General features: G+C 54.8%; 8 protein-coding genes and 1 long non-coding RNA gene across 20 annotated transcripts; 3 read left to right on the top strand and 6 right to left on the bottom strand.

The window, feature by feature from the left end:
- The first annotated feature begins 23,383 nt into the window (after positions 1–23,383).
- Positions 23,384–26,689, top strand: Fem1a (fem-1 homolog A). The gene has a single exon (XM_038315135.1). It carries the CDS (start codon positions 23,509–23,511, stop codon positions 25,471–25,473), a length of 1,965 nt encoding a protein of 654 aa, XP_038171063.1. The 5' UTR covers positions 23,384–23,508; the 3' UTR covers positions 25,474–26,689.
- An 8,188-nt stretch (positions 26,690–34,877) lies between these two features.
- On the bottom strand, positions 34,878–41,542 carry Ticam1 (toll like receptor adaptor molecule 1). The gene is made up of 2 exons (XM_038315605.2): positions 41,464–41,542; positions 34,878–37,812 (listed from the first exon to the last, which is right to left on the bottom strand). The coding sequence occupies exon 2, from the start codon at positions 37,687–37,689 to the stop codon at positions 35,467–35,469; it is 2,223 nt and encodes a 740-aa protein (XP_038171533.1). The 5' UTR covers positions 37,690–37,812; positions 41,464–41,542; the 3' UTR covers positions 34,878–35,466.
- A 2,172-nt stretch (positions 41,543–43,714) lies between these two features.
- On the bottom strand, positions 43,715–56,881 carry Plin3 (perilipin 3). Its single transcript, XM_038310751.2, has 8 exons — positions 56,802–56,881; positions 53,504–53,585; positions 52,076–52,274; positions 51,833–51,915; positions 48,825–49,122; positions 45,973–46,172; positions 45,241–45,366; positions 43,715–44,616 (listed from the first exon to the last, which is right to left on the bottom strand). The coding sequence occupies exons 2-8, from the start codon at positions 53,567–53,569 to the stop codon at positions 44,272–44,274; spliced, it is 1,317 nt and encodes a 438-aa protein (XP_038166679.1). The 5' UTR covers positions 53,570–53,585; positions 56,802–56,881; the 3' UTR covers positions 43,715–44,271.
- Positions 56,882–60,392: 3,511 nt separating this feature from the next.
- On the bottom strand, positions 60,393–67,339 carry Arrdc5 (arrestin domain containing 5). The gene is made up of 3 exons (XM_038321187.1): positions 67,087–67,339; positions 63,977–64,182; positions 60,393–60,911 (listed from the first exon to the last, which is right to left on the bottom strand). Exons 1-3 carry the CDS (start codon positions 67,337–67,339, stop codon positions 60,393–60,395), a joined length of 978 nt encoding a protein of 325 aa, XP_038177115.1.
- A 2,006-nt stretch (positions 67,340–69,345) lies between these two features.
- On the top strand, positions 69,346–87,412 carry Uhrf1 (ubiquitin like with PHD and ring finger domains 1). Of its 2 annotated transcripts, none has more exons than XM_038340307.1 (17): positions 69,346–69,482; positions 70,952–71,116; positions 76,009–76,251; positions 77,093–77,253; positions 78,537–78,752; positions 79,388–79,491; positions 79,567–79,777; positions 80,907–81,030; positions 81,108–81,215; positions 81,503–81,607; positions 82,584–82,690; positions 83,827–83,986; positions 84,073–84,210; positions 85,971–86,088; positions 86,201–86,343; positions 86,698–86,802; positions 87,040–87,412. In XM_038340307.1, the coding sequence occupies exons 2-17, from the start codon at positions 70,964–70,966 to the stop codon at positions 87,184–87,186; spliced, it is 2,343 nt and encodes a 780-aa protein (XP_038196235.1). In that variant the 5' UTR covers positions 69,346–69,482; positions 70,952–70,963; the 3' UTR covers positions 87,187–87,412. The 2 variants fall into 2 exon arrangements, with proteins under 2 accessions (XP_038196235.1, XP_038196242.1); XM_038340314.1 differs by having other exon boundaries at positions 79,591–79,777.
- Positions 87,413–91,843: 4,431 nt separating this feature from the next.
- Positions 91,844–172,710, top strand: Kdm4b (lysine demethylase 4B). 2 transcript variants are annotated; one of them, XM_038330943.2, is made up of 24 exons: positions 91,844–92,017; positions 107,767–107,872; positions 112,036–112,200; positions 116,773–116,948; positions 117,277–117,391; positions 122,542–122,735; positions 137,617–137,666; positions 140,621–140,724; positions 144,238–144,375; positions 153,585–153,781; positions 158,420–158,521; positions 158,678–158,844; positions 162,336–162,724; positions 162,906–163,026; positions 164,230–164,408; positions 164,569–164,785; positions 165,316–165,392; positions 165,560–165,615; positions 165,833–165,941; positions 167,929–168,114; positions 168,220–168,384; positions 168,458–168,577; positions 169,684–169,776; positions 170,682–172,710. In XM_038330943.2, the coding sequence occupies exons 3-24, from the start codon at positions 112,060–112,062 to the stop codon at positions 170,862–170,864; spliced, it is 3,279 nt and encodes a 1,092-aa protein (XP_038186871.1). In that variant the 5' UTR covers positions 91,844–92,017; positions 107,767–107,872; positions 112,036–112,059; the 3' UTR covers positions 170,865–172,710. The 2 variants fall into 2 exon arrangements, with proteins under 2 accessions (XP_038186871.1, XP_038186879.1); XM_038330951.2 differs by lacking the exon at positions 158,420–158,521.
- An 11,014-nt stretch (positions 172,711–183,724) lies between these two features.
- On the bottom strand, positions 183,725–243,517 carry Ptprs (protein tyrosine phosphatase receptor type S). Of its 6 annotated transcripts, none has more exons than XM_038321838.1 (34): positions 228,730–228,841; positions 225,152–225,337; positions 222,154–222,299; positions 221,374–221,515; positions 218,963–219,151; positions 214,672–214,782; positions 205,443–205,712; positions 203,727–204,308; positions 203,191–203,324; positions 202,884–203,028; positions 197,666–197,724; positions 197,419–197,533; positions 196,516–196,709; positions 195,058–195,175; positions 194,000–194,599; positions 193,564–193,661; positions 192,728–192,981; positions 192,220–192,313; positions 191,906–192,121; positions 191,346–191,503; positions 191,099–191,110; positions 190,724–190,836; positions 189,573–189,670; positions 189,364–189,487; positions 188,916–189,091; positions 188,710–188,829; positions 187,776–187,930; positions 187,405–187,690; positions 187,089–187,267; positions 186,132–186,258; positions 185,935–186,060; positions 185,508–185,662; positions 185,295–185,430; positions 183,725–184,589 (listed from the first exon to the last, which is right to left on the bottom strand). In XM_038321838.1, exons 2-34 carry the CDS (start codon positions 225,240–225,242, stop codon positions 184,521–184,523), a joined length of 5,592 nt encoding a protein of 1,863 aa, XP_038177766.1. In that variant the 5' UTR covers positions 225,243–225,337; positions 228,730–228,841; the 3' UTR covers positions 183,725–184,520. The 6 variants fall into 6 exon arrangements, with proteins under 6 accessions (XP_038177766.1, XP_038177748.1, XP_038177756.1 ...); XM_038321820.1 differs by adding an exon at positions 228,172–228,298 and having other exon boundaries at positions 197,419–197,724; positions 228,730–228,827; XM_038321828.1 differs by lacking the exon at positions 228,730–228,841 and adding an exon at positions 243,443–243,517 and having other exon boundaries at positions 197,419–197,724.
- Positions 243,518–259,418: 15,901 nt separating this feature from the next.
- Positions 259,419–273,743, bottom strand: LOC119821516. 5 transcript variants are annotated; one of them, XR_005286632.1, is made up of 5 exons: positions 273,716–273,743; positions 268,208–268,373; positions 267,782–267,955; positions 264,159–264,285; positions 259,419–262,054 (listed from the first exon to the last, which is right to left on the bottom strand). It is a non-coding gene; the product is annotated as an uncharacterized LOC119821516 (long non-coding RNA). The 5 variants fall into 5 exon arrangements; XR_005286634.1 differs by lacking the exon at positions 268,208–268,373 and having other exon boundaries at positions 267,782–267,952; XR_005286633.1 differs by lacking the exon at positions 268,208–268,373.
- Positions 273,744–274,161: 418 nt separating this feature from the next.
- Znrf4 (zinc and ring finger 4) lies at positions 274,162–275,439 on the bottom strand. The gene has a single exon (XM_038335823.1). It carries the CDS (start codon positions 275,201–275,203, stop codon positions 274,253–274,255), a length of 951 nt encoding a protein of 316 aa, XP_038191751.1. The 5' UTR covers positions 275,204–275,439; the 3' UTR covers positions 274,162–274,252.
- Between the last annotated feature and the right edge of the window lie 4,314 nt (positions 275,440–279,753).

Below are 279,753 nucleotides of genomic sequence, written 5' to 3' on the forward strand. Positions count from 1 at the left end.
CCAGCACTCTAACCTCTGAGAGGTCTCTCTAGTCCCTCTTACTTTTGCTTTTGTTTTGTATTATATTTTTCAATTATCCCAGACAGGGTTTCTCTGTGTGGCCCTGGCTGTTCTAGAACTCTCTGTAGATCAGGCTGGTCTAGTTCAAGAGATCTGGCTGCTGGAATAGAGGCGTCTGCCACCACCACCTGGCTCTGCAGTGTGTTTAAAGAAAGGTGCTGTGCCCACGGGTCAGCAACCCTCCCACACACACCTCTGCTACAAGGTTGCTTTAGGCTGATCTAAAACAATGTTCTACAATGTAACACACTTAGCAACAGTGTCAATAAACAGAAACGAAAAAAATTCAAGGTGCACAAACCGGTTTTCCTTCTGTTACAAAAACTATTCTACCAGTGCGCAGATTATTTATTTGTTTGTTTGTTTGTTTGTTTGTTTACATTTAAGGATTGAGAGCTTAGAAGCCCTGGAGGAAGTTGGTGAATATTAAATGTGTTTAGCTTCTAAAGTATTTATTAGTAGGAAGGTCACCCACTGGGTGACCGGGCTTTTCATTTTCGCTAATTTCTTCTTCATTTAAACTGCCTTCAGGGGATTTGTCCTGTGTAATAAGAAAAATACAACCAATGAAATTCTTTTTAAAAGAGTCAATGAGCCTGGACTGGCAGCACACACCTTTAATCCCAGCATTCAGGAGGCAGAAGCAGGTAGATCTCTGTGAGTTCGAGGCCAGCCTGGTCTATAGAGTGAGTTTCAGGGCAGCCTGGGCTACATAGTGAAACCCTGTCTCAAGTAACAACAAATAAGTAAGCAAACAATAGTTACTCAGCATCCTCCAGATGCACGGTCCCCTGGAGTGGAGGCAGGGTTTGACACCGGCCCAGAGGCCACTGCAGTGGCCATTCAGCAGTCAGTGGCATCCGCCAGCTACCATGCTCAACTGTCAAACCATGCGGAGGGGTTACTTTTTCAGATCCTATTTATTTATTGGTGGGGGTCACACATGTGCCATAACACACATGTGGGGGTCACAAAACAACTTCTGGGTCCTGAGGTCAAACTCAGGTGAGCAGGCTTGGTGGTAAGCACCTTTTTCTACCCAGCCCTCTTGCAGCCCAAAGGTCTGGTTTGATTTCTTTTTGTGATGCTGTGCATAGGAAATAGGGTCTCCTGCCCCTACCAGTTTTTATGTTACTATTATGAGGAATGCCTGCGATAGAACTCTATCTCCTGCTGTGCGTCTCAGGCTAGCTTGGAACCTGCCATCCTCCTGCATCATCCCAGCTGGGACCACATCTACTTCACCATGTGTGTCTGGGAAGTCAGACTCTGCGGATCAGGCTTGGAAGCAGTAGCCTTTGCCATCTCCTTGTCTCCACAACTATTACTTTTCAAGAGGTGTTCCCAGAAGCCCCTAAGCCAGATTTATCCAAGCTGGAATGCCTGTGCTATGCAGTTGCATCCAAACCCTGTCCAAATCTCTCCACCAGCAAAGGCACACACGGTAGACTCCCAACGATTGCTTCAATGGCAGAATGGATGTTGTGCTGGAGGAGAGGGCTTCTGCTTTCAGATTTTCCTGCTTTGAGGGCAGGGTCTGCCCAGCTACCCCCCCCCCCAGGCCTAGAAGGGTGTGTATAGTTTTCCCACCGTAATTATGGTAATTAGCACCAAGACTTGAGGGAGGGGGATGGGAAGTGGGGGGGAAGGAGGACTTTGGCCTGGGCTGACCTGCTTCTCTGCAGCCATCCTGATTGGTCCATGTCGATCATGTGATGTGCACCGTGGACTTGTTGCTGGGCATCCCAGTGTTGCCATGACAACGGCTGTCACTGTGCTGCTGAGTGCCCGGGTAGAGCTGTGGATGCGATGAGGGGGTCTCAGGACTCGGTGGGTGGTGATGAGGAGGGACAGCGGCTGCAGGCGAGCGCTGCCACCTTCCCCTGTTCCCCGCAGGCCTGTCCTCCAACCCAAGCGTCCCAAGTCCCCACCCCCACCCGACACAAGATCCAAGTCCCCACCTCCACCCGGACACAAGGCCCTGCCAGCCAGCACGTGGGTGGCAACTACAAGGTCAGGCTTGAGCAGGGACCAGGACGGGCAGGGGAGACAGAACATGCACGTGTGAACAGGCCAGTCTAAAAGCGGGTGGGTACACAGTTGCTGGCAGTCGCTCTAGACTCACAACCGACGTTCAGAAGAGGATGGGAGACTGCAAGATGGCACAGTGGGTGAAGTAGGTTGCCACCAAATCCACAGAAGAGTTTGAGCCTAGGATCTGCACTCTGATATTGTGCTCTGGCCTCTGCACTCTTCTGCATCCCCACTCACACAGTAAATAACCGAATACATACATAAAGCAGCAAAGACAATCCCGGAACCCCATGGGGTCCTCCCTTTAATGCGGCACTGGTTGAACACATTTATAAAATGACATTTATCTTATTCATATTAGGGGTGTGCAAGAGACACAACATGCCTGTGGAGGTCACAGAACAGTTCTTCACATGTGTGGTTCTCCCCTCCCGTGCTGTGGGTTCCTGGGATCGAACTCAGGCAGTTAGGACCCTGAGCCATCTTCCTGACCCAGAGGAGACACATTTTTATATCTGCACAAGCTACGGCTGCTTTCTGTGGAGTCAACAAAGAACAAACTCATGAAATTTAATGTTGGTCTCCTTTGACCCAGGACACAGTCCATAATCAAATGTCACCCTCTGTCCCCAACAGTCCTTTGTTCTCTAATCTGGGGTCCAATCCCAGTTTTGCATTGCAATCCTGCTCCTGCCTGAACTGTCTTCAGCAATGAAGACGTGTTCTGCAGATGTTCACTATGCAGAGCTAAGACGTGGTAGCCCTGTGTGCACCGGGCTGACCTTGAATCCCCTCCATCCTCCTGAGGACAATGAGAACTGTGTACCACCACACCTGGCTTCTGTCCTTTCTGTCGTTTACATCTGATGTTTTGAGAAGAGAGCCCCAAACCACCCAGATATTAGGAAGGCCAACCCCTCACAGGGGTTTTCTAGGAGGGCTCCACCATGACCACGCCCCCAACCCCTCACTGGGGGATTCTAGGTGGGGCTCCACCCTGGCCACACCCCCAGTCCCTCACTGGGGGGATTCTAGGAGGAAACACCACTCTTGAGCTGGACAAGATGGTTTTATACATTCCTTTGGACAGAGCAGTGACCCTCACCTTACCGCTGCTACTGTGTATAGTGGTTGTTAAAGTGTCCCTGTTTCTCGGCATCTGCGTTGGCCTCCTAAGTAAGCTGGAAAACTGGAAGGGACTAGTGGGACACTGGGATTAAGAGCCATCTCAGCCCTCACCTGCCCAGGCCTGACAGCAGCTGCAGGGACAGGAAACGGGAGCCTGGCAAGCAGTACCAGGGTGCCGGGTGGCCCACAGAGGGTCTTGAACTTACACATTTGTGGGGCTAGCGAACCTGATCTCATAGAGGCCTAGATTGAAGCCTGTGACCACTTAATGCCTTTTGCATGTTTAGCTCCTCAGGGATGGCTATATCATCATTCTTCCACAGTACTTCCCAGAGACCAAGGGCCCTCTCTCAAGCAAGGCTCAAACCCCAAGGGACTCTGTGTCATGACTGGGGACTCATGTGGCTGGCACAATGAGCAGAATTCCTAGCATTCAGTGGATGAACAGCCGGTTCCATGCTCAACACCTTGCAGGATGCCCTCACATCAAAGGCCTTTTTGTCCTTAACGCTAGAGCAGAGGCTGAGCCATGTTGAGCTGATACAGAAGATTCAGACAACAGCGCATGTGCATCATATGAGGACACCGAGCACGCACCGTGCATCCTGTGTGGTAGCCTCGGAATTCTCACTGCTCCCTTAGTTCAAGTCTATCTAGGATCTGAGTACAGCACGGTCAGGGCTGGAGTCCCGCCTAGAATCCCCAGTGAGAGGCTGGGGCGTGGTCAGGGTGGAGCCCCGCCTAGAATCCCCTGTGAGGGGCTGGAGGCGTGGTCAGGGTGGAGCCCCGCCTAGAATCCCCCAGTGAGGGTGGGGGTGTGGTCAGGACGGAGCCCCGCCTAGGACCCCCTCTGAGGGGCATGGGGGCGTAGCTTACTGATGAACACTTTTTTTGGGGGTTTTTTTTTTTTTTTTTTTTTTTGGTTTTTCGAGACAGGGTTTCTCTGTGGCTTTGGGGCCTGTCCTGGAACTAGCTCTATAGACCAGCCTGGTCTCGAACTCACAGAGATCCGCCTGCTTCTGCCTCCCGAGTGCTGGGATTAAAGGCGTGCGCCACCATCGCCCGGCCTGATGAACACTTTCTGAGCATGTGCATGGGCTTAGTTTTCATTCTTAGGGCTCTAAAAAAGAATTAAAAATCTCTTAGCATACCCTTACTCCCATCACTCAAGAGGTAGAGACAGATCTCTGTGAGTTCTAGGCCAACCAGACCTATACTGTGAGACACTGACTCAAAAAAATCAAACTTCCTATCCCACGTTAAAGAGCAGAAAAAGGAGCACCAGTCCCCATCAAGGGCCTAGCCAAGGAAACAGTGTCTGTCAGAGTCAGTGCCTGAATCTCCCTTCACCCCTAAGGAAAATGCTCCAAGTCTCCTTTGCCTGGGCAACTGAAGTTACAGTCTGGGGGTTTAGGGGATGTAAGATCTGAGACCATCAGCAGGGCAACCCTGGTGGCCTCCGGTGGGAGGACAGCCTAAGTGTCATCTTGGGTGGTGTGCGGCTTCTCCTGAGTCAGTCCGCCCATTAATTCCTCCCTGCCAGGTAGGGTCAGGTGTCAGGGGGCCCCAGGCAGATGTTGAGCTGAGCAGTTCTGTTCCCCTTAATCCTCGGGGGCAGTAGGAACTGTTCCTTCAAGAGGGAACAACAGGCCGGTTAAGGCCACCATCTGTGCAGACCTGAGTTTAAACGTGCTGGGCTGTGGGGGCGGGCAGATATCGCCATGGCAACACTGAGTAAGGGGCTGCAGGTGCGTGGGTGTTCACATGCTAGGCAGGGCAGGCAGAGGAGCACAGCCAAACATGCTGCTGCTGCTGCTGCTGCTGCTGCTTCTTCTTCTTCTTCTTCTTCTTCTTCTTCTTCTTCTTCTTCTTCTTCTTCTTCTTCTCCTCCTCCTCCTCCTCCTCCTCCTCCTCCTCCTTCTTCTTCCTCTTCCTCTTCTTCCCCTTCCCCTTTCCCTTCCTCCTCCTCTGCCTCTTCTTCCTCTTCCTTCTCCTCTTATTCAATACATCTTGTTGCCTTTTGTCATTTAAAAGAAAATTAGTTTTTTGTTTTTAAGTTCTCTTTTTAGTAGCTCAAGCTGACCTCAAATTCAATGTGCAGAAAAGGTTAACCTTGAGTTCAGAGCCCCCTGCTTACTACCAGAGTGGGCTAACCCACTGAGTCTCAGCTACATTCTCTGCTTGCTTCCAGCCCCATGCCCCTCCTTTTTCTTGAGATGGTCTCTAAAGTTCTTTACTGTTGGATAGTTTCAGACTTCCAAAAATCCTCCTGCCTCAGCTTCCTGAGTGTGAGCATGACAGGCCTCAGATAGTACACCAGTTTTAGCAAGCGCTCATAACTGCAGTTTCATGTGGGTGGGGGATTATTAAAAACCTTCATTCCCTTGTGTCTGCCCACACCCACACTTTTCACGACCTGGTGTCTCCAAGAGGAAGAAAGTGGACCCGTGGGCCTTTACTTTTCTGAGTTTCTTAGGACATAAGAGCAGAGCCTACATAAGCCAGGGAGAGAACTGGGAGGAAACTGAGGCTGGCTGGAGCTGGGAGTGGCAGCCCACACCTGTCATCCCAGCATTTGGAAAGCTGAGGAAGGAGGATTTCAAATGTGAGTCTAACCTGGCTACAGAGCCAAGGCCCTACATTAAAGAGTTAAATCCAGTGCTGGGGAGGAACTTCACAAGTGAGTTTCTTCCCCAGCACCCCTCAGAAGCCAGGCAGGGCTGTACATGCTGCAATCCCTGGGCAGAGGCTGAGATAGACCTTGCTGGCCACACAGCCTAGTGGCAACCAGCAGCCCCAGCTACAGTGAGAGACCCTGTCTCAAAACATAATGTTGAGAGCTGTTGAGAAGAGCCCAGATGTCAGCCTCCAGACTCCATGCCTGTATGTGTGTGTAGAATCCTGCATACACACACATGCACATGCACACACACAAATAAGTGGATAAAAAGAATTTAAAAATTATTACACACTTGGGAGGCAGAGGCAGGTGGATCTCCAAGTTTGAGGCCAACCTGGTCTATAGAGTGAGTTCCAGGATGGTCAGGATTACACAGAGAAACCTGTGTCAAAAGAAAAGAAACAAATAGTTACAAAGAAAAGGAGTGGAAATGCATCCATTCAGAAGCATATGTGTGAATATTTATGGATGTTTCCTTCGTGATGTCCAAACAAGGGAGTAGTCCAAACTCAAAGTCCTTGAGCTAGGAAACATCTGACAGACAAGGCCCACCCCTGAAATGATTGTGACTTGATACACGAAGGAGCGAGGTCAGGCAAAAGGACTGGGGGCCAAAGATGCTTGCTGCTTGATGAACTGCGCTCCATCCCTGGGACCCACATGGTAGGAGAGACCCAACCCTGCAACTTGTCCTCCGAGCTCCAGGCGTGTGCATGGCATGTTTGTGCACATGTATGAGCAACGGCGCCTTTTCTCTGTTTATTTGTGTGTGTGTGCTGGGATGGAATACACAGCCTCAAAAATGCGAGAGAAGGAATCTACCAAGCAGCCCTCCCTCAATCCAGAAAGAACCCTCCAAAGGTTTAAGACAACTGGAGACATGGCTCAGTGGTTAAGAGCACTGGCTGTTCTTCCAGAGGACCAAGGCTCAATTCCCAGCACCCACATGGCAGCTCACACCTGTCTAATTTCTGTTCCAGGTGATTCAGTGCCCTCATATAGACATGCAGGGAGAATACCAATGTACATGAAATAAAAATAAATAATTTTTAAAAGCCACAGGGAAAAAATAGTACTAATATGCATAAGCTGGCTGCTGACTTCCATGCATGTACTGTGCATGTAACAAATAAACAAATAAAACTTATAATGGGTTCAAATGTAGAAAATGAGTATGGGAGGCAATAAAGATGAAGAGGGCCAAGTAAATTTCCCAAGAGACTGCTAGAAGGGAAGGGACAGGGACAACTGACCAGAGCTTGGACCTTGTAAGTGAATTTCCGGGGTCTCATCCCTGCCCTCCAGCTGCTCACTAGGTTGGTCTGTGATATGGGCTGGGCCTGTTAGCTCCGCAGCCTTGGGGAGCTGGCAGGAGGTGTAATGTGTATTATCCCGACTGCCAATGTGGATGCACAAAGGAGGCCACGTAAGCCACGGTGGGTGAGGTGCCACACACCTGTCATTCCGGTGTTGAGGAGGCTGAGACAGGAGGATCAGTAGTGCAAAGTCAGCTACGTGCTGTGTCACAGCGGGAGGCTGAGGCTGGGCTGGGGCTCGGGGGTAGAGCGCTCGCCCAGTAATCAGAAAGCTACAAGTTCCAGCACTAGCTCCACAAATGCCCGATGGGAACCTGAGGCATGAAGATAATAATTTTGAGGCCAGCCAGGACCCCGACTCAAAACAAAACAAAAATCAAGTCCAGGATTGAGCCCCGTCTTTTTTGATGAGTATCTGTGAGCCTCGTTTTCCCGAAAAAAATCTCCCTTTCCCTGGGTAGAACTGGACCTTATGTGACACACATTGGAAGATCCCTAACCTCGCTGGAAGCTCAGTGGTGGGAGTGGGTGCGATCCTCAAATGGAAACTTCGCCGGCCACAGTGACTATATCCCGTCTCCATCTGGAAACCCCACATAAATAAATAAATGTGTGTGTATGTGCATACATATACACTTTTGCGGGGGAGGGGGTGGGGGAACAGAATCCAGACTTTTATTCTGAAGCTGAGGCTCCAGCCTATGAGGTAATCCTTAGAGCTTCATTCGAGGATGATTCCTATTGGTCCACTGGCCAAGCCCCACCCAGGGTTCCCTGTGCTCCGCCTTCCTCTCAAGCGCATAAAAGTGCAACATCCGTACCTAGGCAGCCACCAGGACACCTGCAGCTGCTGTTGAACAGGAGCAGGTGAGGCATGAGGGGACGAGGAACAGGTGCTGGAGGAGGGGAGAGGGACCCTGGAAACAACGCAGGTTGGCATATCTTTCAGAAGGCTAACTGGACTATCTGGGAAGGCAAGAGGAGCCAATACTGTCTTCCTGGGAGGTGGGAGCAGGTGAGATCCTTGCGCCTTCGGTTCTCCCTCCTGAAACTCCCTGGGACGATGGGAAGGTATTAAAGCTGAAAATAGGTCCCTGAGAGGCAGGACAGACGCAAGCAGCAGGCATCCGGGCAGAAGGCGGATGCTGTGCGCCTATCCTTGCGCCCACCCACCCAGAGGAACGGCTAATTATGTTTCAGCACTGGAGCCGCGGACAGCGTCACCCGGGTGGGGGACAGAGAGGGCGCTCGGCTTCAGTACCCAGAGCCAGGACAGCTCCCAGCGGGCCACCAAGGAGACTTGGTGTGTCGCCGCCCCCACCCTCCCCCCTCCTGCACAGCACCAAGCTCACAGTACCCAGCGTCAGGGATAACCTTGGGGTCCTTTACAGAGAGGATTTTTTTTTTTTTTTTGAGACAGGGTACATAGTCTTGGCTGTCCTGGAACTCACTTTGTAGATCAGACTGGTCTCCAACTCACAGAGTATGAGAGAAGGATTCTGTCAACGGAATGATTAAATGCCACTGGATGAACCAATGTCCCAAATGAAGTAGTGAGTGGCAAGCCATCCCCGATCTAACTTTATATCTCACATTCTTTATATTTTGTTTTTTTAAAGGGGCTCTGTGCTCTCGCCCGCACGTGTGTGTGTGTGTGTGTGTGTGTGTGTGTGTATGTGTGTGTGTGTATTCGAGGCTCTCTCCTGTACTCTTGTAGCCCAGGCTAGCTGGCAACTCCATGTGAAGCCAAGGATGATCTTGAAGTCCTCATCCTCCTGCCTCCACTTTTTGAGTACTCGAGTGCTCACACCTGTATCAATAAATCCTACACTGCCGATGTGGTAGGGTGTATGTCAGGCAGCTAGAGAACAGATCACCCTTGTGTCGGGGGATGGGAAGGAAAGTCAGTGTGTCCTGTTCTGCTCAGTGCAGGACCAGCGCAGGACGAGGGGCGGAGCCTATGAGCCAGTGCTATGTGGAAGACTTGTGATTTTGTTGTTCTGATGTGGGATGACAACAAGTCACAGCCGGCCTCATAGCGTGGACTCCCTTCACCTTCCTTCTGAAACACACAGCCTCAGGGCCCAGAATCAAACAGGGAACGCCGGGCTGGTGAAGTCACTCAGGGGGTAAAGGGGACTGCAGAGAGGACAGAGAACCTGAGTGTGATCCCCAGGACTAACATGGTGGAAGGATAGAAACAGCTCCTGCAAGTTGTCCTCTGGCTGTTCCACGTGTACTGTGACACACACTCCCACACACAAATAATGAACATACATGTGGAAAACTCTTTTTTTATTTTTATTTTTTGAGAAAGGGTTTCTCTGTAGCTTTGGAGCCTGTCCTAGAACTAGCTCTTGTAAACCAGGCTGGCCTCAAACTCACAGAGATCCACCTGCCTCTGTCTCCTGAGTGCTAGGATTAAAGGTGTGCGCCACCACTGCCTGGCAACACGTGTAAAACTCTTAAAAGAGGGATTAGCATAGGAAGTGTGTCTAGTGCACCCTGAAGTTATTTTTCTTTCTTGTCTTCCTTCTTTTCTTCTACTTGGTCTGTTTTGAGACAGTGTCTCCTGTAGTGTCTCCAGGCTTTCCTCTAACTCTGAATAGGATAGCCTCGACCACTGGCCCTCTTGCCTCCACCCCCTGAGTGGCATCCACACTATGTCCAGTGTTCACGGTGCACACTGCCTGGGCACTGTCCCCACAGGGCCCCAGACCCAGTGAGTCCTTTTCAGTAAAGCTTCTGTGTCCCCCCACACCAACCATTGACACCTGTGACCTCCAAAATGCAGTCACTAGCCCCCAGTCCTGTGGGGTTCTCCCCAGACTCCTGGTGCTATGACATAGGCAGGAAAGCTTATGGTGATGGTCGTACCCCATCACGGAGGGAAGTCAGGGCCAGAGCCTGGAGACAGCAGCTGATGCAGAGACCATGGAGGGGTGCTGATTCCTGGCTTGCTCCCTACAGCCTTCTCAATCTGCCGTCTTGTAGACCACAGGACTACAGGTCAGGAATGGCATCACCCACAGTGACCTCCCACATCAATCACTGATCAAAAGAATGCCTGATGGAGACCTTCTCTCAGTTGAGGTTCCTGCTTCCCAGACAGCCCAGTTGTGTGGGATGATGACGAATCCAGTCACACTGCAGCCCTGTGGTCTTTGTCCATGCAGTTTCCTCCCCTGGGACCACCTGGCCTGCTCACAAACCCTCAAATAAGTAAGCCACTCTGCCTTCTCCACGCTTCAGCTCTTTGGGAGAAAATTCCTGATACCTCACCAACCACCTAGGACAAGACTTCATTAACGTCCTCAGACTCCTGGGAAGGCCACATCATGGCAAGAACGACTGAGTCTCTCAAGTAGAATGTTTACAGATCTATTCCTGGTTGCATTGTGGGTTCAGCATGGCACCGCACAGGAAGCCCAGTGCCTTGCAAACACTATGTCGGAGCCATGACCCAGAACCTTCACTGGGGATTCTAGTCAGGGTCGCCTGGCCTGACCACAGCCCCAGCCCCTCACTGGGGGATTCTAGGCGGGGCTCCACTCTGACCACGCCCCCAGCCCCTCACTGGTGGAATCTAGGTGGGGCTTCACTCTAACCACGCCCCCAGTCCCTCACTGGGTGATTTTAGGCGGGGCTCCACTCTGACCACGCCCCCAGCCCCTCACTGAGGGATTCTAAGCAGGGACTTGATCCAGTCAAGCAAATAAAAGACCAGGAAGGATTTCAGATGAGAAGTGTAGATTCTAGGCAGGGGTTCAAGTGATGAGCCATACTTTCAACTTTTATTTATTTTGTAATTTTTTTGAGACAGGATTTCACTATATAGACTAAGCTGTCCTGGAACTCAAGAGGCCCGCCTGCTTCTGTCTTGCCCTCAGAGTGCTGGGGTTAATGGTGTGCCCCTCCGTGCCTGGCTTATCTTCGTATTTCTTGAGGACGGCTTGCTCTGCTGCCCCAATGACCTTGAACTCAGAATTTTCCCATTTTTACTTCTCCATAGTCTAGGGATGGCCTGTGATGCCCAGCCTGCTACTCTGCTTCCCCCATGCCCCAGCCTAACACATGGTATTCAATGGGTGCTCAATAAATGTGTGTTGATTCCACAGAGTCATCAAGAAATACAGCAGCAATCAGTAAACAAAATCCATATGTTCACCACACACACATTACGATTACTATCTGGGCTCTAAGAGGGAGCAGCTGTTGAGGGACAGCAATGGCAGGTGTCTCCTGGGGAAATATAATTAAATTTCTGGATACTCAAGGGCTGGCCAATGAAAGAACAGCCCCAGGAGAGAGCCAGTCTCCGTTCATTAGCAATTAAGAGACATCAATTTCTCATTAGTTAAGGAAGGCCCTATCTCCCTCCTTCACTCCAGAGGAATTGAATCTTCTCTCTTCTGGGAGTCCTGCCTCAGTGGGCCCATTAAGAAGCCCAGAGAATAAGATTAAATGATTAAATGATGCCTAAATGCCAGAGGTGCTTATGGATAGGGGCATCAGGTGCCCGGGTTAATCACACAGGGGAAGATTTCTCATATGCTGAGCACCAGGAAGAGGGACAGGGACACGTGTCCACAGCCGTGCTTCAGGAACTTGGCCCTGCATCTCTCTCTCTCTCTCTCTCTCTCTCTCTCTCTCTCTCTCTCTCTCTCTCTCTCTCTCTCTCTCTCTCTCTCTAGCCCAGGCTGACCCTGAACTCACAGAGATCCACCTGGTCTGCCCCCCAAGTGCCAGAACTAAGGGTGTGCACCACCCTGAACTCACAGAGATCTGCCTGGTCTGCCCTCCCCAAGTGCCAGGACTAAGGGTATGCACCACCACCTCCCAACTTATCCACATCTCCTGTACTTACCCCAAATTCATCCTGTCGATTGGAACCCTCAGGGCTCCAGGAGTGAACACTGCCTTGGCTAGGTTTTATCAACTTGAAACAAGCCAGAGTCATCTGGGAGAGGGAACCTCAGCTGAGAAAAGGGCTCCAACAGGTTGGCCCATCCTTCCTTTACTCGATATTGACCATTGTGGGTGGGGCCACCTGGGAGGTTGGATAAAACAGACTGAGCAAGTCCTGGGGATGGGGCCATAGCAGGTTCCTCCATGGTCTCTCCATCAGCTCCTGCCTCAAGTTCCCCTCCACAATGGGCTCTAACCTGTGTGCAAAGGGAGCTCTCTCTTACTCAAGTTGCTTTTGCTCTTTCTCACAAAAACAGAAATCACTCAAGGATAGCACAACAGTAGAAAAGGGGCGTTGGGCGGTGGTGGTGCATGCCTTTAATCTCAGCACTATGGAGGCAGAGGCAGGTGGATCTCTATGAGTTCATGGCCAGCCTGGTCTACAGAGCGAGTCCAGGACAGACTCCAAAGTCACAGAGAGCCCTGTCTCAAAGAAAAAGAAAGAAAGAAAGAAAGAAAGGAAGGAAGGAAGGAAGGAAGGAAGGAAGGAAACAGGGCAGCAGTGTCTTAGTTAGGGTTTCTATTTCTGTGAAGAGACACTATGACCATGCCAACTCTTTTGTTTTGGGGGGGGAGCGGTTTCAAGGCAGGGTTTCTCTGTGCAACAGTGCTGGCTGTCCTGGAACTCGCTCCATTGACCAGGCTGGCCTTGAACTCACAGAGATCCACCTACCTCTTCCTCCCGAGTGCTGGGATTAAAGGTGTGTGCCACCACCGCCCAGAAACCACAGCAACCACGGCAACTCTTATAAGGAAAAGATTTAATTGAAGTGGTGGCTTACAGTTCAGAGGTTCAGTCCATTACCATCACTGTGGGGAGCATGGAAGTGTGCAGGCAGATGTGGTGCTGGTGAAGGAGCTGCTACGTATTGGTATGCAGGCAACAGGAAGTTGTCTCACTGGGCGTGGCTTGAGCATCTATGAGCCTTCAAAGCCCTCCTCCAAATTGACACACTTCCTCCAACGAGACCACACCCACTCTCCAACAAGGCACACCCACTCTCCAGCAAGGCCACACCCCCTAACAGTGCCACACCCTTTGGGCGTGCCATTTCCTTCAAATTACTACGGACTGCCAGCTGGTTCCTTGGGTAGACAGACCTGCGGTCCCAAGCCCGAGGACCTGAGTGTGATTCCTAAAGTCCACATGGTGGAAGGCAAGAGCAGATTCCAGAGGGTGCTGCTCCCACCTGTGCAATTAACGCTGGCAGGAGCCTCAGGGCTGCAGAGATGGCTCAGTGGGGAAGGGCACTGACCGTTTTGAAACCCAGCACCCACACGCCAGTTCCAGGGTTCCGATGCCCCCTCCTGGCTGCCATCGACACCTGGCACACATGCGGAGCGCAAACACGCGTGCTGACGATGCGCTGGTGTACAGGAAGTAATAAAATGAAAAGGTGGTATTGATGAATTGTGAGCACATTTGCACACAGTATGTCTGAGGCTAGCCCAGAATCCACCCTGTGCTTCTTCCCTTGGTTCTTTCTGAAACCTGACCAGCTTATGAGGGACACGGCTCCCATCAGACCCTCTCTTGGTAGCTTCCATGCGTAGTTTGCAGGTGACTCCCGGTATGTATATAGATTTGCATGTGTGTGCACATGTCATGTGTCTAGGTGCGTGTGCAGGTCAGAGGCCAACCCTGGCAGTCAGACCTCGGTACCGTTCACTTTCTGATTTATATTTTATTATTTATTTACCTACTGAGTGTGCATGTGTACACGCGGCTGCTCCCATGTGCAAGTCCCTGCACTCGGGACTCAGGTCTGATTGTCCACCATGTGAGTCCTGTGCACTGAACTCAGATCCCCAAGCTTGATGGCGAGCTCCCCCTACTGGCTGAGCCATCTCACTGGCCTTTCTCCCCTCTCTCACCTAAGACAGCATCTCATACTATACCCCAGGGTGGCCTGGAACTCAAAGCAATCCTCCTGCCCCCATCTGCCAAGTATTGATATTACAGACATGAGCCATCATGCCTGGCTTTCCTATCTTCTTACAAAGCAGGAAGGTTACCCAAAGATCTGGAAATCTCACAAGGTGAAGGCCAGCCTGGGCTACAAAAGCAGGAAGGTTACCCAAAGATCTGGAAATCTCACAAGGTGAAGGCCAGCCTGGGCTACACGTTGATACCCTCAAGTCATCGGGTTTCCGTAAGAACCTCACCATAGATCCAGGAACAACATAGCTCCTTTTTGCTTGTTAAGGCACCGAGCGGTTGGCAGACTGCTCCGTCAAGGGGGTGCAGACCTCATGCCCGAGGCCTTGAGCAAGAACTCCCTGTAGTTTCTCTAGCTCCCTAGGTAGAGCTCAATCTGTGACCCCCCTCCAGTCCCACGGGGGATGGGATCTGCCACATGCCCATGATGGTATTATTTACTGTTTTCTATTAAATGTCAGTCATTTGATCTTAACAATAAAGACTCGGGAACCAGATGCTGGGGTGAGAGCCTGCCAGCTCAGAGAGGCAGAGAAAGCACCCAGCTGACCTTCCGCCTCCACCACCGTCCCAGAAAAGACTCCCTTTTTTGATGTCTCAAACAACAACAAAAAAAAAAACTTCAAACTGAATGTCCCTCCCTACTACTTCCTGTGCATCCCTCTCTCCATCCTCCTGACTCCCTCTTACTCTCTGTGGTTTTTTTTCTTGTTCACTTTCTGTATACTGGCTCCCACGAGTCCACTTCTGCCTCTGGATTCCCCCGCCCCCCCCCCCCCCCCCCCCGGTCTGGGCTGTGTGAAATCCTGTGGGTGGGTCTCTCACTGAGGAGGGTCGGTCTTCAGTAGTCTTGTTCCTGTTTATGACTGAGTACACTGTCTTTTGAAAGAGTATTTTCATTTTGTATTGGTGCTGGGGAGGATTTGTGCGCATGGCTACAGTGCTCACCGAGGCCAGCAGAGGTCCCGGGACCTCCTGGAGCTGCAGTCATAGTTGTGAGCTGCCCTGTGGGTGCGGGGACCGAACCTGCGGCCTCTGACAGAGCAGCCAGAGCTCTAACGCTGAACCGTCTCTCACCTGAGGTCCTGGGGCAAACACTATATTGTAGCCTTTTACTTAAGAGGCTGAGGCCCAGAGAGGTTAAGCGTGTGGTGCAGGGAAGCTCAGCGAGGAGGCAACTGGGACCCGCGCAGCTTGGGACCCAGTTGTGAGGCTCTTTGATACTTTACATATTTTAGACACTCTGGTGTTCTTTGGCATCATTGTCTGTGCTATTTGTTGAGATATAGTCTCTCAGTGTTGCCCAGGCTTGGTCCTCCCGGCCTCAGCTTCTGGGGTGAGAGGATTATGAAGCCTTGAGGGCCGCTTAACACTGATGAGGTCTCTCTCTGGCTTTCCCAAGCAAGCCTGTATCTCACAGACTTGCGAGTAGCAGGGGATCGAGGTGGTGACTCCAGGAATCCCTTCTCTGCCACCGGGATCCTGAAGGTCTTTGCTTGGAATACCCGTATATGGAATTTTATTTTATTGGAAGGTTGGATTCAGAAGTCCAATGACATCCCCCCACCTCCACACCCCAACCCCCAGCCCAGCAACCACAGAGATCACCTCCCCGGGGAAGGTGGGAGCTGCCAGAGATCCTTGATTACTTCCTGCTTCTTAATGGGTCCTTCAGAACAGAGTGGGTTTTGGTTTCCATGGCAACGAGCATGCGCAAAAGGGAAGTGGCTTCCAGAGCTTCCTCTGCCGCCCATCAAAGCTTCTGCCAGCAAATCTTTCCATAGCTAACCTTGGGGCCAGGGAGATACCCACCAGAGATCTTAGGGACACCTGTAAGTGGGTGCAGATCCCTGGCCGCGCGCACAGTGGGAACGACTCTGGTCCGTCCAACTGAAGCAAACGCCGAGAAACTGCATGGGTTTGGATGTGGCTCAGGAGTGGAGCCCCACTTAGAATCCTCCAGTGAGAGGCTGGGGCCGTGGCTCTGTGGAAAATAAACTTCAGTTACCACTAAATAGAATTTATGGAATTTTACACCCAAGGCTTTGCAAGGTCTGGGGTCGTTGAGGCTGTTGCCCCCTGCTGTCCACAATGGGAACTGCAGCCACCTTTGGACTTTGGGGTCACGCCGGGAGGAGCCCAGTTGGCTAAGGTGTCCCAACTCAGTGTCCACCAAGACCTATGGCTTCCAGCACTGTACCAGGTCCAGCCTACCTATAATTCCAGTTCCTGGCAGTTCCATCCAGTGCTGGAGATCATAGTCGCGCCACATCCTAGTTTTCCAAAACATGCTGGCATCAAACAGTGACTTTTTCTCCTGGCTACTCTGATCAACACGTGTTTTCTGACTTTTCTGTCTCCTCCTGGCTGCTGGTGCCTACAGCAGGTGTCTTCCCCAGAGCCTGCTCACCTCCCTATAGATTCCAACCTCGGTGTGACGCAGAACTGGCCTCAATGTGAATACTGTGTTCACGACTGTCACAAGGTGTCCTCCGGGAACTGTAAGCAGAGAACACACCTACTGGTATAGCCCGCAGCCATTATTCCACAGCTCAGCAGACAGAGGCAGAGCCAGCCAGGGCTACATAGAAAGACCTTGTCTAAAGGAAACAGTAAAAAATGAGACAAGCCAGGGAGATAAATCTATACAGATTTTATATAGTTTTTTTTATAAAAATATATTTTCACGCTATTTCTTGTGTGTGCACAAGCACACATGTATGTGTCATAGTAGCCATGTGGAGATCAGCGGCCATGTTGCCATGTTCCACCACATGGGTTCAGGGCCAAAATCAGGTTGTCATGTCCTATTGTGGCTGTACCCACCCCCCCAGAGCTGTCCTATTGAGGCTCTACCCCCCCCAGCTGTCCTATTGAGGCTCTACCCCCCAGCTGTCCTATTGTGGCTGTACCCACCCCCCCCAGCTGTCCTATTGAGGCTCTAACCCCCAGCTGTCCTATTGAGGCTTGCAGCTGTCCTATTGAGGCTCTACCCCCCAGCTGTCCTATTGAGGCTTGCAGCTGTCCTATTGAGGCTCTACCCCCCAGCTGTCCTATTGAGGCTTGCAGCTGTCCTATTGAGGCTCTACCCCCCCAGCTGTCCTATTGAGGCTCTACCCCCCCAGCTGTCCTATTGAGGCTCTACCCCCCAGCTGTCCTATTGAGGCTTGCAGCTGTCCTATTGAGGCTCTACCCCCCAGCTGTCCTATTGAGGCTCTACCCCCCAGCTGTCCTATTGAGGCTCTACCCCCCAGCTGTCCTATTGAGGCTTGCAGCTGTCCTATTGAGGCTCTACCCCCCCCCAGCTGTCCTATTGAGGCTCTACCCCTCCAGAGCTGTCCTATTGAGGCTCTACCCCCCAGCTGTCCTATTGAGGCTTTACCCCCCCCCAGCTGTCCTATTGAGGCTCTACCCCTCCAGAGCTGTCCTATTGAGGCTCTACCCCCCAGCTGTCCTATTGAGGCTCTACCCCCCCAGCTCTCCTATTAAGGCTCTACCCCCCCCCTTAGCTGTCCTATTGAGGCTCTACCCCTGCAGAGCTGTCCTATTGAGGCTCTACCCCCCAGCTGTCCTATTGAGGCTCTACCCCTGCAGAGCTGTCCTATTGAGGCTCTACCCCCCAGCTGTCCTATTGAGGCTCTACCCCCCAGCTGTCCTATTGAGGCTTTACCCCTCCAGAACTGTCCTATTGTGGCTCTAAGTCTATCCTGGCTTCCCGATAAGTCAGGATATCTCTGCAACACTACAACTGTAACCCATTCCCCTACACTGGTATCTTAAAGGTTATTGACTGAAGGAGTTTTAAATAAGAGAGTTCTAAGCCTAATACAAAACTATATAGTAAGAAAAAATATCAAGTATTGTTCAGGGAAAAAAAGAGGCAAAAACATGCATAAAAAGTAGTATTTTACAACCAGCATAAACATCAAACAAGAAATATATGCTAAATATTTCAATAGTTGTCCTATCCTAAGGAATCTAAGTCTTATATTAAAAACAGCTTGGCTAAGTCATGAGAGGAAAGTAACTATCATCCCTTTCTGTTTATTTAACATATTCTTTTTTAAAAAGATATTTATTTATTATGTATACTATGTTCTGTCTGCATGTGTGTCTACAGACCAGAAGAGGGCACCAGATCTCATTACAGATGGTTGTGAGCCACTATGTGGTTGTTGGGAATTGAACTTAAGACCTCTGGAAGAATAGTCAGTGCTCTTAACCTCTGAGCCATCTCTCCAGCTCCCTATTTAACATATTCTTTATAGTTCAATTTGATCTTTCTATAACTGCATGACCTGTAGGATTGTGTGCTGTGCCTGTAATATGTTTTATATTATAATAAATAGAAAACTGTTTCATTTTCTTTCTTTCTTTCTTTCTTTCTTTCTTTCTTTCTTTCTTTCTTTCTTTCTTTCTTTCTCCGCCGGGCTCTGTTTCATTTTCTTAAACACATATGCTGAACCACTGTCTGTGTTTCTTTGTGCAGGTATACCCATGATGGCCATAACATACAGTAAATGTGTGATTACTGGATCAGCCTTTTCCAGACTCAGAGCAGTTTCCCATTGAAAACCTGACTAGGGGCCGGGCGGTGGTGGCGCACGCCTTTAATCCCAGCACTCGGGAGGCAGAGGCAGGCGGATCTCTGTGAGTTCGAGGCCAGCCTGGTCTACAAGAGCTAGTTCCAGGCCAGGCTCTAAAAAAGTTGCAGAGAAACCCTGTCTCGAAAAACCAAAAAAAGAAAAAAGAAAAAAAGAAAAAAGAAAACCTGACTAGGTGTCAAGGGTGTGATGTGCAAAGTGGATCACATCCACCTGCCAGATTTAATTCCTTTGATGGTGGCGCATACCTTTAATCCCAGCACTCAGGAGCCAGAGGCAGGAGGATCTCTGTGAGTTCAAGGCCAACCTGGTCTACAAGAGCTAATTGCAGGTCAGGCTCCAAAACTACAGAGAAACCCTGTCTCAAACAAACAAACAAACAAACCAAAACAACAACAACAACAAAACCCAACAAGTAGGATATCTCCTTATAATCTCCTTAGCTTGTTGCCATGTAATAGAAAACTCATTTTTATTTTTTATTTTTTATTTTATTTTATTTTTTTTTTTTTTTGGTTTTTCGAGACAGGGTTTCTCTGTGGCTTTGGAGCCTGTCCTGGAACTAGCTCTTGTAGACCAGGCTGATCTCGAAGAAAACTCATTTTTAAAACCTTTCTTATTGACATGTTTTTGTTATGAAATTCTGAGGCCTTCAGCACATTTCTAATCAATAATCAATCAATTTCTGGATTACCTTGTGCTAGAGGACCTGGCAGACCTGTACGGGATCAGATATGTGTTATGTATATGGGACAAAGCCTATTCCTGATTATATCTTGAATCATAACAAATAATGAAGTCAATTCCATATCATCTGGTATAAATTCAGCCGTTTCAATATGCAAAACAACTCTTTATGCAAATTGTGAATCAACAACTATATTGAGAGGTTCTTTAAAATCCCTTAGTGTCATGAGAATAGCATATTAGTCTGCATTTTGGACAGAATCATAAGAGTTTTATTCCACTTTACTTAAATCTTCTAATTTGTACCCTGCCTTTCCTCATTTATTTGCATCAGTATAGAATGTAGGGGCTCCAGTTATTGGTGAGTCCTGTACAATGCGAGGAAGGACACAAGTAGCTCTCTTTATAAGTTTTGTTCTAATGCCCATCAAAATCCCAGCAAAATTCTTCACACACCTCGAAAGAGCGGCACTCAACTTCATATGGAAAAACAAAAAACCCAGGATAGCCAAAACAGTCCTGTACAATAAAAGAACTTCTGGAGGCATCACAATCCCTGACTTCAAACTCTACTACAGAGCTACAGTACTGAAAACAGCCTGGTATTGGCATAAGAGCAGACAAGAGGACCAATGGAACCGAATAGAAGACCCGGATATCAATGCACACATCTTCAAACACCTGATCTTTGATTAAAAAAAAAAAGCAAAAAATATCAAATGGAAAAAGAAAGCATATTTAATAAGTGGTGCTGGCATAACTGGATATCAACATGTAGAAGAATGAAAATAGACCCATATCTATCACCATGTACAAACCCCAAGTCCAAATGCATCAAAGACCTCAACATAAAGCCAGCCACACTAAACCTTATAGAAGAGAAAGTGGGAAGTACACTGAACACATTGGCACAGGACACCACTTCCTAAATAGAACCCCAACAACACAGACACTGAGAGAAACAATTAATAAATGGGACCTCCTGAAACTGAAAAGCTTCTGTAAAGCAAAGGACACGGTCAACAAGACAAAACAACAGCCTACAGAATGGGAAAAGATCTTCACTAACCCCACATCAGACAGAGGTTTGATTTCCAAAATATAAAAAGAACTCAAGAAATTGGACACCAAAAGAACACATAATTCAATAAAAAATTGGAGTACAGACCTAAACAGAAAACTCTCAAAGAGGAATCTAAAATGGCTGAAAAACACTTAAGGAAATGTTCAACATTCTTAGTCTTCAGAGAGATGCAAATCAAAACAACTCTGAGATTCCATCTTATACCTGTAAGAATGTCCAAGATCAAAAACACTGATAACTCATGCTGGAGAAGATGTTGGGAAAAGGGAACACTTCTGCATTGTTGGTGGGAATGCAAGCTGGTACAACCCCTTTGGATGTCAGTGTGGCGATTTCTCAGAAAATTAGGAAACAGCCTTTCTCAAGACCCAGTAATATCACTTTTGGGTATATATCCAAAGGATGCTCAATCATGCCACAAGGACATGTGCTCAACTATGTTCATAGCAGCTTTGTTTGTCACAGCCAGAACCTGGAAACAACCTAAATGCCCCTCGATCGAAGAATGGATGAGAAAAATGTGGTACATTTACACAATGGAGTACTACACAGCAGAAAAAAATAACGACAGCTTGAAATTTGCAGGAAAATGGATGGAGCTAGAAAACATTATTTTGAGTGAGGTAACCCAAACAGACCCAGAAAGACAATTATCACATGTACTCACTCATAGGTGGTTTTTAAACATAAAGCAAAGAAAGCCAGCCTACAAACCATAATCCCAGAGAACTTAGACAACAATGTGGACACTAAGAGAGACTTACATAGATCTAATCTATATGGGAAGTAGAAATTATAAAAAAGATAAGATCTGAGTAAATTGGGAATATGGGGACCTTGGTAGAGGATTGAAGGGGGGAGGGGAGAGACAGGGAGGGGAGCAGAGAAAAAAATGTGCATTCAACCCATCTCATGCTTTGTTTTACTAGAGATAGGGTTCCAATTCCTAGGATCTGAGCACCTGCCTCTTGAAGAGGCCAATATGGATGACATGAGTCTGGAGGAATAACACTTACATCCACACCTGTGTCCAGTAATCCTTCAATTTCAATGTTATTTATTCATACTCTCAGCTTTGGTCTTTGATCATTTATGGAAGTCTGACAACATATATGTTTCCTATTTTCTGTTGGAATTTTTGATTTATTCTCCATGTGTATTCTTCATCCAGAGCAGTATGGTTTTTCACACCAGGCACTGGATTTTCTAATTTTTCTGGGGAGGCATGTCCTTTACTGTGACTGAGAAAGATTGGACCACATTTGATCTGGAGGCCTGTGAGAGCCCCCCAAGGAGTTTCTTGATGGTAAGGGGTTGCCTTGTTTGTCTCTTGTTGATCTACATTCATTGGTCTGGTGTTGGCCTTTGCCACACCTCCTACATAATCCAGAAGATTGAGACCTTCTGGGGGCTTGAGAGAGAGATGGCTCAGTGGTTAAGAGCATTGCCTGCTCTTCCAAAGGTCCTGAGTTAAATTCCCAGCAACCACATGGTGGCTCACAACCATCTGTAATGAGGTCCGGTGCCCTCTTCCGGCCTGTAGGCATAAACGCAGACAGAATATTGTATACATAATAAATAAATAAATGTTAAAAAAAAAGATTGAGACCTTCTATTTTTGTCATCCCCAGAGGAAACATTATTTCTAGGAATGCCTTGGGACCCGATGCGCTCTGTCGGTCTTGGAGGACAGGGCGCCCATGCGGCTGACACACACACACACACACACACACACACACACACACACACACACGTGCCTCTTTAAGGAATGAAAATATCACTTAACATGAAAAAGGGGTCTGCTTAACGTGTTGCCAAGTAAGCTCCAGACGAGTGGGGGGTCCCTTCTCTGCTAGCAGGGCCACGCTTGGCCAGGTCTGGCTTATGCCCCCTGCTGGCCAGAGGCTGCTTCACCTAAGACTCCTGGAGCCCGGAGGGAGCTCGGCCCCTGCTGAGCGTCGCTCCGGATTGGCTCCGAGGCACGTTCGGTGCCGGCTGGGAAATGTAGGCAGCAGCGCGGACCGAGGCTGCCTCGTCTCCTGCCTGCGCACACGTGGGTCCCAGCACTGCCAAGGTCGCAGGCCGTTTACCGCCTACTCGTTGACATTTCCTCGGGAAAATGTAGTTTCTTTTCGGCGGACGTGCATGTTTTCCCGCACGCTCTGCGGTAATGACAGGCACCAGAAGCACGTCATCATTTGGCTGACTCGCTAGCGCCCCTAAAATCATGGTGTACAACTTCACATGGTGGTACCCGTAGTCTTTCAGTGGCTACCCCCGGCTCCGATGCTCCTCGTGCCATTCTGGGCTGGAGCCCGGCCTTCTGGGACTCCTGTTAGGGCAGGAGCGCGTTTACCCGTGTTTCCCAGGGTCTCACACACTAATGTCAATTTAGCCGTGCAAGACAGGATTTCCACCCGCACGCTCCGGAGCCACGCCACGGTGCGCAGTGGCCGCAGAAACAGCCCTTCTTGGTCCGGAGGACGCCTGCATTTCTGTTGGCACCACCGCGCTTCCTGCCGATGATCCCGGGAGATGTCACTTCCAGGGAGCAGGGTGCGATTCCCCTGTATAATCCCTGCCTGTGACGGTGTCCTTTGTAGAACGGAGCGAGAACGTGCATCCAGCAGTCCGCCGTACACTCACTAAGGGGTCGTGCGTGACCGATTTCCCAGGGTCGCACTGATCTTTGCCTGGCCTGGCCTGGCCAAATTGCTGTCCTCACTTCGGTACTGCCCACCACTTTGCCCCAGGTTCCCAGCGGTTCTCCCTATGCCTTTCGGGAAATGTAGTTTTTTCTCCTCTCTCCGCTCGCATCTCGGGACCTCCCGGCAGGCGATCGCTCACAGGACTCCATTTCCCAGCATGCCTGCGCCGAGTCCGTCCGCGCCCCGTCGCGGAGGCCATTTCGTTCCGCCCGGAGACCGCTAATATGGCGGCGGGGGAGAAAGTGAAGGTTGTCTCCTGCGACAGGCGGCCCGGCTAGAGCCGGCAACGTGGCGCCCAGCATGGATCTGCACACGGCGGTGTACAATGCGGCTCACGACGGCAAGCTGCAACTGCTGCAGAAGCTGCTGGCCGGCCGCGGGCGGGAGGAGCTGGACGAGCTGCTGGGCGAGGTGGCGGGCGGCGGCACGCCGCTGCTGATCGCCGCGCGCCGCGGACACCTGGACGTGGTGGAGTACCTGGTGGACCACTGCGGCGCCAGCGTGGAGGCGGGCGGCTCGGTGCACTTCGACGGCGAGACGATCGAGGGCGCGCCGCCGCTGTGGGCCGCGTCGGCGGCGGGCCACCTGGCCGTGGTGCGGAGCCTGCTGCGCCGCGGCGCCTCGGTCAACCGCACCACCCGCACCAACTCCACGCCGCTGCGCGCCGCCTGCTTCGACGGCCACCTGGATGTGGTGCGCTACCTGGTGGGCGAGCACAAGGCCGACCTGGAGGTAGCCAACCGCCACGGCCACACGTGCCTCATGATCTCTTGCTACAAGGGCCACCGCGAGATCGCGCGCTACCTGCTGGAGCGCGGCGCGCAGGTGAACCGGCGCAGCGCCAAGGGCAACACGGCCCTGCACGACTGCGCTGAGTCCGGCAGCCTGGAGATCCTGCAGCTGCTGCTGGGCTGTCACGCGCGCATGGAGCGCGACGGCTATGGCATGACCCCGCTGCTGGCCGCCAGCGTCACCGGGCACACCAACATCGTGGAGTACCTCATCCAGGAGCAGCCCGGCCAGGGGCATCTCTCGGGGGCGGAGCTGCCCGGGGAAGGGTCCCCCCAGGGGGCAAGTAGCGGCCGGTCCACCCCTGAGGAAGCAGAGCCTTATGAGAGCTGCTGCCCCACCAGCCGTGAAGCGGCCGTGGAGGCTTTGGAGCTGCTGGGAGCCACCTACGTGGATAAGAAAAGGGATCTGCTCGGAGCCCTGAAGCACTGGAGAAGGGCGATGGAGCTCCGCCACCAGGGTGGGGACTACCTCCCCAAGCCCGAGCCCCAACAGCTGGTTCTGGCCTACGACTATTCCAGGGAGGTGACCACGCCCCAAGAGCTGGAGGCCCTCATCACAGATCCTGATGAGATGCGGATGCAGGCCCTGCTGATACGGGAGAGGATCCTGGGCCCCTCGCACCCTGACACTTCATACTACATAAGGTACCGGGGTGCTGTCTACGCAGACTCTGGAAATTTCGAGCGCTGTATCCGTCTTTGGAAGTATGCCTTGGATATGCAGCAGAGCAACCTGGAGCCCCTGAGCCCCATGACGGCCAGCAGCTTCCTGTCATTTGCGGAGCTCTTCTCCTATGTGCTGCAGGACCGCTCCGCCAAGGGCAACCTGGGCATGCAGCTTGGTTTCCCCGACCTCATGGGCGTGCTCAGCAAAGGGGTGCGGGAAGTGGAGCGGGCCCTGCAGCTGCCCAAGGAGCCGGGGGACTCGGCGCAGTTCACCAAAGCCATCGCCATCATCCTCCATCTGCTGTACCTGCTGGAGAAGGTGGAGTGCACCCCTAGCCAGGAACACCTCAAGCACCAGACAGTCTACCGCCTGCTCAAGTGTGCCCCGCGCGGCAAGAACGGCTTCACCCCACTGCACATGGCAGTGGACAAGGAGACCACCAACGTGGGCCGCTACCGCGTGGGCGTCTTCCCCTCCCTGCATGTGGTCAGGGTGCTGCTGGACTGCGGCGCTGACCCCGACAGCCGGGACTTCGACAACAACACTCCGCTGCACATTGCTGCCCAAAACAACTGCCCAGCCATCATGGATGCGCTCATCGAGGCCGGGGCCCACATGGACGCCACCAACGCCTTCAAGAAGACTGCCTATGAGCTGCTGGACGCCAAGCTGCTGGCCAAGAGCACCGTGCAGCCCTTCAACTATGTAACACTGCAGTGCCTGGCCGCCCGTGCCCTGGACAGGAACAAGGTCCCTTATAAGGGCTTCATCCCAGAGGAGCTGGAGGCCTTCATCCAGCTGCACTGAGCCTGGCCCACCACCCGCCTGCACTTTGGCCTTCTCCGAGCAGAAGCATCCTGTCCCCTTGGCCTACTGGCAGTGGGGGCAGTGGAGTAAGCCCCACTGTTGGTTCTAGGAACCTTCAGGGTCACGTGGTAGGAAGATGGTCTTTCTCCTTGGCAATGCAGAAGGGTACGGGGCCTCCACAGTGGCATCTGTCTGGGTCTGGAGACCTCTGCCCTCTCACCGGGTCTTCAGCTAGCTTGTCCTGGAGTCCTGTGTACCCGACACTGTCAAGATGGAGTCAGAAGTCATTGGCGCCTTCCTGCAGTGGGGCACCTGCCACCTAGATGTTTGCGGTTGGTTTGTTGTTTACTAAGCAAGTGGGTGACAGCTTGGAGCCCACGTTCTGAGGTTTTTGCTCAGTCTTTTTTCCCTTGGTTTCTGTTTGTTGGACTCAGTAATGACTTAGTTTGAAGTTGCTGCCAGGACTTTGGTGTGGCCACAGCTGAAACCAGCATGAGCTGTGAGTGCAGACCTGTGACAGACTGCGAAGCCTCCTGCTCCCACACTGGCTAGAGAGAGGACTGTCCCCAAGAAGAGCCAGAGCAAGTGACAGGAACAGCCAGGCCGACGGCGGCCTCCAGCCCCATCCTGTGGGGTGGACTGACATGCTTCCCAACGTCAGGCTGCAGCTGGGATGGCTGGCAGGTGCTCTGTTCACCAGGTCACATCCGTGCCACACTTGTCCTGTGTCACCTGACCCCAGGTCTTCGTGAGGAGTCCATAGTATCCCCACTAACTGCCAGGAGTGGGAAGGTGGGGAGCTGCCCAGGGCTGCGATAGGCCACCCGGGCCCTGAATGCAGCCCTAGCAGTGCATACTGCCTGAACAGCACCAGCCTGGGACTCCACCAGCTCTTGTCCCTGTCCTTTACCGTGAGTGGGATTAAACCTGCATCACACTGGGGCAGGAGGTGCACATACATCCCTGGCTTGTGGGAACCAGCTGCAAGGGGAGAAAGTCTAGTGTAGAGTAGGCCCTTCCACGGCCGTGGAAGCCGTCCCGCGAGGACATCTGTGTGTGATTGCAGTGTTAGGTAGCCTGTTCTCTGTATAAAACAAGCCTTAGGCCTTACTGGGCAGAGCCTCACTGCCCCGCCATCCGAAGCTCAGGGCAAACATGAACCCCTGTGAGTCTTGGCACTTATATTTATGGATTAAAATACAGGTATGTGAAGGAATCTGCCTAGCTGTTAATTGATGTGGGCAGGTTGTGGGCGGGGAGCCAGGTGAGTGCCTGTCAAGAATGCCTGTACACAGACCCGCCACCTGAGCACTGCTTCGGCTGAGGCAGGAGGATCACAAGGTGGAGGCCGTCCTAGAGGACAAAGTGAGTCCAAGCACAGACTGAGGTGACATAGTAAGACATTAAGTCAAGACCCCCCACCCTCTTAAAACCATCTCCTATGAGGTACGGGCCCTACTGAAGTGCTCAAATGTGCCCCTGCGTCACGGTAGCCACCTTCTGAAGGAGCTGTTTCCACTCAGGTACCTGTGAGCTAGTCCAGAGAGGTTAAGATCACCAGCCGAGGGCCTAGGGACACGTAGAACGTGACCAAAGGGCAGATTTAAACTCTCTCTCAGCAGTTGACGTGTCCAGATCCATTCCTCTGCCTCAGCACCCTGAGCCTGGCTCTGCTGGACATTCCCTGGGAGGGCTGATCCAGCAGCTCCCAAGGGGTTCTCCTTGGTGGGAACAACAGAATCAGAGATTTCCTGCCAAATCCCTACAGGGTCCGCCTGTCCTTCACTACATGGTGTCTGTGATTGGACAAACCTGTGTCACTTGTGTACCCCAGCCAATCACAATAGCCTGTGAGTTAGCTGTGGTGATTGGTTACGAGGTAGCCTAGAGACCTGTGGTTATAAGATTGGAGTTCTGGGGAGGAATTAAAGACTAAAGCAGGGTTTGGTACCTTTGGGAGGCAGAGGCAGCTGTATCTCTGTGTGCAGGGCCATCCTCGTCTACAGAGAGTCCCAGGACAGCCAGGGCTACTAGAGAGACTGCCCTCAAAAACAAAGATTCATGCAGTGGAGATGACTCGGTGGGTAAGAGCTTGCCACCTGTGAGACTCCAGTTCAACCCCTCAGAACACAGCACTGTTGTGGGTGGACAGAACCAATGTGGGGGTGCCAGTCACAGGTGGGTGACATATTCCCGTTTGATGCCACACCCCATCCCGCTCTGGCTGGCATCACAACAGATGGGCGCTTGGTGCTGTGTTCTCTGTTCATATGGAACAGGGCAGTGGCACAGACTGTCCCTTGAGGCTGCACCAGTGTCTGCTATTTCTAGGTAGGGAGCATTCCTGCCCCAGGTTAAACATAGCCCAGTATAGAGCCATGTCACTGGGCACTCGGCCAGTGGTACAGAGGGCCCAAGAGGATGGCAGGAGGATTGACGGGCATAACAGGTGTGTGTGAGGAGGAGATGGGCTTGGCGCTATGCATTTGAGACTCCCCACCCGCAGCCTGTCAAGGAGTGAGATTGAACCAGGCATGCCATCACACCCCTTCAGTCCCAGCAGGGGAGGCCTGGGTCCCTGTGCTCTCTCTCTGCAGTACAGGACAGCCAGGGCTACAGTGAGACCCTTTCTTGAGGACAAAAACAAACTCCAAGTGAGCTTGATGGAGCCTGACCTGCAGAAGCTCTCTAGATCACCCAAGGGTCTCGCACTGTGGCCTTCCAGGCTCTTTCCTTCTTAGCTGACTGCTTGCTCGCTTTTTAAATTATGTGTTTTAGTGGGGCATGCGTGTGAGCGCAGGGTCTGCAGAGGCAGGAAGTGTCAGTTCACCCGGATCTGGAGCTGCCCTTCTTAGGCAGCAGGCTCGGGTAGCCCAGGCTGCCTCATCTAGAGTGCCGGGGTAACAGGTCTGTGCTATTGCCCTCGGTTTGCAAAGCTGTCTTCACATATACACAGTTTATAGCATATCGATACTTCAGGGGTGCACAACCATTACCATTTCCAGAGGTCCCCCAGAAGCTGATTTTCAGGCCTGGGGCAGGGGGCGGTCAGCAGTAAACATTGTGGATGGAGCCCTGGGACCCAGCCCCCAACACTGAGAGAAACACTTTTTAAAAACTAAAGTTTACTTAACGAACGAGAGCTCTGGCTGGAGAGATGGCTCAAAGATTAAGAACATTGATTATACGGAGGACTTCAGTTCAAGTCCTAGCAACCACACGATGGCTCACAGCCGTATATAATGAGATCTGGTGTGCAGGCATACGTGCAGATGGAACACTGTATACAAAATAAATAAATCTTTATACAAAAAGGAGGACTGGCAGGGACAGATGGGCGGGATGAGTGAGGCTGGATCGCCAGCAGCAACCAGAAGGACAGAACCCTCAAAATTAGAGTTGGATGTGGGTGTATCAAAGCTGCAGAGTCATGCTCAGAGCATTGACCAGCTCACATCTGGTGAGGGGTCTGAGAGCCTAAGTCTTCAGGGAGAAGAAACCCCCTTCTCGCTTCCCTGAGATTCTGACCACATCCTAAGGCTACTTAAGGGCCTGGGCCACAGGACAGGCTAAAAATAAAAGCCTCGCCCTGGCATCCGGCAGGAAACTGACCCAGGCAGGAGACAGCACTCTTTGGGTGCCCATCTCAAGAAAAGTCCCACTCAATCTCACCTTGCAGTCCTGGAGATGGATGCCACCTCTCTGGGCCACGTTTCCCTGCCTGCAGATTTGGAAGGAACATTGTGCCCCTCCGGGAAGGGTATCTGGATGGCCCCTATTGCTGATTTTGTCCCAGGGCAGAAACACTCAGCAGTCTGGACTGTGCTCGTGACGATTGAAAGTCTGTTCATAGTGGTGCTGCCTTGGCATGTCCCATCATCCCCCACACTCTTTAACATGTTATAACATGTTATAACCATCCCACAGCCCAGCTGAACTCCAACTCGCTCTGTAGCTGGTTGACCTTGAACTGTTGATTCACTGGGGATGGACACTGGCAGCCCTGGGCCCCTCAGAAGCTTCACACTCTTCCCCAGCTGTGCCCTGCATCCCCAGGTGGACTCATGCCTGCCAGTTCCTACTGTGCCCTCAGCATCCTCACCGCTGGCGAGTGGAACTCGGAGCTCACAGAGGTGGAGGCAGGAACCACAGCAGGCATCACATTAACTCCTGCGTCGGCGTACCCTGAGTGACCTGCCAGCAGGAAGGGGACAGGGACCAAGGTAGAGCTGAACATCAGCTGAGTCAGTGGTTTCCTGGTCACCTGCTGAGTACCAGGGGGTGGGCGGTGAATAGCCGAGTAGCTGTGTGTGGTAGTGGGGACGTGGAAGACTAGGTAGGTGGGATGTAAGGGGGTTTTGATTTGGGGTTTTTGTTTGTTTGCTTTGGAAATAGGGTCTCACTATGTAGCCCAGACTGGCATAAGTTTTAGGGTTTTTTTTTTTTTAAAGATTTATTTATTTATCATGTATACAACATTCTGCTTCCATGTATATCCACACACCAGAAGAGGGCATCAGATCTCATTACAGATGGTTGTGAACCATCATGTGGTTGCTGGGAATTGAACTCACGACCTCTGGAAGAGCAGTCAGTGCTCTCAACCACTGAGCCATCTCTCCAGCCACCAAAGTTTTAGTTTTTAATTTGAAAGGTTTTTGTTGAGGTAAGGCCTCTCAAGTGCTGAGGTGGCCACATGAGCTTCTGGCCTGGGTTAAAAAGGGCTGACCTGAAGTGAGTCTAGGCTGGGGGTGTGTGTCAGTCAGCAGTGCAGCGTTTGTCTGGGCTGGGGGTGTGTGTCAGTAGTGCAGCATTTGTCTGGCTCGGTAAGGGCTCTGAGTTTGATCCCCAGTGCCAGAAATAATCGTGTTTGTGCCCATGCGCGCGTATGCACATGTGGATGCAGGTATGCGCACACACACACACACACACACACACACACACACACACGTACATGTCCGGAGGCCTGGGGGCGTCACCGTTGAAGGAGCTGCTCACCTTGGCTGTCTGGTGGTTTGTTGGGTTTGCATTTATGTTTCTCTGTTCTGTGTGTCTTTATGTTGTGTCTGTTTCTATATGTGTATATGTCTATGTGTGTGTGTATGTTGAGTGTGTGAGTGTCCACACACATGACCCATCTGTGAAGGTCAGAGGACAACTCTGAGTACTTACCTGGGTTTGCACACAGGTCGGCGGGCTTGGCGACAAGTGTCTTTGCTGTCTGAGCCCTCTACTGACTGATTGAGTCAATCTCAGTGACCTACAGCACAGGTTTGCCGAGCTGGGCTCTGGGAATCCCCCTGCCTCTGCCTCCCAGCACTGGGATCCCAAGTGCGCACCAGCTGTTTCACTCGTGTGCAGGATCAAGCGCAAGTCCTCTCGTTCAGGAGCATGTTACCCACTCAGCCCTCTCCCCGGCCCCAGAGGAACAGCTTTTAAATGCAGTGGGCGCAAAAGCCCCCAGGAAGAGCCTTGGGTTTGGGTATTTTGCTTGCATGTATACCTTTGCACCACATGCATGTCTGGTGCACACAGGGGCCAGAAGAGAGCGTTGGATCCTCAGGGGCTAGAGTTATATATGATTGTGAGCTGCCATGTGAGTGCCTGAACTAAACCCAGGTCCTCCGCGAGAGCAGCCATGCTCCAACCACAGAGCTGTCCCTCCAGCCCCAAGAGCTTGGATTTGAGCAAAATTCTGAGGAAGTTAAGAGGGAGCCACAGAGGAATCAAGGGGCAGAGCTTTCCAGCCAGAGTCATAAAGGTCCTCGCCTAGAGGAGAGGACAGCGGCTGGAGAGGGCCTGTCCCCTTCTAGGGCCACAGCAGCCTTCACCTGCAGTGTGCACCGCAGTGAGCGGAGGAGGAGGAGAGTGCCACCCAGAGTTGCATCCAAGTCCTTTCCGGAACAACCTGTAGGAACCCACTGTGCCCCAGGGCTGTCATCACCTTCCAGAAAGTTCTACCCGGTGTGGGCAGAAGCCAGGAGGGCCTTGGCAGGTGGCACAGCTTCCTCTTTTCAGTTCCCTGAGGAGGGCCCACAAAGCTGGTTGGAGCCAGGTCATGGTAACCCTGGACTCAGCCCAGCAGTACACTCCGGGCCCAGGAAGGGGCGTTGCCAGATGCTTCTAGAACAAGCTGCAAATGAGCAGAAGCCTGTTCCTGTCCCTGGCTCACCCCAGCCATCTACAGACACGGGAGCCACTCCGCTGCCTGTGAGGCCGCCAAGCCTCACCACCCCTGAGTTGGAGCCCTGGGACCCAACAGAAGGAGATGACTGTTAGCTTGTGCTCTGACCTCCACACACCTGCTTACATAAAAAGTGTGAAAACACATTCTGCCCAGGTCAAACCCCAGCCACACAGACATGACTCTCTGGCTTGGAGAGAACATTTGGAAAACAACCCCTTAAAAACGTCCAGCATGGGAGGGTCGGGGGCTGGAGAGATGGCTCAGAGGTTAAGAGCACCGGCTGCTCTTCCACCAAAGGTTCTGAGTTCAATTCCTAGCAACCACATGGTGGCTCACAACCATCTATAATGAGATCTGGTGCCTTCTGGCCTGCAGGCAGAATGCTGTATACATAATAAATTTTAAAAAACCAAAAAAAATGTCCAGCATGAATCCCAGGAGGTAGGGGCAGTTGGGTCTCTGTGAGTTCGAAACCAGCCTGGTGTACAGGACAAACAGAACTACAAAATGAGCCCCATCCCAACCCCACCCGCCACCCAACAGAAATCAGAAAGGGCTGTGAGCAAAGTCAGCCTTCTGAATTCCTAGCTAGCTAGGGCCACACCCTGCTAAGGCTGCCACCAGGGGACATTAGATGGGGGACCCTGGAGGTCAGAGAATGTCCAGCCAAAGTTCCAGCCCTTCCGATTTCCTCTTCCCGGAAACTTCCTTTAATCACGCCACCAGTTCTGCCCCGTCACAGCCCTGAGACTCTGTCCGAAGGCTGAGTAGATGCACACACATGGCCTTGCTGTGTCCCAGTGCCCAGCGCAGGTTTGCACACAGCAGGTACTAAGTGATGACTCATTAAGAGTTCATGTAAGTTAGAGCTATGGCTCAAAGGCAGACTACCTTGTCCACCTCCACCAACAAATTTAAGAGGGAACCATGTAGAAAATGAACGCTTTTTGACTTGAGACTAGGTCTCCCACAGCCCAGGCCGGCCTCAAACTTGTTAAGTAGCCAAGGTTGGCCTTCAATTCTTGGTCTTTTTTTCAGTCTCCCAAGTGCCAGAATAATTAAATTACATTTCTTGCTTTATTGTGGGTGTGCGCATGTGCCACTGTGTGGAGGGACCTTCCCGTGTGGGTCCTGGCAAGGGAACTCAGGTCAGGAGGCTCCATGACAAGCACCTCTACCAGCTGAGCCATCTTTCCGTTCCCTGTCCTGTCCCTGCCAAATCCAGGGGAAATGAATTGACTGAATGCTCTCTGCCCTTCCCTACCTGTCCTCCCTACACCCCCTTCCCGCCTCCTCCCACTGCACCCCTAACATGCTCTGTCCTGCCCCAGGACCTTTGCTTGGGCTGTCCTGTCCACATACACTGCAGGACAGGCTGTCACCTCCATGCCCATTCCAAGTCCCTTCGAGCTTTCCTAAGTCCCCTGGCTTTCTTTACTTTCTTTACTCCTTTTCCTCTTCTGCGCCCCGGAACCCCGTAGCAAGAGCTCAGCCACTGACCCCAGCAAACGGACAATCCCACACACCAACGGTCAGATGACTTCATTGCATACCCGCCCTCCCAGAATCTCAGAACGGCGCTGGTTTCACTTCAGCTCCGCCATGCACAGAACAGCCCTGACTAGGTCTGACTCAGAGACTGAAATAGCAAGGGGAGTGATTCATACCCTCCTGCAGCATCAGCCAGGGCCTGGAACAGCCCGCAGGCTTGGCTGTTTGTGGGATGAGCCCCGCAGTTGCCCGTCCTGGGAAGTTTAGCGTTGTGCTCCCCTAAATTCTGACTAGAATGATGCTGAGAGCTGAGAGCCAGAAATGAGTGCTGGGCCTCAGTTCTCCTCGTCTGCAAAAATGGGTCCGCATTTCACAGAGGGCTGAGATGTCTGGGCACATTAAAATCTCCTGGTTTTCAGCCGGGCGGTGGTGGCGCACGCCTTTAATCCCAGCACTCGGGAGGCAGAGGCAGGCGGATGTCTGAGTTCGAGGCCAGCCTGGTCTACAAGAGCTAGTTCCAGGACAGGCTCTAGAAACTACAGGGAAACCCTGTCTCGAAAAACCAAAAAAAAAAAAAAAAAAAAAAAAAAAAAAAAAAAAAAAAATCTGGTTTTCTGAGACAGGGTTCATCTGTGTAGCCCAGGCTATCCTGGAACTCACTATGTAGACCAGGCTGGCCTCAAACTCACAGAGATCCACCTGCCTCTGCCTCCCAAGTGCTGAGATCAAAGGTGTGTGCCACCAGCGCCTGGCTCACTCAGGGCTAGGTAGAGACACCTCGTCGCAAACTAAACCCAAATAAATAAAGAGTGGGGGAAACAGGATAAATAAATGGTAAGAAAATGAATGCACAGGGATGGCTGAGTGGCTAGGAGCAGTGGTTCAGAGACCCTGAGTCCAGTTCCAAGCAACCACAATTGTCTATAACCAGTGGCTCCCAGACTTCCTAACGCGGAGATCCTTTCATACAGTTCCTCATGTTGTGGTGACCTCAACCATAGAAATATTTTCCTCACTACTTCATAGCTGTAATTTTGTTACTCTTATGAATTGTAATGTAAATTTCTCAGTTTTCCAATGGTCTTAGGTGCCCCCTGTGAAATGGGTTGTTGGGCTCCAAATGGGTCTCCACCCACAGGTTGAGAACCGCCGGTAACTAGTTCCATGAGACCCAATGCCTTCTTCTGGTGTGCATACATGCATAAAGACAACTATATACATAAGACACAAAAGTAAGTAAATAAAATCCTTTAAAAAATAAAGGAGCACTTACTATTCTTGCAGAGGTTACTGGCTGGGTTTCGAGCACCCACAGCAAGGGGCTCACATCTGCCTGTAACTCTCTGCACTGCAAGGTGCACATAAACTCACATAACCTTGCACGCATACCCATAAATAAAAATAATACACCTGTTTAAAAATTTAAAACCAATAAATAAGTTGAGATGAGACAGCAGAGGGTCGGAGATGCGAAGTCACACGGCCTTGGCTGAACCTCACCACACGCTCACACACCAAAGAAAACCCGCTGAAGCAAAATCTGTCAAATGTCTTTAAAAAAAAAAAACAGAAAGTTTCTTTTACTGTGTGTGTGAGGGTGAGTTTGAAGTGTTTATCCCAGGGACCCACATGGAGGAGGAGGACCGGCTCAAACAGGTTGTCCTCCGACCTCCACACATGCCTGGCACACATGTACTGCATAAATAAATGCACAAAACAATCAAAGCCATCAGAAACTCCCCAGTATCTTTTTTTTTCTTCTCCTTTCTTGACATTACAAGACTTTCTGCGATATGGCCGCCCACCATCACTAAAAAAGCCTACATTTCCTAGAGGCCCTTGCAGCAAAAGGCCACGTGTCCCACGCTGACCAATGGGATAAGAATTCACCCACGACTTCCGATTCCTGCCTCTCAGGGAGCCCGCTGCCGCTCGTGCTTTCAGATTCCAGCCCTGCCGAGGCTCAATCTCCTGCTGGTTTCTTGAGGGTGGTTGTGGGTGGGGGCGCTGGCTCTTGACTCAGCTGCCAATAACTTTATTATAAAGACAGGACTCTCTCGCTCCATTGCCCCAACACTGCATCCTCCCCAGAGACAGCATGTGCCACAGTGAATGAAGGTCACGTAGCTGCTGGGAGCACCTCGGAGGAGCCCGCGGCCCCATCCATTTCTTTCCACTTAGAGGATGCAGGTTGGGGTTCCACAGAGTCCTGTGCAATGTCCAATAGAGTTCTGGGTTCCCAGGCCCTGAGTTTACAGTTGAGGTCCAATTCATGGCCACTGTGTGCACCCAAGCGAGTGTCCCCTCTCCCAGTGTCACTCAGGATCAAGCAAGGATTCCCCCTGGTCATTCGGAGGGCCCAAGCAGGGTTCCTCCAGACACAATGTCTTGTCGTCAGTCGACTGGGCCCCCGTCTGGCCCCACATGTGGTTGTTGACCCCCAGCTGAACCATCTGGGCATGGTGAATAACGAGAGGAGTCTGGGGGGCTGCTGAAGAGGCAGGTGGGAAGGGTGGGGACTGTGGGGAAGAGACTGGAGGCTGTGGGAAAGATGGAGGATGTGGGAAAGACGGAGGCTGCGGGAAAGATGGAGGCTGTGGGAAAAATGGAGGCTGCGGGAAAGACGGAGGCTGTGGGAAAGATGGAGGCTGTGGGAAATAGGGGGAAGCTGGGGTACCACCCTGGCGTGGATGTGAAGATATTGGCTGTGGACATCCTAGCCAACCGGGGAAGAATGCCGGAGCCCCCAGTGACAAGTCCTTGCTGAAGACCACCCCCAGGCTGTCCATCTGTGCCTGCCAGGCACTGCAGCTTTGGACATAGGCGGAGTAGGCAGCAGACATGGCAGCCAACCTCTGCCGCTCCACCTCTAGCTGTGTGCTCTGCTCCTTGAGGGCTCTGGCTTCTTGCTCCTTCTTCCAGCGCATCCGGTGTGCCTGGAGCTTCTGTGATTTGAAGGTGTTCGCCACCTTCCTGGCGAAGATCGGGGAGTGTTCGTCCAGCCACACAAGACTGTGGAGCAAGCTGGCCGTGCTGGGGCTGAGCTGGGCCTGGGAGCACTCCAGCGGGAGGAGGGGGATCACACAATCCTGCCTTCCCGACTGAGTGAGGCTGTTCATAAGGGCATGGTTGACTTGGTGCAGGCTCAGGCGACAGTCGAAGTTGGTGGTCAGGAGCAGGATAGTGTACCCCGAGTGGTCGATGGCATCTTGGAGACAGTGCAGCTCACCACGCCCAGGCACCTGAAATTCCTCACAGAAGGTGGCCCCATCAGGCACCCCAAGGGTCTCCAACTTCTCCCGGATACGTAGGGCCACGTGTTCATCAGCCCTGGCATGGATGACCACGAAGTTATAGAATTTCTGCTCAGATGTTTCCGAGTGACCCAGAACGGGACACGTGGGGCCTGGGGGAGCAGGACTGCTGCCAGAGGAGCAGGTGGAGGGCAGAGGGGAAGGAGGCAGTGTACTGGAGGTCTGGGGGGACGGTGGCTGCGCAGGGGGGCTGGACGTGGTGTTCTGCCGACTGTCCTCTCCGACAGAGCCCAGAGAAGACATCTGACTCGCCACAGACAGCTGCCTTCTAACACCTTCCGTGGGTGGCAGGAGAGACTGGGAACCTTTAGAACCCTCTGTGCATTCAACCGGGTGGCAGACACTTGTGTCTGGAGCAGCCAGAGAGTCAGGGAGAACTGCCAAAGTCACCTCAGGGGACCCCTCTGGGACCCCAGTTCTGTTTGGTGACCCCAAGGGAACATTGGTCTCCACTGACGGGGGCCAGCTCACTTCCTCAGGCTCTTGGCAGCCTGCAGGGACAAGCTGAGACTCAGGGGAGGCCTGGGGTGTGTCACAGAGTTTGCTGGGTCCATGGGTTCCACGTTGCGGACAGAGGAAGGGCAGAGTGGGTGACTGGCTGATCTCCAGGTGGCTGGCCAGTGAGGCCATGCTGCCAGTGGAGTGTAGAGAGTGCCCCCGGCTCCAGTCTGATGATTCAATGGGTCGAGGCTGGCTTCTGGTCATTGAAGGAGATGCTGAAGTTGGTGGCAGGCAACCCTGATCAAAATCGAGTGGCTGGAAGCCATGGGGGTCCCCCATGGTATCTGAACTACACCGATCCCAGGCCTCCTTCTGGAGTTGGCCCAGCAGGTGGTCACCCTGGGAGGCAAGGTCATGGAGGGCCACCTGGTAAGCCATGTCCCTTGTGGAAGCTGGACACAGGTTCTCCTCAGCCAGCAGGTGGTACAGGCGAGCCACGGTCCAGGACAAATCTGGGGGCTCCTCGGGGCCTTCTGTGTTGACCTCGCCTGCCCACTGGCGGGCTACTAGCTGGGCCACTGTGTCTGCTTCCAAGGACCGCAAAGAGGTCCTGGCATCTGTGTCCTGGCCCAGAACCAAGAGCACCATGGCGTGAAGAAGCTTGGACTCCTGGCTGCCTGGGTGCAGACTCTCCAGCTTGTGTTCCAGGTGGACCAGCCTGTCCCTTCCCACGGCTCCTAAAATGCCTAAGACGTCATGGATCGATGGGTCTGGGTTGGCCATGGGTGAGGGAAGATGAAGCCTGGAGCCACAGAGGCTGGGGCGGGTGAAGACATGTTCCGGACCAACAGCCTCCTGCACACGTGTCCCCGGCTGCAGGGGATCCTGGAGGATGGTGCAGCAGACCTGTGGGATAGGGAGTTCATCGTGACTTACCCCAGCACTGAGAGGCAGAGGCAGGGGGATCTCTTTGAGCTCCAGGCCAGCCAGGGCTACAGAGGGAGATGTCTCCAAACCAGCAGGAGGGCTATGTTCAGAGGGGAGAGCACTGGCCGAGCATGCAGAGCCGCGGGCTCCGCAGGTTCCACGCCCAGTGCTGCACAGCCAGGTGTGGAGAGTGAGTGGGTGAGCGGATGTGTGAACTGGTATAAAGGCTTCTCACAGGGACCCTCAGGTGGGAGGATCAAGTCTGTCACTCACTCCCACTCCCTCTTCACTGCTGAGATGAACTCAGAGGCTGTTAGTCCCAGTGCCCCTGACACCAGTCTCACTTCACAGCCAGGCTGGGATGGGGCTCACTCCTGTCCCACCCCAGTGCCACCTGCTGGCTTCTCAGGCAGAGACAGGTGTGGCTGCTGCGACCAGACAGTCCTAGCATGGAGTGGGTGGAGGCCAGGGATGCTTCTCAGCGCCTACAGGGTCTACAGTGCCTCACAGAGAATGAGCTGGCTGTGTAAATGTCTGGGCTACTCAAGAGGGACCTGGTCAACTCATCATCCAGTCAACCCACAGACTTTGCACACAGATCACCGGAAAGTCGTCAAAGACTGGACTTTGAGCAGCAGAGGTGGGTTGGGCCCAGGGCACAGGTCAAGGGAGTCAGGTAGGCAGAGGAAGGGGCCTAATGACCATTGGCAGGTAGGGGCAGTGATGCAGATGGCAGACCAGGAAGGTGTCAGAGAGGCTGAGAAAAACGAAGGAGCCAAGAGGGAAGGAGGCAGGGCCACCATAGTCTTCACGGCTTCTGGAAAATGGAGGCTGTCAGGTGTGAAAGTGAAGACAGACGCATTGACAGTGGGGGACAAAAGAAACAGAGCTAAGCTGGAGAAAGGAGCAACATTCACAGTGGGCCAGCGGCCCATCGTGGCTGCAAACAAGACTAAGCCCGGAAGAAGGTGGAGAACTCGGGGAGTAAGGCTCATGTTGGCGGATCTGAGCAGTGTGGGCCTAAGACAGAGACAGCACCTGGACAGGACGTGAGAGTGGAGAAGCCTCGGGGGGACACCCAGGGGAGGACACGGCTTATGCAAAGGCCATGGAGCAGAGGACACAGCTCATGCAAAGGCCCTGGGGCAGAGGACACAGCTTATTCAAAGGCCCTGTGGCAGGGGTCAAAGCCCTACCAGATAAACCCCTGTTCTGGCCTCACCACCACACCAAAACCTTGTACCACATGTAGGTACATGTCCTCATGTCCCTCCTTCTCCCCCCACACCCGTGCAGTCTCTTCATAGACTGGGCATTGCTCACACAGCCTGGGCACTGCCACGGGAGATGCTGCATATGGAGAGGGCACACACGCGCGAGCATCAGGCAGAGCAACAGGAAGTGACAAAAAATCACCTAAGGTCATTTTGAGAAATAAAAGTGCCATGGAGGAAATGAACCTGAGACAGAACCTGGGGTGGGGGATGCCCTAGGGAGGGCAAGATCAGGCTGCAACCCTGGAGGAGGTGAGCTAGTTCAGAGAGCCCCCTCGGAGAGTGTGTGAGCGCAAAGGCCCTGGGGCACGGGGCCCAGCCTAAAGAGCAGGAATGCTGGCCTGTTGAAGCAGAGAGTAGGCCAGATCAGAGAGAGAGAGGACCAGGGCAGCTTTGACCCCGAGGGAGGTAGGCGCCCTGGAAGGCGGTGAGCAGAGGCCCGAGGAAGGAAGCCTTTGGGAGGATAGACTGTTGGATGGGTGGGGGGCACCAGGCAGAGGAGACAGCGTTACAGAGTTACGCAGAGCTCGTTCCTCTGTGCCTGCTATACTGTCACTTATGTGCACTGTCCTATCTCAGGGCCTTTGCATGGCTGTCCCTCAGGGCAGCGTTCCTCTCGGCTCATATCCTCAGGGCAGTCCCCTTCCGCGGCAGGGCACTCGCTCCGCACCTGCTGAATTTGACTCCATGTTGTGGAAGAGCCATCATGACCCATACCAGACCCCAGTGTGGGCCCCCACGGGAGCAAGGCTCAGGTACAGCTCTCTCTGTGTAGCTCCTAGTATCCAGGGTGCCTGACCCACAGTGGGTGCATAATAAATGCTGACTGAGGGCTGGCAAGATGGCTCAGTGGGTAAGGATGCGTCATACTGCCAAGCTGGATGATTTGAGTTCAGTCCGTGGACCCATGTGGTGGAAGGAAGACAGAAAAGAAGTTAAAATTACTAAATAAACAAATCCTAGCACTCAGGAGGCAGAGACGGGCGGGCAGATCTCTGAGTTTAAGGCCAGCCTGGTCTACAGAGCAAATTCCAGGATAGCCAGAGCTACACAGAGAAGCCCTGTCTCAACCAACAACAATTATAAATAAATAAGCATTCAGTGGAGGAAGAAACTCAGTACATGAACAGGATACTACCTGGTACACAGTACATGCTTAGTAAGTGCTTACTGAGGCCTGTCATACATGACACCCCGTGTTCAACTCCCAGTGCCATGTGGGGACAGGGTTGGGGGGGAGAAAGAGACACAGAGAGGAGAGAGAAATGTTATGGACACAGTTAAGCAATGAACAGGCAATATATAGCAGGGTGCACAGTATTTGGATATTCGAGGGTTGTTTGTTTTGTTTTGTTTTGTCTTGTCTTGTATTGTTTTTTGGTTTTCCAAGACAGGGTTTCTCTCAGTCGCCCTGGCTGTCCTGGAGTTTGTTCTGTAGACCAGGCTGGCCTTGAACTCAGAGATCCTCCTGCCTCTTCAGGAATTAAAAGTGTTGCTACCACCTCCCAGGAGCAGGAGGGTTTCTTGAGACAAAGAGATCAGGGCTAGCCTAGGTGAGTTCCAGGCCAACCTGGTCTACATAGTGAGAACTTACCTCAAGATACAAATAAATAACATAGCATAAATGACATAAAAATAAAAGCAATTATTTTTAAGAGAGGGGTAGAGGCGCTCAGTGGGTAGACTCTCATCTAGCATGTGTGAGACCCTGGGTGCTGTCCCTAGCATGAACCAGGACTGGTGGATGGGGGGTGGGGTGGGCGGATGAATAGCTGGGAGAATGGGGTCCCTTTCTTTCTTGCCTGGCCTCCCTCTGGCAGAAATGGCCGTCTCTTGTGGCACCGGGTCCCCTCCCCCAGTCTCTAGACTGTCAGCTTTGGGACTCAGGCACTGAGCGCTGCCAGGGGACTTGGAATGGTTCCCAGGCTGATCTTGCATATACCCAGGGGCAGCTGGCTGCAGGAGCTGCACCAGGACAGTCCCTACACCTAGCAGACAGAGTCTGTATTAGTCTGGGGACCAGGATTTTGACAGGGGACGTTGAGGTAGAGAAAGCGGATCTGGTCAGGAAATAGAGACCAGGAGAGGGATTTAGGGGTGGGGAGGGTGGGGGTTTGTTGTTGTGGCTGGGGGAGACCTGGTTACTGGAAGATCTAGGAATTTGGGGGCACTGGGGGCTGAGCAAGCACCAAGGATTGCAGGCCTGGGTTGGGGCAGGAATTGGGCTGCAGATCTGAGTGTCCACGGGAAACAGCTTGAGGAAGCAAAACGGGCTGCAGGTGGGGGCCCAGCGTGCCACCCAGGCTGTCCAAGGCCCTCCAGGTCCGGCACCTGTGTCCCCTCTGCTCTATCCTACCTGGCTGTGGGGTCCTGGACTGGTGGATTTCAGGGTCCCTGGTGGCCGCTGGAGGAGGAGGAGGAGGAGGAGGAAGAGGAGGAGGAGGGAGAAGAGGGAACGGTTCCACCCCTTCCGTGTGGGGGAGGAGCAGATGAAGTCATCTGTGTCCCGCCCCAGAGGGGAAAGTCCCCAGGACTCCCCGGACCTGAAACTGCCCTCTGCCCAGTGCCACGGTGCCACGTGGAACAAGGCAGATCTCCCATTGTATGGAGCAAAGGCGGGGGAAGGAGAAACCCCCACCCCAGAGACCGAGGAGCCTGGTGGCCACAGAACTCAATTAGTGACATACTCTGGGGATTCGCAACGCACCACGTGGCTAAATTCACAGGAACCCTGGTGATTTATGCCTATTAGTCCAGCACACTGGAAGCTGAGCAGGAGGATTGCCAGAGTTCCCAGCAAGCCTAACCTACACAGTGAGACCTCCATCTCAAAATTAAATTAATAGGCTGGGCGGTGGTGGCGCACGTCTTTAATCCCAGCATTCGGGAGGCAAAGGCAGGTGGATCTCTGAGTTTGAGTCCAGCCTGGTCTACAGAGTGAGTTTCTGGACAGCCAGGCTACATAGAGAAGCCATGTCTCAAAAAAAAAAAAAAAAAAAAAAAAATTAGTACAAAATAAACTAGAGTGCAGGTAGCTATGAGGAAATCTATTTGGTTGAGAATATTTTTAGCGTTTTATTTATTTATTGTGTGTGTGTGTATGTCTGTAGGTCAAGGAAGACCTGCTGAGCCTTCACAAGGACACAAAACAAAAAAAAATTGAAAGATATTTCTGAATATTTAGTATTTTAAGAAACAGTCTTTGGCCGGGCAGTGGGGCACACGCCTTTAATCCCAGCACTCGGGAGTCAGAGGCAGGCGGATCTCTGTGAGTTCGAGGCCAGCCTGGTCTACAAGAGCTTGTTCCAGGACAGGCTCTAAAACTACAGTGAAACCATCTCGAAAATCAAAAAAAAAAAAAAAAAAAAAAAAAAGAAAAGAAAAGAAAGAAAGAAAGAAAAACAAACTGTTGTATGTATGTAACTCTACCCTGGAACTTTAGCTATCCTCCTGACTCAGTCTCCCAGATGCTTAGATTACAGGCATGTTTTTAAATTGATGAAACTAGCCCGGCGATGGCGGAGCACACCCTTAATCTCAGCACTCAGGAGGCAGAGGCAGGTGGATCTCTATGAGTTGGAGGCCAGCCTGGTCTACAGAGCAAGTTCTAGGACAGCCAGAGTTAGCCAGAGAAACCCTGTCTCAAAAAACAAAACGAAACAAACAAACAAAAAAACTGATGAAACTAAATTGTGAAAACAGAAAAGCAGAATCAGTTTACAATCACTGGGAAGTGGTGTGCACATGTGAGCCATCCTTCCCAACCCTTCACTGGGAGATAATAGGTGGGAGGGGAGAACTGTTCCCCCAAGACCACGCCCCCAGCCCTTCACTGGGGGGGTTCTAGGCGGGGCTCCACCCTGACCACGCCCCCAGCCCCTCACTTGGGGTTGTAGGCGGGGCTCCACCCTGACCACACCTCCAGCTCCTCACTGGGGGATTCTAAACAGAAGTATCCGGCACATGTCACTGAACATGATGGCTCCAAGCTCTGGACGCTGGAGACAGTATTAGAATAGCCTGTGTTTTCCTTATGTCTATGTACACGTTTGTGGGAGTCAGTAATTGGCATCAAGTATCTTTCTTGGTCACACTCCAAGCACTTTACCATTTTTTTTCCTGCTCCTGAGTTTTGCTGTTTAGGGTCTCGTGTAGCCCAGGCTACTCACTAAGAAGCCAAGTGAAGACAGACGCTAAAAAGAAATCCCACACTAGCTCAGAAATGAGTATAATTATTTAGGGGTAGACTCACAGATCACAGGCCTCTGCTCTAATGGGGAACAGTACTGAATCTGGCAGCCTGAGAGAGGGGGAAAGCGCTTCACACAGGCATTTATAGTATAAGAGGTCACGCCCAAGTGGGCGGGTAACTTAAAAGCCACTGGCTGAAGGAGTTCCTACAGCAGCCAAGGGTGAAATTTGAGCTCCTAATACTCCTGTCTCCAGATCAAGGGGAACAGCCATGTTTGGAAGGTTATGTTCAGTCTGCCACACCTTACCACCCCCCTTCCCTACACCTCACAGGAGGGCAATCTGGCAATGGATCCCTCCTGCTCCTCTGCCAGGGTGGCTCAGCAGCTGCGAAAGGAACACACACACACGCTGTCTGCCTGGCCTCATAAAATTTATTACAGCAATACTGAACCCCGTGCTTTGAGGAGCAATGAGCTCAGTCCTCAGCCACTTTCTCATCCGGAACAATTTCATGTCCCTGCTGCCCACCCCATGAGGACCAAGTGTCAGGTCAGGAAACCGCTTGCTATTATGGGCCATGCCATACTAAAGGCACTGGAATGGGCTATCATCAGGCCGTGGTCTTACGTGTGTCTCAGGTTACCACTGACTCTGCTTGCTATACAGCTTCTGACTTAGAATTCTTGATCTTCCTGCCTCTCCCACCACAGTGCTGGCATAGGACGGCAGGAATGTGCCATCATTACTGGTTACCCTGACTGTTTTTTTTCTGTTAGGGATTTTTTTTCTAGAACATTCTTGAAATTGTTTTTTCTTCTAGAACATTCTAGAGTTTTTTTTTTTTTCTTCTTCGAAAGACTGATGGGAGAAAGTTAAACACTTCTTCAGACTCAGGGTAGTTGAGGACCTAGTATGCAACAGGATTATTGGGAAAAGCTGGCTGAAACCAGCTGCTGGCCCTGACCTGTCTCTACTTATTCTCTTCCGGGGCTTTCTCAGTGATTCCAGGAGCGAAGGGGCCCACCAGCCACGTGACCGGTGTGTTCTGGGCCACGTACTCCACAGTGTGGTCAAGGGCCTCCCGGGCTCTGGCTATGCGCTCGCGGGTCTGGGCAAGAACACCGGCTGTGAGGTCCTGGAAGGAGTGGATGCTGGAGAAAGTGGCCTGAAGGTCGTCCACCTGGCTGCGGGCCTGCTGGGCCTGCTCCCGGACGTGGCCAGGCAGGCCCTGGATGCTGGCCCCCAGGGCCACACACGTGCTCTGTAGCTGCTGGGTAATGTCCCTGAACATGCCGAGCGCCCGGGCCTCCACCTGCTGGAAAGAGGAATGGGGCAGGGTGAGAGCCAGCAGGGGCACAGCCCAGCGTTGGGAACAGGGATTTGGCTCTCCACAGGCCCCAGTAACCTTTTCAAAGGTTTACAGGGAGACATCGGAAGATGCCTAGAATCTAGACTCATTGGACACAAAAGCCATTAGGAGGGGAAAAAACCAAACAGCAAAAATTACAAAACATACAAACCCCAAATCTAATTACAACGTGGACGCTAAGAGGCCAGATGTGGTAGCCATACAGCTGTGATCTCAAAACCAACCCAAATAACCCCCACAGTAATAATAAAAATACAAAAATTAAAAACCAAAGCCAAAATGCCAGGTGGTGGTGGTGCACACCTTTAATCCCAGCACTCGGGGGGCAGAGACATGTGGATCTCTGTGAGTTCGAAGCCAGCCTGAGCTACACAGAGAGTGTTCCAGGACAGCCAGGGCTACATAGTGAGAGCCTGCCATGAGAAACCAAGAGAAAAAGGAAAAAAAAATTCAAAACAAACCAGAATCAATCGTGTAAAGTCTGGATTCTGCGGTCACCCCGGGACAGGAAGCCCGGTGTGCATAGAGCAGGGCCTGCAGACACAGGGATCCCTGGGCCCCAGCGAGTACCTCTGGCTTAGCTGGGTCCTTTTCTGCATCCTGGCGTGTCTTCTGGTTCCAGCTGAGCCACATCTGGTGCAATTTCTCCTGCCCCTCCCCCAGCCTCTGGTCAACACCCTGCTTCACGGATTCCATCTGCAGTGCAGAGAAAAGGGTGGGGGTTGAGGGAGCCCGTGTCTCCCCCAACACACACCGGCTTCCACAGGTATGGGGATGCTCTTCATTTACATTTTTTTCTGTTTCTGGCTAGCCAGGAATTGACTATGTAGACCAGGCTGGCCTCTGCCAGGATGAGAGGCAAGCACCAAGGAGTCCCCTTGGGCAATGCCTGAGCATGGATCCTGCTCCACCAGCAACCATCGTCAACTTCAAATGAATAAGATGGAATAGTACCTTAGCTGGACTCGGGACCCAGTGACCAGCACCCCTAGGTAGCCAGACAGAGAGAAAGAAGCCTGTGCCCCACACACCCTGGGACAGTCTAGATAGTCACACTGGATTCACCCATCAAAGTTCACAATTCCTCTTTCTCAACTGAACTTCAGTCTCACACACGGTCTGACAAAGAATGTGCATGGCTCAGCTGCCCAGACTGTGCACTCTGTTACACAGCCTGAGCTGACTCACACACCTTGGTATGGAAGAAGTTGGCCCAGTCCAGTCCACCTGGTGAGATCCCAGCTCAGGGGGATGGGAGCTGCAGGAAGGAGGCCCCAGCCCTGGCCACACCCCAAAGCTCACCAGGCTGAGCGCATGCGTGAGTTGCTGCATCGCCTCGTGCGCACTCAGTCTGGCGTTGTGCAGCTTGCCCAGGGAGTGCTCATAGGCGTGGTTGCGTAGCCGTTCCGACAGCGAGCCCAGCCGGATGAAGTAGTTCTGCTCCTGTCTCTGCTGCTGCAGCGAGGCCATGTCCGAGCCCTCTGAGGACGTGGCGATCAGGGCTGAGGCACAGAAGGAGAGAGTGCTTAGGTTCACAGTTCCCAATGCATGGCCTCGTTGGGAACCTGAGGCAGAACGCTTGCAAGACTCTGGCAACCCAAGCTACAAGAGACCATCTCGGAATAAAAAACAAAAAGAGGGCTGAGACGGTGTGGCTCAGTGGTAGAGCAGCTGTCTAGAGGTTCATCCCCAGGCCTGGGCCAGCAAGATGGCTGGGTGGGCCAAGATGCTTGCTGCCAAGCATGAGAAACTGAGTTCAATCTGTGGATTACACAGTAGGAGAGAAGCGATGGTAGGAAGTTGTGCTCTGGATGCTACATGTGCACCTAACACAGGCATACCGCATATGATTAAAATGCAATATATTTTTAAAAATTTGAAAAGCAGCTTCAGCTTCCAGCCTGAGTCCCTTTCTTTTCCATCTCCCTCTCGAAGTGGAAGCTTCTGTTTCTCCCCTCTTCTCCCCTTCCCTCCCTCTGTCTCTCTCTCTGCTCTTCCCCCTTCTCTCCTTAGCCCCTCTCCCCTTCCCTTCTATAAGCCACTAATATCCAACCTCCCTCTGCAAAAAAAAAAAAGAAAAAAATGAAAGAAAAAGAAAAAAAAGAAAGAAAGAAAAGCAGAAGGTGGTGGAACAGGGAGCAGGCTTGTAAAGATGTGCTGCATTTGTGGGTATTGCAGAATAATTGTTTAACTACGTAGAGATGTGATGTCATTTCACCTTGCCTGCCTAATACAAAGCCGACTGGCCAATAGCCTGGCAGTAGAGGGACAGGCAGGGCTGGCAGGCAGAGAGAGTAAGTAGGAGCAGGAATCCAGGCTCAAGAAATGAGGGAGAAAGAGAGGGAGTCTGGGCCAGGTAGGCAGGCAGCCACCAGCAGTTAGACATGGAGGAAACAGGAAAGGACACACAGAAGGAGAGGTAAAAAGCCCCAAGGCAAACACAGACGAAGAGAAATGGGTTAATATAAATTACAGAGCTAGTAAGACAAGCCTAAACTAAGGCCGAGCATTCATAATTAATAATAAGTCTCTGTGTCACGATTTGGGGGCTGACAGTCCAAGAAAGCCTGCTACAGAGGAGGAGACAAGAGGGTAGATTCTGGGGCTCCCCTGGACAGCCAGCTTAGCCAAGTCCTGTGAGCCCCAGGTTACTGATGTCCTGTTTCAAAAAACAAGGGGAAGAGTGGCTGGGGCAGATAGAGGCAGACACAATCAGAGGCCTTTGAGAGAGCATGACATAAAGTCAAATCCCAGGGCTTTTTGCTTTGTTTTGTTTTGAGACAGCATCTCACCTGTGTAGCCCAGGCCACACTCAAATTCACAGACATATGCCTGCCTCTGCCTCCCAAGTGCTGGGATTAAAGGTGTGTGGGTTCACTCCAGGCAAAATCCTATGTTTTGAAAAAAATTTTTTTTCCTTCCCATTTCTCCTTACACAGTGGATTTTCAAAGGAAAACAGCTACATTTTGGTCCAGGCCATCTGGTTTGTAGCTCTCTTGGAAGCTGGGGACCGCACCCCGGGAAGTGAAAGGAGCCCATTGTTCTTTTTTTTTTTTTTTTTTTGGTTTTTCGAGACAGGGTTTCCCTGTAGTTTCTAGAGCCTATCCTGGAACTAGCTCTTGTAGACCAGGCTGACCTCGAACTCAGAGATCTGCCTGCCTCTGCCTCCCGAGTGCTGGGATTAAAGGCGTGCGCCACCGCTGCCTGGCATGAGCCCTTTGTTCTTAGCTAAGGCAAGGGCAGGAAGCCATGGGCAGAGTATGGCGTGACATAGGAAGGGACAGGCCTGCGTCCCTGGGAGACGGGCAGCTCAACTGACCTCCAACTCCAGAGCCCTGCATCCACCTCCCAAGTACTGGGGTGACTGGTGTGTGCTACCACGCCTGTCTGTTGTGCTGGTGACAGAACCCAGGGCCTCAAATGCGCTAGATAAATGTTCTATCCACAGCCCAGTCTGAAGCTAATTCTGGTATTTGAGACAGGGTCTTGCTATGGAACTGGCCTAGACCTGCTCCAATTTCCTTCCTCAGCCTCTCAGGTGCTGGGTGACACGTACAGGCCCCTTGCCTGGGCTCCAAAGCTAGCTCCCACATGCCTCTGCTAATCGCCTGGGTCCTATAGGACACGTGTCCTCACCAGGGATGCAGCTGGGAGGTCAGTGGCTAAAAGCAAGCCTGCTCAGGCAGGAGCTGCCGCCACAGGGCTTCTGGTTCCTGTTTGGACGCTGCACCCCACCCTCGCCCAGGCTGGCATCTGCTGATCTGCTGAGGTGCAGGCGGGTCTCCCCCACAAAGGGTCACTGTTGGCCGGGAGTGGGCGTTGCTCTTGTTTGCATGAATATATGTCACTCAAAACCCACAGGGCTGCAGGCTCACGGCCAGCCTAGGAGGAACCCAGACCTCTATGAATGCCTAGGTGGTGGTGCATGCCTCTCTCCCTGGTACTAGGGAGGTAGAGGCAGGGGATCATCCCTGAACCAATGGCTCAGGGGGCAAAGGCTTGTTGTCAACCTGACTGAGTTTGATTCCTGGAACCTACATGGTGGATGGACAGAATCTATCAGAGGACGTGGAGGGCTGAGGGCAGAGGAGGGTACCCTCTTGGGGACAGTTGTGGGGAAGACCAAGCATAGGGCTGGAGTAAGGACACTCACCCAGCTCTGCATCTGTCAGGGGCAGGCGGTTGTCTGCCCAGGCCTCTGATTTTACCAGCACCGTGTCCACTCCACTAATCACCATCTGTCCCACTCGGGAGCCCATGATTGACTGGACGCCGCTGGTCACCGCTGACTTGGTCATGTCCACGCTGCTCTGTACAGCTCCCCGGGTCACATCCACTGCTCCGGTCACCCGAGTGGTCACTGTGTCCTTTGCACTGATCACTGAGTTGGATACCATTTCTCTGGCCCCAGATACTGTAGATGACACCAGTTCCTTAGTGTCCGCCAGAACCTGAAAGATGGGATATATCAACGTCCTTCCACACCCGGATCTCCCACTCAGAGAGGCGGGGGGGAGGGGTGGTGGGGTGGGGGTGGTGTCATTCCCATTCCCATGTGGTTAAGACTTTATAGCTGAGTCGGGCAGTGGTGGCACGCACCTTTAATCCTAGCAGAGGCAGGCGGATCTGCTGAGTTCAAGGCCAGCCTGGTCTACAAGAGCTAGTTCCAGAACAGCCAGGGCTACACAGAGAAACCCTGCGCGCGCGTGCGCGCGCGCGCGCGCACACACACACACACACACACACACACACACACGACTCCATAGCTGGGTAATGTGGCACACACAGGTCTTTAATTCCAACACTGGGGAGGCAGGTGGATTTCTGTGAGTTCCAGAAAGTTCCAGCTTGGGCTACACTGTGAGTTCTAGGTCAGCCAAAGCTACTATCTCAAAAAAAAAAAAAAATTAAAATGCAGTAACTCTTTAAATTAAATCACACCAAGTTGTGTGTTCTCAGGCAAGTCAGTCAATCTCTCTGTGCCTTTGCTTTTTACTTGAAGGTGTTTTTTGCTGAACCTGCATCTTTCCTAATTGGTTAAAATTTTTAAAAAAGATTTATATTATTTTTATGTAAGTGTATATATCAACATAAGTATATGTTCTGTGTGCAGGGACCCTCAGGGGCCACCTGGAGTTCCAGGCAGTTGTGAGCTACCTTCAGGTAGCTCAGCTACCATTTCAATGGGTACTAGGAACCAAACTCAGGTCCTGTGGAAGAACAGCACTCTTGACCACCAAGCCATTTCTATAGCCACTTAATTAATGATGTAAGAAAGTAAATAGTTTAGGGCTGGAGAGATGGCTCAGAGGTTAAGAGCACTGGCTGCTCTTCCAGAGGTCCTGAGTTCAATTCCCAGCAATCACATGGTGGCTCACAACCATCTGTACTGAGATCTGGCGCCCTCCTCTGGCGTGTGGGCATACATTGAGGCAGAATGTTGTATATATAATAAATAAATCTTAAAAAAAGAACGTAAATAGTTTAAATTTCTTTTTACGTGTGTGTGTGTGTGTGTGTGTGTGTGTGAGAGAGACAACACATGTGTAGAGGTCGGAGGACAACAGGCAGTCAGTTCTATCCGACTCTGGGTCCTTGGGGATAGAACTGAGGCCCTCAGACCTGACTGCAGGTCCTCACTGAGCTATCCTGGCCCTATTTATCCTCGACATAGGCTATACCTGGCTGGCTCCAACCCTAAACTCACTGTGTAGCTGTGATCTATGCAACAGCCCGGGTTCAAATGCCAGTTTGGCCACATTCGTCCCGTGTAGCCCAGAGGGTAAAATGACCTTCCAAGCACCCATCTTCCAAGCACATAGCTCAGCCCCTCTCAAATGCAAAGCCCATAGCCACAGCACAGGCTCTGTCGGAAGAATCAGGAGACTCTGACCCTGAACTGCTCCTTAAGAAGGACACCTCGAAGCAGAACTGTGTCAGGAGAAAAAGAGCTGAGGGGGAAGGGGCGCTGTTGGGAGTGGTGGGGGAGCTCACTGCTGGGAATGGTGGGGGTGCTCGCTGCTGGGAGGCCTCCAGCTGCGACTACACCCAGATGTGAGGCCTCTGTGCAGAAGCGGTGACCTGTCCTATTTTCCTGGAGTTGACACTATTCCAGGGCATGGCATCCAGGAGGGGGCCCAGCCCACAAGAACATGAGAATGAAGTGTGTCCCCATCAGAAAGCACGTGATTCAGAGGCCAGATAAGACAGAAGCTAGCAGGAGATCCCATCTAGAACTGCCCCCCCACACACACACCCGCGATGGTCTCGGGCGTAGTCAGGGTAGAACCCCGGCCTAGAATCTCCAGTGAGGGGCTGGGGGCGGGGCCTGGGGGTACATAGAACATTCAAGCCCAGCTTGGGCTAAGTAAGACCCTGTCTCAAAAAAAAAAAAAAAAAGGAAAACAAAAACACACACAAAAAGAGAACATTCTACTAGTTTGGATTTGGTTAATGGATGTTCTGGTTCAGTTAAGAATAGCACATGTAGAGGCGATGGTGGCGCACGCCTTTAAACAGTACTCGGGAGGCAGAGGCAGGCAGATCTCTATAAGTTTGAGGCCAGCCTGGTCTACAGAGCAAGTTCCAGGACAGGCTCCAAAGCTACACAGAGAAACCCTGTCTCAAAAATCAAAACAAAACAAAACAAAAAACAAAACAAAAAAACCAAGCAAACAAAAAAACAAAACAACAACAAAAAAGAATAGCACATGAGAAGGTCCTGGGGCAGGATTCTGATGGGTGCATTTGCTGTATATGTGGACCCTGCCTTCTTAAGTTTAGGTTTCTTCCCAAAGGCTTACAACTGTTTGTTTGTTTGTTTGTTTGTTTGTTTCTTTCTTTCTTTCTTTCTTTTGTTTTTCATTTTGTTTTGTTTTTCGAGACAGGGTTTCTCTGTAGCTTTGGAGCCTGTCCTGGAACTAGAGCAGGATGGCCTCGAACTCACAGAGATCTGCCAGCCTCTGCCTCCCAAGTGCTGGGATTAAAGATGTGCACCAACACTGCATGGTTATAACTCTGTTTCTAAGGATGTGTTCAGGACCTTTCTGCCCAGTGTGGGGGAGGACCGTGAGGGCTGTCGTATTTGTGTTGTGGATAAAGACGGGACCTGGTGGGCTCAGGCAGGGGCTCAAGGCAGAGTCAACCGACGCTATCACTGACCTTGTCCGTCGGCTGCTGGAGGATGGGCAGGCTTTCCTGCAACCTGTCCAGCCCGCGGTGTGCGTACTCACTGGCCGTCGCAACTGCAGGGCACCAGAGAAAACACACCCACTGTAACTGCCCTTCAGAGGTGGGTGAGCCACCCAGGGCCAGATTCAAGGAACTGGAGTTCAGAAGTGGGGGTGACTCCCTCCAAAGATGGTTGTGAGGAACATTCTCCAAACCCTGAGGTCCTCAACTCACTCTGGGGCTCCAGCTTGGACAAGATGGGTTGTGCCCCGCTGACCGCGGCTGCAGTGAGGGTCTTGACGCCTTTCTCAGCTACGTCACACACGGTCCTCACGTGGGGGTGGCTCTCCTTGGTGGAGGCGTACACTGCACTCACCATCTCACATGTGGAGCTGATGAGAGGCAGGGTGGCCATGCGGCCCACCACACTGGACTGTGGAGAGCGGGAGACTCCGTTAACAGCTCAGGGTGCCCACAGGCATGCTCTCATTTTGGGGGAGCAGACCAGTTGGGCTCCACCATGCCTGGTACAAACAATTGCACAAAGTAAGACACCTGAAGGTCCCGTTGGGTGCTTCTGGTGGCTTGCTTGTTTGAGAATTGGACTGAGCATCCAGTGAAGTGTCAGGCAGTGTGGTGACAGAGGAACTTCATATTTGTAAGGCACTGGTTGTTAGAGCACTATGTTCCATCCCCAACCCTAGAAACCTGGGGTGACAGTACATGACGTCATTCAACACAGGTTGGGGCCTCGAAGGTTCAACTATGACTACTGTACCCTGGGCTACATAGTGAATTAGAGGCCAGCCTGGGCTAAATGACAGTTTCAGAGAGATGAGGAGAGACAAAGAGATGTGATAGGAATTCAAAATCATCCTCAGTCATATAGTGAATTTGAGGCTAGCCTGTGCTACGTGAGACCCTGTACTGAAAGGAAAGAATGAAAGGCTGGACCTAGGTGTTTAAACTCCAGCACTCAGAAGGCAGAGGTAGGGGAGTCTCTGTGAGTTCCATGCTAGCCTGGGCTACATTGATGGAGGAGGGTCATCTGTCTATGTGTTACTTTCATTGGTTAATAAAGAAACAGCCTTGGCCCTTTAATAGGACAGAAAATTAGGTAGGCGGAGTAGACAGAACAGAATTGTTGGAGAAAGAAAGCAGAGTCAGGCATACGCCTCAGGCAGTCGCCATGCCTCTCCTCTCCGAGATGGACGCAGGTTAAGATCTCTCCTGGTAAGCCACCACCTCATGGTGCTACACACATTAATAGAAATGGGTTAAGCAAGATGTGAGAATTAGCCAATAAGAGGCTAAAACTAATGAGCCAGGCAGTGTTTAAATGAATATCATTTCCGTGTAATTATTTTGGGTAAAGCTAGCCCGTGGCCGTGAGCCAGGCAAGGGAAGCGTCCTGCTGCTATTTCGGGGCATAAGCTAGACAGGTGTGCGGGAGCCGGGAGGAACAAAACGCAGGCCTGCCCACAGCTCCATCTACACTACATAGTAAGACCCTGTCTCAAAACTAAAAAAAAAGAAAGGAAAGGAAAAGGAAAAGAAAGAAGGAGGAAGGTAGACCTCAGGACTTCTTTCCTGGCCAGCCCCCAGCAGGATGCCACGGAGCACCCTCAGGAGCCTAGGGCTCCCTGCAGCTCATTCCCTCACCTGTGGGACAGGTTCTTCCACAGCAGCCTGGGCTTCAGTAGGGACATCTGACTCGTTGCTAGACATGGTCTCGCAGCAGGTGCTGTGGGCAGAAGAGACAGTCAAGGGACAGCCTGCCCCAGGAACACAGGAAGCAGAGGTGATCTATGAACCTTCCACCTTGTCAGAGCCCTGTCATCAGTTCAGAAGGTCCAAGGTGGGGCCCAGTTCACCACAGCATCTCAACCCGACCCCTTGGTGCTGGAGAGCCGACCTAGTGACCCAGGTATAAGCAACAAATCTGCATCCCTGAGCCATACCCAGCCCCTCATGGGGGATTCTAGGTGGGGCTCCACCCTGACCACGCCCCCAGGCCCTTACTGGGAGATTCTAGGTGGGCTCCATCCTGACCACGCCCCAAGTCCCTGGGGGGGGGGGTTCCTAGGTGGGGCTCCGCCCTGGCTACGCCCCCAGGCCTTCACTGGGGATCTGGGGGGGCTGGGCTTCATCCTGACCACGCCCCCAAACTCTTATTTAGACCCTCCCCAACACTGGATGTGTGGACGATAGGCCACATCTAGCAGATCAGTCCATTTAAAAGTTTACTTTGACCGTCTATTAAGGAGAAAGGTCAGGTCTAACACTGCTCTCAAGGGCACTATTCCCCTCACAGGCCTCTTCCACATTACCAGACAGTTGACACTGACACCTGCTCTGCCACGGGAGGGGGCTGTGCCCCCCTGTGGGTCCCAACCCAGCAAAGAGGGATTTTTTTTAAAAAGTAACAATTTCCCCATGTGTTCAAGACAGAGAATTCTCACAGGCCAAGATGTTCAGAGATGAAATGTGTGAAAAAGTATTCAAAACTTTCTCTCTTCCTCTTTCTCCTTAACGATACTCGGGGGCTGAAAATGGCCCTAAGGAACAGAGAACATACTGCTCTTTCACAGGACTTGAGTTTGACTCCCAGCATCGGCAGCAGTGGGCTCACAACCACCTGTGATTCTAGCTCCAGGGGCTCTGAGGTCTCAATGGGTACCACACTCACATGCGCATAATTAAAAATAATCAGCTAGGCCAGGCAGTGGTGGCACAGGCCTCTAATCCCAGTACCCGGGAGCAGAGGCAGGCGGATCTCTGAGTCCCAGGCAAGCCTGGTCTTCAGGGTGAAAACTTATCTCAAAAACAAAAACAAAAATAGTAAGTCTTAGAAAGATTTATGTTTTGGTTTCATGTGCATGCAGTGTCCAGAGCTGAAGTTAGGTGGTGTGAGGCGCCTGATGTGAGTGCCGGAAACTGAACCCGGTCCTCCGAGGGAGCGGTAGAAGTGCCCTAACCGCTGAGCCATCTCTCCAGCCTGATTTGTTTATCTTTACATAGATGTTAAAGGATTGGGAAAATAGACAGACTAAGAACAGGTTTGGGAAAGAGGATGGGTATAGAAGGCAGGTCTCTGAACATTAGGCCAGGTAAGTCACATCATCTATTCAAAAACCAGTTAAAAGTGGGACCGGGGTCAGTGGGCAGAGCCAGCATACTCCAGTGATGCCCCCAGAACTACAGAAACCAGGGGTGGTGGCACATGCCTGTCACCCTATCACTTGGGGGAAAGATCAGGACTTCAAGGCTATCCTTGGCTACAACATGAATTCTAGGCCAGCCTGGGTTACATGAGACCTTGTCTCAAAAAATAAGGTTGGGTTTTGAACCAATAAGAGATCATGTCAGAGGGAAGCTGGAGTCTCAGCTCACTGAGAGCAGCTTTGGGATGGGCCATGCTGTCTTCCCCACCCCGTTCCATAGACTCACATCAACACTGAGTTAAAAAGTTTCTCCTAACTCAGACACTGGCACCCCAGGAAATTTTAATGTGCCAGGTCTGAACCTAGTAACTCCAGAACACTGGGTCTGTTCTGGTGTGTGTACAATGTTTGGGGCGGGTCCCAAGGGTTCTAGCCCATGCTAGGCAAGTGCTCTCCACTGAGCTACACCCCCAGCCCTCTTTCTGTCTTATTTTCTTCTACATTTTATTGTGTATCATGTGTATGTGAGTGAATGCTCGCCACAGTATGCCCAGGTCAAGCCCACAAGACAACCCGCAGGAGATTTTCTTGTTTGGTTTGATCCCTGACCCCGACTCTGGAGCCCCCTGGGAGGACCTCAGAGGGCTTAACCCTTTGTTTGACATGAGCTCTAGCTCACTCTAGATTGCTTGGTGGAATCTGTGGGATGCACAATAACCAGGTCGGGCGTACTGCCGCCTAACTGCTCTAGGAAGACAGCAGCTTCCGGTGTGTGACAAAGATTTCCCAACAGCGGAGTCAGGTGATGAGGGTCAGGCCTCAGGCCTTGTAAGGTTCACCTAAGCCCCATTACTGTCTCCTTACCAGGGATGCAGCAAAGCCTAATTGATTCCTTAGGAATCAGTCGGACACCCTGGAGCCCCCTACTCCAAGCAAAGGGTGGCTGGCCGCTGAAGATAAGCACTTTCTGAATTCTTGGGGTCTGTGACCGCCTTACACCGGCTCCAGCTGCCAGGAACTGACCCTCCCCCTCACATCCCGCCCACAAGATAACTTTCTCTGCTGAGACAACCAGAAGCCCCCAGGGTCAAAGACAGCTGCGGGTAAGGGCTTAGAAGTGGTCAAGGAGTCCTTTTGCCTGGTTTGGTGACAATCCTGTCATCCCAGCATAACTGGTGGAGGCAGGGAGATGGCAAGTTCCAGGCCACCCTAGTTTACAGAGCAGGCCCATTTCCAAAACCAACCACCAAGACAGAAACAAAGGACTGAGATTCTAAGAGAAGCCAGCACCAGGCCCGGCTGGGGACAAGATCTCAGGTCACAACCTTCTGTGGAACAGGCCTGGCTTTGTGCAAGGGTCCCTCCCTTTCCTCGCGCATTCTAGCGGCTGGGGCCAGTGCTGGGCTGGTGAAAGTATTTACTACCGAGGCTGCCCTGCCGGGTTGGTTGCTCTGGGGGACAGGAGACTCAGTACCGGGGAGGAGGGTGGAGCCGCAGGTCAGGAAGTTTGAGGCGTGCATTTGAGCACAGCTCTAATTCTGGGGACCCAGGGCGGTAGAATCCACCTTCCTTGGTACTCAGGAACTCAGTCCCTACCGCCAAAGTCCCGGGGTGGCCAGGCCAAGAGTTGGAAGCTCTACAAAAGTTGGAGCCTCCGGTAAAAGTTAGTCTCCTGTAAAAGTGAAGTTTCCTAACGTGGAGAGATTTGGGGGCCTCTGATTCTCCCAGAAAAAGTCTAGTGTCTCCCTCCTCCCCCGGGGCGCCTCAGAATCGACCCTGGGGCCCCCAGCTCTCACCAGAGTCCTCAGGTTGTCGAGGCAAGGAAAGATACCCTCCCAAGGACAGCTCGGATCTGCCCGGGAGGGGCGGGGCGGCCTTTTGGATCCCGTGGGGGGAGGGGCTTGGGAGTGACGAGACAGACGACCAATCAAAGGGTCCCATGTCTTAGTCCCGCCTACCCACTTACCCACCTTTCTCAGGAGATCCAAACCAGGTTGCACGTTGAGTCCCAGTAAGACCTATAGCCCTGGTCCTGGATGGAGTGGAAGTGAGGAAATCCTGGGTAATGTCCTTTCCTGAGAGGTTTCTGGTGGGGAGGGTGTCCTTGAACCCCCGCATGTTTCCAGACACCTCAAAGGAGCTTGTGGATCCTGGGGATGGTTGAATGACATCTTTAGATGTGCCAAGTGATAGTCTCCATCCGGACGCGGGGGACTCAATAGCCAAAAGTATATACAGTCCGGATGAGGCCCTAGGTGATAGCTTGCTCTCTCTCGGCCAACCTGAGGCGCTCACCGTGCCGAGGCCTTCTGGAACCCAGAGGTGGCCACCTGTGCTTCCCAGACTCCTGGGCCAAGAAGGCCCTGAAGCTGCCCACCTTCCTGAAATCTTTCTCCCCGTGGTCTGTAAGCCAAGGGGTTAACCTCAGACGGCCTCAGAGGCTAAGAAAGAGCTGAATGTTTGCTGAGGGGGTGACCATAGCTGCTGCTCCCCGACCTCTCCTCAGGTGAGGGTAAAAAAATGGGTGCATACGTTTGCAACTGCGCATATGCAAGCGTGAGCCCAACCTGGGGAGGACCCACCCTTGCTGAGGTACTACAAATCTTTCCCGACTTCCGTTTCGGACCTTCTTTTTCTGGATTGCCTTGATGATTGAGTTCCTCGTCTTCCTGCTTCCACTGAACAATGTGGCCTTCACAGGGGCGGAGGAAAGACGGGCACACTGCCGGTAGGTGGCGCCCTGCCCCCGACGGCGCCCCTTCTCTGTGTGCTCCCCCCCCCCCCCGTGGCGCCCCTTCCTTCTGTGCCCCTGATGCATCCCTTTCTCTATGCCCTGGCACCTTTCCTTCTGTGATCTGTGATCCCCGAGGGCGCTCCTTCCCTCTGTGCCTCTGACAGTACCCCTTCCTCTTTGCCCCCACGGTGCCCTTCCCTCAGTGACCCCCAACGCCACCCTTCCCTGTGTCTTAGCAGGCATGTACTATTAACCTTGGTCCTGGGGACATAATCTGAACCCTCTTGGCTTGGTAGCACTCAGAGACCAGTGGGAAGTCAGGCCAGCAGGATAACATTAAGACTAAATTTAGGGGAGGGACAGCCAGCCAGATCTACATAGTGAGTCCGTCTCAAAAACAAGACAGCATAATACTTGGGGGAGTTAATCCAAGGGATATTTTAAAATTGTGTTACATCTATTTATTTGGTGTGTGGAGGTCAGACAAGAGTATGCCGGCATCCTTTCTCTCTGCCACGTGGTGCCTGGAGATTGAACTCTGGCCTTAATTGGCAGCAAACTCCCTTCCTAACTGATTCATCTTGCTGGCCTCCAAGGAACTTTTATTTTGTCTCATTGACTGAGGCCATCTTCCGTATTGGAATGAGAGGCATTTGCAACCACTCTGGCATCTTTTAGAAGAAATTAGGAGCTGGGCATCACTGCTCAATCAATACACACCAATCGTGGGTTCTGTCCTCAGCACTACATTTCCAGGTGGGCTGCATGCCTGTCACCCCAGCACCCTAGAGCTGAAGGCAGGGGGATCAGGAGAGTTCAAGTCAGCCTGTTCTGCGCAGTGAGTTTGAGGCCAGCCTGGGTTACATAAGATTTTAGGCAAGAAAAACAAAGATTCTAGATTAAAGAGAGCTGACTGCAGACTGCTAGTCTGCAGTGTCTGAGCCCTGACGTCCCCACTCTGTCTGCAGTGTCTGAGTCCTGATGTCCCCACTCCGTCTGTCTGCAGTGTCTGAGCCCTGACGTCCCCATGTCTCCACTCTTTGGAGGATACATTATAGCCACAAGTCCTTGCTTTTACTCAGAACCTAATGGCCAGCCTCTGTCCACATCTACTCATGTGGCCTGTGTGGCCAGGGTTTTACGCTGCCCCTCACCACAGGCAGCTGGGGGACATTTAACACGCAGGCCCTGGCTGTCCCCGCCCCCCTGGGCCTCATGGCGCCAGCTGCCCGCTGTCCCCTGTGAGAGGCCTGGTGGTGGCAGGCTTGGGGGAGGGGCACAGCTCTGAGACCCTTGGCCCACCAAGCTGTCCTAGCTTCTTCCAGACCCCGTGTGTCTCCTTTGCCCGCCACATCCTGGCACTCCAGCTCCTGTGAGAGGCAGCCACTGTGTTTCCTTGGTTCCTTGTTTCTCTGGGCTCTGAGACAGACCCTGCAGGCTGCCTGGTGGCTCCTGAGGCGACTTAAAAGCAAGCGGCCCAGTGGGCAGGCTTCACTTTATAAATATCTTGGCTGGCCCAAGGGCTGTGCCCTGTGGGACCTGTAACCCAATCCCTCAGGGGCCACAGCCCTCCCAGGTCCCAGAGAGGGCAGCCTGGCCCACGGTGGCCCTGCTTGGCCAGCTACTCAGAGCACTGCCAGCGTCCAGGACATCCTAATCATGTTGTCACACCAGTGGGGACAAGCTGTTCCTGCTGTCCCCTGGGTGGAGACCGGGGGCTGCCGTCCTGGTGACCACCTTGAAAATGAATAAGTGAACATGGAGGTGTCACCTTGGACAAGATAACTGGGCTCCTCCCACCAGTCCTGGGTGGTGGGGAGACTGGTCACTGCACTGGTGGCTGGGGCTTGAAGTGTGGACGGTCCCCCGTGGCAGCTGCAGCCACTGCTCGCCCCCCCCTCCACCCCCCAGAGCTTGCAGCTGTGTGAGTGGCTTAGGTTTCTGGGAGGGGGGTTATTTTGGGGTTGGGAACCAGGAAGAATGAGGGGCCCTTCCACGGAGGACAGGAAACCTGGTGGCCCCAGCTGCCTTCTCCCGTTGGCCCACCTGGCATGGTGAATGCCGTCAGTCACCACACAGGAAATGTCCCCAACGCTTGCCTGTGTGAGTCACTGAGTCTCAGGGGTGGAGGGGGAAGGAGTCTCCCTGTGAAAGTTGTAGAGCTGGATAGAATGTTCCAGAAAGCCTTCACTAGGTTGTTAATGGCAGTATGGCATAGTACTGACACAGAGTCTCACATAGCCCAGGCTGGCTGACAACGCGACATATAACCAGGAATGACCTCAAACCTCTCAGCCTCCCCAGTGCTAGGATAGTGTGCCACCATGCCTGGCCTTGGAGACCTCTGTTTAGAGGTAGATACTTAACCCATGGGAGCTTGGCCCACAGTGACTGCTCTGGCAAGACTTAAGAGACACCTCTGTTCACTTCAGACTGGGTCTTACATAACCCAACCCAGGCTAACCTGGAGCTCGCTAGGTAGCGGAGGCTGCCCTTGAATTCCTGTTCCTTCAGCTCCTGAGTGCCGGATGACACCAGGATTGTGTGGTATCTGGGGTCGAGCCCAGGGCATTGTACCTGCCGTGCTAGCCCCAGATCCAGCAGACAAGCAACTCAGAGTTACAATAGGTTTTTAATATTAAAGTTCGGGCATTCAAACCAGTTGATCCTCATATGGTGACTCAACCACCTGGGGGCAGTTGTCCTGGTCTTCCCTCCTGCTGGTGATGATGATGGGCAGCCGGGCTTTGACGGTAGACAAGGACCAGGGGAGGTGGATAGTGACAACAAGCTCATAGCTCGTTCGCATGATCTCGTTCTCCTGGGAGCTGTTGCTCACGGACAGTACCAGTGGCAGGGTGAAGGCGCTGACCACTGTGGTGCTGTTGAAGGCTGGGATGCGAGCGTTGGCCGCCTGTCGCAGCAGCTCACTGCTGTCTGCCCTCCGGCGCCGCTCGGCACTGGGCGTGAAGCCCTCGTACTGCACGTGGGCGTAGAGGGCAAAGACCACTGTCTTGATATACTTGCCCGTGTTGTTGCGGATCTCTGTCGTGAATGTCACCTTCTCACCCGGCACGAAAGTGTTCTTGCCCATCTGCACCTGCAGGCTCACCCAGCCCTGGCTACAGCAGCTGTAAGATACCTTCTTCTCCACTTCCACCAATATGGGGTTCTATAAAGGAAGAGGATAGACCCGCTGAGGACCTATTGCTGCAGCTCATGCAGGCTGCGGGGGACTGTGGGGAGACTTGAGACCCAGACTTCGGTCTCCCTGACTTGTGTCTCCAGGACGGTGGAGCACCAGGAGACTCAGATTGGAAGATGGTTGGTTCAAGGCTAGCCTGGGCCACAGAAAGGACAGCCAGGGCTATAGAATGAGACTTTTAAAACGTACAGGACAGGGGCTGGAGAGATGGCTCAGTGGTTAAGAGCATTGCTTGCTTTTCCAAAGGTCCTGAGTTCAATTCCCAGCAACTACATGGTGGCTCACAACCATCTGTAATAAGGTCTAGTGCCCTCTTCTGGCCTGCAGGCATACATGCAGACAGAATATTGTACGGAAAAAAAAAAAAGTACAGGACAAAGCTGGCGGTGGGGCACACCTTTAATCCCAGCCCTCGGGAGGCAGAGGCAGGCGGATCTCTGTGAGTTTGAGGCCAGTCTGGTCTACAGAGCAAGTTCCAGGACAGCCAGGGCCGCACAGAGAAACCCTGTCTGACTCAAAACAAGAATGCTTCTTGGAGTGTTTAAGAGTTTGTCCACTTTGAAAGCTGGATGTCTCAGCTCACTCAGAACCCTAAGCGTCCATGTATTTGTACAATGATTTCCTGTCTGAATTTACTCTGTTGCTTTATTTCTGTTATCACTATTATGATCATGGTCGTCATCGTCACTGAGACAGGGTCTCACTGGGTAACTGAGGTTGGCCTCTAATGCCATCCTCCTGCCTAAATCTTTCAAGTGCCAGGATGTAACTGTTACACCCAGTTCATGCTAAATTGATTTTTGCAACTTTATCAGAGGTCATGGGACTTGAATGATACAGGCCCTGGGGTGGGGCGGCAGCTCCCAGGTGACTCAAAGGACAAAGGCACCTGCTGCTAGGCCCAAAGACCCAAGTTCAGTTTCCAGGCCCCACCTGGTGAAAGAAAAGAACTGACTCCTCCCACAGGCGTCCTGAGGTCCTACACTTGCTGTGGGCCTGACTCCCATGACTCCCACAGGCGTCCTGAGGTCCTACACTTGCTGTGGGCCTGACTCCCATGACTCCCACAGGCGTCCTGAGGTCCTACACTTGCTGTGGGCCTGACTCCCATGACTCCCACAGGCGTCCTGAGGTCCTACACTTGCTGTGGGCCTGACTCCCATGACTCCCACAGGCGTCCTCTGAGGTCCTACACTTGCTGTGGGCCTGACTCCCATGACTCCCACAGGCGTCCTGAGGTCCTACACTTGCTGTGGGCCTGACTCCCATGACTCCCACAGGCGTCCTGAGGTCCTACACTTGCTGTGGGCCTGACTCCCATGACTCCCACAGGCGTCCTGAGGTCCTACACTTGCTGTGGGCCTGACTCCCATGACTCCCACAGGCGTCCTCTGAGGTCCTACACTTGCTGTGGGCCCCCTTCACCAAGGTAAATAAATCTTAAAAAGAAGGAAAAAGAAAAGTACAATCAGGTTAACAAGGGATCCTCATAGGGTCAAGGGTCTACCAACCTTTGACCTTCTGACATCACCTTCCACTCTCAACCTCTGACTCCTGCATCTCTCATTCCCCCTTCTCAGCAAGGGGCCATTTCTCTCTGCCTGCTACACCAAGAGAGATTCCCTTTGAGCCCCTCCTCTGTGTTGAAAACTTCAACTTCACATGTGTAAGAGGGCCTCTGCAGGCCTCACGGAACCCGCCGCCGAAAGTGAGACAAAGCTGGGGTTTACAGGTGGGCTTCCTCACCACGCCTCCACACCGGGCTCTGGGCAGCCCCAGGACCTTTGCATAGGCTGTACCCCCACTTGCTGATAAGTCACCTTTAGTCCTCATGCAGGCCCCAGAACGGGTGCCTGCCCATCCAAGGGCACCCAGAGGGCATCTCTCCTGTGCTTGGCTGGATCACAAGTGCCCTTCACTATGGAGGTGACAACCTCTATGTTGGGACTGTATCACTGGTCTAAGCCAGGCCCGAGCTTCTACCAGTCTTCTCTCTCTCTTTCTCTCTCTTTCTGTCCCCCATAGTGTCATGGGCCATGAAGCCTGGGCATGCTGACAGTTCTCTCAGCGGCACTGAGGAAGGACTGGATCGTTCCCTGCAAACGTCCTGGGCCCTGTTGGGTGTTGGCCTCCTGGCTCTGCCAGAAGCTTCCACGGTGCAGCAGCCACTTCCACCAGGACCCTCACTTGAGTTTTAGGAGGTTTGGGGGTGCTGGTGGGGAGCTCTATTATGAACCGTAAGCTGCAAGATGTCCCAGGGCCAAATATCACAGGGTGTAAAATCACAAAGTTGAGAGTCACCCTACCTACTAGGCTCCTGCTTTGTTGTTGTTGTTGTTATTATTATTATTATTTTATCAATTATTGTGTTGTGTATGTATATAAGGCTGGCGGGGGAGAGCCCAGGTTTCAGCATGCATAGGGAGGTCAGGGGCAACTGGCAGGAGTTGGTTCTTCCCTTCTCTCTTCAGATGGGTCCTGGAAATCAAACTTAGGTCATCAAGCTTGGCAACAATTGAAAGACCTGGATAAATCCAGACCCCCCCTAGCAGGAAAAAACAGAGCCAAAAAATCTAAGCAGGGAGGGAAGAATCAGAAATCTAGGAATAGCCGGTTTAGTTTCAGGAACTAGCTGAAGATAAAGTTAGATTGTAATCTTGAGAATAATCTTGAGAAACAGGGAGTTACCCCCTTGTGATCGTCACTAGTATTTTTGGAATTTTCTGTGACTCCCTCCCTACTCCCTTCGGATTACTGGGCTGTGGTTTCTTCCCTTAAAAACCCCTTCTCCCAGTTACTCGGGGTCGAACTTCTCCCCTACGTGGGTTATGAGTCTTGGCCCCAGTGCACTGGTTCTTGTCCTGTCAAATAAACCTCGTGTGATTGCAGCAAGGATGGTCTCTCGTGAGTTACTGGGGGGTCGTGTTATCCCGAGACTTGAGTGAGAGTCTCCTCAATCACCTTTACCTGCTAAGCCCTATTACTGACCCCCACAAGCCACCTGTCGTGGAATCATTCCGAAGCCTTGGTACCTGGATGAGGTTCAGCTGGCGGAATTCAGAAATCCCTTGGATTAGCAAGTACAGCCTCTTCTTGGCCAGGATATGCTCCCGGCCCATGCACAGGGCCTGCACAAAGTAGGAGACATGGCCGATCTTGCTGTTGAATGTGGACGGAAGCCTGGGAGGTAAGTTGAAATGGAAGTCAAAGGTGTGGCTGCCTGCCCTTAACCAATTATCTGTAAGCAAAACACACCGAGGCCGTGCGTGAGAACCTTCCAGAACCTTGGTGGCAGCACTGGGGCTGGGGCTAAGCACTAACACCCCCATGTTTTTATTGATCGACATGGGCCCTCCTACCTTGCCTCCTTTTCTGTGAACTTATTTTTCTTTTCTTTTTGGTGCTTTGAGACAGGCTTCCTTTGTGTAACTGTGGCTGTCCTGGGACTCGCTCTGTTGGTTGACTAAGCTGACGTCGAACTCAAGAGATCCACCTGTTTCTACTTCCTGGGTGCTGGGATTAAAGGTGTGCACCACGACTGCTCAGCTATTACATTTCTATTTACCTGTCTCTTTTGTGTGTGTGCCTGTGTCCAGGCTTGGCAAAAATGCCCTTGCCCGATGAGCCCTCGCATTGCCTCTCCAAGCCTCCCTCTATTTTGAGATAGTGTCTCTCTGTGTAGACCAGGTTCACCTTGGACTCAAAGATCCTTCTGCCTCTGCCTCCTGAGTACTGAGATTAAAGGCGTGTGCCCTGCTGTTCATCTCTAAACCTTTTAATGGCTACCTGTACTGAGCAATTTCCGGAGACATCAGAAGCACTACTTGTTGCATTCAGGGTTGTAGGCTAGGTACTTAGCACACATTTGGAAAACAGTAGGTGCTCAATAAATGCCTAAGTAGCTGAATGAGTCATAGGGTTTTGTGTTGGCCTGTCAGGAAGAGCTTTGACTGGCCTGGAGGTCACTGTGTAGGATGACCTGCTCTCCTAACCCTTCTGCCTCCCTCTCCAGTGCCAAGATGACTGGCATGCACCACCACACGCGGGTAACATGATGCTGGGAACGGAACCCAGCATTTTGTGCCATAGGCTGGCTCCAAATGTTCAGCAATCCTCCTGCCTCAGCTTCCAAAGTGCTACTGTGCTCAGTTAAATGTTAACTCTTTTAATGACACTCGGCTTGGTGGTACAGAGTTTCTCTGTAGCTTTGGTGCCTGTCCTGGAACTAGCTCTTGTAGACCAGGCTGGCCTCAAACTCATAGGTTCTGCCTGCCTGTACCTCCCAAGTGCTGAGATTAAAGGGATGTACCACTACCGCCCAAATGTAAAACCCTTTCTTTTTTTTTTTTTTTTTTGGTTTTTTCGAGACAGGGTTTCCCTGTAGTTTCTAGAGCCTGTCCTGGAACTAGCTCTTGTAGACCAGGCTGGCCTCGAACTCAGAGATCCACCTGCCTCTGCCTCCCGAGTGCTGGGATTAAAGGCGTGCGCCACCACCGCCCGGCGTAAAACCCTTTCTTAAAAACAAGACAAGGTTCTGGAGATGGCTCAGCGGTTAGAGCACTGGGTGCTCTCACAGAAGAACAGGGGTCAGTTCCCAGTGCCCACACGACAGTAATACCAGCTGCAACTCCAGTTCTTGGGATCTAATGTTCTCTTCTGATCTGGGGAACCAGGTACATACATGTTTAGTCAGATACACAGGCAAAATATTCATGCATATAAAAAATATAAAAATATTACAAAACAAAACCAGGGCATGATGGAGCATGTTTTTTTTTTTTTTTTTAATTTTACTTACTAGCTCCAGTTTCCCCTCCCTCCCTTTCTCTTGTCCCCCATCTCCCCTCCCCGGAACACACTTTTTTTTTAAAAATATTTATTTATTTATTTATTATGTATACAATATTCTGTCTGCATGTATGTCTGCAGGCCAGAAGAGGGCACCAGACCTCATTACAGATGGTTGTGAGCCACCATGTGGTTTCTGGGAATTGAACTCAGGACCTTTGGAAGAGCAGGCAATGCTCTTAACCACTGAGCCATCTCTCCAGCCCCACACTTTTTAAAAAAAAAAAAAAAGTTACTTATTATGTATAAAGTGTTGTATCTGCATATATATATATATCTGCACGCTAAAAGAGGGCATCAGATCTCATTACAGATGGCTGTGAGACTGAACTCAGGACCTCTGGAAGAGCAGCCAGTGCTCTCAACCTCTGAGCCGTCTCTCCAGCCCTGGAGCACACTTTTAACCCCAGCACTTGGGAGGCAGAGGCAGGAGGATCTCTTTAAGTTTGAAGCAAGTCTGACCTACAGAGCAAGTTCCAGGACAGTCAGGACCACATAGTAAGATCTTGTCTCAAAAAAACAAACCAAACTAAACCCCAAATTTGGAAACCCTATGAACACCCACAACAACCCAGTAACCCAGTTTGGGAAGGAAATGGAGTTCCCAGGATGCTCAGGTGAAGTGATGTGGGGAACCTAAGGACTTCCCACCGCCAGGTCCCACCCACAGAACACTCTAACTGCCCCAGTGGCTGTACCCAGCCCCTGCCCTAAGAGTGAAACAACCTACGCTCTGGACTCGAAATCCTACCCATCCCCACCCTGGAAAGCTCCGAGAAACTCTGTATAAACCTGCCTTCTTTCCTCCAAGTCTCTTGTGTGAGGCTTGTTGTGCAGTGTGACTTTGTGGTATTCCTTGGCTCCTGACTGCCAGGATACCTTTCCATCTGAGCCATAATAATTACATATGCTAGAGCTGGATTGGCAGGACTGAGGACTTTGTCCTGAGCGTGCTGTCTTCCCCTCCTCCCAGGTGACCTTCAGGACCCCTTTCCTGGGTCTCCTCGAGTCTTAGTACCAGAGGGAGATGTTCATGAAAGCTGACAGGAATGATTTCTTAGAGGGCCTCTCACAGCCGTTTGTGGGACTGAATATATTTATTACCTTCCAAGAGGTCATTTTGGATGTCTCTGTCCTGATTGGTTCCCACATCTTCGTATCTTCACAATGGTCATGATTTAACCTGACTTCCCTCTATCTATCTCCAATCCATGTCATGATACTCCCTAGGGATTTTTGATTGACTAGCGGATGTGTTTGCCTTTCTGCCCCCGGCTGCTGGCTGCATCCTTACCTTTTATTGGGAATGTCTTTGTTTTATGTACGTAATCTGCCTTATTATTGCAAATAACATCTCTGCTATAATCACGGGTCTCTCCAATTTCTTCATTCCATTCAACATAACCCCTACCGACGAGCTCCACTTTCACAACAGGGTCCACAAGGGTACTGTTGAGGGTGAGGACCACCTGCCCGTCTATGTTCGAGCCGGCCAGGTAGACTGCATCTTTGGGCAGCACCACCTCGATGGACTTCACCACAGACATGGGAGGTTGGGCGGGGGGAGACACATCCTTCCCCTCCCCCGAGTGCCACCCAGCTCCCCCTGGGCTCCTCAGCTGTGGTGACCTCTGTGACATCACTACACCCAGAGTTCTGGGAAGAAAGACAGGTTCTCTGCTAGCCTAGGCTGGCCTTGAGCTCTTTCTGTATCCAAGGATGACCTTGAACCCCTGATCCTGCTGCTGTGGTCTCTGGGACCATCGCTCCCCAGTCCTGACTCTTGCTTCCTAGGACAGCATAGAAAGCCGAAACCCTCCAGTCTGTCACCACATCAACTTAGGATGCCAAAGCCGGAAGCTGCCTGGACAGCTTTGTGTGAAGTTTGAAGTAAAATAAGCCAGAAGGCTTGGGGGTTTATGCCTTTAATCTCAGCACTTGTGAGGCAAGAGGATCACCAAGTTTGTGATCAGCCTGGGCACGTAGTGAGAGTTTCAGGACACTGAGGTCCTGATGCTCCGTGGGAAGATCCTGTTCATTGTCCGTGGTCTGTCTTGACTTGCCTTGTGTGATTGCTTTTGTAGACAGTGACATCATGTCTCCCTGTTTTATTATTTAAATAAACATTTAAATTATTTATTTGTTTACTTACATGTGTGAGGCCACGTGCACGTGAAGGTTGGAGCTCATGGAAACCAGTTTCTTCCACTATTCGTGTCCAGTGATTGAATTCAAGTCATCGGCTTGGCAGCAGGTACTCTACCACCACCTTGTATGCCCTGGTTTTTAATGTTAATTATTTTGTTGTTTGCATTTTTGAGACAGGGTCTCATATAGTCCAGACTGGCTTGGAATTTGCTGTGTAAGTGAAGATGACTTTGAATTCCTGGTCCTCCTGCCCCTACTTTCCCAGTGCTAGGGTGCCAGGTGTGTGCTGCCAGGCTATGCGGTATGGGACATCCCTTGCCACACGTATAAAGCCTATCTCACTGGGGAAGGCCCTTTCCCCAGATCTTAGAGATGAGGGCCTGGATACTGTTGGGGTCACAAGGAGACACTTCAAACAAAGTTTTTGCTAAGGACTTCCAAGGTAGAGAAGGAAAGGACAAAGTCCTTCCCATGGCCTCTGAGGTCTTACCTGTTCTTTGCCCAGCTCTGGGGCCTCCTCTGGCACCCCTACCCTAAGCCTTCTCCACACCCCATGCGTCCTTGCCGTTCCCAGACCGAAGTGCCTCTGTCCCAGCCCCCACGTGGCCGCTGGTCACTTCTGACCTCATGGCTTGTGGTTGTACTTGGAATTGTCCTCTAAGACTTACTAATTTTCTTCTTGTTTGGTACCCTAACCAGAATTTGCTTTGCCAGAGACCCCAAATGCTGGAGCGAAGGGTTGGACCCCGCAGCTCTGGGCTCTCTGTTCATCAGTTCCTGAAGATGCCCAGTCCCTGCCAAGGATGGTCAGAATGGAGCAGGCCTGGGTGGAGGGGGCAGGGAGGCGCTGCCTGCCTGGACAGCTTGCAGAAGGCGGGAAAAACCAGGTGGAAAAGAAGCCCTGCGGGTGGGTAGCATGGGGTGGGGGAGTCACTAACAGCGCCCTGATGTTACTCAATGCGCCTGGGGATGTTCAGGATATGGGGTGCAGGATGTCTGGAGGGGATGCACCCCTCAAGTTCTCCTGGGGTATGTGGCCAAAAATTGGGGTCTTAGATTTGAGAGGTCAAAGTGTGTCCAGTCGAGGGCGAAAGGGCATGTACTGAGGTCAGGGGTATCTCTAGGGGGGTAATCCCTCCGAGGATTCCTATGCATGCCAGGGGACCTGGGCCTTCTTGGTAAACTGGGCACAGCCTGCTGGGCGGAGCCGGCGGTCGGGTAGATACTCAGTCGTGGGGACGCCCCCACTGTCTTTCTCGCTTCCCGCCACAGCGCGAGCCAATCAGGAACCAAGAGCCCGCCCCCTCCACCCATTAGGGTGGCAGAGTTTCTCGCAGCAGCCTTTGGACACTTCTGAAAACGCCCTGAGTTTTCGCGGGAAAAAAAAGAAACTCCTAGCGGCTGGAAGGATCGCGCGCTCCCGGGCTCATTCAGGTCCTCTGCCACGCACGCGGCTCCCTCCTCGGTCACCCAACCCCAGAGCCCTAACCAGGAACAGGCACTCCAGGCCTGAGTACAGTCCGGATCGCCGCCGCGGGAGAGGTGAGTGGGAGAGCAGGCTGTGCGCACACAGTGGCACGGCCGGGCGCAGCGCAAAACTGCAGAGTACTTTCCACGCGTGGCCACTGGGCTTACTTCAGGGGATCCGAGGTCTTCCAGTCTTACACGCCGAACCTCCTGCCTGGCTAGCCGCACAACGTTGGCGGAGGGTTGGGGGGGACTTTGCAAACTTTCCCGCGCGTGGGATGAGATTTGCAGAGAGCCATTGCCCACGCGTGCTTCCGCACCGCGTGTGAGGGGAATCCGAACTGTATCCTCCACGTTGGATCCTCATCTCTGGCCCCGCAAACACGATTACACCCCAAAACTTGGCAAAATTTTCCCGCGCGTGGCTCTGGGCATGGCAGAGACCCACCGCGCATGCGTGCTTCTCCGTCCGTTGAGGGGTAATTTGAGGAGCGTCCTTCATGCTGCACCCGGTTTTTGACCCTCCCGGGTGCCGCTGAGTCCCCGGGAAACGCGTGGGGTATAGCGGGGGAGTACACGCGACTCCGCGCCTGCGCGCGGACGCTCCCCGCGATTCAATTGTCGCGCCTGAGTCGGGTTTCGCGCGCCCTGGCTGCTCCGAGTCCATTTTGGCCAATTGTGTGCAAGGTGGGCGGGGCATACAACCCGGGAACAGCCAATCAGCAGCAGGCTCTCTGGAAGGGCGGAACTTAAACGGTGCGGCTCCGGGGGTCGGACCCTGGCGGCAGCGGAGGGTGTGGGCGTGGGCTCCGGGCCTAAGGGTCTTTAAAGCGCCGTCCCAAGAGGCCAGGGTCGGTATCCCGGGAGTTGGTCAGGGTAGTCAGCCGCACGTGGGGCCCAGGTGAGTTTCTAGCCACGAGCGCGGGCGCGCGGGTGACCGGCCCGGGACTGCCGGTTGCCATGGCCACGGCGGGGGGGGGGCCCTATTCCGCGCACGCGCGCGGGGGGCACCGGCCCGGAACTCCGAGGGGAGTCCCGAGTGGTGTCCGGGGGGTGGGGGTTCTGACTTCTGTGACCGAGTTCCCTCTCCCGGGACTTGAGAAGTTCTGGTCCGTTTCGGAGTTGGCGAGTTCCCATTACTGTGGAATGAATGAATGAATGAATGGGTGAATGAATGAATGAGTAGCTACGACCACTCTGCCTGACCAGGCAGGCCTTTCTCTCGCCACGGGTATTACTTTTTTTTTTTTCCTTCCCCTTCTTGGAAGACATCGTGGATTGTCTTGGATCACCCAGTATATCTTTGGCGGTCCACGCTCAAGTGTCACCAGTCATTAAAATATTAAGCGCCTAATTTATGCCACCTGGTCCTCCAAGGCGCAGTCTGGCCGAGTAGAGGGGCCAGGACCTCAGGAGGTTGATCCTGGGAGTCTCTTGCTCAGTCAGATGTAAAGAAAGCTGCTAGGGCGAGGGACCCCCCACTTCCTGCCTGCAGGCCGGCCATACTGACACGAGTCCCCCCCCTTTTCTCTCTATCCCTCCAGTGTATCAGCACCATGTGGATCCAGGTCCGAACCATGGATGGGAAGGAGACCCGCACCGTGGACTCCCTGTCTAGGTTGACCAAAGTGCAGGAGCTGAGAAAAAAGATTGCGGAGATGTTTCACGTGGAACCCCAACTGCAAAGACTCTTTTACAGGGGGAAACAGGTAAAGTGGCCACCCCAGCTTTCCACCCACCCACCGAGCTTTGTCCCAGGCACCCTGCCTCTCAAAGCCACCAAGCAAGAGTGCTCCCCCCCTTGTCGGTTGCTTCAGATGCTGGGGGGAAGGGTGAACAAAGACTGGTCTCTGTGCTGCAAAACTTGCTACCTTTTTAGTTCTCCTTTAAAGTCTTCTAAATCATTTTTCTTGAGAAAAAAAGCTTGAAGTGGCCAACAGAGGGCTCCAGGAGGTTGCGGATTAAAGTTTCTCCAACAGTCTTCACGTGCTAGCAGTGAAAGGGGACCAGATTTTCCTTTTGAAATCCACCGTGATAGCCCACAGCTTGCTCCCATGAGACATTAAACCTCCCATGGATCCACTTCACTCATGAATTAGGAATTTTATTCGATTAGGCTTACGGGGAAAAGGGCTTGGGTTAGCCCCTTGTTGTTGCACCTCACTACTTCCTTTTTGTCCAGCTCTCTGGCCTTCAGAATGGCCATCTCTCTAGCCCAGCTGCCCGCGTTGGGAATGGTTATCATTGGTACCTGGCTGGGCTTTTTTTTTTTTTTTTTAATTGGCGTCTTGCGGTGCTGTGAGTAGCATGTGCCAGCATTGGGATCTCTGGGGTAGGGTCCGTGCCTGCAGGGGTTTGTTTGGAGTCGGGTGCGCTGCAGCTGGTGGCCAAGGGTCCTAAGTAGATCTGAAGTCCTTGTTTTCACAACCTGTACCGCCTTTGTGGCTGGGCAGGGCACTGCCGCCCTCTGGTGTCCAGGTTCATTTCTTTAACTGGCTGTGCCCTGGTGATGGCAGGGCTGTGCTTCCCTGCCCCCAGTCATGGAGTTTCCTTGGCGCAGCTGGGTGGTGTGTGGGAACCATGTCTGATTGCCCGCCACGACGGCTCATTTCATTCCATTCCCTATGTGTCGGTTTAGCGGTGTGTCTCTCCTGGAAACTATAGCTGGACAAGTGTACATCGGGTCTGAAAGACAAACTTTAGTAGCCTTACCCCTGCAGAGATTCCACACCATCCCCTTGGCTTTCTGCTGGCACCTCTGCCTTTTGTCAAGTCATTGGGTTCGCTTCCTCCTTGGACCATCTCAGCTAGTGGAAATGATTGTTCAGGTTCTCCCTGAGCAGCGTTATGTTTTTATTGAGAGACAGTTTCACATAGCCTAGGCTGGCCCTGAACTTAGAACCACCTGCCTCTGCCTCTCAAGGGTGACCATCCACAGCCCATGCTACTGCCTGATCCCTTTTCCTAGCTCCCTTCATGCTGTCGCTTTGTTAGGGAGCAGGCGTTGGCTTCCGGTTTCTGAGGCAGCTGCAGCAGGCCATGGGGAGGAAGCAAGGGGCTGGGGAAAGGTCGCTTCTGTGGTGCTTGATGGCAACAGAAACCATGCAAGTAGGTCGTTCTTACGGAAGGTTCACGATGCCCTGGCTTTCTCCTTATTTCTTGTGGCCTGACTTCAAAGCTAAAAGGAGCGGGCTGGTGTCAGGGAGTTGGTGTGTGCTGACACTCCCCCCCCCCCCCCCCCCCCCGTTATCTCTGAGCAGGGTGGTAGGTAAGTGGGAGGGGATGCTGGGCATTGTCCCTGCCAGGGAAAAGTGAGATGTGTCTGGTAGACGGATTTTGTGTTTTCTTAAAACCACCCATGGAAATATGCTGAGCATGTGCAGACTTTAATGTCGCTTAACTTCCTTGCTCCTCTCTGTTCAGGGACAGCTAACTCTCATGTCCCGATAGCAAGCATGGCTGACCACTTGTCACCGCATATGGTGATGTGTTATGGGTTCGGCAGGTCCTGACTCGGTGATGGAGGCACCAAAAATCAGCCAAGGGTCTTCACGCCAGGTCCCCACTGTTCAGTCTCCAGACATCACCCAGGAGTCCTTTGGGATACTTCTCTTTCCCTTCATATCCTCTGGTTTCATGGGTGATTGAGGTCAGCCATGCTGAGAGTGGTCCAGCGCTTGCCCGGCATGCACAAAGCCTGGAGTCCACCTAGTTCAGTACCCAGCAAATCTGTCATTCCAGCACTGGGCCAGTCTTCTCTCTACCTGTGGAATCCAGGGTCAGTCTGGGCCATGGCAAAGTGAAGCCTTGTTCCCAAAAAAAAAAAAAAAAAAAAAAAAGTGAACAGAGTGGCTGGACCAAGGCCCAACTCAGACTGTGGCCCCAGAGCCATTTTCTTGGAAGGCGCCACCCAGGATCATGTGACAAGCCAAGTAAGGCAAGTCTCCTACCCCCTCCACTGGAAGCACAACAGCAGACCTCCCAAGAGTGGACAAAAGCCACCAGGGCCATCTTGAACATTGTCTAGTTATTCAGGACGCTGAGGCAGGGTAGCAGCTGCCTTGTCGGAAAATGTTACTTGTTGAACTTTTTAGTTAGTTGGTTGTGTATATGTTTTAGTGTGTGGGGTTCAGAGGATCTTTCTTCCACTGTGGGCTCTGGGTGGGAGGAACTCAGCATCAGGCTCCCTCACGTGCTCCCTCACGTGCTGACCATCTCACTAGCCCAGGCTGCAGTCAGATCTGTGAAGCCAAGGATAACCCTGAAGTACTTGTTTGCTTGTGGAATGGGATGACAGCACGTGTAGGTGCCTGGTTTATGTAGTGCTGGGGATGGAGGCCCAGGGCCTTATGCACACCGGTGCACACTCAACCCCTACTGGGTTTCATTTTCAGTCTTAGAAATTAGCAGGAGGTGTGTGTGACTCAGTGCTGGACTCAGTTATTGTTGAGATCATTGAGTGGGAGGGAGCTGGGCCTTTACTTTAGGCTCTTAGAGTGTCCTGTCACCGGTGACAGATGGCCCCAAGGGTGACCTCACTCAAGTGGGATATGGGTTGGGGGTACTACTCCCACCCCTTGCCCTGGTCATGTGCCAGTGCAGGCTTCTACTGGCCTGATAGTTCCTGAAACAGCAGCCAGAAGCTGCTCAACCGGCCTTGTGAGTTAGGAGTTGCTGGGTGAGTCTGCCCCAGCCAGGCCCAGCCATATCCTGCCCTGCTTGTTGAGTGGGAGCTGTGACCATGGTGGGGCAGCCTGGTGGGTTCCTAGATAACAGGCCTGGGGGGTTTTATGGTCTGGTTACCCACCCTCCTCACCCTACCTCCTGGCTGTCCCAGCGCTGACCACCAGCCCCTGGGTTTGCTTTGTATTTGAAACCTTTGGGCATGTGCATGTGTCTGTCGCATAAATGCATTGCGTGCACATGGATGTCAGGTGGCCTCAGTTGCTTCCTGAGCAGCGTTGCATTCTGTGGATGGCATGTGGCAGTGCTTGTCCATCTGTGGAAGGACTTTCTATACTGGGCCCTTTTTCCCTTCTTGGGATCCCCAAGTGTGACTTGTGGTGCAGAAGTCCCTGTGTTGGGTGACATGGTGACCTGTGGGTGCTGGCCTCAATGTAAGCATGTGTTCAGAGCAGTCATGGACTGCTGACCACATGGTCTCCCAAGCTGTCTATTTCAGAGTCCCCTCCAGCATGCGGGAGTTCCTTTTCTGCGGAGTTTCTTTCCCAAGAGTCCCACCTGTTCCAGCTGAGTCTCTTTCCCGCGCGAGTTCTACCTGTTCCCCAGAGTCGTCACCCCCCCACTGTTCCTGCAAAGTCGTCCCTTTCCCGCGGGGTCTCCCCTGTTCCATGGAGCCCCCCCATTCCCGTGGAGTCCCCCCATCCGTGGAATCCCGTTTCCACGAGGTCGTCCCTGTTCCCACAGAGTCTCCCGTGTTCCCGCGGAGTCCTGTTCCCGTAGAGTCCTGCCTCTTCCCATGGTGTCCTACTTGTTCCCGGGAGCCCTGTTGCTGCATACACAGAGTTCTAAAGAGAAGACATTTTGTATGGTGCCTCCATCTCAGACGCAGTTTGTTCTCTAGGTGTCACAGTCCTGTTCCCACTAGGAGTCTCAGCCTATTCTCAGTTATCATAGTAGGTCACTGGGCCTGCCTTCCCCATAGTCCCCAGGGATCTGGGGACTGCAATTCAAAGCAACCCCAAGAGCTCTTTGCATGACAGTAGGGTCCCTGGAAGGGACTAAACCCCCATTATTTATTTATTTATTTATTTATTTAATTAATTTTTCTGAGAGGGGGTTTCTCTCTGTAGCTTTGGAACCTGTCCTGGAACTTGTTCTGTAGACCAGGCTGGCCTCAAACTCACAGAGATCCCCCTGTTTCTGCCTCCCAGTGCTGGGATTAAAGGTGTGCGCCACCACCATGTGCCACCACCGCGCGGCTAACCTCCCCTTCCATTTAAAAAAAATATTTATTATGTATACAATATTCTGTCTGTGTGTATGCCTGCAGGCTAGAAGAGGGCACCAGACCTCATTACAGATGGTTATGAGCTACCATGTGGTTGCTGTTGCTGGGAATTGAACTCAGGACCTTTGGAAGAGCTGGCAATGCTCTTAACCACTGAGCCATCTCTCCAGCCCCTCCCCTTCCATTTTTAAGGCACTAGGTGACACCATCCCTAAGGGAGCCCTTCCCAGTGGATGTGACTATCACAGGGGAGGTCCCTCTGGCCCACAGTGGGGAAGGAGTCCATGGTGAGAGATGACATGGTAGGAATACTGCGGAGCCATGAATGACTCTGAGCCCCTGGGGAAAATTGGTGGAGCCTTAGAAAGGATTCTGGGGACTGTGCTGTGGGTCCCGTCTGGTTGCCCCTAGACACAATGGGACATGGGCTTCACAGTCTGTCCCTATGAGCTTCTTGGTTCCTACAATGTGTTGGTCAGTGTACCTACCTCAATTCCAGGAGTTCTCTCCGGCAATACCACCTAGCAATACGTAACTGGCTTAATGGCCCTTCTGCTGGCCATGTATTCCCATCTACCCGTCCTGTGCCAGGCCTTCAGAGAAGACAATCTGTTTTGGGTTTCCCCACAGATGGAGGACGGCCACACACTCTTTGATTATGACGTGCGCCTCAATGACACAATCCAGCTGCTGGTGCGCCAGAGTCTGGCACTGCCTTCCAGTTCGAAGGAACGGGATTCGGAGCTCTCAGACTCTGACTCTGGCTATGGTGTGGGTCAGAGCGAGTCCGACAAGTCGTCCACGCATGGCGAAGGGGCTGCTGAAGGGGATGACAAGACTGTGTGGGAGGACACAGAACTGGGGCTGTACAAGGTGAGGTGGCTGTGTGGACGTGTGACAGTGGCTTTCTTCCTGCATTTGCCCTCAACCCAGATTTGTACACTGCCAACCCTAGCAGTGCCTTAGCCTCCCTGCCCCTTACTACACTGACATCCACACAGGTCTCTTGGGACTCTGGTGACCCACTATAGGCAGTACTATAGGTCTCACCTCTACAGCTAGCATAGGAGCTGACATTTTGAACTCTTTCCAGAGAGTTGTATCAAGATTGAAATGCATTTGACAAACTGGACGTTGAACCTCTGTAGGAATCCCAGCCTGTGTTCGAGGCTGACCAATGTCCCATGAGGGCCATCTTTTCTCTGTGAGCACATCGCTCTTACTCCACCTGTTGGTGTTTGACCTGTGTAAGCACAGCTTCTTATCCAGGACCCAGAGTTGCATGGGAGATCCCAGTCTGGAGTGTGGAGGCTTGGGATGTGGCTCAGCACCTGGAGCCCTAGGACCGCTGTGGTCCCTGTTTGTTTGCTGTCGTCATCAAACCTCTGAGATAGTTGGAGCCATCAGAGCAGAAGTTTCTGGCAGCAGAGGGTGTTGTTGACTGAGTTCTGTTCAGAATTGTCCAGTACCGTCTGCTCTCCACAGCGCTGAGGCTTACTCCCAGCTGCAGCTTGGCAGCTCACAACATCCCTGTGTTCTGGGAGCTGAGGCAGCACCCTTGTGCTTGTGGGGCTAACCTGGAATAGAGAGTGAGACCTTTAGGCATAACTGGGCGCAGACACACTTGCCTGGTGTGTGGCCCACCCCACTACCCAAATCTTCAACCCTGGTCCTGCCCCGCTGCCAGGTCCCTGAGCCTCCTTGCTTCTTGTAGGTTGATGAGTACGTGGACGTGCGTGACAACACCTTGGGTGCATGGTTTGAGGCCCAGGTGGTCCAGGTGCAGAAGAGAGCCCCGTCCCAGGAGGAGCCCTGCAGCTCCAGTGCCAGCATGACTCCGGAGGATGACATCATGTACCATATCAAATATGATGAGTGAGTGCCATTGCTAGCTTGGTCCTGTCTCCAGCACTGTCCAGAGCCCCTGTCTTGAATTCCCTGAGTAACTGCTGCCAGGGAACAAGAGTGGGGAAGCCACAGAAGGCTCATCCTTGGTGCCCTGTTTGCATTTGAGACTAGATGAAGGGCCCTCTAACCCTAGGGTCCCAGCTGTGAGCTGCCCTGCCTTGGTCAGTTTTTGTTCAGTCTGTGAGGATATGAGGATCTCTTGAGAGTGTCCTCGGTCCCAGCCTTCTTAGGAGGGTCTTTGGTCTCAGTCCCTGGGCCAACAGGGCATCTCAGGTCCACGTTCCACCTGATGACGTAGGTGGTGCCGAGAGACCTCAGGCAGACAGCTAAGCCATATACATCTTTTTCCTTGGGTTTGGGGGCCCCTCCTGGCCTGGGGAGGCCACAGAACTTCTTTGTAAGGCCAGCATCCCATAGGTGGAAGATGCACTTGCTCTTTGCTGAACTCTGCTTGCTTCTGGTCATGCTGGGTTTCTGGTGTCAGCCCTTCACTAGAGGAGAGGTGCTGTCATTTCTGTTCATGGCCTTGGGTGGCTCATGCACCTGCTTTGGATGGTTCCCTAAGACAGTGGATAGTGAGATCCCAGTGTATAAACTGAGGTCTTGTCGAGATTTTCATGTTCTAGCTCTGGGATCATTTGTGGGCCCTGCTTGTTGTTGATAAGCCATTTAGTCAAATATTTATTGACTTTATTGAAATAGCCATTTAGTGTGGCAATCCTTTGTGGAAGATGCTTGCTGAGTTCTGTGATGGACCTGAAAGTGAATGTCGCTCTCGGCTACCAGAGAGCGCTCTGTGTGTAGTAGTCACTTCTGGGGCACCGTGGTATCTTAGTCCCTCCACACACGTCCGTGTATACGCTTAATACGTGTGTGTGGAGAAACACTCGCTTTCCCTACTCATAACTTCCCAGTCTGGTCCCCAGGTCAACCCTCCCAAGCTGCCCTGACTTGGCGGTTCTGGGCGCATGGCCACCTCACTTCTCTCCTGAGAGCCCAGAGCTGTTCCCCCTCTATCAGGCTTACCTCACTGCAAAGAACCTTCTTTACAAATTGCTGTCTCCTGGTTGCTGGGATGGGGATCAGGTCATTCTGTGAGTCACATTTGTCTATATGTTCCACATACCTGGCCCACCAGCATAGATGGCCAGGGTCACCCAGAATATGGCTCCCCATGCTCCCACTTCTGGGCCTGTTTAGGGACAGCATGTGGTGGCCTCGGGTATCTGAGTTTGGGGCTTTGCTTGCAGCTACCCAGAGAGTGGAGTGGAGGTCGTCAAAGCCAAGAATGTCCGTGCCCGTGCCCGCACTGTGATCCCGTGGGAGGACCTGGAGGTGGGCCAGGTGGTAATGGCCAACTACAATGTGGACTACCCCAGGAAGCGTGGCTTCTGGTATGACGTTGAGATCTGTAGGAAGCGGCAGACCAGGACGGCGCGGGAGCTGTATGGCAACGTCATGCTCTTGTGAGTGGCCTGCCTGGACAGGGACCCCGCTGTCCTCCCTTATCCTCACACTGGCCATTCCCTGGACACAGTTACCTCCGCAGCCCTCAGACTCGGCTTTCCATAGGCTTCTTTATGTATGTTCATGTTGTCCCGTACATGAGATGTCCCATACATACAGGAGGGTGTGGGCCTGAGTGGTTCTAGGAGGCCTGGAGCCCTGAGTGTGCCTGGGAACCTCCAAGGGGCCGAGGACATTTTCCTCATTTAGGGCCCCAGCTCTCATTCTCTTGCCCACAGTCTCTTCAAACTCTTGACTCAGTGCTATGTAAACATCTCCAGAAGCCACATAAAGCCTGTCTGTATAGTAGTGCCCGTCTCTATTGCTATCCAGCAGTGCTGTAGGGACATGGGAATTCCTGGGTGTCCTGGGCCAGCTAGTCTGACACGTGACGTGTACGCAAACGTCGAGGATGGACAGTGAGGGTGCTCTGACCTGTGTGTGGCATAGGAGAAACACACATTCAGAAACCAATGGGGAGGAGCCCAGCTGGGCTCGAGCTGCCTTCCTGCCTCATCCTTGGCAGTAGATCTGAAAGCCTGTCTTCAGACAGGCTCAGCCCCACAGTGCTCTAATGTTTGGGGATGTTCTGCAGAAACGATTCTCAGCTCAACAACTGCCGGCTCATGTTCGTGGATGAAGTCTTTAAGATTGAGCTCCCTAATGAGAGGAGCCCCTTAATTGGGAACCCCTCACAGCGTGAGTACTGGTCAGGCCCTGAGCACTCCTGGGTGGGGGGTTGGCAGGCCCAGGTGGCATGGTGGCCTGCTGCAGCCCCTCCTCCCCTCCGGAAAACAGGGAAGAGCGGCCCGTCCTGCCAGTACTGCAAGGACGACGAGAACAAACTGTGTCGCAAGTGTGCCTGCCACGTGTGCGGCGGGCGTGAGGCTCCTGAGAAGCAGGTGCTGTGTGATGAGTGTGACATGGCCTTCCACCTCTACTGTCTGCAGCCACCGCTTACTTCCGTCCCCCCTGAGCCTGAGTGGTGAGTGGTGGATTTCTAGAGTTTGAATCAAATGCTGGGTGTGGCTGTTAGGTGTGAGAACTTGGTGCTGGGGGAGCAGTGACAGGAGGGTCCTGGGGCCTGCTGCCTGCCAGCTTGGCTGCAGGCTTAGAGGAGAACATTGTGCTGGTGCCTAGCATTGAGGGACTAGCTCGTGTCCCTCAGACCTGGCACTGGGTGCCCTGTCCCACTCTGACTGCACTTGAACACTTGAGTTCCTGGCAGTGATGTGGCTGCCTGAGCCTGTGCAGGTCAGGACACCCGAGGCTCTGGCAGCAGGGGAGGTGAGCCCTATCAGGGGACTCATGCCCGCTCCCTTACTCAGCATTGCGATTTGCTTTTCGTTGTTCTTATTTTTGATTTGATTTTCTTGAGGCAAGACTGAGTAGCCCTGGCTGTCCTGGAACTCGCTCTGTAGACCAGGCTGACCTGGAACTCACAGAGATCCACCTGCTTCTGCCTCCGTGGGAAAGCTGTGCTCTTTTTTTTTTTTTTTTTTGTTTTTTTGTTTTTTGTTTTTCGAGACAGGGTTTCTCTGTAGCTTTGGAGCCTGTCCTGGAACTAGCTCTTGTAGACCAGGCTGGTCTCGAACTCACAGAGATCCGCCTGCCTCTGCCTCCCAAGTGCTGGGATTAAAGGCGTGCGCCACCACCGCCCGGCTAGCTGTGCTCTTTTGTATGTGTGGCGATTAGGAAACAACTCTTGGGAGCCAGTTCTCTCCACTGTGTAGGCCCGGGGGATTAAATGCAAGTCCTGAGGCTTGGTGGCTCCCCACTGGTTATTTCACTGGCCTTCTCAGGCAGGGCTTTTAGCAGAAGGCTGAGGAAACCCATGTCCTATAGAACATTGGCAGGGATGCTGTAGGGATGGTCCAGCCTGGAGTTTAACTCTGTGCCTCCAGCTGCCCATGGCTGCAGATGCTGGAGCATGCTCACTGCTGCCTGGGAACCCAAGTTTCCTATTTGATTGAGCTCTAGCGACCTTATTTCCGAACAGCCAGTGGGCTGTGTCCCCCATCTCTGGCCTGTGTGAGGTGTCTGGGGGAAGGACTCCATTTGTCTTTTGCGCTTGGGTATCGGGCCATATACAGGTGACATTCTTGTTGTCCCAGGTACTGCCCCAGCTGCCGGACCGACTCCAGCGAGGTGGTGCAAGCAGGTGAGAAGCTGAAGCAAAGCAAGAAGAAGGCAAAGATGGCATCAGCTACGTCATCCTCCCGTCGGGACTGGGGCAAGGTGAGGCGCACACATCCTGTTCTGTTCTGTCCTTGTTCCGCACTCCCAGTGCTCACACAGCCCTCTCCACATGGCAGGGCATGGCCTGTGTGGGCCGCACCAGAGAGTGTACCATCGTGCCCGCCAACCACTTCGGGCCCATCCCTGGCGTCCCTGTGGGCACCATGTGGCGCTTCAGAGTCCAGGTATCTGCTGATGTCACGGGGTTCCAGACATTTATTTATCTTTTGAGTTTGTGTCTCAGATGTGGCTAGGGGCAGGAAATGCTGCCGAGTGGGGTTCAAGAGGCTGCCTGCTTGGAGGAGGGTGCCGGGTTGCAGCGTGATCCTTTATCCCTATCACGGCCAGCGCTTTTATGGGAGCTGGACTCAGCCATTGGGCCAGTGTGTTCTTGTCAGGGACTGTCATCCTGGGGTTTGGACAGGGTCACAGTTCCCAGGAGATGGAATGGGTCTTTTGACCGTGTTCACAGGTCAGTGAGTCTGGTGTGCATCGGCCGCATGTGGCTGGCATCCATGGGCGGAGTAATGACGGTGCTTACTCATTGGTGCTGGCTGGTGGCTACGAGGATGATGTGGTGAGCACTGCGCCTCCTTCATCCCCCCCCCCCCCCCCATGGCCTCCCACTCTGGCTTTCCCGCGCCATCCACCATGACCGAGCCCTCAGGAGTTTTGCACCCTCTCTCATTCTGTCCGGTCTCCCCCTTGGGCCCTCAGTGCTGGCCGGAGTTGCCAGGTCGTGCTGTCAGCTTGTTGTAGTCACTCGTGTCCACCTAATATGTCCCCAGACAGCAAGAGTGGCAACATGTGTGGCTCATTTCTGCTGGAGAAGATGTCATGAGCTGTTACATATAAGCACAAAAATAAGTCTTTCAATTTTATAAGGAAAGAAAAATCAACTCTGAGGATGCCTTAGCGTGGTGAGGGCGACAGGAGCTGGGCTGGCTTCTCGTTCCAGGCTATCTTGTGGGGTGTGATGGCTGCTTAATTAGAAGGGAAGGTGGGAAATTACAGGGTGTGGTGAACATTCCGCACCCGCTGGTGGAGGGCGGCCTGACCCTTCTTGGCCTAGGAAGCACCCAGCATGGCGATGGTGTCAGGTACTTCTCTCTGCCATCTGCCTCTAGAACTTTGCATCTTCCTCCCACTGAGCCTCTGTCCCCTGAGACACTTGACCACCAGTGTCAGAGCCTTTCTCCGGCACATGCTGTCCTCCCTCTTTCTGTGGGCTTGACAATTTTGGGGTCCAGGACATGGGGCCCTGTGGTATCTGTCCCTGTGTCTGGCTCATGTCACTGCTCATAGCCTTCAAGGACCCTTTGTGTTGGGAACAGGTCTTAGTGGCATTTCAAAGGACTGAACTTGGTCTCTTTTTGTTACGGGGGTACGGTGCCTCCGCGTCTTCTGGGCCTGCTGTGTGCCACTGACCCTCACTCTCCACCCCTCCCATAATCTCACTGTCTCCTCTGGGTCCACACCTCTTGTCCTCATTGATTCGGGCAGGGCTTATCCTCTATGCCGAGGGCTCACGCAGCCCTTCTTCCCCATTGCAGGACAACGGCAATTCCTTCACATACACAGGGAGCGGTGGCCGGGACCTCTCAGGCAACAAGCGTACGGCAGGACAGTCCTCTGACCAGAAGCTTACCAACACCAACAGGTGTGTGGAAGCTTGGCATCCTGTGGAGGGTGGGGGCACAGGTTGCCTCATGATGGCACAGGTTGCCTCATGATGGACCTCTGTCGTGGCCACAATCCCAGCCAGGGGTATCACTGCCATCTCAGTATGGAGGTGGCATCCTGGGCAGGGTCTGTTCTGCTGCACAGCCAGGGTGTAGCTCAGCTCAGCGCAGGGTTATTGTATCAGAACATCCAGCTCAGTAATTTAGAGGGGAAAGGTTTTGTTACTGTAACAAATCCTGAAAATGTGAGCCTATAAAGGTTTCTGTTGAAGTAATAAACCCCTGGGTGCTGGTGCCCTTAATCCCAGCAGAGGCAGAGACGGGGATCTTTGAGTTTGAGGCCAGTCTGGTCTACAAGAGCTAGTTCCAGGACAGCCAGGGCTGTTACATAGAGAAACACTGTCTTAAAAAAGAAAAAAACAAAACAAACAAAATCAAACAAACAACCCTCCCTCCCCCCAGTTTATAGACAAGACAGCTTTTGTTACTGTAACAGATCCTGAGACTATTAGCTTAGGGGCAGGGTTTCCTGGCTGCTCTATGCATCTGGGTTGTGCTGTGCTTGATTGAGCCTTTGTCTTGAGGCTCCCACTAGGGGGCAACACAAGGCAGCCATGTGTGGCACTTGGGCAGTGCAGGAGAATGGAGAGGACACTGGAGTCCTACAGTCCTATTCTCTAGCACCTGTGATGCTGCCAGGCCCTGTGCCTTAAAAGTTACATTTCCTGTAGCTCTGCCCTCAACACAGGGACTTCTGGTGGATATTTAAAGAATTATTTCATGTGTATGAGTGAGTGTGTTGCCTGCAAGCCTGTGCGCTACTTGGGTGCAGTGCCACATGGAGGCCAGGAGAGGGCGCTGGATCCCCTGGGTCTGGAGTCAGCGATGGTTGTGACCACCATGTAGGTGCTGGGAATCACATTGGGAGCTCTGCAAGAACACCCACTCTCCAGCCTCTGGAAAACCCGTGCCTTGTGGGGACCATTAGATCAGACAGCAGCCTCCCGCAGCTTCTGGCCAATGCCAGTAATCTTGTCCTGATGTCCTATGGTGACGAGGTCTGTGTATCTGTGGGTGCCAGGGTGTGACTTCCCCCGTGTTGTGTTCCCCAAAGGGCTCTGGCGCTAAACTGCAACTCCAAAATCAGTGAGAACGGGGCAGAGGCCAAGGACTGGCGCCAGGGGAAGCCAGTGCGTGTCGTCCGCAACATGAAGGGTGGGAAACACAGCAAGTACGCGCCCGCAGAGGGCAACCGCTACGACGGCATCTACAAGGTGGGTCGTGAGCGCCTGCCTGTGTCCTGCCCGTGTCCCCGAGCTTCCTGCGCCACACTATACTAGCCACACTGTTCTTTCCACAGGTGGTGAAGTACTGGCCAGAAAAGGGCAAATCTGGCTTCCTTGTGTGGCGCTACCTCCTGCGACGGGATGACACGGAGCCTGGGCCCTGGACCCGGGAGGGCAAGGACCGCATGCGGCAGCTGGGGCTCACTATGCAGGTGTGTGGCCTGGAGGTCAGGGGCTCCAGCTCTCCCTCTCTGAGGCTTGTTTTCTGTGGAGCTCATTGCCCGTCATGATGGGCGTTAGCAGTGGGGACACCTGTTCTACTTCCATTCTGCTTCCAGGCCCCAGACTTCCCAGGGTCCCTTTCTCAACTACCAGCAGGTCGTCAAAGGCTGAGACCAGCCTGGGCTGCATAGCAAGACCCTCTGAACAAAACCAGGGCTAGTTCTGCAGCTCAGTGGGTAGAGCATTCTTCTATACAAAGCCTGTGTTCTGTCCCAGGCAAACATAAATCAGGATCAGGGGTTCAAGGCCAGCTTGGCCTACATGAGATCCTGCCTCAAACTCAAATATGGGGACGAAGAGAGATGGCTCAGTTAATATCACTGGCTGTTCTTGCAGAGGACCCCAGTTTGATACCTAGCACCTACATGGCGACTCAGCATGTGTAACAACAGTCCCAGCCTCCACAGGTACTGCGTGTGTACACACACACACACACACACACACCCCTCCAGTCCTCTGTACACACTCCTAGCATGTGTAACTCCAGTCCACACTTCCAGCATGTGTAACTCCAGTCCTGGAGCCTGTCCGCCTCTGCAGGCACTGCACACACCTGGCACAGACACTCGGAGGCAGTACACTATACACTGAAAATTAATGTAGAGGGCTGGAGAGATGGCTCAGTGGTTAAGAGCACTGACTGCTCTTCCAAAGGTCCTGAGTTCAATTCCCAGCAACCACATGGTGGCTCACAACCATCTGTAATGAGATCTGGTGCCCTCTTCTGGCCTGAAGGCATACAAGTAGACAGAATACTGTATACATAATAAATATAAAAAAATAAAATGTAGAAACGTTGAGGTTATGAGTGGCTGAGGGCACACAGGTGACACATCCAACCAGCCACACCTGTAGCTAATGTTGCTTCTGCCCCTCCAACCTCTGACCCGTGACCCCTCCAGCATCAGCAGAAAGAAGCTACCAGAACTGATAGAAAACAGGCAGTGGGGGTGGGCAGGTAAGAATGTGAATCCCCTGCAGCCACCTCACCTCTTTGCAGCCAGATCATTTTATATCCACGTGGTGGGTGGATGTTTGCCCTGAGGCTCTAGTCATGCTTGTATCCTGTGTATCCTGTTGAGGACTATTTAAGGACTCTTAGTGACCCATGGGACATGATGGCATCTGTCCCCAGGTGTTGGGGCCTGCACTGATGGTACAGCAGATGTGCAGAAGCATCTGCATGTTCTCACGCGCGCAAGTGCTCCAGGAAGTGGGCTGAAGGGCTGTTACAGGGTCAGTGGTAGGACTGGTAAGCTTAGTTTTTCTGTGGTTTTTGAAGATCCCATTCTCATGGCTGGCCTGTAACTCAACAGTCCTGCCTCAGTTTCCTGGGTGCTGGGTCACAGATTGGGTGCCACCACACCTGGCTTCATGTAGCCCAGGCTAGTCTTGAAGTTTCTACATAGCCCAGAATGACTTTTGACCTCCTGACCCTCTCTTGACCTCTAGTGCAGGGTGACAGGAGTGTGCTGTCACCCCTGGCTCTTATTTTGGGTAGGGATCTTCCCCCCATAGCCCCGGCTGGCTTATAGGGGGCTATGGGGGAAAGATCCCAGCCCTGCCACACCTAGCCCTCATGCTTGTCCAGTAATGCCCTCAGGTACCCAAGAGCTTGCTAGGTGATGACACTGTGGCCCTGACGGATGGGCTGGGTCCTGACTTTTGCCCACAACCTCTCTCCTTTCAGTACCCCGAAGGCTACTTGGAGGCCTTGGCTAGCAAAGAGAAGAGTAAGAAGTGCCGAGCCAAGGCCTTGGAGAAGGAATCGCCCTCTAAGACAGGCTTGTGCAAGCGGAAAACCACAGGTGGGTGTCGGTCCATCCCGACTTCCCTTCTGTCTTGACTTCCTGTCTGTCCTACATGTCTGAAGTGTTCATTAGCTTCTCACAGATCTTGTTTTGTGTCCCCGCCCCCCAGGACAGGCCACTAATACACGTGTCTCCAAGAAGAGCAAACTGGAGCCCTTCACGCTCCCTGTGGAGCAGGCCAACCTCATCAAGGAGGACAAGAGCAATGCCAAGCTGTGGGATGATGTGCTGAGCTCGCTTCAGGGTGGGCCGGTGAGCCACGGGGCCCCATCCTCCTGTGGGCAAGCAGGGTCAGAGTCCATGTCGTAGCCTGTGGCAGCACTACAATATGGCCTCACATAGCCTGTTCCCGTGGGTGTGCAGCTGCCTCTGGAACTTCCCATGTCCCACACTGAGACAGTCAGTGCAGGCCTTGTTTGTGCCTTCAGGGCGGAAAGTCCAGGTCTGGGCTGGGTCGACTGCACAGGGCTACCAGCCTGTACTGTCTGAGGCTTTCTGCCTCAAACCACAGTGTCCTCAGTGTCGCTGAGGCGCAAATGGGGCTGGGGTTTCTGTCTTGTGGTGGGTGAGGTGATGGAAGTGTGCCCTCCCATGCCCACTCTGCAGTACCAGGTCTTTCTGAGCAAGGTGAATGAGGCTTTCCAGTGCATCTGCTGCCAGGAGCTGGTGTTCCGGCCTGTCACCACCGTGTGTCTGCACAATGTCTGCAAGGTGAGGAGGCGGGTGCCTGGATCCACTGCCTGCACTCTTGGGGTGTCATGGCTGTTCCCTCAGCCTTATCCTTTTTAGAGACCCAGGCTCCCATACACTAACCTCCTCTAGGACAGTGCCAGGAACTACCAGGAAGGAGCTCAGAGTCCTGAGTGGGCACGAGGGGCAGAAGGGAGCCCTGAGTGCCTGTGTGGCTGCTCCCAGTTGCCCCCTTCACCCTGCCTATGTCTCATGCAGGACTGCCTGGACAGGTCCTTCCGGGCCGAGGTGTTCAGCTGCCCAGCCTGTCGCTGCGACCTGGACCACAGCTCCCCAACCCGGGTGAATCAGCCTTTGCAGACCATTCTCAACCAGCTCTTTCCTGGCTACGGCAGCGGCCGGTGATGCCGCGAACCAGGCGGAGAGCCCTCGATCCTGCTTCGAGTTCTTAGTGGGCTTAGCTTGAAGGTGTTGTCCTTCCACATCTGCCCCTGGTGACCCGTCTGCCTTGATTTCCAGTTAACCAGGAATACTATGATCTGGCTACCACTTGGACGTCTGTCTTTCATTTCTTTTTTTTTTCTTTTCTCTCCTTTTTTTAAACTATACATACACACACACACGTGTGTGTGTATGTATATATGTATGTACAATGTCTATAAGTCTCCAAGAGAAGGGAAAAAGAACCCTGCCTTTTCTTTTACTTTTTGGAGATGGATTTGGAAACTGTTGAGCCCTCACCAACCTCAGTGCCATGTTGTCAGTTCTCACCTCGAGAGCAGCTGCCTAGAACAACTCTTAACCATCTCTGAAAAGACCAGGTGTATCTCTCTGGCAGCCATGCCTCAGGCCGTCACAGAAGACCTGAAGGGGGGGACCCTGGGCCAGCCTCAGCCCTGGCGTTGCCATCCTCATGGGTGCCTCTGGGGCCTAGCTGACACTCCTTCAGCGGGACTTGGCTGTGACCTCAGGTCAGGGCACCGGCTGAGGCGAAGCTGACCATGCGCCCTCGGCTCACCACCCCTTCCACTGCCATCAGCTCCGAATTGTCCGATGCCCATCTTGGAAGCCTGGCCACTGGGTGCTCACTGGTTGGGTTTCGTGGAGGCTTGAGGTGTAGCAACCAGTTCTCATCTTGTTTTTAACTCAGCAGCTGAAAATTCTGAGGGTTTATTTTTCTAACGGGATGAATGGTTTCCTTGATGAATTTCTTTAGTTACAGCCTGTACTGAAGACTGTGATTGCGAGGTTGGGTTTTGTTTTCTTTTGTAACTGGTAGCTTTGCCAAAGTGTGCAGGAGTACCTCAGTAGAGCAAGGGAACTGAACACATAACGTAACTGCAGGCAGACAGGACAGCACTGTTTTAAGGGTCACTTTTTGTGTTTTGTGGGTTTTTTGTTTGTTTTGTTAGATTGTTAACATATTAGGGAAGAAAACGGAATTCCATGTGTCCATGTGAATGTTTTCTGAAGTTCAATTTTTTTGTTCAGATTTTAGATCTCAATTAAATTTTTTTTCTGCAGATTTGAATATTTGTGTTTTTGAACTGCTTTGTGGTACTGTCATGAAAACAAGTTGAGAGGCTGAGACAGTGGGCATAAGGGCACTGGTGTCCAGGGCACAGCTTGGCTGTGCAGATGTTGTGCGGACAGCTGTTCACTCATCCCCGTTGTTCTTGCTGCAGTCAGACCTTTGACTGACAGTTTGCTGGCCCCTGTTCTGGAAGGTAGACGACCCCACAGGTTTATAGAAAAGTGGATGTTGAAGATGTACAGGGAAAAGGCAGTGCTAACTTGGGAGAGCAGAGGCTTTGGCCCTGGGGGTTGGAGCGTGGGAGGGCTTCTTTGGTTGCTAGTGGGGCTGATGTGCTGCAGAAGGGTCTAAGCTCCTGTGGAGTCGTGGGTTGGTCGGTGGGTTGGTGAGCATGGTGGGGGGGGGCACAGTAGGTTGCTCAGAATGGTTGAGGGGGGAGCCTCAGCTGCTGGTCTCAAGTCAAGGATGAGTCTACTTTTTAAAAAATACACGTGTGTGTGGGGGGCTGGAGAGATGGCTCAGAGGTTAAGAGCACTGACTACTCTTCCAGAGGTTCTGAGTTCAATTCCCAGCAACCGCATAGTGGCTCACAGCCATCTGTAATGAGATCTGGCCAGCAAGCAGACAGACAGAACACTGTATACATAATAAATCTTAAAAAAAAAGACTAAAATATTACTAAAAAAAATACATGTGGGGTTGGAAAGGTCAGAGCACTGGCTGCTCTTGCAGAGGACTTGGGTTTGATTCCCAGCACCCACGTGATGCAACAACCTGCTTTGTAATGCCAGTTCCCAAGCATGTGCTGGCCTCTGCAGGACTCCACACAACATACAGGCAAAACACCATACACATATGTCTAAAAAAATTTTAAAAGCTTGAAGTCATTTCACCATATGGGACTTGAGGATGGAACTTGGGTTGTCAGGCTTGGCCAAAAGTACCTTGATACACACAGCCCTCACCAACATGACGTTATTTTTAAGGAACGTAGGGCAGAGCTGGGTTTGTTGCGGTATGCCTCAGCCTGTATTTGTGTGACTGAGACATTAAGATCGTGACTGCAAGATTAGCCTGGGCTACATAGTGATACTTGGTCATGGTGGTGCAGGCAGCTCTGTGAGACCAGTGTGGTTGACGGCGCTAGCTCCAGGACAGCCAGGGCTGCATAGGGAATCCTGTCTCGGAAACCAAACAACTGTTCCATCCTTAGTGTGAAACCTTGAGACTGACTTGGAACTCGGGCCTACCTCCCTCTACTTCCCCAGTGCTACAACTGAGGGGCATGGGCCACCATGTAAAAGATTTTAGAAAATTTTAAATATATGAATGTATGAGTGGGTGTCTCTGGAGGCTACAGATTGTTGGGAGCAGGAGACCCCAGATCCTGAATTTCTTGTAATCCCCTGATCTGAGTGCCTACAGCTACTCCAAGCATGAGACCTTCAGGAGTTCCTGATGGCAGGAGAGTGGTTTCTGGTGGGTTTGGCTGGGGCGTGGCTATCTATATAATCTGCCCCTGAACACAATAAAGAGGGCCTTCTTGGGGAATTCAAGGATGACCCGTGTCGCTGTCTCTCTGTGTGTGTGTGTATTTTAACCTCCAGCCCCTTGCCCGAATCTCGCGAACTGGGTGCCAGCACACCGAATGCAGACACGGGGGTGTGGGGCGCGGCAACAGATGTTGGATCCGCTGGAGCTGGTTGGAAGCCACTTGACATAGGTGCTGGTGTTCGAATTCTCTGGCCTCTGCAAGAGCAGGCCACCATGTTAACTGCTGAGCCAACCTCCCCAGCTCAAACAAGTGCCCATACCACTTTGTAGGAAGCCTGAGGGCAGAACAATTAAAAGCAAAACATTACTAATGGTAGTCCTCCACCAAGGTCATGTGCCCTTGAAAATGTGGTGAGCACACGTGACTCTTCCTTTGAGCTGAGTGTGTGTGTGTGCCTGTGCAGGCAGATGTGTGCCGTCTATGGAAACCAAAACAAAGGTGCTTCCCTCACCGTCTGAGGAACTGGGATCAGATAGGTTGGCTAGATGGCAAGCTTACTGAGCTGTTTCACCTGCCTGTTCAAGACAGGGTCTTTTTGTTGGTTTTTCAAGACTCATTGTGTAGCCATGGCTGTCCTGGAACTCGTTCTGAAGACTTAGGATCCACCTGCCTCTACCTTCCAGTGCCGGGATTAAAGGAGTGTGCCACCATCTCTTAGCTGACCTGGCGTGAGGGCAGGGTGGTGGTGACGGCATAACAATGGCTGTTTCCCTTGCAGTAATCGCACAGTGAAGAGCATGGAAAAATAATTCAAGAGCCATCCAGTCTGGGATAATTTCTGCATAACCTTGGGAGTTAGTGACTGAAGGGGAGTCGGGGGTGGGGAAAGGGGAAGCAAATGACTTGTTCCGAGGAGGGTACTTTCAGGTATAGGTGTTAAAGTCGAAGGACTTCTAGTCCTGTCCCATAAAACGGGCACACCTTCACCCTTGTTTGATCAAGAACAAAAGAAATAATGATGGTGGACCAGCAAGTAGGCTTAGTGGGTAAAAGGACTTGCAACCAAGTCTGACAAAGCTGAGTTTGATCCTGGTACCCAGATGGCAGGAGAGTCAGCTCCCAAGTGACCCCCCTAACAGGGCACATATACACAAAATAATAGAAATGTAAAACTATAGATACCCTCCATAGAGCCATAGCTGTAGCTGGGATTTGGGTGCACAGATACTGAGCTGTAGAGAGCAGAACCGAGGAAGATTGTGAAATAGAGAAAAAGCACCACTCTTTTCATTGAATTATTGCAAAGTTTTCCGTGGGCACAGCTATCACTTCATGGGCGGTACCGAAGCCCAGTTAGGTGACTTCCCCAGAGACACGCCCCAGCAGAACTCACGCACGTTAAGGGGAACAGCGGATCCTCTGTACCCTAGTTCGGCCCTTTGCAAAGCTGTGCTCAAATCCTGGCTCCGGGTCTTGATCCAGCGGGTCTCGAACTGCTGTCTCTCGGCGTCTCGGACCCACGGACTGCATGGTTGTGCAGGATATCACGTACTCAACAACCGCCTGATAATAGGGTGGGGCCTGGAGCAGCAAGACAGTGATTGACGTTCAGTTCTAACCAATAGGCGCTCAGAGGCCGGTGCCGAGCGCCAATCCGCGCTTCTCTCAGCGGGGTCCCTGAGAACGCTCTTGTCAATCTGACTGCGCTCCGGGCTATACTAGTCCCGGCCGTTGTCGGATTGGCTGAGTCCCTTTAGACGGGCGTGCACAGCACCCATTGAGAGCTGAGCCGGTCACCGGGCACGTGAGTGGGTGCTGGAGCGTCCTCGTGGTTGGACCAATGACGGGAAGAGGTCGAGTGCCTGCGCCCGCCCCAGGTCGCGGAGGGCGGGGCCGCGCGGTGTTGATTAGGGGAGGGGCGGAGCTGTCAGCCGCCACCAATCATCGTGCGGGCGTGGGCTGGCTACCCAATGGCGGCCGAGGAGGAGCCGTCGCCCCGCCCCGTGAAGCTTCGCCTCCCCGCCCGAGGCGCTTACTGAGGGCTCGGCCGCGAGCAACCGAACGATCGAACCAGCGAACGAACCCGGCGAAGGCAGGAGCCGAGCGGCCCGACCGCGGGAGCAAGGCCCGGCGGGGGCGACGCAAGGTGGCCGAGCACGCGCCGCTCAGCCCGCTGTCCACACTCGGGGCCGCGCGCGCCGCGCCAGGTGAGTGTGCGATCGGCGGCGGTGTTCTGCAGCTTCCAGGGCCCTCCGGGGGGCCGCGCAGCCGCCATGCCTGCCCCCGCGCCGCGCCTCGCGGACACCACTCATACTCTAGGCCGAGGCTTCGGCTGCGGCCTACTCGACTCCGCGAGGCGGTGGGGTGCGTCGGGCTTTTGTCCGCTCGGGCGAAGCTGCTGTTTGTTGATCGACAAAACGACAGTGTGCCTGGGAAAGGAGGGTGTGTTTTTTTTTAGGGGGGGGGGCGATGGGGCCGGACAAAGGCGGGGCGGGGGCGGGGCGCCGCGTCCCCTTTCCAGGGCACAAAAGATGACAGCGTGGGTGGCCTGGTCCAGCCATCCCTTCAGCACCCCCAAATCCTTGAAAATATAAAGCTCACTCCAAGCCCTTGCTCCTCCCCGCTTGGATTTTGATTTCCTTTAGGGGACACAGATGCTGTCCCCTCCAAACACCCCATCCATCAATGCCTTCCAAACTTGACCCCCTCTTGTCCCAGAATCCCTAAATCACTATGTAATCTGCATTTTTTAAGTTAAAATAAATAGCACACGTATTCACTGTTGCAATGGCAGCCTTCTCACCTCGCATCATCCGTTCCCGGGTCCCTCTGCCTTCAAGTCCTCTTCCCTCTGTAAACCATGAATTGTGCAGTTGCCCGCGTGCATACCCGTCCAGGGCGTCCACCGGCAGACAGCCCCGTTTCTCCTTCCCAGGAAGCCAGCAGAGCCGGGGACAGCTGGGGATGACTTTCCTACGGTTGTAGGAAAGCTGGGGGCTTCTTGGCAGGTTGGGGGGTCTGCTGGGGGGGGACTACGGTGAGCCAGGTACGAGTATGAGGGAATCTGGTCTGCCTGGGTCCTGGTTTGCAGATTTGATGGTGTAAGCGGTGTGGTTCGAGCATTGCCGCTCCTGGGCTTCCTCTTGTCCCATCTGTCTGACTGGGGGAGGGGAAAGGATGGCATTGCTTTAATAATTCAGTAACACCTGGGGAAGTGTCTTGCCCGAGTTGCTAGTTTTTTTTCTGCTAGTGAGAGGGTGGATCCTGTAACATGTTTCAAAAAGCAAAAAGAAAGAGTGTATCTTTCCTTGTGTGCAAGTGGGGTTTGCTCAGCCTGCAGCCTGCAGCCTGGTATCTGCACCTTCTAAGGCTCTGAGGATCTTGGTTGCAGAAGGTTCGGGGCCGGGGATGTCTCTGTGTCCCAATAGTTGTGTATCTGACAGTCCCTGGGCTGGAGCCTGCACCGTCCCCAAACAACTCTTGCCTCAAAATGGGATCATTACGTGGGTCTTCAGAGGCTTTCCCCCTACCAAGAAAGGGTAATCATTCTCTTTAATTCTCCAGTAATTGCTGCCTTCAGAGCCACCAGGAGGGCGTGTCCCCAGCTAGGGCCAGCGTTTTCTTTCCCATCCTGCACTAGCAGCAGCCAGCTTTCGTCTTCCCTTCTCCTTTTCTCCAAACCTGTGGGTGCCCTGTACTGAAACTTAGGGGGTCCTTTTGGAAGACACTGGGTGACATGCTCCCCCTGGGAGGACACAAAGCCTGAGGCAAGAGGTTGAATTGCCCAGATTGCCCTAGGGTGTTTGGTGTTTGGTTAGAAGTGTCCCTGTGCCAGGTGCTCCATGTGCCAGTGTGAGTTTGTGCGTGCAGACCTGGGAATGTACAGGTCTGAGTACAAGTGGTTTTCTAGTTCTTTCTTCCCAGGGTGATGGCTGCTGACTACATAGAGGGCTCTCTAGAGACTCAGCCACTATCCTGTAGCTATCTGTCCCCAACCCATAGCTTGTCTCCTTCCCATCCCAGGGGCCCTCTATTCTCCCAGCCCACCCAGCCCTGACCTAGACTTCCGGTACTTGCTCCCCCTCCTCTGCTGGGCTCTGGCTCCCTGTTCTGCCTGCCTCTTCCTATGTTGTGCTGGGAGCCCCAGCACAGGGTAGCCATCTGTCCCTGTGCCACCTGACACCTGTGGGGAGTCACCTGGCCTGTCAGTTGGCAGGTTGTGCAAAGTCTCACTCCAGGGGCCTGGGGCTCATTGGGAGTGCTGGGAGGAGGCTGCTTGGGGCCAACTCAGCACCCATAGACAGTGAGGCCATGTGGGGTGAGGGGTTGAGGTGTGGGCCGCGAGACACTTTCAGATGGTTGTCTAGGGATCTGGAGGTGGGGTGGAGGGTTCAGAGCCTGGTGGCCTTGGGCTTGTCCCTTGCTCCAGAACCAAGGTCAGAGCCACCAGTCCTCAGCCTCCTGGGAGCAGGGGGCAGGGAGCAGACTGTAGCAGATGGCCAGCCTCTGGAGAGACCTGTCACTGCAGGGCCTGGGGGTGGGGTGCTGGGCTTCATCTCTCATCCTTGGAGTTCAGGCCATGGTGGAATCCCAGAGGTTGAGGTCCCTCCTGCAGACAGGGATGTCCTTTCCTGCTCTCTCCAGCATCCTGGCTCCTCCATCTGTAGAGTGGGTGCCCAGCACGCTACTCTCCTCGGGTGGCCTTGAGGGGCAAGGGCAAGGAGCCAGGAGCTTGAAAACTTTCTGCACTGTCCCACTGTCCCCACGGGCTCAGTCCACTGTAGCCAGGTCACCCCTGGGGTGAGCATTCAGTGTGCAGCTGCTCCTCACCCAAGTCCCTCCACACGAGACCTGGGACCTGGCCTTCAGCCCTGTAGATTCACTTGCCTCTCTTGTCCCAGATCCCGCCACCCGTCCGCCTTGATTGCTTAGTGATTATTCTGTTTGCGCCCATCTCCCACTGGCTCTGTCTCCAATCCAGGCCTGTGATTGCAGGGACAGGATTTGCCTGTGACAGTCCTTGGCACCCCACGCCCGTCCTGTGCAGGTCCCACTCTGGCTTCCTTGGCTCTGTTGAATTGGTACTGACACCCCTCCCTTTGCTGTACCCCATTCTGTTGCTTTGATCAACTTGTTGCTAATTGACTTCTGTTGACTCATTTCTCTAATCTTGGCCTTCTCCTCCACAATGATGTCCCTGAATTTGTGGGCTGTTCTTACACTGGCTGCTTCAGAGAGGGTGACAGGGACCCAGTGACTTGCTAAGCCTAAGTAGTGTCCAGCCAGGCAGGTCACAGTGGTAAGGAGTGAGGTCCTGACTCTACCTTAATACCACAAAAACAACTTTGAAATAATAAATTGATTTTTATTTTTTTAAATAATTTATTTAAATTTATCTTATGTTTATTGGTATGAAGGTGTCAGGTTCCCTGGAACAGGAGTTACAGATAGTTGTGAACTGCCATGTGGGTGCTGGGAATTGAACCCAAGTCCTCTGGAAGAGTGTACTTCCTAGCTGAGCCATTTCTCCAGACCCCTGTGAATTGATTTTTAAAAGAAGATGAGTTGGTTTTCCATTCAGCCCCACTGGGTGTGGTCTGTTCTGGGACCCTCTTCTTGGCTGGATAATGTGTTGGGCTCTGTCATTGTCATACCTGCTGTGCCTTTCTCAGTGGGACAGGAAAGCATGAGGCATCACTACCTAAAGCCACTCCAGAAAAGTTAAGTCTACTAAACAATGAAACTTGGGGCCGGGGCTGGACTGGTGAGTAGAATACAGCCTAGCATGTGCTCAGCACCCTTCCGACTGGTGCGCATCTCAGCACTCAGGAGGTGGAGCCAGAGTTCCAGGCTAGCCTGGGATACATAGAGACCCTGTCTCCAAACACAGCCACAAATCCATGGCTGGAAAAGGGTCGGGACTGCTGCTGCGGAAGCACAGGCTCGAGCTCAGATGTCAGCTCACATAAGAGCCAGCCACTGCTCAGTGAGCCTGCAGCCCCAGCACAGGGAGGTAGGGACAGAGTCCCAGGGCAGCCAGCCTAGGTAAAATGGTGAGCTCCATTTTCAGCAGAGACCAGGAAAATAAAATAAGGTGGAGGGTGATGGAGGACTCCCTTGTTGACCTCTGGCTTCCAACACCCCCACACACACACACACACACACTACAAACAGCTGCGAAGAAATATGGCTGGGGTGGGAGTGCGGCTTGGTGGTGCATGCTCGGCTGGCACATAGTAGGTCCTGGGTTCATCCCAGCCCCAGACAGATAACAAGGGCTTATTGCCTTTCCTCACTTTGGGTGTCTATTCCTATGGGTCCTACCTTGGGCCTTGTGGAATCCCCCTCCTCTGGGTGACATGTCATAAGCCCCCAGCCTCTCTCTAAGCCAGTGCCAGTGGTTGTGGGAAGAACTCCATTGCCCCTAGAGGTGGCTTCTGCTGCCACCTAGCCAGAGAGGTGGTTTCCATCGCAGCTCTGGGTGAGGGCCACTCTTCGGGTGCCTGCCATAACCCTGCTTTATTCATGTTTCCAGATTTCACCTTCGCTGTGTCTGTCTGCTTCCTCCCTTCCCCTCCCCAGTAGTGTCAGCCGCACACAGCTTTGGGGACAAGTCTGTGCTAAGCCATCCGTGCCCTGTGGACCCTGTGGCCTTTTTTTTTTAAAAATCTCTGTGTGTGCACATGTGTCAGGACTTAGGTGTGGATCTCTGCTTTCACTGTCACAGGGTGCAACCTCTTGCCTCCCAATGCACACACCAGGGCAGCCAGCCCTCCAGCTCTTGTCTCTGCCTCAAAGCTCACGTGTCCTTCACCAGGTTTTCTGGGGATTTGAACTCAGCTCTCCACACTTGTACAGCAAACACTCTGTCACTGGTCCCTAGAGAGCTTCCTGCCTCCCCCCCCCCACAGTATTGTGATTGCAGGCCTGCTCATTCTTCCTGCCCTCTCCCCCCGAAGTGTTGTGATCGCAGGCCTGCTCATTCTCGCCTGGTTGTTACGATTTTTGGGAATTCAGACTCATGTCCTTGCACAGCAAGGGCTTTCCCCTGGCCATCCTGGCCCGGGCTGCCCCTCTTACTGACACTGGAGGGCCAGGCTGCTCATTCCTGCATAGTAGACAGAGTTGGTCTGCAAAGCAGGCTGTGGTCACTGCTCTGGTGGCTTTCAAGTACAGAAGGAAGCACAGAAGACTGAAACCTTAACCTCTGGGCCCACCTGCGTGACAGCTGTATGTCTGGACATGCTACAGGTAGAACCTGGGCAAACTCCAGCTGCAGTGCTTTTCCAGGGTAGCTCTTGGCACTGGGTCCCTGCACAGCCAAGACTGGCCCTGTCCTGGGGGATGTGGAACCAGGTGATTCCTTGCAAGAGGAGAGGCTGTGGGGTGGTTGGTCCCTGGAGTCCCTCTGACCCTGGGGGGGGGGGATGTGCCATGAACTCCTGGGCATGGTGAGAGAAGGGGGACAGCCAGGACTGGGGAACCAGTGGGTCTCAGCAGCTCCCCCAAACTCCTGTGTCCTCTTCATGAGATTTTTTTTCTTACAGTCTCTTCAATTAGAGAGGATCAGCCATAAGGGGTCCCTGTGTGCGACCACCTCAGAGAGGGTGTGGGCAGAGAGACTGTGGGAGAGCGCCCCAGGAATTTAGGACCCCCTCTTAGGGGTCACTGGTACCTTGGAGACCTAAAGGGATCCCTTGCAGTGCTTTCATGCTGCAGCTAGGAGCCCCAAGATCCCAAGCCAGAGTAACCAGTGGCCTAATTCAGCACAGGGAACCCTTCAGGTTCGGGTCCTCTGCTTCCACCTGTCCCTGTGGCTCTCTACCAGATGGTTTGTCTGCAGCTGGTTGACATGGTCGCTGGGAGTGGCGGCAGCTGGGGTGGCATGCTGTTATGCTGCCTCTGTGTAGTTGGACTGAGTGTGCCTGGGGCAGGCGCCGCGGCAGCTTGTGAGCGGAACCCAGTGTGCACAGCTTGTCCTGGCACTGTGGGCGAGCAGGCCAGGGGCAGCTGGCCTGTGAGATGGTCGTGGTTTCTTAGAGGTGTGCCCTTGGGGCCATGCCAGTCTATCTTGGTTGATGATGGGCAGAGGAAGGAGGAAGGAATGCTGGGGTCATGGCCTTGGAGACCCTGAGAAGCAGACCGGGATGAGGTGTGATGCAAGACTGTGGGGTGTCTCTTGGTCTTTAGGGCTCCTCAGTACCAAGGCCCCATGGAGATTGTCTGTGGGTTTCCCTCTGGAGTGCTCAGCATCACAGGCAGTGTGAGGCCTCCTGCTCCCTCCCCCATTCTGGAAGGATGGCTCAGCAGTTAGACACAGTACTGGGAGGTCTGCCAGCTGCATGACAGTGACCCTGTTGTGACCAGATCTGGCATTTCTGGGTCTTCTTTTACTAATGTGATCCTACTGTGGACCTACCAAGCTCTGGCCCCTCGCACGTGACATGTAAAGTGTCGCCATCAGAGTAACTGCCCCAGCCCAAGTTGCTTTAGGAAATGGTTGGTTTTGGATTTAAATGTTTTTTTAAAATAATATTTATTGTGTGGGGTGGGGTGTTTGCCAGAGCACACATGTGGAGGTCTGGGGGTCAGGCTTTGTAGCAAGCGCCTTTACCTGCTGAGCCCTCTTGCAAGCCCTTCCATTTCTGAGCCACAGTAGAAAGTGCAAACAGAGCAGGTGAGCCTGGCCTCAGTGTGAGCCTCCAGTAGGCATGGCAGCAGTGAACCAAGGGTATCTTACTCCGTGTTGCTTTGTAAAAATTTTTTTTTTTCGAGACAGGGTTTCCCTGTAGTTTCTAGAGCCTGTCCTGGAACTAGCTCTTGTAGACCAGGTTGGCCTCGAACTCACAGAGATCCGCCTGCCTCTGCCTCCCGAGTGCTGGGATTAAAGGCGTGCGCCACCACCGCCTGGCTTTGTAAAATATTTTTACTTAATTATTTCATGTGTATGGGTATTTTGTCTGTGCAGTGTCTGCTGAGGCCAGAAGAGGGCGTCAGATCTCGAGAGTTGGCGGTACAGACAGTTGTGAGCTGCCTTGGGGGTTCTGAGAACTGAACCTACCTGGTCCTTTGTCAGGGTACCCGGTGTTCTAACCACTGGGCCATCCCTCCAGCATGGGGGAGGGAGAAGGCCTCACACTGCCTGCCATGCTGAGCACTCCTGTCTTCATCTGCTGTGCCGTGGCCTGAGGGTGGCTGCTGTCTCCCAGTTCTCACCAGCTGCCTAGAGGCATGAGGGCGTCATTCGGGTAAGGGCCAGCCCTGGTAACTGGGCTCTAGGCTTGTTCCCTCACACCCCACAATGTGTGGTATGAAAATCAACTGTGGGGCCCCGGTGACATGGCTCAGCAGGTGAAGGGGTTTGCTGTGAAGCCTGACCAACCAGGATCAGTTCCCAGGATTCACAGTGTGGACGGAGAGAACCAATCCCTGCCAGTTGTCCTCTGACTTCAACATGCATGACTTCCCCCAAAATAAATAATAAAAACAAATAGTAGCCAGGTGGTGGTGGCACATGCCTTGAGTTCGAGGCCAGCCTGGTTTACAAGGCGAGTTACGCAGAGAAACACTGTCTCAAAAAAAAAGGTAAAAATTTATAATATTTAATTTTGTTTTGTTTTGTTTTGAAATGAGCTGCATAGTTTGTTTCCTGAGATGAGTCCTCATGTGTCAGGCCAGGTGCTGGGACATTAGCACGGGGTGGGGTTGGGGGTGAATGGGACAGTCTCCAGGGAGCACTGAATGGAGCCTCCTGGGCACTGCCCTGCACTGGGTGTCCTGCAGGTGATGTGGACAGACGGACCCACATGTAAAGCCCTGGGGTGGTGTTCCCAGAGTGAAGGAGCTGCTGTGTCCTAGGCTCACAGGCTGGGGAGTGTCAGGGCCATGGCCCATGATGGCAGAAGCCTTCGGCAGTGCTTGAGGCCTTTGCATCATGCCTTCCACTGCTTCAGGACAGTGTTGGCGGGGGGACCCCTGGGTCATCAGCATTTCTTGGTCCAAGTCATGACAGTCATTGATGTCTCCGACTGCAGGGTGTCTGACCTTTGCTGTGTCCCCTTTATTTTCCTGAGCTGTTGGGAAGGTCTGCATTCTCCTCCAACTCCAGACCTTGTCAGTGATTGACAGGACTGGCAGTACTTCCTCATGTTCCTCTGAGGGCTGCGACCTTTGTTCTCAGCATTTCCACCCATGCCATTGTTGTCTCCTGTGCCCCCCACACCCCTACTTCTGGGTGGCCTTGGGCAAGCCATGTCCTGTCCTATATCTCCTTCACCAGCTGGGACAGTATAGTGATGGTGCCTGCTTCAGATGGCTGTGGTGCTGGGCAGGCAGCATCTGTGTGTGTGTGTGTGTACATGTCCATGTCTGTGTGCGTCCGTGCATGTGCACATGTCCATGTGCATGTGTGCGTGTCCATGCATCTTTGCATGTGTGTGTGGACCAGATGCCTCTGACTGACCTAGCTGTCCTGATTTGTTCCTCAACTGGATGAGGCAGTGGCAGGTGAAGGGACCTGGCTTAGACCACTGGGCTCAGTGAACTCAGGGATGGCAGGGGCATCCAGCTTCATCTTTGGTCCCCCAGACACTGGTTATGGTGTCTGATGCAAGGCTTGCTCATGGGTCAGTAGACAAACACTGGCCAAAGCTTGTACTTAGTAGTCAAGGATGCACCCAGAGCTCAGAGGTGTGTGCAGGAGGCTGTGCTGCTTGTGGAAGGTCTCTCGCTTGCAGCGCTGGGTGCTGGGGTGCTGGCAAGGGACAGACAGGTGACTCTCATCAGTCTGATCCCCTCCTCTGAGCTGGCAGTGTTACAGGCCCTGGCTTCCTGCATGAGCAGCCATGTCCATACCCCTGTCCATACTCCAGTATTGACTTAGTTTTAATTTGTTTTTCTGTGTAACTTTTAGTGTGTTTATATTGTATGTATACCTGTATCTGTGCCTGTGGAGTGTAGTGTTTATATTGTATGTATACCTGTATCTGTGCCTGTGGAGTGTAGTGTGTTTATATTGTATGTATACGTGTATCTGTGCCTGTGGAGTGTAGTGTTTATATTGTGTGTATACGTGTATCTGTGCCTGTGGAGTGTAGTGTTTATATTGTGTGTATACGTGTATCTGTGCCTGTGGAGTGTAGTGTGTTTATATTGTATGTATACGTGTATCTGTGCCTATGGAGTGTAGTGTTTATATTGTGTGTATACGTGTATCTGTGCCTGTGGAGTGTAGTGTTTATATTGTGTGTATACATGTATCTGTGCCTGTGGAGTGTAGTGTGTTTATATTGTATGTATACGTGTATCTGTGCCTGTGGAGTGTAGTGTTTATATTGTGTGTATTCGTGTATCTGTGCCTGTGGAGTGTAGTGTTTATATTATGTGTATACGTGTATCTGTGCCTGTGGAGTGTAGTGTGTTTATATTGTGTGTATACGTGTATCTGCGCCTGTGGAGTGTAGTGTTTATATTGTGTGTATACGTGTATCTGTGCCTGTGGAGTGTAGTGTTTATATTGTGTGTATACGTGTATCTGTGCCTGTGGAGTGTAGTGTGTTTATATTGTGTGTATACGTGTATCTGTGCCTGTGGAGTGTAGTGTTTATATTATATGTATATGTGTATGTGTGCCTGTGGAGTGTAGTGTGTTTATATTATGTGTATACGTGTATCTGTGCCTGTGGAGTGTAGTGTTTATATTGTGTGTATACATGTATCTGTGCCTGTGGAGTGTAGTGTGTTTATATTATGTGTATACGTGTATCTGTGCCTGTGGAGTGTAGTGTTTATATTGTGTGTATACGTGTATCTGTGCCTGTGGAGTGTAGTGTGTTTATATTGTGTGTATACATGTATCTGTGCCTGTGGAGTGTAGTGTTTATATTGTGTGTATACATGTATCTGTGCCTGTGGAGTGTAGTGTTTATATTGTATGTATACGTGTATCTGTGCCTGTGGAGTGTAGTGTGTTTATATTGTGTGTATTCGTGTATCTGTGCCTGTGGAGTGAGTCCACCACAGGGGTCCTGGGGCTTGGGGTGGGTACCTGCCATTTTTTAAAAATTTTTTGTTTGCTTATTTTTTAATTTCATTTTACATTTCAACCATAGTTCTCCCTCCAACCCCTTGTTCTGGAACTCACTCTGTAACCCAGGCTAGTCTCAGACTTACAGAGATTCCCCTGCCTTTGTTTCCCTAGGTCCACCTAACTGCCTGGTCATTCCTATGTTTGTCCTAGGCAAGTCACCCTGGCCTGATTGGTGTTAGTTACACTGATTATTTGCTGAGTGAGTGTGTGTGACTGCAAGTGTGTGTTTGCTCATGCGTGTTCCTGGCAGGGTCAGTGTGTGGCTGTGTGCTCCTGCACGTGTTCTCTGCCTTAGTCTCTGAGATACGGCTTCATGAACTGGAAGCTAACCCGCCAGACTGGGTTACCACCAGCAAGTAAGACCCGATTCTGCCTTTCCACAGCTCTGGGGTCCAGGCACATGTGGGTCACACTAAGTTAGCACTAGCAAGGGATTCAGGAAGGGCTCCTGGGTGTCTCTTGAAGTCTCCACATTGGGCACTTTGCCCTTTGCCTAAGCCATCTGTACTCTGATATTGAATGCATGCTCTCTCCAGCCTGGGACTCCTCTGGCCAAGCTGTCGGATCTGTCACTCAGACCCCGTTTTGACTTTGACTACTGTAGCCTGACAATAGAAAGAGAACCAAGGGGCCAAGTAACCCATATCCTCTTAATCCTTTTCACTGGGAACAGCGTTGAGCCTGTGTGAGTTTCATGAGATCAGGCCCCGGGCATGGCAGAAGAGATGCCACTGTGTCCTTGTAGTGTGGCTGCAGAAGGCCCTGGTATGGCCCCTCGCGTTCACTCTGTTCCTTAGGACCCTTGTTGAGAGAGAGTAGAACTGTGAGGCCTCACTGTGGTGCCACCCTGGAGAGCCCTGCAGAGAGAAGGCTTCTTTTGCCGCTGTTCTGTGCCCACCTGTACCCTGCCTTCCCTTTAGAGGTGCGGCACAGATTCTTCTCCCTGGGTCACTGGTGACCTCCTCTCCTCCATGATCACAGTGTGCTGGGCTCCCGAGCCATGTCGCTCTTTGCACAGCTCACCTGCTACCCTGTGGTGAATTCCTGGACAGTCCTCCCAGCAGCTGAGCCTTGTGCTGTCTGTCTGAGGGCTGTGCTTGCTTCTCACGCCTCATCAGCATTACAGGGGCACCGTGAACACCACAAGAACAGGCATGTACCTAGCTCCAAACTGAGGGACATGTCTGTTGTGTAGCTAATCTAGGTGAACATTTTTTTTTCTAAGACAGGTTTCTCTGTCCTGGAACTTGCTCTGTAGACCAGGCTGGCCTCACAAAGATACTCCTACCTCTGCCTCCCAAGTACTGGGATTAAAGGTGTGCCCACGCCCCGCCTGGCCCTAAATGGACATTTTATCTATTCACTTTTCTGTCCTTCCATCCACGTTTTTGTCTACCCACCCACCTTTCTACCCCTCACCTTTTCACCTATCTACCCACTCACCCATCCACCTGCCCATCCATCCATCCATCCATCCACCCACCCACCCATCCACCCATCCATCCATCCATCCATCCACCCACCCACCCACCCATCCACCCACCCATCCGTCCACCCATCTGTCTACTTTGCCCATCTCTTCCTCCTGCCCTCTTCCTAGCAGCAGTGCTGAGTCCACACCAGGGCCTGCACTTCCCATGGAGAGTCCCTCAGTCAGCTCCTTTGACAAACTTTTTTTGCTGACAATAGGATCGACCCTGTGCACTGAGAACCCCCCTGAGGAGTTGTGTTTTCCATGTTTGTCTTGGGGCTCACAGTTCTGGCTTTTGTGCAAGTTCTGTGGTCATGTCCCCTGTGTTGACCATGCTATTTCCTTGAAATAAAGTCATTTCTTGGGCCTCCTCCTGCCTTCATGGTTTCTGCTTGCTGATGCTTTTGGAATGTGAACAAGGTCCAGTGTTGGGTCTGTTGGGAAGGCGCATGGTGCAGGTGTCACTGCCCTGCCCAATGCCCCTACAGCTCTTTCTCCATTGATTAGAGGCTCAGGCTCCCGAACTTCCTGCCCCTGCTGTCAGCATCTGGGCGTGGAGCCCTCAGGCCAGCTTCTCTTGCCTCCACGCAGACAGTTTTGGCCTCTGCCTAGCCTATGTCCCCATTGTCTGCAGCTCCCCACGTGCCTGCTGCAAAGACCTCCTGGGGTCCTGTCCATCCCCTCCACGTCCATGTGCAGTTCCCTGCCTCGCCAGCAGGGTGAGCTGCTCTTATTCACATCTCCCGCAGTCTGTACTACAGGGACCCCTTGTCTGGTCAGCCACCTTATCAGAGTAAAGCCATCTTCCTGTTGGCTTTTGCTGTTCACTCATTTTCTAGGGGAGTTTTGACCTTTCCTTCAACTTTCATTTAGTTCTTAAAAATTGCATTTCTTTATTTCTTTACTTACCCTGTGTGTGTGCCCAAGGGTGGCCTTCCCCAGTGTGTGTGGAGAGCTCAGGGGACAGCTTGCAGGAGTTGGTCTCCCCTCCCACCAATCAGGGTGCCAGACTTGGCAGCAAGAACCTTTACCTTTTGAACTGTCTCACACTCCTTTTATTGATTTATTTGCTTTATAATTTTTAAATTTTAATATCTAATCAAAGTGTGTGTGGAACTGGAGCCACAGGTGATTGAGAGACAGCTGACATGGGTGCTGGGTCCAAAAGCACATCTGGAAGAGCAGCGGTGTGCTTAGCCACTGAGCCCCTCTCCAGTCCTCCAACTTTTATTTACTTTAATTTTCTCTTTCTTTCTTGTGTTCTTGCTTTCTGTTTTTTCCTTTTTTTCCCTTTTTTTTCTCTAAAGACAAGGTCTCAGGGTATAGCCCTGGCTCAGGCTGAGCTTGAACTCACAGCAATCCATCTGCATCTGTCTGAGTGCTGAGATTAAAGGTGTGCATCATGCCTGACAGTTTAAAAATTTTTAAATTTCATTTTTGCTGGTTTTTGAGCCAGGGTCTGGTTATGTAGCCCAGGCTGGCCTCAAACTCATAAATCCCCTGCCTCAGCCCTTGAGAACTGGTCTGACAGGCATACATCATCCCGAGCCACACCCCAATCCACTTACAGTCTATCTTCTGTTGCTGTAACAACTTCTGGGGCCCAGTGTGATTGTTTTAAAGAGAAAAGGCAATTCTGGGTTGGCAAGAGGGCTCAGTGGATAAAGTGCTTGCTGCCAAACCTGGCTGTGTGATGTCAGGGACCAGCATCTGCAGGTGTCCTCTGCCCGCCACACCCATGTGACGACACGTGCACTCACAGCAGCTCACCATCATTCACTCCGCTGAGACATCTGTCCTCATAGTCTGCCTGGTTGCCTGTCTCCGCAAGCCTCTGTGTGACTCTTCAGTGGCTTGTGCATTTCTCATTGTGCCCAAGAAGCAGATGCTTATTATAGACCACAGCAGAAACATCAGAATTCAAGGTGGGTGGGGTGAGGGGCGGACAGATGGCTTATGTCCTTCTGGAAGGTAGTGGTGTGCTGTTGGGGACTCAGGGCCTTGGATTTGTGTTCTTGAGTTCTCCTGCGGAAGGTGGAGAAGCCCCTTGGCATCACCGTGTGCCAGGGCTTTACCTTTGGCAGAAGCCAGTGACCTACCTGTTCCTGCCGTCTGCAACCACCCTGTTGTCTGAGGCTCTGGCCTCACATCCATCCTCTCTTGGCTTTAAGCCCTGAACCTTGGGACTCTGGGAGTCCTCACTGCCCACCTTCCAGGCCCTGCCTGTTCCCTGGGTCTCCAGGCACATCTGACGTCTGTCTCCATTGATGACAGGTTAGAATGGTGTGGCCAAGGTTCCTGCTGCCTGGGGCAGGCAGGGTGCAGAGTGCAGCTTTCTCCTGTCTTCCTGGCACTGTGGACCAGCCCTGCCTTGTCCCCCAGGGGATAATATCCTGTCGTGCCCTGGGCCAGCCTCTGCGTCTCCTGCCATGCCTCCTGCCCTCCCACTCCTGCTGCCTTGGAGCAGGTGCTGGGTGCCTGAGTTCTTTGTCACATCACACTGGAAGCTTTAGCAAGCCTCTGTGGCCTGTCCCTGGTTATCTCTGTATTGACCTGTCCTGATGGTGAGTGGGTACCAGGAAAGAAGTCTGCAGAGGAGTTCCTAGTGTCACCCTTTTGCTGGCTTCTGTGTGATCACTTTAGCAGGGGCTCCATGGAGAGCCCCAGGACTGTGGCCTGACTCTAGTGACATTCCCAAGGATACTGAGGACAGACAGCCTCTCCTGATGCACCCAAAGCTCCCTGGGGGTGCATAGCCTGGCTCCAGCCACTCAGGGAACCTCCTTCTGTGGCAGTCCATCCTGCCTAGGTTGCCATCTTGGGAACTTTAGAAAGGAGTTTGGAATCAGGGAGGTGTGGGCTCCAGGACTCTTGTCATGATTGGTTGCTACCTACTGAGGTGGCAACTTTCTGTTTGGCCCTTGGTCTCTCTGGTGATTGGCTTGGGCTGGGCAGATATGAGCACCCTAATGGATGGAGTCAGGGCCTCTGTGCTGTGGTAGAGTCATAGCTGCAGACCTGTTGGGAGAATTTCTTTCTAGGGAACACTAGAGAGTGCTAGGACAATTTCATTGCTCTAGGCAATGTTTGCCCTTCACAGTTAGGCCAAGTGACAAACCAGAGTTGTTCCCTTCCCCAACCAATGGCTTTATTTGGCTTATTTTTTAATTTTTATTTATTGTGTTTATAATTGTATTACCACCTTGTATTACCTATGTACGGGTATTTTGTCTGCCTATACGTCCATGTATATGTATGTGCCTGGGGCCCTGGAGTGTCAGATTCCTAGGAACAGGAGTTCCAGATGGTTGTGAGCCACTGTGGGGGTGCTGGGAATCAGACACCCACAATGGACTGGTCCCCCCACTGATCACTAAATGAGAAAATGTTGTAGGAGACTGCTTGTTTGTTTCCCAGCCGCCCAGACTCCCGAAATAACCACACAGAAACTGTATTATTTAAATCACTGCTTAGTCAATCACTTAAGCTTACTGCTAGCTAGCTCTTACATCTAGAATTAACCCATTTCCAGTATTTTATATTTTACCACAAGACTCGTGGCCTACCTGCAAGGTTCCAGCGTATCTGTCTCCAGCGGCAGCTCCATGGCTTCTCTTTGCTCTGCCTTCTTTCCCCCAGCATTCAGTTTTGTTTTCCCCGCCTAACTCTACTCTGTCCTATCAGGCCAAGCCAGTTTCTTTATTCATTAACCAATAAAAGCAACACAGACAGAAGGACCTCCCACACCAAGAAAATGCTTTACAGCTGAATTTCATGGAGGCATTTTATCAGTTGAGGCTCCTTCCTTTGAGGACTCTAGCTTGTGCCAGGTTGACAGGAAATTAGTCAGCACAAATGGTGAGCCCTTTGTATAATCTGGATACTGGCTCCCTGTCCTTGTTGAGTGGTGAAGACGCTGTACGTTCTGCATGCTGATCTTCTTTTTTTTTTTTTTTTTTCGGTTTTGGTTTTTTTCGAGACAGGGTTTCTCTGTAGCTTTGGAGCCTGTACTGGAACTAGCTCTTGTAGACCAGGCTGGCCTCGAACTCACAGAGATCCGCCTGCCTCTGCCTCCCGAGTGCTGGGATTAAAGGCGTGCGCCACCACCGCCCGGCTGCATGCTGATCTTCTTAGACCTGTGGCTCTCAGGTGTTTCCCAGATTGTTTCTTCATCACAACAACCTTCGAGTTCAGAGCCCAGTGTGTGTTTTCTCTTACTCCTTGTCTAAACTCCACCTGCCTCAAGACCATAAATATTTGTACTATAGAAATATGATATTTGATTTTAAAATTTGGTCTGAAGCCACTTAGAATAAACTCTGCATGTGGTCTGAAGGACAGGACTGACAGGGGTGCCCCATGCAGTTCAGTCAGCAGCTTTTATCTGTACCTTGCAGGACACTGCTGTCACTGGAGGTGCCTGACAAAAAGCAACCCTGACTGCTTCCTTGAGCCCAAGTCATTTGGCCACCTCAGCCCCCTGGAACCTCCTGGAACCCCCAGGTAAGTGCAGCAGCCAGGCTCCAGGTGGGCAGCCTGAGTGTGGGTCCATGGGTCCTGAGATTGGGCCATGCTAAGGCTGAGTGGCTGTGGTTGGAGTCCGTGCCCCTGTCCAGCAGTGACTCAGGCTTCTTTTAGTACTAAGGATTCCACAGTGAGGCCTTACCTAGTGATGGTGCTTGGGACAGACAGGACTTGGCAGGTCCTGTGGGCTCCTGTGAGGAGCATCCTCTCGGGCCCACCGACAAGAGTGGTTTGCAGTCTATTCAGAGTGGTGGCACCATCACTGCTGTCAAGTTCCAGAACATCCATCCCCTCTCCCCAGCCTTCAGCACCCAAAAATCCTCTTCCCTTATGGATTGGCCCGTTTCGGAAATTCCTGTCGCAGAGTCCCACACTGAGTGATGCCTTAGCTGTGATGAAACACCGTGACCACAGTGAGTTGGCGAGGGAAGGGTTTCTTTGGCTCACACTTCCCGCTAACAGTCTATCATCGAAGGAAGTCAGGGCAGGAACCTGGAGGCAGGAGCTGGGGCAGAGGCCATGCTCACTGGCTTGCTCCTCATGGCTTGCTCAGCCTGCTTTCTTATAAACTTAGGACTAGCCGTCCAGGGATGACACCTCCCACAGTGGGCTGGGTCTTCCCTGTCAATCACTTGTCTACACCTAGAGCTGATGGAGACATTTTCAATTGAGGCTCCCTGCTCTCCAGTGACTCAAGCTTGTATCAAGTGTAACCAGTCAGTGTGAGTGGCTTTGGTTTCTGGGTCTCTCACTGGAGCTGATCTTGAGGCCCCTCCACACTGTGTGTTTGAGTCTCAATCTTGTTCAGGACTGTGTCATGTCCAGTGTATGGCTGGGCCGCTCTTTCCTCATCGTTTGTGCTGGCGGCTGTGTGGAGCATGAAGTCACTCCTTAGACTTATGTTGGACTCTGGTTCGTGGTGGCAGTGGCTTTGCGCTGTGGTACTTTGGGTAAGAATGACCCTTCTTGTTCCCATCCCACCCCTGCTGTTCACTCAGATAAAGGGGGCAGGACTGCCAGGGAGGTCCTTCTGTCCCAGCATGTGGGCTCCTTGTGCTCAGGGGTGGCTCAGCTGGGGGAGCGAGAGAAGTGGGGCAGACAGTTCTAGGGGCAGATTGTTTTCACCTTGCCTGGGCCCTGAGCAGCTGGGACCTATCAGGAAACCCACTTTCTCCTGTTGTGTGACTTCTGGAGCTGTGGGGCACCCCAGCATGAGACTAGCCACACTCCTGAACCAGCTCAGGAAGTCATGGCAATCTCCCTGCTGGGGGCTGAACTTAGGGTGTGGAGCCTCTGGGACTCACCAGAGAGTTTGGGGTGTCACCAAGTGGCTAGACCTCCAGCAGTAGGGAACTTCAAGAGCAAGAGGGGTTGGAAAGGTACCCCACCCCCAACACCTGGGGACTGGCGCCTTCAGTGCCACTGAAAGGAACACACCAGCCTCCTGTGCTCTATGCCTACGAAGGATGATCACCAGGTCACAGAGTCTGTGCTGTCCTGGCCTCATGGTACCGGCCCAGGGGCTGTCACCACACTCTCAGGGTCCTTGGAGCCTAGCCCATATCTCCTTAGTCCTGCCTGAGAGACTCTATCCTGGGCTCGAGTGAAGTGGGGCCGATGGGCGCAGGTGACAGGTGACGGGACACAGCCTGGCCACAGCGTCCTGCTGAGCCCTCTGTATACAGACCTTGCTCCACAGCCAGCCTGGCCTGAAGCTCTGATCTCGACACATGTCCCTGGATAGTGGGGAGCAACTCCTATAGGGTGGGGTGGCTCTCAGTGGACCACTCCCTCTGAGCTCTGGTTTAATTGGCAGGAGGTGGAGAGGGCATTTTGTGGGCAGTAAGGAGCTGTTGCCACTAGGTGGAGCCAGGGCACTTGCTGTTTGGCAGCTGGCATGTAGCCTCTGGGTGTCCTTCCATCGCCATCCCCCATCCCACCCCAGACACACTCTGAGGCTAGTAGGTTCCAAGCTCACTAACCACAGCTCCCTGCACTAGGCTACTAGGTTACTAGGTTACTACCTCTGCCTAGGCTACCAGGCTACTAGCTCTGTCTAGTCCAGACTTCCCAGGACAAGTGGCACCTGGAGCACTGATTGTGCTGGACCCATCATGGGTGATGAGCACATTTGTGTTCCGGAGTCTGGGACTCTCTGTGTGCACCACCAATAGCTTTTGTAGCTTGTAACTATAGGTGTGACCACTGCCCCATATGGGGATACTTAGATGATGCCTTAGTCCATGGTGCGTCTGTGTGGTAGCAAGTGAGCTGTTCAGCAATGGCTGGCTCTTCTGGGGACCCTGGGGCACTCCACTTGCCAGTTGGTCCAGCTTCTGGTGGCATTTGAGTCCTCAGCTCCCTGCCTCCCTTGTGATGACACTGCCCAGCTCTGGCTGATCCCTCTGGCTTTGTCCCTCCTCCCATCTTAAGAGTCCTTTTCTTTGTGTACTGTCCCAGCTGCAGGATTGGCTTCCTCTAGGAGTGACATCCGTGCCTCTTCACTATAGCCCGAGGGAACAACCGTAGCCCTGGGCCCTGCTGATTCTGTGCAACTGGGACCTTCAAGATCTCAAGTCCTTGGCAGGGAGATGTACCTGCTGCTAAGCCTGGTGGCCTGAGTTCAGTCCCTGGGTCGCACATGGTGGAAGGAGACCACTGACTCCTGCACACCCGTTTGCTTAGTACTGCCCACTGTGACCCCGCCCTGCCTCCCACTTCCATTCTGTGTGCTGCACAACCAGGTTGCTCTGTGCTGTTCCCACAACCCTCAGGTCCCACGTCCATCCCAGTTGCTCATACAGGGCCCTGGTGACAGTGACAACCTGGGCTTTGCTGGCCATAGAGGCCTTGAGCAAGAGACAGGCAGGAGGGAGGACGGCTGGGTGCTGCCCCAGCCAAGGTGGACATGCTCCCTGAGAAGGAGACGTGTGCGAGAGGGGGATGGTGGTGTGCTGAGTGTGGGGAGTCAGACCCTGGGGCCACCCTATGGTCCGGGAGCCATGGAGGAGGAACCGTGGTGTCCTCATGTCCTCCAGAAGGCACACTGTGCTCCACCATTAAACACGGCCGCCCAGCAGGCCGAGGTGGACTGTGCTCAGGGCTGAACTCCGCTAGTGGACGCTGCGCTCCATGCTCCTCCTACCTGCTCTCCTGAACATGGAGACTGCTGACTCCTAGGCTGCGAGGTCCCTGAAGACGTGGTGTTCCTTCTACACCACCTCCCTGGCTCTCACCTCTGCATGTGGACATGTGGATCCTGAGTTCAGCATCTGGTGTAGGGCTGGTGGGGTAAACCATGTCCTGTTTCATGGCACTGTGTCTCTGAGGGCTGTGTCGAGTAGACATAAACAGTAGAGTCCCAGGACACCCAGGTGGTGCAGCTTCAGTCCTCTCTAGAGCCCATCAGGGCAGTGGCTTTTGGGTGCCTGGTCACCAACCCCTTAATTCTATGCACTCTATTCCTGGGCATGTGCTGCCACCTTGTGGTCACCCTGGGAAGTGCGTGGGAGTCTGGGCTGCAGGCTATGTGGTCTCCCAGTGAGGAGAGGTCATTGACGAGAAGACCAACTGTGCTGCCTCCCTCCAGCATACATGCCCCAGCATCTGACATCTCTTCTGTGCTGGCACATGGGCAGGTCTGTGCTGACCATGGCTTGAGCTGACTCAGATGGGTTGGTTTGCCCTCCTGACCCAGGCCTCTTTGAATAGCTTGATGGGTTCCAGGCTGCAAACAGTTAGGCGCTGTGCACAAGTGAGACACTGTCAACTATCCCAGGGTGCTCTCATGTGTTCACAGGGCTCCTGGGTGGTTGCAGTGACCACAAAGCCACAAGGTCCACATGGGAAGAAGGTCCCTGCTGACAACAATGCTGGGTTCTGTTGGCCTCTGGCTAGAGGCTGCATTTGGTACCTGTTAGCTCTGGAGGGAGGTACCTGTGCATTTAGTTAGCCGGTGCCTCTTTGGCCCTCGGGCTGGTGTGAGTATGGAGTCTTGTGGCTTGCTGGCGCACCCAGCTGCCTGCGGTTGCCCTCCTGCAGCTGCGTGCGGGTGTTTTTGTTGTCTCAAGGGAAGCATCGTGGTGGTGTTGGTAGGCTTTGGTGATGGCAGGGCTGTGCTGACCGCTCTTCTCCTCTCATAGGTGTGGTTCTGCAGTGGTGCAGCCATGGGGTCTGAGGACCACAGTGCCCAGAACCCCAGCTGCAAAATCATGACCTTCCGCCCCACCATGGACGAGTTCAGGGACTTCAACAGATACGTGGCCTACATCGAGTCGCAAGGTGCCCACCGCGCAGGCCTGGCCAAGGTGGGTCATGCCACTCCCAGGCTGCTTTGTCGTGCTGCTCCAGCTTCCTCCTCAGACTCACAGAGGCACCGGGTTCTGTGAGGGGGCCTGGGCCAAATCAGGGCATTTGTGTCCCTAGCCCTAGGGAGCAGCCCTGTCTGGCTGCTACGCCAGGCCAAGGATGGGAGGGGACCCGATGCCTAGAAACTGTGGTGCCCAGAGGCACCTTAAATTCCTGATTAAGTGGCAGTAATCCAGAGCGAGTAGAGAGAGATGTGTGTGTGTGTGTGTGTGTGTGTGTGTGTGTGTGGTGTGTGTGTATGTGTGTGGGGTGTGTGTGAGTGTGTATGTGGTGTATGTGTGTGGGGTGTGTTGTGTGTGGTATATGTGTGTGGGGTGTGTATGTGTGTGTGTGTGTAGACACAAGGCCTTGCATAGCAGAGTATGCTTGACACTACAGAAAGGTGTTGGGGTCACCCTGGCATCTTTTTTTTTTTTCTTTTTTAAAAAAATGGCTGGGTAGTGGTGGCACATGACTTTAATCCCAGCGTGTAGAAGGCAGAGGCAGGCGTATCTCTGTGAGTTCGAGGCCAGCCTGGTCTAAAGAGCAAGTTCCAGAACAGCCAGAGCAACACAGAGAAATCCTGTCTTGAAAAAATCAAAACTGTGTGTGTGTGTGGGGGGGGGGGAGGTGCACACGTGTGTGGTGCATGTTGGCGCCAGAAGGGGGCGTGAACCCACAGCAGTTGGGAGCCTCCTGAATAGGGCGCTGGGCTCTGAACGCTGAGCCAGCTCTCTGCTTCTCACTTCATTTCTGCTTTTCCTTGGCACTGGGGTCTACCTGGGTCTTGCATATGCTGGGGAATGGCTCTCCTGGGCCCTCATGTGCAAGGTAAACGGCAGGCCAGCCTCAGGACTTGGTCTGAGACCGTCTGGGGCTAGCTGACCCTCCCAAGTGCTCAGAGGGCAGGCCAGCGCCTCACATCTGGCTTTGCTCAGGTGACACCTGGAGCAGTTGCTGGTGGGTCCCCACATGGCCACCATGGTTCTATGGAGTCTAACTAGCACTTCAGAGTGCCAGAGACGGTCCAGAAATTGCACAGGTGTCAGGTGGCAATAGAACTCAATTCCCAGGCAGACTAAGGGGTTGTATAGGTAACTGTGCCACCAAACCCGAGGCCTGAGCTTAGTCCTCCAGGATCCACACATGAGGAGGAAAACTAACTTCTGTGAGTGGTCCCTTGACCTCCACATGTGTGCACACACATGATAAATAAGCCAGTTGAAAAAAAAAAAAAAGGAAAAGGCTCAAACCTTTCTCAGGGAAGCAATGCCCTCCGAGGCAGGCATGCCACCCCAGCTCTAGAGCTGCCAAGTACAGTTCCTCCTGAAGTTCAGTTTCTCAGTGATGACCTGGGGGCTCTCATCCTCGCTGTGCCTTGAAGCACTCAGTGACACACACACACTGTTCCCTTCAATTGTGCTCTAACAGGCAAGTAGAATGGGCTATGCCTTCTTCCTGCCCTGCCTCTCTGTGCCTGCACGCGGGGATACGGGCATGCCAATGCATGCCAATGCGTGCCCATGTGCATATCTACATGTGTGCACCCATGTGGTGTGTGCATGTGCAGGCCAGACCAGAGTAGTGGGCATCTTCCTTTTTCATTATTCTGCTTCTGCCTGGGGACAGAGCCCCACTGAACTGGAAACTCGCCAGTCTGGCTAGGTTGGCCGTCAGGGAGCAGCTGTCCCCACCTCTCTCCCTGTGCTGAGGTCACAGGTGCGCAATCCTTTACGTGAGTGCTGCGGATTTGAACTCAGGTCCCCATGATTGCAGAGCAAATGTCTTTACCCAGTGATGGTCTCTCCAGCCCATGCATATGTGTCCACGCCTGTGCATGTGCCACCTGCAGATGTGCCTCCAGGCATTTTACAACCCTGGGGTCAGCCTTGGGCTTCCTGTGGGTGGAGGAGGCCATTTCTCAGCAAACACTCCTGTTCCCAGACGCAGCTGGAGCCTGCCAACTCGAAACTCTTGAGACAGTTCTTCTGGGTGAGCTGCAGGTTTCTGCCCTTTCCTTTTCCTCCATGATCACAGATTGGGTGACCATGGCCTGCCTCGGTCCCCCTTCCCTGCCTGCAGTACCCTTTCCACCAGAGAGGCTCTTGTGCATGGCCATCTTAGACTGTCCTCTTTGCTTCTGCTAAGGTCCCTGCAAACAAGACCATGGCATCTTTGATCTGCCGCCTCCCACCATAGTCTTGTGCAAGTGCAGCTTCCCTCTGGCATTTCTAGCATTGAGAGAGTGTGCATGTGGACGTGCTCATCTACGGCTATGGAGGACTGCCTGCGCTCCCTGGGCTGGAGTTGGCGTGTGTGTGCACGTGTGCTTATCTACGGCTGTGGAGGACTGCCTGCGCTCCCTGGGCTGGAGTTGGTGTGTGTGTGCACGCGTGCTCATCTACGGCTGTGGAGGACTGCCTGCGCTCCCTGGGCTGGAGTTTTTGGCCTCCTCTGCCTTCATCCTGTCCTTGGGGCCTTGTCACTCTGCTCATCTTTGCATTCCACTGTCTTATCTGCCTGTCTGAGTGGAGCTGTCAAACTAGGTTGTGGCGGAGGTTCCCTGTGTCCTTGGGGATCTGTGTTACCCCCTAGGAGAGAAACTTGGGGAGACCAAGTCCATCTGAGCCCTGGGCACATATGTGCAGCCCAGCACAAGCATACACACCTGCCTTCTGAGGGCAGAACTCCAGGAACCACTGGTGCCACGTACGAGCTGAGGCCAGGGGTCATCAGTGTCAACCAGTGTGTGTGTGTGTGTGTGTGTGTGTGTGTGTGTGTGTGTGTGAGAGAGAGAGAGAGAGAGAGAGAGAGAGAGAGAGAGAGAGAGAGAGAGAGTGAATGTGCGTGTGCGTGTACGCACTGTGTGTAAGAATGTGAGTGTGTAGCCAGGCAGTGGTGGCACATGTCTTTCATCCCAGCACTCGAGAGGCAGAGGCAGGTGGATCTTGGTGAGTTCGAGGCCAGCCTGGTCTACAAAGTGAGTTCCAGGACAGCCAAGGTTACACAGAGAAATACTGTTTTGAAAAACAGAGAGAGAGAGAGAGAGAGAGAGAGAGAGAGAGAGAGAGAGAGAGAGAGAGAGAATGAGTGTATGTGTGTGTAAGAACATGTGTATGTGTGTCTGTAAGAGTGAGTGGAGTGTGTGTGCACATGTGCACATATGTCTGTGCTGGGAGCTCTGCTGGCCGCACAGCTGTCCCCACTACCTCCGTGGGATCTGTGGGCCTCAGGAGCTAAGATGGTACTTGATATAGCCAGTGAAAGCCAGACTTATTCAAGGTGGGGAGTGCTCTGAGTATGTGTTGGGTGTTTAGGCCAGGACTTCCTGGCTGCTTGATAAGCACTGGGTGTGAGAACCCTGAGGTGCTGGCTTGGGGTCTCCTGGAGGTCAGGCTCCTTCCCATGGGGACCAGCAGGAATCTGAGGCTTGTCAGAATGGCTGTTGCCCAGTGCCCACTTTCACCTGTCGTCCTTCTGCCCACCCCCATCCTGGCACTGTGGACATGGAGTTGGCTGGTTCTCTGGGGAATGTCCAGGGTGCTGCAGCATTCTAAACAGTGTCCCCATCCACTGAGAGCAGGGTGCCCTCAGTGTGTGTCAGCCACAGGCATCCCTAGACGTGAGCCTGCAGCCCTCCCTGCACGGTGTAGGAATGGGAGTGACTGCCTCTGTGCTTGTTCCTGGGGACAGCAGGTGACTCGAGCCTTCTGAGCCTGTCAGCTTGGGGTCACGAGTCCTGTGCCAGTGGTCAGAATGGAGAGGGAGGCTGTAAGACTTGGCACAGCAACTCTGAGAGCTGCAGGCTTGTACCCTCTGCTTCCCCATAAGAAGGGCTGGCACAGTTCTGACTCTGCCCATCTTTGGAATGATAGTGCCACCTTCCTGTCTTCATCGGGCTCCTCCAAGTATGGCCTCTTCCCTAGCTTGTGTCTCTAAGTGCCATTCCCCCATCCCAGTGCTAGGGGTTGGGTTGATGATCTCTTGTGCCTCAGTTTCCTAAGAGCAGCCATTTGCCCCTGGCATTGTTGCCATATCCATCTGTGTGGAGTTCCTGGCCTCCAGCATCCGCTCCCTGTCTACTTGGGACCTCAGGTACTGGTTCTGACCTTGTCTCAGGCACCCCCTTGCAGCGTGCTGCTGTGTGCCCACTGTTGAAGCAGGCCTCGGGAGCCCCAACCCTGCCTGCCATCTCCACAACCAGGGGCACTCGTGCATGGCAGCAGTGACTAAGAACAGGTTCACGTATAAGAATGTCTCAAAGTAGGGCCTTTGTTGAGCCAGCCCTGGAGTGCATTGACTCTGTTTAGAACCACCCACGTCATGCCCGACTCAGCTCTGGCTTGGGCCCAGGCCTCCGCCCCCCACCCCCATGTCGGCTGCAGTGGGGCCTGACTACCACCTTGGCTGCCATGACTGTCATGGTTGTGTGGTACTTGTGTGAGCACTGGTCTGGAGCATTTAGATCTTTGGGGACCTGGAATCCCCTGTTCTTTGGAGCTGCATCACCCATATCCTTTTCGGCCCCACAGATCATCCCACCCAAGGAGTGGAAGCCACGGCAGACATATGACGACATCGATGATGTGGTCATCCCAGCACCCATACAGCAGGTGGTGACGGGGCAGTCGGGGCTTTTCACACAGTACAACATCCAGAAGAAGGCCATGACCGTGGGCGAATACCGCCGCCTGGCCAACAGTGAGAAGTATGTGGGCGCGAGCCATCTTCCCACTCCTCACCACTTCCTGGAGGCCCAACTTGGGCTGTAGGCCCTCACCCCATCCCTGTCTTCCCTCAGCCCAGTGTGTGGCCTGAAGGTGGCCTCCAGTGGAGGTCCCCATGATTCCTGCTCTGTGCATCCTGAGACCTACAGTCATAGCATGTGCAGCACATGGTCCCCGTGTTCTCTGCTCCAGCTGCCCCTGGTTCCCGAATCTCCGTGCCCCTGCTTGCCACAGGCAACCTTGGTTCTGAGGTGGCTAAAGGGTCTCATACTGCCCAGAGCACAACCTGAGCTATTGTGCTATCCCCAGGTACTGCACCCCGCGCCATCAGGACTTTGACGACCTGGAACGAAAGTACTGGAAGAACCTGACCTTCGTCTCGCCCATCTATGGGGCTGATATCAGTGGCTCCTTATATGATGACGTAAGTGTCCATGGGCCTGGCTACCATGTGGGCTGTAGGGAAGGGAGGAGAGTGGACCACTCTAATTCCAGTGGCTCCCACCCACCTCCATGTTCCTGGACACTACTTGGCAGGACTGTGCTGGCTTTTGGCCCAGATTAGTGTGCTGAACAGGAGGCTACAGCCTGATTTGATCTCAGTGATGGTGGGGACTACTTGGGCTCTACCTCTTCTGACTCCTCTGTCTTGTGTCCTTGAGGTTTAAGCCACCTCAGTGGAAGCTGCTGAGGTGTGGAGCTGGGAGCCCATGCCCAGGAACTGTGGTTGCTACCACAGGCAGAGGCACGTTGGTCTGGTATTTCACAGCATTCCTCTGGAAGGTTCTGTTGGTTGATGATTTGTGTGTATGTGCGTGCACACATAGGAGACCTGTGGATAATCCCAAATGTCTTCCTAGACCCTGGCCCTGTCTACCTTGCAGTTTTGGGTGACAGGGTCTCACTATGTAGACCAAGCTGGCTTCAACCGTAAGGAAATAAACCTGCCTCATGAGTGCTGCGGTTATCTCCTCCACCTTGTTTTTTATTGTTGGGTTTTTAAAATTTACTCATTTTTAAAACTGGTGTGGGTGTTTTGCCTGTGTATGTATTTGATCCCCTGGAACTGGAGTGCAGCTGGTGAGAGCCTCTGTGTGTGTTCTGCAGCCAGTGCTCTTAAGTGCTGAGCCGTCTCTGCAGCCCCCCTCTGTCTTGGTTTCTGGGACAGGGTCTCACTGAACCTGGAGCTCACCTGCTAGACTAGCCTGACTGTCTGTCCAGAGTGTTACAGGTGCACGGGTGCTGTTGGCCGGGTGCAGGGTCTCCCACTGAGCTGCTCCTCAGTGTTGGTTGTTTGTTTTGTTTTTGAGTTGTGTGTGGTGTGAGTGTGTCTATTCTTGTGTGTGTGTGCATGCAGGCACATGTGTGTCTGCTTCTGTGGTGTAGATCTGAACTCAGGTCACCAGGCTTGGTGGCAGCACCTTCATGCGAGCCCTCTCAGCGGCTATGACTGTCCCTAAAGGCAGCCTGGCTTAGCACAGCTGGCATGCCCTGAGCTGCAGCTGCTGAAAGCACAGGCTGCAGTGGGCTCCAGTGCACCCACAGTGCCGTAGAGCCCTCACTTGCCACCCCAGAAAACAAACCTAGCCTCACGAACAGTCATTCCATCCCTTCCCAGACTGACACCAGGAGTCCACTTCTGTCTGGGCATTTCCTGTTTTATAGTGTCCCACATGTGGCCTCTTATGTCTTCTCTCAGTGTCCTCGGGGCCTGCCCACTGGTGTGTGGAGGGCCCACACAGCATGTCCCTGTCCATCAGGTGATAGACATGTGGGCTGTGGCCTGCTTGGACTCCAGGAGGTGAGGCAGCTGTGGGTACTGTCTGTGGTCAGACCTTTGTTTCTCTGAGGTCCATATCTGGGGTGCACCTGCTGGCTGAGCTGGCTGCCTCTCATCGATTCCTGCTTCCTGGCACTTGGTGCCACTCTGGGTTTGAGAGGCACCACTGCGTTGTGGTTCCTTTTTCCACGATGCTGAGTGTCTGGGGGCTTGCTGTTCTCTCTGTGCCTCAGTGGAGAAGTCTGTACTTAGATTCTTTGCCATGTGAACAGGTTTCTAGATTATTAAATTGTGGGGCTTTTCATGCACATGGGGTGTGAGTTCGTCATCAGCAGGCCGTCTGCACCCTGTCTGTCTGTCCAGTCTTCTTTCAGTACTGGGATGATCTGTGGGGCCCTTGTGCATGCTGAGCAGGCACATGGTGTCATAGTTACACCTTAGTATCTTTTTGGAGACAAGCCCACTCTGGCCTCAGCCTTCTGAGTGCCTGGGACCACAGGCTTGGTTGTTTTCTTTCCTGGCGGTGGCCTAACTCTGTAGAGTCCACATAATTCTTTTTGCTTCTATTCTCGGTGCAATTTTAAGAACCCGTTGCTGGTTCCACAGACAAGAAAGTTTGGCCTTGTATCTTTCCTGTGACCTCAGTGGCCTTGGTCTTCAGTCTGCTGCTCTACGAGCTGCGGTCAGACCTAGGCCGGTGAGGAGAGCCCCCTGACCCAGCGTCAGCTGCTGGAGAGATGCTTGTACCACAGGGGATGGTCTGGATGCCGGGGGAATTCTAGGTCAGTATTGGTTATGTTTGTTTATTAAAAACAAAAGAATCACCCAGATGATGGTGGCAAACGCCTTTAATCCCAGCACTCAGGAGGTAGAGGCAGGTAGATTTCTGTACATTCAGGGCCAGCCTGCCTGATCTACAGAGTGAGTTCCAGGACAGTTAAAGCTACACAAAGAAACCCTGTCTTGAAAAACGAAAAGAAAATGAAAATTCTGGGGGAGAGATGGCTCAGTGGTTAAGAGCACTGACTGTTCTTCCAGAGGTTCTGAGTTCAATTCCCAGCAACCACATGGTGACTCACAACCATCTGTAATGAGATCTGGTGCCCTCTTCTGGCCTGCAGGCAGAAAGAATACTGTATACATAATAAATAAATCTTTAATAATAATAATAAAAGAACAGATGAGATGAGAGGAGATGGTCAGATGGGGCAGAGTCCCAGCTGCCAAGCTCAACAACCTGAGTTTAATTTCCAGGGCACACATGGTAGAGGGAATGAAGTTGTCCCCTGACTCCTCATGTCCCACACAAAATAAAATAACTGTGAACAAGACAGGGTTTCTCTGTGTAACAGCTCTGGCTGTCCTGGAACTCACTCTGTAGATCAGGCTGGCCTTGGACTTACAGAGATCCACCTGCCTCTGCCTCCTGAGTGCTGGGATTAAAGGTGTGTGCCACCACCGCCCAGCAACAAAAGTTCTTAAAATAGACATTTTCTTTTTTAGATCAGTTTTAAGTCTATAGCAAAATGGAGCAGAAAACTCTCTTGAGGGATGGGGAGACAGCTTCGTGGTTAGAGTATTTCTGTTAGTCCAGAGGACTCAGGCTCGATTCCCAGTACTTTCCTCGGGGTGACTCTAACTCCAGCTGGGGGATCTGGCCCCTGAGGGCACTGCCTTGCATACATGTACATTCATACACAAGTAATCAAATAATTAAAGAAAGGGAGTCCTGCTTAAGAGCCCATAGTTCCCTCAACTCCTTGCCATAGCCGTGATGCTAAGCACTCCCTGCCTCCATTCTTGTTCCTTGTCCACAGTGTCTCAGGACTGCAGTCATGGCACAGCCTTTCCCATAACTTCTGTCCTGCAACCATGTGGGCGTAGAGCTCGTCCATGTCCTTTCTGACTTGAAGGCTTATTTCTTTCAAGTTTGTATGCTCAACTGTTGCTGCAGCTCTCCCTGCCTCGTGCCATGACTGAGGTGGAAGCTGTCTCACAAGCCCTTCTATAGGTGACTGTAACTGGAGGTTTCTCTCCTACCCACCAATTCCTCAATAACCATTCAGAGGCTTATATTAATTATAGAATAATGATATGTTTGGCCAGTGGCTCAGGTTTATTACTAGCTAGCTCTTACATTTAAATTAACCCTTATTTCTTATCTATGCTTTACCATATGGTTCGTGGCTTGTTACCTCATTTTCTACAAGTCTTGCTTTCTTAGCAGCTGGCTGGTGTCTCCTCGACTCCACCCTTTTTCACCTGTATCTCTGCTTCAATTTTCTGCCTGGCTCCATCTTACCTTTCTGTAGGCCAAAGTAGCTTTATTTATTAACCAGTTAGAGCAACACCTATTCACAGCATACAGAAAGACCATCCCACAGCAGGTGGCTTCTTTTTCCTCCTTCCTGAGCCAGGGTCTCTTGGGGCCCTGGTTGGATTTGAATTTGCTAGGGATGACTTTGAACTCCTTACTCTCCTGTTCCACCTCCTGAACATCAGTGTGCTGTGCCCTGTTCACATTGCCCAGCATTGCACTCCACATGAGCAAAGCCTCTGTACTCTGATGGGGGAGTGTGGGGGGTGTCTTGTTGTCTTGATCTGCTTTATCCACTGCAGGTACCAAGCAACTTTACAGGTGGCAGTCAGGTCTCGGGTCTGTGCTGTGTGCTCTCTTCTCTTGGTTTTGGGCTCCCTGTCCTCTAGCAGGTGTCATTTGTTGTCTGTGCTCCTGGGGCAGTGCTGTATGAAACCAGAGTCTGGGCTTAGCCTAGCAAGATGTTCCAGGCATGTCCCTGCACCCCATCTCCTGTCAGCCAGTGTGCCGACTTTATGGAGGGCTCTGGCCACACACAGGCTTCAGCTGCCAAGGCCCATCCCTGGGCCACATGTATCACAGGCCCCCTGAAAACTTGTGGCTTTGGCCCGCCTCACCTGAAGTAGTACAGAATCTGTTACAGATGGGGAAGCTGAGACCCAGAGCAAAGGACTTTTGACCTAGCCATGGGATGAATTCTCCGCATGAGGCTATACCTGGGTCCCTTTCTTGCAGCCCATGATATGTCCCACATGGTCACTGTGCTGGGTGGCAGGCAGGGCAACAAGGCCAATATATATATATATATATATATATATGCTTGGTGACCTGTTGCCATTATGTTACTGTGACCTCAGCAGCCTCTGCCCTCCAGATTTGGGCCTTTGGCCTCCTGGCAGGGGAGTGGTCACCACTGGGGTCAGCGTGTGTTGAAATGCTGAGATTCACCCTACTGGCTCTGGGATGAGGAGAGGTTTCAGGCACAGGCACACAAGGCTCCTGCCCCACCTCCTGCTCCAGCTAGCGTTTGATGAGAGCACAGGTCAGGGTGGGGGCTTCATACATGTTTGCCTATATCCTTTGAAGCTGTCTGATCTTGTTTGGTGGAAGATTGTGGAAGGGCTGTCATTTGGAAATGGGTTCACATGCCTGTGAAGGGATCACTCATGTGGAGACTGCCTTTCTCCTTCCTTAGAGGTGTGGAGATCACTGTCAAGCTATAGTTGTCCATTGGCACATGATGGTTTGTAGACTGTTGCCTGCAACATGCTATTCCAGGAAGGCTGGGGTGGCAGGTGAGAGTGCAGGGCCTATGACCCTGGTCCCCTTGGCCTCTTGGGATGACCAGCTGGAGCCTAAAGATCTGATCCTGACTTATCTCAGTAGCCCTGTTCTACCCCAGGTGACTGCATTCAGGGTGCAGGTGGGCACAGGTATCCTAGGAGGACTCTGCTGACCACACACTTGCTGTCCACAGGATGTGGCCCAGTGGAACATTGGTAACCTGAGGACCATCTTGGATATGGTGGAACGTGAGTGTGGCACCATCATCGAGGGCGTGAACACACCCTACCTGTACTTTGGCATGTGGAAAACCACTTTTGCCTGGCACACAGAGGACATGGACCTCTACAGCATCAACTACCTGCACTTCGGCGAGCCCAAGTCCTGGTGAGTGCCAGGGTGTGAGGCCTGGGGAGATCTGGCTACTCTGACAGGTTACTTTGGTGCACCTCCTGCTCACCCTTCAGTCTTGGGGGAGATATGCTGGCCCAAGACCATGGCCTTTGTGGTTAACAGGTACCCACTTCAATTCTGTCATTCTGGGCAGCAAACAGGCCAGTGGGTATGTCACCTGCTGCCACATCACAGGGGTTGATTCCTGCTGGACCTGGATGCTGTGTGAGGTGCCAGCTTGCCACCAACAGTGCCTCCCCTCAATCTTTCTCTCTTTCTCTCTCTTTCTCTCTCTCTCTTTCCATCTCCCTTTGGGTGCCAGGCAGAGCCCTATCCCAGGCCAGGCTCCCATCTCCCCTTGGGCTCAGCTTCCTTGTTGCACAGTGTGGGCGGAAAGAATGCCCTCCCCCACGCCTGGTGATGCTGAGTAGGAAGGGCAGTGCTGAGGGTGGAGGATGTCTGTGGTCCCCACTGAAGGCAAATCCCAGTAGCCGGCTGTCCTGCTGCCATTTCTGTCACTGTGGAAAGCCACTTGGGGGGAATGGGTTCATGTTGACTCCTGTTGCAGCCCATAGTCAGCCACTCAGGAAAGTAGAGCCATGCCCACGTGGAGCAGAGCTGCATGCTCGGTCATTTCTCCTACTCTCACACAATCCAGGGATGCTGCCACCTTGTTCAGCTTCATTTTCCCACACCTATGAAACGCTCAGGTCTCTCGGACACATGACCCAGACATTCCTGCTAAGACTCTCTCCCTGGTGGTTGTAGCATCTGTGACATTGACAGCTAGCCATTACCCTGGGTCTCTGCTTGTGTGTGGAGGTGCCTTCCCCACCCACAGCTGAGAATTCAGGGTGCAGGGAGCCCCGTTGCTTCTATCAGGTGCTTTGCCTCTGGGGCCATTGCATGGCTCTTCTCCCTGAGCGGAAGGTGGTGGTTCAGGTCTCCCTAGGTGAGACTGCTGCCTCCTGAACACTCGGCCTCTGGTGCCCCTTAGTTCCACCTTGTGATCACACAGTAGGTCCTTCTGTGTCCCAATGTCCAGCAACCCCTGATGTCCCAGGTGTGATAGGAATACGTTGCCCCTAACAGGCCTTCCCTATGTTGCTCAGTTGTGGACAGGGCTGTGTGCTGAGCCTGTGGAGGGCCATACCAAGAGTACCCTCTTTTTGAGTGTCTCTGCACTCAAACCCTAGGCACATAGTCCTCCCTGCTCCAGTGGAGTCCATGCTTGGCTCTGAGCAACTCTCCTTCCCTGGAGGGCACAGCCGTGTTGGTATGTATGCCTCCCATGTGGACCCTGTAGCCAGCCATTGGCCTACAGCTTCCTGGCTGATGGCCAAGCTGGGCTGAACTTCGCTGTTTAGGAAAGTGAATCCCAACCAGGCGGTGGTGGCACACATCTTAATCCCAGCACTTGGGAGGCAGAAGCAGTCAGATATCTGTGAGTTCAAGGCCAGCCTGGTCTATAGAGGTGGAACATGAACCCCAAATATTGACAGTCTCATACCTTGTGGGTCCCAGCACTGTTCCCACACAGTGTCAGAACTGAGAAATCCCTGAAGAGTTGTGTCTGCTACTTCTTGCTTCCCTGTGGCCTTAGGGAGCCCTGCATTCCGCTGTCCCAGTGTCAGGGACCCTGTGTTCTTTGGCCTGGGGCGCGACCCTTCTCCCTCTTCAGAGCTGGTTGTAAGGAGTATCCCAGTCTCTGCCTCTGACCATGCTGCCGCTCTCTGAGGACTCTGCAGTGACACTGGTGATCATCTGGGAGGTGACTTCCCACAGAGCTGCCTTGGGCAGCACTCTGCCAGCCAAGGCTCCCAGCTGCTTTTCCTATTGCAACAAAAATCAAAGGCAGCTAGCGAGAAGGGTTTGCCTTGGCTCCGCCATCTTGCAGGGAAGGTGCTGAGGCAGTTGGCACATGGCAGGAAGAGGACCAGATGGGTGCTAGTATAGCTCCTTCTCCTTATATTTGATCCAGGATCCCAACCCAGGGAATGGTGCCACCCACAGTAGGACAAGTCTTGCCTCCTGAAGGCCCGTCTCATGCTCTGGATCCTGTCCATTCAACAGTTAACACTGCCGGGTACACTGGTCCTGTGGGCTCCTGCTGGGTTGTCTGAGTTATGCACACCACCCATTTCTATAAGTTCAGTTGACAAGGCCCCTGTCTGTGGAAGCCTGGTGTGACAGCATCGGACTGAATGGCATCTCATGAGCAGCCTAGGCTGTACCCTCAATCCCCAGTGTGACTTTTGGCCTTTGGTGGCACCATTCTCTGTGTACACCTGTCCAGCTAGGTGACTTCTCCCATGGTGCCCTGTGTGGAGCCAGCTGTGGCAGCTGCCACCTGGACCACTAGGATCTCCTGAGAAGTGCTATGGTAGCAACAAGGGCCAGTGGCCTGCTCCTCGTGGCTGCATTGTCCAGCAGGGCTCATGACACCACAGATACAAACAGCCCATGGCTGCTTCTGCTGCAAATCTCCATATGTGCACAGCAGTGGCCTGTGTGCGCATGTGTGGTGGGATATGCTGGGACAGAGGACCTGAGCCTGAGTCCTGCTTCTTGTGGCCACTAGGTGGCACTCCCGCCTTTCTGACAAGCGGCTGTTCCCTGGCTCCCCTACCCCAGCTGCTGTGCTCTGGGATGGGGAGACAGCCCCACTTTCTCCCTTGGAAAATAAGAGTGAAGAATAATAGCCAGGGCTGCATGGTGAAGCTACAGTTCAACTGAACAGAGAGAGAGAAAAACCAGGCTAGCCCCTGGCATGAGAATCTGAGAATGAGACCTGGCCAGCACCCACTGCTTAGCTTCAGAGAGACTCGAGAGCTGCCTGGAGCCACCAGAGTGGCCCATGAAGTGGGAGCCAGCCCCAGAGAGGCAGGCTGGTGGGCCAGCTCTGGGCCTGTATGAGACTAGAATGTCCCTAGTATTGGGAAGCACCTTGGCAAGGACAGAGAACTGTGCTGTCTGAGGGTGGTGCTGGTCTGTGCATGGCCACATGGCCCTGCAGCTTGTGAGGCCTGGGGCTCCCTGAAAGATGACAGCTGCTCACAGATGACTGTTGGTGTCAGGAATCCATACAGTGTACCTTGGGTGACTTGGCTGTCCCACCTGTCCCAACAGTCACCATGATGATGGTGCAGGTCCGGTCCAGCCACCCAGCTCCCTGTGTCCTGCTATGGCTGGGGATGGACATCAAGGCTAGCAGTGAACACAATGACCACTTGTTTGGGGACAGAAAGCTCTGGCAAAGCCTCAGCCTTGGTCTTGGTGCGGGAGGCCCTGTCTCCCTTTCCATAGCAGGGAGGGGCCTTAGTTAGTTCTCTGTTGCAGCGATAGACACCATGACCCAAAGCAGCTTGGAAGAGCTGACTCGGCTGATACATTCCAGCGGTGCTCCATCATGGCGGGAAGTCAGGGCAGGAGCTGGTGCAGAGGCCATGGGGGGGGGGTGCTGCTTACTGGCTTGCTCAGCCTGCTTTCTTTTTTTTTCTTTCCTTTCTTTCTTTCTTTCTTTCTTTCTTTCTTTCTTTCTTTTTCTTTTTTTTTTTTTTTTTTTTTTTTTTTTTTTTTTTTTTTTTGGTTTTTCGAGACAGGGTTTCTCTGCAGCTTTTTTAGAGCCTGTCCTGGAACTAGCTCTTGTAGACCAGGCTGGCCTCGAACTCACAGAGATCCACCTGCCTCTGCCTCCCGAGTGCTGGGATTAAAGGCGTGCGCCACCACCGCCCGGCCTCTTTTTTTGGTTTTTGAGACAAGGTTTCTCTGTGTAGCTTTGGAGCCTGTCCTGGAACTCACTCTGTAGACCAGGCTGGCCTCAAACTCATAGAGACCCACCTGACTCTGCCTCCAGAATTCTGGAATTGAAGCTGTGCGCCACCACCACCTGGCTCAGCCTGCTTTCTTATAAACCCAGGAGTAGCAGCCGAGGGTCACTGCGGCCCTCCCATTTTGATCATGATCAGAACACTACTCTATAGGCCGGGAGCATTTTCTCTGTGAGGTTAGCTCCTCCTGGGCACTCTAGATCTGTTGCATTGGCAACTGACCATGGAAGGATGATACCCATGTTTCCTTGGGGACACAGAGACCATGTATGAGTTTGACTTGGGTTCTCCCCACCATGCTATGGGCCCCAGAAAGTAGGATTTCACATATGCCTCTGTCCCCAGCTCCAGCAGGGACCTCAAGGGGGTCACTGCCACTTGAGTCCTTGTTACATCACTGGAATTAATACATGTGGGTACTGTTCCCTGGATGTGGCTTAAAACTGGGGAGTCCCCACTGCTGAGTCCTTCTGTCTCCCCAAGTTGTGTGACCAGAAAGACTTTTCCCGAGGAGAGGCAGCACTCAGGGCCACTCACCAGGCAGGGAGCCCACAGCAGACCGAGTACAGACGCCACCCAAGTCCCACTTGGTGGACCGTGAGCTTTACTGGGGTCACTGACAGGCCTGTGGGTGACAGGTCACCTGGAGCACACTGCACAGTCTGCAGGCCACAACAGGCTGGAGAGCATCCTTTGCAGATGGCTCTGCTGCTCTGAGCCTTCTCCAGGCAGCTCGGCTTCCCGAGGAGATGACTGGCAGCTTTTATTGCTCACTCTGGTGAGGAGGGGCCTGGTGAAACTGGTAGGATTCAGGGACATCCTGAAGCTGTTTTGAGTCGCTTACCTTCCTGTTTAAAGAGCTTCCCTGTAGGGTGGAGTGCTTCAATCTCAGGAAACTATTACATCCAGTCTCCCCCATCAGAGCCCCTGCTGTGGGCCATGTCTGTGCTTTGCTTCAGTGACATGATGGCTTGAGGTGTTTGAAGGTATTTGCAGGCCCAGCATTTCCTGAAGCTTTTTTGGGTCTGCTGTTACTTTGGCTGATATGATCAGGGTCAAAGGATTTTGAAGGTGGGAGTGTGTGCTGCCCTGGGCAGGCAGGATAGAGAACACTAAGCTCTGCTCAGTCGCCCAGAAACTATTGCGACAGGTGGAGGTGGCTCTTGCAGGAGGGGTGGGTTCTCATGCTTTCCACAGAAAATTGTTTCTGTCTTGGGGTCTTTGTGGAGTAGGCACACAGGTGCGGCTGCCGTGTGGCCTCCAAGGACATTGCCTTGCATGGGAAGTGAGGAGCCTGTACTTACAGGGCCCCTGATGGCGTCTCCCCCTCCTCCCTGCCTAATGTATGGCCACTGGTTAGTCAGACCCTGGGGCCTAGCCTAGGAAGGTGCATCACCACCTAAGGACCCAAGTTGACAGTTGGACCTGCAAGGGACCCATCCTGGCTTGAATCTGTGCCAGCCTGTGAGATACTAGCTTCTGAGTGCCTTGCCGCCCCAGTCCTCAGGAACCACAGATGGTCATGCACCTCACCCTAGGCATGACCCTCTGCAGGGGTCTTCTGGACCACCAGGTTCTTCTAATGGTCCAGCCATTAGGAGGCAACTCAGCTTGCAATGGTTGTTTCTCATCTGGCTTGCATCCCATGGCCCCTCCGTCATCCTGTTCCCGCTGTGTGGTGCCTGTGAGGTGGGTGCTATCACTTGTCTACCACACTCGTAGCACTTGGGAGAGCTGGATGCCCCACCATGTCTGACTAACTCACTGGGGAAATGTAAGGTTGCTGCTTCTACCCGAAGCTGGTGGCTGTGATGGTGTTAGGAACATAGCCACTGGTCCCTGCTCTGCCACTCTGTCCTCTCCAGAGCCCCTAGTTGTGGTGCCTGTCCTCGCTGTCCTCAGAGTTTTATGAGAGGCATAGCTGTCTACAGAAGGCACCTCCTCTGAAGGTGACAACTGTTGCAGGTGGAAGCCCAGCAGCAGGCTCTGTGGCTGTGTTGCTGGTGCACCAAGTATGGCTGTGGCAGCAAGGGATCTTCGTACACAGTCCACATCTTGTGGTGATCTTAGCCAGTCTGTCCCAAGGATGCTGCCAGCTCCATGTCTCCTGACCTGTCCTGTCTCAGATACTGCGGGTATGTGAGGCAAAATGTCAGTCCACATGTGACTTTTTGCTGTCCACCCTCCCCTAGAGGGGTGTGCTGTCAGAAGCCGGGAGACCCTGAATGGCAAGGTAACCAAGAGCCAACCAGGGTTGCTTTCCAGCTGGCATCAAGGCTCTGCTCTGCAGAGCTTGGCATGCCGGCCAGCTCAGAGGGACAGCTGTGTTATCCCTGGCCTGGTGCCCCTGCGGCCTCCTTATTGGGCCCTTGGCCTCACTTTGGCCAGAGCCACTCTGTCGTCTTCATCCGCTGCTCTGGCCTTCTACTTGTAGATGGTGCTGCACATCTCAGTTACCTTGGGAACCGGAGGATTAGCTCTCAAGGCAGGTAACATGCCTGAGCTCAAACTGGGGCATTGGGGCCCTTGGTACAGCAAGATGAGCCCTGTGTCATTAGCCACCATGGTGCTCTGATAATGGTGGGCAATTCAGAGAATCTGGTGCACACTGCAGGGTACAGCTCTGAGTCACAGCCTGTGCCCATTAGCTCGATGAGCCGTCCTACTCTGTCCTTTCCACAGCCAGGCCTTGCCAGCCTTGCAGCTGTGTTCCCGGGATCAGAGGATCAGAGCAGCCATGTGCGTGTTGGGGCTCTCTCAGAGCCCATTGACTCTATCCCCAGCCTTTCTGTCTCGGAAGCACTGAGCAGAAACCGTCTGTATTCTTTGCCCAAAACAGGGCTGTTAACTTGCAGCAGTTTATGGAGCCTTCCCCCAATAGATCTGGGGGGTTGGAGCTGAGCTGGGCTCTCGGGCCAGCTAGTGAGCTGGGGAGATGGCCTGCAGCTTTGTCTCTTTGGTTGTATATGGCCTACTTTTTTGGTTGGGTATTCTTCTTCCTTCCTCCTCCTTCTTCCCTCTCTCTGGCCCCCTCCTTCCTGCCCTGCTCTTTCTTCTCCCTCTCTCTGACCCCTCCTCCCTGCCCAGCTCTTCCTCCTCCTTTGATGGTGCAGGTGGGTCTGTTGATGGTGAGCCAGCAGTGCAGGTTCCCATGAGTTACCCCTGCCAACCATGGAGCCTGTCTGCTATGAGTCCTGACTGTGAGGACCATTCCTCAGTGTCCTGCACAGTCCCCTAGCTCCTGCACTCCACCGAGAGTTGTGAAATGTCCTCAGATCCTCTGAGCCAGCCTGTTGTCTGACTTCTCTTGTGCTGGAGGCCTTGGTGATGGGGAGCATCGTGTGTTCTGTGGTCACCTCCATCCTAGACCGGCCCTAATAATATTGTCCTTGACTATGTGGCTCAGGTCATCTGCCGGGGTCCTTTCCCTGTAGGCCATCTTTAACACACACCCCCCACTGCACTCTGAGGTGAAATGGACTCTGTAAAATGAAATGTTTTAATTATCAGAGAAGTAAAGAGAGGAAGGAGCAGAGTGGCCCTGTGCCAGGTTGGCAGCTGCACCCAGCGCTGTGCCAATGCATTCCTCTCCTCGTCAGGGTGCTGGGGTTCTTTCCTTCTTCCTGGAGAGGAATCTCAGATGGAGCAGTCGCCTGGGGCTGCATTGCTCAGAAGTGAGTGTTTGGGCCCTTCAGGCTTTCCAGGCAGCTTACATCAGGCCCTGCCCTCAGGCTGCAGGGGAGTACCCTTGCTACTGCAGCCTCAGGAGGCCAGGCTCAACCCAGAAGTTGGTCAGGGTTTTTTTCTTTTAAATGACTTAATTTATCTTTATTTTATGTGCATTAGTGTTTTGCTCCCATGAATGTCAGTGTGAGGGCATCGGATCCCCTGTAACTGGAGTGAGCTGCCATGTGGGTGCTGGGAATTAAGCCTGGGTCCTTTGAAAGAACAGCCAGTACTCTTAACTGCTCGGCCATTATCTCCAGCCCTTCCCGTCTTGTGGGACAGAGGATGGATTATTTGGGGCCTGGATGTGTGCCTGTGCCCTTATGAGCAGGTGTGTTCTCCGTGTGCACCGGCAGCAGCCCTTGTTGTTCCCTTGCCCCCTCTGTACTCACTGCTGTCCTGGCTTCTAGGACTCGAGCTGCCTGTGCTCTGTGCGTCTGCCCCTGGGATGCATGGCCTGGCAAGAGCCCGTTCCAAACTTTGTACAAACAGGCCAGTCTTGTCTCCACTGCGAGTGAGAGCTGGCTCTGCCAGGGGAGCATTGCTTGGCACATTTTCCTGCTGGAAGCTTACCTTTTCAGGCTGTATTGGGGGGGTCTCCTGGTGAGCATGGGACCCTGCCACCATCTCATCTGCTGCTTTCCCCACCAGTGGGCTAGCTCCTGTTGACCGCAGTGGGCAGATAACCAATACTGGCTACTGCTCCAGCCTGCCCCCGACTTGGGCCCAGCAGAGTTGTCTGGGTGAATGTCAACACACTGGCCTGAGGCAGTTGGACCATTCTAGATCTGACTGGCACCTAGGCCCTAGGCCCCAAGGTATAGGCGGGAAACTGGGAGTCTTCTGGAAGAGGAGGTTGGGTCAGGAATGAGGAGCCCCTATAGTGCAAAGTGCCTTCTGGGAAGATTCCTTAGTACATGCGGGGGAGGGGGCGCCTCTGGAACCCACAAAATGTTCCAGTGTGGTCATGTCCCATACACCAGTGGCTGGTGGCGCTAATATTGTATTCCCAGCTTCTCTGGCTGGGTCTAGTAGCAGCAGATGGCCCTGTATCATTTCAGCATCTTTAGAGTTGGCACCATGGCATGGCACACTGCTCAGGTGCAGGAGACCACGGGGTCTCTGTGCTAGGAATGTCCCTAGTCTATCTGGAACTGGCTAGGTGTGTCCTTAGCCATCTGAACACTTGGACATCAGGCCTGTCCTGTCCCCAGGGTGGCTCTGAAGTAGGAGTCTGCAGCGGAAAGAGCCCCACCTCTTCCCCAGTGCCCGGTTTCCACAGTGACTACTGCCTGAGTCAGAGCACCTGCCTGGTTTCTGTCCAGAAGTCAGGCACTGGTACAGCTCATCCCCTTCCACGCTGCTCAGTGGCTTCCTGCACTGGACTTGAGAGTGGGGACCTGGAGGAGATTAACCCTGTGTGAGCTCAGCCTTTCCCAGAAACCTGGAGCTGCATGGAGCAGGTGGAGTGTCACAGGGCCTCTCCAGCAGGCATTGCATCTGGGTGTGCAGAGGGGCCGTAGGAGAGAGTCCTTTTGATGTCCCCAGTTTGCATCTGCACTGGGCTCTCCCCCAGATAGACCTGAGTGGCCACAGGCCTGGGTCCCATGCTAACTACTGTACCAGCCACAGCATATGGCCCACTGGTCTCAGGAGTCTCCATCCATGCCCTTTCCCTCCTCTGTAGCACCCCTCCGGTTCCCAGAGAGCCCGTCCTTAACCCTTTCCTTTCATTGTCTAGGTAAGTGACTGGCCTGGGAGACCACTGTTGCAGTTTTGTGCATGGACTGTGGAGTTCAGGCTCATTGCTCTATGTGGGCTCCTGGTTGTTTAAGCCATTGTCCAGGGCGATGACAGAGAAATTGGAAGCTTCTGCATGTCCACAGCCACAAGTCCAAATACCCGTGCATGCAACACCAGGCCCCTTGCCAGCTCTACACTATCAGCATGACCTGCCTCTCGGACTGTCTCCTGTAAACATGTCTTAGACTTTTTAGTGCAGGGTAGGTGCCATCCAACACAAGGCCACTGGTGACTGTGTCTCTGTTGATCTTGGTTATGAACTAAAAATCCTCAGGGTGGGGTGGAGTCCCATACCTCTACTGAGCATGTAGTATCTGCCTTAACTGAGATGAGTGGACATGAACGGGCCAGTGCCCACACCTCCTCCCCAGGCCCCCCAGGGAGATGTGACAGCCACAGATATTCACCCACCCCTACCCCCAGCCACCAAGATGCCTTTTCTCCACACCACCAGCTTCCCTGTGGGTGGTTGGTCCCATCCCCAGGTCTCCATGTTCTCCAAGCCAGCTCTCTTGATCCCCTGTGTGTTTTAATAAAAATGTCATTACTAGAAGCCATTGACACTGCTGGTGTGTGACACCAGATTCTACCACCTATTGTCCCAGAAAATGATCCATTAGAGATAAGCCAGCAGCTCAATAGTCTCCACCCTGGGAGCATCCTTCTCAGTTCTGGCTGCTGCTATCTTCGCTACAGTCTCTGTGTCTGTCCCACCCACGCAGGCATAAGAGATGGGATTTCCCGGTGGAAATAGGCAGGCCTCACTCACTCTGTGCCAGCTAGGCCAGGCAAACACCTGGCTAGAAGCTCCTTTTAGCTCGGGTGAACTGAACCCCTTTTTGCAGCAGTGGTCGAATTGGAGTACACAGAATCCTGTTCCCTCATATGGAGCTGTTTGCAACCCCCACTTGCCTTTTCCATGTGTGTCAGATTCTCTATGGCCTCTCCATAGAGTGGGCAGTGGGTGCCCAAGTTCAAGGATACCTTGAACCCCTGTCCAGGTTTTACTCTGATCTGTAGGGTCCCTTCTCTTGTGACTCAGCTGCAGTGACTTCTTTGTTCACACCAAGATGTCCCCTTGCTTACTTTCCAAGGTGTCCCCGGCTGTGGCTAAGGTGGGGGTCACCCTTTCTTGCCTTTGCCAGTAGTGTAAACACAGGTGGAGGAGGTGTCTCCCACACTTGCCTGAGTTCCTGTTGCTAGAGGACGGATGGCTTTGAACTCCACGTGGCATTGGTTTACTTCTCAGGCCCTGTGCTCTTGGTCCCTTCTGCTGTCAGCAGTCCACATGCTGAGACTGGCTCAGTCCTGCAGGGGCCAGCTAGCTCTCTCCATCCCCTGAGCAGGCCTGTCTCATTCCTGCGGTATTGTAGAGCTGGTGAGCTTGTCTGGGATAGAGCGCTCACCTAGCTCCCGTGGTTGCGGCACTTCTTCAGTCTTGCCTTGTTTCTGCTACAGCAGGAACACTTGGGAACACAGTCCTGCCTGTCCCCCACCCCCACCCCCACCCCTAGATCTTACTATGTAGCCCTGGCTGGCTTTGAACTCAAAGAGATCTGCTGCCTCTGTCTCCCTAGTGCTAGGATTAAAAGCGTGCTCACCATGACCGGCTGGCTTGGCATTTTGTCCAGGTTCGTGTCTGGAGCAGTTTCTAGGCAGCCCTGGGGATCAGCTCTCCAGTCCCATTCCCCACTGTGGCGCTGGTCTGTCACTTGATGTGCCCCTGTTGACATGGTTTTTTGTTTGTCCTTCCTTTCTCTTCCACAAAGAAATTGTGGCCACTGCCCCTAAGTCGGTTGATAACACCCAGCCTCCTGAGCCTATGGGCAGATGGCGCTGTGTCTCCAGTGGCCAGGACCACAGCCTTTTCCAAAGGGAGGCCTATGACCTGGTGCCTGCTTCTCTGATGGGTCCAGGCCATTTGAGGTTTTGTTTGCATCAGCTGACACACTGACCTCACCCTTAGAGCCAAGGTGTTTAAACACGTGAGGATTGATGTGTCGTCCAGTGATCATCAGATCTGTCTCCTCTGTCTTTGGCCTTTGTGTCTCAAGCAGAGGGCCACATTGGCCTGCTCCCACTGGGGCCTGGGCAGCTTCAGGCTCATGTGGAGGGAAAGCCATCCTGCTGGACTGTGTGGACCCCAGAACAGGAGTTGCCCTGTTGTTCACAGTCCAGGGGCTTTGTGTCTGAGGGTGGCCTTGATAGGTCAGCTCTTGGAGCCCTGGAGAGCCACTGCAGTTGAATCTGCAGTAACATCCTGGGCTATGGCAAAAGCATACGTGTGTGCATGCATATGTCAGGGGCTTTCACATGACACATCGTAGCTTCTGTAGCAAGATGAGAATGTCCTGTCCCATTTCCTAAGTCTGTGCAGGTTGCTGTTGTCTGGAGCTCCTGCCTAGCACTGCACAGACACTGTGGAGTCACCACCCTTATCCTTGACTCAGCTGAAGGATGGTCTCCTGTTCTCTGCTTGAGCCATCAGTGGGGACTGAGCAGGATGGTCCCCAGCATGTTCTGGGAGGTTGGTGCTCAGATGGGGCTAAAGGCCTGGCAAGGTACCCCGCCTGTGGGAGCTAGACAGAGGCCACCAAGGCCAGGAGGCTTGGAGCATATTAGAGCAGCTGGGACACAGGACCTGTGGCTCACCATCACCCTGGTGAGGGGCTCTGTGCGAGCCTGCTCCACACCAGGCCTTGCTGCCCCTTCCTGACAAAGCCGTTTAGTTTTTAACTGGCGAGGCTTTTGCTTATTTATTTTCATTGTTCTTGATAATAATTCTGAGCCATTAGAGGGGAAAATTATATTCAGAGACGCTGTTTCTTGCTTTATTTGTTTGATGATTTAGAGCGATAGAGAGCAGCACATACGCTGGCTTTTATAGTCTGATAATTATTCACATCCATCAGCCCTTCCGGGGGGGATAAACAGAACACCGCGGAAATTGCACTAATAATAGTGGCCTCCTTCGTGGGCGGGAGGCAGGCAGTAGGGCAGGAAGGGAGGCTGGTGTGTCCGCTGAGGCCTCTTCATCTTATTGCACCAGGGCTTAGCTGCTCAGTTCTTCCCATGCTGGAGACCCATGGCATCCTGAAGCCCTGAGATCCCCCTACTTACTTGAGCCTTTACTGTACCCTCAGGGCCATGTGCCATGAGTCCCCCAGATGGCCCTGGGACACCCCACTCAGCACCACTCAATGCCGTGAGCCTGGCCCAGAGTTTATACCTCCTGGCCTCATGTTGAAGCACCTGGGGCGCCTGTGCACCCGGTTTGCTCCAGGCCGACTTTCACCACATGGCTCAGTCATTCCCAGAGTCAGGCATGGTGGGTGCAGATAGGGCTGAGTCACTGCTCATGCCCCAACACGGGTTTGTAGGTTCAATTTAAGGTTTGAGGAGGCAGGACTTGCCTTGGAGGTAAGGGGTCAGATCAGCTGTCCTTCCTGGAGACCCCAGATTTTGCTTCCCTCTAGATCTCAGCTCACCTTTACCCTTACTCAGCTTGTCTCACATAGTGTCAGAACTAACGGGGGAGAGTGGTCACAACCCGCCAGCCAGCACACCCCTCAGGGCTGCGTCCAGACCAGCTCTGTTCCTCTGCTCCATACCTGGGTCTGTCTCCTAGGAGTTCCTCAGCACAGTCCCCCAACCCCCATGTACAGGTACAGAACTGCTGTTCTGATGGCCAGTGCTGTCTCCAGTATGGTTGCCAGGGAGACCAAGTCCATGGAACATGCTAGAGACACAGAACAAGGCTGTCTCTGCTGCAGGTGTCCTGGAAGTACTCTGTGGACAGCAAAGGCTTTAGAACTTGGAGGTGGGTGCCAGGGGACTAAGGGGACTGTTCAGAAGGATGCAGCCTGCCTGACATGAGATCTCTGGCCTGTGATCTCCTAGGATGCTAAACCTCAGAATACCAGGGCCTTGAGTAACCTGCTTAGTGTCCAACTTGAAGCTTTCTATAGCCACTGAGAGGCCCTCCTGGACCCAGTACACAGCCCAGGGCTGCCCAGTGTCCACAGAGCTCAGCTTGCTGGAAGCTTCTCTGCTATGCTGAAGCACCCGAGGATGTCTTGGGACAGGTGAACTGGCTTGGTCTAGGCAGGGATAGGCTTCTCAGCTGTTAGTGGGGACAAGGGAGTTCACATGGAGCAGTGGGTGTGGGTACGTGTTCATGTACATCGACACGTGGGAAGGAGGAGGTGAGGTGACCAGAACTGAACAAGAGAGCCTGGGTCAGTCTGCAGCATGGCCATTTCTGTGCAGATGTGGTGCTGTCTGGGGCACAGCTGCTAGAGCGTGCTGTGGGGAGTGGAACCTTGTGGTGGGGGCACCTGCCTGTGCTGCAGCTCCGAGATGATGTTGTGGTGCCGGGTGGCAGAGTGGTACACAGTTCCCAGCCCAGACTGCCCCTTGCAACGCCGAGCCTGAGTGTCAGTGATGCCCCAGCACAGTGCAGGCCACAGGAGCCATGGGAAAGTTCCTTCTGCACTTGGCTGTGGCCACCAGGAACTGTCCTTCACAATGGACCTGGCCGCCCGACTTCTGCAGCCTCCCCCAGGCTCAGTGCTGGACCCTCACCCTGGCCTCAGCTTGGAAATCACGGTGTTCGTTGGCTGTGGCCTGGAGGCTGGGCACAGTTTTTGTGGCCTCATGTGTCTGCAGTGAAGCATAGAGGTTCCCAGCCCGCTGCTCCCACCACCTGTCCACAAGCTCGTCTCCCCAGGGCCACCCTTCTGCACCCCTGGCCAGTGGCCTGCAGGCTGCACTTCCCGATAACGCAAGGCTTGTTCCAATGTATTAAACTTCCAGCAGCCGCCAGATTCAATTAATCTTATCTTTACAACTCCTAATTACAGGCACTAATTAAGTGGAAGGCGCTATGTACTGAGGATGCCGCATTCATCATTGTGGCCAGAGCTGGGAATTGGTTCCTTCCAGCCCTCTTGTGGCTTCCCAGAAACCTGCCCCCCACCCCAAACGGCTCCCAGAATCACGGTGCTTTGAGCTGTGTGGAACTTAGCATTGCTGCGTGAGTGATAAGAGACCTGGACAGAAGTGAGACCTCAGCTTGTCCAGACATGGAAATTCTGGAGTTACCCTAGAGCTGAGGGTGCTTGGGTTTCCTTGGACAGAGTCCTGGGGGCACATGAAAATTCCTTATTGGGTCCTTTGTAGATGCAGTGATGTGGTGGCTGAGTCTCCCACCACCTTTTTATTTCATTGGAAAACTCCTCTGTTCTCAACTGTTCTGGGCTTCCTCTACCATGACTCCTGTGTCCTCCTGTTTCCAACCCTGCCTGAAGGGTGCTGAGCCATGCTCCAGCCTTCTACATAAGCGCCCACAGTGTGACAGCCACCATGTCCAAGATATAGCCTGTGCCTGGCCTTGAAGTTTTCCACTCTGACTCCCTGCCTTGGGGTATGGTGCTAACAGCCCTGTCTGCTGTCCATGGGTGTGGACTGCGCTGGCCAGAGGTCCTGGGCTCTGATGTGCCTCCCTTCTCTCATAGGTACGCCATTCCACCGGAGCACGGCAAGCGCCTGGAGCGCCTGGCCATAGGTAGGTATCTGAGCCCCGGTGGGACAAGGACAAAGATGAAGTGGGCAGGTGGCCCATCCAGGTGAATCTCACTATGCCCGTCTCCTGGTCACACAACCACCCTGCAGTCACCCCTCTGAGCAGTCTCCTTGGGGTGATGGCAAAGCTTTGGTTACTGGCTGCCAGAAAGGAATGAAACAGCCAGGGCCCAGGCAGCAGAGGGTTGCCTGCTAGTGACGTGTGTGTGTGTGTGTGTGTGTGTGCGCGCGCACACGCGCATGTGTATGTGTGTGTGTCCTCCTAAGGGCTGAGGTGACAAGGCTTCTGCCACCATGCCCAGCTCACCCATTCCTTCGTCAAGTGTAAGTCTGTGTGTGGGAACCTCAGGACACACACATTAAGAGTCCTGACTTCCTGAAAGGTCTGTCTGTCCTTTGTCATCCTCAGAGCAGCCCTGACACAGCTGTCAGTACTGAGAGGGACTGCTCATTCAGCCTCTCTGATGGCCTTGGTGGGCAGTCAGGGCTACGGCAGCTCTGGGCTTTTCTGGAAATTCTCCTCAGCTGTGTAGCCCTCAGGAGCTATCTGCTGGAAACCCATAGCTGCAGATGGCGCTCTAGATACCTCCCACTGCAGTGTTCACAGTGTGGGCTTGAATGTGGCCCCTGAGGCCAGCCACTCTGGCCCCCCTGTGCCCAAACAGCACAACCTTGGTGGCTATAAACAGCCTTGCTTAGAGTCCTCAGACCATAGTCATAGCGAGTGTCCCGGGAGTTCTGCAGCCCACCATGCTAGAGGTCCACCCCTCTTCCTAATCTAGTACAACAGCAACCCCCTACTGCCTCCCGCTGAGGACCCATGAGGGTCCAGGGTGATCTAGGATCTTCCTGACTCAGGGTCTTTCACTAGAGCCATCTGCAGAGTCCCTTCTGACCCTGGAAGTGATGCCACAAGTCCTGGGGATGTCCTGAGCAAGCTGACACTACTTATAAGACACAAAGGAAATGTTCTTCAGCCACCAGCTCAGGACTTGAGAACCAGCTCACAGTTGCTGCCCAGCCTCCACTGGCAGTGACAGTGTCTCCTCTCTGCATGTGAGGTGGTTCTTGCTCTGTGGCCTCCTCTGGAGACAGTGAGGCCAACCTCAGAATGACAAATGATCAGGATCTCAGTGCCCTCTGTCTTCCCCAGTAGCCACATCCCCATTCCCAGGGCCAGTAGGGGATGAAGGTGGCACCTTGCCTTCCCAGAAGGTGTGTGCAGAAGCCGAGGGAGGGGAGAGCCAGTCCTGAGGCTCAAGAGTGGTTGCTTCAAACATCTGGCCTGTAGGACATGGTGGTGCACACCTTTAATCCCAGCACTCAGGAGACAGAGACAAGTAGATCTCTATGAGTTCAAGACCAGCCTGGGCCACTTAGTGAGACCCTGCCTCCAAAAGAACCAGCAGGGTGAAGCATCTGCCTGGAACTAGAGGAAGAACTGAGCAGTCTGCCCAGGGGAGGGTGGAGGGTGGGGACAGGCCAGGGAGGTCAGATGCATGACACAGCAGTGCCTGCAGAGGCCACATGCAGCTCCCCCACAGCTCTGGCCTTGGCAGCCCTGAGACCATCTTTGGGCATGCGCCACTGATGCCACCCACGTCAGAGCTGGGTGGAGTGGGCTCACGGTTAGCACAGAAAATGAATAGCTGAGCTGTAAGTGGGCATCATTCTGGGAGAGGCACCCGCGGGAGAGCACTAATGTGGGGGCGCTAATCACTTCAGATGCGAGCCTTTATTAGGGACCTAATGAGAGCCACTTAAGCCGTGCATTAAAAGGGGACGTGCAGCTGACAGTGGCGGCAGTCATAATTTTAACCAAGGCACTTTTAGCACCAAGAAATGGAAAGATGGGAACTCGGCCCTCATCCCCTTGGAGCCTGCTCTTCCAACTCAGCCTCCTGCCAGCAGCCAGGGCCTCCAAGCCCTGCTCACCATGCACCCATGCATGTGTCTGTGGGCACACACACATGAATATGTGCTCTTGAAGCAGAGACTGACCAGGCCATGCTGGCCTGGAGGCTGGGGCATTGTGTTTGTGTGGGCTTCTTGAAAGTTCCTCAGACTGAGGCTGTGGGCCAGTTCTGCCATCATCCTCCGCTTTGCCCACAGCAGACTTGTGTGGCCCTAGCTGTGGTGGGGTGATGGCGAGCAGGCATCTGATGACACACAGGCTGGTGTGGTGAGGAGCGGGTCTAGGGGCTGGGTGTGTCTTGCCCATCTTGGCTTCTGTAGTAATGGTTCTGAAAGGGTATGGCCAAGTCCCAGCATACCCTGGACTTCTGGAGGGATGTCCCCTTCCCATTGGGAACTGTGCATTTCATCCCAAGGAGCCCAAGGCCAGGATCTACGCTGGGACCCCAGGGTGTGGTTGAGCAGTGAGACAGCTGTCCTGCTTTGAGGCAAATGGATCATTTTCCTGGGGAAGCGAGGGGATCCCAGTGGGAACATAGGCTGCTCCCTGTCCTGCGGTCACGTGTTCTGGGGTCTCACTTTCTCCTCTGGACTGCTGAGATGCTGGGACCTGGAGGCCACTCATAGTGCTATACCTGTGTTGTCTCTTGGTGCTAACCCTTAGTCTCAGCCTTGCTCCTCAGAGCTTCCAGTACTCTCCAGGGGGTGCTGAATGCTCTAGGCCACCATGCCCACCTATATGATCCGGGGGTACCAGCCCCCAGAAGCTGTGTGCTCAGGTCACCTGAGAGGTTGTCCTGTGAACAGGAGGGACTCCTAAGAGCTCGCTAGAAAGATGTCTGTTGGGCAGTCACACGAGTGGCAGCTGCTTCTGTCTTCCACACTTCTGGGCTGCAACTGAGCTCAGGATTGAGACACTGGTCTGAGACAGTGGTCCCAGCTCAGTCCACTCCCCAGGACGAGGCCAACAACCACTGTTCCCCTCACTGGCATCCACTCTGACACTGCTCTCCTTCACCCCAGGCTTCTTCCCTGGGAGCTCACAGGGCTGCGATGCCTTCCTGAGGCACAAGATGACACTCATCTCGCCCATCATCCTGAAGAAGTATGGCATCCCCTTCAGCCGGGTATGTACAGGCCCCAGAAAAGGTCCTGGAATGGTCTCGGCAGGTGGCCTCTCATCTTCTGCAGGGCAAGTGGGGGAGGGCATAGGACAAGTGTGGGTTTGGCAGGGTCTTCACTGTCTCCAAACCACAGAGCCCTTTGCCCAAGTGTAGGTCCCTGACTGTCCGGGCCACATCTAGTGTTAACTGCTTACAGCCAACAGGGTAGCTAGTCACAGTAAAGGTGTCCTGCTTAGCAATGGGTGGCTCAGCCTTCCTGAGCCTGGAGACTGAGCCCATTCAGTGTGCCAAGTTAAAGGCTGTGAAGGAGGGGTCTGAGGTGGGTGAGTCAGCCCTATTACAGCTGCTGGGGGACAGGTAACAGTGGGCTTCCTATTCCTGGACTGACAATTTTGCATACCTGGGACCTCAGGTTTCTTCAGGCGACACAGGGCACATCCCAGTAGGGAAGGTCAGCCCAACTGGGCATGCGTTGACAGAGGACACAAACTGTGTGCTCTGGGGATGAGGGAGGGAGAAGGCCCTCTGGACAGCTGTTTCTAAAGTTCTCTTTGAAGAGCAATTTGTAGCCCAGGAGCGGGTTCTGTGAGCCCCCCTTGCTCCGTGCTTACACAGGACATCAGCATGTTGGAAATTGCTCCTGACATTTCAATCAAGGCTCCCGCAGCATCACTGTGTTCTTCCTGCTGGTGCAGCCTGGAGGCTGCTTCCGGCTCTGGCTCTGAGAAGCAGAGATTCCACTGTGAGGTGACAGCGTTGTTGCTTGTGGAAGTGAGAAGTGTCTGCAACCAGCTTGTGGGGAATGTTCTCTAGGCTAGTGTTTCATGCACAGGGACCCCCGTGTACAGAGTAAATGCCTCATCCTTCCCCTGGGCAATGTCTCAGCAGCACTGTGGACCATCTTTGGGCATGCGCCACTGATGCCACCCACGGCAGAGCTGGGTGGAGTGGGCTCACGGTTAGCACAGAAAATGAATAGCACATATGGTGCCCAGCCCCAGGCAGCCAGCTCACAGGGGCTGCTCACACTGAGAGCTGCCCTGCCCAAAAGGCTTGTGGGTGAAGGCATTTGTCTGGCATCAGAAGGTAGCCGCCCCGCCTGGGGATGGGACCTACGGCAAAGCCAAGGCTAGAGATGAGCATCCTCTCCTACATGAGATGCGGATCTCCTCATCAGAATTCTTGTCACCTTCCCTGTAGACAAGCAACTGCACACTGCACTTGTGAGTCTGTAATGGTATTTACTTTTAGAAGGGAAAACTGATCAATAGCCAACTCGTTAATAATTAAGAGTGTGCATTCTGTAATCCGCCATCGACTTTCTCATCTGCCCCGCGTCTCCATCTCTCTCCCTTATTGGCGCCGGCCCTGACTACTGTGACTCTGCTGCTCTGCAGACAGCAGTGAAGGGAGGCAGCCCTCGGGGCCCAGCAGCATGGGGGACACAGTGCCTGTGATGCCTGTGACAGGAGCCCAGTCTGTCGCCTCCCCACCCCCAGCAAGACTTTCTTATGACTGGTGTCTGCCCAGGAGGCGAATGTGACAGATCCCAGCATGTGCTCACTGTGAGTGCCGACAGTGGAGAGCACCAGCGTTGAGCAGTGTCACCGCCACTCTCTGAAGGGACATTTGTTAAAGCTCCAGACCTTCCTTCCCCTTGCCCACTTAGAGCTCACGATGAAGTGGCTAAGATTCCTTGAGGTGCTGCGGTGCTGCGGCTGCTGCGGCTGCTGGGACCCAGGGGCACACCTGTGTCACACTCCACCACCCTTCATTGTGCCATGAGCAACTGTCACTTGGGCAGGAATTTTAAAACATAATGTAGCTGGCTTCCCTTGATTGACAGTTAATTATTTGAAAAAAAAAATATTGACACATTCTCCATGGTAGGCTGCGTTCTGGGCCATGTTGGCTTTGATGCATTCTTTGGACAAGTGGCCAGTGCTACAAGCCTCCCACCATAGTGTCCACTCTGTGCTCCCCAGAGCTGCCGAGAGGAATCCAGTGATGTGGACTCAGGCCTGTGTGGAACAGCTCAGCCGCCGGGGTGAGGGGCTGGGAGGCAGTTAAAGGAGTAACCACTGTGACTTGGAGTGCTCAGAGAGAAGACACCCCGACACCTTCTCAGTGCCGTCAGGGAGCCACCGAGGCAGGCACCCTGGGTGGTACCATCCAGTGGGAAGCCCTGAGACAGTGAATCTCCTGTGTGCTTGAGACCAGAGTTGCAGAATGAGCCAGGCTGAGGGGCAAGGCCTCCCCAGGTCTCTGGAACCATCCTCCTTCGTTGCCATATGCCAAGCTCAGAATCCCAGACACCTGCACTCTTCAGACCTTCCTGCCTGTGCAGTGGACAGTGAGGACCCAGCAGCCTCTGAGAGATACCCTTCTTCTTCCTCCTGGAACCTCAGTTTCCCACCCCAGAAGAGGTTGTCCCTGCTCTGTCACTGCTGCGCTGTGATGCAGCCTGAATCTGATGTGAATCTATGGCTGATGGCCTCAGAACTCGCCTCACAGAGATCCATACGCATCAGTGGTGCCATGTAGGGCACTGTGCATGCAAGGCATACTGCTTGTGTACTCCAGCTTGGCCTCAGAGGCTAGAGCAGTCAGGGGCGCAGTGCTCCCCTGTGGTAGATGACGTCCCTTGGGCTGGGTGGGATGGCCAAGCCATGGTAGCCATAGTGCAGGATGGGGCACATTCTGCTTGCCCTGTGTCCTTTGGTGGCCAGGGCTGGAACCAGGTCTTTTCATGTAGTTCAGCTTAGTCTCAAACTGGTGATTCTCCTGCCTCAGCTACCAAGCACTGGAATGACTAATGTGTTCCACCACACCAGCTCTGCTCTGTGGTTGCTTGTTTGAGACAGTGCCTCACTATGTGGACTGGACTAGCCTGGGACTCATGAGCCTCTGCGTGCTGGCTTTAAAGGTGTGCACCACCATGCTCAGCGCTCTCTGTCTCTCTCTCTCTCTCTCTCTGTCTCTCTCTCTCTCTCTCTCTCTCTCTCTCTCTCGGGGCAGTCGAGATAGGGTTTCTCCGTGTAGCTTTGGAGCCTGTCATGGAGCTTGCTCTGTAGATCAGGCTGGCCTTGAACTCACAGAGATCCACTTGCCTCTGCCTCCCAAGTCCAGCTCTTTCTTTCTAAAAAACTCTGTTTATAAATTTTGTGGCTGTGAGTGCTAAAGGATGCCTGCTAGGGTCTGAGGATAGCCCATAGGAGTCAAGTGTGAGTGTGAGGCCTGGGGACATGCTAGGGTCTGAGGATAGCCCATAGGAGTCAAGTGTGAGTGTGAGGCCTGGGGACTGAACCAGGTTGTCAGACCTGGCAGCAAATACCTTTTAGCGCAGAGTTATCTTGCCAGCCCTAAACACAGTTTTTTTTTTTAAACCTGGCAGGGTCCCATAGGTTCCTGAGCTCCGTACCCTTGCTGAACCCACGAGCTCATCACAGGGCTCCAGCAGCTGAGGGCCGCTCTCAAGCCAGCGTTGCCCACTGAGTTTGTCGTTCTCCTCTGTAGATCACACAGGAAGCTGGGGAGTTCATGATCACTTTCCCCTATGGTTATCACGCGGGCTTCAACCATGGCTTCAACTGCGCTGAGTCCACCAACTTTGCCACGCTACGCTGGATTGACTATGGCAAAGTGGCCACACAGGTAAGTGTGACAGCCACCTCAGGTTCAGTAGGTGGTAGGACAGCCTGTACTCATGCAGGTGCGCCCCCGCTGCTGCCATGTGCACAGTGGCTGGTGTTCAAGGAGCCCCATCTTTAGTTTTTTATTTCTTTTTTTCTTTTGATTTTTCGAGACAGGGTTTCTCTATGTAGCCTTGACTGTCCTGGAACTCGCTCTGTAGACCAGGCTGTCCTCAAATTCAGAGATCCATCTGCCTCTGCCTCTCGAGTGCTGGGATTAAAGCCAGCCACCACTGCTGACTCGGTTTTACATTTCTTAGTGCACCACAGGGACCACTTCTCTGGGCAGTGCTGCTCTGGCAAACTGGCCTTCGTTGTTGAGCCAAGTCATTTATTAGTTTTAATTTTTAGAATCAAACATGGTCTGGCTTGGTCCTGCCTCATCCTTCCTAGTGGTGGAACCACAGGATGTCCCTGTGCCAAGAATGGGGCCATCATTTAGTTTTTTATCTGTGTTGCTACTTTCCTTGTGCATGTTCATGTGCACGTGTGTGCATATGTAGTCTGCTGCCCCTCGTCTTCCTGTGTGAGGCAGGGTCTCCTGACCGTGGCTTGGGGGATGCCCCACCAGTCTCTCATCTCACTGGCATGCATTAGTACTTTCAACTTTCTGGGGTTCTGAGGATGGGAAATCAGGCCATCGGCTGCTCTGGGTCATTCCCCATCTTCCCCGCTCTTGCTACCCTCACTCTGCTACATGGGCAGTTGTTTCCTTTTGTGGCTGGTCAGGAGGCCAGAGGAGGTGCTCGCTAAGGACATGACATGAACCTGGTAACCTGCTCCAAGGCCACTGGAGGCTGGCTTCAGTCTTCATGAAACACTTAAGTCTGGGGGGAGGTGGCATGGCCCAAGATTGGGACCTGTGTCTTGTTTTGATTGATTAAACACCTTGCATGTCCAGGACTGCTAGGTCGGCAGCTGAGATCATTTACACCCGTGGCAGACTGAGTGGTGACAGCCAGGCCTAAGTTTGCAGGGCTGTCTCAGATGCAGTCACAACAGGAACTGCCCAGATAGTGAAAACAATTCCAGGCTTAGCCATGTGTTCACAAACAAGCAGCATTTGGAGAGTGCTGTCCGCAATGGCACCATGCTCACATTGTCAGGCAGCATAGCGTGAAATTAGGGAACAAGTGGCCTGCAGCACTGCAGACCAGCTAGGGACAGGGCAGGGTGTCTAGAACACCTCAGGTGCACCCGGCTACCAGGGCAGCCCTCGTGGGGCAGTGCCCACCGGTAAGGGGGATACACAGCCAGTTGAGGGTGGACTCTTGGCCTCATGGTGGGGAGTGGAGACCAGGACTTACTGCTCCCCAGCCAGTGTAGACATGGAGGATGTGAGGAGTGCCAAGCCATGCAAGGCAGGAAAGGATCTGAGTCCCAAGGTACCTGGGCAGGCAAGTGCTTGTCTCTCCTGTCTCCCTCCAGCCTTTTGCCTTCAGCTCAGCTGTTCCCACATGATGGTCATAGCCTCCCTCCCCATCCCCCAGCCTGTGCCCAGCCTGTGTCCTTTCTGTCTTATTCCCATTCTCCTGGGATCTCACCCATCCTCCCACATGCACAGCGGCAGTGGGGAGCTGCAGGCAAGCTGTCTTCCTCTCCTGCCCACTGGCAGGGCAAGTACCACTTTGCATTTTTAATGGCTGGAGGGTGTAGAACAACACATGGTCCATGGTAGGCACTGGAGCTTCTCCTTTGTGTCCCTAAGGCACAGGGGCTACCAGCATGGAAGTCATTCACCCCTCGCTGTAGTGCCAAGCCAGGTCCTCTGTGTAGCCAGGCAGCCTGAGTTGCCCAGGAAGGTGCTTGCTGGTTATGCTAGTGAGGCTTCGGCCTTGCCTGGCACTGTGCATATCCCCATGCCTCTCCCTTCACGAGAGGGGCGCTGAGGGCCCTAGCCCAGAAAGGGGTGCCAAGGCAGGGTGCCACGGGAAGGGGGCGGGATTGGGTAGACGTGCACACCCCCTGCAAACCATGTGTAGGAGGGGAAGGAGCCCTCTGACCCACTGCCTGTGAAGTTCTCAGCAATGCCATGCTCAGTCACACAAGCCACATGGCGCGGATTCCGTGATGGAGACTGTCTAGACTGGGGAATCCAAAGGCGGAAGTGGGGGTGCCAGGGCTAGGGAAGGGATAAAGCTTCCTGGTGGGGTGATGTGTGTTCTGAGGTAGGCATGGCTGAGAGTCTTATAGATGTGTGAATTGTTCACTCAGTGCAGGCTGCTTCTGTGGCCCAGGGGAGCATCCAGTCACAGCCAGCCCCAGTTGACGTTCCCCAGATGCATGAGCACCACCTCTACTGTGTGGAATAGGTGGAGACATACAGACTGTCACAGGCAAGCAGTTATGGTACCTCAGTGAGGAGTTTTCTAGAGGATGCACATGTGAGCTCAAACGTTGTAGGAGGCTCAACTTTGTCCTGAGGACAGGGAAGAGGCCTGGTATCGGGAGATCTAGGTCACCTGGGGCACAGCCCTTGAGTCAGCTGCCGCAATTCATGAAGCCTTTGCAGAAAGACCACCATCTCACAAGCCACATTTCCTCTGGCTACTTCTGTCTTGGAACAGGTGTAGTGTGGTCTCACAAATAGAAATGGCCAAGGTCTCCCCAGAAAAACTAACACACATGCTCAGGGACTATCACACTGCCATCAGATGAGTTCTCTCATGGTTCCTACCTTAGTGGTGGAGAACTGACCCAGTGGTCTGACTTCAAGCTCAGGTCGTGGGCTGTGACCTTCAGCTCCTGCTTCTGTTTGGGATAGGGCAGGCCTCCTTATCTAAACTTGGTAGGAACTGGCTCTCTGGAGAGATGGTGTCGGTTGGTCTTCCTGGGCCCTTCTTCTGTGGTGACAACAGGGCATTTGGGCATGGCCCTGGTTATGGTGGGCACCTCCACAGAGCCCCTTCTGTGTGCAGCATTATGTGCGGCATCAGCTGTTGGCAGCAGAGGTTTTGGTTTTTGTGGGTTTTTTGTTGGTTTGGTTTTAAGGTGAAGGTTAAAAGTCAACCAGATGGACAGCGAGTCATGGCACAGAGACTTGCCCAGCCTCAAGGCCCTAGTTCTGTCCCCAGCAGAAAGCAGGCAAGGTGGTGCACACATGCCACCCCGCCCTCAGGAGGCAGTGGCAAGAGGATCAAGGAGTTCAAGGACGCCTTTGGTTACTTAGTGAGTTTGAGGCCAGCCTGGGCAACATGGGAGACTTATCTCAATCAAAATCCCACAGCCCTGTGTCAGGTGTAGACCCTTCAGGTCTCTTTTCCTGCCTTGTCAGCACCCATCCTTACAGAGAAGCTTCAGAGCTGTACCTGGTGCTCACATGGAATCCAAGCACCCAAGAAGCTAAGGCAGGAGGATTGCCATGAGCTTGGTCCCAGCCTGAGCTACAGAGCATGACCCTGTCTCAGCAAAAATGAAACAAAGTTAAGAATCCAGAAAGTTCAGCAGCCCACCTGGATCTCTTTGCCTCCCACATGTACAGCAAGGGCCTGAATGAGCTTGGGGCAGGGCTGCTAGTGCCTGGTGGGGCCGGAGTGGGTGCCCACCAAGTCCCAGGCATTTCTCCGTGCTCTCATAGAAATGGACCATTCCTGGCTCCACGAAGCCAGCACACTCACTAGCATGTTCGCCCTGGGCTGACAGACAAGGACAGGCAGGCCAAGCAACTTAGCCACTGATGCACAGCAGGCACCATGTCCATCATTCCCTCTAGGTTCCTGGCCTGTTCAATGACATGCATACGTGGCGGGGGGAGGAGGGTAAGCCTCTGGGGGTACTCCAGGTCAGCGCTCCCACTCAGAGTTCTCCAGGCCTGGTGACATGTACGGGCCTATGGCACAGTCTGCCTGCTCACATTGCCAACCCTGGCAGACTGAAGCAGCCTTCCCACGGCTAGGTCAGGAGCAGAGATCAAAAGGCGCTCTCCAGGGAGGGGTGCCACCTGTACAGCCTTGCTCCTCCTTCTCCTCTCTGGCTGCTGTGTCAGCCCTGGCCTGCACACTTCAGAAGAGGCTCCTGTTGGCAGGGCTCGCCAGGACTCCACCAGGCTTAGCTGCAATGTGACAAGGATTGTGGTCAAGAGCCTGGCTCTGGCTACACACTCAGAGGCTTCTGTCCCTTCGCAGTTCCTATGGCTGGATGCCAGTCCTCCCAGGAATGCTTGGCACACCCGAGGGAGTAGACATGAGAGTTGGGAGGCTTGCTCTGGAGTTGGGGGTCAGAGTCTGGAGGTGGCCAATCAGTGTGGTGTCACCATGCCCTTGTGGTGAGCTGATAGCAGCAGTCACTGGGTAGAGAGCAACCGCCAGCAATGCTCCCTGCTGTCAGTGAAGTGTCTCCCAGGCTACGTGGTTAGCTGCGGCCACCCTGTCTCACTGACCTCTGATTTGTGCCATGGCAGAGCTGTGTGCACAGGGCTGGCCATAAATTTATCTGTGAAATGGTTTCCCTCTTGTTCCCTGTCGCAGTCGCCATGTCTCTACGCACATGTGTGCCCAGGAGACCCGTGGGAGCACCAGGGTCCTGTGCAGGGAGGGAAGGGTCTAGAAAGGCAGCCTAGTGTGGGCCCCTCAGCACTGCGCATGGCCTCGTCATCCTCTGTGGGGTATCCTAGCTTTGCACCTCATGGCAGGAGTTTCCACAGCCCTGGTGGCTGCGAAGGGTCCTGCTGATAGACCCCCGACCCCTGACAGTGGTTCGCCAGCAAGTTGAGTGCAGAGTAGATCTTGGACACAGACTCTGGACACCCCCACATTGTTTGGCCTGGGCGTTGCCACCTTGTGCCTCAATTTCCCCATGAGTAAAGTGGGGTTCCAGGAGTGCCCATGTCAAGGGATATTAGGGTGTTCTGGGCTGCCTCGGGAGGCCTCTGACATGGCAGTGCCAGGTTTTTGGCTTATTGTGGCCACACTGAGGTTTGCAGAAGGCCAGAACTGAAAGGACCAGCTAAAGAGCAGTGCAGAGAGAATAGACAGGCCAGCGCCACCACTCCCTGCTCGTTGTCTCTTGTGCCCCATGTCACCTAGGAAAAGTGGTCCCTGTGCCCAGAGGAGGGTGAGGTACATACTGTCATGGGTGCAGTGCCCCAGGAGAGGCTTCATGACTCTGGTGTCTGCTCGGGGACACAGACCCCACCAGGCAGTACTGAGCTGGCACCTAATTATCCTGTGCACAGGTTCCTGTGACTCCCTAATGAACTGGATGTTTCTGCAGTGCTGGTGATCACAGAAGAAATGGTCCAAGCCACAGCCAGAGCTCTGTGCTTAACCCTTAGCGGGCTGGAGCATCAAGCATAAGACTCTTCAGTAATATCCTCACAGTCACGTGCCTGCCTTCCTCTGCTGGGGCCTGTCATCCCAACACTCAGGAGCTGAGGCAGGAAGATTGCCCCAAGTAAAGGCCAGCCTGGGCTATGTTAATTTTTTAAAGATATTGTTGACCTGAGAGACCATGGTGCCATTGAGAAAGGGTGCATGTAGCCACAGCCAGCTGACATGGTCCATGGTTTGGCAAAGTCCACCTTTAGGGATTGACAGTCCAGGCCTGAGCCATGGGTTCAGAGGCTCAGTCTCCATCAAGACAGTGGGGGTGGGCAATGCCCCGCCTGCAGCCTCTGGTGTGCCCCTACCCTTGCTGCTGGACTCCAGGCCAGGAGTTCACCTGTTCACACTGTGGGACCCCCATCTTCAGACAGATACGGAGCCCCAGGGAAAGTGGGGATGGTGGACCACTTGGCTTCATTTCTTGTTTGGGGAGGAGTTTGGGTTTGTTCTGAGTTTGGAGGCCATGTTGGACACCCCAGCAGGGATAGGGTGCCTGTTGGCAGGGATCACATAAGGTTGTGTTGTCTGCGTGAAAGGGATACAGTACACACCTAGGCAGGAGGGTAGAGACAGTCAGACCAGAACATGTCCAGCCACAAGTGACCATGGTGATCAGCTGGGTGATGTGGGATCCCGTGAATGAAAAAGCAGTGTCTACCTACAGCTGGGGACAGATTTTCTGTCCCCCTTAGGACTGGTGCTTTTTAGGGATGTCACGCCCACAACCCCAGCAGGAGCTAGTCACCCAGAAACAGGCTCCATGTTCCGCCCTGGTTCCTTGCCGTGACTGAGAGTTGTCACTGTCACGCTGGTGGAGCAGGAGGGTCCCTGCAGTAACATGTTGTTCGGGTTGGTGGTTTTATTGAGCCACGTTTTAATCATCTCTCCAGCTGCTGCCTCCCCCAGCTCACCGTTGTACACAAGTGAGTTCTAGTGAACCCAGCTTCTCAGAACAGAACAGCCTCCAACCAGAGCTCAGAGCCAACAGAGGATCCTGGGAGCCCAGGTGGCCTCACCACTGTATGCCTAGCCCAGTTTTGAGTGAGGTATTGGGAACCCGTGGGGGGCGCAGCAGAACCTCCATGCCTGACACAGCTCTGAAGGAGCTGGGGCACCACGGGCCTGGAAAAGTGTGCGTGCCCCCACTATAGATGAGATACTTTCACGGTCCTCAGCTGGAGATACTTGACTCACAGATACAGTCTGCTCACGGGGCTGATCCTGGGCCCGGGAGCATGGGAGGCAAGGCTCAGGGCTCTGTACTTAGGTGAGGCAACCAGGCAGGTCTCTGGTCACCCACCCGGGACTCCATCCTGCACTCCTAACACCCAGGCCACATCCTCAGCAGGCCCCAAGAGTCCCTGTATTCTCATTTTGGGGCTGACTCTGTCATCCTAGCTGCAAACCATGCTGCATGGCCATGGACAGCAGCAGCCCTGCCATTCACTCATTCCCTAGACTCCAGGCGTGGGCCTTTCTGATGTGTTGATCGTCCCAGGCAGTAACAGGGTGGACAGAAGGCTGGGGACACTGATGGTAACCTGTACCCTGTCATGACTCCTCAGATTGCCATGCATGAGTGACAGCTATCTCAGCTGAACCTCAGCTTAGGCCCTTTCTCCAGGTCTCTGGCAGGACCCCTGCTCAGGACTCAGGGCAGCATCAAGAGGGGCACGCGGGGAGCCTTTCCTCCCAATCCCCAATCCCTCTCTGAGGCTGACTCAGCAGGCAGTACATCCAGGCCAGTGACTGGGGAATGTCCCTGGCCTAACCATGCCCAGCCTTCCTCAGGGGGGTCACCAGAGCAGAAAGCCACTGGCCTGGGCAAGCGGCGGGTAATCTGGCTGCTTTCTCACTCTCGGGTGTGGAGCCCAGCAGCTAGGGTGTGACTCCAGTCGGCGCATCCAGAACCATGGAAGACAAAAGCCCTGAAAGTAAGCCCTGGCTCTGTGAGGCGCTGTGAGGCCCACAGATGGGCCTGATGCTGTGTCTGCTGGGATGTGTCCCTTAGCCACTGACAAGACTGCCCTGTTGGTGGGGCTTTGCAGGGATGGTGGGAAATGAGGGGCTGCTCCAGGTGAGGTGCCTGTGCCTCAGGCTCTGGAAGGTTCTTAGCAGACTTCAGTGAGCAGGGGCTCCTGTGGAGTGTGGTGTCACTGAGGACTCTGTTGGAGCTCTGGTTGCCAAGGCACAGGAGTACAGGGCGGTGCAGGAGCTGAGTTTGGGCCCCGCATCCAGTGTCAGGTATCGTCACAGGGCTTGCTTATCCCTCACAAGCTGGGCTCACCAGAAAGGTCTGTGGCTACCCCAGAATCCCAGGTGGCAATATGGTGACCAGGTGACAACTGCTCACCAAGCAGGGAGCCTAAAGTGCATTGGTAGGTAGTCTTTAGGTCACTTCTGTCCCCAGGAGGTGATGGAGTCCTAGGCTCCACCTTGCTCTGGAATGGACTGGAGTTGGTGGCCCCACCGCTTTCCTTCTTTATGGTTCAGGGTGATGTTGCTCTGCCACTCACCAGGTGACACCCAGCCCTAAGCAGGCTCCACCCTGCAGGAGTCCAGTCAGATCCTCCGCACAGATGGACTTCTTTGTTCATCTGCAGAGTGACTTTACTGTGGACAGCCTTCTGCCATCTCCTTTGCTGACATGCTAAATAAGCCATTAGGACCCAGATGCAGAGCCCAGGGGAAGCCTCTTGGACCTCGGAGTGGGCCCTCCCTGTGGCTGAGCCTCAGGCCACCCTGCCACCTTCACTAGGTTTCCAGACCCAGCTCCTTGCCTCCACACATTTGCTTCTGGGCCCACACTCCCCAGATCTACAGAGCCCATATGGAGTTTGTGAAAGCCACTTCCCTGCAAGGCCAGCCTGTGCTGTCAGCTCTGTCCTGGCTGCTGGTGCTGGCCATGAAGCCGATGCTGGCTGCGGCAGTGTCTATGGGCCCCATGGGAGAACTCAGGTGCTTTTGCTAATTACTGACGGCAAAGCGATGGCTGAGCCACTTGGCACAGATCCCTTAATCTGCAGTTGATGGGGGCTTGGGGAGGCCAGGCCCAGGAATGTGTAACATGGGCACCATCTGTGGCCACCACTGACTGGCCAAGTCCCGCACAGCCACTGTCCTGCACATTCCCATTAAGCAAGTCGTGTTTGCTGGGAATGGCTCAGCCATAAATACTCCCCCTCTCTCTCTCAGCCGAGGCAGATCCCAAGCCTCCCACCCCACCCCCAGCAAAGGGGCGGGAGCCACTGGATGTTCCCTCATGTCAGGCCACTCTTGCCATCTTCAGCAGGGCAGCTCTGGGACACGCTCTCCTTGCTCACCTCTGTTCCCAGCTGCTGTGGAGTGGGGGCAGAAAGCCGTGTCCGCAGTGTCCTCAGAAGCCAGGAGTGTGTCGGGCCCCCCACCAGTGCTCTGCTCTGGCATAGCTTGTTGTGTCCACTAAGCTGGGGTTGGAGGCTGGATCGGAAGTGTTCAGCTTGGGTAGTGAGCACAGGCCCTGGCTGCACTCTGTAACTGTCTGGATTTGCCAGTCCTTGCTTTGGTTCTGTACAAGCCCCGCCTTGCATCTTCTAGGCCCTTCTGGATGACACCCAGACTGCCTGGTCCTGGGTGGTTGATCTGTAAGACCATGTTGCCCTCTGGAAATGGTCTGTGTCTACTTTTCTTGTCTTCACTTCTTGGTGGACAAGACTGGGCATCCACTTACTGACTGGTAATCTCTCCGGCCTGGCCTGCTTGTGGTCGGGCCGGGAAGGCACTGGGCTAGCAGTCCTGTCCTCACCAAGTTGTCTGCAGTATGGGAGCCAGGGGCCTTGCCTGAGACTCAGTGCCTGCTGTGTTCCCACAGTGCACATGTCGCAAGGACATGGTCAAGATCTCCATGGACGTGTTTGTACGCATCCTGCAGCCTGAACGCTATGAGCAGTGGAAGCAGGGCCGTGACCTCACGGTGCTGGACCATACTCGGCCCACAGCCCTTAGCAGCCCTGAGCTGAGCTCCTGGAGCGCCTCGCGGGCCTCGCTGAAGGCCAAGCTCTTGCGCAGGTGAGTGGCTCTCTCGCTCCTCCTCCTCCCCCTTATCCCCCCTCTCTCTCTCCCTCTCCCTCTCCCTCTCCTCTTTCTCTCTCCCTTTTTCTCCCTCTCTCCCTCTCTCTCTCCCTCTCTCCCCCCCCTCTCGTTTCCACTTCATTTGAACATCCAAATGAACAGCTCACTGCTGCTTCCTCTAGTGACATAAACTTGGTACCCTTGCAGCTCTGAGAGCTGGCAGGTCCCCTCCCTGCAAGCATTCATGTGGCCAAAAGCCCATACCAGCCATGCTCCAAAGGATGACTGGACCCTGCTGGCCTGCTTCTTATAGTGATGTGGTCACCTGTGACTGCGAACCTGGGCAGGGCTGCTACAACTGTGTGGCCTTTAGCATGGGTAGTACAGTAGCAGGGTTGGGGAAGAGCTTGATTGGTGTGGGTGTCCTTCTGTTTATGTGTTGCTTTTATTGGTTAATGAATAAAGCTCCTTTTGGCCAATGGCTTTACAGAGTAAAGCCAGGTGGGAAATCAAAACAGAGATGGAGAGAGAGAGTAGGCGGAGTCAGAAGCCATGTAGCCACAGGAGACAGAGGCCTCCAGCAGAGCCTGCCAAAACTTTGCTGGTAGGCCACAAGCTTCATGGTAAAATACAAAATAATAGAAATGGGTTAATTTAAAATATAAGAGCTAGCTAAAAATACATGACTCGTTTGTCTAAAAGGGAGGCCTGTCCAGCTGGGCCCAGTCCTTCACCCCAGGGCATCCATCTTACTCCTTGTCTCCGGCAGCCCTTCAGGGGTTTGAGCTTCTGATAGGCCAAGGATGGCTGTCAGAGCTGAGCTAGGGCCACAGCTGTGGGGATGCATGGAACTCAGCTGTCTACCAGTGAAGAGCCAGGGAGGCCCAAGAACTCCATACTCAGGCAGGCCAGTCTATGGAAACACCACTGTTGACAAGAGTTTACATAGGAACACGGCTGCTACCTTGGCCTGTAGACACGGCTGTTAGGATCCCAGTGGCTTCCAAATGCTACAGAATCCATGGCATCCTCTGGAACCAGCTGCAGCTGCACCCTGCATTGGCTGTGCTGTGAGCAACCTGCTACCTTCCACTCCTGGCAAGCTCGAGGTTACTACTATCTTAGCCCTGGGCCTGGGGCACTGCTCTCCTGACAAGTCATGGGCCTGTGTCTAGGCAGTGACCTGTGGCCTGCAGCCTTCCCTCGCGTCCTCTCAGACACCTCTGCCTGTGTACTGCAGTCTTACCCCCACTTCCTGCTCTATGTCCTCCTCTCTGGAGAGCAGTCTGTGCTCCACAACATTCTGCAGCACCCAGCAGTCAGGTGACAGCCTGTGGTGGGGCCTGAGTGGGGCTGCAGGATTCTGGGGTGGTTTCATGATGATTGGTGCTCAGTGTCTGGGCTTATGGGTCAGCTGAACAGACAACCAGTAGATAGGCACCACATTCCAGAACCACAGTGACACCAGGGCCATTCAGAGATGGGGCCCTGTGGTCAGAAGAAGTGACCCTGGGATCCCACCCTAAGACTCCAGCCATACTCTCACAGGCTCCCTCCCATCAGGGGCATCCCATCTTCTCTGGAAGCCGTGCTAATGCGGCAGTGGCTGAGTAGCAAATGAAGCCTGCTCCCAAGGACATACTTTCCCTTAAAGCTGTTAAAATGCACAAGGCCAGAACTGTTTGTTTCTTCTGAAGTCCCTGGCCTCGGTGGGAGGCCATCTGCTGTGCTTTCACGGTCCACAGCACATGGGGCTGGGATTGCAATGAACGTGTGCCCAGCTTCTCCCAGGTGTGTCTCGGCTGCATGCTGGACTTCCTTAGAGAAACTGAGGCATGTCACGGATTCCGAGTGGGGTCAGAGCATCTCTTTCCCTGACACACCAGGACCTGGGGCTACTGTTATTGGCAGGAACTAAGAGCACCTCTAACCTCTGCCTTCTGGGCAGTGTCCTGGCTATAACACTACCTGTCAGAGGTTCCTCACTACAGGAACTACCCTTCTGTATCCTTGCATGTCTGCATGGGGCTTTCTCAGCACAGGCCTAAACTCAGGCTGTCCTGTGCCCACCCTGTCCCCATTCCCAGTCTCCTGTCTCCTGCAGCAACTTAACAGGTAAGCAGACTCTAACCCTTTTGTGGATGACCACCAGGAGACAATGCCACAGTCCTCAGCCAACCTGGCCTGCTCTGGACGTGTGGGGGTAAGGAGGTGTTGATGCTGACAGTGTGACACCCCAGCCTACTGACCTCAACACCAGAGTTGGCCCATGACCCAAGGCACTCACACCCAGGGCTTCATGAATGTCTCCTGAACCCCAGAATGTACCACAGTTTCCCAGGGGATATTTTAAATACTCATAGGTCTGCCTTAGTGGCAGGAAGGAAACATATTGGGGGAAACTAGAGCCTGCAGGTGGTCCCCTAGCTGCTTTGTGGGCACAGGTCACCATGTGTCTGCAGCTGTCGTCTCTCTGTGTGTATCCTGCCTCTCAGTGAAGGCTGTAGGCTTCCTTGTCACCCATCACTCAAGTCCAAGGGCATCTGCTTTCATCTCAGAAGAGTTTGTGTCATTCACATGCCAACACTTGACTTCTGAAATCTGACAGATCGATTTCCAGCCATGTTCTGATTCCGCAGGGTGGGGAGAGGCAGGACTGCAGGAGCAGCTGCACAGCTCAGAACTCGACGGGGCAGCAGGAGGCCTTCCGAGCAGGCCCAGGCTACATAGGCCAGTGGGAGCCCTGGTTCGGAGGAGTCCTAGGCTCTTCTTCCTGAGCTCCCATCGCCAGGCCTACTCCCTGGGACACACCACTTGCCTCATGGCACAGGACTGGCATCTTCAGCACATCTAGTGGAAGCTGCCCGACCTCCACCTCCACCTGCCATCACCCTCAGCAAACCCCTTACCCACCTTCCAGTACATCCTTAATGCCAGCTCAAAAGAAGGCCAGAGGCCAGGATGCTATAGACACAGACTTCAGAAAGATTCCAAAGCTACCACAGCATATGGGAGAAGAGCAGGGAAATGCAGGAACAGCAGGCAGCAGCAAACAGAAGGTGCTGGAAGTCGTACCCAGCCTCCAGGGAGTTCTAAGAGAAGCAAAGACATGTGCTGTGACGTGGAACACACCCATGGATCCTTCACTGGGGTTCAACAGACAGCACCCAGAACTTCCAGAGAGAACCTGGTGTCAGGCTAAAGGCTGCAGAGCAAGCCACTGTGGCCTAGGGCACCCTCCAGCCTGATTGCCTGCTGGACAGCTTCAGACTTGCAGCTCTACAGTGCACGTCAGCCCAGCACAAGGGCAAACCCCAAGAGCTGCAGCATGATGGAATGCTATTTGGAGCAGTGACAGGGATGCCAGGGTCACCACTGTGGAGCCAGGGACACACCACTTAGGAGTTTAGGATGGAACCAGAACACCTGGAGATGCCAAGAAGGGCCGTGCCCCAGCTCAGGGTCACAAGATGTGAGGGCACACTGTGGCTGCCGCCGAAGGGTGGCTACATCTGTATGTATCCATCCGGCCTGGTGGGAGAGGCATCAGTAAGGGATGTGACAGCTGGCACAGGGCTGGGTCCCAGTTTGTTTTCCTAATACAGCATGGCTATTCGTCGGTATACAGTGCCCTCCCTGCTCTGGATGGGTGCAGCACACACATCTGAGTCCTGAGTCCCTGTGTGTGGCACAGGTGGCAAGGTCCCATTTTCTGGAACCTTAAGTACTGTGGCTGTGGGAACTAAGCAGGCTGCTGTGCTCAGTTGTAAAGAGTGTGGTGTGAGGCCCGGGGTGTCCCAGTCAGCTGTGCAAGGGTGGCCTCCAGTGGGGTCAGGACAGTGATTGAACCAGGGCCATTCCTGAAGCTGTGGCCCAGTGAGTTGGTGGCAGGCCGTGAGTGCTATCTGAACTGGGAGCTACCAGGAGCAGCCCTAGACCCCGGGGGCAACACGCTTCCTTCCTGACTCGGTGTTTCCAAGTCACCCCATTGCTGGGGCTGCCCACCCAGAGCAGAAGGGTGTGTGTCCCTGGATCCAAGGCCTCGAATCTCCAGCCTCTCTCCTCTCCCTGTCAGTGCTTCCTGCCCCTCCCCTCATCCCCGCTCCTGCCTGTCCTGCAGCCACTGCCCATGCACACCTTGTCTGTCCCTCTTTGGAATGCCATCTGCTTGCCTGCTGGTCATCTTTGTGGGGCTCACACATTCATTGAGGGTCCGGCCCTGGTCAGGGGGTGTTTCAGCCACAGGAGTGAGGGAAAGGAGGGCAGGCCATGGCAGAGTCACAGAAACCACCACCTAGAGCTGGGCATTGCAAGCTCTGGGCCACTGAGAGGCTGTGGTGGGTGAGGGCTACTGGCCTGGGGACCCCAGGGCACAGATCTGCAGGAAACCATTCTCCCTTGTGAGTCTAAGCAGCTTCAGGTGCGGGGGTGGGTCCTGCCTCTGCCCCGCTCCACATGTTCACCCCAGCTCTTCACTCTGCACGGCCAGTTTGTGGTGCCAAGGGCCGTCCTTGCTGTCAGCATGAAGGTGGTATGCTACTGTGCTCAGGCTGGGCATGGGTTCTAAGAGCCCTGTGTGCAGGGCTGTAGAGAGGGCCCCCGAGCCAGAGGAAAACCCTGAAATTTACATTCTAGACAAATTAGTGTGAAGGAGAGCAGACCCTGGAAAAAGGCTGAGGAGGAGAGGAGGCCGAGTCTAGAGAGGAGGCGGGAGCCGACCAGGAAGCCAGGGCCAGCGTAAGTGATCTCCCTCCAGCCCACAGCGTCCTGCCCATCCCGTGCTGCCATCGCCTGCTTCACCCCAGCCCTGATCCTCCCTGGCCCTCCTTCCTGCCCACCCTGGACTATCACAGTCTCCATTTCCCCTGCTGCCTGACCAGTGCCCTCCTCCAGGTCGCACCGGAGACGGAGCCAGCCCAAGAAGTCCAAGCCTGAAGACTCCAAGTCTCCTGGTCTGGATGAGCCTGGGGGCTGTTCTCGGGAGGAGGCTGCTCCTGAGGATGAGGATGAGGAAGAGGAGCTGTTGCCCTCACAGGGCCCCGAGGCCGAGGGCCTGGAAGGTCAGTGCTGGATGCCTGCAGCCAGGGTTTGGGTCCCTGCAGCCTTACTTTGGCATTTTGTTCCTGCTGGCCTAGACACGGCCCAGGGAGGCAGCGCAGTGGTGCAGGCCCCTGTGCACATGGGAACCTTGAGCTGCAGTCTGGCGCTGAGTGTCCCAGCTCTCCTGCCTGCATACTCTGTGCCTCATCCCTACCACTGGCTGCCACCAACGTAGGGAAGGGCTTCCCTCTGTGGCCTTTTTGGAGTGTGAGGCAGGGACTGGAATGCATCAACACAGTGTCTCAGATTCCTACTGTCTGCTCGGGAGAGTCATTGACACAGATTTCTGTCCCACCAGGTCCCACAGCCCTTCAGTCCCAAAGAAACACACAGAGGTCTACATTAATCATAAACTGGTTGGCCAATTAGCTCAAGCTTCTTATTGACGTGTGTTAGCCACATGGCTTGGTACCTTTTATCAGTGAGACATTCTCATCTTGCTTCCTCTCTGTCTGAGTGACAACTGCAGACTAAGCCTTTCCTCTTGCCAGAATTCTCCTGTTCTGGTCACCCCACCTATACCTCCTGCCTGGCAACTGACCAATCAGCATTTTATTAAACCAGTACAACTGACAAACCTTTAAGGGTACAAGACCATTGTCCCACAGCAGAGATTTACAGAGACCTGTCCACAGCACACCATGACAGGGTCTTCCAGCCCAGAAAGGCCCAGTGAGGGAAAGCAGGGTGACCACAATGTGATGTGACCACAGACAGAGTGATCCATGGGCTGTGGACTTAGGCCTGCAGGCACTGTGGATCAGTGAGGCACTGGTGAACAGCAGCTCACACCAGCCAATAAGAATCAGCCAGAAGTAGCTACACAGCAAATTAAGGCTGACAAGAAGAAACTGATGGCCACATATGGGGGGGGGGGCTTTCAGGTAGACATCTGAGCACAGCTGGAGCAAGGTGGTGAGATACCCACTGGGGTGCATAAGGCCCTGCAGTGTCCTCCACACTGAGAGTAAGGACAACAGCCAGCTATTGTAGAAACAGGAAACTACAGGAGGCTACAGGTGTGAGGGCTCTGTGACATCCCTGTGCCCTTCTGGATTGTGTGTGATTGCCATGGTCGCATGTGGATCTGCAGGAGCTGAGGGCTGGAATGATGCCAGCAGCCACAATTACACAGAGAAGCTGCAGGACGTAGGCGGTGTGCTGAGAGTCTAGCCTGAGCTCCCTGCTTGCACCTCCACACTGGCATGTGAGCCCCCGAGCCATGTGACCAGCTACTGACGTCTGTTCCCTGTGGCTCTGGTGTCAGGTGCTCCCCCTTCCTGAGTATGGTGTGAGGAGGGTCCCCTTGACCCACCTAACAATGTGGCATTCCCCAGTTTCTACTTCTCATTCTGCTTCCTCTGAGGATCCTGTGGTGGCCTCAGAGTCCTTGGCTTAATCCTTTCTTAGGAGTCCCTTCTGCTGTGGGAGGTGACGTGGCCCCAGGCCCCAGGGCAGGGTGTGGCTGTCTTTGAAGGCTTTCACACCTCTGATTTAAGGATTCTCCTTGACCTTAAGTCCTCATAAAGTGGAAAGAGTATCTATCTGTCCTGTGGTAGGCGACATTTTACTGTGGAACGCGTGGATGGTGTTCAGCATGGCCTTGCTTTCAGGACAGGGTGCTGGGCACTGAGTGGGGCACCGAACCATAGCCTGTCTGTCTCCCACAGCCTGTCTGAGGGGCATCGGCAGGTGGTGGGTTGGGATCCCCAGCAGCTGGACCTGATTTCCATGACAGTGCTCCTCAGCAGGGTTGTGACTGTCCAGTTCTGGGTCGGCCACGCTAGAAGGCACTGCCCTCCAGGTATGTCCAGCCTCAGGAGCTAGAGCAGAGCCCACATCTGTAGATGTGTGGCCTACCATACCCCTTGGCCTCCTGTGGCCTGTGACTTTCAACCAGCCAGGCTGACAAACCTAGGCATGTTGGGACACCAGGCCATAGCACCCAGTCACCCCTGAAGGACCTCTCCACCAGACTCCAGAGGGACCAGACTGTGACAGTCCTTCTCTCCTTGACCCCCAAGGCAGGTGTGTTCCCACTGATGTAGCCATGGTGAGTCTGTGGTGAGGCAGTGGGCTTTGAGGTGCCCTTCTTGGCCTTCTTCTGCTAAGGGCTCCGGGCTATGCCATGGCCACAGAGCCTGGAGATGCCAAGGATCCACAGCTGTCATAAGAAAACTAGGGCAGGACCCTGTGCTCCAGCACCAAGGGCTGTGAAGGTGCCAGGTTCACCATGGTCACTCCACAGCAGCTGCCATGGTCATAGGAACAGACTCCTGAGGCCACACTTGGCATCCTTCCTTGGGTCCAAGAACACATCCTGTAGGGGTTCATCCTGGTCCTTGATGACCACAGCAACTCCAGTATGGAAGTTAATGGGGTCTGTTGTCTGGGGGCTGGACAACACCCCACCTGTTCCTACCCATGTCCCATTGCAGCTTGGGGAACTGAGTGTCTTAGGGGTTGGCAGTGCTATCTAACACACTAGAAACCCAGCAGAGTGCATGCTGCCATCCAGGTTAGTGAGCCTTGCCCTTCGAGGGTGTGAGGGTGTGATACACAAGGGGCCTACTCCAGATGCCTGACTCTAGTGTGCATCCGCTCCCATCAGCAGCCTGCCTGGATAGTACAGTGTCAGCTTCCAAGCCTGGGGTATAGCTGTTACCCATGAGCCACTCAGTCTAGGGCTCTTAAAACACAAGTGGCACCCAGGCCACTCACAGCAGGATATAATCTCGTGATACCCTTAAGTGACATCTTAACCCTGGGAGCTAGGCTCCAGGGCACATGTCAGGTGGGGTTCCCTGGAGAACATGGTACAAGTGACCAGCTCTGATCACTCTGTCCCTGTCACCCGTCCCTGGTTAAGTGATGTGCTATACAGCCATCATAGCACCAAACTGAAGTCCCACCAAGACAAGTCCCATCAGCCACCCTTCTTCATGTCACCTGTCAGGAACCATCTCCAACACTCACCCCAGAGGCCACAGATGGGGGTCCCCAGGCCCATCTGCTGCTGGGTCCCTCTGTGGTGGCTTGTGATGTGTTGTCTGCACCAACTCTACAAGTCTACTCCCCACACCTGCGCTGGGCTGGCAGGAGCCCACGACTTGGGACAGTTAAGCATATTCACAGCTACTTCCTGAAAACCCAGGCTTCTCCTCCTTCTCTCCTTCCCCCCCCCCCCCTTCTTTTTTCTGTTTTTTTTTTTTTTTTTTTTTTTTTTTTAAGACAAGGGTGCCCTGAGTGCTGGGGTGGCAGGTTGCAGTTCAACACCAGCTCAGGAATCTCTTAAGTGCAGTGGCCCAGTATTGGTCATTTTCGGAGGTTGAACTTACCCAAGCTTTGGGGATCCTGAGTCCACAGCCAACTGTGCTCTCCTCACCACAGAGCATGGTCTCCTGCTTCCATCTGATTCCTTTGGTTCTGAATGATGTGTTCTCTCCCCCAGAGGATGGCAGAGGCAAACCCCGACCAACCAAGGCCCGGAGCAAGAAGAAGACCCCCAACCCCCTGTCACCCCTATTGCCGCACACCCCACCAGCCCTATTACCCACTGAGGAGGTCCTGAGACCACAGCCCCCACCCAAGTCTCCGGTGCCGGCCATGGGCCCCATAGCCGCAGAGGGGGGCCCTCCACCAGCACCCCTCAATGTGGTGCCTCCTGGGGCACCAGGTGAGGAGGCAGAGGTGCGGCCACGGCCCATCATCCCAATGCTGTATGTGCTTCCACATACCAACACCGCTGATGGGGACAGAGAGCGCACTGCCCACCCGCAGTTGACACCCATGGAGCTGGGACCGGAAGACGAAAGCCAGGCCCAAGCTGGCGATGCACAGGTGGGTAATTAATGGCCACCAGGTGCTTTTGTGGCTCTGCCCACACAGCTGTGTGTGGCATTTGAATGCTAGGGTGGCAGCTGGAGTCAGTGTGTGTTGTGGGTGACAGGCGTGGTTGTGTGTACATGTGTGCATGCTGTGGGTGACAGTGTCCAGCATTTCATAGTGCTGTGTGTTTCAGGCACCATCCTCCTTCTCTAAGCTGAAGGTAGAAATAAAAAAAAGCCGGCGTCACCCCTTGGGTCGTCCACCTACACGGTCCCCACTGTCTGTGGTTAAACAGGAGGCTTCGAGTGATGAAGGTGAGCAAGACCCTGCCACCATGCCACTTTCCTCCCACCTGCATGGGGCCCAGGCCAGCCCCTCTGCATAGGTGCCAGTGCCCACCCACCCGGTCCCTTGGGGTCAGGTCCTCCTACAACGTGGCACCCTCGTCACCATGCTGTGAGAGACTTACCACAGAATTCCCTGCCCCTTCACATCTGCAGGGACCCAGCTGCTCACACTTGCATACCTTAAACCACCCCAGTTCTTTGTGGCCTACAGGACCTCTACTTGACCCCACCTTTCAACCAGTCACTTGCCAGGACCTAGTGCCTCAAGTGTCATGTGACCAGGGAGGCCTAGATCACAGCCATCTCTAACCAGGGCCATAGTTCCTCTCCCCATCCCAGGACTGCACCCTCACTTCTGTACAGGAGCTTCATCAGTGTGCGCAGAACTATGTATCTAGAGTGTCCCCAGACACGGTGCAAACGCTTAAAGTGTGGCTATGGGGGGGGGGGGGCGCTGGTGAGTGCAGGTAGTACCCCAGGAGGATGCTATCCAGTGATAGTTGGGCCTTGGGTACATGGGTCTCTGCTGGCTAGCAGGGCAGTACTAGTGTGTGTGGGCTCTGGTGGGTTTCAGTTCCTCCTTGAAACTGTTGGCAGAGTCTGAGAGGCACTGGCAGCTCTTTGACCTAAGGCCTTACTGTGCTAGCAGGATGGTTCTGGAAGTACCCAGGACCTCAAGACCTCTCTAAAGGAGTGACAAGAATCTGGGGAACAGTGGAAACCAGGCCCCAGGCTCTTGGCTCCCTACTGAACTCTTCCCAGAAAGCTCTCTTGGGAGTTCTGGGCAGGCAAATCTCCCCCAGCTCCATGCCCTGTGTCTCTTGATAGGTGGCAGGGCCTAAATCTAGCATAGTCCCCTCCTCCGTCCTCCTGCCCATCATGGCCATGCTGCCACATAGATGGGTTTTAGCAGGCTGTGGCTGAGGCTCCCAGGCAGGTAGGCAGCACTGTGCCCAGCTTGACACACAAGAGGATGTGTCTGACGGTGGCATGTTTGGTGTCCAGGCCTTAGGTTAGGCTCTGGGGAGAGCATGGAGGGAAATCAGCCCTCACTCCCTGCAAGGAATGCAGACTGCCAAGTACCAGCCAGGGCTGCCCAGACAGAGGACCAGTGGAGTGATGCTCTGCTGGGGCCTCGTCTTCCAACCCAAGTCCCTCCATCCGTCACAGAAGCCTTCCCATTCTCAGGAGAGGATGATGTCAGTGACCCCGAGGCCTTGAAGTCCCTGCTTTCGCTGCAGTGGAAGAACAAGGCAGCCAGCTTCCAAGCTGAGAGGAAGTTCAATGCGGCAGCTGCCCTCAACGAGCCCTACTGCGCCATCTGTACCCTCTTCTACCCCTACAGCCAGGTGAGCTGCCTGCTGGGCCTCTCCATACTGACACTGCAACAGGAGAGAGCAGCTATGCACCCCCAGACTCTAGATGGTGAGGACACTGCAGCCTGGCCTCCTGTGGCCCTGTGCTGGGTATGGGACCTTCTGTCACTTCCTGATGTCCATGCCTCTGCAGTCAGTACAGATAGAGCGAGAGGTCCCAGCCGCTCCCGGGGACAGTGCTGTCCAGCCACCCTCCAAAAGTGGTCAGAGGACACGGCCACTGATCCCTGAGATGTGCTTCACTTCGAGTGGGGAAAACACGGAGCCGCTGCCTGCTAACTCCTACGTCGGCGAGGATGGTACCAGCCCACTCATTTCCTGTGCCCACTGCTGCCTGCAGGTCCATGCCAGTGAGTGTTTACAGCCGTCACAGTGTGAGGGACTCTGGGGGCATGGAGTACTCTTTGGACACAGTGCATTTTGAGTTTGAGGGGCACTATCCAGGGTTCTGGCTTAGGAGGCTACACTGTACAGTGTATGGGAGGGACAGCAGGTGTGGAGGGCTGCAGGTGTAGAGAGCTGTAGATTTGGGGGGAGGGCTGCAGGTGTGGAGAGCTGCAGGTGTGGAGGGCTGTAGATCTGCGGGAGAGCTGCAGGTGTGGAGGGCTGCAGGTGTGGAGGGCTGTTGATGTGCGGGCAGAGTTGCAGGTGTGGAGAGCTGCAGATGTGGAGAGATGCAGGTGTAGAGAGTTGCAGGTGTGGAGGGCTGCAGGTGTGGAGAGCTGTAGATGTGGAGAGCTGCAGGTATGGAGGGCTGTAGATGTGCAGGGAGAGTTGCAGGTGTGGAGGGCTGCAGGTGTGGAGGGCTACAGGTGTGAGGGGGGCTGCACGTGTTCAGGTGACAGATTCTGTCTGGTCCCAGCACTCCACTGTCTTCCAGGTTGCTACGGTGTCCGGCCTGAGCTGGCCAAGGAGGGCTGGACATGCTCCCGATGTGCGGCCCATGCCTGGACTGCGGTAACTTACCTGTTCTGGGTGGCGCCTAAAGCCTGGGAGGGCCTAGGCCTCCATGGGCCAGTGGTCCTGATCTTAGCTATGCTGAGGCTGGGGCTTGACACTAGCCATCCCTAGGATGTTCCTTGGATGGAGGTGGCTGCACCTTACCATGTTAATCTGTCCCTCAGGAATGCTGTTTGTGCAACCTCCGGGGGGGAGCACTGCAGACGACCACGGAGCACAGGTGTGTGCTCTGCCCTGCCCTGTGCTATTGTCACTCTCCTGCCTCCCTGCTCAGCTTCCCTGGAGGTTGGAGAGAGAGACAGGGTATCCAACATGAAGGGAGCAGTGTCCTGAATGCCCATAAACCTCCCCACCCTCCACAACCCGGCCTGGCTGGCCCCTTGGGGATAGCCTGGAACCGTCAGCAGTGCACTTGTGACCCTGCCCTGACCTCTCAGGTGGATTCACGTGATCTGCGCCATTGCAGTCCCCGAGGTACGGTTCCTGAATGTGATTGAGCGCAACCCCGTGGATGTCAGTGCCATCCCTGAGCAGCGGTGGAAACTGGTAGGTCCCCAAGGCTGTGGCCGCCAGCTTTAGTCCTGGGGTGAACTAAGAGACCCTGGGAGGATAGCCCCAGCCTGGCCTAGGACGCTCATTTCTCCAAACCCATAGCCCTGCGGCAGGGTGGAGGGCTCTGTGCAATGCGCAGGGCACAGTGGTGAGAACCCACCCCCAGGTTCAGCCAGGCAGCCCCCGTCTCTCTACAGATACTTCCAGCTGCTATTAGTGCCCGAGCTCAGTGTGCTGGCAGTGCGTGAGAGCTGTCCCAACAGGCCCTGGCAGCTCCAGCCTTCCCCCTGCCTAACCTGCCTTCCACGGTGCTTGCCTTCTGTGACTTGGGGAAGAGGAGCCTTGTCCTATGCTGTGACTCCTAGCTCCCATAGAGTGACGTCCCAAGCTTCATCTTCCTCCACTGTGTTACAAACACAGTAGTGTGTCCTGTGTATGTGCACACATGTGCAGGCATGTGTTGAGCCAGAGGACAGCCCCAGGTGTCAGTCCTTGCCCTCCATTCTGCTTGAGATGGGGCCTTTCTGTGTGCATGCCCAGCTGCCTGTCCAGCCAGCTGACTTCCATCATGCCAGAGCAACACTGGGTTACACATTCCACATCTGGCTTTACATGAGTTCTGATGATGCAAACCTGTGTCCTCAGAGCTGAACAAGTGCTTTTCCCCTGAGCCATCTCTCCAGCCTTCTTCCTCTTTACGACTGTGTGGCCAGGCTCACTCACCCGCTGGGCTCCGCATCCTGGAGCATGTGATGCAGAATCGTCCTGTCTGCATGCATGCCACAGCACATGAGTAGCATTCCTGTGTCCTCCACCCCTGCCCTGGGCATGTAGCCTCTGTCCACATCCCTTCTGTGTCCTGACATACTGCACGTAACCCCCTCCAGTCCGGTGGTTTCCCTGGGCAGTCACTTTGAGAACTGTTGGCCCCATCCTTGACCTATTTCCAGTTTGATCACCTACTGTCTGTTGAATTGAAGGCACTTCATGTTGGTACATGCTGAAGCTCGTGTGAGCATGGCCTCTTCTGGTTCATGAATTAACACACACAAACACACACCCTCTGTAGCAGGAATATGGGAGAGGTCCGAGTTTGCCCGGGTGCTGTGGCCTCTAGACAGATTCCTGACCTTTCTGGGCTTCAGCTTTCCCAGGGAGGAGTTTTGACTGCCATGGCTTCTGGGGAGCATCCACATCCCCAGGCCTGTCTTTCTGCAACTTCTCGCCGCCCCCCACCCAGCTCCTGCATATGGGCTGAGTAGGCCTGGATATGGATGGCTTCCTGAGATCTGTGCCTAGTGGCTGCCTACCCTGTGTGCAAGGCATGGGGCAGGGCGCTGCCTACATCTAGAAGATGGCCTAGTCGGGAGGTGAGGGAATGAAGGTGACTCAGATCAGACCTTGGAATAGCCTCATCTTAGGCACTTAGCACCACACTAGGGGAGGGCAACTGGCTGTGGTCAAGCTGGAGGCCAGGCCCTCAGGGGCATGAACAGTGCCTGTGTTTGTTTTGTCTGGGTCTTTTTCTCTGCTGCCAGGACACTGAGTGGAAGGCCGCAGTGGAACCCTGGAGGGACTAGGCTGGCTCACAGCCAGAGCCTGGGCTCTCCAGTGACTGGTGACAGAGTCACAAGTTCAGGGGCCATGTTCCAGCCCAAGGATACAGGCCACCTGAGCAGGCCCAGTGGATCTGACAACTGGATGGCCTTTAGTGAGAGCGTATGGCTCAGGTGGCTAGCGTGCTGACTGCAAATCCCGAGGCCCTGTCTGTGCACATGGCCTCTCCATCCATGGTCCTGACAATTTAAACCCTATGGCGCTGCACCAGGAGACACAATCCCCCAGCTCTGTGCTGCAGGGTGGGGACGTGGTCAGGGAGGAGGACTGAGAAGTGGCAGTTTGGGGTCAGATGACTGCCCCTGCCTGTTCTAGAAGGTAGCTCTCTGGCTTTGCTGGTAACCCTGCACCCCATCCTATGCAGAAATGTGTGTACTGCCGCAAGCGCATGAAGAGGGTGTCTGGTGCCTGCATCCAGTGCTCCTACGAGCACTGCTCCACGTCCTTCCATGTGACCTGCGCACATGCCGCTGGTGTCCTCATGGAGCCCGATGACTGGCCCTACGTGGTGTCCATCACCTGCCTCAAGCACAGAGCAGGCGGCGCCGGGGTGAGTGCTGCACCAGGGGACCCCGCCCATCTGTACTAGCCCTGACCATCCGGCCTCGCCCACTTGAGCAAAATCCACCCACACGCGCCATCGCCCCATCCCCAGGGCCAGCTCCTGCGCGCTGTGTCCCTGGGCCAGGTCGTTATCACCAAGAACCGCAACGGGCTATATTATCGCTGCCGTGTCATTGGCACCACCGCACAGACCTTCTACGAGGTCAACTTTGATGATGGCTCCTACAGCGACAACCTGTACCCAGAAAGCATCACGGTGAGGGGCGGGGCAGGGAGGGGAGGGACGGGGTGAGCATGCTGGGCGGCGTCTCACCATACCCTCCCTGCAGAGCAGAGACTGCTTGCGGCTAGGACCGCCTCCGGAGGGCGAGCTGGTGGAGCTGCGGTGGACAGATGGCAACCTGTATAGAGCCAGGTTCGTCTCTGCGGCCACCAGCCTCATCTACCAGGTGAGATTCTCCACAGCCACCCTCTAACACTCACCCAGCCTCTGCCCGCCTGCACTTTGTCAGTGCTCACAGAGAGGCTATCGGGTAGGGTAGGGAGGCCAGGGCTGGGGACTCGGGACTCACCGCACTGCATTGGGGTGGGGGCGGGAGTGCGGTGCTGCCCACCGAACAGCTTGAGGTGGAGCTGCCAGCCTGTGGCTACACAGCAACACCTTGTCTCAAAACAACAGAACTGCAGCATGGCTGTGCCCCCACCTGGGCAGAGGAGGGGGAGGGGACAGTCCAGCCCAGCTATCCCTTTGCCTCGAGACCAGGCAGCATGGGGACACACACAGCACATGTGTGACTAGACAAGGTGCTGGCATAAAATGGTAGGCCAGCCGGCTTACCCCACCCTGAAGCCCAGCAGCCAGGGACAGGTGTATTCACATGCCCAGCACACTCCTCTCAGGATGTTTCCAGAAGCTGTGTGAGCCCGCGCAGGGCAGCCTGGGCTGAGGGCTGCAGCTGTTCAGAATGTTGGGACTGGGGCACAGCCTGCCTCTAGGAGTAGCACAGGCGGGTGGCAGCAGGCACCTTCCACAACTCCCCTCCTTCTGGGAACCCGACTCCCAGTGCACGGGACTGTCCAGGTCTCCTCCTGCCCGAGGCACTTCCATTGTCTCCTGCAAGGCACCAGAGGAGCCTTCGTCCACCACATGACTTTACCCAGCCAGGAGGCCAGGCTGGGACCTAGGCCCCTGGTTGCTTGTGCTCCTCATTGCTGTCCCCAGAGAAGGTGGCCAGATGTCGGAGCCCCCATGGCGTCTGCCTCCCGACTTGCAGCCCGACCCAGCTCCTGGGCATCAGTTCTGGAGGATGGGGCCTATTTGGAGTGGTGGGGCCACAGCTGCCATTCTGAGTCAAGAGAAGTGGGTCCCAAGGACGCTGTGAGCCCCTTAGCCTCTGGCCCAGGGCCAGCACTACTGCCCAGGCGCATCTGTCACCCATGCCTCTTAGGGACCTGGGCTGACCCAGGCTGCCTGAGCCCCTGACGCCTCTGGGCTCTCGGTGGGTAGGGCAGCATCCAGTGGCTGTCCTCATGCCGACACCTGTTGTTGCTGCAGGTGGAGTTTGAGGATGGGTCTCAGCTAACAGTGAAACGTGGGGACATCTTCACCCTGGAAGAGGAGCTGCCCAAGAGGGTACGGTCCCGCCTGGTAAGTGTCCTGGGCACCTCCCTCTGGGGCATGGAAGATGAATGTCCCAGACAGGCTGCCCCCTCCTCCTTGGGCATTGACCACAGCCATGCAGGGCTCAGCACTCTGCTCAGCCAGGGACAGGTGGGGACCACTCGTTAGGTGTGAGTCAGGGTGCAGTGACAGGCACGGTCACGGTCCAGAGGGCTTTGCCAGGGCGACAGCCTGATCCTTCTCTGTAGTTGAGGTTTTTTTGTTTTTTTACACTTTGGAGACTTGCCAGCCATCTCTCAATTTATACAGAGACTTGTTCTTACTTATGAATGCCCGGCCTTAGCTTGGCTTGTTTCTAGCCAGTTTTACTAGCTTAAATTATCCCTTCTCTCTCTTTTTTTAAAGATTTATTTATTTATTTATTATGTGTACAGTATTCTCAGTATTCTGTCTGCATGTGTGCTGTAGGCCAGAAGAGGGCACCAGATCTCATTTCACATGGTTGTGAGCCACCATGTGGTTATTGGGAATTGAACTCAGGACCTTTGGAAGAGCGGGCAGTGCTCTTAACCGCTGCGCCATCTCTCCAGCCCTCCCCTTTCTCTTTAACTATGTTTTACCCCTGGGCTTTTTACCTTCCTTCTTACCCGTGGCTGGCCAGATGGCTGGCCCTGGTGTCCTCCTCTCCATCACCTTTTCTTACTCTTTTCTCTCCAGCCTAGATTTCTTCTATTTATTCTCTCTGCCTGGCAGCCTATTTCTCTCTCCTGCCTTTCAGCTCTTTAGTAGACCAATTGGGTATTTTAGGCAGGCAAGCAAACACAGATTCACAGAATTAAATGCAACATGAAAGAATGCAACACAGCCTTATATCATTAAATGAACACAGCACATCTTAGACTAACATCCCTCTGTGTCCTTGACATCCACAGTCACTGAGCACCGGCACTCCACAGGAGCCCAGCTTCTCTGCAGAGGATGTGAAGGCTGCCAAGCGTCCACGGGTGGCTACTATGGTAACCACCACCACCCAGGACACAGGGCACAGCCCGGAATACCTGGCCTTCGTGGAGAGCCTGCTGCAAGCGCAGGGCCGACCTGGGGCACCCTTCTAGATGCTGCCCACTCCCATTCCCACTGCGGGACCTATCTGGGCAACAGGACCAGCAGGATCCAACATGGCCGGACTCAGGGAGAAGGGCCAGTGTCCCTGGACTGCAGCAATTCCGTGGGACCCATCCTGGCTGTGCTTTTCTCCTAAAGGTGCTACGGGGCATCCTAGAGCCTCCTGTGACAGACGCCAGCCGAGGACACTGGGGCACAGCCCCAACCTATTTTCTAGATTCGTGGCTTTAAACACGGACAGCGACCTATTCTTTTCCTCGGAACCAAAACGCTAGGAGATTCGTCCTTGTTCGCCGTTTGTGGAGGTCATTTCTCTCCTCAGCATCTGGAGAGGCACTCGGACAGCAGCCAGTGCACACTGGCCTGTGTGGTGACCTGTGTGGTGGCTGCTGGTAGTGTCTTCTGCTTCCTGCTGGGGAGGCAGGCCCTGCAGGCACCGAGTCCCTTCCCTGTCCTGTCCTGTCCCCCACCCCATGCAGAGTCTGCCTCTGAGGCCTGGCATGGCAGCTGCCCCATGGGTGAGTCAGGCTGCAAGGTGGTTGAGTCCCATGGCTGTGGCCTGAGGCCCCATGAGCCTTCCCCCTGACAGAGCCTCTGTGTGGCTGAAAGCAGGGGAGCAGGTGCCACCTTCCCTTGCGGCATGGGCAGAGTGACAGGGACACAGACTACTCAGGCCTGCTCTTCACTAGTGGCCACTGCCACCCTAGCGCAGTTCCCAGCATGGAGAGCTTGTCTGTAGATGATAAAGGACTGCACAGACAGGCCCTGGGGACCTGCTGGGGACTTGGAGGCACTGGGCCTCTGCTGAGTGCCCAGTGACCACTGTGTCCACATGTACTTTGAAATTCTATTTATATTGTAAAGAGAATTAAAAGGGCCCAGCCTTGGGCCTAGAGGAATGGGCTGGGCCACAGGGGCCTCAGGCTGTGTCTCTCATGGGCTCTGCAGAGGCTGCAGGTGGCCCACACATGTGTCTCACAGAGAGGCCTGGGTTTTACAGTGTGCAAAACAAAAACAAAAACAGAAACAAAACCTCGCTCCTCCCTTACTTTTCTCTCCACCCCAGATGAAGGATGCCATATTTTTGCCTCAGTCCCCAGCCTCTGGCTCAGGATCCATTAAAAGCCCTCAAGCGCTTCCTATTCCTGCCTGGCCACGGCTATGTTCTCATTTCTGGCCAGGGCCAGATGGGCTCAGGACAGAGGTCTCCTTGACAGGACGATGGGCACAGGATGTAGGGTCTGCCGGGAGGTCTGGTCTGGATGTAGGGTCTGTTGGGAGGTGGGACACCATCTGCTCCAGGGGCACAGTGCTGGGCGGTGTCCCGGAAGGGTACTGGGACTCTCCACTCCCTCATTTGTCAGCAGCTTCCATCTGCTTCCCGTGCTAGCAGGCGCCACGGTGAGCAATGGTGGCTGCGGCCGAGCAGATCCTGGCTGCTAGAGCAGGGGAGGAGTGGGGGCGGGGGCTGCTGCTGGGTTGCAAGTTAGACTTGGGTTTGACCCAAGGGAGGAGGAACGTGGGAGCCGTGGAGAAGCCCACAGGGATCTCAGCAGCAGGCAGCCAGGTGGGGCAGATGACCCTGGTTTTCCATTCCTCCTTGAAACATAGACTAGACTTTGGAACAAGCAAAAGCTCTGGAGGAAAGGGAAGGCAGCCCTGATGGGGACATGGCCAGGATCCTGTGGGGGTAGGGTGTTGTGCCAAGAGGGGACATCTAACTAGCTCTGACCCTGACTGGCAGATCCTACTGAGCTCAGACGTGAGGCCTGCAGCCCTGGGCCAAATATGGCCCTAGACCTGTTTTTTTGTCAATAAAGTTTTATTTGCACATGGGCCACCGTGATACTTATTTGCATGTGGCAGCCATTGGCCCTAACCTCAGATTGCTGAATGATTGCCTGACCTGTAAAGCTGAACCTAGCTTGGACCTGGGCCACCTGTTCTGCAGCCACTACCCTGGCAGCCGGGGCACCCAGAAGCACCAAGTCAGTGCCTGGTTTCTTCAGTAGAAGCCTACCAGGCCCTGCCTGTCCCTACTCCATCCCCTCTGTTCCTGTCACTCATACTCATAGGCTCTCAGGTTCCTGCAGCTGCACCTAGTTCCAGGAGGTCAGAGTGGAGAGACTGCATGGCCTCCATCCTTATCCCATCCCGCCGTGTTCCACGGATGAGTGCTCCCTCCCTGGCCCTCATCCGCAGTGGTTACAGCTCACGGCTTCCTAGACAACCTGAAAAGTCATGTCCCCTTTTCTATCCTCAGACCTCCCTGTCCCACCCTGTCCCAGGCCATCCTGTCTCCAGGTCTATGGAGAACCTGTCTGAAGACCTGAGTCACAAACCCAAGGGCATCACCAAAGCGGGCGGGGGCGGGGCGGGGGGGGGCAGACACTGCCTCAGGGCCCTGCACTTGCAGTGGAAATGAACGTGATCTTCTGGCCCTTCCTTGCTAGAGAACGTAAGGAATGGCTGCTGCCTGCACGGCCGAGCAGAATGGAGACCTCATGTCCATTCTGTCCCCACACAATCCAGCCTCAACCTCAAGAAATGGAACCCAAGCTTCAGCAGCTTGGGTTGTCCTGTTGCTTCTCTTAATCGTTTTCTGGGGCTGCTGGCGAACTGCAAGGGGACTCAGGGTTACAAAGTAGGGACTTGGATGATATGCTGTAGTCCTTGCTGGCTGGAAGCTTAAAGACCAAGCTGAGGACCCACAGGGCTATGCCCAACCCAACACTCCGTGGTCCCAGCCTCCAGGAATCCTGGATCCCTTGACCTGTGGCATGATTACTCTAGCTCTGACCTCGGTGTCTTAGGGTTTCTAGTGCTGAGATCAAATACCATCACCAAAGCAACTGGGCAAGAGAAAGAGTTAATTCAGCTTACACCTCCGTTCATCATCCAGAAACTCAGGACAGGAACCTTGAGGCAGGAGCTTGGAGGGTGCTGCTGCTGCTGCTGCCGCCACCACCGCCACCTGACTTACTCCCGATGGCTTGCTCAGCCTGCTTGCTTACTTTCATATATATAATTTGAGACAGGGTTTCTCTGTATACCTCTGGCGGTCCTGGAACTCACTCTGTAGCCCAGGCTGGTCTGGAACTCACTGAGATCCGCCTGCCTCTGCCTCCCAAGTGCTAGGATTAAAGGTGTGCGCCACCGCTGCCTGGCTCAGCCTACTTTCTTGTAGAATCCAGGGCCAGCACCCCAGGGATGGCACCACCCATAATGGACTGTGCCCTCTCCCATCAATCACTAATTAAGAAAATGTCCTATAGGCTTGCCTACAGCCTGGTCTTACGGAGGCATAATTGTGGCAGTACCCGTCTTCTCGCAACTTTGTTTCTCTCTCCTGTTTTAGGTCTGAGATCCCATCAGACAAACCAGCTCCTCAGTCCTGCAGCACTGTCAGCAAACCCTTTCTCCCAGGTTCTGGAAGAACAGAGCCAGACAGATACTTGGCTGGGGTGTGGTCAGGGGTGGAGCCCAACTACACTATCCCAGCCTCGAGGAGCTGGGGGTGTGGTCAGGATGAAGCGGCCACTCTAGGAAACCGAAGGTGCAGTGATGGTTGGGGTTAGTAGAAGGCAGCTTCTTACTGTTGGAGGAGTCAAAAGTCTCTCTGGCTGAAGTGACACCCATTGTCAGGTTGTGGCCTTTGGGGACATCACACCTGGTTTATAAACAGTGCTGGAAACAGAAGTCCAGCATACAGCCCACACATAGAAATTTTTTTGCTATTGTTTTTTGTTTCGTTTTGTTTTTTGAAACAGGGTTTTTCTGTGTAGCCATGGTTGTCCTAGAACTCGCTCTGTAGACCAGGCTGGCCTTGAACTTACAGAGATCTTCCAGCCTCAGCTTCCCTAATGCTGGGTTGGATAAAAGGTGCGGTACCATGCCCTTCAGCCTGTGGTGAACAGTGTCCTGTAGGTCGCGGGCCCTGAGGCAGGAGGCTGAGGTGTCACAGCAGCCGCCAGGCTGGTCTCAGGGCCGGGAGGCCTCTGAATGTTGGCGTGCGTGCCCTGTCTGTGTGTGTGGAGGTCATGGTTCACCATTGGGTATCTCCCTCAGTTGCTCCACTCCAGCCTTGTTTTTGGACTGGAGTTTCACTGAGCCCAGAGCTGATCCCTTCTGCCAGGCTGTCCTGCCTGCGAGCCCAGCGGACCCTGCGGTCTCCAGAACTGGAGTCACCGCGCTCAGCACCATGCCTGGCTGCTTTTCCAGGTGGGCTGGCTCCTGAGGCCCCAGGCGTGCCCCCTGTGGTTCTCGCTCTGGGCTCTGGTTTTCTTCACTGGTTCCTGGAGAGGAAAGTGGGGTGGGCTTTGTACTTTTGCAGCAGTGGCGTCCCCAGCTGTGTCCACTCTGATCTTTACAAGCTGCCCTGTGGCTCCTACAAGGGTGGACAAAGACTTAGTCATGATCAGCAGAAGTCCTCGCTGGGGCCCCTGGTCACCTATGCACAAGACAGGAAATCCCAATTACTTCCCAGGTCACACAGCGTGGCTCTGGGAAATGAAGCCTCTGTGGCTGGGGAGTTCTAGGAGGTCTCTGTCTTCTCCTCAGGGGCAGCAGTCACTCGCCCTCCTTTGTCCTGTGTGTGCATCTGTGATGCTGGATGCGGCAGCTGTCAGCAGTCCTGAGGGGAGCCACATGCTCACGAGGACACCTGTGGGTTGGTTGTGTAAATTGTCCCGTCACGGCCAGTCTCAGGTTACCAGCGTGATATCTCAAAACTGTATGGGTTAGCACAGTGTTATAACGCCTGCCACTTAGAAGTCCGAGCATGACAGTGGCTGTGTAAGAAGGCACCAGTGGGGAAGTGTTCTAGATTCTTCTGGAACCAACCATCTGAAAGCTGATAATGTTTCGCTTTTCCTTACAGCCCCATTTTACAACCAATGAGCAAAATGCTGGCAGATTTTACAGTGATTGACTCTCTGAGGCCCAGACACCTGACTGGTGGCCTGAAGCCTGGTTTGTGCTAGGCAACCTGCGTGGGTGGCTTTTCAATCCGGCTCCAGCAGGAAATCCGTGGGCAGAATGGAGGCCCAAGCCCCAACGGAAGCACTTCCCTGGATCAGCTGTCACCCTACAGCGAGGCTCCGAGGCTCCGTGCGTCAGCTGCCTTCTGATTCTGGGCCGGCTGTTTTCAACCTGGACGAGTGGCTCCCAGCCACTGAGCCACTGTTTATTTATTCTTATTTATTTATTTGACTTTTCAAGACAGGGTTTCTCTGTGTAGCCTTGGCTGTACTGGCACTCACTTTAGACCAGGATGGCCTTGAACTCTCAAGATCCACTTGTATCTCAGTTCCACTCTTTATAAAAGCCTTTGATTGTAGAAGGAATGGCGGGCTGCATCCAGCCACCCGGCTAGCTTTACACCCAAAATAATTACACGGAAACTGTATTCATTTAAACACTGCCTGGCCCATTAGTTTCAGCCTCTTATTGGCTAATTCTCACATCCTGCTTTAACCCATATTTAGTAATCTGTGTAGCACCACGAGGTGATGGCTTACCAAGAAAGATTCTAGCCTACATCTGTCTCGGGTCGAAGAATCATGGCGACTGCCTCACTGCCTTCTTCCTCCCAGCATTCTGTTCTGTCTACTCCACCTATCTAAGCTGCTGTCCTATCAAAAAGTCAAGGCAGTTTCTTTATTAACCAATCAGAGTAACCCATAGACAGATGGCCCCTCCTCCATCGTTTGATAAACAGAAAACAAAAACTAAGGTGTCCGGGAGCCATTGCTTATGAGGCTTGGCCACTCGGCAGTATTCTGAAAACTAAAATATTTATTTGTTTATTGTTTATTCGAGACAGGGTTTCTCTGTAGCTTTAGTGACTGTCCTGGAACGCGCTCTGTAGATCAGGCTGGCCTTGAACTCACAGAGATCCGCCTGCCTCTGCCTCCCGAGTGCTGGGATTAAAGGCTGTGCCACCACGGCCCAGCTGAAAACCGAAATCTTAAAAGAACTATTTGATTATGGTTGTAGCTTAGTGGCAGTGGGAACCACAATGTACAATAAATAAATAAACGTTGGAAGTTTACTGATGGGATGTGAAAAAAAAGGGAAGGCTTGCAGAGGCCTGCCTCAGAAAGGGAAGTGGTGCAGAGAGTGAGGAGCCCTTAAAAACAGGTTTTAGAAGCTGTTATTGCTCGGTCTGGTGGCACAGGGTCCTCATCAGAGAGTGGACACAAGCTAGAGTCACCTGAGAGGAGGGACTGAGACAAGGCCTCCTTGAGAGCTGGTGTAGGCAAGCCTGAGGGCATTTTCTTAATTGGTGACTGATGGGGAGGGCCCAGCTCACTGTGGTGGTGCCATCCCTGGGCTGGAGGTCCTGAGTTCTGTAAGAAAGCAGGCTGAACAAGCCATGGTGAGCAAGCCAGTGAGCAGCACCCTCCACAGCCTCTGCACCAGCTCCGCCTCCGGATTCCTGCCCTGTGTGAGTTCCAGTCCTGACTTCCCTCAGCGATGGCCTGCAATTTGGAAGCATAACCAAAGCAACCCTTTCTTCCCTGAGTTGCTTTTGCTCGTGGTGCCCATCACAGCAATAGAAGCCCTGTCCCAGAATTCTGTGCATCTGAGTCTCTGTATCTTACCTTATGCCTCCTCTCACAGCACCGGACTTATAAAAAAAAAACCCTATTTTTTTGATTTATTTGTTTATTCATTCATTTAATTGTTATTTTTTTTGGTTTTTTTTTTTGAGACAGGGTTTCTCTGCAGCTTTAGAGCCTGTCCTGGAGCTAGCTCTTGTAGACCAGGCTGGTCTCGAACTCACAGAGATCTGCCTGCCTCTGCCTCCCGAGTGCTGGGATTAAAGGCGTGCGCCACCACCGCCAGGCTATTTATTTATTATGTAGACAACATTCTGTCTCCATGTATGCCTGCAGGCCAGATCTTATTACCGATGGTTTGAGCTGCCCTGTGGTTGCTGGGACTTGAACTCAGGACCTCGGGAAGGACAGCCAGTGCTCTTAACCTCTGAGCCATCTCTCCAGCCCCATAAAGAAAAATCTTGTGTGATATTTTGTTTGTGTTTTGACAAATAAAGCTTGCCAGGAGATCAGAGGGTGGAGCTAGCCACTAGCTAAGCACTGAGGGAGGTCTGGCTGTCAGGGGACAGGAGATGGAGTGATGAGGAGGGGCAGAGGCAGGATCTCGGAGAGGTGAGCAGTCTGGCGGCTGCTGCTCGCTCCTCTGACTGTTCAACTTTTACCCCACATCTGACTCCAGGCTTTTATTGATAAGACTGTAGGATCTTGCTCCAGAAAACATCATTTTATCACAGATGAGTGTCTTTGAAAATGCACACATGGGATTTGGACTGAGCCAGGTCAGGACGCCACCTGGGGTGCTGGAGGGGTCCCTGCGGGTGTGGAATGGAGTTGCTCTGTTCTTCATGTGTGAGACCACTTGGGCGGTATCCAGGAGGTAACAGGACACAGGCGTGTGACAGATGCAGTGTCCACGGACACGTGCGAGTATGAACGGGCAACAATGGCTTCAGAGTCCACGGACACATATGTGCATGGGTATGAACAGGCAGTGACGGCTTCAGAGTCCATGGACACATATGTGCATGGGTATGAATGGGCAATGACGGCTTCAGAGTCCACAGACACGCACTGTGTGGGTATGAAGGTCAATGACGGCTTCAGAGTCCACGGATACGAGTGTGAGTATGAATGGGCAATGACAGCTTTAGAGTTCACGGACATGAGTGTGGGTATGAACGGGCAGTAATGGCTTCAGAGTCCACAGACACACACTGCGTGGTGGGTATGAACGGGCAGTGACGGCTTCCGAGTCCATAGACTCCCGGGCCTCTATTCCTGAGGCTGGGGAGGAGTCCTGTGGGAAGAGTAGTTCCCTGCAGTGTCCAAAGTCTGCGCAGCCACTCGGAGCTCGGCTCAGCAGTGCCCACGCTTGCTGTGCTCTGAACACTCTTTTTAGCGCCTCTGTACCTGTGTCCCTCGAACCCGGATGCCTTCACTTTCCCAGGGGCTAGTAAAGGCTAGACCAGGCTCTTTCCAGGCTCTCTCTCCAGGAATGCTCCCTCCACTGCTCCTGTCCTTAACAACAGCTAAGTATGGTTTAGAAGAATGGCCCCTATTGGCTCATATTCATATATTTAAATAATTTATTTTTTTTATGTACATTGGTGTTTTCCCTGCTTGTATGTCTGTGTGTGGTGTCAGACCTTGGAGTTACAGACAGTTATGAGCTGCCATGTGGGTGCTGGGAATGGAACCCAGGTCCTCTGGAAAAACAGTCAGTGCTCTTAACTGCTGAGCCATCTCTCCGGCCCCGGATCATATATTTTTAAAGCTTACCATGTTTGAAACTGTTCAGGAAGGAATCAGAGGCGTGGACTTGCTGGATGAGGGTTCAAAAGTCATGCCAGCCACTGTCTCTCTCTGTCTCTGTCTCTCTCTCTCGCTCTCTCTGCCTCCTGTTGTGGATGAGTAAACTCTCAGCCGCTGCTCCAGAACCACACCTGCCTGCTGTCGTATTCCCACACGATGGTCATGGATTCACCCCTGTAACCATGATCCGCAGTAAACTCTGCCACAGTTTGCCTGGGCCATGGCGTCTGGTCACATGGCAGAACAGTTACTGCTCCCTCCAGGTCCTGCTGAGGCAACTGGTGTCCGTGGTGGAGCAGCGAGTGGTCAGGCAGTGTCCTTCTCTGGGGCTCGGACCCTCAGCCTGAGAAGTCCAATGCCCTTTAGGAGGATTCATGGACACAGACATGGCTGTTAAGCTGCCTAAGGCTGCAGACAGGAAAAGGCAGAGCTGGGATTCGACCCCGTGATAGTTGTGCTCAGAGCTCACAGCACCTCGACTGCATTCTGAAACACACACACAGTGAAGGTGAAGGCTGTGAGGGCCGTGTGTGTCCAGGGCAGCGTGTGCCCAGGGCCTTGGAGCTGCGGGCGGATGATCGCCAGACTTTGCAAATATCTGCCTGACAGGAAATGCCCAAGTGGCTGATATCAGTAACCCTTTTCCCAAGCACCCAGAAACCCAGCATCCTGCCCTGCAGAGTGCCGGTCCAGGCCTGCTGTCCCAGCCACCCCGAAAAGGGCTAACTTACTATGCTAGTCGATACTTGCTGTAGGGAAGCCAGGCCCAGGAATCTAGACAACATCCTTTGTCATTAGGGGTTTAATCCTATTAGCCATCCTTTTACCCTGACCATGCCCCCAGTCCCTCACTGTGGGGATTGTGGGTAGGGATTTCACTAGCGAATCACTCCCTCGGATATGGAATCCTGTGTAGATATCATGAGGCTATGACCCTCACTCACACCCCTTGCTCTGAAGCTCAGAAACTGAGGTAATGTCTCCACGCGAGTCTGAAGCTGAGGTGACGTCTCCACATGAGTAAGAAGTACCAGTCTTGGAAATGATTTGTTATCCACCATTCGGTTACCAATTCCCTGCAGCCATTCTTCCTACAGTGTAAGGTTGTGAACCTTCCGTTAATGTTGGACATTTTTATGGTCCCTAATTACACTTGTCTCACGTTTAGTACCTTCTTCTCTTTGTCTTAAATTTTTCAGCGGCGTCCTAACCAATACGTATCCATATCCCGACCACAAGAAAACACCAGCAGAACACAGATTTTTCCACCATCAATGCTTCCTGGGTCATTCAAGGCCTTGTCCCTTTGAAGGGCTGGGATTCCACCCAGCGTGCTTCTGGCCTGTTCCTCTTGTCTGATTGTGTCTACTGGGAACCACAACTTTCTGATCACGTCGAGCTTCTGGGAGTATTTTGGGATGTCGTATTTCTTTCCTTGTGATGGCTGATGTGCAGAGACCTGAAATCAGCAGGGCTTGTCCGTGAGGGCTGCTACACCCACGTGACTTCCTGGGCTTAGGGCCCTTACTCCTTTGTGATACAGTCTTGCTGATCCTCCTGCCTCAGCCTGCTGTGTCCTGGGGTGACAGGCGCGCACCCCCACAGCTGTGAAGTGAAGCTTTTGTAAAGGAAACGTCCACAGTTGCCTAGACCCGTAACCTCGCACCCAGAACCCGCATCACTGCACCACAGGGAGGGGAGGTGGATTCCCTCGGGGCCTGTTCGTGAGCAGAGTCGTAGTGAGGGGCCAGGCTGCCGTGACAGGATGTAACTAGACCCCACGTGGGACAGCGGGGACATCTGATGTGCGGTCTGCCTCAACAGCTGTCTGCTAACAACTGTAATAACGTGTATTGATGAGGACATAATCACCCTAATTAAAAGCTAATAACGAGGAGTTAATTGCCTTTAAAAGACTAAGTGAGGCCAGACAGGATTTATCTGCCTCCTCCCTCACTGCAGGGGCTAATATGTGGGGACTAATTGTTTGAAACAAATCTTACAGAAAACTAATCATTCCTGTGCTGTTGGCCACGGAATAAAATGGTGGTCAATATGGCCGCAAGGTCTCCAGACCCACACAGAGAGGAGGGGTGAGAGAGGCTGACACCAGACTCAAGGCATCCCCGACTATGTCCCACCCACTCACTGGGGATTCTAGGTGGGGCTCCACCCCTGACCACGCCCCACCCACTCACTGGGGATTGTAGGCGGAGCTCCATCCTGACCACACCCCCTATGCATCCCACATTCTTGTCCTCAGGTCTGATGCAAAGCAAACACTCCTTCCAGAACATTCCTATACCTTTATCATCTACTTAGGCTAATTCTATGAAATTTCCCCAAAGACAAAATGGTAAGTTTAAAGAGAGCCTCCATACAGCTGGTCCTCAGGGTCAGGCAGAGGAGGACCTTTCTTAGAATCTTTTTTTGAATTTTTTTAATGTTAAATATTTATTTAGGGGGGTTATGAAGGGGAAAAGGAGAAAGGGGGCAGAGAGAGAGAGAGAGAGAGAGACAGAGAGACAGAGACAGAGACAGAGAGAGACACGTGTGCACACGCCAGAGGGGACGGTAAGAAGAGCTCTTTTTGATTTTTTTTATTTTGATTTTTCGAGACAGGGTTTCTCTGTGGCTTTGGAGCCTGTCCTGGTGCTAGCTCTTGTAGACCAGGCTGGCCCCGAACTCACAGAGATCCACCTGCCTCTGCCTCCCGAGTGCTGGGATGAAAGGCGTGTGCCACCACTCACCGGCTACAATGTCATTTCCTTGTTTTAGCATCCACAGAAACATATAGGCTTTCCTTTGATTCTTGAGTTTTCCATTATGTCAAAAGTGACTACCACCCCCATGAACCATCACCCCGTGCTGTGCCAGGCCCAGCCTGCCTGGATCCCACACAGCGTGGTCCCCCCACACTATGGCAGTGTCAGGGCCTTTGTCTTCTTTGTGGCTGTATATATTCCAGGCCACTGTACCTTTATATTCTCCCCAGACATTTTGTGTCAGGCTGACCTCCAACTGACAACCCTCATGCCTCAGTCCGTGTTGTGACGTGAACCCACATCTGCCTGAGGTTTGGCTTTGGAGGACAGAGGGGCAGCGTGAGGCTGTGCAAAGTCCTGGGAGGGCCAGGGGACACGCTGGGTGGGAGACTTCTTCCTCCCTGCTCTGGGGTTCAGAGGGCCACAGGCTGAGCACAGCCAGGGGTGAGAGGGTAGACAGCCACCTTTGTGGCCTTTGTGGGCTACGGACACCCTGGCTTTGTCTAGAGCCTCGAGCAGGGGCAGCCAGTGCTGTGCCTTTTGTCTGCCTGATGGAGATTTAAAGTGGAAATCCGGCTGATAGCACATGCCGGCCGCAAATGGACTTTGTGTCAGTCTCTGTCCAGGCTGAGCTTGGGGCACCCCCCACCACATCTACTTTTCCTTCTGGTTTGTAAAGTGACCTCAACAGAGGACTGAGGACGATGGTGAGATTCAGAAAGGAACTCACCGCCCGCAGGTGCCACACTCACGTGGAAAATAAGGATTAATCTTGAAATAAAAAACAGGGGAGGCAAGCAGACCCTTGGCTCTCTCTCAATGCTGTATAACCATCTGGCTATTTCCAGAGCAGGGTCCTCGGGATAAATCTCATCTGAGTAAACCCAGTCACTTGATGCATTTGGCCAGGTGGGGTGGCACAGGCTGAGGCGGGGGTTTGTGTGTTCAAGACCAGCCTGGTCTCGCCATTAACTAAGGGGACAAAGTTGCTCAGCCCAGGGTCAGGAATGCATGGTGCTTGCTCAGTCGCTGCTATTCAAGGTTAGGACATTGTCACTAAGCATCTTGTTTTGGAAGACACAACCCACAATATTTCCAGCCTCTGTATGAGGCTTTCAGAGCTTCAGCTTCAGTCCAGAGGGGAGTACTATACAGTCGCGAAAAAGACTCAGGTAGGGTGGGATTCTGGGCAGGTCCTCTCCCTTCCCACCCCCAGGTCAGGAACGCACTTGAGGCTCAGGCAGCCTGCGCAGGAAAGAATAAGAGATGCCTTCTTAGAGGGCTTTAGTACTGTGCTTTAAGAATTGAGTAGGAGTTGCTTAGGCCTCATAACCTGTTGGCCAGATTATAGAACATTCCAGAGGGCCAGGCTTAAGCTGTCACCTTCCTTGGTTGTTTCCTCTACTTCCAAACTCAGGACCTGTCCCAATTACTCTGCCTCTTCAGTGTCCTTCCTTCCCTTCCCCAGCCTCTCAGTAGCCTGCATGGCTGGCTGGTGAGCCCCAAACACTCTACCTCCACCTCCCGAGTGCTGGATGACCTACATTTGCCACCACGCCTGGGTCGTAATGCAGGTGCTGGGATTCGAACTAAGGTCCTCATACTCTTCCACGGCGTTTTACCTGCTGAGCCCTCTCCTCAGTGCTGCGTGACCTCAGAGGACACCCCACCCCATCCCTCCCTTGGGCTGCATCAAAAACCAGTCCACACTGAGGTCGGACGAATCTTCCTTTAATACAAAGTCGGTTTATCTACATACAGGGGCGGCGCCCACTGCTTCTGCCCAAAAAACCGGAGTGGACAGAGCTGACCCCGCTCTGCAGTTGCTCCAGGGGGTCGAATGCCCCCAAGCGTCCTGCAGTCCTGGGGACCAGGTCCTCCATGCAGGGCACGGAGCCCACAAGTAGACGAGGATGCTTCTGGCGGCAGGGGCTAGACCAGTGTCCTCGGTGGCCCGAGTGCCCCCAGCTTCATCCTCCATATTTGATATGTCTGAAGATTGATTTAAAAAAAATAAAGAGGGAAAACAAGAACTAAGAGTGTGCCACTCACACGGGGACGAGGGACACGTCGCGGGCTCAGTTCCACGCTCGCAGGTAACTGCCACACAACAAGCTGACTGAAAAAATAGGCCTCCCATGGAGGCACACATGGCGATCTTGTTTGTTTTTCAAAGTTTTGACCAGCACGATTTTGTTTCTTCTTTTAAAAAAAAAATGAGGAAAAAAATATACACTATTAAAAAAAAGAAGAAGAAAGAAAAATCCCCGCCAGGCAGGCAGGGGGCACGGGGCAGAGCTCGGCCTGCCTGCAGTGGGAAGCAGCAGCCGCGCCCTCTTCGCTCTCTCCCCCACCCCCCCCCCCGCCCTGGAACCTCGTTTGTGCCGAGTTCGAGTTCGGAAGGCAGCGGCTGGGCCCCCCTACACCGGGCCTCCTCGTGCCCTGCGGGGCCTGGGTCACTTCTGGGCACATTGCGCAGGGTCTGGCGTCGGGCAGGGCCCATGGCTTATGTTGCATAATGGTCAAAGCTGCCCAGGTATTCCAGCGCCGCCTGGAAGCAGAACTGGTACTCGTCCTGCGGGGCAGAGGAGAAACTGAGGCACCTGCTCCAGAGACACAGGGTTTCCCGAGCAGCAGCAGGGTCCTTCCCAGGGCTGTGGTGTTACTCATGTGAAGAAGGCAGTCACATGCGTTCCCGCTGCCTTTAAGTGTGTCAAGGCGTGTCACACGTGTTCCTGCTGACTTTAATTATGCAAACACATGTTGCATGTGTTGCACCTTGTTGACCTAAGGCACCTGATTGGTCTGATAAAAAGCTGAATGGCCAATAGCTGGGCGGGAGAGGGATAGGCGGGACTGGGCTGGCGGGGAGGGGAGAAGAAAGAGAAAGAGAAGGAAGGAGAAAGAGAGGGACACGCCCAGGGCCAGAAGCCAGGTGGTTAACCAGCAGCCAGCAGGACTGAGAAGCAGGGTGGAAACAAAGATGCAGAGAAACAGGTTAAGCTGTAAGAGCAAGAAATGAAAATAAGGCCTAGCATTCATGACTAATATTAAATCTCTGTGTCAAGATTTGGAAGCTGGCTGGTGACCCCCCCCCCATAAAAAGCCTGGTATAGGCCTCAGTTTCCCCAATTGCACACAAATATCACTAGATTCAAGATCTGTGACCCAGAGGCAGACACCTGACCAACCCCAAGTCTGCAGGGCTGTGGAGCAGGCCTGAGGGGAGCAGAGGGAAGGAAGCTCGGCATGCAGGGACGTCTCAGGCACGGCCTCGTACCTCCGTCTGCACCATGGCGGGCCTCTGGGTCCGAAGCACCTTCACTGTCTGGAAAATGTCCACCACACCCTCATACCGCATCCGCTCCAGCACGATACTCAGGGTGATGAACACGCCTGTCCTGCCCACTCCAGCGCTGCAGTGGAAGCGGATGGGGGTCACATGGGCGCTGGCTGCCGAGACCCCCTCACCTGAGCTCCTCTGTGCACTCACCTGCAGTGCACCGAGATGGGCCCGTCCTGGCCAAACTGCTCCTTGGTCTTATGCACTTGGCCGATGAAGTCGATGAAGCCTTCGCCTGACTTGGGCGCGCCCTGCTCTGGCCAGTCCGTGAACTGGAACTGTCGAACGGTCCGGGACTGGCCATCCTGGGAGGGAAAGCCAGTCACAAACCCCTTCTGCATCCAACAGTGTCTTCTACAGAGACAATGTGATCATTGCCACGAGAGCCTTCGCTATCTAACGTCCACAATGCCACCTTCTGTGAATGCCGGCTGCCCACACAGCCGATCACAGCACAACCCCCAAAGCTGACAGTGATCGCTAAAATCCAAAATAGCTCCTAGCAGTGCCAAGCTGCTCCCACCCTGGTGAAGACTCCTCCTGAATCCTGCCCCAGCCTCAGCTGTGCCCCACTCACCCGGGCATCCGTGACCTTGAACTCGCGGAGAATATACTGCGGCATGTTGTACTCTGCCATTGGGTCCACCACGAAGTACTGGTAGCGGGCAGAGCGCTCGGCGGGCCAGTACTGGTGGCATTTCTCCTGTGGGGCCAAGGGCAGGGTCAGAGGCATGGTCCTGCAGGGACCTCCCCGGGGGCCCCAGGCACACTCACCCGGCCCATCTCCCGGAGCTTGGTGAGCATTACAACAATGGTGGAGTTGTTCTCCCACAGCGCGCGCCAGAAGTCCTCCGTGGTCTCTGCCAGCGGCCCCTGCGTCGCAATGTAGGCTTTCTGCTGCCTGGGGCGGGGGCGGCAAGCGTGGGGTCAGCCTCCAGGGGAGGCACACTGCGAGACACATGTCCTCTGTCCAGTCTCCAAAGCCATCAGACACACTCAGCTGTGCCAACAGCATCCCCTCACCCCAGCCAGGGCGCCACCTCTCGGAACTACTACAGACTCTGTGGAGCCATGGCTGCCAGACCAGGGCCATCTGGTAAGCAGCCGGAGCTCCAGCCACGGGAACATCTCAGCTCCAGGTCAGACTTCAGCTCAGTGTCACGGGGGCTCGGGGCTCCAACCCCTGCAATGACCGGCCAGGTGTGGGGACCTGAGTTCAATCCTCGGTTCTGGGACACGGGGGCGACAAACCATCCTGGTGGTCACTGCTCAGTGTGGTGTCTGAGCAAAACCAGCCCCACAGGCTCAGGTCCCTAACAGGTGCACTGCTGGGAAACAGCACGTGCCATGGAGGTGGGTTCTGAGGGTTCAGGGGCCCAGGGCTCTCTGCCTCTTGTTTGCAGTTAAGATGTGAGCTCTTGGCTATTCCAGCATCCTGCCTGTCTGCTTGCTGCCACGACAGACTGACCCCCGGGACCCTGAGCCCCAAATAAACTTTCTTCTTTAAACTGCCCTGGCGTCCATCACAGCAACAGGACAGTGACTAAGGCAGCCCATAGAACCTACTTGGGGAGTTTCAGATGCCCTGGCTCACTAAAGAACGTTCCTAGGAAAAGACGCAGCACACAACCAAAAAAACCGAAAATCAAAGCCAGGCAGCTCAGACTGAGGACGGGGGCGGTAATGGAGGCGAGGGCGGGGGCGAGGCGGCCCCTGGAGGCCCCAGCGCACCTGTAGCCATCAATGAAGCTGGCATTGATGTAGTCGGAGCCCTCAACGCCGCGGATGGGCTGCAGGCACACGCGGGAGCTCTCGTACGGCAGGATGTTCACCAGGCGGTTCTTAAACTTGTTGCAAGGCAGGCTGGCGGTGACAAAGCGCGAAGTGTGTGCCTTGGAGCTGGCAAGCCTCTGTGGGGACGAGAGGCGGGGCAGTCAGGACAACAGTGAGGGGGCCGCAGGGGGGACCCTACCTTATTGATTGTATGTATTAGGTGAATGCGGAGGCCCACCCGTGGGTCCTGGGGCCCAAGCACAGGGTGACAGACCTTGAACTCCAGCTCCATGCCCGTGACGTGCTCGCCAGGTTCCACCTGGGCCAGCTTCTGGATGTAGGTGTAGAGACTGCGCGCAGGGACCTCGGTGTTGCCGCAGCCCACGGCCTCCAGCAGAGCTTCGTGGATGAAGCTGTACTGATCCTCAGTCTGCACCATGTAGTTCCGCTGCGACCGCATGAGTGTCACGTGCCCATACACATCCACCGTCTTCTCAGTCTTGATGCGCTCCAGCATGGCGTCGATGACGATGAAGCAGCCTGTGCGGCCCACGCCCGCACTGTGGGGACAGACGCCACGGTCAGGACACAGGGCAGGACAGGACCGGCCGGGCAGGGAACAAGCCGGGACTGCACTGTGCACACCTGCAGTGGACCACAATGGGGCCTGCGTCAGGTGGGTTGCAGGTCTTGACTCTGCGCAGGAATGCCAGGAAGGGAGTGGGGTACTCGGGCACCCCGTGGTCCGGCCATGCTGTGAATTGGAAATGGCGCACCTCACGCTTCTCACTTGAGCCATTCTGGGAACAGAGGGAAGGCAATCTGTCACTGCGGGCCGATTGCACCCAGAACACCTCCGTCCACACCCCCCTCGTTTAGGGCTTTTACAGGGCATCACCCACTGTGCCCACACCACACTGACCACAGCCTGGGGTCACTCAGCTCCCCCCAATTCCCTTCCCTCACCCCAAAATGCACTAACCCCGTGCTGACTCCAGTAGTCCCACATCCTGCTCCCAGGGCCTGCAGCTCCCTGAGCACAGCCCTTCCAAATCTCCCTTCCCTTCCCTCAGAGTCAAAGCAATCTGTGTCCCCTCTGCAGCTCAGCCCTGCCCGATCCTGCCCACCCTCCATGTTTCCAATGCGGGGATGCCCAGACCTGCAGCCCTCCCATGACACAATGGTCGTCCCTTCCCGTGCTCTGCAGTCACACCCATTATACAGGGGAAGGACGCTGGAGACGGGCGGCCCTGGGGGCTCACGGTGCTCCTGCCTGCCACACAGCCACCTTCCCCACAGCAAACACGCAGTACACAGCCCTGATGCAACAACTGGACTGAGTGGACTCAGCTACACACCAAGGGCGGCCATCATATAAGATTGCATGGACAGAGAGATGACTGTGTCCTTCCCCGTCAGGACAGGACTCGTGGGTGGCAGAACCCAATCAGCTCAGAGGCAGGCAGGGCACACCACACTGCCAAGTCAGTCTTGGCCTTGTCCTGCCATGGCGGCGGAGTGATGTCAGCCTGGGACACACTCTTCTTTCTGTGTGATGCCTCTCCTACCCAGGCCGCACCTTGTGTAGGGAAAAGGTCCTGACGCAGAAGGTGGCCAGCTCCATGGTGTCCAGCAGGGTGACCTGGATGAAGCCGTATGTCTCTGTGCCTCGGTTAGGCCAGTACTGGTCACATTTGATCTGTGTCAGGATGAGGGGAGGTGGGTGAGGAAGGGCAGCGGCCAGTGCCCTGGGTGCTGTGGGCAGGTGCTGCCCGTGGTCCTCACCCGTGACTTCTCCTCCAGCCGCGTCATCATGACCACAGTGGCCGACCGCTGCTCCCACACCATCCGCCAGAAGTCCCCAAAGGTCTCGGGCAGGGGCCCCTGTGTGGCGATGTACGCGTTCTGCCGACGGTAGCCATCCACATAGTTGGCGTTGATGTAATCACTACCCATGATGCCTGCAGCCGGGCAGGGTGCCAGGGACAGCTTTGTGGGGGCTGCTCAACTCACCCTCTGACCCAATGCACTCTGAGCCACTGTGGGGATGGCCCTCTGTGGCTGAGGTGCTGGCCCGGCAGCCACATGGGACTTGATCTTTCTCTGCTGGACCCACTGTGGCAGTCGGTTTCTCCTGTTTGCCACATGCCTGTCACTATGGCACCCTCTCCCACAACGTGACAACCCAGATCGCACAGAGGCTGACACAGACATGTGCAGCCCCCTCCCCCACCTTCAAGGGGCTGCAGGATGACGCGGGAGTGGTCATAGGCGATGACGTTGGCGTAGCGGTTCTTTGGCTTGTTGGCCTCCAGGTTTGAATGTTCCCAGGTGAACTGCTGCCCGGGGTCGATGGACTGCAGGCAGAGGGTAGGCTCAGTACCGGCAGGGCTGGGGTGCTGGGGCAGAGGTCAGGGAGGCCCTGCTATGACCCCAGCTCACCTCGTACTCCTGCGAGAGCTTCAGGCTGTCGTTGGCTTTAAGTCTCTCCATGTGCTCAGCCATGTCTGCGATGGGGATGGGCGGGTGGCTGAGCATGCCTGTCGGGAGATGGACGGTTGAGGGTCGGTTGGCACAGCTGGAGCATAATGTCCTGGTCCCCACACTGCCCAGGGCTCCAAGGTCCCAATGTCTTGGGGCAGAGACAGAGAAGCAAAGGCAGCTGGTGTGGCTCAGAAACATGGTGCCTGGGTGCTGCCCTCCCTAAGACCAGAGGGGCCAAGCAGTCCTCCAAACAAGTGCACTGTGTTATGTGCATGTGCTGGGCTGTCCCTGGTTTCCCGTGTCCTGAAGGAGGATGGGTCTGGTGCTCTGGTGTGGAGATGCACTGGACTCCAGTCTGCAGTCCAGGCTCTGCCAGTGCCGGCCAGGAGAGCTCTTCTTCAGTTTTGATCCTGAGTGGTTGTGTATCACTTCCTCACACTGACCTGGTGGGGGCCCTGAGTGGTTGTGTCCCCCTTCCTCACACTGACCTGACAAGGGGTAAGGGAGCTACATATGGGTCCTGTCAGGAGCTTTCGGGGATTCTCACTAGAGTCCGAATGTCTGCTATGAGCTAGCTCAGAACTGGTTCTTAGGGTGATGTGAGACTGGGCACTTGGAAGAACACAGCAGATGTCAGTTAGACTCAAACTCAAAACCCTTGCTGGCTGGAGCTCGTGATGGGGGTGAGCAAGAAAGAGAGAGAGTGTGTGTGTATGAGTGCGCGTGCACAGCAAAGGCGCCTCAGAAGTCCCTGAGTGCACTGCAGGGCAGGGGCAGTCAGTCAAACATGAGGCTCCCCACTTGGTGAGAAGCATCTGACCATGGGGCCTGCGGAAGTCTGAGGCCACAGAAGGAAGCTTAGGGCTTGGCAGGTGTGAGGACACCTCCAAAGGCCTGTGTGGGAAATGGCCAGGATGACCCTTGAAACCCTACCCGAGGGCGAGGGCACAAAACTGCACCTTTCCTGTCCAATCCACTGTTTTCTTCTGACTTTTTAGGCCGCCACGTAACTGGTAATTGACTTCGCTTGGTGATGAGAGCCCGGGGTGCAGGAGGCCCCGGCACAGCAGCCCCACCCAGCCGCCCCCGGCCCCAGAGCCAGCACACACCTGGTGTCTGGAAGTTGATTCGCCGCATTTCCACAGGGTCCTTGGGGTGATGCGGGGTGAGGTCAGCGTTGTTCAGCAGGCATTTGGTGCGGGGCTCAGAGTCCTTGCGTTTACTTCACGGAGTGAGTGGGACAGACAGCCCGGGGTCAGCACACGCCCAGCGGAGGGTGCCCCTCAGGGGTGTGAGACCCGGGGGAAGGGACCACTACACTCAACACTAATTGATCCCACACTGAGCCTTAACCTTGGTCTAGCAAAGCCCCAGACGCCGGCAGAGCCTCAGTCCCAGATGAAGGCCAATTCCATCTGGGGCCCCAATCAGGACTGAGCCCAGCTCCTCCCACGGTCGCCCACCTGCCTCAGACTGGTCCTCACCTGTCAGGTTTGCTGTCCGCAGGCCGGATGAGGCGAAAGAAGAGAAGAGAAGACCACGTGAGAGCATGCCCTGCTGTGACTACAGTGGCTTCGCGACCCTGCTTACCCTCAGTCTCCAGCAAGTGAGGCTCACCACGGCTCTCTAGGGAAGGTGTGGTGGGCCCTCACCTGTGGGACATGTAGTGGTCCTGCCCCTCACGCTGCCTGCGAGGCCCCCACCCCGCCTCCTGCCAGCCACAGGGCTCACTTCTTGTACAGCAGGATGGCGATCACGATGCAGATGATGAAGACAACGGCCAGCACGGGCCCGATCACCCAGATGAGGCCCTCCTCACCGTCCACGATGGGCTGGGGGTCGGGGTTGTCCAGCTGGAACGGGTCTGAGAAGGGACTGGCTGCGAACGTCTGCAGGGAGCGGCAGGGGGGGCCACCATCAGGGCTGGCCACACACTGGTCTGCCACCTTTCCCTCCCCGACTCCCTCTGCTTCTCTGGAGCCCATGAGTGATGGGGATGATGGGATACCTTTTCTGAAGTGCTCCTACTCATCCTTCAAAGCCCCTGCTCCCAGGGTTCTTCTCTCTAAAGTTCCTCCCTCTTTCCAGGACTGGCCAATTGGGAGCTGATGAGGTCTATGCTTGGCTTCAGGGATCAATTTAGGTCAATCTCACTAAGAGGTCCCCTTGTCCATCAGCTTAGTGGGGTGACTGGGGCAAGCCAAAGTCCTCTGTGCCCCCATTCCCACACCTACTTCCAGGTTGGTGGCCAGGCTTAACTGGGGTGTGGGCAGGCACCATGGAGGACTTACAGGCTCATTCTTCTGCAACACCGCAAGCACAAAGAGGACATAGCGGTGGCCTGGCTCCAAGCCGCGGTTGTCAAAACCGCCATATTGCTTCTGGTTCCCTGGATGGAAGACAGCTGGCAGGATGGAGAAACGGGCGGCAATGTAGGGCCGGGGCACTTCCAGCTGGCGTGAGTGGCGCAGGCTGCGCCTCTGCAGCCGGGAGATGTCCTGGATGAGCTGCGGAGACAGTGGCGTGGAGGCTCAGTGCTCCTGGGGTCAACGTGGGCCACAGCCTGGTTGTGAGCAGGCCTGGGAGAGGGGAGCACTGGCCTCACCTCTTCCAAATCCATGTCCTCAGGACTACCCATCAGGATCGGGAACTGGCCGCCACGAGTCTTGCGCAACGGGACCATCACAATGAAGTAGTTCCTGTGGAGGAAGTTTGGTGGTATGTGTCCCTTGCCCATGTAGCACCCACGACTCCACATCACGGTTTGGGGCCACATGCCTTCTGCTAACTTCATGGTGTTCTAGTTCTCAAACTCCTGTGTACCCCTCAAAGTCCAACTTTCAGTGCCCACATGCTCTTAAATCCCTTTCCCCTGCTCCCAGGAACACTTCTAGTTCCTCGCTGGGGGCTCCTAGTCAGGTCCCCATCAGCCTGGAAGAACAGAATCAAATCCTCACAGAGGCGCTAAGATTGCCCAGTGAGGGTCAGGCTCTGTGGGGACAGTGCCACGGGGCAGGCTCACTGACCCTTGTCATTTCGGTAAGGGAGAAAACCAAGGCAGAGCCTGTGTGGGGATGGCAAAGGACTGGGTCATGCAGGGAAGGGAGGCGTACTGCACGGTCACAGGGCTCTGGCCGTCAGGCAGGTAGACCACAATGAAGCCGTCATTGTCGGGCTTCGGGGCGACACTAGGTTTGCCACTGAGCATGTTGAAGGCGGTCCTGGCGGTGACGGTTTGCTGCAGGCCACCCAAGCTGCTGCCACGGTTGGTGAGCACGAAGTTATAGAAGGTGTGTGGCTTGAGGTGAGTGATCAGCTTCTTGGTGGTGCGGCCATCCACGTCCAGTGTGAGCCCGTTGTACTGAATCTGTGGGCGGGGCCCCCGTGGGCGGGGCTGGCTCAGCGGGGCAGCTCACAGCCTGTTGACCCCAGTGGAGCCACAACCTCAGAATGCTCACCATGAGCTCAGGCTGGCTGTCCCGAGAACCCAGGCAGAGTGCCGACACCCTCCCAAAGCCTGACTGAGCTCTGGTCACACTGAACTTCACATCCAACTAAGCCTTGATCCATGGCTAAACTGCAACTTCCATTAAGCCCTGAAGCCAGTCTGAGGTCCAGGCCATCCCTGACGCTAAGCCCCAACCCTGGCTGGGCCTCAACCCCACAAGAAATCCTGGCTGCAGGCAGAACTCCCAGCTGAGCTTCTGGACTGAGCTTCAACCCTAGGTGAGCCCTATCACCGACTGAGCCTCGATCCCAGGCAGAGGCCCAACACTGATCCTCTTCAGTCTCAAACCTGCTCAGGTTCCAGATTCTTCCTTAACCCAATCTCAAACTTAAAGGTGATTCCTGATCTTAGATGGAGGGTCACAGAATCCCGACCTCGGTTGGCTTTGCCAGCTGATTCCAGCCAGAGCCTGGGTGCCTCCCGCCCTGCTCTCACTGGTACCTTATAGGGCGTGGGTGAGTTGTAGTTGTCGGGGAACTCCCAGCTCAGCAGCACTGACGTCTTCATGATCATTTTCACCTTGAAGTTCTTGGGGGAGACTGCAGGCGGCGGCGGCAAGCGGGGAGAGAAAGAAGAGAGATCAAGTAAGCTCTGAGTCAGAGCCAAGGGGCCCTTGGGGGCGGCCCCTGTCGTCCCTGCGGTGCGCTGTCCCCTCGGCCTTCCTGCCTGGCCCGGCCCTGCCTGCCCTGTCCCCAGTGCCTGCTACTGCAGAGACGACGCCGCTGCGGAGAGAAGCGGGAGGGGTGTGGCCTCCAGGGCGTGGCCGCCGAGCCGCATCCCACCTGTGCCGACCGGAGCCTCGGGCGCCTGGGCTGAGTCCGTGGAGGCCGAGACTTACCTGTGGGGAGGGGCGGACCGGGGCCGGGGCGGCGCCTACCTGGGTCCCGCGCGAGACTGTAGCGCAGCGGGGGTGAGAAGGGGCCCGGACCCCGGCGCGTGTGCGCTCGCACGCGCAGCTCGTAGGCCGTCTCCGGCCGCAGCCCCTGCAACGTGAGCGCCGTCTCCGCCCCCGGCTCGGCCGCCGCCGTCAACTCCGTCTCGGTCGCGGGCCCCGGGGCGCCAGCCTCCCGGACGGACACCGTGTACTTGACGATGGCGCCGTTGCGCTCGGCGGGCACGGGCGGCAGCCAGCGCAGCAGCACAGAGCCCGCGGACGCGTTGCCCGCGGCACCCAGGATCTGCGGGAAGCCGCGCGGGGCGTCCTCGGGGATGCTCAGCGCCGCCGCTGCCTCCTCTCCCAGCCCCGCGCGTCCGCGCGCCGCCAGCCGAAACACGTAGGTGGCGCCCTTGTGTGCAGGCGCTGCGAACCGCCGCTCCCACGCCGCTAGTTCCAGCGTGGCTGGTGCCGCGTCTTCACGCCCGAACTGCAGGCGGTAGCCGAGCACAGGGTCCTCAGCCACATCCGCGGGGGGCTCCCAGCGCGCCAGCAGGCTGCCCTCGGGGGTCTGCTGCACCGACAGGGTGGGGCGGCCCAGCACTGCGGGGAGAGATAGATGGTCAACTGTCCCCGCAGCCAGAGCCAGGCGCGTGCCTCAGCCTGTCACTCAGCCCCTCCACCCTGACCATGCCCCCAGCCCCCCACTGGGGAATCCTAAATGGGGCTCCACTCTGACCATGCCCCCCCAGACCTTAAGGTCTAGTTCTTAAAGATGCATTTTAGCAAGGCCTTTTAAGCAAAGGCTTGGATTCCAGGGTGGGGCACAAGGACATCTCTTGAACATCCTCTCAGCACTGGAAGCCACACTGCTGCTGACAGACAGCCAAATAAGTAGTGTCCAGGCAGAGGGCCGGAGGAGGACAGAGACAGACACCGGTTAGCAGTGTCTGGAACCTGGAACCTCTGAGAAAAGCCCATGCCTTTCCTCTCGTGGTCCCACTGGCCTGGTATGTCTTTATACAGGCTTGAGAATCACGGGGACTGCTCTGGGCCTGTACCTGCTCCCTTGGTCACCACCACCTTCGGCTTGCTGCGAGCGCCATCACCTTTCATGGTGTACGCGGCTACTGTGATAGAGTAAGCAGTCTCAGGCTGTAGGTTCGTGATCACCATTTCCTGTTGAGTGTGGATGGGAGGGGGTGTCAGCCATGGGGCAGGCTGCTCACCCTCTCCCTAAGACAAAGATGGGACGCAGTCAGACACACTGGTGAGCGCATGCACAGATCACAGCATGCAGCGGCCACACCCTGTCAACAACACACATCCTGGGCCACTCAGGTCCTCAGAGCCACCAGAGTGCGTGAGCAGCCATCTCCAGGGCGCCCCCACTTCTGTAAAGCCAATGAAGTCCTCCCCACCCCCCACTCCCTCAGCTCCAGTCACAGGGTGTCCTGGGCGCCCCAGGCCTTGGCATGGCTTGGCCTCCCTGAGCCCACTGAACTCTTAGAGATGCCCTAACCGACTTGAGAAATGCAATTACGCTAGCTGGAGTTTTGAAAGTCACTTGTGAACTGCAGACGTCTCATGCTAAGATGCAAACTGCAGACTTAAAGTCAACAGCTGCGGAGGTGCAGGACTGGAGTGGGGGGCTGGCGCAGGCTGTGCAGTGAGGCCTGTGTCATACAAAACCCCGCAGCGGAACGCCTCATCCTTCCCGGACCACCCTGTGCCTGGCCCCCTCTCCTATCCAGGTGACAACGTGACACCATGCTGGGATACAGTTCCTTCACACTGCACCCCAGACAGTGGATGTTCCAACACATTGGGTCTGTTGCCTCCTTCCTGGGAACTTTGGTCAGCCTTGGCCACCAACCCTCCTGAGCCCAAAGCACAAGATCTGTCAACTCTATAGTGGTGACTAACATGCCTATGCACACATGCAGTGTGTATTCTTGTAAGCAGGAGTGCACGCATACACACACACACACACACACACACACACACACACACACAGCATGCCTGGCTGCAGAGTCCTCAGGAGCACAGGAGTGGGGGATGGGACAGAACACAGGCAGGAAGGACAGAGGGCATCCTCTGGAGCCGGAGAGACCTCAGCAAGCCCCAGCCAGGTGAGCGGCAACTTTAGACCTTATGCAGAGCCCTTGTCTCCTGTCAATCTGACTGAGCAGCCCAGAGACAGGCAGTGCCAATTACACACCGCTCTGAGGTAGTAGCCTGGCAGCTGTCCTTCCCCACCCTGGGTCCGTCAGAAACTATGGAGGGCACGTGAGGGACACAGGAGGAGCCCTGGGGACCACGTGCGTGCAGATTGCACAGTGCAGACGGCAGGTGGCTGGGAGACTACTCACGTATTCGGCAGTGTCGTCCATCTCCCACTGAGCGGGAGGCGGTGGCGGGGGAGAGAGGAGGGACGTGAGAGTGGGGCCAGCAGTAGAGTGGGGAGTAGAGAGGAAACAGTGCCCAGGCGCCCCTGCCACCCCAGCCGTGTGGCCCACCTGGGCATCTGCCAGCATGATGTCCTTGATGCGCGGTGGCCCGCGGGCCTCAGCGCCTTCCATGCGCACATAGTGGACCTGGTAGCCGCGGATCTGCCCGTGCTGCCGGCCGGGCGTGGGCGAGCGCCACAGCACTCGGATGGCCGTGGCGTTGAGCGCCTCCGCCTCCACCTTCCGCGGGGGCGCGCTGGGCACTGGCGGGCAGGAGGGGGGCGGCGGGGCTGTTACAGGGGCACTAGGCCCCGCCCCGGGCCAGGGTACTGGGAGTTGCTGGCCCGGGAGGGCGTGGCCCCCTCCAACCCCTACGTTCCCAGGACCTGCTGCTGTACCATACAACGACCAACCGCGGTACCTCTCCCAGGCCCCATTCTTAGCGCTTGTCCCCCTCAGAACTGATACACATCTCTGCAGTCTACAGTTGGGGAAACTGAGGCCTGGAAAATGGAATCTGTGATCCCAGGTGATCACAAAGCTGGGACAGACTGGGCGGTCAGTCCAAATGCACCGTCCCCTGGTCTGCGAGGCTGGGAGCCTTTTTTTTTCCAGCTTGCCATCAGGCCCAAAGCCTCCCTCCCGGCACTGGGCACCGACTGCTATTCACAAGTCCCACGTCCGACGATGCTCCGCTAGCGTGTCACTAGCCTGCCTGTCACACGGCTTTCCCGCTTCAAGCTGCATGGACTCTTGAACAGGCCAACATGGGTATATGTTGGTGGAGGATGATGCATGGCCACCAAGAGTCTAAAACTCAGGTTAAGGAGGCCACCTTAGAGGCGCACCAAGGGAAGAGGGTGCCTCAGGCTCAGGCTACCTGTGGCGAGGCCCCCCTAGATGCAGCTTGCTCCTGGCTTCCTGGCTCCCTCTCTGACCCCAGCCCTGGGTCCGGCCAGGGCCGGTGCTTACCGTCTTCGTCGGTGCGGACGACCACGGGCGAGCTCTCGGGCCCTGGTCCCACCTCTGTGTAAGCCACTGCGGTGACACGGTACTCCGTCCATTTCTCCAAAGCTTCCAGAAGGATCTGAGTGGTGGTCGGGGGTATGTTGTTCACCTCCTTGGGGTCCGGGTCCTCTGAGCCCAGCGGTCGGTAGCGGACGCTGTAGCCCACCAGGGCCCCGTTGTGAGTTTCTGGCGGTGGCGGGCGCCAACTTACCAATATGGCCGTGGAGCGCAAGCTGGTGCACTTAACGTCTTGAGGGGGGGCTGACGGTTCTATTGGGGAGAGCGTGGGGGCGGGGAGGTGGGATGGGCAGGGAGGGCAGGGACAGAAGATGGGAAAGAGAAAATAAAAAGATGATAACAAAACAGAACGAACCAAAGAGAAATCGAACCCAAAAGAAGCGGGTGTCAAACAAAGGTGAGATGGGCGGGCAGGCGGGAGGGCTGGCCAAGAACCGCTGCGCTAGCTGTGCAGAGACAAGGGTGGTGGGGAAGGGGCTCCTCTATGTGCTCGAGACGATGATGTGTCATGAGTGTAATGCCGGCTTCATGGAACAGAGAAAACAATTATCGAGCACCTTCTTTGTGCCTGGCATTACGACAACGACACCAGAATAGAACCTACTGTCTGCCAGCTCCTTTACAGAACAGGGAAATCATTTCCCAGACTCCTACTATGTGTCAGGCTTCACAAGGTTGCTAGGACACTGTCATATCCTTCAGAGAATGGCAGAAGTCTAGCTCCTGCAAGCCTACTATGGGCCAAGCACATACTGGCCTATAATACACTAAGGGATGCACTTAGCCAGGCACCACGACAAGGACTGCAATCAAAGCTCCAGCAACTGAACACCTACTAGGTGCCAGGCACCCCACAGGGCTTAAAAGAATGGGAGCAAAAATCACCTATGGCCCCCAGACCTACTATACGCTAGGCGTCATGCCAAGGGCAGAAGTCTACACACAGGTACATACTACGTGCTAGGTGTTTGTCAAGGGGATTAGCAATCAGATATCAGGGTCCTACTACGTTCAAGGCATCACATCAAGGTGTCTTAAGACAACAGCAGATTTACTTATTCTCTGAACATCTCCTGCAGGCCGTGCATGGTGCTGAAGTATTCTGGGGTTAAAGCACACAGTGCTCAAATACTCTTAGAGTTCATCTATTTACTGAACACTTGAGCCCTAAGGCCACCCCACAGCCAGCTCCAGACACCGCTGTTGGGCCTTACTCAAAGATGGGTGTCTCAAGCACCTCACGGGTCTGACGGAGTAATAACAGAGGCGCTGAGCACAGCCTGTGAGGGCACTGATTGCGTGCTGGGCACGGGGCCAGGTCTCTGAATACTGAATACCTACTGTGTGCCAGGGCACCAGGCTAGCACTCCTCATGTGGTAAGCACTTACCCATGTGATGGGTATTAGGCTACTGCTAAATCAGAAAGTCAGACTGCAAACAGTAAATCACCTACTGTGTACTAGTACTGTGCTAAGGGCTCTACTGAAAAGAAGTCTCCATACTTTAAACACCTACTTTAAGCACATACTAGCCTAACAATTCCTACTTTTTTTTTTTTTGTTTTTTTTCGAGACAGGGTTTCTCTGCAGCTTTTTTAGAGCCTGTCCTGGAACTAGCTCTTGTAGACCAGGCTGGCCTCGAACTCACAGAGATCCGCCTGCCTCTGCCTCCCGAGTGCTGGGATTAAAGGCGTGCGCCACCACCGCCCGCCCAATTCCTACTTATTAAACACCCACTTTGTACAGGGCATGGAGTTAATAGGAGATATATATATATATAAATATATATATATAAATATATAACTAAGTATATATATAAATACTTAGTGTGCCAGGCACTGGGCTGGTAACACTCATACATTAAACACTTACTGTATGCCAGGCACTGGGCTAATAGGCACCCATACATTAAACACTTAATGTATGCTAGGCACTGACTGGGCTAACAGTGACCACACATTAAGTCCCTACTATGTATCAGATATTACACCAGGGTCTTTACTGAAGAACAAGAACAATCCTCACATGTTAAATACCTACTGTGTGAGCACTGGACTAACAGCTCCCGCGTATTAAACAGCCACTGTATGCCAGACACTGAAGTAATTGTCTCCATCATTAAGTGCCTACTATGCACCAAACATGGTCTATTATACCCCATGAAGCACTAAGGGTGCTCATGTGTCAAGTGCTCTTAGGGGCTGTAGCTTAAGCATTTATGGGGTGTCTGTCCATGTTGTAGGGATTTTATTAAATCGAGTTCTAACTTTCTTTTTTTATACATTTATTTATTATGTATACAATATTCTGTCTGTGTGTATGCCTGATGGCCAGAAGAGGGCGCCAGACCCCATTACAGATGGCTGTGAGCCACCATGTGGTTGCTGGGAATTGAACTCAGGACCTTTGGAAGAGCAGGCAATGCTCTTAACCTCTGAGCCATCTCTCCAGCCCTTCGAGTTCTAACTTTCACACATGAAGCAGCGACTTTGTGTCAGGTGCCATGATCCGACCCTAGAACGGTGCAGTGCCAGGGCTCTGGCAGGAATTGTGCTGAGCAAACCTGAGCAGAACAATTCCTTTCCAGACCAGCACCGTCCAGACACGAGCACCTGTGTGTTGTGTGTTAAACACCAAGCCAACTTCTTTTTTTGTTTTTGTTTTTTGTGTATTTATTGTTTTGTGTGTTGTGTGTGGTGAGACAGGGTTTCTCTGTAGCTCTGGCTGTCCTGGAACTACCTCTTGTAGACCAGGCTGGCCTTGAACTCACAGAGATCTGCCTGCCTCTGCCTCCGAGTGCTGGGATGAAAGGCGTGCACCACCACCACCTGGCTTCAAGCCAATGTCTTCACAGCAAATGGGAGCGAGTGCTTACTGTGTATGAAGCGGCTTGCAAATTGTCAGAACCCCATGTACAGGACCCACGATGCGTCCAGCATCAGATTCAGCTTGTCTCTGATGGCTGACGGCTCTCATTTATGATTATATCCTGATCTGTATTTCAACTTCAAACAACCCTGAAGGAGCACCTACTGTGCACTGGGCAGGACAGTGGAAGGTCACTGTGTGCCTCGAGGGCCCTGGGGAACACTTGCAGCGCTAGTATGAGCCAGAGGGCAGCCTGTGGGAATGACTGATAACACACACCATGCACCTACTGTGCTGACACTGGCTCTCTGTGGCCTTGTCTCCTGGGCATGGCGAAGGCTCCTATACCAGACTCATGGTCACTTGGTCATCACCTCTGAACCCTGCCTCAGGCCACAGACGGAAACCCAGCTGCTGGGATCGCTGTATACCTACAGGTGTCAGATTCCACCCGGGATGCATAGTAATGCATCAGCTCTGAATCCTCCTGGAAGCCCAGGGGCACATCTCATTCTGCAGGCAGTGACCCGCAGTCTTAGGGAGAGAGGTGCAGACTCAGAGCCCACTCAGATAGCACAGTATGGACCTAGGCTCGGCTGTCAGTTATGGTGGCCTGGCTTTGAGCTGGGGACCATAGACCTCAGTCTATGCAAGTAGTAGACAGACGGCTCATGGACCCGCCCCTACTGGCAGGGTCACCTGCTATACCTGAGTCTGGCATCTAGTCAAGAGTTGCTGTGTGTATCCCCTGACCATGTTGAGACCTAGAATCAATCACAGCTTCATCCTCAAAGATGGTGGCTGCTGTGGGCCTGGGAATGACCTCCAACTCCCCTTCCTGAACACTGAACAGGAGCCATGGGATGGAGCGGGGCCCATTTCTTGACCAGTCACCCCAATCCAAAATGCCCGGGGGGGGGGAGGGTGAGTCAGGCAGGGATGATGGAAACAAAATAAGCCACTAGGGGATGCACTGGAAAGGTTCTTCCACTGTGAATGGGAAGAAGATAAAGCGATCAAACCAAACCAAAATAATAAAAACCAGAGTGAGGGTGATGGTGGCGATGATGGAAAAAAATCATAAAAGAAAGACAGACAGACAGACAGACAGACGCCTCGCAGAGACGCCTGGTCTTTACCTACCTTCCACTCCTTCAAGCGCTAACTTAACAGACTTTCTTACGAGAGGGAACGGCGCCGGCTACAAGGCTATGAGCTCTTGCTGGCCCATGGCCGGGAGAGCCACTCTGCAGCTCCCGGCTGGTGGGGGACGGCGGGGTCTGGGGACACCCGGAGTGGCCAGCGGGCAGACCTGCACCTACCCTTGACAGGGCCTAATGAGCTCACAGCCCTGGGGACACGCCTGGCCCTGGGTCTCGGGGTGAGAAGTGGGGAGCCCGCTCCCCCACTCCCTGTCCTGGGCCGCCCTGGAACGCACATGGCTGGGCCGAAGATGCTTTCTGGGTGACCTCGGAGGTCATGACCTTCACAATCCAGCCCAACCTGCATGGTATCTCAGGAGGGGACATATGTCAGAAGCTGGACAAGTGTGTGTGGTGTCCAGTCAGAGTTATTTGGAGGTTCCTCTGGGCCATGTGTGTGGCCCAGGGAGGCAGGGGTGACACACAGGGTGGGCTGTGTTTGTGAGTCGCTTGAGACCGGCTGATACTCACCTGTGGGCCACCTCTACCGGCCGCTCGGTGGCCCCAGGCCACAGGCCACCCTCACTGACCTCCACTTGATCACCGCCTCAGAGCCACCTGGGGCTCCGCGAGGGGGCGGGGAAAGGCTGGCAGGGGGACCGGGTCTCCACAGCCCCTGCCCCTAGAGAAACCCTGGCCCAAGTCTACAACACCCTCGAGGGACCCAAGACCAAGTGCACACATGGGGAGTGAGGGCACCGCGAGGCAGATGCTTCTAGAACTGTGTCTGATGGCTGAGGGAGCAGGGGAAATGCAAGAGGCCTTAGAGGCAGGGGCTAGGCCAGCAGAGCTGAGAAGGGGGAACGGCAGTGGGGACAATAGGGCCACCCTATGGCCCAGAGATAGCAACCTAGTCACAGGTGACTCGTCTATGACAACGGGCCAGGCAGGAACAACAAACTGCTTTAGGGACCAGGGACCCTGTATCAGGGTCCCCCAAAACTGATATGGCTCTGAGCAACTGGGCCACTGGGGACCTATCATGAGGCTTCTAGAGCCATGTCCCTTTTGGGGTGAGAGCTGAGAGGGACCTGATAGAGCTGTCATGCTATATCCTCGGGTGACAGTCTTGGGGCCCTGTAGGGACTTTCTGGGGACAGACTGGTTCCACGTCTGGGAAAAGTCAGAAGGAACCAGTGGCTGAGTGGCCATTCTGTGATGGTCTCTTCCCCATGGGGAGACCCACCCTGCTGTGGGGAAACTGAGGCATGGCAGGCAGACACGGCCAAGGCTGAGGCAGGCCAGGCGGGAGGCACCCCTACCCCCGCCCAGGGGCTCAGGCCAGGTCAGTGGCCACTGCGCTCCCCCCTCCCCAAGGACAAGGTGCCAAGAGACACGTACTGGCCTGCAGCGTGCGCTGGCGCACGACCGCGGTGAAGGCGCCCAGGCCCTGCGGCGAGCGCGCCGCCAGCCGGAAAGCATACTCCGTGTTGGGCTTGAGGTCCTCCACCACAAACGCCGTGGTTGGGTCGAAGGTGCGCCCCACCTGAGAACAGATGGGTGGGAGTGGGTAGGGGACGCAGGGGCAGAGGAGCAGAGAGAGGCAGAGATCCACGAGAAGTGAGGAGCCGGCGCTGACCAGAGGTCATGGAGGCCAGCGTGGCTCACCCAACCCAGCTGTCGTCTCCCGCCCAGCCAGCCCAGGTACCTCTCGGCCTCGGTCGCCCTCACGGAAGAGCAGTTCATACTTAATGACACTCTCCTGCCTCGGCGCGCTCCACGAGAGCCCAATGCTAGTCTCAGACTTGGCCTCTGCCCGTAGGTTCATGGGCTGGCCAGGCACTGAGGGAGAAGCACACAGGAGGGAGGGACAAGGCAGGGGAAGGTCAGTCTCTCACATGGGCTCCCTGACTCCCCAGCAGGGAGGGGCAGGGTTCAGGATGGGCCATCGTTTCTAATTATTGCAAGGAAAAGACAAATAGAAATTGCCTGGGGCTGGGCATTTTATTCTCATCAATTCTTTTATTCTGACAGTGTCTCACCATGTAGCCCAGGCTGGCCTGGCATTTGCTGGGTAGCCCAGGCTGGCCTGGCATTTGCTGGGTAGCCCAGGCTGGCCTCAAACTCCTACAGATCTGCCTGCCTCTGCTCCCTCCCCAGCGGTGGGGTTCGGGGTGTGCACCACTTATGTCTAGGAATGGACGCTGCAATGGCAGTGTGTGGGGCCCGCTCCCTAGACCTCACCTCCCTGCTGCGTCTTGACCTGGATGGGGTCTGACAGCGGCCCGTCGCCCACCGAGGTGAAGGCCAGCACGCGCACGGTGTAGGTCTCGTCCTCCAGCAGGCTGCCCACGGTGGTCAGCAGGCTGTCATCCACATTGTGCTTTTGCCAGTTGCCCACTGGGTGTTCGGGTTCCATGGTGTAGTAGACGCGGTAGCCGCGGATCAGGCCATTGGGCTCCACCGGCTCCTCCCACTGCACTATCATGGTGGTCGCGCTGAGCATGCGTGCCTGCACATTCCTGGGCGCACTGGCCGGTGCCTGCTCGCCTGTGCGGGTCACCACTGACTCGCTGGGGGGACCCTGGCCGATGGAGTTAACAGCTGACACCCAGATCTCATACTCGGAATTGGGGCTCAGGCCCCCGATGCTATAGCGTGTGGTGGTGATGTCCTCTTTGATCTGATACGGCCCATCCTGGCTTTTGGACTTATACTCAATCACGTAGTAGGACACTGGATCGGGGTTGCCTGAGTCCCATGTGACGGTGATACTGGTGGCGGTGTTCTCCGTCACCACAGGAGTCCCAGGGGCTTTGGGGAGAGCTGCAGGAGGGAGGCACAGTGATTCGAGTGCACCCCCCACCTCAGCTTCATCAGCAAGCACCCACCGACCTCAGGTGAGCACTCTCACTGCTAATGGCTGACGGTCACATCGCCATGCCAGACAGGAGGGAACACAGCAGAAGTTAACGGGAGGCTAAAAAGAATTTACTTCAGAAAACAAAATTACAGGACCTCAGGTAGCCCAGGCTAGCCTCGACCTCACTATGTAGCTGAGGATAACAGGCCCCATCCAACAGCTGTAGGTGTGTTAGAGCTCACCTGTCATCTCAGGTCTTGAGAAGCTGAGGCAGGAGGATGTCAATTCCAGGCCAGCCTGGGCTACACAGTAAGGCCCTGTCCTGCTCCAGTCTGCAAAAGCAGAAGATGTTTATAAAGGAGCACTGTCTCCTGTTAGAAACTGACTGTGCGCCTGGCCCATCTCTCTGCACAGGGGGCTTCCTGAGTCCCACTCCATGCTTGCTCTTCCTCACCCCTGCAACACTAAAGCCCCCGGCAGATGTGGCCCCTCCTCCTCCTCCTCGATGTGGGTCACATGACATCTAGACCTCTGTCATCTCCACCTGTTTTGCCATTAGCCAGGGCTTTATACCCAACCATTAGACCTCACGCACCACCAGGCTTGGTGGTTACATATTTAACCTTCAGCACGCCAATGGGCCGTGGCGACTGAGGCTCACTACATGCTTGTCCAGTGCTGGGATCCAGCTTTCCCATACAGCCTCAATGTTGTCAGGGACAAGATGGAAGTGAGCCTGAGGCCACCTCAAAACACTTCGTCTAAGTAAGTGGAGAGCGGGGGCTCAGCCCGGCCTGGGATTCTCACTGAGAACTCAAGCCATGGGGATCTTTAGTCCTGACACAGGCTGCCCTCATCCCAGGGTCAGAATCGTCTGTTTAACTCTTCCCACCAAACCAACCCCGTTCCTGGACCTGACCCTGCTTGCTGTGTAGCCCAGGCTAGCCTCGAGCACCCGATCCTCCTGCTTCAGCTCCAAAGTCCTGAGATCACCCTAGCGCCTGTCCCACACCCTTTAGCCAGGTACAGCTGCTGCTTCTCAGCCCTACGAACACGGGTGCCACATCCACCCTGCCCCCACTACAGTCCTGACTTACACTTCACAGTGATCTGAGCCACAGCCTCAATCACACCAAGGCTGGACATGGCCACACACGTGTAGTTGGCTGAGTCCTTGACATCAGTGAGTTCTAGAACATTCCGACCCACGGGCATGTCATCCTCGGGCGTCAGGTCTTCGGCCCCCTGCATCCACTTCACGTAGGGCATGGGTGAGCCCACGGCCACACAAGTGATATTCACGTTCCCACCGGGCATAATCTCGTGGCTCATGGGCAGGATGGAGAAGCGGGGGGCCACACGGCGGACTGGGGAGGGCAGGCGGCGGTTTGGGCAGGAGAATGAGCAAAGGGCAGGATGAAGAGGAGGAAAGAGAAAAAAGGGGGGAAAAGGGTAGAAAGCCATTTAAATATAAACAGGGCCATTACAGCCCCCCAGGTCATTCATTCCCCCAAAGGAAAACAGAACAACAACAAAAAATTAAACCAAACAAATTATAAAAACAAATTCCAACACAAAGGAAACTTCAAAGGTAGGAACTTCACAAACAATATAGATCTACCGGAGTGGGACACGAAGCGTTATCTCATAGCAACAGGGTTTCCCCGACCAGCGCGGTTGCTGATCGCAGCACGGAAGGACACACAAAAATTTATCGGCAGTTTCTCATCTTTGTGGAGAAATGTGGCTTAGGGGGAGTCCCCCTGCAAGGCCGCCCAAGAAGTGGCAACTACCACAGAAGGTGCCAGAGGGCTCTGGTGGCAAGGGCTGAGATTGGGGATGAGGCTTGCCACCCTCCTGGGAAATGAGGACAGAACCTGATCATAAGGAGGTGGAAGGACCAGGGAACTCCATGGCCTCCCGATCCGATCCCCCAAGGGAAAGATGAGAAAAATGCTAATGAAATTTTTGTGGTTTTGGGGTGTTAGAAACCCTCCTAGAGCTTGAAGCTTCTGTCGGATTGGACACGTTTCCATCAAGAGATGCAGCTCTCAAAAGTCACAAACATCATGCAGAAGAGAGAGAAAGAGAGAGAGAGAGGGAGAGAGAGGGAGAGAGGGGGAGGGAGGGAGGGAGGCACAGGGTAGGGAGAGAGACTGATGGAAGGGAAGTGTGGGTCTTAGGATGGTGGGGGAGAGCAGAGAGAGAGAGAGAGAGAGAGAGAGAGAGAGAGAGAGAGAGAGAGAGAAGATGGGACAGTGGAGGGAGCCACTTCAGTGCTGCATGGTACTCTAGCCGATGGGGCGCAATGCAACGCAATTGTCACATCAGCCCTGGCACAACCATAAATAGGATAGTTAATGACGACTCATAGTTGAGAATTCTTAACAATAAGGAGCCGATGAGCTGGAGCATTGGAGACAGGGGCATGTTTGCTGCGTTCCTTAGTGGGTGGGGATGGATACCACCTTCTGCAGGGGCCTCTTGGGCTTGGAAGGCAGCAGGACATTTCCAGGGCTCCGTTTTCGGAAGCTGGGTGGGTACTGAGGTGGGCGTGGGACACTCATGGGGACCCGAGCTTCGAAGAGTTGCCTCCTCCCTGGGGTGAGGCTCATAGTGACACCCAGCCAGAGCCCAAAGAAGTCAAGGGGCGAGAGCTTGGCCTTAGGTGTGTGAAGATTCTCTGACAGGCTGAACCCCAACCTAGGAAGACACGTGAAGGCCGTCGCCATGCCTCTGCCACACGGGTCCGGGGAACAGCCTCAATGGGCACTTACCACTACCTGCTGTTAAAGGTTACTCTGCTCTGCCTGGGGTGGGGGGGCAGCCTGTACCATTCCTGCCAGTCTGGGCCTTTAGGCAGACACCCCAAGTTGTTTTCAGAATCCAGGTGGAAGTCAAAGGAGGCGGGGACAGGGGCCACTAAGATGGGAGTGAACATCTGCAGGCTGCAGCCCTTCGGAAAACGTAGCCCCACAAAAAGTCCAGAGTCATGGAGGACATGGGATGGAGGGGAGGGGTAGGAAAGACATGGGGCATGCAGGTTGGAGGTGAGGGGTGGGACAGGGATGGGGGGCACAGTTCCAACAGGGCTGGGTGGAGGGTGAGGAGCAGGGGTGGCGGCACCGGGGTCCAGCTGGCCACCTGCTGCCAGCATCCACAGCGAGGCTCAGGGTGGGAGATGCTGAGGCTGCGTTGTCATGGAAACAGAATGAGTGGGAATGAGTGTGGAGAGGCTAATTAATCCAGGACAGAAAACGGCATTTGACGTCCAAACCAAAACTAGGAGGGGTAGGGGAGGCAACAAATTTTAAAAAAAAATAAAAAAGCAAAAACAAATCTAAAGACCAAACAAAAGCGCCCTGAAAGGAATCAACACTCAAAGCAAGAAGAGAAACATGGAATATGGGTATGGTTGAAAATCGGGGTCTGAACAGAGAAGGGCTGTGGCTGCCCCAGGGAGATGCCCGGGCCCTCCCCACCAGCAGAACACAGCATCCGGCCTCGCCACCCGGTACTCAGGGTCTGCTGGGCCATGAGCCACCAGAGAAGGCTTCCTCGGGGCAGACCAACCCAGACCAGAACCTGCCTCTCTAGATGCCCCTGAACCTCATTCGGGGAACAGTGCACTAGAACTCAGAGGAGAGGCCTTTGCCCACGGTCTAAGTCCCCCGTGTGACCCACAGGGAGTGGGTTCTGAGGGGACAGAGTCCCGGTCTCTGCCCAGCACAGGCAGGTGACTGCCAACATTGTTGTCCAGACCCCCAGTGACAAAAGATTTGATCGGTTACCTATTAGTCAGTCACAGCTGCTGTCTATCAGCCGCAACAGCGATTATCTATCTGCTCATCAATCCATCAACAGCTGTCTGCTGGCAATGGCCCAGCCTCAGTCTCCTGACAACTGGCATGGCAGGCTCGGATGTGCTACTTCACAGCTGTCCAGAGCCGGACCTTGGCTGCACGTTCGTCTCATCTGACCCACAAGCCCAGTTTGCAGAGGAGACAGTGGGCCGGAGGTGACAAAGCCAACGATAATGAACAGTTGCCAACCTCAACGCCATCTCTGCCCACTCTCTGCCATTTGCACATGAGCAGCAAGGACAGCTGAATGTCCCTTTCTCAGCAATGTGTGCGTTCTTTCCAGGGACCCAGTCTACTGAGCCACGGGCCCTGCCTGAGCCATAGCTGTCACACTCAGTTCCTATGCAAATGTGTGGAACCCCAAAGGGGCAGAGTTGAGAGCTTACAGGGCTCCGATGTCTGGTTCCAGAGGTCTTGCCCATTTCTGACCCAACCTTAGTTTATGTTGAGGGCACTGCTGTGCGGGAGGGACCTCAGCTTCCAGAACACAGAGGCCACAGATGACCTGAATAACTGTCTATCTAGGGCTGTGACTGTGGCCATTAAATGCTGGTTAGGACCACAAGTCAGTTAACGCTCATCATCCCTGACGTGGCCAGCCTCTATAGGTTAAATGGCCAATCGCTATAGGGCAAACGGCCAGCCACGGGGAGTGAAAGGGCTGGTGGCTATCAGCTACAAGGCCAGCCACGGGGAATGAAAGGGCAGCTCCCGTTATGACATGGACGTCAAGCAGCTGCGCTGCTCACTGGCCTCTCGGCCCCTTGGTTTCTCTGTCCTTCAGGAAGTGGGTTGGTTTGCCAGAGTCTGCAAGGGAGGGTGCCGTAGGCAGGAGGTGTCTCTCACCCCCTCACCCTCCGAGCCAGAGGGGGTGGCGGCCGGCCGATGCTGTGTTTTGCACCCTCGTTTTGGGTGGTCGCCCCCCACTTTGTTCCTCCTCCCCTTGGCTACAGGCCTGAGGTGCACATTAGGAAATAAAGTGGGCACAGAGCCCATGGGACGGACAGGCCCCGCGGGGCCCCCGCCCCAAATTACCGACCTGAAAGGAGGGTCCAGGCGGGTTATAAGGGGCAACACCAGCCTTGGTCCTCAGCACGCTCCAGCTGGCTCTGGTCCCCAGCGCTTCTGGTCACCGAGTAGCCGGGAGGGTCCCAGCAGGGGAAACCAGTGTGGGTGAGTGGGGTCAGGAGGGTTGGGTGTCAGGGGTGGGGGATGGTGGTGGCAGGTCAGGAGGGGATGGTCGCTTCAAACCCCGATTCACATGGCAAAAAAAAAAAATCAAACCAACTGAAAACCATCAAAGCAACCAGGAGACAGCCTCTCCCCCAGGCAGGAAGAGAGGCAGAAACCAAAACTCAAAAGTAGGGTTTTGAGGGTGAGGGATGGGTGGGCAGGGACAGGAGGGGTGAGAGGGGAGAAAACTCAAACAGTGAGGTGATCTGGTTGAAGCGCTAGGTAGGGCCCACAGTGTCACACAAGCAGCACGGAGCAAACTGCAGGTTGGGGGGGGGTGTCTGTGGGGCATTTTGGGGTGAGAGAAAAATGTGGCTGGTTCTCTGAACTCCAAAATGGATGTGTGGATGGAAGCTGGGGTAGGGGTGCCAAGGACTGTGCAGGCCTCCAGGGAGGGGTGAGTTAAGCTTAGATTACACCTGTCACGGAAAGGAGGGGGCAGAGGCCCAAGTTCATGGTCCATCTCCCATCGCTTCCCCTTCGTCCCCTCCCGACTCGCCTCCCTGTATGCCACCAGCTCCACTGGCCATGATGCTGCCACCTGAAGGGCCAGAGGGCCAGAGCCCTGGCCTGGGCGTTTGAGCAGTGGCTGCGGCAGGCTGTTGGTTCTATACTCCACCACAGAGCATTTTCTGGTTGTTCAATTTGGGGGGAAGAGTACCCAGTCTCGACCTCTTTGTTTCCCTCATATTTTTGCCAATGGACTTCCCCACCCCCACCCGCCACTGTGGCTGTGGGACATTAAAAGGACCAGGTGTAATCTAATGTCCATCCGACCCCACCCACAGGGCACACAGATGCAGGGGTGAGGCAGGCAGCAGGCGACGTGTCAGTCAGTGCTCAGTGTTCCTGTGGGACAGCCCCTGCAGCCCCCCAGATCCCGCTGGAGTCTCCCCGCCCTGAGACTCCTCTCCCTCAGTACAGACAGGATGGTGGGGATGGTGTACCATCACCTCCCCGGGATCAGGGCACAGTCAACAGACCCCACAGAAGCAGGGAGATATGACAAGTGAGAGGGGTCCGAGGTCCCACACCTCCAGACCCTGGGTGCGGTTCCCCGAAGGCCAACCTGTTTGCCACAGGAATGAGTGGAGCAGGTCAGCCTGCAGGGGCCTAGGCCCAGCCGTGCTCTGAAATTGTGAGGGAACCGGGCATCCTTGTCCAGCACTGGGTAGCCTGATGGCCACTACCTCGAGTCACTGTAGGTGGGAGACTGTCCCTCTCTCTGCAGCAGGTGGGGAACGCATCAGTAACTGAGTGCACCATGGTTCAGTGATGCTATGTTCCAATGGGTGCCGTCAGATGCCATTGTTTTTGGTTAAACCGCGAACCTGTTAAAGGCTCACAGCTCTATACTACTGATGAGGAAAACGTGAGCAGCCTCCAATGACGCCATCTGTTTGTCTCCTGGCACGGTCTTCCGTCAGGGAAGCCTCAGAGAGGTGCGGAACGTGCATGTGAAAACTGACATATACTATACATATATAACAGGCTCTGGTGGCTTAGTCCCCGGGGGTCAAAGTCTGGGCAGCTCCTGGCTCCCTCAGCAGAAAGGGAAGGGGGCTGGAGCCAACTGATTGACTGACTTAGTGCTCTGCAGGCCTCGCAGGCCAGCCGCTGCTCTCCTGGTGGGTACTTCTGTGCCAGAGACTTTGTCTCTCCAGGCTCCCTTTTCTGCCTCTTGGGCCCCAGGACTTCCTCAGAGAAAGTCATAAGGGGGAAAATGATATCACTGGCCCGGAGGAGACACCTACCCCCAGTGGATAGGGCTCAGGGAAACACCAGTAAAGACCATAGGGTCCAGGGCTTGGGATTCGCTTCTGCACTGTGGAGCTCTGAGGCAGCCCCACAGGCCACGGTTCCCACAGGCTGCAGCCAGGCAAGTCTTACCACTGTCCCTTAAACTGTGACACACGGGAGACCCCCGACCGCCTACGGCCGGACTCCCTTCCTCCCAACCTTCCAACTCCTGTGAGTACCTGGGTCTTCTCCACCCAGAGCACGTGACACCATCGGCTCTTAGAGCCAGAAAGCAATCAGGAACCCTAACAGGAACCCTAAGAAGTCACATGAGCAGTCAGGGTCACACATGTAGACATCAGCACCTGCTTTGGGCTGGGCGGCACTGCCCAGGGGTCCCTGCGGCCCAGGTACAGAGTACCAGGACCTGCTTTGCCAGGGCTCAGGCTAAGAGGAGTGACATCATCTCTTCCTGCGGCATCTAGAGACCTTTGCTGACAGTGCTTTGGATTTAATGACCTGAAAGGCAGAGAGGAGGCTGGGGGGACAGGGTGACCTGTGGGGAGGGGGCCTGGCCCTCAGCTGTCCCAGGGGGGGCAAAGAGGTGGACAATAGGCTGGGCATTATGGGGGGTTTATTATTGTGGATGGAACAGACTGTGGATGTGTGGATCTCAGGAGAGTTGAGAGAGCAAGAGAGAGCTAAGAGAGAGGGGAAAAAAGAGAGTTTAGAAAGAGGAAGGGCAGACAAAGGAAGAGGGAGGAAGTGGGGGGAACAGAGAGAGAGAGAGCGGGGAGAGGCCACGCCCCAAATGACCATGGTTTTCTAGGGAATCCCACAGCCCTGATGCTCGGGCGATCAGAAAGTGACCATGCCATGGGACAATACCCGTGGGACAACACAGCTGTGGTCGCCCTCAGAGCCAGGGAAGGAGCAGTGGCTAACGCAGCCTGGGGTAGAGGTGCACATGCCGCAGACCAGCTCACTGGCCAGGTATTCTCCCAAAGTCTGTCACATCACCCCCTCTCATCGTCCTGCCAATGGGCACGCATGAAGCACTGCCGGCTGTCACTCTGCACTTTCTGCTAAGTGCTCGAGACTCTGGCACCCACTCTCTCGCAGGTTAGCCATTACTGAGTGGGAACCCGGGCACTGGCAGTCCCCACCCCGCTGCGTTCTTTGGGAGGGCAGAATGTTAAATAATACGCTGAGGCAGGAGGATGGGAGATGCCCTTGGGATTCCCTCCTGCCAGCCACCAACTAGGAACCAGTTAACCCAAGTGCCCCCAACTCGTGCCCCTTGTCCTGTGGAGCCTAAGTGGTCACTTTTCGTCAAAGCATCCCAGCTGTGGGACCCCTTCTGCCCTCTGGGTGACAGCTGGGACAGGAACACTGGCTTTGAACTCACAATGCATTTGGTAACAACCACAACAGCTCAGGCCAAGAAAACCAAAACCAAACAGCACAAAACAAGACAGAACCAAAGACATTGCTTTGGGGAGAAGGGTGTCTGGTGAGGGGAGGCAGAGCGGGAGGGGGGCAATCAATCTCCCCCAAAAAAAACTTACAAAAAAAGTTCAAAAAAATAAGAAAAAGAAAGAAACCAAGAAAACAAACAAACAGAAGACAGACACTCCAACAGAAGGTCGGGGATCCACCAAAGTGACAGGAGTGGCATGCAGAGAATTTTTTTTTACATTCTCCCAGCATGCATCAGGCCCAAGTTACCATGACGACGAGTGCAAAAAAAACTTAGCAACAACATTACCAAGGGATGCAGAGGCGACCACAATGCAAGCATCGCGTGTGCCGGCCGCGCTGGCGGCTGACATTACGTCTGTGTGTCTTTCTGGGTTGTTTACTTTAGGCTTGGTACCTCATTCCACTTTATGTCTGTTTTGCTATTCATTTCCGTGTGCGTGTGTGCGTGTGTCTGCACAGCGTCTGCATGTGTTTCTTGCGTGTGTGAGCACGTGTCAGCTGTTAGTAATTTTTTTTCAGAATGTAAAAATGTGGGTAAAGAAAGTAAAAAAGAAAAAACCACACCAACCTTCTCGAAGCTCTGAGGGATGTAAAGGGGATTTGATGCGCACAATGACATGGGGAGAAGAGAAAAAATAGGGGAGATACAGAGAGTAAAAAGAGGACTTCCCACGGCTAAAGCTGCAATCGTCTGCTTTTTTTTCTTTAAACCAAAAAAATAAAAAAAATTAAAATCAAAAAAGAAAAAAGAACATAAAGCTCCCTGTCTTGGCTCAGCCGAGCACAGCCAGCCACGCTGACTCGCTCCCAGACCCTCACCTGCCCCCAGGGAGGGGCTCGGCGGGAACACACAGGGCCCTCCTCCCTCCTCACACCCTCAGCTAAGGGCTCCTCCCTCCCCACTCCACCCCTGCTGGCCCCTCTCTCCTGCACCCTACCAGACTCACAACCCCCATCCCCAGTGTCTACGAAGACACACGCAAGTTAGATGAAGGCCGGTCGCTGGAGTCCTGCGTGGACCGCAACTCACCAGGGTGCCATGGTGGTGGAAGATCAGACTGGCCCCCCTCCCACCCACTCCCACCCTCCCTCCACACGGCCTCCTGCTTAGAGCCAAGATGGAAAACCCATAGCCAGGACCCAAAGGAGTTGACTAGGAGCTGCGGAAGGCAAGGGCTGGAGGGAGGGGGCAGCCTGCCGGCCTCCCTGGGTGGAGAGGGGTGAAGGCCAGGGGTGCTGCAGGGAAACTGAGGCTGGGGGAGGAAGGTGAGCAGGTCAACTGATACAAGCAGACGGGAGTCCCCGGTGCGCCCGTGGGACGTGGAGGAGAGTGCATCACACCAAGGGTCCCATAGGAAGCCTCCTGGGGGTGGAGGCATGGGGAGGCAGCCGTCCAAGACCCCAGGCTTCCAGCCACAATTGAGCGAGCCTGGGATTCTGAAACCCACATAGGGTTTCCAAGGGCCAGGTGGCATGTCTCGCCACCAAGCCACAAGCACAGGGGTGAGCCGTGGTCCTGGCCTCCCACAGCCTGGATATATTCCTTATAGAGCGAGCATTGGGTTCTGGGATGCCGGTGGAAGGACAGCTTGGAAACCCCATTCCCCACAGTTTTCGCTAGAGGACACTGGACGGGGCAGGGAAGCAGGGAGCCACGAGGCCACAGGTTCAGAGAAGCAAAGCCAGCAGGACACAGGAGGCACACACACCACACAAGCCAACTTGGGGTGGGGGAACGTGGCGGGGGGGGGGCAGTGGCCCTCAGGCTCCCCCAGCCCTGTAGGCCCGAGATTGGCCCCCCAGCCCCACACTGCTCCCACCCACCCTGGCATCAGTGTGACCCCCAGAGGCCCACAGTACAGTGATTGTCACTCCAATGACCCCATGAGGTCAGGGCCTTCCTGCTCGGGTCGGCACAGGACAGGGGAGCCAGGAGGCCATGAGCCCAGGGTGGGATGGGACAGGGTGGGACGGTGGGTCCCTGCCTCTGCCTGGCGGAGTTCCCTACCTCGCACGTAGAGGTTGGCGGGTGATGAGTAGCGAACGCCGGCGCTGTTGGTGGCCACGCACTCGTACTTGCCCTGGTCGGTCTCCTCGCTGCTCTCGATCTGCAGGGCACCTGTGGGGACAGGGGAAGGGGACCTCAGCCATGACGGCCAGCATCGGAAAGGGACGGGCCTGACGAGCACCCCAACTACCACATCCGCACTCCCCCCTGAAATGGCTCCACGGGGCACAGCATCACTGAGTGCCACTCCTAGGGACATGGGGAGGAGGCAGAGGCCACCCCAGCCTCCTGTGAACCAACAGGCCACCCGAGACTTGCAGGTGGTGGCAGTGAGCCCAGACCCTCCCCCGACCCCAGGGCAGCTGCCAGTCAGCGGAAAGGGACAGTCCTTCCTCCAGTGGAGGCTGACAGTCATGGGGGGAAGAACCTCTGGAGCCAGAAGCACAGTGACCTGGGTCAGATCTCAAGTCTGAAGCCCAGGACAGAGCGTAGGGACCTTAACAAGGCCCTACACCTCAGTCTCACTCCAGGTCCTGGGGCCCAGGGTGGCCTCTGAGCTGGTGGCGCACGCCCAAGGCAGAAGACCGGCATGCTCTCAGGCCAGCCTGGGCTACAGGAGACCTCGTCCCAAAATCCAACAAAATCAAAAACTCAAACACGGAGGAACCACTCACACCCACAGGGCCCTGAAGGAGGCCACGCTTCCCCCAAGGACATTTCAAACAAGTTAAAGCCGGGTATTGGGTATTCCCCGTTCACAGAGAAGCCAGGAACACTTGAAATCTCAGCCTCAGTGAACAACTCAGCGCTTACAAATTAAAAACAGAAAGTGTGGTGGAGACAGCCATGCCTGTCACCAAAGGCCTGGCTCAGTGTGCCGGATTACAGGCCTGCATCCCAGCGAGGGAGCCTGGCTCAGTGTGCCGGATTACAGGCCTGCATCCCAGCGAGGGAGCCTGGCTCAGTGTGCCGGATTACAGGCCTGCATCCCAGCGAGGGAGCCTGGCTCAGTGTGCCGGATTACAGGCCTGCATCCCAGCGAGGGAGCCTGGCTCAGTGTGCCAGATTACAGGCCTGCATCCCAGCTCCTAAAGAGCTTGACTGAGCGACAGCCATGTGAAAACCCTGGGCTCCTAACCCAGCTGCTCCAGACTTCTTGTTCATGATCTTGGTTCTGTTGGTGGTGCTCCAGCGGTGACAGGACCCCGAAGCCCCCACATTCCCTCTCTGAGGTGGATGGCCACCACAGAAAGCTTCCTACTGACTTCAAGGCTACTGCAGAGACCAGAGAGGGGAGGAAACCTGTTTGAGGTAGCACAGCAGGCCAGCACTGGGCCCTGGGAAAGTGGGGTATCAGACTCGCCCTTGAAGAATTCCTTTCTCTACTCTCTCCCAAGCTGAAAGCCCTAAGTCTCAGAAGGGCTTTTGCAGTTTATGGAAGATGGCTTTGAGAGTGACGGCTCAGCAGGGGTTCAAGGGGCACAGGAGGCAGTGCCTGTCCCTGCAGCGGGACAACTAAACTACACGGTCCCCTGCAGACACACTCAGCCCAAGTCACAGAGAGACAAACACCAGAGGGATGGGGGCATGGCGGGTGGGAGGCCAGTGAGAGCTGAGGGCAGGCTGGTGAGGGGTGGACCTCTTACCTCGGATGGGGGTGCTTTCTGTAAGGGAAACAGAGAGACACAGGTGAATGCCACAGGAGAGGGGGTGCGGGGCCAGAAGCCACGGTTGCCCCTTTGCCGGGTAGTGGAGCCGCAGCCAGGCTTCTGAGGGCTCCAGGCTGGGGCTGTGGGCCTTCCGGGCAGGTGCTTCCTGTAGGTGGCCTCCCCAGGTCTGGGTAGGGCCCCAGGGAAACTGCATCTCGTCCCTTGGGTTACTTTGGGGTTCCAGCAAGGGGTTGCTTTGAAATCCAAATGGGAAGGGGTGGGTAGCGGCAGGATCCCAGGAGTCTTGTTAGTGACTAGGGACTAGGGAGGGACAGGAGTTAGCACCGAGGGCTTTGGCACTGGTGTGGTGGGGTCAGGTGTCACCAAGGCTGAGAGGGAGACATGGGTAGGGAGCAGAGGGTAGAGTGGACCGTGCGGCCTCCTTCAACTCCAAAGGAAAAGAGGAAAAAGCCTTCTATGGGCTTGCCACGCTCAGGGAAGAGAAAGTTCCAGGCTGGGGGCGCCCATGTGGCCTCTAATGCTGTTCCTTTGCTGGGGCCAAAGCCAGCCGCAGCCATAAGAGCTAGCCCAGGCCTGCTGCATGGTTGGGTAAACTGAGGCCCAAGGCACACAAATCCGGTCTCAGGTGTTGGGGCAGCTGGCCCAATCCCTGCGTTCAGGGGCGTGGCTGCTCCAGCGGGGTAGCATTCCCCTTAAATAGGACTGGGGAACCGGAAGGTGCCCCGTTCGTTTGCCCCGCGCTCACCTTCGGCTCCGCTGGACCCTTGGTTCTGTAAGTTCCCTTATCTCCCTTTGTATTAAAATTGAATAATTATAAAAGGACTATTTTTGGTTATTTCCAATCTTCGCCGCATCACTCAGGCAGCCTCCTGGCAGAAGGCTTGACACCCTTTTTCACACCTTCTGAGCTGGACCTCACCTGAACCCTCCCTGCTCTGTGTGGTTGCTCCCCCCACCAAATACACACACAGTGTCTGTGCAGCCCTGGCTGGCCTGGAACTCATTGCAATCCTCCTGCCTCTGTCTCCTGTGTGCTGGGGTTAAAGGCACAATCATACCCCATGGAGACATCATATTTCCTTGGGGCTCCCCACCTACTGTCAGTGGGAGCCAATGGGAACTTGTCAACTGCAGTGGGAGTCAGGAGTGACCCTAAGGAAACTCTAACTTTGCTTGAATTACAGTGGCAGGATATGGCACCGGGACGTTGCTCACTGCCAGTCCCACAAGGGAAAAGGAACCCTACTTCCCCTCCCACCTTTATTTCAATGGTACTTGGTTTAAAGCTCAGGGCCTCGTGAACGTTTCTATCAGTCACTGTTACTTTAGTAAGAGTTAGCCCGGCAGCTGTTTCAGAATGAATTATCCGGTTGGACTTAGCGTCTTCAGCATTAAACCCCAGCTCCACCAACTGGAGCACTGGAGAAAGGTCAGAGCAGGGCTCACGAGGTGTGAGATCCCCCAGCCTGGGGTCAGGGGGCAGGAGAGGACGTTAGTACACATGCCACACGCAGTGGGTCAGTTACTGTCACGGTGGCTGTTAGTGTGGGGGCAGGGGTGGCAGGGCCGTTAGTGGTTGGCGTGGCAAAGAAGTGAGGACTTACCAAAGCTCTCTGAGAGTTACACGGAGGAAGAAGAAAGAAGAAGGTTAGGGTGGGTACTGGCATCTGAGGGGGAACACAGGGTCCAGGGCGTCGCTATGACCTTGGACTGGAGGGCTTCCCCGGTGTGTGAGCAGATCACTGTGGCTGCCAGTGGGCAGCCGTCTCAGGGGACATGGGGTGAGGGGCAGAGTGGACGCCCTGGGACAAAGGTAACCTTGCGAGGGGAGAGAGCGAGAGTGGGCCGAAGTCGGCCCGGGGTGCTGGGGAGACCAGGAGACAGGGGACACAGGGGACACGTGAGCCAATGGCTCACATGTGGCAGAGAGCCCAGTCGCTGCACTTTGGTCACACAAGGGAGGCAGGGTGAGCCACTCAGGGAGCCGCGCATACATAGACACAGACGAGAGACAGGAAACAGTGCTCCAGATGGACACACACCACTGTGAACCACCCAGCCTCACTGGTCCCAAGGCCTGGCCTCCATCTCCGGCCTCCCCAGACCAGAAGGAACAGTGACAGACAATCATCCACACGGCTTGCTTCTGACACCTTCTGCAACGAGGACACTCCCGGGAGCCTCTGCAGCTCCCATCACCCCTGTCTGCCAGTAGCCCTCCATCTCCCCCGGCTCCCTGCACCTGAGCCCCACCGACTGCTCTGTCACTGTGAATCTCTCTCCTACCTGCCAGGGCTCTCCATGGCCTGACTGCCCACATGCTATTGGCACACCCTGCCCACCTGCCCACAGGGCTGGTGCTCTGCAGCTGCCCATCGGCTACAGCCGTGCCCACCCACAATGCACACCACGGAGCCCTGCTCCCAGTGCGGGCCTCTGTGGCGCCCTGTGGTTTGGGTGCTGGGCCTGAGCTCTGCTCCTGGCCAGCTCTGCACACACCATGTTCCAACCTTGGGTCACTGCCATCCACGCTGTGTACCAGGTAGTCCCCACCAGGCCCAAGGCGTGGGCCCTCTGCTACCCTCAATGACACCTGTATCCCATTGGCCACCTATGCCCACCTGATCGAAGCTGCTTGATGCGCCCATTGCTGGCACTGGGGTCCACGGGCAGGAAGTCCTTGAACCAGGTGATCTCGGGGTCAGGGTTCCCGCTGGCGGCACAGAGCATGGTGGCTGTGCGCGTGCGCTCCACAACTTTCAGCTGGGGACCCATGTCAATGTTGGGGAAGCCAGGGGGCAGCTGGTCCTCTGGGGGTGTGCAGACCGGGAAGAGAGGGCGGAGTCTGGTTATTGCGGGAAATACCCTTAGGGTGGGCCCGAGGTGACCGCCGTCCCAGGCTGCCACCTCCCCACCACCCTTGATGGCTCACGCCCCTGAGAACCCCATGGCTGCTGTGGGCAGAGCTTGAAGGATCCCCACTGCCTTGACTAACCTGGGCTAACGCTGCTCCTGGGAGAACCCCAATGCTGGTGTCTACAGCTAGAGGGGGACACTGGGGACCATGGAGGGGTGACACCAATCCAGGCCCTTAGGTTCCCAGCTGGGTCTGGGCCACCTGTTTCTGCATCCCCTCCTCCCAAACTCAACCCCATACTCCTGCCTCTGTTCAAACATCCCCTGGAACAAATGGATTTGTTCTAGACCCTCCCAGAACTTCTCAGAACCCAAATGTCTCCTCCAGAACGTCAAACCCAGTTTGCTGGGACATGAATGTCACTGCAGAATCCCAGTTTGACACCCAGATACCCAGAATGGAGAGGTAAGAGCAACACGACCCTGAGACCAGCCTGGGCCACCAGGAGAGCAGAGGGCAGAGACAATGTGGAGCCACCCCAGTCCCAGGGGTATCTGCTGCTCCCAGGGGATGCTGGGTAGAAATGAGATACCGCAAGGGGCCCATGCCACCCACGGACAAACAGGACACTGGAGCCAAAACAGGGTCACTAGACATGTCCCTAACTGCCTGTATTTAAAAAATATGAGATAAGCTAGGGAAAAAGGGCTTGGGGCACTGTCTGTTGTGTTAACAGTGCACAGGTCTCAGCCTCTCTTGCAGGTGGCCCTGTCATCTGTGGCATGTCTCTGGTCATGACACCAGAATCGGTGTTTGCAAAGGGAGTCATTTGGCTTGTGGTTGAAGGTGTTTGGAAGGAAAGGCCTGGAGCCTCAGGAGCACTCGGGGTGCTGTGAGTGGAGGGGAAACAATGTCAGAAGGGATGGTGGGTACTGTGAAGGCGGCTGAGGACAGAAGTGGACAAGAAGCCACTGCCCTGGTAGGGAAAGCAACCTAAGATGTAGCAGGCTCCAGACAAACCTGAGGGGTTGTGTGTGTATGTGCGCTGCAGCAGTCGGCTGGGGTGCAGAGTCGGGGAGGGGCCCTGCTTCCTGGTGTCCCCACATGCCACACTGTGCCGTACACCTCGGGATTCACACATCCCGGGGCATAATCAGAGGGGAGGGAGGCAGGTGCAATGGCATGGGCCCTGGTGTCTGTCCTGAGGCTCAGTGCAGGGAGCAGGCAACAGTCAAAGAACAAAGGGAGGTGGCTGGGGGGCCTGGAGGAGGCAAGAGGATCTTTCCAGACTCGCAGAGAGGAGGGCCTGATGGATGCAGAGTAAGTCCCAACTCCGGGAGTGCTGACCGTGAGGCTGGCACGGGGCGGGGCAGTGGGAGGCTGGCTGCTGGGAAAGGTCAAGGCAAAAAATATCCCAAAGGGAGAAGGGAGAGGAGGGGCCCTGGGGTGTGGACTCCGCCCAGCTCCGCCTCTGCCTGCAGAGGTACTGAGGGGCCCCTTGTTAGAAATGACAGAATTCCCAGACTGCACAGTGCCCTGAGGTGGCCTAGAGCTCCCACCAATGCAACTGGCCCTGTGTCCCAGCTTCACGAGAGAGCCCTTGGGGACCTGCAATGCCAAGGCTGATGTTCATGGCCACAAATGCAATGTCCCTAAGGAACAGATACCCAGCCCTTACAGGTTCATTAACCCTGTCTGAGTCACACAGCTCCAAAGTGCCTGCCTTGGGGTCTGATCCCAGCCATCTGGTGCCAGTATTAAAGAAACATCTCAGTGTCCCTTAGACTGAGCAGGGCACAGGGTGTTGGGGCTCAGGCTATTGGGCTTGTGTCTGTCCTGGTTTTGGGGAAGCACCCTTTGCTATGTTCTTCTGTGGGGGCTGGCCCACTGGTGGCTCCAGGCAGACATGAGACCAGCTATGGCCATCTGATCCTGAGTGGCAGGGCACTTGTGATGCGGGCTGCCGGGAAGCAGAGGTCGGACAGCACTGACTGAGCTGGTGCGGAGCCTGAAGCCCACCAACTGCAGACATTTTAAACCACACACACCACGGGGCAGGCAGTGTTGGGGGACCGAGAAACCTTTGTCCTTAAAGCAACAGGCAATGAGGAGGGTTCCAGGCTTGGGAACAAAGTCTGCAGTCTGTTCTTCCTCTCTGCACCCAGGGGCCGGTACCTCGGAGAACAGTCAGCTTCGCGTGAACTGTGATTTCCCCCACCGAGTTCTGGGCCACACACTCGTACACGTTCTCATCTCGGGGTGTCCGCAGCGGCTGGATCCTCAGCACTGCCCCAGAGCTCTCGTCAAAGTCGATGGTCTGCGGGGAGTGGGGATTACGGGGAGTAAGGGTGAGGACACGTGGGGGGACACATGCAGGAGTAGGGGTGAGGACACATGGGGGACATGTGGGGAGTAGAGGTAGGGGGTGGGGAGAGGCAGGACACAGGACAGGGACACACATTTTGGGACACTCCTCACAGAATGGGACAAGTGAGCGGGTCCAGGGTGGGTTCCAGCCCAGCCAGGCTGTGCTGCTGGGGTAAGTACACTAGCCACCTCAGACATATGGCATCCGTGAGCCAAGGGTGTCACATGTGTGTGGGTGGGGACACGCGGGTGCGCACACAAGATGCCACCCAGGATCAGTCACGGTTGAAGAAGAGCAGCAGAGACGCACACCTGATCACACTGACTAAGTGCTGGGAAGGAGCTGAGCCTGAAGCCCACATACTCCATCCTGATTACAGGGCATGGACGTGCGTGCAGATGTCTGGTCACGTGTGCTCCAGCTGTGAGCGCTTTCCTCCCAGGTCAGAGAAGGGAGGCCCTGCCCGAGGACACACAGCACCGGTGGTAGACTAAAGAACCCTGTGGTGCTGGGGAGTGGGGTGCAGGACGGGAGCTGTGTGCCCCACTGTGGTGGGCAGAGGGCACCCCACCCCAGCCCCAGCTCACCTCAAAGCGCTGTGAGTTCACTTTCTTGCCCTTCTTGTTCCAAGTCACCCGTGGCTTAGGGTCGCCTGTGGCCTGGCACACGAAGGAGGCCACACCTCCCGACACACCGATCTGGTCCTTGGGCTCTTTGATAAACCTGGGTGGCTCTGGGGGTTCAGCAAGGAGAGGGGAGGTCTGAACGAGGGGAGGAGGCAAAGAAGTGAGGGTTTCCCACAAGCTCACACATGCACACCCTTTGGAGACTAGAGTTCCCACACTGAGCCCCTAGAGACGCCTCGGAAACCAGAGACCCTTTACACCTGGACTCGCCCCTAAAACATACAAAATGTGCCTTAATTCTTTAATGAGACTTGTGGGGAAACTAAGGCACCGGTGAGGGGAGGGAGGGTTCAAGGTGACCATAAGATGAGAGTCGAAGGCTAGTGAGGTGGCCCAGCTGGTACAGGCACTTGCCACCAAGCCCTCCAACGCCAGTTCACATGCCCTGTCAAGCCCACGTACACACAGTAATTAACACGTAAACGGGCATCCAAATAGAAATACAAAAAAAGACCAAAGTCGGTATTTGAACTCAGAGCCCTGGAGAGTGGTGTGAGCCAGGGGTGCAGGCCTGATGACAGCCTCATGGGGACTTGGAGGAAGGCTGGGAGTCCAGCTCTGATGCTCGCCTGGGGATCTGAGGTGGGGGAAGACTGCCCAGGACTGGATGCAGAGCGTTAATCACAGCTGAGCTGCAATCTCCTCCCCAGAAATCCCCAAAGCACAGCTGGGACACAACCTAAGCACCCAACAAAAGGGGAACAGATAAAGGTGTGGGGTAGGGTGTGTGTATGTGTGCGCGTGTGCGTGCACCAGGAGGGGGTAGAGGGAGCACAATGACCCTCCCCACAGACCTCAGCTTCTTCCGTTCATGGGTTACATGAGCTGTCAACAGGAGTTGCTGCCATGGGGACTGACCAGCCTCCCCTCCCCCTGAAAGAGGCCCCCTCCTGAACTCAAAGCCCCCAGGGCCCAGACTGCTGTATGTGGTGTGTCCCCATTACAGATTTGGGGGTGCTAATGGGTTTCCCAAGGTTCCTCAGAGAACTCAAAAATGACAACCCTTGGTCCACATCAGGTCCAGGCCCTGAGGTAACTCCATCCAAGGCTGGGGAATCACTCCAGCTGGGTGGGACCGCCCCTAGAGGTGGACACGCCCCTCATGTCCTCCAATCCAGTCGGCCCTGGGGAGCTGCCCCCTACCGACCCCTCAGTGAGTCCACATTTCCACAGCACCTCTCTTCCCTTTCGTGGCACCCTCAGTGACCTCTAAGAACATGGGCCCCTGCCCCTCTGCCGCTGGCCCCTGGTGCTGAGCAGACGTCCATCAGTCCATCCGGCTCTGGGCCCTGAGCCAACCCTGTAGAGGCTGCTCTGCCCGCTGCAGTAGACAGAATTTTCTGGTTCCTGCCATCTCTACTTGGCACGCACACACCCATTTTCCAAAAAGGAAAACCACCTTGGTCCTGCGAGGGTGGATGCTCTCTAAGGGACTAAGTCCCCTCAGCACCGAGCCTGAATGGGCTCACCGAATTCTTACACTTATTTGTACAGAGGCCTAGAGGGGACACGCGGTCCCCAGCTCATGCTGGGCAGTTAGGGTCTAACCTGGCCCCACAGGGCTCCATGTCATGCTTCCCCAGCCCCGTCCTTAGAAGAGACTGAAGTCCACAATGGACGTCGCATCTTACAGAGGCTGACAAAGCTGTGGCCTGGCTCAGCTTTTCCACTTCAGCCCATGTGGGAGTCAAGGCTAGGGCTGGGATATCTAGGGACATCTGTCCCGGCCCCCCCATGCCCGTCCCACCCACCTACCCCCAGCAGCCTGGGAGGGTCCCCAGGACCCAGAGCTGTTTCTATATCAGAAATTGACCACTAAGCCCACCGAACACTTCAGTGCCAACCACGGTGGCCGTAACCATCTAGGTTCTGGGTGAAGGGCTTCCAGCTGGACGGAACCATGTTCTGGGCTCTGGACAGCACAGCCTTGGAGACCAGACCTGGCTTTCATCTGTCACTCACTGGCCACAACACAAACACCTAAGCCTAGGCTGGGACTCCTGTCCAAAACCACGGCCCTCCTCAGGACATCCTGGATCAGCCATCTGGGTCCCAGGTGCCCACCCTCTACAACTGCATTACCAGCTCTGCCCCCTCCCTACTTCCTACGAGGAGAGGGGTTTGGCCTGCCCTTACCCTCCAAGGCCCCTTGGGTAGGGGGTCTCCTATGCAATGATGGATCTTGGTGCCAAGCCCAAACTGAGGTTCTGTATATATCTTAACAATATGGAAAATGTGGCCCTGCTTTTGTCTGAAGCACAGACAAATTTCGTGCGTGCGCATGCAGCACCCTTGCGAGTCAGAAGGGGGCGGTCAGAGCCCCTGAAACAGGAGTCACAGACCGTTGTGAGTGCCCAGGTGGGTGCTGAGAACTGAACCCAGGTTATATGAAGAACAGTTGGTGCTCTAACCGCTGAGCCATCTTTCCCACTCCCTTTTGGGTTTGTTTTGGTTCTTTTAGACAGGGTCTCACTAATCAGCCAGGGCTGACCACAAACTCACAGAGACCCACTCGCCTCTGCCTCCTTCCCAAGTGCTGGGATTAAAGGTGTGCACCACCACCCCAGACTAACAGCACCTTTTATTTTCAGACTTTCCATGGTCAGTCAACCCCCCAGGAATGTCAGCAGACGCTTATATACCGACAAAACCCTGGCCTCCAGACCCTCTCTCCTGAGAGCCTATCTCAGCTCCTCCTGGCTGGACCTGACCTGACACTGCTACCGTGCCACCAGCACCACCTCGCTGTCTCCAGCCGTTCACATGTCTAGGCACCAGGCCTCAAGTGTGGGAGCTCTGTCTGGGTCGCACCAGGAGGCGGTGGGCTGGGGAGCTACACACACACATGCCGTGGACCAGCGCATGGCCAGGTCCACCCCACTCCAGCCGGGCCTCTTACCTTCAGCGGTGCATCCTCTGGTCAGCAGTATGAGGAAGAGCCCCACGGGACCCACCACAGACGCCACGCTGGGACTCCAGGTGGGCGCCATGCTTGGCAGTGGCCTCTGGCCTCTGCCCCGGTGGGGGACGGTGCCCCCGCCCCTCACGGAGAGGCCTCGAGCTGAGGTGTCCAGAGGGGCAGCAACTGTGGAGACAACAGAGTGGCAGTGAGGGAATGGGCTTCCCTGCAGGGGGCGCTGGGCGAGGGAGCCACAACCAGGGACCCATGTGTGGGGTTTCTAGAGACCGCATCTCCTGTAGCCCAGGCTGTCCTCCTGGCCCAGGCTATCCTCCAACTTCCTATGCAGCCAATAACCTTGAACTCTCAACCCTTTTACCTTCAGCTCACCAGGTCCCGGATGCTGGGGTGAAGACCCTGCAGGTACCTCCGCCCACATACTGAGCCCCATCCAACAATGAACCCGCTAAGCTTGGACCTTAACCTTCTGGCCTCTAGAGGCCAGTGTAGGCAAAGTCTCCACCCCCCAGCTGAACCCCATTACCTGCCTCAACACCCCCTACCCTGATAGGCCACAGCTTCCAGGGCCCCCAGGACAGCTGGCGCTGCCTCTCCCCGACCGGCTGAGTCTCAAGTCATCAAAGCACTCCACTGCCCAGCTCGGAAACAGCAGATGTGGCGCCATGGCTTTACCCAGCATCCTGCATAGGCGCAGTCTCCAGCCTACCCACAAGGACCTAAGTTCCCGGGGCAGCATCCCTCGGGCACGCCTCGAACCCAGAACCAGCTGTGCCCCAGCATCCTGAAGTTCACAGTCTACCTCGAGCTAAGGCAGTGGGGAAGAAAGGCCAAGGAGAGGCCAGAGAGTGTGACCACCACACCCCAGGAGGACCCAGGCTGTGGTCTTGGGGAGGAGAGAGGCGCATAATGACAGGTGACCCTATGATTCTGTCTCCCAAAATACCCAGCTGTGGTTGCCTCACCCAGCCCCGAAGGAGGGCAGGGCCTGCAGTGGCCAGTTCATGGCCTAGTGTGAGCCAGGAGGGCATGGATGGGGGAAGGCAAGGAGGGACACGTATACACATAGTCAGACCACAGTCACACAGACATATACACAGCCAGTCAGACAGTAGACAGACCCAGGGAACACAGTCAGATGGCGGGCAGACCTGGACATAGGCCGTGGTGAGCACACAGATACGTCTAACTCTGACTCTCACAGGCAGGCGCCAAGATGAGGACGTCCCCACTTCTATGCCAGTCTGATTCTGCACGCAGTCAGACTGCACACGACACCCATGGACCCAATCTACTGGCAACCAGGTGGACAGATAAAGCCCGAAATCAGCCTCTCGCCTGGGACCCACCCTGTAGCCCAACACTCAGGAAGGAGGGCCGTGCCAGCCAGGGCAGGCTGCCCATGCCAGACTCACCCGAGGCGCCTGTGCGTGGCTACAGCGAGGACGGGAGCAATCAGGCCTAGGACACGCGGACAAAGCCTGGCAAAGCCCCTGGGGTTAACTGAGAAACCACGCAAGCCCACAGCCCAGGATGTGTAAGGGATGTCCCCCAGGTGATGCCACTCTGGCCTGTCAGGGTCCCGGCTTTGTGTCACATAGCGATGGAGTGGGGTCTAAGGGACACAGGCAGAGGGGATGGGACGTGGGGTGGGGGCAGGAAAAGAGCAGCTGAGGAAGTCCACACACCATCCCATGCAGATAGAAAATTCAAGAGTCTGTCACACCTCATTGTCCTTGAGGGTTTTTGGGGGTAGGACGAGGATGCTGTGTCACCCTAACTTGGTCCATCCTGTCCTAGGGTCTTTGTGCACAAAACTGGATATAATATCATCAATCATTATAAGCTGGGGAAACTGAGGCTCAGGGAGGCATTAGGGCTCCTCCAGGCTGCCTCAGCTGGAGCCTGGAAGGCATCTGGACTGAGTCTTGCCGGCCAGCCACCTCTGGGGGCTTCCAAACTGCACCCCCAGGGAATGAGCAGGCGCCAGGCTGCAGGTCACGCGGGCCTGGAGCCGGCTTTCTGTGCCCACGCGGCCCAGGAGCATAAAAGGGTGATTATAACCCAGGCTGCACAACACACAGGCTCTGGGTCCCCCGCACAAGGGGCGTCTCCTGGAGCCCAGACAGGCCTTCCCAAGCCCTGGAGGACACCGGAAGCTGGAGCCCCGGACAGTCCCATGACTATCATGCCCCATGCCTGGGTCAGAGACTCCAGGGTGTGGGGGTGTCCTCCCAGATCAGTGGGGTGTCAGCCAAGAGGACTTACAGTAGAACCCGCTTGGCCAGGAGGCAAAGTGCCCAGAGGACACCACTTCTCCAGCCAACTGGTCCCTCAGGCTGGTACCACCCATCCCCAGCCCAGAGCTGGCTTTAATTACTACAGATCTATTGAGGGGTGAACATCAAGGCCAGGAGTGGGTGGGAGCTGCCTGAGCGCCAAGCCCGGCCCCAGAGAACAGCTGATCACACCTACTGGTCAAGGAAACCGAGGTTCGGAGAGGGGGTTGCTGTGCCCAAAGGGCAAGGATGGAGTGGTCAACCTTCCTTGGCTGCCACCAACCTCTGTGCTGAGGAAGGTACTCAGGCTGCTGGCTTGGCCTGCACTCTCTCCCAACTACCCATGATTCAAAGCGTTAAGCCTCTACCAGATGCCCCTTCTCACATGCGGCTCCAACAACACATCCTTCAAGCTCTAAGACACCCTCCCCCCATCAGAGCTGGGACTCAATTCCTCTCTAGAATCTTCCGTGTCTCCCACCTACATCCACCATGACCCACTCCTTGCCTGAGTCCGTCCTGATGTTGCATGCTGTTCCTTGCCAGCGGCACACCCTTCCCCGTTCCCCATCGAACACCAGCCCTACATCCCTCCAGGTTCCCCAGGTGGAATCCCAAAAACACTGTCGGGGCACTTTCCCAAATATACTTTCCCAGCCCCGCCCCCACTCCCTCCATGCAAGAATTAAAACGAAAGTCGAACGCAACGACGCCTACCCGTACCTGAACCTCGCTGGGCGCTTTAATCCACTACACCCCTCTGCACTAGAAGGGGAAACTGAGGCCGCAGAGCCGAGCTCTGCAGAGCAGACCGGAGGAGACAAGAGTGAGATGTACGTCTGCTGAGGACCTGGGGACAGGAAAGGCCCAGGCGTGAAGTTGTGGGGTGAGCTGTGGGCGTGGCCGGGGCCCCTTTGAGTCCCAGGACCCTCGAGGTGCGCGGGGGTGCAGGCAGCCCCGGGGCGGGTGAGCGGGAAAGTTTCTGTTCTCCGAGCGCCCCTCCCCCTCCTGATAACTCAGCGGTCCGCGGGCTCCGCCCCCAGGTGGGGGAGGAGACCGCGGAGCATAACGGTCCCGAGCTCAGCCAAGTGAGGGGCGCGGGCAGGGTACTCGCGGGACCGAGGGAACCCGAGCGGTTCCGATCGCGCCCGAGCGCCCCCGATCGCGCCCGAGCGTTCCCGAGGTCCGGCGCGCAGGGACGCGGGGGTCCCCAGGCTCTTTGGAGGATACCGGGACCGTGACAAAAGCCGAGCAGGAAGGCGGCCTGTCCGACCGACTCACCGCGGCTTCCAGGTCCTGGCTGGCCGCTCGCCACACAATCCGTCAATCAGCTCCCGCACAGTTCAGCGCGGAGACTTGGCGCAGGCAGCGGAGGAGCCGACGGACAGGGGGCGGAGCCTGGACTGCGGGGGCGGGGCCCTGAGGCTCCGACGAAGGGGCAGGAGGCGGGGCTTCCTAGAAAACCGGGCTAGGGGGCGGGGCCTCGCAGTGGCAGACTGAGGGCAGACTCAGGAGAGGGCGGAGCTTCACGGTGACAGGCGAAGGGCGAAAGCAGGAGGGCGGGGCTGAGGAGATCCCCAAGACCTCCCAGGGGCGGAGACGCCGATGGAGTTGAGACTGGCTGGCTGGGGCCGTGACTTCTTCAAACCGGAGGCGTGGAATGTAGGGCTCCAAGGGGCGGGACTTTTGGTGGGCGTGGCTTTCTGGCACAAAGCCGGGCTAGAGGCGTGGTCCCGGAGGCCAGGCTCCGCGGTAGGACACGCCCGTCTTCTGAAGGCGGGAGGGGGGGGGGGAACGGGACCGGCCGGAAGTGAGGCGAAGTGACCCCCCGAGCCTCAGTGTGGGGGGGATGGCCATAACTGATACCCCAGACCCGGTTTACAGCGGCGCCATCGCCATAGCAACAGATGCAAGCAGGGCCGGGGATGGTCCAGGAGCCCCAAACCAGCTCAGGCCTCTGGTCCCCTCACCCTAGGTTCCCCTGGGGTTTTAGGGGCTGTAAAGCGCGGACCTGGGGGCCGAAGCTCCCGCCCAACTGCACGCCAGATTGGAAACAGATGCTGCTTCCCACACCCTCCGCACACAGACTTGGTGGAGGCTTGGGGTCCGCGCAGGGGACTCAGTGCTCTCACCCCTCCCCCATGTCCCAAAGAGCAGGCCAGGCGACCCACACACAACAGGACGACTCACCACGTACTGAAAGGCCCTACAATAATCAGGGACACAGCAAGGCTGGAGTCCCCTGATACCCAGTTGGTGACTTATAAACGACAACCCCGGGCCAGATGCCTGTCCCTTTGGTCATATAGCAAGTGTGAGGCTGGCCTGTTCCCAAAATCAACAAAATGCCTGTCTGGCCGGGCTCAGGCATGCAAAGGCCCAGGCAACCCGCAGCAAGCTCTAGGATGTCTACCTGCCCAAGCCCCTTGGGCTGTGCAGTGCAGATAGGGAGGAGCCTCTGGGCTGCCTAGCTTTCAGGGGACAGTAGCCAAGGGCTAGCTTGCTTCCAGTCTGCCTGGGTCTTTTTTTTTTTTTTTCTTTTCAAGCATATGGAACTGATATCCTGCCCCTTTTCACCATGGTAACCGCACTGGGCTGGGACACAGCCACCGCCATGGGAGTCAGGGAAATCTGGGCCAGGTGTCCTTCTGCACTGGGCAATACAATCTGTAGAGCTCCAAGCACCCTGACACAGCGCTGACGGCACATGTATCAACAGCTGGTCACAGGACCCACCTCTATATCAGAAGTGTCCTCAGATGAGCAGCTGGGATCTGCCATAACCCCCCCCCCCATCAGCACACAGCAGGTCACCCAGGAAGCTCTCAGCAAAGAGCCACCTGGCTCCACTCCAGCCCGGCCTGTTTTCTGTAAAACAGTTTCTGCTAGTCTACTGTAGAAAGCCAATCACAGTAGAGACCAGGAGGTGACAGGAAATGGGGGGACAATGTGGATAAACGAGGGGCTACGAGGGAATGGGATCGATGTGGAAAGGAGGCAGCGAAAGAACATTCCAACACGGCAGCTGTGCGAAGGCCCTGGGGCAGAACTGATCTTTCCTCGTGGCTGGAGCAAAGGGCAGGGAAGTAGAAGGCAGAAGTGGGAAAGCTCCGAGCAGGGCTCCGTGGGCTTTAACCTTGAGGGAGGTGGGAGCCACAGAGCTGTGGGCAGGAGGGATGAGACTAGGGGTTGGAGTCAGGAGCCCAGGATGGAGGACACAGGCAGGGGAGGTGGATTCCGGGTGAGTTTTCCGGGGACTGGTTATTAGGCTAGGAAAGTCCAGTGCCCCCTGAAGGTGAGCACTCAAGGGGTGTCCTTGAGCACCAACCCCAGTGGTTCTGGAACCTGCGGTCACTACGTCCTCCATCGCCACGAAGATGCAGCCACCCTTGGGGAACAGACACGGGGACGGATCGCGTCAGTGGCTCCTGCAGCTGGGATGTTGGGGGGGTAATTTTTGTTTTTTCAAAATAACTTTTCTTCTAATTATGAAACAGTCCCGTGCAGGAAAAAAAGATCCGCAGATGTCCGCAGAAAAGGGGAAAATAAAAGTTACCCAGAATGCACAGGGCCAGGGTAGGAACAGTGTGCTGGACTGTGACTATTCATTCCATCTTTCCTGGGAACACAAACTGAGGACCTACTATGTGCGGGGCTGCTGGGGACAGGGTGGAGGTTGGGCCTGAAGCAGCCCCACCACAGGCAGATGAGGCTGTAGAGTTGGGTGACACTGGGTCCCCTCGGCTGGGTGAAGTCACCAAGTGAGGCATTGAAACATCCCACAGGAGGAACGGCACTCCTCCGTCCAGGCCTGTCTGGGCTGGGTTATGTCCTATTAACTACGTTCCCCAGGTTCTGAACTTGCAGCAATACCCCTGCAATCCTCAGTTTTTTACAAGTATTGAGATGACAGATCTCAACCACATTGGGGTTTACCCTCCTGAGACCACACGCTGGCGTGTGTCCCCCAGGTATACATACGGCCAGGCTCACTATGGAGTTCTGGGACGTCTCTGCTTCTGAATGGGGTCCACAGGCAACACCGCCCCTGGTGGCTGGGCAGGACCCGACCCATCAACACCCAACAACACACCTGGGGCATCGGTTTCCAAGGAACCACATGGTTGGTAGGGCTCCCTCCTAGAATGTGTGACCTGGGGCAGGAGCATGTGCCAACAGGCTGGGGAACCCACCCCACCCATGCTTACAGCCTGCGGGCACAATCGCTGCTCATCAGCAATTGTTATCTGCCAGGTCTGCCCACCCACGGGAGCCACGGGTTTCTTTCCTTTGGGATAAATCCAAAAGGCTTTCGGGTTTGGTTAGGTGCAGTGACGCTGTTCCTCCGTGCCTCCCTCCTCCCTCTCTGCTCCTCCCTTTTTCCTTCCTCTCTGCCTCCCTCCTCCCTGCTTCTCCCTGCCTTCCTCCTCCTTCTTTGCTCTTCCCTCCTCCCTTTCTGCTCCTCCCTGCCTCCCTCCTCCCTCTCTGCTCCTCCCTTTTTCCTTCCTCTCTGCCTCCCTCCTCCCTGCTTCTCCCTGCCTTCCTCCTCCTTCTTTGCTCTTCCCTCCTCCCTTTCTGCTCCTCCCTGCCTCACTCTTCCCACTCTGCTCCTCCCTGCCTCCCTCCTCCCCCTCTGCTCCTCCCTGCCTCCCTCCTCCCTCTCTGCTCCTCCCTGCCTTTCTCCTCCTCCCTACCTCCTTCCTCCTCTGCTTCTCCCTCCTCCCTCTCTGCTCCTCCCTGCCTTTCTCCTCCTCCCTACCTCCTTCCTCCTCTGCTTCTCCCTCCTCCCTCTCTGCTCCTCCCTGTTTCCTCCTCCTCTGCTCTTCCCTGCCTCCCTCCTCCCTGCCTTCCTCCTCCTCCTCTGCTCCTCCCTGTCTCCCTCCTCCTTCTCTGCTCCTCCCTACCTCCTTCCTCTTTTTCTGCTTCTTCCTCCTCCTTCTCTGCTCCTCTACATTCCTCCGCCATGCCAGGATCTCTGCACAGCTGGTCCTCTGCCCCGGGGCCTCCTCAACACCCCACCTTCCATCATACATCCCGGGATTTTATTTCTTTCGTGCGGTTCAGGATTTTCAATGCCCACGGCTGTTGACCGTCCCACCTAGCTGTGCAATTCGGGTTCCACCAGGCCCCTGCAGCTCCCACCGCCCTCACTCTGGCCACAGGGTCACAAAACTCCCCATTCATCAAGAAGTACAAGCCAAGACAGAGCAGGTACATGCACCACGTCACGCATGTCACACCCACTCTCAGGACCCCAGGGGACCAACCCGTGGGGTCGCCCAGACAGCCCCCTCACTCGGGGATCTTCTGACCAGTGTCACGTGGCTCCGCCTTAAACAGGTTCACATAAGGTGTCAACTGCACAGACCAGGGTGACAGACCTCAACCTCTCAGGGCTGGAAGGTACCCGACGCTTTAGCTGGGGTCCCCAGTGACCGGCGCCTGGGGCGGGGGAGGGACCCCGGAGCACCCCCCAGCCCAGCTAGGAAGAGAGAGGGAACCGCTTGCTGGGCTGGTGGCCCTGAGTCGCTAATGCGAATCGTCATCCCAAGTGGGTTCTTGACTGTACAATCACAAACCACAAAGGCAGAGACCCCGGTGTCTCTGGAGTCTTGAGCAAGCCTCTGCTACTCTCTGGCCTCAGTTTCTCCCACCGGTGCATGGCAGGGGAGCCGTGGCTATTTGGTGGCTGGGATTGAATTTTGAGCCTTCAAGGTCTGTGGAGATTGGGGAAACTGAGACAGGAGTCACAGACATCGCAGGAAATGTCCTCTGTGCAAAGGGAGGTAGGGCAGAGAACACCAGGACAGGATGACGTTCTGAGACACGCCAGCCAATCAGAAGAGGGCGGGACAAAGCCCAGGGGCAGTGCTAGGCGGGGTCAACAACAATCACCCCCCATCACGAGGAGCATTTGTAGAGTGCTTGCTGTACCACAGGCTCTAAGCTGAGGACAACCTGCTCGTCGAAGACACACTCCCTCGAGCCTACTGATGCCCGTCTGCAGCGACCTAAGAACAACACGGGATCCGCCAAGGCGAGCATCAGCTCAGCTGCAGTTAGGCTAGAAGGGTTGTTTCCTTTCTCTCTATATACAAGGTCTCACCACATAGCCCGGGCTGTCCTGGAACTGACCCTGTAGCTCAGGGTGACCTCCAACACAGAGATCCTCCTGCTTCTGCCTCCTGAGTGCTGGGATTAAAGGTCAATGACCGCTTTCAAGAAAAGCGAGAGAGGGGGCTGGAGAGATGGCTCAGAGGTTAAGAGCATTGCCTGCTCTTCCAAAGGTCCTGAGTTCAATTCCCAGCAACCACATGGTGGCTCACAACCATCTGTAATGGGGTCTGGTGCCCTCTTCTGGCCTGCAGGTATACAGACAGAATATTGTATACATAATAAATAAATAAATATTTTTAAAAAGCGAGAGTCACACACACTGGGGGACGCACCCGGGGCTTGGGGCAGGGTCACACACAATGGGGGATGCACCCGGGGCTCAGGGCAGGGACATACACTGGGGGACGCACCCGGGGCTTGGGGCAGGGTCACACACAATGGGGGATGCACCCGGGGCTCAGGGCAGGGACATACACTGGGGGACGCACCCGGGGCTTGGGGCAGGGTCACACATGCTGGGGGACGCACCCGGGGCTCGGGGCAGGGTCACACACACGGGGGGACGTACCAGGGGCTGGGGGGGGGGCTGCTGAGCGTGGAAGGCACAAAGGACAAGCGCATCATGGTTGCAGAGGCCTCCGTCAGGGTGGGAAAATGAGCAAGAGGGGTCAGGGTCCGATATCCACAGTGGCAGATGCCTTTCAGCCCAGCACTCGGGAGGCTGAGGCAGGAGGCTTGCACGGAGTTGGAGGCCAGCCTGGACTACAGGGCGAGGCCAAGAAAGAAAAGTCAAACCCTAAAATCAGACACATCCATCCCCAGGAAAGCAACTCATCCCCTTCACAGTGACCCCCAGTGCCTTGGGAGTCAAGTGATCAGAACCCTCAAGTCCAAGTTCCAGGGAAAACGAGTGCTGCAGGGAAGCAGCGCAGCCAGTGGAGTGTCTGCTGGACAAGCACCCACTAAAGAAGCCAGGCATGGTGACCCCAATGAGACCACACCTCAAGATACGAGGGGGTGGGGAGACATGCGGTGACTGTAGTGACACTTTGTAACCTAACAAAGCTTGCCTGAAGATCAGAGTGCAGAACTAAGCCACTAGTTAGCCATGTCAGGCAGTGGTGGCACACACCTTTACTCTCAGCACTCAGGAGACAGAGGCAGATGGATCTCAGAGTTTACACCAGTCTAAAAGAGAAACCGGCAGCCAGTGGTGGCTCACACCTTTAATTCCAGCACTGGGGAGGTGGAGACAGGAGTGATATGGCTGGGTGGAGAGAGGAATATAAGGCAGGAGGAGACAGGAGCTCAGTGCAGTCTGAGGATCCAGTCTGAGGTTTCATACAGACAGGGTCGCCCCTTTGGTCTGAGCATTGGTAGAGGTAAGCATTCTCTCGCGGCTGGCTGCTCTGTTTCTCTGATCTCTCAGCTTTCACCCCCTAGTATCTGACTCCGGGTTTTTATTATGAATAACAATTAGAATTCGTGCTACAGCGGCTACACTATGCTATTAAAAAATTACAGAAAATGATTGCCAGGCATGGTGGCCACACCTCCAATCCCAGTATGGGAGGCTGAGGCAGGCAGAGCTCTGTGAGTTCTGGGCCAGCCTGGGCTACACGGAGAAACCGGGTCTTAAAAAACCAAATAACAACAACAACAAAACTACTACATAAAACTGACAAAGAACCCAAACCACCAAGGTGTGGAAAAACTGAGGGTGAGTACAGCCGGGGACCCAAGGACCCCACACAGGCCCTTGGGGTAGGAGACATTGGATGCAGAGTCCAGTTTCTCTGGAGCACCCTGGGGAATGAAGATGGGGGTGGGGTCCCTGGGGTCCAAGGATGGTATGTAGGTCTGGGGGGCTGAGGATCGGGGTTGGGGGCCCTGGGTCCTGAGGACGGGGATTGGGGGGCCTTGAGAGCTGAGGACAGGGTTGGGGGGGGCTCTGGGTTCCGAGGACGGGGGTTGGCGGGTCCTGGGTGGCTGAGGATTGGGGGGTCCCTTGATCCTCTGAGGTCCAAGGGAGTGTTGGACTCTGGGGGCTGGAGAGGCTGCTGGGTTCCAAGAACAGAGTTGAGGGATCCTGGGGTGCTGAGGATGGGGGTTGGAGCCTGGGTCCGAGGACAGGGTTGAGGGGTCCTAGGGGACTGAGGATGGGGGTTGGGGGGCCTGGGTCCCAAGGAAAGGGGTTGGGGGGACTCTGGATTCCAAGGACAAGGGGTTGGCGGGTCCTGGGTGGCTGAGGATGGGGGGTCCCTTGATCCTCTGAGGTCCAAGGGTATGGGGGCCTCTGGAGGCTGGATGGGGGTTGGGGGGCCTGGGTCCGAGGACAGGGGTTGGAGGATCCTGGAGGGGCTGAGGATCGGGGTTGGGAGGCTCTGGGTTCCGAGAACGGGGGTGGTCCCTGGGTTCCGATGACGGGGGTTGGGGAGTCCTGAGGGCTGAGGATGGGGTTGGGGGCCCTGGGCCGGTAGTGAAACCATATATTCAGCAGAATCTCAAACAAAAGCCCCAGGCCTGCCCGTCTCTCCGGCCTCTACCGTGCTGAGCGATGAATTACCCACAATGCCCGGCCAAGCGCAAGTGGCTCTTGGCCCGCATCCTAAACCAATTCCTACTTGTCCGTGTGTAATTTCCTCCCCTCCCCCTCCGTCCTCGGCTGCGGGGACACAGACGGAGGAGTGGGGGGCAGAAGGAACCCCCGAGCGGAGGCAGGGGGCCGCCTGCCGAGGGGCCTGCCATCGGGGCCAGCTGGCACCGGCCTGGCGCTGCGGACCGGGAGGCAGGCGGCGGGGGGGGGGGGGGGGGGGTGGGGGGGGGTGGGGAGATGTCTGCGTGCTGAGCCGTCTTTGGTTAGCACCTTGCAGCCCAGAGCTTTCCACCCAGTCTGTCTGTCCCAGGTGCTGTTCTGAGTACATACTGAGTGCTGGACTAAGTACTTTCACTCGCCATTGCCTGGTGACCCTCGCACCACAGTCCACCCTCCCCTCGGCCCAGAGCCCTCCCTGGCTCCCGCCTCCCTCCATGAACCCCACTGGTGCCACTTAGAGAACTTTGCTCAACGCGGGCTTTGCGTCCTTGCTGTGCGGTCTCAGACAGTGGCTTGGCCTCTCTGGGCAACGGGACCGTCATTCCAGAACAATCCAGCCTTCTCTGCCTCTAGAGGAGACTTGACAGGTTCCTGCGGCCTTCCAGCTGACCCCCTTCCCCTCTCCCACCCTCACCGCGGCAGTCAGCTCCCCCAGGCCCTGTGCGGTTCTTCTCTGCCTTGTCTGGAGGTTTCTGGACGTCACCGACCCGGGGAGACATTCTGCGCCCGTGAGAGGACGTGTTTACACAGGCCGTGCTAAGCAGGCAACCCAGCCCCAAACTCACAACCCTGAAGATGTTTTTATGGAAGATTAATTTTATTTTTTCTGTGTCTATGCACGTGCATGCAGTGCCTGCGGAGGCCGGAAGGGGGCGTCGTGTTGGTGGCCCTGCCCGAACCCAGGCAGGCAGAAGGGAACCCCGGCCTTAGAGCCAACCACCGCTAACTTCCCAGCACAGAGAGGTCTCCACAGCACTGATCCTCCCGCCCTTGCCAGCTGGACCCCGTCGGTGGCCAAGTCCTCGGCCACACGTGGTCCCGTGGGTGCCCAGCTTCCTCAGACCTGGGGGGCGGGATCCCCACCGCATCTATTTCTGCAGCCACAGGACAGCGCGTCACATCCGTGGGCAGCGCCGGAACTTGGGATGCGGCTATTTCTGGAGACAGAGGTGAGAAGCAGGGGCGGAAGGAGAGGCCGGGACTGCCAGGGCCAAAGAGGGAACAGGACAGAGTCACAAATGCTGTCCCTGCCCCACAGGGCAGCCCTGTGCGGAGGGTTCCTACTGTGTGCAGGCTGGGGGGCCTATGTGTCCTGGGGCAGAGGATGTGCAAAGGCCCCAGGGCCGGTGGAGCCAGTGCTGGAGGAGGGAGGGGAGGAAGAAAAGAAGGGAGAAAAGGAGCAAAGGGAAGGAGGGAGGAGAGGAAGAAAGGGAGGTGAGGAGGGAAAGAAGGGAAGGGAGGAGGAAAGGGAGGAAAGAAAGGAAGGAAGGAGGAAGGGAAGGAAAGAAAGGAGGGAGGAAGAGAGGGAGGGAAGGGAGGGAGAGGAGAGGTGGGAAGGGAGGGAAGGGAGGGCTGGCAGGGCCCTGGCTTTAGGGAGGACATAACCTTTGATCTGGGGGAAAGTGGAGGGTGGTGGGCAGAAGAAGGAGGGGTAAGGAGTGGGAGCCGGGAAGGGGGAGGGCCTTCACAGGGCCTGGGGACACTGGAAGTTGCTTTTTCCCTCACAAGTGCCAGGCAGCAAGCGACTGGAAGGCCCAGAGGCCTGATGCAGGGTGGTGGGTGCCAGGGAAGAGGGAGGGATCCCCAAAAGCTCCAGTGCCAAGGTAGGTTAGCCTGACCCTGACTGGATTGATTCAGGTGGGGACTGTGCTCTAAGCACCCAACAGGAAGCCTGGGAGAGCGCCAGTACCGCCAGGCTTAGTTCACCATCACTCATTGCAAGAGAGCTGTTCCCAGAGAGCACTTGACTTAGCCCCTGAGAATCCCGGCTTTTCGGGGTGATCCTTCCTACCCGCAAGGCCCACAAGGCCTCGTGGCTCAAAAGCAGCTGCACGAGCACCTGCCATCCACCCGCCCCCCTTCCCGCACTTTTCCAGAGAATGCAGACGCTGCAGGGGACACCCGAGGCCATGCCAGGCCCTGCGGGGTCACCGAGCCGGGGCCCCAGAGCCAGCCACCCGCAGCCTCCGGCTCCTTCGGAGCCACCGACAGTTTATCTCTTTCTACTCCGTAAACAAATGTCAGCGAAAATAAATAGTTTTTAACAGGCTCATTAATTGAGTTAGGGAAGAAGGCCCCTCCCCCAGGCTACAGTGGGGAGCTGACGGGAGGGGAGGACGCACGGAGGACTGGAGGGGGAGAGCACCCCCACTGCTGCCTGATGCCTCAGGAGAAACTGAGGCCTAAGAGGAGGGCCTGGCACTTGAACCTGGGACCTCTGGCTGTCAGGTGACTCCCCACCTGAACCCGGAGCTCACTGATTGGCTGGGGGTGGGCCATTCCGCCCCCACAGCGCCGGGTTATGGGGTCACAGGGTCAAGCTACACTAAGCTCTCCTAAAAGGACACACAGCTATCCCCTTGAACTCGCCCTCGGGGCCAAAGCCACGTGGGAGCCATGGGAACCCCGGCTGCTGACCAGAGAGGCTCAGCAACAGTCCCAAGACCACACAGCCCCCAGGGAACAAGAGCAAGCACGAAGCTCCTGATGGGGTCTGGGTTCAAATCTGCCTCCTCCGCCCATGAGCTGTGTGACCACCAGAAGGTCGCTGACCCTCTCTGTGACCTCACGCAGCAGCCAGCGGTTCCCTGATGTGTGTAGGCACAACCCATTGCCAGCTGGTGAAACTGAAGCACTGCATGGCTCTAGGAGTGTGGGGTGCTGGGAAATGGGTACCCTCACAAGAGCTTGCTGAGACCTGGGATGGGAGCACGGGTGAGGCCCGTGAGGTGGGAGCTGAGCAGCCCGTGGCCCAGGATGACCTTGAACTCGGGACTCTGCTGCCTCCACCTCCTGAGTGCTGCAGTGGTTGCAGGCCTGTAAGAAGCTGCTCTTTTTGAGGTTTCTGCCTCAGTTTCCCTTTTTTTGACCGGTGGGTAGCCTGCTCTAGTGCTGGCCCAGCTGAGCCCACACAGGCCTTTCCTCAGACCCAACGTCCCTGCTCAACCCTGGAGAATTCTGGGAAACCGACCGAGTGTTTCCTCTTTCAATTTTTAAAAAAAATTGTTTATTTTCTCTTTTGTGCAAGCCACGTGACAAGCCACGAAGGGTGTTCGGTGGATAGAGGACAACTGGGAATGGGTCCTGGGGTTGGGACTCAAACTCAGGCCTGCAGGCTTGGTAGCAAGTGCTAGTCGTAGCCCAGGCTAGCCCCGTGCCTCTGAACAGTCAAGGATGACCTTGAACCCGAGCATCCCACCTGCGGGACCCCTCCAGAACCCCACAGAAGTGGGGCGGCCTGGTTAGGCAGCCAGCGGCAGGAATGCCCCAGTTTGCAGCACTGAGTCATCCGGCTCAAGGGGCCAGGGAGGAGGCAGGAGGGTGCCGGGAATCACCGCTAAGCACCCATTGTATACATCCGCAGCAACAGACAACACAGAGAGGTGGAGCCCCTGCCCCAGGCCACACAGCCTCAGAGCAGCAGAGGTGGGATTTGAACCTGGTCCCCACCCTTTCTCTAACTCGCGAGTGCGGCAACTGTGCCAAGGCTACCACTCTGGCTGTGTGGCGTGGGGCGATATCGGCCCACAGCGCACAAGGACACGGGGTCGCGGTTTCCTACTGGGAGCCTGGGACAGACATGGGCTCAGCAGGACACAGAAAGGCCTAGAAACCCAGCCGGGCTGCACAGTACAAATACCGGGCGAACTGAGGGGTCGTGGGCCAACAGGAGGGGGACATCCGACTCACAAGGGGGACAGGCGAGCCCGGGCTGGCTCTCAGCTAGGGTGGACATGGCGTCAATCCCTGGTCAGGGCCCCGCTGCAGCTCTGCCAGGCGGAGGTGGGGGGCAACGACGAAAGAAGGGAGGAACAAAATTAGGTAAGGGGAAGCCGAGGATGCGAGGCCCTGACAGCCGCCTGTGCGCCAGGATCCGCGAGACCTCGAGGGATGCCCCAGGCCTTTTCCCAGGCTGGCCACCCAGACACTCCTCCATTTGTGTTCTTTAAAAGAATTTAATTATCCGGGTTTTTTTTTTTTCATATAGGAAAAAAAGGGGGAGCGGGGAAAGCCAGAGATCAAGATGGGGCAACCCCGACTTCACTGGAGCGCTGTGCAGCCTCAGGCTCAGACACCCTCTCTGGTCAGCCTTGGCAAACAGCAGTTTCTAATCCCTACGGTCAAAGTGCCCCTGGTGACAGCACTGCCAACCCGTCCTCCCCAGCCAGCCGCCCGCTTCCCCCCAGCAGGCAACTCCCCCTCTGATTTCAGGAAAGATTCAGCTCTCATCCCTGCGGCCTGGCCTTTGTTTAGGGACCCCTCGATGGGTACAGTAGCTGTGTGGCTGCCCGACCTCCCTAACACACGCCCCAGCACGGGCTGGGCCACCGTCAGCCACAGAGGACAGAGGAAGGGCGGCCGGCCTCCTCTTCCCGGGACTTCCAAGGTTCTGGGATGTCAGGTGCGCCTGGAACGCAGGACTAGAGGGGGCTAGACCCGAGCACCGGGATGCACAGCAAAGGGGAAACAGTCAGACTTAGGTGCACATCCTCCCTCATTTGGGACCCTAGGCTGAGGGCTCCCCACAGGAGCTCGGGAAACCCCCCAAAAGAAACCACAGCCACGAAACGGTCTGCAGACCCAACCAGACCCCAAGTCCAGGGCGGCAGACTCGGCTTCCATGTGCCCCCAACCGGGCGGGTTTATAAATATCCGGCTTTATTCTTAGGCGTCTCCTCGGGCTCGCCAGCACCCCGAACTTTCTCGACGCCCTCTCCTTCCCCCTTACGCGGCGGCTGAGATACAATTTCAGGGAACAGGTGAGCGTAAGGCCACGGGGCATTCTGCGGGCCCAGGCTGCCATAACCACTTCACAACCCCCCCATCCTCCTGGCCACCATTGAGGGGCCACCAGGACAGAATCACACGATGGCGGGGCCACCAGGACAAGGCCATGCGACAGGGCCACCGGGCAGGTGGGACACTGAAGCCACAGGTCTGCAGACTGAGAGTCGAGACAGCAGGGGAAACCGAGTCACCAAGAGGGACTCGGCTGCCTTTGAGTCCACGAGGGACGCCGAGACACCCCGTCTTCCTGGGGTGGTGGAGAAAAGAGCCCCGGAGGCCCTGAATCGGGTCAAGTCTGCGCGAGTCACAGGCCACGCTGCACTCCGGTGCAGACCGGGGGACCAAGGGAGGCTGTGGGGCGAGTGGTCCCCTCTGTACCTTTCTTCCACAGAGCCCCTCAACTCACAGGGACCCCGACAGCCTTGCCCGGCCACGCCCAGCGGGCATCGCTGTCGGCTGCGGGCGCCTCGGGGACCCGCACCCGCCACAGTTGCCCGCCCTGGGGACACCGATGTCACCTCTCGGCGGGACGGCGGCTGCGGCGCTCGCAGGCGGCCCGGGCTCCCGCCGCGGTTTATCCGCCCTGAGCCCAATTAGGAGGAGGTTCGGGCGGTCTCGGTGGCGGTGGCTGCTTCCCCCGGGGCACTGGGGGTGGGGGAGCCGTCCCCAAGAAGAAATGCGATGTCATGGTGAGGGTGTGTCCCCCTCATCTTCCCTGGGGCTCCGGATGGCACAGGACGGGACTTTGTGGGTCTCTCTGGAGGAGGCGGCAGTGATGGGCAGGGAGGCGGGGAGCCGGCCTGGCGTGGATATGGTCAGGGACCCGAGTGTCCCCCACAGTCCCGAGCTCGGGACTCTTCGGTTGGCCTGGCGAGAAGCCGCCCCCAGCCCCAGCTGCCCGCCTGCCACCGCCAAGAAATCAGCTGGCAGAAGGCAGGAGCGGGGACAGAAGGCAGCTGGAGATTGACAGGGGGAGGGACACAAAGAAAGGAGAAAGGACGGGGCAGGGGGAGGGGAGCCTATGCAAATGGAGTACCGACTCCCGGCCTCTAATGAGGGAAGGAGCCCGAGGAGGAGGGTCCCAGGCTAGCCCAGACAAAGCAGACAGCCGGTTCTCCACGCCCCGGAGGGGGACACAGAAGCCAGGACCCAGAATCCCGGTGGAGAAAGATGGGTACAGAGCTGTATCCCCCGGTCTAATACCCTCGGGGTCCCCCTCGTTCTGAAGCACAGTCTTTGGGTCCCCAAGTGCCCGTTCTGGATTGGGACATCTCAGAGGTCTCCCCCGGAGCATCAAGGACGCTTTTTGTTGAGGGGGGCACTCCTGGCTCGGGCTGGAGAAATGAAGCTGGGGTGAGGGAATCCCAGGCAGGCCGGGAGACACCCCAGGGAAGTGACCGTTAGGGGGTTCACTGGAAGAAGGGATGAGGTGGGGGTGATCGGGAAGGTGGGCGCTCTCACACCTGCTGCAGGCTTTCGGGGGGCATCTGGAGGCAGATCCAAGTGCAGGGAGAGGGGGTAACGGAACAGGGTTTTGGGGGTGTGGCAATCAAAAGGATCCTAGTTTGTAATGGTATCGGGATTTGGGGGCGAGGAGGTTCCACAAAGAGCGGGGAACTTGGCCTCGACCCAGCGCGCGCTGCAACTCGGGGTCCCCGCGATCGGACCCCCTTTCCACCTGCGCCCCAGGCCCCGCCCCCGGTGACGTCACCACCCCCAGACAGCCGGGGGGCTCCCGGGGTGTATGGGGGGCCCTGGGGCCGCAGGCTGCCTCTCCGGGAATACCCACGGGGCCCCGCACCGCGAAGACGGGAGGATGCGGAACCCTAATCCCGAGCCTGGAGGAGATCGCGGGGGCACCGGGGCCGCGAAAGGGTGGGGCTGAAGCCCCAGGTGTGCTGAAGTGCCGGGCCCGGTCCCAGCTCCCGACGGCGACACCGCGCACCGCGTCCCCGCCCGGCTGGTGCAGTCGGAGACCCTGGGCACCCGCCAAGTCGCCCGCGCGTCCCCATCCCTCACGGTCCTCATGCCTTCTGGCCTCCATCCCTCCGGTCCTCATCTCGCTCGTCCTCCATCTCTTTCGGTCCCCGTCTCTCTCCATCTCTATCCCTCCCGGTCCCCCATCCCCTCTCCATCTTGCAGAAACCGATCGGGGCTGCAGCCCAGACCCCCTCGTAGCACAAAGGCCGAGAAGCCTGAGAGCACAAAGCCGGCGCCGCCCGTCCCGCCCCCGTGTCCCCCGTGCATCCCTGAATGCCCCATGCACCCCGGTACCTGCGGGATCCGCATGCTGCTCCCGGCACCGGGTCGGCCCGGGCTCCGGCGGCTCAGCGTGCGCGCGCGGCCCGAGCTGCCTGGCGGGCGGGGCGAAAACCCACTGCGGCTCGCGCGCCCCCAGCCGGTGACGTCACCCTTCCGCCGCCGCGGCCGCGGGGCTGGCCGTGTGAGAAACTGCGCATGCGCGCCGAGAAAGGCCCAGCGAGAGGCGCGACTCGGTCACGTGCTGTGGGAGCCTTTAGAGGGCCGCGGGAGCACGTGGGGCGCGCGACACGTGGGCCAGACCTGCCTCCTCTCGCTTCCCTTTAAATTCAAGGTGTGGGGTAGCCCAGGCTAGCTTCGAACTCAATGTGGCTGTGGACGACCCTATGATCCTCCTGCCTCTACCTCCCCCTCTGCTTCCTTTAGCCAAAATATCCTTTTTTTTTTTTTTAAGCTTTCCTATCAAAGCGGAGCTTGCTGGCTTAAGAGGCTGAGGCAGGAGAAAGTCAAGTTTCTGGACCGCCTGGGCTAACAGTGAGTTAGAGATCAGCTTGGGAAAAGCCTAGAGACCCTGACATGAGATGAAAGGGGTTCTCAAAACGGCTCAGTACAAAGAGGTGTTTGCTGCCAAGCTTGAGTACCCGAGTTCGATCCCCGAGGTCCTCCAGAGGAAGGTGCAACCCGACTTTTATGGTTACCCTCTGGTCTCCACATGCATGAGCACACACATGTCCCCGGAGCTACTAGACATGCCCCAAAATAAAAACACAGCAAGAGACTGAAGAAAACCTTAAAGAGTTATCACAAGCGTGCGGATGCTGGTCTGTCAGACGGTGGCAGGAGGATTGCTGCAAGTACGAGTCCAACCTAGGCTACATATTGAGACCCTGCCTCAAAACCCAGGCATCAAAACGACTTTATTTTACAAGTTGGGTTTTGTTTTTTCTCCTCAGAATTCATTCATTTGGGCCAGAGCTGGAGCCATGAGCAAGAGCCTGGAGATGGGGCGGAAGGACTGGGTCCTAAATGGGGAAGAGAGCCATGAATAATTGACAAGGCGCCTAAATTAAGAACAGGGCTTCCCAGGCAGCACCGAGGCCAGGTTTGCGGAGCCGACTTTGTCCTCTTGCCTGACAGGGGTGACCCTGACTGGCCTGCCTAGTCCACACGCCAAGCACTTGGCGAGACTGGCTGCACACAGTAGGTGCCGGAGCTTTACAGTCTTCAGTGGCCCTTGGCATGGTTGCCTGTGCACAGTAGGTCTCCGTGGCGATGTCCGGCGTGGTTTGCTGCACACAGTAGGGGCCCAGCTTGGCATATTCTTGCAGGTGTTTGATTTCACACAGAAGGCACACACACTATGGAGCTGGGGGCTAGCAGGGCTGGCCGTCCATCAGGGAGGGAGCCAGGCCTCATCCAGTCTGTCCGAGCTGAGTAACCGCTTCTGCCCCCGGGTCCTGGTGAGCAGCGAAGGGGAACGTGTAAACTGTGCGGATCTGAGTGTCTGGAAGCTTCCGGCGGCCATTCATCCACCCACACAGCCGCATTGTGTTCAGTGCAATGGATGGGGAAGTAACAAACAGGACAATCAGCCTGCAGCTGACAGGGAGCAAACAGGTCGCAATGCATCAGCTCAAAGCAGGTTATCCATGCAGCCCTGGCCGCCATGCTGTGTGGCTCCAGCCACAGCGCCTCTCTCCCCCTCCCCCCGTGCTTCTCCCACGCAGGCCCCAGGACCCTCGCACATACTGTGCGCTCAGTTTAGCATGCTGCTAATATGGCTGCCCAGAGCCGACCCTCACCACTACCTCCCCACCCCCCACCTCCCCAACCGGTTCCTGACAGATTGTTCCCAATATTGTGCTGAAGTGACCATGAATTTCATAGGAATGATGTCATCAGGACCCGTTGATTGGTTTTCCGTGAGTCTCCCTATTCTGGCTGTGTGTACCTTGATGTCCTGTCTGTGTGGGACTCCTAGTGGGTGACTTAGGGCCGTAGGAAGGATGAGAGGCACCCTGTCAATCACCTCAGAGTGGAGCCCCGCCTGGAATCCCCCAGTGAAGGGCTGGGGGGGGTGGGCAGGGTGGAGCCCCGCCTGGAATCCCCCAGTATGGGGGCTGGGGGCGTGGCTCATGTAACAAGATGGGTCAACACCCAACTTTGCCTTTGAGAGCTTTGTGGCCTCCAGGTCCCTGAGAGCTGAGCAGCTGCCATGCCTGGGCAGACCAAAAGATACCAGTCTTCTCTAGAGGGGGTTGGTCTCCTGTCTGGTGGTCTCTGGGCTTCTGTCCAGCCTGGCACATGGGGAGGGGGGCGGCATGACTCACTGTTGGGTGAATAGTTCCCTCGTTCGGGAACATTCCTTCCCTCCTGTGCTCGTGGGGCTGGAGGGGCTCCCCCTCCCAGACGTCCACCCTCATCTTGCCAACTTCTAGAAACTGGTAATTATTTCCTGTGTGTGTGTTTTTGTTGAGATTCCAGGGAAGCACCGAGTGTCCACAGACAGGATTCTTCAAGCCAAGTGGGGATCCGGTGACTGAAGCCCCGCCCTGCGTGTCCTGGGCTTTGTCCCCAGCACCTTGGTGGCACCGGCCTGTCACCCGGGAGGCAGAGGCAGGGGAATCAGGGGTCAAAGTCAGCCTTGGCTGTAGAGGGAACTTAAGGGCAACCTGAAATACAGAGAGAGAGAGAGAGAGAGAGAGAGAGAGAGAGAGAGAGAGAGAGAGAGAGAGACCTTGTCTCTAAAAGCCTCAGGAGGGCTGTGGGAGGAGCTCAGGATCTAGCCTGAGCAAAGGACCTGAGTCCCATCCCTGGACAGACACTCCAGCCCATATCTGCAAGCACAATGTGCACAATGTGATGTGTCTGCCTTCATGGGAGGCTTGGGACCGGGTCAAGAAGGCCAGTCCGTGAGCGGGAGATGCCCAGAAAATGAGGCCTGTTCCCTTTGTTACAGCTAAAGAAACAGACTTCAGGGGAAGCCAGACTCTGGGGAAAGTTTCGGTTTTGTTTGATTTTTGATAGAATCACACTAGCCCAGGTTGACCTCAAATTTCCCATCCTGTATCTCCCTCCTGAATGCCACCACAAACAGTTCCAGACTAGCAATGCTGTCGCCACTGAGGCCCCTGTGATGTTAGAAAAAAGCCAGGGGCCAGGATGCAGCTGTAAAGAGGCTTCAGGGACAGTAACAAGGAAGGCAGAGCAAAGGCCCCTGTGCTGCGGGAGCCTAGAGCAGAGGGAGCCAGGAGCAGGCGGGCAGAGCCTGGTGGGCTGCAGGGTAGTGGAGACCTGGGGGGGACATGGGGGGGGGGGCGCGTCAGCTGGTGTGTTCACCGGCGCCCCCTGGTGGCGACTGCGGGAGACTAGCCCTGAAGGAGCTGCCTGCAATCCAGGGTTGTCCCGCACCGATCTGGCAGTGGTTGGTGCTTTGTGCAACAGAACAGGCACAGAGAGGCCGAACACCAGCCTGGCGTGAGACAGAACAGCCAGGAGTGAAAACCCATTTTCTGTGCGCGGGATGGACTTAAGACAAGCCGGGTGGAGGGCAGGGGCTGGGTCTAGAAATGGGGTCCCTGGCATCAAAGGCTCCTGAAAAGAAGCCACTAGGGGGAGCCCCCCACGGGCCAGGCCGAATTTGCGGACTTCCAGGATTGGTGCCTAGCTCTCTCTGCGGAATGGCCTTGGCGGGGTGGGACCTCGCAAAGACATACACATATTTTAAATAGTTATTTCTCTGGCGAGACGGAACCAGGGCCCTTGTCTTGGCTCAACCCGGGACCCTGGCACACAGCTTCCGCTCCCCCTCATTGTCCTCTGGTCGGTCCTCCTGTGGTTAACTATGACCCTGCTCACCAGGGTCACCAGGTCACCACAGGGACAATCTTAGACAACCCTTGGGACACAAAGACCCGATGAGGGACTAACAACCATTGATTGCTGGAACAGAATGTGCCAAGAGCCTGGGGGTGGAGAAGGTGGATTTTCTCTACAGGGCACCGGTGAGGGGCCCTAGGTGGGGAGCCAGGGCGTGACACAGGACACACACATACACTGGTGGGGAGGGAGGAGGTGACACTCCCATGGTCAGGTAGGGAGTGGCACACACACACGTGGGAACAGAGGGCTGACATCCCCCACAGTGGGGAGGTAAGGGTGTCACACCCCCCTCCATTGCTGAATTATCTTGGACATGATCAGCTGCCGACCAGCGGGGCTCTCCACTCTCCTGCTAGTATAACTGAGACTGTCTCCATTTCCGCCCCAGTCAGCATGTGTCAGCCTCATCGCCCTCGGATACAGACTTGATAGTCAAGTGACAGTGGAAGAGCTAAAAAGAAAATTATTTTTAAATCGTCTTTTCTCGGGAGGATAAAGGGACGGGCCATTCCAAAACAGCAGAGGCCGGGGAGTGCCCGGGTGTAAAAACACACACACATTTCCGGTCCCCACAGCTGCGGCAGCACTGGGTCCTCCAAGGCCGCAAGTGATTGCTGTAAGTTCAAGACTCAGTGCCAGCTCTGGAGGATCATGCTCAGTCCCTCCCTAAGTTGTCTTGCTTTTTCTCTCAATTTTACTTTTTTAATTTTGTTGTTTAGAAGAGAGGTGGATTCCATTTGTGGCTTACAAAGAGAGTTCTGGAAGAAGCAGGGGCAACATCCCCCCCCCCACACACACACACACAAAGCTATCCGCGGCTGTGTCAGGATTCTGAGGATGGGAGAGGTGGCTCGGAGGGTAGACTGCTGGCCCACGATAGAGGAGGTCCTGGGTTCTGTCCCCAGCACTGTGGGAACCGGGCATGGTGATACTCACCTATCCTGGAGGATCAGGAGTTCAAAGCTATCCTTCGCTATATAGTGAACTCAGGGGCAGCCTGGGATACCTGAGACCATGTCTCATTAAGAAACAATAAATATTCTGAGCATCAGTCTCAGATGAAAAGAGGTGCTACAGTCTACTGGTGGTGTCTACTCATTGGTTCCTGGGGAGAGTTTGGTTGTTGATTAATGATGTCTGCCACAGCATCAGATTGAGACATGGTGGTCTGCATGCTACACGTGTGTGCTACCAGGATCAAGGAGCAGTTTCTGTTCAAAGGGACCACTCTGCAGCCTCCAAGGAAGGTGTTGGGAGGGTAGTCGGCTGTTCTTACCTGAACAAGTAGAAGTGGCACTTGCCGGGCTCTCTTTGCACCATATGCCTGTGGGGTAAGCTGCCTCCTGTCCCTGACCCTCGGTTGTCATCAGAGGCCGCTGGCTCGTTCTTCAGCCTACAGGCCCATGGTATTCACTCAGTTTTCTCTTCTAAGAGAGGACAGGGCAACTTGGCCAGCCTGGGGTTACTGGTGGCCTGGCTGCCACTTGGCTGCTCCAGGATCCTGTGCAGAGCCCAAATCAATTCATTTGCAGCTTCAGTCCTAGGCTGGTGGCAGCTCTGCCTTGGAGACCTCAGAGCTCATCAGCCACGTCGCACACCTGTGTTCTAACCTCCATGCCACTGTCCACACTTGGTGACAGTGAGCGTCAAGATGGAGGCTGCTGGGAGGGTTTGGCTTGAACCTTTCCTGGGCCACTGCCCACACACCTGGCCTGGCCTGGCCCTGCCTGTGTCTGGTCTCCTCCATAAGTTTTATGTCTGCAGGTGGCTGGGGCAACACTGCCAATTTTAGCAGTTGGCAGGTGAGACAGAGGGTAGGGGACACTGCAAACAAGTCACTCAGCAGGGCACAGAGTGGACTTGCCTAGTTGTTATCTTGAGACTCTGTAGCCCGGGCGACAGAGTGAGTTCCAGAACAGCCAGGGCGACACAGAGAAACCCTGTGTCGGAAAACAAAGACAAACAAAGTGAACATATTGAGCATACTGAGGACATAGGTGACAGAAGCTAGGTAAGAAGGAGCAGAACGTGGCAGGGTAAACAGCACACAGCTTGGCGTCACTGTGACAATAGCCTTGGGGACGGGTGCTGCGTGGCTGGCACCCCGTGAGTTCCTCAGAATTCACAACAGTCAAGAAGAGTGATTAAATCTCTTTATAAGATCTTGATCTGCTGCGTGACACTCTGCAAACCCATCCTCTGTGCAGCCCACACTCTCCTCGTCCACAAAGTGGACGCAGTGAACTGACAGACTTGAGGAAGGGCGGTCGTGCCCTTCAGGGCCACACCGGAAGATCTGGGAAACTCCATTCTTTGTGCCCAGCGGGTTTCTTCAGCTCCTGGCACCAGCTCCTGTGGGCACCTGCAATCTCCTAGCTGGTGACCTCACCCCTTCCTCTCTCACTCCCTCCCCTGCCTCCAGGGACCAGCCTCAGAGCAGGTGATGCAACCTGGGGAAACTGAGTCCCTCAGGTCAGGGGTCCTCCCACCACACCAAGCCTGGAAGGGAGGAGTGGGGGGGAGCAACACACACCCTCCTGGAACTGTGCACTCATGGGAGGGGCGGGGAGGTATCTCCTGTTTCCTAATCAGTCTCTCAGAGGAACCAGTTGCCAGACACTCAGGGAAGTCCCAGGTGGGGCAGGAGTGGCCTCTCCTTAGGGCCCCACCCCCAGCTCCTGAATTAAGACCTGTGAAAGCAGACTTACAGTTTTTTCTCTTTTATTTCTTTTTTTTATTTTTTTTCCTTTCAAGACAGGGTTTCATGGTAGTTTTAGAGCCTGCCTTGGAACTAGCTCTTGTAGACCAGGTTGGCCTTCAACTCTGCCTCCTGAGTGCTGGGATTAAAGGCGTGCACCACCACCGCCCAGCAGAATATTTTTTACTTATTTATTTTATGTCTATTGATATGAAAGTGTCAGAACCCCTGGATTTGGAGCTACAGACAGTTGTGAGACACCATGGTTGCTGGGAATTGAACCCAGGTCTCTTAACCTCTGAGCCATCTCTCCAGCCTCTAAAAAGATTTTTAAATCTTTTTAAATTTTCGAGCCTGGCAGTAGTAGTGTATGCCTTTAATCCCAGCACTTGGGAGGCAGAGGCAGGAGGATCTCTGTGAGTTTGAGGCCAGCCTGGGCTACAAGAGCTAGTTCCAGGACAGGCACCAAAGCTACAGAGAAACCTTGTCTCAAAAAAACAAAACAAAAACAAACAAAAAAAACTTTTAAATTTTTCTTTAAATCTTCAAAAGCAAACAGCTCAGCAGAGTGGCTGGGGCCTCCATGAGAACCTAACCTGGTGTCTCCCTCCCAGACGCTGGGGGCAGTAACGAGAAGAGGTGGACAGACAAATCCATGTCACCACACAAGAATCTGAACACAACACAGCCTTACAACCCAGGTGCTTCCCCGGAGGGATGCCTGGAACCCCAGTGTCCAGAGTGGGAAACTGAGGCCAGACACGACTGGAGATCACACACAGACGCCATGGCGGTGTTGGGACTGGAGAGAAGCCCAAACCTGGGATCCCAGGCAGAAGGGGGAAGCCATGACATGGGGTGCAGCAGACAAAAGCAGTGTGGGATGCCACCCCAGAGTGTGGAGGAACTGACTCTGCAGGGGCAGACATAAGTGCAGCCGGCAAAACTGAGGGAACACAGCCAGGGTGCAGGCAAAAGACAGCGTGACAGGCCATGGACCAGTGAGGAGCAGGAGGGGCAGATGGGAAGCTAGGGAGAATGGGTAAGTGGGTGGGTGGGTGGGTGGGTGGATAGATGTATGGGTGGGTGGGTGGGTGGATGGATAGGTGGATGGGTGGACGGACGGATGGATGGATGGATGATGGATGATGGATGATGGATGGGAGGATGTATGTGCCCATGTGATGAGCGCCCACTCTAGTCATAGTCTGGCTGAGATTGATCAGTGCCTTGGCTGCAGAGGTCTCCCCGCAATGTCCACTGTGCACCAGTGCAAATGGTGATGGGGAAAGACTGGTGCATGGTGAGTTTAGGGGTCATCTGTGCTAGAGAGAGAACCCGTGTGTGTGTGTGTGTGTGTGTGTGTGTGTGTGTGTGTGCAGAAGATGGTAACAATCAGAGAAAAAAAACGAAAAAGAAGACACCTTCACCTTGAAGGCATCAGTGGCCTGGCAACTCCATCCACCATCGTGCACCTGCCTCTGCCAGCCTCACCCACCCCATGTCAGCTTCTCTTGCCCTCAGACTCTCTCTCCCTCAGACCCCATCCCCCCTCAGCTCCCCTCCCCCTGTTTCCTTATCCCCAGTCTCCCTCCCCCACAGACTCCCCACACCTCAGCCTCCATACCCCTCCCCTCTCTGCTCTTCCCCCTTCTTCCTCCTTCATTCCCCTCCCTCCCATCCCTCACTCCGCCCCTTCAGCTCCCCTCTCCTGGCTGCCATCCTAGTGAGTGATAGCCTTCAGTGCACAAGCATAAGCCTTTCGCACCCTGGCCCGGCCCACGTGAGCCTGGGAAGAAATGTAAAGGTCGTGGTCTATAATTGAATTTTCCTGGAGATAAAAATAGAATCTCTGTAATCGGTTAAATGGCTCCGGGGAAGGTGGGGCTGTGCAGGGATGGGGACACCAGGGGCTCCTGCAAGGGCAAGGGGAGGCTTGCCGGGTGGCTGGGAAGTTCCACAAGGCCCCAGGCCCCTTCCCTAGCTCCACAGAAGTCTGGGGGGGGGGGGTCAAAGCAGGGGCATCAGGGATTCTGAGACAACCTGGGCTACATAGAAATTCTGGGCCAGCGTGGACAGACCCAGAAGAAATGCCCGTGGGCAGCACCATCAACTCCATGAGGCAAAAATGGAAACTGAGGCATCGGAAGACTGTCCCCTGTTGAGCCTCTACTGCATGAGATCTAGAATGTTCTCCAGGGTCTGTGCGTTCCAGGCGTGGCCCCGAATGGTGCTAATTAGAGGTGGTGGGACCTTTAAGGGGCGGAGCGTGGCGGGAGGAAGCGAGGGTCTCAGAACCGCAGCTAGTGGGTGGAAAGCCTCCTGGCATTCGAGTTTGTTAATGGTCCACACCGAGTGATCAGAGCAGTTTTATGTATACGGCCCTTAGTCTGATTATCCAGACCACGGGGTTCTAAGGTCACCCCGCACATCAGGACCTCACTGTATGCGGTCCGTGGTCACCTGGCAGCTGTGGTGTCCCCCGAGAAGTCACAGCCCATTCTCGGTGACACCGTCCAGCAAGGATGTGTTCTGCAGAGCTGCAAACCCTGGCTGCAGAGTCTCTCTGCCGCTGGTGTGGCGTGAGCTGGGCACTGCCCAATGCCCAATGCCTGGGATAGAAGAACTGTTTGGTGTTTTATTTGCTCTGTTTCCCTGAGACAGGGTCTCTCACTTCTCAGGCCAGTGAGGACCAAGGACCAACGGCACTGGAATCGGACACCCACGTTGCACCGGCTTTTCGCCCCGGGGTTCTGGGAACTTGCACTCAGTCCCTCACACTTTCACCACAAGCGTTCTAACTGGTGAGCCATCTCCCTAGCGTCAAGGTCGTTCCGATGGGGAATAGACGAAAGAATTCGAGAGAAGCGGTTTTTAGAACTTTCTTCAGAGGAATGACAGAGAGCAAGCGCCTGGCACTGCAGCCTGTGATCTGAAGGTGGTTTTGTTACACACACTGTCAGGCCTCGCTGACCACTACACCAACCATGCATGCGTCTGCAGAGATTGGTTCCCTCCTGATGGGTGCAGGATCAAAGCCCAGGGACCCACACATGGCCGAACTCTCCGGCAGGACAGGAGCCCTGCGCCTGCTCCGCATAAGGAACTGGAGAGGTTCCTGTATTGTGTTCCCTGATAAGTCACCGAGAAAGAAGTCCAGCAAATACAGCTGGCGAGATGTAGGTGATGTGTCTCCACCCCTCCCAGCCTTTGCACGCCTGCTGAATCTCCCCAGCGACTGTCACCCTGCTCCCCTTCTGTCTGTCCCTCACAGGCACTGACAGGAACTTTTGCCTGGTCCCTGGGACCGTGTCTGGTATACAGTCGGTGCTCAGTACCTGAATGAGTCAAAGGCAGAGGCTCAAGGTCGCTGGGGGTCTGGGGCTAAGTCTGCCCCCAACCTTGCTGAGGGCTTTTCTGTCTGCAACAACCTCCTGCCGTCGCGCTCCTGACAGATGTCCCCAGGATGGAACATCTGGGCTACATGTGTCTGGCAACCGGCGGGAGCCAGAATGGCAGGAGGCCTGGCAATGACGTCTCCACCGTGACCCCCCACGACCACGCAGACCCCCAGCCCGGGCACGCGACCTGCTTCAGATACTCAGATACAGGCCCGGGGCCTTTGCACTGTGTCTTGGCTCAGCCATACCCCATCTTATATTGTTTTGGGGGGAGGCAGAGTCTGGCTGAGTAGCCCAGGCTAGCCCTGACCCTACCGTCCCCACAGGCTCCAGTACCAAGTGGGGGTTCTAGAAGCAAAAGGGATCACCTGGAGGCCTAGACTCTTCCTGAGCATTTGACTGAGATTTGGGGGAGTGAGGGGTGCGGCTGAGGGTCCCCTAGACAAACCCTCCTTCGAGACGGTTTTATCTGGTCCCTGGGCCTACTGGGAGCCAAGGAGTTAAAACCGAGATTCCCACTCGGATCTTGGAGGGAAATGCCCAGGCCCTAGCAGTGACCTCGAGGCTGACCTTTGCTGGCAGCAGGCTCAGCCAATGAGGAAGCGCAGCGGGTGCCTGGGAAACGGTTACTATGACACCGGGAGCCGCTGGTCCCTGGAAAGGCTTGGTCCAAGGGTGAAGAGATGGGGAGGGAGGGTGAGGGTGCCTGCTGCGTAACCATGGCAACCATGCAGACTCCTGGGCACCCCATCCCCCTGAAGATACCCATGTTTTGCCTTGACTCAGATGGGGAAACTGAGGCCCAGGGACATCTGTCACTTCCTGCTACCTGCTCTGGATTTTGCTTTTGGGATAAAAGCCCATCTTCGGTGTGTGGCAATGTCAGGGATCCCCGCGGGGGACTTGGGGAACCAAGCTGGGCCCTTGGTGGTTAGTTGGGGGCAACCCTGGAGGACTTCGTGATGGAGGCGCCTCCATAACCCTCCCTAGGGGCTGTGAGGTCCCAGCTGGGGCCACTTTGGCATCCACCGACTCCTCCCCACAGATGCTCCTGGGTGGTGATGGTACACACCTCTAATCCCAGCACTCAGGAGGCAGAGGCAGGCGGATCTCTGTGAGTGGAGGCCAGCCTGGTCTACAGAGCCAGTTCCAGGACAGGCAGGGCTACCCAGAGAAACCCTGTCTCGAAAAACAAACAACTGGATGAAAATTATCATTATTTCCCACAAAGAAGTCTCAGCCAGGGTATCCAGAAGTTTCAGTGTTCAGGCCCGGCTGCATCCAGGAGCCGACAGCATGTGCCCCTTGTCTCATGTGATTGCCTCCAAGTAGTGGCAATCCTCCTGCCTCAGCCTACCCAGTGCTGAGACATAGAAATTAATCTTTTCACTGCTTATGGCTTATTCTGGTCAGCTTGTCCTAGGTCACATGGCCACCCCCTGAACCAATCCTGGTGACAGTCCTGCTAATCACTGCGTGGTGGGGTCAGGCCAGGGCATGGAGGGGACAGAAGTTCCCACAACAGAGCCAGCCAGCACTTGTCATTTGCACAAGTAGCCAGAGCCTGGAACTTCACTTCAGTAAGGAAGGCTGTGTGACATTCAGACAGTGTCTTGCCCTCTCTGTTTCTCCATTGTCAGATCAGGAGAGCAGAATCTGAATAGATGAGACATAGTGCTTAAAGGTCTGTGGAGGCTGCTGTCTCCCTCCCAGTCCAATCCAGTTTATCTTCTCCAAGGAGAGAGTGCGTGAACAAGTAGCTGTGATCCTCAGGCTCACTTCCCAGATGAGGAAACGGAGGTACGGAGAGGCCAGGTCTTCTGGGTCAAGAGCTGGGCTTTCACAGATTCACTCTCCACCATGAAACTGATTCCCCCTAGAGCAGGAGATGGGCAGGGAGCAGGGAGCCAGCCGCCCCCTAGTCCTGACTCACCAGCCTGGGTCACTTTGTGCCTGGTTCACACATCTGTTGGGGGGGGTGCTTATTCATTTCCATGGCAACCGTGTTGTCGCCTTTCTGACTAGGGCTGAGTGACAGCCGTGGGGACCAGATGAAGTCCCTCACCACCCACACCAGAAGGGAGGGAAAGAGAAGGGGACACTGTCCCCGAGGGAGAGAGTATATGGGTGCACAGCATAGCACCTACTGTGTGCCCTGGGGTGGTATCCAGTTAAATAAATGCTTAGGGAGGGGAGAAGGTAGGGGCAGGAGATGGTGGGAAAATCTGCTCACCAGCCATCTTCAGCATCTTCTGCAGCAGAGCTTCTGCCCAGTCAGAGAACCTCCCAGGCCATCAGCACCTCCTCTCCCCAGAGATGGAAGGGGCTGGAGAGAGGGCAGAGGGTACTAGAGGAGGGGTGGAGGGGGCTGGGGAGGGGCTGGGGGCTGGAGGGGACTGGAGGGGGCTGGAGGGGACTGGAGGGGGCTGGAGGGGGCTTGGAGGGGGCTGGAGGGGACTGGAGGGGGCTGGAGGGACTTGGAGGGGGTGGAGGGGTTTGGAGGGGACTGGAGGGGGCTTGGAGGGAGCTGGAGGGGACTGGAGGGGACTGGAGGGGACTGGAGGGAGGTGGAGGGGCTTGGAGGGGACTGGAGGGGGCTTGGAGGGGGTAGAGGGGCTTGGAGGGGACTGGAGGGAGCTTGGAGGGGGTAGAGGGGCTTGGAGGGGGCTTGGAGGGGACTCAAGGGGACTGGAGGGGGTTGGAGGGGACTGGAGGGGGCTTGGAGGGGACTGAAGGGGACTCAAGGGGACTGGAGGGGGTTGGAGGGGACTGGAGAGGCTTGGAGGGGCCTGGAGGGACTTGGAGGGGACTGGAGGGGCTTGGAGGGAGGTTGCAAGAGGCTGGAAGGGGTCAGGTTCCTGCCTAGTGCCCTGCCACCATGAACGACTGAGTGTCTCAAAGAATTTTCCAATCATGGTCTTGACCTCTTTGCTCATATTCTCACACCACACACCCTTCAGCTGAACTAGGATACACCCACTGAAACAGTTTACCTGAGCTAATGGTCGCTCACCAACTCTAGCTGGACTGGGAAGGAACAAGCATAGGACCAAACTAGTCCCTCTGAATGTGGGTGACAGTTGCATGGCTGGGACAAACTGACAGTGGCACCAGGATTTATCCCTACTGCTTGTACTGGATTTTTGGACATCCATTCTCTTTGGATGGATATCTTGCTCAGCCTAGATATAGTAGAGACAGCCTTGGACCTTCCCCAAAGCAATGTGCCTTACCCTGTCTGTGGCGTGGATGGGGGTGGGGGAGTAAGTGGAGGGAATGGGAGGAGAGGAGGGAGTGGGAACTTAAATTGGTATGTATAATGAAAAAAGACAGTTTGTTATTTTAATTAATTAATCAATTAATTTTCCCAGTACTTAAGAGCTGGTCAAAACTGGACGGGACTGCTTGCCTCTGTGGAAATGAGGTTCCTGTCTCAGGGGCAGGGCGACACCTAAGCCCAGGGGTGGCACAGCAACAAGGAGGGTCAGATCCTCATCTGTGCCCTGTGTGGGTTTGGCACCCGAGGCTGCAGACACGAACCACATGGGGGGGGGGTGCTCAGTGGGACCTGAGGGTGAGTATGTACCCACAGAGGGAGAATAGGGCCAGCGGAGCTGGGGGCTTGCCCTGTACCCCGAATTGCTCAAAACCCCTTGGTCTGTGGCCTCCGCCAAAGGACAACAAAGTCATGCGTGGGAGTGAGTCAGTCCCTGGTGCACGCCCATCAGAAAGAAAGCGTGACTGCCCTGAGACCTCATACAGTGGTGTGGGGTGACTGCCCACCTGGTGGCACCGGGTTCTGCGATGGATCCTGTGCCAGCCTCACTTTACCCAACAGTAAAGGGGGCAGTGCCCCCTGACGTGGGTGACAGAGAGCGGCTGCCCGTAATGCTGAGGGGCTGGGGCCACATGCTGAGGTGCGTGGTTCTGAGTGGATGGGAACAGAGCTCCTTCCAGCCTCTAGATATGCAGTGTAGCTGGGGGTCCCAGAAGCCCGGTGTGTCCCCTACTTACTGGTGGCCTGGAAAAGGGCTTTTCCTGCCCAAAGTCAGCTCCCAGCTGTTGCAGGAAAGTTCCTGAGGTTGACACAGCTCAACCACTCAACCTTTGGGACTCCTTCCAGCTCAGTGGTTTGCTCCCTGTCCATGTCTGTCTGTCTGCTCTGCCAGTCCCTTCCTGACCACCCGTAGGGAAGGCGAAGCCTCAAATTCTGCTCATGCACCCACCACAGCCAGTAGGCTGAGATTAGCTGAGACACAGAAAGTCACGGAGCCTGATGCCCGCTGGATTTCCCCTGTGCCTCAGTGTCCCTGTGGTGTGAGTGTGGCCCATCCCCCATGACTCTGCCTCCTGAGGGCCCATCTCCATTCTGCTCTGAAATAAAAACCTCATTAGCCTCTAAACACCTGCAAGCAGGAACACAAGGAGTGTGAATAATTTATTTTGTGAGTAATGTTAATATTTTATAATAACTCTGTTGAGTCGTTTGGTTGTGTGTCTGTGTGAGTGGTGTTAAAACAGAGCCAGCACCAGGTTCAGCCACCACAGAAACTGCCAATGGGCTCAGGTGACAGGTTTCTGAGAGAACATGGGAGCTCAGGCCATTGGGTGAGGGGAGACAGACTTAATCCATCAGAGGCTACCAAGTAGTGATAGTGAGTGATGGCTTCACTTAGACATAACAAAGTCATCTATGCTCATTCATTCATTCATTCATTCATTCACTGTCTAACAACTCTTGTTGAATTTAAATTAAGCTCCAACTTCTGGGGTGTAGTTCAGCGGTAGACCCCTTTCCTGGCATGTTTAAAACCTGGATTCCATCTTTACCTTCAGAAATATCACTAAGCCTGAATGCATGCCCGTTATCCCAGCACTTGGGAGGTGGAGGCAACAAGATCCAGAGTTCAAGGTACATCCTTGGCTACATAGGAAGTTCAAAGACAGCCTTGGGTATATGACTCTGTTTCAAAAACCATAAATGAAACATAAACAATAACTTTGCCACTATTCCAGTCACACAAACTGCCCTGCTGTCTTCCTGATGCACAAGTACATTCTGCTCCTGGACTTCTGCCCTTGAATCACCCTCCTCCCAGTACTTCCCTAAACCTAGCTCCTTCCTCGAGCCACATTCCACCTTCATATCTTATCATGGTGAAAGCTAAAGAGATGGTGGCCAGTGGGAGGCTGTGCTTGGCAGGGAGCACCATGTGGGCAAGGATTTGGTGCCAAGAGCTAGAGACTGAATCAGCTGAATTCCAGGATGAACAGGTGGAGGGGTGGGTGGGGCTGAGAGAAACAGTTTTGGGGGAGAGGGTGATAGGAGAGAGTGAGAGGCTGTAGGAAAAGGCTAGCAGGTGGAGAGACAACAGAAAGAGGCCAGGCTAGGGAGGTCTCAGGGATTGAGATGAGTGATTTGGGCACCACCCAGGGAAAAAGGGCACAGGCCCATTCCCTGTGTCCCTGCATGGCTGGACTGTGTTTTGCCTTTCTTGACAAGGATAGATCCATGTGGCTGGGTTTCCATCCCTGCCCAATGATCACTGGCTCAATTTCTTCCCTCCTGAGAATCTCACAGCCCACACCCCATCACATAGCACTAGCTGACCTTGAATACAGAAAAACTGACACCCACAAATAATCCTCTCCCATACATCTCATGGAGCCAAGTCACCTGGGGTGTGACTGATTAGCCATGGAATGCATTCCCAAGATTCCCTGGTCATGGGTGTGAGCATGTGATATAATCTAGCCAATAGGATGTGGGTGAGAGTCATAGTGCTTTTTCCCCACGTGGGATCTGTCTTCATCTCCTGTGGCTGCAGTGGCCAATTCTCACAAACATAGTGGCTTTGAATAACACATTTCTTATCTTAGACTTCTGGAGGCTGGAGCTTTAAAATGTGTTGAGAGAGATGTTTTCTGAAGCTCCAGGGGAGTAATGTTCCTTGTATTTCCCACTTTGAGGTACTGCCTATGGCAACGAGTCTAGAGTCCCCAAACAAGCTGATCTCTGGGACACTTTATTCTAGGGCAGGAACCCACAGCCTCATGCTTGTCTGGGAAACTCAGATCCAGCTGACATCTCTGCCTTGGCTCAGCCAACAAGGGATTGTTAACAGCATACATCTGCTGACATAGGCAACCTCCTGTGCCCTGAAAGGCCAAGCCATAGGATAGAAGGAACTGAGGGTAGGGGATGGAATCTGTTGCACTGGGTCCTGACACAGTACTGTGGTTGAAAATGCCCCAAGGGCACAGATGTTGACATCTTGGTGTCCAGCCTATGGCATTCTTGTAAGGAGGTAAGGTCACTGCTCTTGAAGGGGTTGTAGAATCCCATTCTTGTTTCATATCTTCTCTCCTCTCCATTCTTCTTGTCTGTCCTTCTGTCTTTATTTCTTTTTCTCTCCCCACTCACCCTGCCATGTCCTGACTCTCATGAAGTAAACAGCTCTGCCCATTACATTCTTCTGTAATGACTCATGGCCTCTTTCCACACCCAAAGCAATGTGATCGACTGACATGAACTAGAACCTCTAAGACTGTTAACTGAGATAAACTCCCTCTTTCTAAACTGATTACATCAAGAATTTTGTCACAGCAATGGAAAGCTGACAGAGACCTGTGAGCACCCAGTTGGCACCAGGCTGGGAGATACAGTAGCAAATTTAACAGAAAAAAAAGCCGATATTCCTGGCCTTGTGCAAGCTAGCAGACACAGGTGTACACACTTGCAACCCGGCACGCAGAAAGCAAATGCAGAAATTTGAGTCCAACCTATCCAGACAAGATAAACCTCTCTCATGAAACTGGTTATCCTGTTGTCTGAGATCCCATGGTAAGGGGCTGGGGGTAGGCTGGGGTCTGAGTTTGCCCAACCCTGTGATGACAGCGAGCCTGCAGCCCCACCTGTAACTGTGCACACCCCTGTCCTGTGGATGTTGTCTCCTAAGCAGTTTCTGAACAATCTTTCTTCCTCCTTGCCAGGATTTCTATTTGCCCTATTTTTCCTTTTTGACAGGGGCATAGCGATCCCTCCTGTGGTCTCTATTCCATCAACAACTGGCCATTCCCACATGGTCACAGATGTGGCTTGACTCTGTCGTTCTGCATGTGTTTCTAATGTCCCCTAACCTTTTCCAGGCTTCTCCTGGTTGCAGGTGTGGCTTGTGAGCCTGTACTCTTGGCTCATCTTCATAGGGTGTTTTGTCTTTCCACCATGTTCACCCCAGAGACCAAACTTGGGCTTCCTGCTCACTGCCACACACCCTTACTCATGGGGTCACTTCTCGGTTCTTGTTTTTCTGTTTACTTCTCCGTTTATATTTGCTTTTAGTTTTGACCTCGGATCCCACCACACAGTCAATACTGGCCTGGAGCTCGTCATCCTCCTGCCTCAGTCCCAAGTACTGGGATGGCAGGCATACCCTCAACACATCCTGGTGTGAAGTGTAACCGTAGGAGGCTTCTCCCGCAGACCACGAGGCCGTAGAAGCTCTTGAATAAGATCAGGCTGTGAAACAGAGCTACATTGACCACAAGGACCTCTCTCTGAGCCTCAGTTTCCCGACTAGGAAGCCTACTGTGGCCGTAGGATGTCAAGCAGCTCTTCCAGCCTCCATGCCCAGCGCCCAGGTGCCCACTAAATACAGGAACGATGACTCAAAAGCAGCCACGAGGCTCGTTTGGGTCTTGGATGGTGAAATCGGGTCATTTTTCCATTCTGGTTCCACTTCTTCATACATAACTGTACCCAGAGCCATTTTCCCGAAAATCTAAATTGAAAGTAAATAGCACAGGGACAATTTTGGGTGATAAAACCGGCGATTCCAGAGCTGCTTCAAGTGATATTTATCCTCCCCTTTCACTAATGGCTCCAGCCGCCTCCACAGACTATTAAAGTGATGCATTTGCTTAACCTACCTGGGGCCCGCGACCCACCTGGTGCTGATAGGCCCCGGTGAAGCCATGCAGCCCCTGCCACCAAGGCTTCTTCCAATGACTATAAATCAAAATGCTCCCCCTTCTGTACTGAAAACACTTAAACTTTGTGTTTTACAAATGTCACTGCCCCAGAACTGGGCTTAACTTCCTTTGACCCTCCAGGGATGGAAGCAACAGTCATGGGGTCAGGAGATGGTCAGTTTCCAGAAGGAAGAGATGAAGGGTCAGAGGGTGAGCTCTGTTTGTCCTGGGTCATGGGATTGCAACTGCGCTAAGCTTTTGTTCTCTGCGTTCTCCTCCTGGGCACACCAGGCAGGTTCTAGGCCACCGAGCCCTGTCCACAGCTCTTGCTCTTGGGAAACAGTGGGTCACTGTGCCCATGTTTCTCTGGAACTTACCATCCTCCTGCCTCAGCCTCTTGAGTGCCAGCATGGCCGGAATATAGGTTGGAATCTTACCATTTTCTTTTCTTTTTCTCTGTTGTCACACGCACTTGGACCGTCCCTTCCAGAGTGCACACTGATCATCTCTGCGCTTGGGAGGTGGTGGCAGGAGGATCAACCGCTCAAAGCCAGTCTGGACTACATAGTCCCCAGAGTGTAAAGGAATAAATGAATGACAGTTCAGATGTGGTCCAAGCGTTCAAGAGTCCTGGCTGGTGAGGCGCCTGTGACTGCTGTCCTGGGCTGCAGTGACCTTAGGGAAGCAGACATTTCTTGAAACAAAACTATGTGAGACCTCCCAGGTGACTGAAGGCCCCACGGAGGCAAAGTGTTCCATCAAAAATAAATCGCCTGATTACCATAACGTATGCAAATGTATGCAAATGTGACAACTATTAAAAGCCTGCAAATGTCATCGAGGGAAAACACACCGGGTCCTGGGTGATGGGAGTGGGGGTGGGAGGAGAGAGTAGAGTTGAAAGGTGGAGAAGGTTGGGGGTCCAAGGTTGGACCACAAGTCCCACGGACACACTGGTACCTGCCCAAGACAGTCATTCCCAGGTGGACTCAAGTCCTTGCAGGAAGATGAAGGCTCAGCCCCTGGAAGCCCCATTTCAAACCTTGGTCCCTTGCGAGGGAAGTGGCACTTGCCTGTCACCCCCAAACTTGGAAGACGAGATGGATCTCAGTCCATCTTGGGCTACATAGTAAGACCTTGACAGACAGACAGACAGTGACTGTTTGATGACACAAGGGGGCTTGAAAGTATTTTCAGAGAAGAAAACTGAGGGGCTGACAGGGTGAGTGGCTTGCCCCGGGTCACACAGCAGCAAGGGAGCAAATCTGCCAAATCTTTTGCCACCTGCGCACAGCCTGGCCAGGACTTCCTGGATATTCTTTCCCTCATCCTGGAACCTGGAACCTGTCACAAAAGTTGATGTTGGCCGGGGCTGTGAATGAAAAGCTGAACTCACAGGTGGAGGCAGAAATAAATTCAGAGGAAATCAACGTTGTCTGCTGGCGATCTACACAGATATGGGCGCCTCTGATGAGGGAGATCAACTCATTCATGTCATTAATACAGCTTCTCCTTGTGTAGCCCAGTCTGGTGCTAAACCGAGGGATGCACGAGTCCCAGAATCCCGAAGGGTGGGACAGCTGTGTGACAGCCCACACTGCTGGGCCTTGCTCAGTCCAAAAGAGAGCCAGGCATGAGAAAATGATGAGGAGCATGGTTAGAACGTTAAGATAGTCTTCTTATTAAAAAAATGCAAGGAAAAGATATGATTTGCAGCCAGAGCCACTGGCATCAAGGCAGTGGAAAGCATCATCAAAAACATCTGTTCACTGTACTCAGGTGTAGCTACCTGAGGGCAGAGGACAGTGTCAAAACCTATAGAGAGGAAAACTGATACATCAGTGTTGTGAAATATTTAACTATGTAAAGTTAAATATGTAAAAATATTAACTATGTGTTATCATTTTACCTTGCCTGCCTAAGGCACCTGATTTGTTGAGTAAAGAACTGAATGACCAATAGGTAGAAAGAAGAGGTATAGGTAGAGCAGGCAGTTACACATCTGTCCACCTACCCATCCATCCATCCATCCATCCACCATTCACCCACCCACCCACCCACCCATCCATCCATCCACCCACCCACCTACCCACCCATCCATCCACCCACCCACCTACCCACCCATCCATCCATCCACCCACCCACCTACCCACCCATCCATCCACCCACCCACCTACCCACCCATCCATCCATCCATCCATCCACCCACCCACCCACCCATCCACCCACCCATCCATCCATCCACCCACCCACCCACCCATCCATCCACTCATCCACCCATCTGTCTGCTGATGTTTACCATTATTCTAATATAATCCATCTCTGCTATCAGTCAGCATCAATCTTTACTGTGGAGCCACAGTTGTGACTTCCACACCCATGTTCCCATCTGGAAACACTGAGAAGTGTTAAGAGACATCATGAGATGTCCCCTCTGCATTTCCGTGTGGCAGAGATTCCCCATCTCTTCCTTCCCAGCGTTGCTGTGGCTGGGGGGCCTCACAGCCAATCTCCCTTTCCTCTGTGCATCCAGCCCTCTGAGCAGGGCACTGAAGCAGCTAACTTGTGAATGGAGCAAAAGCAGGAGGAAGCAACGGAGCTGTGACTTCCAGGCTGGTCCATGTATTTTCCTGAAACTTCAGTTTGAAATGGAGGAGGGCCTGCTCCCCGCATCCCCTGCCCACCACTCTAGCTAATGACGGCAAGTGTGACTAGTTTGGATCATATGACATGGAAGGATGCAGACAGACAGATATATAAAGAACTTCAAAGGTCCAACCTTGTTGAGGATCACTGCGGGTGGAAGGAAGTACAGCCTCCACACTTCTTCCTCCTCTTCCTCCTCCTTGTCTTCCTCTCCATCCTCCTCCTTTATTTACTGCTAATCTCCAGCCTTTAACCTGGGCCTGTTTGGAGAATGCATCTTATCAGACTCTGTTTGTACACACTTAGCCACAACCCTCCCTCCAGCCCCCTTATCACCTCCTTCCAGGTGTCTCCCAGGTACCATGGACTGGACCCCAGTGCAGCCCTGTCTGCCCAATCCCACCCCAGCTCCTTTTGTGTCCTCGCCCCATGGTAGCCCTACAGAAAAAGAGCCTTCCAATCTCTCTGCCCCGCTCTGGGTTCCACAGTCATCATAAGGGCGGATCCGGCTCAGACAAAACAGCATCTTCCGAGGTCTCCTGAGGGCCTCCAGGCATCCACACAGCAGCCAGAAGGATCAATCCATCTTCAGTAAATCCTGACCTTCCTCCACTCTCCCTCTCCATCTCTCTATGCCTCCCTTGTGCCCTCAACAGAAAGCACACACTTCTTGATATTTTCAACATACCGTACAAGCTCATGACTCCATTGTTCCCACCCCTTCTCTACTCAGCGCCCTGCGTCTAATGCCTCGGGATCCTTAACTGTCACCCTTTGAGGAACCTCCCGCACTGACAGCAATCATGAGGAAGGAGTGACCTCTACAGAACAAAAGACAAGCAGCCTGGCATCTCACAGTCCAGAATGTACGGTACTGACAATGTCCCTGAGCTCCAGAAGATGAGGGCTGATCTGTCTGTTAACTGATGTCCCCAACCACAAAAACTCCACCTTCTCCATCTCCTCCTCCACCTCCTCCCCATCTCCTCCTCCTCCTCCATCTCCTCCTCCTCCCCCATCTCCTCCCCCATCTCCTCCTCCACCTCTTCCTCCTCCATCTCCTCCTCCATCTCCTCCTCCTCCCCCTCCTCCCCCTCCTCCCCCATCTCCTCCTCCACCTCTTCCTCCTCCATCTCCTCCTCCACCTCCTCCATTTCCTCCTCCACCTCCTCCTCCTCCATCTCCTCCTCCATCTCCTCCCCCATCTCCTCCTCCCCCATCTTCTCCTCCTCCATCTCCTCCTCCACCTCCTCCTCCTCCATCTCCTCCTCCATCTCCTCCCCCATCTCCTCCTCCCCCATCTTCTCCTCCTCCATCTCCTCCTCCACCTCCTCCTCCATCTCCTTCTCCATCTCCTCATCTCCTCCATCTCCTCCTCATCTCCTCCTCATCTCCTCCATCTCCTTCTCCATCCTCTTCTCCTCCATATCCTCCTCCTCAGCCCCAAGTAAGGACTCAATCAGTTAAATGAAGGGACAATGGCTGTGTAAATAGAGGCCTTACGAAGCTTTTCTGTATTGCAAACCTCTGGATGAGGCCAGGCTAGGCAGAGCAGTCCTACCATTGAGGAGGCTGGAGCATGAGCTGTCCATCTGTCCCTGTCAGAGGGTTCCTACAAAGGTCACGGCCCTGTCTGTGCTGCTGGAGCCCATGCTGGGGAGGAGTCCTCTCTGGCCCTGCTCCTGTCAGCTGGAACCCCATCTCCACCTGCAAAAGGCAGCATTTGTGCTGCTGTGTATTAATTGCCTGGTTTTTTCTTTCTTTTTTTTTTTAAGATACGAGATGCTGTCTGCAGCATGTGTGTGAGTGAGTGTTTAATGGCTTTCTCATTTGGAGATTGGGCCAGATAGCTTTTTGAGGAAAGTCTGCCTAGTGCCTGAAACAGAGAGAAAATTCCACTGGCTTCCTTGCACCCCCACCGTCATCCATCACCAAGACTCTGCAGATCGAAAACACAGGCATCGATTGGACAAGTTTCAATGACAGCCAAGAGGCAGGGTGCGCCCTCTTCCTCTTTCTCAAGGGCTGGGGTCTGAGTTGGAGGGAGCGAGGGGGATCCCCCATGCTGAGAAGCATGGGAGCAGTGTCAGAAGGTATTGTGTGGCCGGCTGGGTTCAGGAGGACATGAGGCACTGGTGGACCATGGCTAGAGATGTTTGAATTGTGTGTGTGTGTGTGTGTGTGTGTGTGTGTGTGTGTGTGTGTGTGTGTGTGTGAACATGAGTACAGTTCCCACAGAGGCCAGAAGAGAGCATGGAATCCCCTGGAGCTGGAGTAACAGACAGTTGTGAGCTGCCTTGTGGGTCCTGGGAACCGAACCAGGGTCCTTTGAGAGAACAGGAAGCAGGAATGGGTGATGCCTTCAACCCAAGCACTTGGGAGGCAGAGGCAGGCAGATCTCAGTACAAGTACAGCCTGGCCTACAGAGTGAGTTCCAGGGCAGCCAGGCTACATAGAGAAACCCTGTCTCAGAAAGACCAAAACACACATCGTCTTGACATAGAGTTATTATATTAACCAACTGTTACACCTTCTAGGCGGTGACCATTAGTGGTGGAGCGCAGCTGTTGTAACAGATGTGCCATAAAAATTCTCACTAGGAGACAGCTGGAAACAGCTCACGCGGAAAGGACTGCAAGAGCCTGGCATGGCCACTATACAGCGAAATATTATTCAGCCACGAAAAGGGCAGATGTGACCCATGGTACAATGAGGATGAGCCTTGAGGGTATTATATTCAGTGACAGAAGCCTCATTGAGAGAGAGAGAGAGAGAGAGAGAGAGAGAGAGAGAGAGAGAGAGAGAGAGAGAGAGAGAGAGAGAGAGACTGTTTGAATGGGAACAGCTCCCATTGGCTCCTGTATTTTTAAAGCGTGGTCCCCCAGGTAATAGAACTGTTAGGAAGGATTAGAAGGTGTGGCCTCGTTAGAGGAGGTGTGTCACTGAGAGAGAGCTTTGAGGGTTCAACAGCTTCCAGCAGGCCCAGGGCCTGCTCCCCGCCGTGACGATCATGGACTGAGCCTCTGAAACTGTAAGCAAGCCCCAGTTAAATGCTTCCTTCATAAGAGCTGCCTTGGTCATGGTGTCTCCTCACAGCGAAAGAACAGTAACTAAGACACTATGACCCAACTTATAGAAAGGTCTCCAGAGAAGCAAAATGCATAGACACAGAGGACCTAGGGGACGACAGGAGTCATCGCTTAAATGACAGAATTAGGAGCAAAGCCCAGTGGTGGAAGCTGTGGTACCTGATACTTGAAAGGCTGAGGCAGAGCGTAGACAACTCAGTGAGACTCTATCTTCAAACGACTTTGACGGTCAGGAAAGATAGCACAGCAATTATGAGCACCAGCTGCTCTTGCAGAGGCCCTGGTTTGATTCCCAGCACCCACAGGAAGGCGCACAGCCGTCTGTTACTCCAGTTCCAGGGAACCTGAAACCCTCTTCAGGCCTCTGTGGGCACCAGGCATGAACATGGTGCACAGACACAGAGGAAAAAACACACATCAACAGTTGGGGGCGTGGTCAGAGATGAAACACTCCCCAAGAATCCCCCAGTGAGGGGCTGGGGGCGTGGTCAGGGTGGAGCCCCGCCTAGAATCCCCCCAGTGAGGGGCTGGGGGTGTGGTCAGGGTAGAGCCCCGCCTAGAATCCCCCAGTGAGGGTTGCAGCCCTTTGGTGCTAATGCAGCTGGGCTGTCTGAGATGAGGTCCCAGGAAAGTCAGTAGTGAGAGCTGCCTGGGTTCATCCACTCACCTTCCAGTCTATCTGCGGCCCTGACCTTTTGGGGTGTCCACATTAAGTTCCAGCCCCGGTTCCCAAGAGGGGCTCCACTCTCCTTCCTCGGGACAAGCAGCAAACCCACTAGCTGTCCGCTGTCCTCAGCATCCTCCACGTGCTTTGGTTCACACCGGGCAGATGTAACACCTGCTTTTAAATTCAATTAAGTCAGCCTCCGTTCTGTGTCTGGAATACATTACCAGCCAGAGACAGCAGGGGAGGGAAAGGGGGGGAAAAAGCAGAAAACACAACACAGGCCTATTTAGAGATTTCCCTCTAAATGGATTTTAATTCTCTCGATTTATCAGAGTTCCGCGAAGCCGCTGACAAGTGCAAAGCCAGCTCCAGCCACATGGACAGGGATGTGGGCGCAGCTGCCGACCCGCCATCGATGTGACTTACCGACTGGCCATGGGACAGCTGTGTCCCTTCTCTGAGCATCAGTCTGTGTGTCAGTGGAATGGGAGCAAGGACCGTAGGAGATCCTGAAGGACAAAGGCCAGGGCTGGTCAGCTGTATCTAAGATCCACTCTGAGCAGTGTCCCAGGCGCAGTGAATGCTGGGGAGACTGGAAAGGTTGAGATGATAGTCATGATGTTGGTGATGATGGTGGTGATGATGATGGTGGTGATGATGATGGTGGTGGTGGTGACTGTGGTGGTTTGGTAATGATGATGGTGATGGTGGTGATTTGGTGATGATGGTGATTTGGTGGTGGTGATGGCAGTGGTAGTGCTTGTTAACGGAACCAAGACACTAAACAAATACCAAGGCCAGACAGGTCAGGGAGAACACCAGACGGCACAAAAAATTGATTTTTTTCCATAAACTCGACCCTCCATGGATGGCAGTGCCAAGTTCATGGCTCCAGGACAGCGGAGCAGATGCTGGTGCTGCTTTCTTAGAGACACGCGGAAGCACCCGTTTGTCCTCCAACAGGGGCGGGAAGGAAGACCCTGACACTTGTCACACTGGCCCCAAGTTCAGGACAGAACCCAGTAGACTGTCACTTGTACATCACGCCTAGATTAACAGCCCGGGTCCATCACACATGGGGAGTCGCAGACCTGGTCTGGCCCTACTGTAGCCTCTGAGGCTACGGTAGCCTGTCACACGATGTGGGAGAAGTGGGGACCCCTGTGCTCCGACGCCCACATGGGCCACTCTGGCTCCTGGGACAGGCTTAGTTTTCAACTACTGAGGAGGGCACTTTATTACCCCAACTGGAAAATGGTTTCAGGCAGGCGGTGCAATGACCTCTGGGGCTTCAGGGCACCGAATGGACAGAGAGAACACAAGACTCGCTGTTAGTCAGACCAATCAGCAAGCTCCAGCTGCCTCCAAAATGAAGGACGATGGCTGCCAGCCAGCATGTGGAGCTGGCGTGACAGAGGGTGGGGCGCTGAGTGGAGGGTGCACAGGAATTTGTCTGGACGAGAGTCCCTGGGGTCGGACTTTTAGAAGACAAGTCAGGATGTACACAAAGGAAGGAGTGTGCTGTGTGCTGGGGAGCTGCTGGGGTGGTCTCAGAGACAGGTGACCGGTGGGGACAGGCGCAGCGACCAGAGAGCAGAGCTTTGCACAGGCTTGCTGGAGGCTGGGGCTTGCAGGGTTGGGCTTGGTGACAAGTTGGAAGTCACTGCGCAGACAAATGACAGTGGCTGGTGCCCAGGGAGGGAAGCCAGAACCTAGCATGTCCACACACAGCCTGGACTCCATCGTGAGGACAGTCGGCTCTGTGGGAAATAGGGAGCCATGGAGGGTTCCGGGCAAACAAGTGACCACACCCAAGACGTATCCCGGCTCCAGAGTGGGATTTGGGGGTCAGGCTAAGACAGGGCTGTACCTGGAAGGCTTGGGGAGGGTCTAGAATGAAGAGCGGCTGAGGTTGGGATAGCAACATCACAGGATGCATTTGACTCAGGCCTAGTCACCGCAGCCAAGGGCGGCACTGAGTCACCCCCTGGTGTATACCTCAGCGCCACTGTCGCCTGCAGTGACTTACTCATCCATTCGGCCTGGAGCTCGAGGAGCTGCCGCCCCACTCACCCTCAGGAGGGGCCCACGACCCACTTCCTTCAACACAGGGAGCACAGAACATCTATACCATCGTCTGCTTCCGGTGACCACCGAGTCAACTCGCATCCTCTACCCAAAAGCCTCCATGGCTCCTTCAGATGGAAGGCTAGTGACATTTTCTTTGAAGCCCATGACGCTGTCTCCTCCCCGCACCTCCTGCCTTCTACTCTAGTCACACAGGCCTCCTCCCTGCTCCTCACAGCCAGGCCCTGCCTTGACCTCGGCCTTCGCACAGCTGAATCCCTGCCCCAGGCCTTTGCACAGCTGAGTCCCTGCCCCAGGCCTTTGCACGCCCTGTCCCCAGCCCCAGGCCTTGGCACAGCTGAGTCCCCTGCCCCAGGCCTTTGCACTGCACGGTCCCCCACCCTTGAGGTCTTTGCACTGCACCGTCCCCAGCCCCAGGCACAGTCTCCAAAGGGAGGTGTTGTGTGACAAAGCTTGGAAGGTGTCTCCAAGCAGAATTTGGGATGACAGGGCAGGGAGCAGGGTTCTAGAATCTCCCATCTCCGGCACGCTGAGCTCCTTTCCGACCGGGGGGGGGGGGGGGGGGGGGGGGGGTGGGGGCGATCACAGTTCCCTCTGACCCCCTAAGCTGCCAGCAGAGGCCCCGGGAGTCTGCGCAGGCGCTGTGGTGATTCAGCCGCAGGGACTCGCAGCCAATGACCGTGCTTCGCGATGAGGTAATGCCCGGAACCGCGTCCTGATTGGTCTCTGCCAGGCCACAGGCTTGTCCTTCAGGGCGGGACTCGCTGCTTTGCAGAGGGGGCTGCGTGGAACTCTCCAGAAAAGAGCGCTTCTTATTTTCAAGGAGTGAATTTCTGAGATCAGGTCTCCGGTAGCCCAGGCTAGCCTCCGGGCGCACTGTGGAGCCCAGGCTTGACTGGAACCCCTGATATTCCTGTCTGTGACTCCCTCGAGTGTGCTGGATGACACGTGAACTCGTATGCAGCACCTACTGTGTGCCAGCTCACCACCCGTGCCGCCACGCCCTACACATTTATTGAACGCCTATGGTGTGTCAACCTGCCACCTACGTGGGTTGCGGTGCCCGAACTGACAAGTGCTCATTTTATTTTATATTTTTTGTTATTTTTGTGTTTAAAATTAGTTTACTTTGCACTTTATCCTATTTTAAAATATTATTATTTATTGGGGCTGGGAGCATGTGTGTCACCTCCCACTTGTGGCGGCCAGAGGTCTCTCAGGTCGTCAGGATTTGCCATTTCGCCAGCCTTCATTTTATTTTTTAAATGACTTTCAATTATTTCTAATTTTAGTTTTCAATGTATTTTTCTTTCATTTCATTTTGTATGAACTCACTTTCCCATCGTAGGCCAGGCTGGCCTTGAACTTATCACAATCCTCCTGCCTCAGTTTTTCTGGTGTGTGGAACACAGATGTAAATCGCCATGGAGGCCAGGGTAGGCAAAGCGGAAGATCGGACCTCTTCTAAGGCTCAAAATTTTAGGAAGCAGCGAATCTTGAGGTTTGTCTCATGTTGGACTGTGATGTAGGGGTGGGACCCCGGGCCCTGCTGGGCAGTCTCTGGCCTCTGACTCTGGGCTAGCCTGGCCTTCAGGTTCATTCATCCCTTTACTTTTTGGGTCTTTCTCGTTTTGTTTTTGTTTTGAGACAGGGTTTTCTTGCGTAGACCAGGCTGGCCTCGAACTCAGAACTCACCCTGCCTGTCTCACAAGTGCTGAGATCAAAGGTGTGGTCAATGTCGCTGTTGTTTGAGGTAGGAAGTCAAACAGCCAGGCTAACCTGGAAGTCTCCACACAACACCGCAGCACCGCAGCAGCGGTGACTCAGCCCCACGACCTTCCAGTGGTGTCCCAGAGCTCCAGAGCCCTCTGTCCACTCAGGGACACACTGACATGGGGCCAGGAGGCATTTGCTTCCTGGAACTGGTTAAGCGCTGGAGACCCGGGGCACATCCTCGAGACTCAGGAAAGCACCGGAGACCCAGTGAAGCACCCTGAGACTCAGTGCAGCACCCTCGGGACCCGGTGCAGCACCCTGAGACCCGGTGCAGCACCCTGAGACTCGGTGCAGCACCCTGAGATTCGGTGCAGGACCCTGAGACCAGTGCAACACCCTGAGTCCAGGTGCAGCACCCTGAGACCCGGTGCAGCACCCTGAGACCCGGTGCAGCACCCTGAGACTCGGTGCAGCACCCTTGGGACCCGGTGCAGCACCCTTGAGACCCGGTGCAGCACCCTCGAGACCCGGTGCAGCACCCTCGAGAACCAGTGCAGCACCCTCGAGACCCAGTGCAGCACCCTCGAGACTCAGGAAAGCACCCTGAGAGAGGCTCAGGAAAGTACCCTGAGACTCAAGAAAGCACCAGAGACCCAGTGCAGCACCCCAGAGTCTGCCTACGGCCCATAAGTCTCTTCCTTTTTGACAGCTACATCATATTCCAACGCAAGGGCAGAGCTGAGGCTGGGTGGGGTAGACTAGAGCACACGGTGTTGTGGGAGCAGCCTCTGGAAACTACCCCGGGCTGCATCACAGTTAAGGCAGGATTTAAGATTCAGTTAGATGGGACAGTTGCAAATGTTCAGAGCCGCTGCAGAGGGAGAGAGACAGAGACCGAGAGACTCCAGGGTCCTCTGAGGACCTTTGCACAAGCCCCGGGATGTCAGTCAAGGTAGGTAGGCAATGATCCCGTAGCTTGCCAACTACCTGCCCCACCACAGTGCCTGCACACAGTAGGTTCTCAATAAAGATTCAAAAACACAATGTAAACTGCGAATTCATGGAACAAGAGGAAAAACCCGCCCGCGTGTCTCCGCGGCCCACCGTGGTGAGGATAGAGATATTAGGGGAGGAAGATCGGCGAGTCCCCCGCCCCCCTTTAATTATCCTGTTGACAAGACTCAGGATCCCGCTCGTCAAGGTGGCATCTGAGAGGACGGTTCCCTTTAGCGACGCTGACAGCTAATTTGTGGGAAGTTTAATTACAGGCGGCGTTAATTAACTGGCAAAGCGCTGGGCGAGGACGGCGGCCATCTGTTCCGAAGATGTCCTCTCCTTCTGGGCCTGATTGGGGCTGGGGGGAGCGCGGGAGGAGGGGAGAGGGGAGGAGAAGGGAGGAGTGGGAGGAGGGAAGGAGGGTGAGGGAGGAGCGAGGAGGGGAGGACGGATGACGGGGGAGGAAGGGGGTCTCTCGCGCAGGGGATTCGCAGAGGGAACAGAGGGGTAGGGGTGAGTGCTTGGCCTTAGCCGAAGCTGAGACACCATTAACCACCTCCGCGCCCACCCTGGTCTTAGGACCTTTGCACACGGCTGCGCCCAGACCCCGGGGCCCTCCTTAGCCTTGCACTCCAGCCTGGGGATCCCCGAGCCCGAAATCCGAGGTCCCCGCCTCCCTGCACAGACCGAATACAGGTAGCCTTGACACTCAGTTCAAATCCGGCTCCCTTGTGCCTCTGCGCCCCTGCTCCAGCAGCAGCCTGGGAGACGCGGTTTCCCTTTTGGATGAGAGTGTCTCGGGATCCCGAAAGAACGATGCCTGAGCCCCGACGGCTGCCCATGGTCCCAGCCAGCGCCGGGTCACCGCGGCCAGCAAGCTCGGCAAAGCCTCAGTTTCCCCCCTTTGCCCCACCTCAGGCGAACACAGATGGCACCGCCTGGCCGGGCAGGAAGGGGCCCCCGCCGGAGCGGGGGTGGGGAGCTGGCATGGGCGCCCCAGCAGCTGGGACTCTTGGCAGCCGATGGCAGCCGGAGGCGGCTGGACACGCGCCCGGGCTCGGGTGGGGGACAGAGAGGCTGCGACAAAATGGGGGACCCCACTCACAGGAGGAGGGGAATCCCGTGTGCACTTACCAGGCGCCTGCTGGATGCGGAGGCCACCGCTCAACTCCAGCCTCAAGGATCGTGGCCTTGTCCCACCGCGGGCTTTCAGTACTCACAAAGCAGGCCACTTAGTCAACAGATGCTGGCCGCTCACCCAGGCCTTTGCACATACTGTGAAATCAGCCATCTTTAGACTTGTGAGGCAGGCGTACTGTTGAGGCCATTTTACAGATGGTAAAACTGAGCTCAGGGAGGAGAAACAATGAAGTAGACTGTCTGGCCTCAGGACGCAGTTATTCAAAATGCCCCTCCGCTCTGCCCCTCAGCCAAGTGCCCCGTGACGCGACTGGGAGGGGCTATGCTGGGACTTGGGAGCGTGGTTTCGTTGGGGCGGGGTGGGACGGGGCGTGGCTATTCTAGGGGCCGGTCCTGGGCGGCTGAATTCCCAGCGCGGCGCATGATGATAGCGAGAGCCCTCCAGATTTAAACAGACTTTATTTAAACCCCCACACCCCTTCCCGCGTCAGTTGGCGTCAGGAGGTCTCGGGGGGTCACTTCTGACGGCTCCTAGTTCTCTAGTGTCCCCAGGGACCTGGTGCTGCTGCAGCGACGGCAGGGGACTGTCCGGGCTAGCAGCTCGAGCCTGCGGGAGCGCAGCCGGGCCTGGATGGCCCAGATGGGGGGGCGGTGTCCGGGCAGGGGTGGGTCGTCGCCGCCCACGCTGCTGTTCGTGGAGCCGTCGTGCGTGCTGGCCACCGACTGCTTGCACAGGGGGCACAAGCGGTGCGGGGCGCGCAAGAACCAGGGGTCGATGCAGCGGCAGTGGTACACATGCGCGCACGGCAGGATCTTGAGCCGCTCGCCCTCTTCGTACTCATCCAGGCAAATGGCGCACAGGTCGCTGAGGCGCGTGAACGTGCGCACCTGGGCCTTCTGGCACGTCTGCGTCTTCACCGTGGTGCCCCGGTTCCCCCAACACCGGACCCGCGGCCACAGCTGCATCAGAACGAACAGCGTGGACGCGGCCAGGGCCAGGGCTCGAGCGAGCGCCCAGGATGCGACCACGGCAGGGTAACACTCGGGGTCTGGACAGAGTCCCCCGTGGGGCAGCAGCACGCGCGCTGGCCGGTCGCAGCGCACGGTCACCTCCAGGTCATCGAACGCGCGCAGCTGCCTTGGGGCCTCAGTGCGCACGGGAGCTGCTGTGGCTCCAGCCCTCCGCGCTCGCCGCCCCGTGCTCTTCCACGTGCAGCCCAGGGGCCGGACTAGCACGAATGGGTCCAGCGAGAGGCTATCGGGCCCAGAAGCCTCGATCGCGAGGCAGGCGTTGGCCGGCCTGGCAGCCAGCACGTAGCTGCGTGCGCCCTGGGGGTCCAAGGGGACCCCAAGCAGCGCCGGGAGCTCCGAAAAGTCCACGGAGCTCAGGTTAACCTGCGCGTTCGCGGACGACGGGGACAGAACCAGCCAGAGGACCACCAGGGCCATCGGGGCTACTCGGGCCCATGCCGACCGCGCCATGGCCGTCCCTACCTCCAGCTGTCGCGCGCCGCCAAGTCCCGCGTGGGACGGCACGGGAGCCCTTCGAGCATCTCCGGAGCCACCCGGGGAGCCCGTGGCCGGGTGGGAGCGGCGCCCGCTGTGGCCGGACGCAGGGCCTCAAGCGGAAGTGGCTCCTGGGGACAGCGCGGTCCACATGGTGTCCAGGAGACCTGCTCTGAGGATGACACCTCGGGGTTCTAGAAGCCTCCGAGCTCTGTGACGTCATTGTCACGTACGCCCAAGAACACTCAGCTGTGCGGACTCCTAGCTGGTGACGCATTGCTAAACCCCGACTCAGGTCATTCCCAGAGGAGTCCAGGGCATGGGCCCCATGGGACATCCATTCTTGGAAGTAGGAACCGAATTTCATTCGGCATCCGGACACAAGGGTAGAGTTCAGGGTGCAGGAAAAGGCTCCAAAAGGGATTCTGGGGAATTCCCTGCTCTTCTGTCCACAGCGCAGCTGCGCAGACACCCCAGGGAGGGGAACCTTGTTGCCCACTCTCCAGGCCCCATGTCAGCCCTGGGCTTGTGCTGTGGCCACGGGAATTCAAGGCTCTGATTCGTTGAATTCTGCTCAATGTCGCACCCCAAAGAACAATCCAGGAAGAATAGGAGCTTGTATTTTGGTGAGGGGTTACACCTTTCCACTCACACAGAGACTGAGAAGGAGCCCCCACTCTGGGGACCTTAGAGATGGAGCAGGATCCGCTCTCCGGCTTTGGTACCGGCGAGTAATCTCCATTGTCACCTTGGAGGGCGCATGCTGCTACAGTTGAGGACTATTATTCTAGCGGGGAGATCTTCAAGAAAACTGAAACTACAAGGTGCTGCCTTCTGCCTCCCTCCAACCCGACGAACGGTTCCTCTGCCTACTGTGCCACCCTCAGGAAGACCCGCCCCTCTGGCCCTTGCTCTCTCTACCCCTGTGGTGACATCTACCTAGTCCTCCCTCGTTCTGGGCATAGCAGAGAGGGGTACTGGGATGGGCCACGTGATCGGCTGTGACTGAAGTTCGCAGGCAGGGGCATGCCTGGGACTGACCCCTTTCAGCGCTCCCGACCGGTCGCAGGACTGTGATGTAGCCTGATGCAGTCTGATTATAAAGAGGAAAGATTGGTGCTTCTCTGTAGTTGGTCATTTGCTGTTTTCTTGTTTTTGTGGGACAGGGTCCAGGCTGTCCAGGAACTCACTATGTAGCCCAGGTTGACCCAGAACTCACAGCGATCCTCCTGCCTCTGCCTCCCAAGTGCTGGGGTTAAAGGCGTGGCCATCAGGCTGGGTTTTCCCGGGTTCATAGCGTCACAAGGTCCGACCCAAAGGTGGACGGATCAGAGAGAGAGGGGGAGAGGGGGAGGAGAGGGGGAGAGAGAGAGAGAGAGAGAGAGAGAGAGAGAGAGAGAGAGAGAGAGAGAGAGAGAGAGAGAGAGAGAGAGAGAGAGAGGGCACACCTGTCACTTCAGCACTCAGGACGCTGGAATTCAAAGCCAGCGTGTCTAATAGAAAGAGACAGAGAGACAGGGGGAACGGGGGAGAGGAATCGGGTTCCTCAAGCCCCTTCTCAAGTACACCCCCAACCCAGAGCCCTCCCTTCATGCCCCGCCCCTTTAAGGCTCCACCTCCTGCCAATAATTCTTCCCCTCCCCCGCCCACTCAGCCTACAGCACCTGGGTTCTCAGGCTGGCAGGTACCCATACCACGTGACTCCGGGGTGGGCGGGGTCCCAGCTCTCCCAAGTGGGGGCCAAAGGTTTCCTGGTGCATCAGGCCTCGCCCACCGCATTGCGGAGAGCACATAGTGACCACCAACTGCATAGCAGGTCCAGGGCCTGCACCATGAGACCTGTCAATCACAGTATCATTGCTGTCTAGACTCTGTAACCCAGGCTGGCCTTGAAGTCACGGCAATTCTCCTGCCTCACACTCCAGCACATTTAGTGCAGGCTGAGACTGATCTTGGAGCCCCTGGCCCTCCCCCTCCAGCCCCACCCCTTTTCCAAGACAGGGCCTTGATCTTTGGCTGGCCTGCCCTGAGAGGCTCAGAGACCTCAACAGTTCCCTGGAGGCTACAAGGCATGTCCCTCCAGACAGGAAGAATGCAGGAATGGTAGGAAACTGAGACAGTATCAGCAGAGGGACCGGGTCCCTCAGGTGAGGACACACTGTTCTCAGGAAGTATGAACTCGGCCTGTACAAAGATCCTGGGGTCCAGCACAGGACTACCAAGAAAAGGGCACAGAATTGCTTGCATGCCAGCCCTGGGAGAGTTGAGGCAGGAGGATCGCTGTGAGTTCCAGACCTGTCTGGGCTGCAGATGGAGACCTTGTCTTAAATGAAAAAAATCAGGGGACTTGCTGGTGAAGCGGGACACAGCTGCTTGGCCATCTGGCTGCCCGGCTGCGATGCGGGAGGGAGGCGCCATCCGAGCACTATTTCCTGTAAGTTTAAAATTATTTCACAACAGAACACTTTTAAATGCAGAAATCTTTGGAGAAAAAAAACCTGGGGAAAAAGCAGCTGGAGAGGAGAGCAGAGATACTAGACAGACTGGGAGTGGGGAGGGCAGGGAACAGGGCTGTCAATCAGAGGAAAAGATGGGGAGTCACAGAAGTAACATCGCCTTTGCCTGTTCTATTGGCCGGAAGCAAATCCATGGGGAGTGGGACACAGGAACTGAGGGCTAAGGAGCCACCATGGGGTCTCCAGGCAAAAGGAGGGCAGGGCTTCCAATGGACCTTGGCCCTGAGGGGTGTCTAGGAGGGAAGACAGGACGGAAGGAGGGAGACCGAGAGACTGAGAGAGACTGGGGTGGGGGGAGCAGGAGAGGGGAGAGACTTTAAGTCTATACTCTGTGGGTGGCCACCCTTCCCCCAGTCACACACCCCATAAAAAAGACCAAACGAGGAGTCTCCCGCGTGTAGCACAGACGTTCTCGGGCCGTCAGACATTGGTAGTGCAGAACTCCGTAGGGAGGGGTCCCCAAGATGCTGCTCCCAAGCGTAAGATGGGTGTGGTGTGACCCTGCCATCTGCGCAGCTGAGGGACATCCACCTCCTGGTACTTAACAAAGAAGTAAGAAACTGGGAAGGCCCAGTGTGAGAGACCCAGACACAGCCGCAGGACCACAATCCAACGGAAACCGGGTATAAGAGCACTTGAGGAAGAGCCGGGAGAAGCAGGCATTCCCGGTCAGCCTGGTCCCACTGCCCCTGCGTGCGTGCGTTTGTGTTTCGGGGCTTTCCATCTACTCCCAGTGAGATGTGATTAACTTCCTTGGCCCACGCACTTGGGGAAACTGAGGCTGGCACCACATAAGCACTTTGGCCAAGATGGTAATAGTTAGGAGGTCAGATTTAAATACAGGGTCACGCAGGGTTCCTCTACCATATCTTTACATACCCACCATATCTTTACGTACAAGCTGAGCTTTGCAGCCCAAGATTGTGGAGGACACCAAGCGACCCAGAGTCTTCCCCCACCTATGTGTGAGAATGAGATGAAGCTTTGGCAGAGCCACCCCCCAACCCCTCACTGGGGATTCTGGGTGGGGCTCCACTCTGACCACACCCCCAGCCCCTCATGGGAGATTCTAGGCGGGGCTCCACCCTGGCCACTCCCCCAGCCACTCACTGGGGTTCCAGGCGGGGCTCTATCCTGACCACGCCCCCAGCCCCTGGAAACGCTGCCAGAGGATTGGGGTCAGCTGTTCTCAGAACAAAGCTAGAGGAAGCGCTCTTCCCCTCCCCCACCAAGACCCTCTGGGAAAGGCGCCAATTAAGAGCAAATCAATTAAGCAAACTGTGCTTTGGCTTTGCCCTTAGCACTCTGCCCTTGACCTCCCTGACTGGAAGCAAACGCTTTTGTGGTCAGAGCTGAGGCGGGATCAGGACTTTCCAGGCAGCTCTTATTGGCCCCTGGGACATGGAGTCAGTTACGTGATCCAACCGAGAGTGGAGGGGTTACCTCTGAGCCAGCACCGTGGAGGAGCCAGTCTGTTCCTGAGGACCAGCTACAGTATGACAGGAGTGTGCGCAGAGCTGCAGGAAAAGAAGGCTATAATTTGCCCATTTTACACGTCAATCAAGTGCCCGAAGTTGCTGTAGCTTTTGTGGCATGCTGTCTGGGCGACTTGATATTTAAAAAAGAAAAGATGAAAATTCAAGCTCACAGCGTGCAGCTCAAAACTCACAGCTATCTCTCCCCAAGGCCTCTGCAGGGAGTCTGGACACAGCAGACTCAGGAGAAGTGAGCTCCTGGATCCAACCATTCCTGAAGTCACTATGCGGTGGGACTCCCCAACTGCAACCTAGGCATTAACATGCATAGCTTCTGTGTGGCAATTAAATGGCACAGATAAATCCAAGGACAGTGACAGTACCTACATTCCAGTGAAATCCATCTTGCCTGAGGCCACGGGAACAAGGGCAGGCTCAGGATTGCCTGCCAGAGAAATAAGAGATGTTTGTTACCCAGTAGGAGCTGATTGTTACATGTACACAACCTAAGACTGCCTTTCCTGGCTTCTGAGAT

Source organism: Arvicola amphibius, chromosome 1 (assembly GCF_903992535.2).
Source record: "Arvicola amphibius chromosome 1, mArvAmp1.2, whole genome shotgun sequence".
Lineage (NCBI taxonomy): Eukaryota > Metazoa > Chordata > Mammalia > Rodentia > Cricetidae > Arvicola > Arvicola amphibius.

Excerpts from the sequence above, each read along its gene's own strand:
- Fem1a (XM_038315135.1), top strand. The coding sequence starts at position 23,509 with ATGGATCTGCACACGGCGGTGTACAATGCGGCTCACGACGGCAAGCTG.
- Ticam1 (XM_038315605.2), bottom strand. The coding sequence starts at position 37,689 with ATGGCCAACCCAGACCCATCGATCCATGACGTCTTAGGCATTTTAGGA.
- Plin3 (XM_038310751.2), bottom strand. The coding sequence starts at position 53,569 with ATGTCTAGCAACGAGTCAGATGTCCCTACTGAAGCCCAGGCTGCTGTG. Across the intron at positions 52,275-53,503 it reads TGGAAGAACCTGTCCCACAG|TCCAGTGTGGTGGGCCGCAT; the intron begins GTGAGGGAATGA and ends CGCTCTCCACAG. Across the intron at positions 46,173-48,824 it reads CCTGACAGATGCAGAGCTGG|CCCTGATCGCCACGTCCTCA; the intron begins GTGAGTGTCCTT and ends TCTGTGCCTCAG.
- Arrdc5 (XM_038321187.1), bottom strand. The coding sequence starts at position 67,339 with ATGTCTGTGGTGAAGTCCATCGAGGTGGTGCTGCCCAAAGATGCAGTC. Across the intron at positions 64,183-67,086 it reads AAAGACATTCCCAATAAAAG|ATAATTGGTTAAGGGCAGGC; the intron begins GTAAGGATGCAG and ends TTTTGCTTACAG. Across the intron at positions 60,912-63,976 it reads GCCAGCTGAACCTCATCCAG|AACCCCATATTGGTGGAAGT; the intron begins GTACCAAGGCTT and ends CTTCCTTTATAG.
- Uhrf1 (XM_038340307.1), top strand. The coding sequence starts at position 70,964 with ATGTGGATCCAGGTCCGAACCATGGATGGGAAGGAGACCCGCACCGTG. Across the intron at positions 78,753-79,387 it reads TATGGCAACGTCATGCTCTT|AAACGATTCTCAGCTCAACA; the intron begins GTGAGTGGCCTG and ends GATGTTCTGCAG. Across the intron at positions 81,216-81,502 it reads TGTGGCGCTTCAGAGTCCAG|GTCAGTGAGTCTGGTGTGCA; the intron begins GTATCTGCTGAT and ends CCGTGTTCACAG.
- Kdm4b (XM_038330943.2), top strand. The coding sequence starts at position 112,060 with ATGGGGTCTGAGGACCACAGTGCCCAGAACCCCAGCTGCAAAATCATG. Across the intron at positions 117,392-122,541 it reads GTGGCTCCTTATATGATGAC|GATGTGGCCCAGTGGAACAT; the intron begins GTAAGTGTCCAT and ends TGCTGTCCACAG. Across the intron at positions 168,578-169,683 it reads CCACCAGCCTCATCTACCAG|GTGGAGTTTGAGGATGGGTC; the intron begins GTGAGATTCTCC and ends TTGTTGCTGCAG.
- Ptprs (XM_038321828.1), bottom strand. The coding sequence starts at position 225,242 with ATGGCGCCCACCTGGAGTCCCAGCGTGGCGTCTGTGGTGGGTCCCGTG. Across the intron at positions 214,783-218,962 it reads CATCAAGCAGCTTCGATCAG|GTGCCCTGCAGATCGAGAGC; the intron begins GTGGGCATAGGT and ends CTGTCCCCACAG. Across the intron at positions 187,268-187,404 it reads GCATGGAGCTGGAGTTCAAG|AGGCTTGCCAGCTCCAAGGC; the intron begins GTCTGTCACCCT and ends TCGTCCCCACAG.
- Znrf4 (XM_038335823.1), bottom strand. The coding sequence starts at position 275,203 with ATGGCGCGGTCGGCATGGGCCCGAGTAGCCCCGATGGCCCTGGTGGTC.